The sequence below is a fragment of the Pleurodeles waltl genome, chromosome 6, assembly GCF_031143425.1.
Source record: "Pleurodeles waltl isolate 20211129_DDA chromosome 6, aPleWal1.hap1.20221129, whole genome shotgun sequence".
NCBI lineage: Eukaryota > Metazoa > Chordata > Amphibia > Caudata > Salamandridae > Pleurodeles > Pleurodeles waltl.
Genome location: NC_090445.1, coordinates 413,379,614 through 413,667,971, shown reverse-complemented (window position 1 = coordinate 413,667,971; position 288,358 = coordinate 413,379,614). Strand labels below are relative to the sequence as shown.

The following is a 288,358-nucleotide window of genomic DNA, read 5'->3' as shown; positions in this document are numbered from 1 at the left end:
ATATCCTGTCTGCTGTATTACAAGTCCATTATATCCTATTGACATCGCAACATGGCGGAGGGGGTATCCGTCACATTTGTGACAGAGTAACCCTTCCACTAAACTCTAAATCAGGCCCTTAGTTTCCAATCATCTTTCCTCAGATACATAATCCATAAGCATGAGTGAGAGTTAGTTTAGAGCTCAGTTGTGATTATTAATTTTCTATTGGATAAGGTATGCAATATTTCTAGATAACAAAGTATTTTTATATGTTCTTTACGTTTTCTCTTGACCCAGCTGCCAGTGTCCTGGTATCTTTTTTGATTGCAGGAAAACTGGCTTTTGTGATTTAAACATGGCTACCCAGATAACCTGGTCAGTAATTAATTATAATAGATGGGATTCTGCAAGCCCTGCATAAACAGCAGTCACTAATTTCTTCATAATACATGGGATTCTATAATCCTTGTATAGATGGCAGTCACTAATTTCTTTATAACTGGTGACTTGTGATGCACCAAGTCACTGATTAAAAAAAGAAAGACACAAGAACTTGAGTATCATAACGTTATTACAGTCGAGTTCTGACATCACAATGTCTGCTGCTAAAGCCAGCAGCCGAGGTGAAAGGCAGGTTTAGTCACAGAGTATAAATAAAGCATCAGTTTAAAGCAACAAAGACGGAACATCGTTTTTTTTCTGCTGTATTTTGATAGTTTACAATGACAAACAGAGGCAATATGTTTTTTACACTCCTTAGATAGAGAAAAGCTAGAGAATCTTTCTGCATGTTTCTACACGTTGCAAGCTACTGCGGCATTTTTTTAAACTGACTTGTGTTTGTAATATCTGTTTGCAGCAAATATCTAACAGGTTTTGACGTGTTTAATTTTGCACTACAGGTTTTATTTTTATTCTTCATGTTTGTAAACATGCTCTCTTTTTCATATGAACAAGATACGTACCAAGGTTTTAAGTGGTTTGTGGGAAAGGTGATGGTATGTCCGTGTATTATATGGGCTAAGTACCCCCGGTCTACATGATAATGATATTGTTAGTCACCTCGGAGTTCCATAACCGCATAGCAGAACTCCTCTGTGACTTGCAATATCCTTTTTTGTACAGCAGGGGATAGTTTATCCCTAATGTAATCGGCGAGTTGTGACACACCAAGTCGCCGATTATAAAAGAAAAGATGTCAGTACTCGCCTATTAAAAGGTTATTACAGTCGAGTTATCATGCCTGCTGCAAGAGCTAGCAGCAGAGGTGAAAGGCAAGTCAGGTCACGGAGCATAATTGAAGAAGCCATTCAAGCAACAAAGACAGAGCGTTGCTTTTCTTTTTTCTGCTGTTTTTTTATAGTCTACAATGACAAGCTGAGAGAATAGCTTTATTTTTTGTACTCCTTAGATAGAGAAAAGCTATAATCTTTCTGCATGTTTATACACATTCAGAGCTAATGCATCTTTTTTGTTTGTTTTTAAAAAATGACTTATATTGAACTGTTTCTAACATTTGTTTGCAACAAATATGTAACAGGTTTTTGATGTATTTAATTTTGCACTAGAGCTTCATTTTTATTCTTCATGTTTGCAAACATGCTTGCTCTTTTTTATGAAAGAGGTATGCACCAAGATTTTAAGTGGTTTTTGGGAAAGCTGATGGTGTGAGCATTTATTATATGGACTAATGTACCCCCTGGTGTACATCATAAGGATATTGCAAATCACCTCGGAGTTCCATAACCTCACAAGGGAACTTGGCCTTCAACTTTTTTCCTCTTAATGGTTATGGAACTCTTCGGTGACTTGCAATAATGTAATGTAATGTACAGCAGGGGGTACTTTGTCCCTAATATAACAGTAAAACATTTAGGGGCTGATTACAAATTGCACAATGCAGGCATGCCAAAATTACTGGGTCTGAAATCACCAATTCAGCCAGTAATTGCACCACACAAATATGAGTTATAGTTCCCAGAATGGAGAATAACCAGGTGAATCTGGTATTACAGGGTCCTTTTGCACATGGCTAGTCCAGCACTAGGGACAGTTCTGTTCCCGTATACCACTTCTCTCAAACAGGTGGTAGATGGGAGTGTGTGTGGCAATGTGGGTTGTGAGCAGAGATGGGTGTCAGGTGGAGATTGGAGAATCTGGCTGGGGGTAAAAATTCCATGGTTCCCCAATGTTGAAGGAAGGCGTAATGGGTTCATGGCAGGAGCTCCTGCTCCAGAATCTGAGGAGGTTCTACATACCTGGCAAGGCCAGGCCCAGTATTCTTCCTCCCAAGCCCCTTGTAATTTCAAAGTAGGAACACAGGCCACCTGGAATCAGCCCAAAAGTGGGGTTCACTATGGTTTGATAAACATTTTTGTCTCCATAAGGTGACTAGAACCATTCCCGTATCCCAGCCAAGGCCGTGCCACTCCAAATCATTCTCTTATGATATGCAAGTTCCAATTCCGGTTTGCAAAGCTCACCTTCGGAAAGCATCTTGCTGACAGTAAAGGTGGTAAGAAGTGAGAAAGGATGAGTTTATAAGCTGCTAAATATATATTTCTCAAATTACTATGCCCTCATTAGCATTAAATCTACTATTGATTTTGTCTGCATGCCGCAGAAATCCCCTTGTGTGTTGAGCAGTAGAATCCATCACCGTTCCCTCTCTCAGAGTACGCAGCTTCCTTCTCTCATGGACTCAGATGCTTCCCACCTCTGGCGCTATGTGTGGAATTGTCAGGTTGTGCTCTATGAATGTCCTGTCAAGCATTCACTTTGTATTGATTTCTGCATGTTGTCTGTTTGGTGCTAAGACTGCATTTTGAACCCTTCATTAACAGCAGCACACAATCCTCTCCAGTGTAATCACTGAATCAAAAACCTCATGAAATTATTTAGAGGCAAGTTAAAACAGTATTTCTTATCTAAAGTAGGACATATCAGTTGTTACGAAGTTACAAAAAGTAACAAAGAGACCATCCTGGCATGGTTATCACAAAGGTCATAAAGACATACAGAGCAACCTTAGTAAAAATGAAGCACCCTCTCCTCCCCTCACAGGACAGCCTCTCACAGATCATAATAAATCTTATAAAGTAAAACCATTGTTCTGCAGCTAGGATTCCTAGATACAGAGGCCCAGATTTACAAGAAAATTACAGAGCGTGACGCTGCACCAAATTTGGCAGTGCCACGCTCAGCCATTTTAAAAACACAGGGATGCACTGTACTAAATAAAATACGGCACACCCGTGTTGCCCCTTGCGCCGGTGTTAAATTTGATGCTGAGCGCCAACGCAGCCACCCTTGTATCATGGTGCAAGGATGGCTGCGCTGCGGGGGAGATTGTGCGCAGGAAGATGTCCCTTCAATGGCCTTTTGCTCTTTCGTTGTGTGCTGCAGAATGCAGCACACATAAAGCAAAAAACAAGGAGAAATTAACACATTTTTCCTTGCTACGCCATGCTAACACCACCCCTGGGGTGGTGTTAGGTTTTTGCACTGCCTCCGGTTTACGAAAACTCGTAAATCCAGGGCAGCATCAAAGTGCAATGGGTGTTGATGTGGCACGCCCACAGCAACACCCATTGCACGCCCCTTCCACGCAGTGCTGCGTGTGAAGAGGCCGTATTTACAAGGTGGCCTTAAACCACAAAAAGTGGCTTAAAGCCACCTTGTAAAAACGGCGTAGTGCATAGTGCCACTGGAACGTCACTAAAAGTGACTCTCCGGTGGCGATAGGACCTTGTAAATCTGGTCCATAATATATCAAATTGGTTCAAAAAATACACAGGCCTCGTGGGACAGTTGAATTTTGAAAAAAACACCCAAGTTACAGGAAAGCAATGACAGCTCACTGCATTGTCCAGCGTTAAGAACCCACTTTAATCACTGCATCCTTCAAAGCTCTGAAAACTAGGACCAGTGTACAGGTTCAAATGGGGATGTCCGGTCTGATGGATTATTAGTAATAGAGTGACTACAAATGGAAGTGGACTCCACACTACAACAGCAGCATTTATCAAAGACAGCCAGAGGACACTGCCTCTGCAGCTTCATGGGAGAACTAGGTTTGGAATAGATGTCTGTAGGGACAGAATAACATACAAATCTATTTGAATAAAAAGCACAAAATACCTCACCATATAGAGGCATAATAACATAAAAATCTATTTGAATAAGGAGCACAAGATACTTCATCATATAGTGCACCTTATGTTAAAAAAATAATTCTACCTAAATGGTGTCAAACGAACTGTCTTCCTGGTTCCACTGGAGCCTCACCAGTTTTAGATCACTAGAAAGAAGAACCCTAAACCAGTAAATTGCGTCAATTACCGCCAAGATTTTACATCTATTTAATGGTGGCTGGCAGGTACCATGCTCTGAAGGTTCAAATATGTAACTACATTTTAATACGTTTTCCATTTTTGAGAGATCTGGTATTTCAATCACAGAATTACTTATAGGTAGTTAAACAAGGGTTCAGCGAGCCGCTATTATCATTAACACTCGTTGATCTATATGCATTTTCCCCATGTGATCCACATGATCCACTGACTGAGTTAGTTTTAAGATTGACTATTACATTCTTATCAGAAATATCCATGCCCTGCTAATTGAGAACAGCAGCATAAGTGACATTGCATAAGCTATGACACAGGCAAATACCATTTTCACTAGGAAAACGTTTCCAATATCTTGCCATTTAGAGCCAGATGTAGCAAAGGGTTTTTCCCCATTCTGTGTCAATGGGAAAATGTGTTCGTACATATGGCCCTTAATTCCTGATTATGGATGAGGTCGTAATTGAGTGTTGGAAAATCGACCTGAAATACTGGCCAGTAAATCCGACCACAGGATCTGCAAGTCCACCCGATTATGGGTATTAACTCAGTCCTGCAAAATCAGAAATATTGGTAACAATTTTTTCACACCTAGTTTTGCCTGATAGTATTACCAACCAGATAAACATACATGATCAACAGTAAATGATATAAAACAACAGGAAATATGCTATTTGACGCTGCTACATCCAATGCCAGCATATGAAACAGTGTCCCCCGGTATCAACAACACAGACATTTCCGAATAGTTAGATAATTCCAAAATATATCTATTTGCAATCAATGAATATACATCTTCACAAAGTTATGCAAGGAGATCGTTAATGCAACAAAATTAGTTTTTGACAAATATAATAAAGCATAAGACTATTTGCAAAATACTTGAATTATGCAGGGAAAAAATAGTGTTATTTAGTGTAAGTGGTCAGACAGTGCAAACGGACAGTGGGTCCACATCACATACAATTGCCACGACTACCACAATTTGCAGCACTATCACTGTTATCTCTGGCCCATGACATCCGGCACTCAATCTGCCACCCCCACTGACTACCCAAACATCACCCTGCAAGCCAGCCTCTGGGACAATCACCAATACATCCACATGCATCAATCAACTCAACAGTAAAGGAGGATACCGGTACACAGCTGCATGGCACTACATCTGGTGCCCAAGCTCCTACTAGGGATTGAATGACTGCCACTGTCATAATTGCTACACCTATTGTGGCTGTGCTCATTGCACAAATAGTCAGAGATGTGAACATGCAGGAGGGGATAAAGAAGGAAGAGGATGTGGCACTGTCAGCCCAAGGGCAAACCTAGAGTGTTGCCCACTTGTGGAGGAAATAGTGTAGCCATTGGCCACTGAAGTTCATCCACCGTAACACCTCCACCAGCACTGTGCCCCCCCACATTGGATTAGATGTCCTGAAGAATTGCTTCCATGGGGTCTGGTCATATGGTGCTTCAGGCAAACTCACATGACTCCACAGATGCCATTGTGACTTTGCGCAATCCCCCAGTCTCTTTGTGACAATATCGGGCAGCTGATGAGGTTCAGCAACAGGAGCACAGATCTACAACATGTCAGATCATCCATTTGTGACGCGACATGACTTCTGCTCAAAGGCAACGTGTGGTTGACCTCGTAGCGCAGAGGGCAAATAGAGGAATCAGCACGCTGTTCATGAATTTACAAGCTTGGTTGCAGATAAATATGTGGGCATGCTGCAGACCCTGGAGGCATGCAACTGTGTCCTACACCAGACATAATTCTGCTAACTGCCCAGCACAAAGATGTATGCATTAAACAATAGTTTCAGTAGCCATCCCCCCTTTCAATGCATTCAACATCTTTCCAACAGGTCTACCCCATCAGCCATCTCAAGACGCGGTCTGCCCTTACCAGCAACATACAAGACCCAGCACCTACCACATGAAAAAAGAGTGCACCATAAGCCTAAATAAATGCATGCATATTCTTCACATTTATGTTGTGGTGGTAATAGCCACGTGTATTATCATGGGTTAGTAATTTAGTTGAGTGGGTAGACAGGATGCTATGTAGCTGCCAGGGATTAGGTATGGTCGGGATTTCAGTGGGAGGTACACTAGTTCATGGTGGGGAGAAGTCTTAGCTGTAGGGCATGAGCATAGAGCTGTACTTAATTTGAGCTGGTGGTTGTTGGTTGGAGCCACCACACTCATTTTTGGGGACTGGCACTTATTTTTCTGCCTCAGACATTTACCGAGAGCAAAAGCCAAAAAAACAAACAAAGCAGAAAGAAGGAGAAAGAAAAAGACAGAAAAAACGTCATAAAGGGAGAAAGCAGGAACCGACAAGTCAGATAAAGGGTCAGGGAGTGTCTGTTGGTGGATTAAAGAGGCATGAGGTGTATTTAAAACTACATAGCCTTGGTGTGGGTGCGTTGATATTTAATTGCACAGGGCTTCTGAGCAAAGCAGCTTTGGGCACTGGCACTCATCCTTTTACAAATTAGGCGCTGGCATAGAGAAGTATGGAGTGGTTGGTAGGTGGGATGAGTATTGGGTGTTAGCATAGCATATTAGTCTGTATTTGTTGTGTTATTGTATTTGATGGGGAATGGATGAGAACTTTGTATCTTGAGAGTGCACCTTTGCTGCAATAAAGTTCACTGTTTACTGAAATTGTTTGAAGGTGCTATTTTATGAAACATTAAACAGGTGTATAAGTGATCCAGAAGTAATTGTGTATGAGGTGTTCACTGATTCCATTGGCATTGACATCCAGCTGTTGTGATATACTACGTAGATGGCCTAATGATCTGGTCTCCCATTGTGGCGAAGAAATGTAGGAGAGCCAGCGGTTTCATTTGGAGGGTGAGGCAGGAGGAGTACTGCTGTCCTTGTAGCATTTTTTTGTTTCTCTGCCTACCCGATGGGGTGGTTGATGGGGGGTCCAGCCTGTATGTCTTCAAAACGTAGGCTGGAGTCATGTCAAGCATTTGTGGCCCTCTCCTTTGCTCATGGTTTGCCCTGTCCCTTTGGTGTTGTGCCCCTTCTTCTTTCTACAAGTGAATACTTACATAAACTGCCCATGAACATCGTCAAATCAAGTGTAGGTACGCATTCACTTTACTTAGAATCAGTTATAATTATATCCTCAAAGTTTTCATAATTTAAAATCACACAGGCAGATTTTACCATAATTGACTGATAAAATGGGAAAACTCCGTTATTTCAAAATTTTATTAACTGTATCTGCAGTTTCTGCAAAGGGGGTCAATGGTATGTTGAAATGTATATTCTGCTGTTTAAGGCAGTATCTATGACTACTCTCGTTGGCACCAGTTTAGTCGATGTAATGAGGGTGTTGAGGAAAAGCTTCAACCCCACCCACTGCCAGATTAAATGCATTAGGCTGCTGCAGGGGAAGGTACACAGAAATATAATTTCGAAGAATGCAAAGTTTTTAGCTTTACTTTCTATTTACCTCCGATGACCTCTAGACATCAACACTAAGGTCCTCGTTACTATCAGGTCTATCAGAATTACGTAATGGAAATCTGCTCCGCCAGGTTCCAAGTGGTCTGATTTTTCCACACTCGTTTTTTCTGGGTATGGGAGAACCAGAACCTATTTTACCATTCATTAATTTTTTATTGTAAAATTGCACGAGGCTCTGTCTACCAATTCTCTTTTCACATGTTGTTTCTGCCTGGGGACCATACAATGCTCCCCCAGCAGAAAACACGCTCCCCTTGCCTTCCCTATTCCCACACCCCAACCAGAGCCCCCTTATACATTTAACACATGTGTATGTGTTAAATTGGGAATTCCTTGTTGTTTTTTTACAACAGGAAAATCGATCTCACATGGTACTTCCCCTTTCCATAGGGTTTTACTTCCAGTTTTGTGGTACTGGGGCAGATTTGTCTCTGTGCAACTCAAAAAGAGGTCCTATAGGAGGGCGGAAGACTGGAAACATTACCACTGCATGAGAGGTGTGAATTTTGTGGGTGTCATACTTACATATGCAAAATTGTTCTTAAAGAAATGAAAACGTATGAGAACTTTTCCATCCAACAAGGCGATGTATTGTCCAAATGTTATAGCATCACTTGAATATTTTACATTGTAATCAAATGTATCAATCAATTAATTATAGAACGTTTCCTAAGTAAAGTAGAGGGAGTTCCAGAATCAGAGATGAGAGAACACAGGGCTATACTGAGTCCGTTTGAGAGAGATTACGATATGGCCACTGTGCCCTTGAGCCACCGTTCCTTTGCTGTTGTCGTCGCTGGAGCAGAAAGCTATAGGTGACTATATAGACTAATGAGTTACAGAGAGATTCAGAATTTCAGAGATAGATCATACTGTGTTGACTATATGAATTTAGAGGAAATAGAAGTGAGTGTAGAGAACATTGTGAGAATTTTCCAGTTACGGAGCTATTTGATACAACAGTTATTCATTCCACTGCAAAGATTGTATTAGGTCTTAGACGGAGTTGATAAACTGGTTCATTATAGTACAATAGCTGTAAGCACATGAGACAGATAACAGTAAGAATCTTGTGTAATGCAATAGATTGAACGTTTTTTCCAACTTTCACAGACTGAAAAACAGCATTATTCAGAAGTACTGCATTTGGGAGGCGGAGACAAGTAGAGGAGGGGTAGATTCTGGACACTCCTCATGTGTATTTCTGTAATTTGTTATTATGAGAATAATAAACTATTCTAAATCTTTTGAGACTAAATATTTCAAACTATTAAAACTCTCTTTATTGACTCTAAGAACCTTATGTGCTAAATATTTGTCTGTTTTTGCAGCATTGTAAATTCCCTTTGCCACTCTTAGACAAAGGTCCATATTGAAGGTCCAGATTGAAAGATATTGAAGAGGGATGGTACACCTAGCAGTATTTCTGGTAACAGAGGGAATGGTTGAGTGCTAGATTACCATATGATGGTAGAGATGGGGTTATATACATGTCTTTGGGAATTGAGTATTATTACAGAAAAAGAGGATGTTTTGAGTATTCTAAGATGGGGAACATTTAAGCTGGCAATAATAAGACAATTAAGGGAAACACTGTGCGATTTAAAACCACCTGCTAGGCCCTCCCTGTTTAAAGCATTATGTGAATGGGAGAGAAGGGCTTTGTTGTACCAAAGACGACTTTCGGCAGATGTACATAACAATAGGGTTGTTGCATCGATGAGTACAGAAATGTTTGAATGACTGTGTTGTTCTAACATGAGAAGAGGTTATCGGGCTAAGAAGTAGTCTAAGATCCCAGGATAGATAAGAGAATTGTTATTTCTGCTAGGGTAAAGTGTAAATCGTGGGACATCATCAATTACACAAAATTAGGGAACTGATGTCTTTTGTGTGAATATAGTAATGAGTATTGGTGATTGGGGAACCTGATGCGCAAAGGTGACTCATCGTTAATAGGGTGATTTCCCACAGGTCGAAAACTCACTTGGATGAATTAGAGATGAAAAACTTGGTGGATTCCTCTAAGGGAATTTTGCTCCGACAGGTTGGGAAACTTTAATCTTATTTCTTTAGGAGAAGCAGATAAAGATTTAGTATATGTCATATATTTTAGTGGTTTTCTACTGAGGACGGAAAGAATTGTAAAGGAGGTGTAGATGCTGCAGGGAGTAAGTTGTGACATAGTAAAGTGCTGCGTTATTGTTGGCTGGTTGGTGAAGGTTCACACTGGCATTGGTGGGAGTATGGCAAAGGAGACATTCTGTTTCTGATTGTTGTAACTATCTTGAGTTATGAAAATAATGAAGAGCAATAAGAAGAAGAATACGAGGGGACATGATAATTTCAGTTAGAGGGGGAGAAGAGAAACCTCCAGAAGGAACAACAGGTTACCATATGATGGTAGAGATGGGGTTATATAGGTGTCTTTGGCTTTGGGAATGGAATATTATTACAGAAAAAGAGGATGTTTTGAGTTATCTAAGAAGGGGAACATTTAAGCTGGCAATAATAAGACAATTAAGGGAAACACTGTGCATTTTAAAACCACCTGCTAGGCCCGCCCAGTTTGAAGCATTATGTGAATGGGAGAGAATGCCTTTAAAGTTTGATAGAGAGAGATACATTAGAAGAACTGTAGGAAAATGCCTCCGATGGCATGGGTACTCTCAAACGTTTTGCCTTTTGTTGATGCTAGTTATGATTGACAATGTGTGGGGCCCTGCTAACCAAGCCCCAGCACCAGTGTACTTTCCCTAAACTGTACCTTTGTCTTCACAATTGGCACCACCCTGGCACACAGATAAGTCCCTTGTAAATGGTACCCCTGGTACCAAGGGCCCTGTGGCGGGGAAGGTCTCTAAGGGCTGCAGGATGTATTATGCCACCCTGGGGACCCCTTACTCAGCACATGCACACTACCTCACAGATTGTGTGTGCTGGTGGGGAGAAAAAGACTAAGTCAACATGGCACTCCCCTCAGAGTGACATGCCCAAAACCCACTGCCTGTGGCATAGGTAAGTCACCCCTCTAGCAGGCCTTGCAGCCCTAAAGCAGGGTGCACTAAACCACAGGTGAGGGCATAGTTGCATGAGCACTATGCCCCGACAGTGTCTAAGCCAATTCTTAGACATTGTAAGTGCAGGGTAGCAATAAAGAGTATATGGTCTGGAAGATTGTCAAACACGAACTCCACAGTTCCATAATGGCTACACTGAATACTGGGAAGTTTGGTATCAAACTTTTCAGCACAATAAATCTACACTGATGCCAGTGTGGGATTTATTGAGAAATGCACACAGAGGGCATCTTAGAGATGTCCCCTGTATACCAGTCCAACTACTAGTGCTAGGCTGACCAATTTCTGCCAGCCTGCCACATCCAGAAGGATTTCTGGCCACATGGGGTGAGTGCCTTTGTCACTCTATGGCCAGGAACAAAGCCTGTACTGGGTGGTGGTGTTACAGCACCCCAGAGCACTCCAGCTAGTGGAGATGCCCGCCCCTCCGGGAACAGCCCCACTTTTGGCGGCAAGTCTGGAGGAGATAATGAGAAAAACAAGGAGGAGTCACCCTCCAGTCAGGACGGAGTCCTGAGCCTTAGAAATTCTCCATTGTGTTTTGGAGGATTCCCCCCAATAGAATTAGGGATGTGCCCCCCTCCCCACAGGGAGGAGGCACAAAGAGGGTGTAGCCATCCTCTAGGACAGTAGCCATTTGCTCCTGCCCCCCAGACCTAATCACACCCCTAAATTGAGTATTTAGGGGTGACCATGAACCCAGGAAATCAGATTCCTGATGACCTGCAAGAAGAAGAAGGACTGCTGACCCGAAAGCCCCACAGAGACGGCAGAGGTGACAGCTGACTTGGCCCCAGCCCTACCGGCCTGTCTCCATACTCAAAGAACCTGCACAGCAACGCATCCAGCGGGGCCAGCGACCTCTGATGACTCAGAGGACTGCCCTACAACCAAAGGACCAAGAAACTCCCATGGACAGCAGCTCTGTCCAAGATAAAAAGAAACAACCATCTTTAAAGGGATTCCAGCCTCACTCCGTAAGCGTGAGACCCAACACTCGCCCCTGGCTCGTGTCCAGAAGAACCAACACTGCAGAGAGGACCCCCAGGTGACTCCCACGACGTGGACACCCTGAGACCACCTCCCTGCACCCCCACAGCTTGCATAGAGAATCCGAAGGCTCCCCCTGACCGCGACTGCCCGGTAACAAAGGAACCCGAAGCCTGGAAGAAGCACTGCACCCACAGCCCCCAGGTCCGATGGAAACCAAGTACCATTGATTTCTATCTACAACCCGACACCTACTTTGCACACTGCATTCGTCCGCCCCTGTGCCGCTGAGGGTGTATTTTGTGTGCCTGTTTGCGATGCCCCCAGTGTTCTACAAAAAAACCCTGGTCTGCTCCCCGAGGACACAGGTACTTACCTGTTAGCAGACTGGAACCGGAGCACCCATATTCTCATTAGGCACCTATGCTATTTGGGCCCTACTTTGACCTCTGCACCTGACCGGCCCTGTGTTGCTGGTACTGGGTGTTTGGGTTAACTTGAACCCCCAACGGTAGGCTGCCTATGCCCCGGAGACTGAACTTGTAAGATGTTTACTTACCTGAAAAACTAACCAATAATTACCTTCCACAGGAACTGTTGATTTTTGCAGTGTCCACTTTTAAAATAGCTTATTGCCATTTTTGCCAAAACTGGGTACATTACTGTTTTAATTCAAAGTTCCATATTTACCTATGCCAAGTACCTTACACTTACTTGAATTTTGAATCTTGTGGCTCTAAAATAAATTAAGAAAATAAAAATGTTCTATATAAAAACCTATTGGCCTGGAGTTAAGTTAACAATCGGTGCATAGTAGGCTTTCCAGAGTCCACAGACACTGGACGTATGGAGCAATATGTGGAGCGCCTGCACATCACCATATTTGGGGTATTTGTGGAGAGAGCACACAGGGCCCTGGCAGCTAGACCTCCGCCAATTGTCTGTCGCCTGCCTTCTAAACTATAGGGACAGGGACGTTGCATTAAGACTGAGCCGAGAAAAACATACCCTGCAGTTCGGGGCCAACGTGATTTCGATCTATCCTGATTTCATCGTAGCGGTGCAGGAGGACCGAAAAAAATTCATGAGTGAAGCAGAAAATGAGACATCTCTTATGCTATGTTGTACCCGGCGTGCTTCAGGATCACCCACAATGGCAATCATACGATATTCGCCACCCTGCAGCAGGCTAATGACTATCTGAAAACACAGCTGCAGGAAGGAGGTGTTGAAGAAACAAAACTGTGCAGATCCAAAATAATCTTCCACCCTGTCAGACCAGGAATGACTCCATCTTTGCCCTCGAGGTGGGATTCCCCCCAGCGAGACAACACTGTGCGCAACTATTAACTGCTACCTTCACGGAGTTGACTGCGTGTCCTGCCCCGGTCTGTGTCCACTGGCAAGCCAGTCACTGCAGGCACTCTTGGGCACCCTATGCAACGTCCGGGCACCCCCTGTCATCCGGGGGCTCTGATGCGGCTCTCTGGACAGCCTCCCACTGGGAAGTTCCCGGCTACTCTTTGAGATGCAGTATTGTCAATTTGTGGTTATGTTTTGGGGTTTCAAAGGGAGGGTAATTCCGAGTGGGTTTGGGCCGCCGTGGTGGGTGGGAGGGTGTGAAAGGAAGGTTAATGGTTACTCAGAATCACATCAACACACATTTCTATGGCACTTGGCACTCAATTTAGCCTGGCTTCGGGCTGCTATCCCCCAAACACAAGACCAGCGGGGATAGCATCTTACAATGGCAACAATCAAGGTTATAGATCAAGGCGTTGATATAGTGGGCATGCTGTAAGGTGCTTTACGTGGAATGTGCAGGGATTGGAGGACCCGCGCAAGCGGTGACAAATCTTAGCGTACTTGGAGAGGCACAAAATACATATCGCACTCCTACGGGAGACACACTTCGCAACTGGGACGCGGGTAACATTCTTCGTACTCCAGGGGTACATCAATCTTAATACGCAAGTGCACCCTGTATGTTCCTCTGGGCTCTAGGAATGACCTGCAGTGTAGATACTCCAGTATATGGGGCCGTGTAGCGCAACAACCCATCACAATAGTCAATTGCTATGCGCCCAATACTGATGACCCCACTTTCTTTGATTCCATATGGAATTGCGTGGTGGAGGTAGGCTCGAAATATCTGGCGTGGGTTGGGGTTTTCAATCTGGCACTAGACCCCCGGGAGGATAGATGGACAAAGGCGATGCCAAATCACTACAGAGCTGCGGAGCGACTCAGGGACGACATCGTAGCACACGCCGTGGTCGGCGGTTGGTGTTTGCTGCACCCGTGAGACAGGGAGGGCACATTTTGCTCTGGGGTGCACTCAAGCTGGTCCAGGATGGACTATTGGTTCATTTCCCGGTTTATGGTGCCCTGGCTCGTGGGGGTTACGCATTTAGCCTGTACATACTCCGACCATTCTCTGGTCGAGCTCGAGTTGAAGCTGCCTGCCGCGCAAGCCCCCCTTATCTCATGTTGTGTTTCTCCAACTATGCTGTTAGACAATTCTTTTCACGGCAAACTGCAGAAAGAGGTAGCAGATTTTTTTGACAGAATTAAGGGCACAGTGGACAGTGTTGTGATGCTTTGGGAGGCCTTTAAGGTCATCCCAAGGGGATTTGGCTTGGCTAAGGGCATGGGCATCCTTCGCTCCACTCTCATCCACATGGAATTGCAAATTAAGAGACTGGAGACGGAGCAGACCATTGTGCACTCAGGCACTGTGGCGCGGTGCTTTCGAGAGACATTAACAGACTTTCAGGAAACTGTGGAGCGCGAAGTCCTATTTAGGGGTAAATACGCCCATGCCTGCTCCTATGGGGAGGGAGAGAGGCTGGGTAGAGCCCTGGGCTATACTATCCGTGCAGTCGGACCCGAGAATACTATACTTGAGATATGTGACCCCCCCTGATCGCTTGTTCAGAGATACCCCTGAAATATTTCAGGCCTTTGTTGGAAATTACCAGCGCTTATAGGCCCTTACTAGAACAGGCTCTCCAGATGTAGATGGATATTTAGAGGATGTAGCATTGGCTTGGCTTAGAGATGCGCAGCAGGAATTCCTGGCAGCCAAGCTCGAACACGATGAAATTCGAGAGGCCATAATGCAGCTCCAATTGGGTAAGGCCCCAGGGCCTGATGGCATTCCAGATGACTTTTACAAAACCTATGTAGTCATGCTCATTCCATGGTGTTCTGCTTTCCTACTTATCTCGTATCAGAGCTTACAGAACATATCTGAAATGCACTTCAGAGTTCAAAGAAGACCTTTATTGTTGTTAATTCTTCCCCACCCACAAGTTCGTGAGAGACGAATTAATAGATTTCAAGCACACGTTCAAATGAGTCGCAGCAATGAAAACAAAATATATCACAGTACTTCTCAGTTGCAATGTACACAGCAGGTTATTTATATATATAAGATATTGATAAGATATTGAATGCAAAGCAAAACAAATACTTCGCCGTGTGAGAAACTATTTACAGCTTCATCTTTCTGGGGTCTGCAAGTTGATGACTCCGGTCAACTGCGAGAAAGAGATTATCTACCCACACGGGAGACTGGCAACTGGCACCAAGTTCCAGCCCGAAGTCAAGCAGATTCGAATCTAAATCTCTGAAGCCCCGAGTCATCCTTACAAAAGCGTGCCCCCTCCTCTCAGACTCGGGAAAACTACGCAAGCCTTTCGAGACTGGCCAGATCTCCTAGACTTCTCCTCTTCCCAAGCCCGAGCAGAAAGGAAAACACCAAATGTACTCTCTCTTATCATGTCTAGTCTGCTGTGCGAAGAAAACAGCTTGGTTCATCTTGTGGAAAAACACAGCTTGGAAAAATACAGCTTGGATTCTCAACTGCAATGTCTAACTCCACGTTAAAGGCAATAGGCAGCTAACCTAAATATCAAATGTAATGTCTAATGTCATGTCAAAGCCAATAGGCAGCTGAGCTGAATACAAAATGCAATGTCTAATATCATGTCAAAGCCAATAGGCAGCTGAACTGAATACAAAATGCAATGTCTAATATCATGTCAAAGCCAATAGGCAGCTGAGCTGAATACAAAATGTAATATATAATATCATGTCAAAGCCAATAGGCAGCTAAGCTGGATACAGAATGTAATATCTAATAGCATGTCAAAGCCAATAGGGAGCTAAACTGAATACATCATGTCAAAGCCAATAGGCAGAATACAGAATGTAATGGCTAATGCAATGTCAAAGCCAGTAGGTGGCTAAACTGGATACAGAAGGTAATGGCTAATGCCCTGTCAAAGCCAATAGGCGGCTAGGCTGAACAAAACATATAGGGGGTTATTACAACTTTGGAGGAGGTGTTAATCCTTCCCAAAAGTGACGGTAAAGTGACGGATATACCACCAGCCGTATTACGAGTTCCATAGGATATAATGGACTCGTAATACGGCTGGTGGTATATCCATCCCTTTACCGTCACTTTTGGGACGGATTAACACCTCCTCCAAAGTTGTAATAACCCCCTTAAAGTGCTACTGGTGAACATTGAGCAACTAATATGCGCAGTAGTGAAACACAAAGTCATTGGTCAAACATAATTAATAGCATCACATTCCACCCTATGACCAATGAATTTTTGTTTCACATATCTCTTGTTTCAAACAAAAACAAAAAACATCAGCACACACAAAAAAACATTATCAGCAAATCAGATTTGAATGATCAAAACAATCCCTGTAAAGCAATGGAAGTGGATTAACATATTGATCTCATAACTTTTCACATCAGATACATCTACACAGAAAAGACTGAAACTTTTATACTCTAAATGAGATTATAGTGTCTCTAAAATAGCAATTTGATGTAGCTTGAGTTCTACTCATGTAAAGGTGCACGGTCCACCTGAAAGGTTTGCTGGAAGGTAAGTGAAAGTCAGAGTTCCACACGAAAAAACACAGACAGTTAACTGTTAAGGTTGCTTAGTTCCAGTGGAAGAATACAATCAAACAAGTTGAACTTGAACTGAAGGTGCCATTTGCGCAAAATGGATCCATGGTGCTTGTACTGTACTCAGTCAGGTTCAGGTTGGGGGTTCGGTCCCTTCCCCGACCCCACACACACACACCCGAAGGGGGACCACACAGCACACTCAGGGACAGTGGCGAAACGTGGTAGGATCTGCAAAAGAAAAAAGTATGACTTTTCTTGCAAATAACATTTGTCATTTGAAATGTACCCTTCCTCTACCTTTCCCTGTTTTATAATCAGCAGGACGTTTTTAGGGCCCATTGTTATAATTTCTGCAGGTTCTGGAGGGTCACTTAGGGCTTCAACCCACACCTCAGCACTGAGGTTTTTATCTGCTGCACCACAGCTTCCCTTTTCTTGCACTGTCAGAGGGCTGGGGCAGACTCATTCTTTACCAAACCTCCATTCACTGCACTTTTGACAAGTTGGGCCATTCTGTCTCCAATTTGTATGAATTAATCAGATTCTTTTCTAGTTATCCGCATAATTTTGATTTCTCCTTGGTAATCTGCAGCAATCACTCCCCTTAAAACCTGATAAATTTGCCATATCTGTCCTGGTAACTTTCCTCTCTCTGTGACTGCTTGTGGGACAGATTGCTCTTGTGCGTGCTGCACAGTTTTTATCAAATCTAGGGGAATGTGCATCCCTCTCATCTCTGCCCACCTGTAAGTGGCTTTTTCTCCCAGCTGTTCACATTTCTGGTGCACCCACTTAGCCATCCCCACTAAGTCAGAATTCTGGGTGAACACTTCTCTCTCTGAATTTTTCTCTTTAACATCTGCAAGGGAATTGAACCAGTTAGGTGCAAGCCATGTGGAAAACCAAACGGCTAAACCATTGGCAATGAACCAAGAATCAGTGTAAAAATGACACATCTCACGTAGCTCTTGCTTTAAAATCTGACACACATTGTACAACACTGTTCCTTCTCCTGTGCCAGAAAACAACATTTCAGTCAATGAATCATTAGTCAAACAAACATGCTTTTTATCTTCAGTGGATACGAATTCAACTGGTGCACTCAATTTCACTGGTGACTCTTTTACCTGTGGTCCTCTAGCCCTGTCTTGCAGGTACCAGATCCAGTGTATGATCCTAGCTAGGGGCACTCTTTTCTTCCCCTGTTCCTGATTTACATGTACATCAGTGTTTCCCTCTTGCACTGCGCAGAAACCTAAAGTCTGAATTATTTCATTTACCAAATCACAAGCACGCAGCTGCATATAATTTTTCCCAGTGACCATATACCAAAGTGTTAGGATTTCACTCAGATGAGGACTATTCTGTTTCCAAAAATCAAACAAGCTAATGAAACTATCTTTCGTTTTACTTCAATTTGCAACGGTAACTCCTAAATCACATTCTGAGCATCACTCTCTGTGTTATCAGTTAAGGAATGCACTTTGACTGCCAAAAAACCTGGCTCACAGGAAGGCTCAGAGTAGCTCGAAGCTGTCTTAACCCCCTCATTACTGGAATGGGAAAAGACAGATTCTTCTAAAACAGCAGTTTTATAACTTTCATCATTATCTTGCATTAATGTATTCTGGCTAATTTGCTCACGTAAATTCTTATTTTCATGTTCCAACTGCCTACATTTCTCCTGCATTTCTCTGTAAGCAGATAAAACTATCCAAACCCTTCTGTCAAAAACAAAAGGAACATCACTGCTCTCAAAAGGCACATTTTCTAAATATGCTTTATCACAACAAGAAAACATATTTCTCACAGCACCATCAGGCAGTTTAACTACACATGCATTTTCAAACATGGTCTGCCGTGCTTCTGTAATTCTCCAAACAACAAAAAACAATTACACTTTTAAATTGTGCACGTAGAAATCTATAATTCGACCCTACCCCACTTCAGGTACCAAAATGTTCTGCTTTCCTACTTATCTCGTATCAGAGCTTAAAGAACATATCTGAAATGCACTTCTGAGTTCAAAGAAGACCTTTATTGTTGTTAATTCTTCCCCACCCACAAGTTCGTGAGAGACGAATTAATAGATTTCAAGCACACGTTCAAATGAGTCGCAGCAATGAAAACAAAATATATCACAGTACTTCTCAGTTGCAATGTACACAGCAGGTTATTTATATATATAAGATATTGATAAGAAATTGAATGCAAAGCAAAACAAATACTTCACCGTGTGAGAAACTATTTACAGCTTCATCTTTCTGGGGTCTGCAAGTTGATGACTCCGGTCAACTGCGAGAAAGAGATTATCTACCCACACGGGAGACTGGCAACTGGCACCAAGTTCCAGCCCGAAGTCAAGCAGATTCGAATCTAAACCTCTGAAGCCCCGAGTCATCCTTACAAAAGCGTGCCCCCTCCTCTCAGACTCGGGAAAACTACGCAAGCCTTTGGAGACTGGCCAGATCTCTTAGACTTCTCCTCTTCCCAAGCCTGAGCAGAAAGGAAAACACCAAATGTACTCTCTCTTATCATGTCTAGTCTGCTGTGCGAAGAAAACAGCTTGGTTCATCTTGTGGAAAAACACAGCTTGATAAAATACAGCTTGGATTCTGAACTGCAATGTCTAACTCCACGTTAAAGGCAATAGGCAGCTAACCTAAATATCAAATGTAATGTCTAATGTCATGTCAAAGCCAATAGGCAGCTGAGCTGAATACATAATGCAATGTCTAATATCATGTCAAAGCCAATAGGCAGCTGAACTGAATACAAAATGCAATGTCTAATATCATGTCAAAGCCAATAGGCAGCTGAGCTGAATACAAAATGTAATATATAATATCATGTCAAAGCAATAGGCAGCTAAACTGAATACATCATGTCAAAGCCAATAGGCAGAATACAGAATGTAATGGCTAATGCAATTTCAAAGCCAGTAGGTGGCTAAAGTGGATACAGAAGGTAATGGCTAATTCCCTGTCAAAGCCAATAGGCGGCTAGGCTGAACAAAACATATAGGGGGTCATTCCGACCCTGGCGGTAAAAACAGCCAGGGTCGCGGATGACGGAAGCACCGCCAACAGGCTGGCGGTGCTTCCTGGGCCATTCTGACCGCGGCGGTAAAGCCGCGGTCAGAAAACCGGGTCCGGCGGTTTCCCGCCGGATTTCACCCGGTTGCCCAAATCCGCCATGGCGGCGCTGCAAGCAGCGCCGCCATGGGGATTCTGACCCCCTTCCCGCCAGCCTGTTTCTGGCGGTCTTCACCGCCAGGAACAGGCTGGCGGGAACGGGTGTCCTGGGGCCCCTGGGGGCCCCTGCACTGCCCATGCCACTGGCATGGGCAGTGCAGGGGCCCCCTAACAGGGCCCCAGCCTGCTTTTCACTGTCTGCCTAGCAGACAGTGAAAAGCGCGACGGGTGCAACTGCACCCGTCGCACACCTGCAACACCGCCGGCTCCATTCGGAGCCGGCTTCAGTGTTGCAGGCCCCTTTCCCGCTGGGCCGATGGGCGCTAACTTGGCTAGCGCCCGCCGGCCCAGCGGGAAAGTTGAAATGGCCCCAGCGGTCTTTTGACCGCGGAGCGGCCATATGGCGGTTACCGCATGGCGGGCGGCTACCGCCGCCCGCCGCGGTTAGAATGAGGGCCATAATGTGCTACTGGTGAACATTGAGCAACTAATATGCGCAGTAGTGAAACACAAAGTCATTGGTCAAACATAATCAATAGCATCACACATGGCTGGGGGAGGTTTATCCGGAGGCAAGGCGGGAAGGAGCCCTTCCCCCCACTATGAGAGAAGCTATTTTAATTACCCTATTTAAATCAAATACATTGGCCACCAGCTGCAACTCATATCAGCCACTGTCACTCATCAACTGTGTTGTTAAGATCCTGGCAAAAGTACTCTCCAATCGCTTAAGTCTTTTGATGACTTTCTTGAATAGACCGGACCAGTCTGGATTCATACCGGGTAGGTCCACCTCACATAACCTGGGCACTTTCTTTACTGTCCAGCAAAGCATAGATCCCGAAATCCCTGCTGTTGCTGCTTTTTTAGATGCCGCAAAGGCATCTGACACCCTTGAGTGAGATTATCTAATGGTGATATTAAAGCATATGGAATTCCCGCATATGTACATCTCTTGGATTGCCTTACTATATTCTGGCCCATTGGCTGCTGTGCAGATCAATGGCCTCTGATCCACACCATTTCACATAGAGAGGGGTACCAGGCAGGGGTGTCCACTATCGCCTCCGCTTTTCCCTTTGGCTAAGGAGCCCTTGGCGGCTGTGCTCCGCCAGCACCACAGCTAATATGCAATTCGCACCCCCACTAGACATATCCTAATTTCACTCTATGCGGATGACGTTAAATTATATCTAAAGAACCCGGCTGAGAGCTTAAATCCTGTGTTACAGGAATTCATTAAATTTGGCTGCATGTCTGGGGTCCAAATCAACTGGGGAAAATCACAGGTATATCCCTTAACCACCTGCACTGTGCGCTATTGCCAGGACTTCCCCCTTCAGTGGACTGATACCAACCTCTGCTAATTAGGCATAGAGATTACTCGTAACAGGCAAGAACTGATGCTTTTGAATTATCCTGTGCTACTGGATAATATACAGGCTATGTTCACACGTTGGACCGCCTTGCCCCTTTTAATGGCAGGGTGCATATCACTAATGAAAATGATCAGACTTCCTAAATTCTTCTACTTATTTTTGAAGATATTGTCCCCCCCAGCCAGACAGTTGTTTAAAGCGTTGAAAACACAGATGATTAGATTGGTCTGGGCTGGCAAGCGACCACAACTTAAATGTGAGATCCTAGTCCAACCCTTCACCTACGGGGGCTCCGAGGCTCCAGATCTCGAACTGTATTATTATTGTGCACAGGCACAATTTGTGCATTACTGGTACCCTCCACTTCCACATATGGCACATTTGGCGGTGGAGCAGGGATATATGACTCCAGTCCCCAGTTTTACCTATTGAGACCCGACATGGCTGTCACCGCCCCTCCTGACTCGACAGTGGGGGGCACACTGCTAGCCTGGAAAAAAATAGCTGCTCGAACGGGTAGCAACCTGCTATATTCATCGGATAGTCCGCTGTAGGGACACAAGGTGATTTTGATGGCATGCGAGGCAGCGGGTGCGAAACTGCTCACTAAACCTAACATCCTCCAATAGGCAGATCTCTATGCAGACTCCCGTTTCCAGGGGCAGGATGTGTTTTCACGGGATGGGTTACTATCCCGCTGGAGACCTTCCTGTACCTGCGCTTTAAACGCTCCATCAGAGGCCTCACACCTTCCTTCCCCTCAGAACCGCCTAGGCCACATACATTCCATGCGCTCTTACAATTAAGCTCACCGCAGCACTTAGTTTCTATCCTTTACAACTCAATCCAGAAAGAGCAGCCGATCAATGGGGGGAGGGCACGTGAGGGTTGTGAAGAAAAGAGTTGCAGATGCAATTATCAGAGGCACAGTGGTTGTGCTGCTTATACACTATAAATATTTGCACCGACTGTATCACACCCCAGCAAAATCTATCGCTACAACCTTAGATCGGATGACAGCTGCACCAGGTGTGGGGCAGGGGACACTTACTTCCTGCACCTAGCCTGGTCATGTGCCCCAGTGCTGGATTACTGGAGGGAAATTGAGAGGGCACTGTCCACCATGACCTCCACTCAATTGAAACTCACTCTGCTGATTGCACTATTGGAGTACACTGAAACGATAGCGATTGGGTATCACAGATATGTAAGCTTTTGCCTCCTTCAAGCCAAGCGGAGGGTGGCCTGAAAATGGGGCAGAGAGAGGACACCCAAATTCAATGACTGTTTTTCAGAATTACTGTACAGTAAAATGCAGCTGAAAACATATGCTGAGTTGCAGCCTCCCTCATCACGCCCTAGAGACATTTGGGCCCGATTGGTCGCATACCTACTTCAGCACCCGGATCGGGTCCCTGTTGCGGTGCCCTGAGAGTCCCTCTGGGTAGTACAGGGCTCTTGTGGGCTGTCCACTGCATGCCCCCTCCCCTGGGAGGGTCTCAGCACCATCAGGACGGACTCCATGTTCAGGGGAGCCTAAATATTACTGTGTCCTCTTCGCTGGAGAATGGGTGAGATTATATCAGGGATGCGGCACACTGGTGCTGTGACTTTTGCTGAGTGAACTGTTCATGAGAGAGGGGGCGAGTGGCTGATAAGCTTCTTGACTTGCCGTGCTGTGCATTTCACAATCATCAGGTACGGATGGGATGTGGCTAAGAAAGGTTACTATATGTTAAGCGTTATACTATTGAATACGTTGTACTTATTGCAAAACCAATAAATAAACTTTAAACAAAATAAAAAAATAAAAATAAAGAATGTCCTAAGGAAAGCAGAGGGAGAGAATACGGGGCTATGCTGAGTTCATTGGAGAGAGATTGAGAGACAACCACTGTGCCCCTCGAATTTAATGAATTCCCGTAACACAGGATTTAAGCTCTCATCCTCGTTCCTTTGCTGCTGTTTTCACTAGTGCAGAGAACTATAGGTGACTATTTAGACTAATGAATTACAGAGACATTGAGAATTTTAGAGATAGATCATACTAAGGCCTCATTATGAGTTTGCCGGTATCCAGGCAAGACGTCTGGGCAAAATACCACCACCATATCGTCAGTGCCGGCAGAACAGTGACCGCCGTATTACGAGTCACAAAGTGAAAAACGCCCAAAAACAGCCATAAAGGCAACACCGCCAGGCCAACCGACAGCAAAAGAATGACTATCTGACCACCAGCCCTTCCACGCAACACCATTCCGTCCGCCCTATCATGTGTCAGATTCCTGCCCAGCGGTCCATGAAGGGTGGAACATGATAGGCAGTGCGCAATGCTGCTGTTCCAAAAGGTACCACCAATAGTAGGCAACACCACACCTGAGACACATACACAAACCACACGCACTTGCTCACAGCACTATCAAACAGCCCACCACACACCCACAATCCCTCGCAAAACCTAAGTACAGCTCACATAGCGACGACCTATTTACAGAGTCCCATACACCACAGGCATATTCACACTGCACGCTCAGCACACACCACACAACTGCACGTTTTGCACTAGGCACACATCATGCTCACATACCAACACCACAACCCACCTGCACCCACAACCAAACACCCCCACCCCACCAAAATGGCACATGAAAAGCACCCACATTTCACTGACAATGAGTTAAGGATCATGATAAAGTAAATTCTCAGGGTACAGCCACACCTTTTCGGAGCCCTGGTCCAGCAAACATCAATGTCAAGGAAAACTGAGTTATGGCAAAGGATCGTTGACAAGGTCAACTCGGTAGGCACACATCCCTGCGCCAGGGAGGACATCAAGAAGCGCTGGAAGGACCTACGGGGGAAGGTGCGTCTAGGCACCAGATCACCCTGAACAAGACTGGAGGTGGGCCCCCACCTCTACCCCTTGAGCTAACATCCTGGGAGGAGGTGGTCTTGGGCATCATGCATCCTGAGGGCCTGACTAGAATCATCGGAGGGATCAACTTTGGTAAGTCAACAAACCCCCCCACCACGCATCAGCCACTCCTGCTCAGCATGCATCATCCACCACCCACCCCTCCCCAATCTACCCCATCCCACACCTCTGCACCCCTCAGGCACCCCACACCCCTCTCCTGCACACCACACCACTAAACTGCCACTATCCTCACACAGCCACCCCCCAATGCACGGATACCAAGCACAATGCCAAGCACCACAACTCCCACAATGCAACACTCCATACACATCAGAGGAACACAGTCCCTCTTCACAGTGGAATAAATGCATGGAAAACCAAACCACATGCCACACGCCACATGCCACATCAACTGGCAGCCTCGACTGCTTTGACAATTTCTGCATCACTGCAGCTGTTATTGCCATTACTGGGAAGCAAGTCAGGCTACACCATGCATCACACAATATGGCCAACAATGACATCTACAAAACTGAACTCACTCCTTTTCCATCCACAGGTCCTGCTGCCACTGCCACCTGCCAGCGAATGCTAGGGTCCCAGGATTAAGGTCCCAATGGATGTCCAAACAGTGATGACTTGCCTGGCCCATCAGGGACGACTGGTCAATCCATACCCAGCAGCCCCACCTTGGACACACCGGACTTCCCCTCCCATGTGGCAGCCACACCTCAGCCAGCCTTTCCTCCCCAAACCAGTGCCACAGGGACGGGTCAATCAGAAGTGTGCCCCACATTACAGGGGCCAGAGTCAAGGGTATACACTCAAGACAATGAAGTTCCAGGTGCTGATGGGAGTGGGCACACTGTGCCAGGGGCACAGGCACAGGGGGCTTGGGGTAGTGGGAGGTGACCTTTGGTCTAAGGGATGGGCTGGCACAACAACAGACTGCCCAGACGGCCCTCTCCCAATCCTGGGTGCATACCACCAAACCCAGGACACAATGGGCAAGATACTCACAACCATGCAGGAGAACTAGAGGCTGCAGGGGGAACACCATCAGGAGGCCATGGAGCAGTGGCAGTCCCTCAATGCCACCATGGCCACCATTGCAGGGGTGCTCAAGAAACTGACCAGCTGCCTCCTTGAGTCCTCCACCCACCAGCAAACCCCTTCCACTAGCCACATCCCAACTGAGCCCTCCACTACAGCGGCAGCTAGTGGAATGGAGGCCCTCCCTGAGGAACCGCAGACCACCAGCACCCCTCACCCTGTAGTTGCGGGACCCCCATGCAAGCGAGTACGTCCAACCAGACATTCTGCAGGTTATGATGGCAAGACCAACAACAAAGCCAGGAAGTGACTTTCTCTTGAACATTCTCCCTTGTGTGCCACTGACACAACCTGTTGACTGTCCACTGTCATCTCTTTGTTCTTCGATGGCCCCCTATACTGGACCTAGACTACACACAGCTAGCCAGACTACTCTGATGCGTTCATCCACTATGAGCCCATGCATGTGTCAGTGACAAATAAAGACTATTAAGCACAGCTACTGTCCATGTGCTTTATTGCAAGAAGTACCATTTACTGTGGCATCACATGTATAACTGTCAACCCACTGTTCTGCCAAAGTTTCTGTAATTGACAGAAGGGGGAGCAATATGCAGCATGCATGATAGTGCAGCAGACAGAGGCTGGACACGTGGGTCAAGGGAGGCAACAGGTGATGCAGGAAACAGAGTGCGCCACACAAATGCCCTGCAAGTAGAACAGACAGGAACAACATTTACTATAGGATTGAAAAATGCCCACACAACACACATGCACCACAACAACAAAGTCCCAAGGGTGAGTTGGCAAGTGTTAGCTCTGACCATATGCCCATGTGATACCCACATGTCCACGACAACCATCTCCAATGGTACCTCCACCACATCAGACAAAGCTGAACTGAAGGCATGTTCCACAGTCAATACAGTAATGTTCCATTGCCTCCCAATGTGTACTCCTAGGAGAGGTAGCAATACTGTTGACACCACAATGTGTAGCACACATATCGAAGCTGAAGGGGCAGTACAGGGTTCAATGGAAAAGCACAAATATGTCACGTGTGAAGCAACACAACAGCGGGGAGATGACTGAACTGAAATATGCACAGTAACAACCCCACTGATAGTGAAATGTGACCCCCTCCAAACCCACCCAGACGCAGAGCTGAATCCCAATTCCACCAGTCCTAACAGATACCAGGAGGATCAATGTCACATACATTTGACACATACCTGTATCTCAGTGGAAGTATTGACATCTCAACTCTGCTCTGGAGTCAGCTGCATCCTCATCATCTTGATCCTCTTCACTCCCCTAGTCCCCTTCATCAGCCACTGGTCCAGCTGCCACCTTCTCTGCATCCAGCAATGGGATGTGATGTATCAGGGCCAGATTGTGTGGCATGCAGCAAGCAACCATGATCTGGCACACTTTCTGTGGTTTATAGAGTAGGGCACCTCCGGAGATGTGTAGACACGGAATCTGACCTTCAGTAGGCCAAAGGTTCTTTCAATCAAACATCTTGTCCTACCGTGGGCCTCATTAAACCGGTTTTCAGTATCTGCAGTCAGATGTCTCACAGGTGTCAGTAGCCAGGGAAGTTTTGGATAGCCAGAGTCACCTGTGCGCATTGAGGTAGGAACCATATAAAGACCAGGAGGGATATAGGGCAGGGTGTGAAGAGAGTTGAGTGTACAGGGGCCCATATACTATAGGATACATACTGATGAGCCAGGCCCAGTTCCTCTTTAGTAGTGCCATCATCTGTGCGATGCTGCAGGAGTCATGCACAGAACCCGGGTACTTGGCAGTCACTTGTGAGATACTTTGGTCAGCGAGACACACCACCTGCACATTGATAGAATATAATTTTTTACGGTTCCTGAACACTTGCTCATTTCTCCTGGGCGGCACCAAGGCAATGTGTGTGCCATCTATGGCCCTTATCACATGAGGGACATCTGCAGAACCGTAGAAGGCACCTTTGGCAGTGGTTAAATCAGCACGTTGGGGGAACCTGATGTAGCAGGGCAGATGTCTTAACAGGGCAAACAGAACATCCCTCAAAGTGTTACTGAACATCGGCTGTGATATCCCTGCACCCAAGCCCACTGTCATCTGTAACTACTCTGTGGCAAGAAAATGGTGGACTGGCAACACCTGTACTGTGGGAGTGATGACACTGGGATGATGGATGGCAGGCAACAGATCAGGCTCCAACTGGGTCACCAATTCCATGCTGGTCTGACGTGTTGCTCTTCCAGGGTGGCAAGGTCGACTCGGGGCCATTACACAGGAGTACGTCTCATCCTCAACATTGTACCATATCTAGGAATAAGAGGGGGAACAATTCAGAAAAAGCTGCATTGACTGTGTGACACAGTGCAGTTCTGCATTAGTTACAATTTCCACCCATCAAGCAGCTAACATTCAGCCCCATTCACAACATGCACGTAAAATGGCAGCCGCCTGTCCTGCATGCACAGGACAGATGGAAGTGACCTCATACCACTGGCGTTAGACGTCATGGCGGTAGGCAGTCACAATCGCCATGCAACTCCTGACTGGATAACATGGCCGTACATGGGAGACTGGAGCCAATGGTGATCGCCACGGGCAGTGATGGTGATGTCCGCAGCAGACGTGACCGCCATTTCATGTGGCAATGCTCATGTGACTCCTGACACTACTGCACACCAGACCACCACTGTGTGTGCTGCTGTGTTCTGACTCTGGTAGCCAAGATGCCATGTCCTGCAGGTGATAGGGCACCAGCCTTCTCCCAGGAGAAACTTGAGAAGCTTGTGGATGGGGTCCTACCCTTGCATGGACAGTTGTAAGGGGCACTAGAGCAGCAGGTGAGTCTAATGTCACCGTTCCATCTGATAGCAATGTGTATGTGGATGTGGATGTGAGGCATTGGGACGTGGCAGATAGAGTGGATGCATGAAGATGGGTGTGGAGTCTGACCGTTAGTGGCATGTAGACAGGTGAGTGTGGCCATGAGATGTGTGCTGTCCACTGCTGTCCCTGTGATGCCACTCTACATGACTTTGCCCTTCTGTCTGTGTCACCCATGCAGGTCAGCGCCCATCACAAGAGTGGAATTTTGCGGGCCATCGCAAAGCAAGTGCGGACCCTGGGGGGGCCATGCCTAGTGGAGCACCCACTGCAGAAAGAGGTGGGAGGACCTGAGATGCTGCGCTCGGAAGACTGCTGAATCCAAGCTGGGGACGTCCTCCCAACGAGGGAAGGGTGCCTGTCGGACCCTGACCCCCACTAAAGGCCTGCATTTTGGCGGTGGCCTACCCTGAGGTGCATGGGAGCTTGAGGGGAGCAAAGCAGCCACAACCAGGTAAGTACACACTTTCACCTCGTTAATGTGTTGCTTAGGTGCTTTTCGGTTGTGGACTAGTGGGAAGCTGTAGCATTGGTACTAGGTAGATGCCTGTCCCCTATGGGTCTCAGTCATCCTGCCAGGACTGGTAACACAGATGTGTGCCCATACCATGCAGTCAGTGACTTATGAAGGCAAGTTCTTTCAATGTGTGATGAGTGTGGTCACCCTCAAACAAGATTTGGTACCCAGCTCCTGCCAACGTCATCATTACACCTGAGGTATCAAGGCATTGTCATCCATGTTTTCCGACCACTGTGCCAGGGGAGATGAGTAAGTCATTATTCTGTTGCCTTGTACTGTATGTGTAGTGAGGCAAAGTTGGGCAAGATGTCCGTGATCTAGATGTAACTGGCTTATTGATGGTCTAATGATGTTTTGTGTTGCACAGAACATCATTAGACCAAACACAAGATATCAGTAATACCCTGCTACACAAGCAGTTGTCAGAACATCACACAGTTACTAGTACCCTGCAACAAAACGCAGTAGTCAGGAAAACATAAAGGTTACAGGGTGCTCTGCAACACAAGCAGTAGTCAGGTCATCATTGTTACCAAACATTTACGCCATAGTAAACACATTACCAAGAAAAGCACGTCATAGCAAACACATGATCACAGCTGCCAAACACCATCATGACTGCACCTAAGATAAAACGTCACTAAAAATGTGCATGACAGAATAAACACATTACTATGGAGGCCACAACCTCATCATAAATGCACCTCCAATGAAACCTACCCCTCTGGCTCATGTCAGGTATAGGGAAAATGCACATAGCAATGAAAAACACTTGCACTTGGTACACGTCCTTACAAACACTTTGTCAGGTGTGCCAAAGTAGCATTATGAATGCCCCCAGAATGAAACATTCCCAGTGGCAGGTCATCGTTATTACCCACCTAAATGAACATGTCCGAGGAAACCCAAGATCATCCAGAGGGTTTATACGAGGGAACACAGTCCGCCTTGTTTACCATGGGACATCCTGGCTCCTTACACCACCATTACGGTAGTGCTGGGCAGTTTCAGCAGGGATGTGCCTCAGATGAGCACCCAATTCAACCAAGGAGTTCTGATGCTCCTGTTAGGGGGGAAACAGTCCACTGGATTGGCGGCCCCAATCCTCACTCAGGGGCAGTCATAAGCACAGAGAAATGCCCACTTTCTAAAAGTGGCATTTCTAGAAGGATAATAAAAAAATCCACCTACTTTAGTAAGCAGCATTTCTCACTACCATTACAGCCATACCAAACATGCCTGCACTACACCTCATAGATCAGACAATACCACCTAGACATAAGGTATTGCATTTCCAATGCAATCCTGTGAGCAAGACATCACTCACAGCAGTGAGAAACCAAATAGGCTGTTTGTCACTACCATTGCAGGCCACACAACCAGGCACGTCCTGCCTTTTACATACATAGTAGCCTGCCCAAAGGGCTAGCTAGGGCCTACCTTAAGGGTGCCTTAGATGTAGTAAAAGGGGAGTTTCAGGCCTGGTAAATAAATTTAGATGCCAGGTCCCTGTGACACTAAACTATGCATGCAGGCCCTGTGCTAGCAGGCCCGAGGCAGGTTTGAAAGGCTACTTCTGTGGGTGGCACAAGCTGCAGGCCCACAAATAGAATTTAATGTACATGCCCTGTATATAGCGATACCACTGTACAAGGGACTTGCAGGTAAATTAAATACGCTAATTAGGTGTAAGCAAATCATACCAAATTTAGAAGGGAGAGCACATGCACTTTAACACTGATCCACAGTGATAAAGTGCTCACAGTCTAGAGCCAACAAAAAGAGGTCAGAAGAAATAGCGGGAGGAAGGCAAAAAGTTTGAGGATGACCCTGTAAAAAGAGCCAGGTCCAACACATTCTTTTATGCAAAGACTGAATGCAATATTTCGAAAGTCAAGCAGGACAAAGGCTTATTATAATGCACTTTTGATGCTGTCAGATGTATTAGACAGCTGGGAAATCTAATGTTCCCCTTTGAGCAAGCATGCTTCTCCTCAGCAGTGGATAACATCAAGTGGCTAAATTGGTGCCAGGTCCACTTTGACGAGAGTTCTAATCCTGCATCCCCCACAAAATCAAATTATGATATTTTGGGCAAATTTGAACATAATTCCCTTATTTGCCAAAACTGAGAAAACTTACAAATAGGCCACGTGCAACTATATGAGATAATAATAATATTACAATGGCAGATATCAACTCATAGAGTTGCACCATGTTATAACCAGAACAGTGTAATATTAGTACTATAATGGGGTGTACATCTAGTGCAAGACTAAATATCACTTTTCTTTGCGGTATGTTCACTTTAAAAAGCTTGGTGCTTGTTAGACCTGACAGCCTTAGGGTGGTCACCCCAACTTTTTGCCTGCCTCCCTCCACTTCATGACACTGTTTTTGCTGGTTTTAGGATTCTGTGCACATTACCACTGCTAACCAGTGCTAAAGTGCATATTCTCTCTCCCTTAAAACATGGTAACATTGGTTCTTATCCAATTGGCATATCTGATATACTTGTAAGTCCCTAGTAAAGTGCACTACAGGTGCCCAGGGCCTTTAGATTAAATGCTACTAATGGGCCTGTAGCTCTTGTTGTCCCACCCATATAAGTAGCGCCTTAACCGTGTCTTAGGCCTGCCATTGCAGGGCCTGTGTGTGCAGTTTCACTGTCACTTCGACTTGGCCTTTAAAAGTACTTGCCAAGCCTCAAACTCCCCTTTTTCTACATATAAGTCACCACTAAGTAGGCCCTTGGTAACCCAAAGGGCAGGGTGCTGTGTAGGTAAAAGGCAGGACAGACACCTGTGAGTTTTATAAGTCCTGGTAGTGGAAAACTCCTAAATTTGTTTTCCACTGCCATGAGGCCTGCTCCTTTCATAGGCTAACATTAGGGCTCCCCTCATATATTGCTTGAGTTGTAGATTCTGATCAGAAAGGAGTAGATAGGTCATATTTAGTATGCCCAGAATGGAAATACAAAATCCTGCTGACTGGTGAGGTTGAATCTTATATTACTATTTTAGAAATGTCACTTTTAGAAAGTGTGCATTTCTCTGCACTTAAAATCCTTCTGTGTCTTACAATCTCCAATCCACGTCTGGGCTGGGCTGGTTGACAGCTCCCTTGTGTATTTCACCCAGACAACCACAAACATAGGATGCTCAGTCACATCTGCATACTAAATGGGTCTTTCTGGAATTGAAGGGTGGAGGGCCTGGCACTTACATTTCAAAGGACAGTGGTCTGCCCTCACACATTGGACTGCCAAACCCCCTACTGGGACCCTGGCAGACAAAATTGTACTGACAGGGGACCTTGTGCACTTCAAAACCACTCTTTGAAGTCTTCCCAACTTCAAAGGAACTTTTGGGTATATAAACTGGGTCCCTGACCCTACCAGCTCAGACACTTCTTAGGACAGATACTCTGCACCAGAACCTGCAACCTGCAAAGAGAAGCTGCCTGGCTACCCAAAGTACTCACCTGGACTGCTTTGCTGTAAAGGACTGCTGCCTTGCTGTTGCCCTGCTGCCTTGTTGGCCTCTGGCTCTGCTTAGAAGTGCTCTCCAAGGGCTTGGATTGAGCTTGCCTCCAGCTTCCTGAAGTCTCAGGGACAGAAATACTTCATGTCTGCAAAGAGACACCTTGTGCTGTGAAAATCGATGCACAGCCTGGTGGAATCGATGCACAGCCTGCTCAGCGGTGAGAAAATCACTGCATCGCCGAACCAGAACGATGCAGCCCAGCTCCCGGAGTGGAGATCGACGCAGCGCTGCGACCGGAAATTTGACACACAACCCACCTAATCGACCCATCACCGAGCCGGAACGACACAGTCTGACTTCCTGCATGAGGAACCGACGCAGCACCTGCCGTGCGACAGAAACTCCGCCGCTTCGCCCACCGGATCAACACAGTACCTGTGACCTCACCCAGCATGCCGAGAATGTCCATGCATTGTCCCTGGGCATCAAAAGACCCCGCATCACGTACGGGGATTCAAGCCTCCGCGCTGGAATTCGAGGCAAAGCCCTTGCCGCGTGGAAAAGAATTGATGCATTGTCTGTGTGCGCCTGAAAATCCGACGCACACCCATCCTTTTCCACACATCTCATCCTCTGTGGTCCTCTGTGCGTGTAATTTTTGATGCAAGCCAGGTACTTTGTGCTTGCAAGAGACAATGGTTGCTTTTAAGAACTAAAGATTATACTTATCATTACAAAAGTGATATTTCAATTTGGAATTATCAAATCTTGATCGTGTTGACCTTAATTTAATCAGATAAATATCCTATATTTTTTTAAACCTGTGTGGTGTCTTTTTGTGGTGTTCTCACTGTGTTATTGCATGATTTATTGCACAAATACTTTACACATTACCTTCTAAGTTAAGCCGGACATCTCAGTACCAAGGTACCAGAGGGTGGGCACAGGATAATTTGGCTTGTGTGTGACTTAACCTGACCAGGATTGTGATTTCTATTTGGACAAGAGTGTATACCTCTGCCAACTAGAGATCCCATTTCTAACATTGCTGCTATAAGACACACAATAAAATATTCTAAATCAAAAAGAAGCATCTATGCACAGAACAAATTCTACTAGACACATTCTTTCAGAAAGAAACTGACTGAGCAATATGTAGACCCCAGACGAGTTACTGCACACAAGGGTGGCAGGCAAGCCTATGTGATATTGTGTGTCTGAGATCCAAATCAGAAGTATTTGAGTGTTTAGGAATGCCCAGTTTTCTGTGGTATATTTAGTCTAGTAACTAACAGTGTAATTTTTCTTTCTTTTTATGTCTGGCTTGACAGATCAGTAGTTGTTTTAACATATGTGATGAACAGAAACATAGCTTTTAGTAAGACTACAACGTGGGGCTTTGCCTCCATTCACATGTAGTTTCCTTTATGTGCTTTAGCTGGAAGACTAATTGTATTGCACCTCTTGCTCATCACAACAGAACTGAGTTGGTTATAGTGGCAAACCAATGATCATGGCCATATCCTATTTTTTTTCAGCTATTTACATAGTGCGGCTTATCAAGCAGGCGTCTCAAGGCACTGGTTGGGGAACACGGATCAGTCAAAGAACCAGGTCTTTAGGTCCTTCCAGAGCTGAGCCAGCATGGGGACTGCCTGAGGTGAAGCAGCAGCGTGTTCCAGGTATGCACGACGAGGAAGGAAAAGGATCTTCCTGCAGCCATGTTCTTATGGATCCTAGTGGTGGTGGCGAAGGCCAGTTGACCAGAATGGAGTTGCCTGGGGGTTGCGTAGGAGAGACAGTGGTTGAGGTAGCAGGTCCAGTGTTAGGTAGGGCCTTGTAAACTTGTGTCAGGAGTTTGAAAGTGATGCGTTTGTTCACAGGGAGCCAGTGTAGGTCTCTCAAGTGGGCTGAGATGTGGCTGTGTGGGTGATGTCCAGGATGAGTCTGGCTGAGGCGTTCTGTATTCTCTGGAGGCTTGTTTGGAGTTTTTTGTTAGTGCCGGCACAGAGTGCGTTGCCATAGTCGAGTTTGCTGCTGATGAGTGCATGGGTGATTGTTCTTCTCGCGTCAATGGGGATCCACTTGAAAATGTTCCAGAGTAGACGTAGTGTGTGGAAGCACGAGGATGAGATGGCATGGCGGGCAATAGACAGCGAGGATTCGAGAATGATGCCGAGGTTGCATGCATGGTTGGTGGGAGATGGGGCCGTTCTGCGGGCAATGAGCCAACAGGAGCTGTCCCAGGCGGTAGAGGAGGGGCTCAGGATGAGGATATCCGTCTTATCTGAGTTGAGCTTGAGGCAGCTGTCTTTCATCCAGTCGGAGACTGCCTTCATTCAATTGTGAATGGTTTGTCGATGGGGGAAAGAATAAGATGTGAGTCGGCCGCGTATGACACAATGTTGAGCTTGTGATGTCTGATGATCTCAGCGAGCGAGGTCATGTAGACATTGAAGAGGGTGGGGCTCAGAGAGTAGCCGTGGGGGACTCTGCAGCTGGTTTCTGTTGGTTTTGAGGTGAAAGGTGGGACCCTAACTCTCTGGGTTTGTTCTATGAGGAAGGAGGAGCAGATCCTTTCCAAGGCTTTGCCGCGGATGCAGCGTAGTGTAGTCTGATGCATAAGGTGGTGTGGGAGATGGTGTCAAAGGTGGCAGAGACGTTGAGGAGGATGAGGGCAACTGTTTCACTGTGGTACAATAGGATGCTGATGTCAGAATCGGCAAGGGGGGTTGAAGTCAATTGTGGTGCTGGTGGGCTGGAGGTGGGGGGGCCTAGGCATGCAAATCCTTCGTAGATGTCCCAGATTGTTTGGTGAAAGAAGTTGCCGAGGTTGTCGCAGAGGTCTTGGGAGGGGGATGTATGTGGTGACCATGTCGGGTTTTGCAACTTCTTTGACTATGGTGAAGAGTTCCTTGCTATTGTGTGTGTTGGTGTTGACGTGCTCCTGAATGACTGATTTTCTCACTGATCTGATGAGCCCGTGGTGCAATGTGGCGGTGTCTTTAAAGGCTTTGTGGTCTGTCGTGCTCTTGCTGCTTCTCCACTTTCTCTTGAGTCATCTGCAGGTGTGCTTCGATTCTTGGAGGTCTGGAGAGAACTAGCTGGGTTTCCTGGGGTGTTGATTGCCAGCGGGTTTCCTTACGGGGTCTCGAGTGTTGGCGCAGTCGGCAATCTATTGGTGGAGGTTATGGGCTGAGGCCTTGGCATCTCTGGTGGTGTGGAATGCTGAAGTGCCGCGGTGAGCTGGACTTTGGTGACCTTGCTCCAGTTTCTGCAGGGGGGCAGTGGACGTGGTGAAGTTCTGTGGTCCTGATGAAGGAAAAGTGGATGCAGTTGTGGCCAGTCCAGTGGACTTCCGAGGTGTGAGACAAGGAGATGTTTCAGGCAGGGAAGACAGGGTCGAGGGTGTGTCCTGCTGAGCATGTGGAGAGGTTGGTCAGTTGTTTGAGCCTGTGAGTGGCAAGGTTCTCCATGAGGGATGAGGTGTTTGGGTCACTGCGGTTGTCGAGTTGAAAGTTGAGGTCACCAAGGAGGATGTAGTCCATTGAGGTGAGTGCATAGGGAGTGATGAGGTCAGCCAGGGCTTCGCTGAAAGGGGTACAGGGTTGTGGAGGCTTTGTAGATGAGGGTACTGCGGAGGGAGGTGTTCAGACCGTTCTGAATCTGAAAGTGTAGATGTTCAGCGATGGAGGTTTGACCATCGACACTGGTCGTGAGGCGGAGTGTGTTTTTGTGGACGATGGCGACGCCTCCTCCTGGTCGGTTGACACCGTCTTTATGGATGATCTTGTAGCCATCGGGGATGGCAGTGGTGATGTCCGAGGCTGAGGTGGTGGTTATCCAGGTCTCCATGAGAAAGGGGACGTCGGGGCGATAGAGTCGAGTAGATCCGATACTTCTAATGCGTGTTCGAAGAGGGAGCGAGTGTTGAGTAGTATGCATCTGAGGTGTCCGGGTGGGCTAGCTGGGGGTTGGTCTGCAGGGGCAGGTGAAAGTGCAGTTGCGGCAGGACAACGGGCATTGGGTGTCCTTAGGTGAAGCAAAGTGGCATGTAGTGGAGCCTCCGTTGTTGAGGGTGTGCAGGGTGCTGGCATTATATCGTAGGATTGTAGTGGAGTCAGGGTCCGTGGTGCTAGGCATGGTCCAGGCGCAGATGGGCGCAGACGGGCTTGCCTGTGGTGCTCCAGCAGCTGGCATTAAGGAGGAGAGAGAGGTGGGAAGTTTCGGTAGGCTGTGAGGTGGGAAACGGGGCACTGAGAGGGGGAGGGTGGCAGGGGTGAGCAGCGGCAGGAGAGCGAAGGGAAGCTGCAAAAGGAGGCGAAGAGGAAAAAGCGAGTGAAAAGGAGTGACAAAGGACAGAAAAGTTGAAAAAAGAAACAGACAAAAAGTTAGGTAAAGCAGAAAAGCGGGAGGGAAAAATACAGAATGGCCACCACTAGGCCACCAGGGATGAGGTGCAGGCGGAAGCCTGCAGGTGGAGGAGGGTCTCGAACACAGAGCCAGGCAGGTTCAGAACATCCAGAGGGCAGCAGCAGCAAAAGGAGGTGCTGCGCAGGGGAAACAACACAGACGCTAACCAACAGGTCAATGAGAGTAACCCCTTCACCAAGCAGCAGCTGGCATTAAGAAGGGGAGGTAGGTGTGAGGGGTCGGACGGCTTGGAAGCGGGAGCTGGGAATGAGGCGCTGAGAGGGGGGCGGGCCGCATGATTGAACAGCGGCAGTTGAGTGAGGGGAAGCGTCAAAAGGAGACAAAGATGGAAAAGCAAGTGAAAAGGAGTGACAAAGGAGAGAAAAGTGGAAAAAAGATACAGGCAGACAAAAAGTTAGGAAAGGCAGAAAAGCAGTAGAGAGAAAAACAGAATGGCCACCACTAGGTCACTAGGGATAAGCCGCAGGTGGGAGACTGCAGGTGGAGGAGGGCCTTGAACACAGAGCCGAGCAGGTGCAGGGGCAGCAGCAGCAACCGGGGGGACACAGATGCTGACCAAAAGGTCAGTGAGAGAACGCAGTCAATATAAATGAAGGAAGTAGTAAGTAGGCTCAATTTAGCAGAAGACGTTTAGACCAAAAATGTAAGAAATAATCACCATAGGCTGCCTTCCAGCAGATTAATGAAACATATACCAAGTGTGAATGGAGTTGTCAGCCTTGAAGGGATGGCCCCAGTTTCAACAACACACCAACAAACAAGCAGTAATAATAATTCAACAAGACGTTAAACAAACAAGCCTAATATGTTTATTTCATACAGGTTACAGTATGCCCTGCTGTACATTATAAGGCGATTTCAAGTCAAACATTAAAAAGCTGTTAGATATTTGTTACAAAAAGATTTTAGAATCAGCTTAATACATGTCTTTTTTTTAAAAAAGGGGATGCTGTAGCACAGAATGTTTAGGAACATGCAGAAAGATTCTAACGTTTCTCCAATTACCTAAGGAGTGCAAAATAATAAACATGTTGCCATAAATATCACATTTCTGCTTGTCACTTAACAGCTAGAAAAACAGAGCAGAAGAAAGAAAAACAATGTTTTATTTTGTTCTTCACATTGCTGATTTAATTATGCTCTCTGACCTGCCTTTTCCCTTCGCTGCTGGCTCTGGCAGTAGGCATTGTGATATCAGAACTCAACTATAATAACTTACTACAGTAGACCTTTGGCATCATTTCTTTATAATAGGCGACTGGGTGTGTCACAAGTCACCTATTAAAAAGAACTTAGAGACCGGTTTTTATACAGGGATTGCAGAATCCCATCTATTATTAAGACAAAGGCAGCAGGTATGAAAGATTCATTGTGAAAATCTTATGTTAAAGCCAATAGGTATTTAAAGAATTAGTTGTTATTACACTATGATAAAGTCTGTAGAGAAGTATGTTGTTACATGGAATCTAACAGATTACCATTTTATGCAAGGGTTTTGGTTTTGATTATGCTGATAAGCCTACGATGAAGTTCTGTAGTCCATATTGGTTACCTGGGAAAAGCTATGTCAGATGCCATACGTCTGAACTGTTTATGATGAAAGGTTATGAAAGGTTATGAAAAAGGCAGTGATCCTGGTGTGTTTATTATGAAAAACATGTGTTGAATCTAAGGGTAGATTGATATTATACTTTGCTAAAGCAGGTATTCTGTTACATGGAATCTCATAGATTACCGTTGTAGGCAAGGGTGTGACAATCCCTGTGGTTAGGCACTTTACAGTGTGAGATTTCTTGAAAGGCCATCTTAATGGGGAAGAGAGGTAGTTGTGCATTATTTTGGCACATGTATTTCTGTACAATGTATGTGCTTTTATGACTGAATACTTGACAGTTGGCTCTAGGGAAAGCTTATGATCAAAACAGTAGGTCTGGGTTGGTAGTGAAGACAAACTAGTGATACAAAATGTAGTCCTAACTGATTTATTAGAAAAATTATGTTCAATGCCATAGGTATGATTTATTTATTGTAAAAGGGATATAATAATGTCAACATGTCTTTAAGGTTGACTGTTCCTGTGATATCTTAAAGTTTGTAGATAGATATTTTATTATTTGAAAGATCATGTTACTGTAGTAGGCAAGGGAGTTGGTTAGCCCCTCTGACAAACCCTGGAGGTGAAAGATTTGCACCGCATGAATCCTTTTAGGACCTTCTAGAAGTTTTATATTATTTGTAAATATATAACTTTGTAGATACGTGGAATTTTGTGACTGTATCCCTGATGGTTGGCGTGTGAGAAAACCTATGTGCAATACAATTGGCCTGTGTTGACTTATGGTGACTAGCCAATGGTAAAAGCCAATGATCAGAAGGGTTCACTGGGAATCTATGTCAGAGTCCACAGGTCCTATCTGTTTAGAATCAAAGGTTATAAGAAAGGCAGTAGGCCTGCCATATTTGTTGTCAAAAGCAACTTTTGAAGCCAATAAGCCTTCAGGGGTGGATTAGTATCGCACTGTAGGACTGGTATTGTGTTAAATTGAAATCTCACAGATTACTCTAGTAGGCAAGAGGACTTGTGTTCATTACTACCTCCAACAAACTGTAGGGGTAGGTTTGCATTGTTAGAATCCTTATTAGAACTTTGTAATATGGGTTATATATTATTTTAGAAACTGTAATTTTGTATGTATTTATAATTTTATGACTGCATGCATGATAATTGCCATGTGAAAATGCTTATGCTCAACACAGTAGGCCCCTGAGTTGGTTGTAGTGACAAACCAATGATAAAGGCCCTCATTATGAACTTGGCGGTCGAGACCGCAATGCCGGTGGTGGCGGAGTTTACCGCCACCGGCATGGCGGTCTCAACCGCCACATAATGAAGGCAGTGGGGACCGCCACAGGGGGCCTTCCATCACTGCCAGGCTACCGCCAACAGGCAGCCTGACGATGGCAGAATTCTTCATCCGACAGGGCAGCGCTGCTTGCGTATAAAGAACCCTTGTTCCCCCAGCAATTCCCTGGCGTGTGAACACGCCAGGGAAAGGCTGATGGGAGGGGTGCTCCGGGGGCCCTCTAGGGGCCCCCTCACTGCCCATGCACTTGGAATGGGCAGTGCAGGGACCCCCGTGCTGTGCCCCGTCACACAGGTCACTGCCCTACTTATGGGCAGTGATCTGCAAGACGGGTGCTGCTGCATCCGCCGCACATTGGCATTGACGACGGGTCCATGTGGAACCGTCGGCAATGTCCTGGCCCAGCAGAATGTTTATTATTCGGCCAGCGGGGTCACAAGGGGACTGGCGGTCTGTGATAAGAACGCCAGCATGAACACGGCGGGGATTCCCGCTGTGTTCATAATGACCCCCAAAGTCTCTAGATCTGCTTGATTCTTTGGGAAAGGTTACACCAGGTCTCATTGATATGATCTACTTAAAATAAAAAGTTATGACCAAGGCCTGACTTACTTATTTTGAGAAAATTAAGCTAAAGCTAGTATGCTTTTAAGGGTGGTTTGGCATTCAACTATGCTGAGGTGTGTAGACAGGTATTTTTGCATGGAATCTGGTAGATAAACTTGGCAGGCATAGGTTTTGGTGTTGTGTGTCCTCCCTGACAAGGCAGTGTGGTAAAGAATTTCCGTTCATTATGAAAAATCCATATTGTCCCCTCTTGGTGTATATTATTTTATGAACCATAATTTTAAACATATTTGTAATGTTATTACTATATTTGTGATGGCCGCCTGGTGGGAAGACTTATGTTCATCACAGTAGGCCTCTGTGGTTATAGTGAGTGGCCAATTTTAAAGGCTAAAGGCCTGATTGTTTCATTGGGGAAATGTTCATCATAGGCAATAAATATGGTCTGCTTATTATGAAACATTATGATAAACACACTAGATCTGACTATTTTATTATGAAAAACATATACCAAAGCCGGTAGGCCTTTAAGGGGGAATTACTACACTGCCTTAAAGACTTTAGCATGCATTTGTAGAATATTTGCACTGTGATAATCATGTTCATGCTCTGTGGGGACAAGGATGGTAGCTGCTGGCTTTCAATCTCTCCATACATGGTCCTTCTCAGTTCCATTGGTGGAATAGTTGGGGCAGGCAGTGAGACTTATGACAAGGGGGAAGGAGGAGAGTTCTTTCATCCTGGAGCCACGACATGAAGGGTTTGTGGTTTAGCAATAGCCTGGATCGCAACCTGTGCAGTGAAATTCTAATTTTTCATAGCACCTACCAAGTCTCTACTTTTACACAGACTACACAGCATTGAACACACTGTCATGTATAAACACTCTCTGGGTTAGGAGAAACCATGCAGGTTACATTTTTTATCATATGTCTTAACTTCAACTTCTTGTTAGGAAAATACAGCTATATCTCATGGCTGTAACATTCCCAGGAGGGAGGAAAATGAGCTTAGACATTACTAAAATGCACCACAAAATGTAAGAATTCTGCCAGGCGGTGGTCTAAAGTTTTATGGCACACAAACAGAAAACAGTAACAAAGTTCTGGGGCCTGGTCAGTGGGTTTTCATTCTCTCAATGAGGGTCAACCTTGCTGTGTTTGTGTGGTGTTGGACATCGTTTCTTCTGTTTGAGTGCTTCAGCTTTACTGGTTTTTGCGTGGGGAGGTTTTCATATTGTTTTTATGGATCTGCGTATGTGGTGTATTGGTAGGCTAATGTGTATTTGGTTAGTTTGTGTGATACCTGTGGGTCAGCTCCTATAATGTTTTCTTGGTCTCCTTGTATGGAGTTTGTTTTGATTGATTTGTCTGAATAAGCATGTCTGGTGCTAGTGTAATTCAGCTTGTGTTGTGTGATAGTCAGCCTGAAGAGCATTTATGTGGGTCGGTATGCTTGATATTTGTGCGGGTTCTTTTGACTGGCATTTGTTGTTTTTGACATTTGAATGAGTCGCCCACTATGTGTTTTGTGGGTCTACTTGTGAGTTGATTATGAGGGCCCACTAAGACAGTGACTGTATGGGTCAACTTATGTGTTGATACAGTTGTGTTTTGTCTGTGTTGGCTTAATTATCTAGTGTTTGTGCACATGTTGCAAATGTGGTGGTCAGAGTATATGGTACCTAAATGGTTTGCTTGTGTGGTGTTTGCATTGGTGATCTTTTTTTCTGTTTGGATGAGTCAGACTACCTGGTGGTTACGTGACACGAGGGGCGGCTTCTCCGTAATCGCAGTGGAGCGTCGCCCCCTTGCTCAGAGTCAGACAGTGACAAATAAAATGATGATAAAACAATGTAATTATCATTTTATTTGTCACTGTCTCTCTGACAGCCATGGAATCTAGGGTGGGGCCATATGGAGGAGGAGTAAAGTGCGCTTGTCGGTTTGGCCGGCCATCTTAGGATGGCCAAACCGACCTGCGTACTTACATTTCTCCAACCCAGCTGTGTTGTAAAGCTGGTTTTAGAAATGAAACAGGCTCCATGTGCCTGAGCGAGTGCCAGACCAGCCCACTCAGGCCAATCCCGGTGCTCCTCTCATTCTTTGTATAGCATGAGAGCAGTGTCTCGATTCGGAGCCTGCGCTTTGTGTCCCAGTGACTGCCAGGAAGACGAGGAGCACCAAGGGGGCTGGCGCCTGGACTGGAGCAGCAGGTAAGGTTTTTTTACTGCCCCCCTCACCACCCCAGCCCTCCATACCCTCCTACCCCAACACTTTTTATTGGCGGCAGACACCACTGCATGACACCAGATTGCCTACTCTTCATGAGGATTAGCTTGTGTGGTGTTATTATTTGCCAGGTTTTATAGTGTTTGTTACATTGGTCACATTTTGTGGGTAAGCTTGTGTGGTAGCAGGCATCTTCTGTGGTGTTTGTGGGTCATGCTGTATGGTTCAATTGTGGCACAACTTGTGTGGAGCTTTTTTAAATGAAGTGTATTTTGGTTTCACTACAAATCAATTATATATATTACATTATGTCATGTACAATACTCAAAACACAAAGCATATCAATCATGAAAGTGAAAATAAACATGCAGAATAATAATTATAAAAACATACACACAGTTACTTATATAACATACAGTGTCACCAAGCATTTATTCAGTTGTCATGCTACTTTTTCAGTCATGTTCCAGTGGAACATAATAAAAAGCAAGACTTTCATATTTTAACAGTTTTATACCCTTTTGAGTGGATGAAATTCGACAAACCTAATAAAAAGTCAAATGGTTTTATAAGGGAATCAAATTTATTTTCATCAAAAAGTGTATATTTTAACATTATGAAATGCTTGTGTATGAAATGGGGCAGATAAGCATTCTATGAATCACAGTTTCTACTTTTCCAGTTTTAGAAAAGCAACACCATTTACCTGTAGTGGGATAGCACGCCAAGCACCTATTACTGTATACACACACACACAGCCTACTCAGGATCTTTCAGTTTACCTAAATACATTGAGTTTTGGAGGAACCCCTAAAATCGAACACCTCAAAAAGACACCTCAACAGCATGCCCACAGATGGATGGATCGGGATGGTGTTAAACCTCAATCTCATGAAGCAATATGTCTCTCTGAAGGGTCACCCCAAACTTTTTGCCTTCCTCCTCTTCTTTTTCTGGCCTTATTTTTGTTGGCTTTAGGACTCTGGACACTTTACCTGTGCTAACCAGTGCTTATGTGCATGTGCTCTCTCCCTACAGAAATGGTAACATTGGCTCATACCCAATTGGCATATTTAATTTACTTGAAAGCCCCAAGTAAAGTGCACTACATGTGCCCAGGGCCTGTAAATTAAATGCTACTAGTGGGCCTGCAGCAACGATTGTGCCACCCACATTAGTAGCCCCTTAGCCATGTCTCAGGTCTGCCATTGCAGGGCCTATGTGGCAGTTTCCCTGCCACTTCGACTTGACATTTAAAAGTACTTGCCAAGCCCTAAACTCCCTGTTTTCTACATATACGTCACCCCTAAGTTAGGCTCTAGGTAACCCATAGGGCAGGGTGGCATGTAAGTAAAGGGCAGGACATGTGCATATGTGTTTTACATGTCCTATGTAGTAGGCTGGCTCTGTATATACTATATAAACTTTAGATAAATTCGCTCTTTATGACATTGGCGGTAAATCCTGCTTACCGCCACGCTGATGGCCGCCAACATACTTCCACGGTGGCAGGTATCCTTTCACCATATTATGACACACACACACCAGTCCGAAAGAATACTGCCACATACACAAATCCGCCAGACCAAAGGTCAGTGCTAAAGGGGCGATATCAACACCCATACCGTTACACCAACAAAACAACACCCACCACATTATGACCCACGAATCACCACGGCGAACATTCAATGGCGGTACATACAGCCGTGCTCAAAATGGACACCCACATTCAAAACAACACTACATTGGCCAAAACTAAAATCACACACCTGACACTCATACACACACCCACATCACTATAAAACACCCACCCACAATACCCACAACCCCTTATGAACACAAATTGCTACCAGGAGACTGAGAAGAAGATCACAGAGACAACTAGACACACACACCACTCACACCGATACATCCCTCACGCACTTCACATCACACACCCCACTACATTACTCAACACACTCACACCAAAACACACCACACAACACCCATGGCACCACAAAGGCACCCCTGTTTCACTGAGGAGAAGTTAAGGGTCACGGTGGAGGAAATTGTCAGGGCAGAGCCACGGCTCTTTGGAGCACATGTACAGCAGATTGCCATTGCAAGGAAGATGGAGCTATGGCGGAGAATTGTGGACAGGGTGAATGCTGTGGGGCAGCACCCAAGAACCAGGGACGACATCAGGAAGAGGTGGAACGACCTACGGGGGAAGGTACATTCCATTGCAGCAAGGCACCAGCTCGCCATACAGAGGACTGGCGGTGGACCCCAACCTCCACCTGCACAACTCACAGCATGGGAGGAGCAAGTACTGGCAATACTGCATCCTGAGGGACTCGCTGGAGTAGCCGGAGGACAGGACACTGGTAAGCAACATTTACTACCTATCACCCCCCCAATACCTGCGTGCCATCTCACACCTTCACCCTCAATCCCATCACTCCAATCCATCCTACACACTACACCTACACATATGATTAACCCCAATCCCAAGCCCTGCATGCCATACCAATGCATGGACACCCCTACCAGCCCTGCACAGACACCCTTCACTAAAGCATGCACAGCATAGGGAAACTAATATACCCACAATACATCACCATATACAAGCAAAAGCTGTCAAGGCAACACCAGGGATAGAGAGGAAGCCATGGATGTACAAATGTCATACACACGAAGCATGATACATCATTTACATCCCCACAGGTACCCCAGCCAATCTCAGTGGAGAGGAGGTGCCACCCCTATCCAGTCCCCCAACAGAAGATGCCCCCAGTGATGACAATAACTCTGGACTGCAGGATCTGGAGGACCTACCTGGCCCATCAGGGACAACTGGACAGCCAATCCCCCAAGCACAATCACAGTCCACCACAGAGCCTCTCCTATCAGGATCCAGTACCGAAGCAACCACCCAGCGTATCCACACCTCTGTCCCCAGGACACGTCAATCAGCAGTGTGCCCACTTGTACAGGGCCCCCAGGCCACATCTCGCCCCCAAGACAATCAGGGACCTGGGGTCAGTGGCAGTGACAACACCGTTCAGGGGACGGGCACAGGCCAACAGGGAAACTGGGAGGACTGCTGAGCGCCTGGGGGAGGATAGGACCAGGGAACCAACTCTCCAGGAGGCACTCTCCGAGATCCTGGGAGCCTTCCAGCATTCCCAGGATACGATAGGCCAGATCCTTGACACGTGCAGGAGAAGAGGCAGCTGCAGAAGCGACAGTACTAGGGGATCAGGGAGGACTTGCAGGCCGTCGACACCACCCTGATCTCCATTGCGGGGGTGCTGGCTGACATTGCCAACATAATGAGGGAGGCAACAGCACACCAGCGGGCCCCTACCACTAGCCAGTCAACTGAACAGCCTTTCACTTCTGCTGCCGATAGTGGCCAGGAGACCCCGCCACAGGACCCACAGGCCACCAGCATCCCTCCCCCTGCAGAAGGTAAACCACCCCGCAAGCGTTCCCTGTGACACAGACAGAAGCCTATTGCCAAGACCACCGCCAGGAAATGAGACTCTCCAGATTGTCCCCCTTGTGTTCCACACTGTCACCTTGTCCACCTTGAACTGCCTTTGCTCCCCTTCCTATGGACACTACAAACAGACTGGAACAATACCATGGACTTTCCTCCATCATCATCCCATTCCATTGCACTTTCCCCTCAATTTCTTAGCATTACAATTAACACCCTCAAACACAATTCAAATACTTGTATGTCCTGTTTTGAAACTGTGTATTAATAGAAACATTTATAGACGTTGCAAATGAACTGCACAGTGTGAGAGCATAGAAATAATTACCTGTAGCTTGCTGTAGTCAGCACATCAATACACAGATGTCATTGCACTAACAACTGTGAAATGAGAACCCATAGGCGGCATTAGGTAGAGGTAAAAAGTTGGTAATGCCACAGCCACAGCCACACAGAATACACCAATAGTCATAGAAGTGTTAAGTTGCACTGTCTCACCCGTGTCATTGGAAGTACTGACGGATAGCTGATGTTCTGTTGTCCTCATCCTAAGTCTCTTCATCCTTACTGTCATCAGGTTCTACTGCAGCCACAGGGGGATCTCCAGTCTCCTCCTCCTGCAGAAAAGGTACATGGCGTCTGAGGGCCAGGTTGTGCAACATGCAGCATGCCACAACTATCTGGCAGACCTTCTCGGGTGAGTAGGACAGGGATTCACCTATCAGATGGAGGCACCTGAACCTGGCCTTGAGGAGGCCGAAGGTTTTCTCGATGATCCTCCTGGTTTGCCCATGTGCCTTATTATAACGTATGTGCCTATTTAACCTGTGACACAGCAATTGTCAATAGGCCTGTTCACCCTCCCCCCTGAAATGGCGACCACCTGTCCTGTATGGAGTGACAGGTGGAAGTGAGGTAATTCCACCGACGCTGGGCGTCGTGGCAGTAGGCGGTCGTGCACCGCCTTGCAGTTCCTTATTGGACAATATTAGGCCCTATGGAGTACAGTGGCCAATTAGGATGTACGCCGGCAGTGACGGTGTACACCGCCGTGGACGTGACTGCCATTTTCCATCTCATTCCTCACATGTTTCCTGACCTTCAACAGAAGAAGACCTACACTGCGTGTGCTGCTGTGACCTGTGTCAGGAACCTACCATGGCCCATGTGACTGAGGAAAGGGCTCCAGCCTTCACTTTGGAGGAGTTGGAACGACTGGTTGATGAGGTCCTACCCCAGTACGGATAGCTGTATGGGCCTCCAGACCAACAATTTAGTAAACTTTGGGTATGATGCATGTGGCATGGATGCATGGAGATGTGTGTGAAGGCATTGTGTAAGGGTGGGGGGGATTCTCTGCTGGCAGTGTACATGTTGTGAGATGGCCTCTATGTGTGCCAGTGGTGATGGAATCGGGTATGGTGGGCCATGTGAGTGGTAGGCTGGACTGTTAGTTTAATGGACTTCTCCTGTCTGTATTACCTCTGCAGGTCAGCGCCCATCAAAAGAAGGGATTATGGCGTGCCATCGCCAAGGACGTGCGGACCCTGGGGGTGTATGGCAGGCTTAGCGCCCACTGTTGGACAAGGTATAAGGACCTCAGAAGCTGAGCACGGAAAACCACGGAGGCCCAGCTAGGGATGGCCTCTAAACGAGGAAGGGGTGCCCATCGGACCCTGACCCCCCGATGCCCTGCATACTGGCGGTGGCCTACCCTGAGCTGGATGGGCTGTAGAGGGAATCACAAAAGCCACAAGGGGGTGAGTACAGTGGGTATCATTACATATTTTGGCTGGTGGGGTGGTATCCGGGTGGTGGTTGTGTGTTAGTGGGTGCCCCTAATGCCAGGCCAGACATTGCAGCGTGGGGCATCTCTAGGGTAATCGTGGGTCATCTCTGGGTAATGGTTGCATGGCACATACCGGTAACCTAGCTTGTTAGTAGTCACTTTCAGGCAGGGCATCGTGGGTCCCATCGTGGGTCCCAGGTGTGCTGCAGGTGGCGGTCTGTGCTCCTCATCTTGCCTTGGTGACTAGCCATATCACTGGTAGTGCAATGCATATTGCTTAGGCCTGTTCCCTGTGTGTGACAGTGATGTGCATGCCAATAGTGGTGTTGGTGCAGTGATTTACCCAGTGTATCCTTTGTCCCCCCCTTCTTGTTTTGTCATCCTGTCATTGTGTGCGTTAGCATCATCTGGCGGCGGAGCAGGGGCATTGGTGACAGAGGGAGCTGCATCCCACAGGACCCTGGAGGTAGAGTCCACCGACGCTGAGGGAACCAGTGGGACGGAGGGCGAGGGGAGCACCATGGCGGAGACAGGCGGAGACGACACAGACGCAGGTACCTCCTCCGATGGGAGCTCCCTGGTGGTGCGGACACCTATGTGACCACCCTGGCTGCAGGTACAGCCACCCCTGTACCAGCACGTTGCCCCCCAGCGAGTTGCCCGTGCCCGCTCACCCAGGAGGGTGGGCATCACCTTCGCCCCAGGCACCTCAGGCCCTGCCCAAGTGAGCCGTGCTGCCCTGAGTGAGGAGGCTATTGACCTCCTGAGGTCCATCTCTGTAGGGCAATCAACCATTGTAAATGCCATCCATGAGCTGGCATCCCAGATGCAGCAATGCAATGCATTCCTGGAGGGATTCACGGTGGATTGTCGGCCCAACAGAGATCGATTCAGGCTCTGGCCTCCTCTGTGATGGCAGCCATTGTCCCTGTTTCTACCGTCTCCCCTCCAACTACCACTTTCCAGTCCCACGCCTCTCAACCCCAACCCATCCCAGGCACACATACAGACGAGCATGCACACAAGGCAACACACAAGAGTGGCACAGGCAAACACAAGCACCACACTTCATCCCACAGGCACTCACACAAACACCATACAGTTGCAGACACAACAACATCCACTGCCTCCACTGTCTCCCCCCTCCTCCACCTACTTCCCAGTCACGTCCACACTCACACCTGCATGCACTACATCTACATCCACTACCAGCATCACCACACCAAGCAGCACACACACCTCCACAACAGCCATGCACACATCCCCTCTGTCCTCTCCCACCCTGTCTGCCCCCTCCTAAGGGACACAAATGCAAGCATTCACACACCCAACAGCCACTCACCTCACATCAGCATGCTGCCCATGCACCTGCACCCAAGTCCGGGAGACATACATCTCCAAAAACCATTACCTCACCCGCCACTTCCATTACTCCTCCCTCCTCCTGCCCCATCGTCCCTAAAAAGCTTTTCCTTTCCCAATTTGACCTCTTCCCTATCCCTCCCCCGTCCTGCATGTATGGGCAGGGTACCAAAGACACAGCCCAGCACCCCGGCCAAAAATTCCACGGGGACAGTGGTAGCTCCACCTACCCATGGTGGTAAGGATACCACACCTCCATCACAGAAGGGGAAGGAGCCAGCGCCACCAGGGAAGAAGGGGATGGGGTCTGCACCACCTGTGAAGAGTAGAAAGGGGCCTGCACCACCTGTGAAGAAGGGGAAGGGCCCTGCACCACCTGAGAAGAAGGGGAAGGAGCCTGCACACCCAGGCAGAGAGGGAAAGAGCCCACGCTGCCAGGAAGGTTAAGGGATCCACACCCCATGTACAGGAGGAGACAAAGCCCTCTACAACAGTGGAGGCTGTCAGGCTGACACCGCCACCACCACCAGCTGTCACAGGGCCCCCACCGCCAGCTGTGGAAGTGCAGCCATCAGAGAGTGCAGAGCCTGCCCTGGAGGCTCCTCCATCCACCACCACAGTGCAGCCATCAGAGAGTGCAGCGGCTGCCCAGGAGGCTTCTCCATCCACTACCACAGTGCACCCATCAGACAGTGCGGAGGCTGCCCAGGAGGCTCCTCCATCCACCACCTCAGTGCAGCCATCAGACAGTACAGAGGCTGCCCAGCATGCACCTCCAACCACCACTACAGTGCAGTCACCACTGCCAGCGGACGCCATGTAGGGCACACTCCAGGGGCTGCTGTGCGAGTTGCCCCCATCCAGAACCTGTGGGCAATTCAACCACTTCAGAGACTGTGGCCTTGCACTTCCCAGGACAGAACAATGGGCATGGAGCCCCATCCAGAACCAGTGGGTAAGTCACCCATTTTAGAGACTGTGACCCTGCACTCCCCAGGACAGAGCAATGGGCATGGAACCCCATCCAGAACCAGTGGGCAAGTCACCCACTTCAGAGACTCTGGCCTTGCACTCCCCAGGACAAAGCAATGGGCATGGAGCCCCCTCCAGAACCAGTGGGCAAGTCACCCGCTTCAGAGACTCTGGCCTTGCACTCCCCAGGACAGAGCAATGGGCATGGAGCCCCATCCAGAACCAGTGGGCAAGTCACCCACTTCAGAGCCTGTGGCCTTGCACTCCCCACGACAGAGCAATGGGCATGGAACACCATCCAGAACCAGTGGGGACGTTCCCGTATTCGGCTGAGGCGGTCCCCCCCACCCTCCTGAGGTGCCTTCCCACTTGCAAAGTTATGCCCCTGCAGTGTTCTCTACGGATGTGTCAGGATACAGGTTGGGCCTTGGACTGTGCCCTTGTGTGCCCTTTTCACTTTGGACTGGGTATTGGCCCTTTATGTACATCTGTAAATATACTTGGTTCTTGTGGTGGGTTTTGCTATGCTAATACATTGTCAGTACTCCAGCAATCTGATCTGTGTTTTATTATGCTGTGTTTCCTGTGCCATTAGTTTACATGTGCAGCTGGCTGTGTGTATGATGTGTGTGTGTGTCACTCTCATTTTCCTCCCACCCTCCTTTGTGTGCTAGGCAGCTGTACTCACCGTCATCATCTTTGTCGGCATTGGTGTCCCAGGTGTAGTTCGACGTAGAATATCATCAGGAAAACTTGCAGTTCGGGTTACATGGCGGCGTGGTTATTCCCTGTGTCTCCAATGGTGAGTCCTTTCACTTCTGAACTCTGTTTCCGCCAGGCTTTTGTTGGTGTTGGTACTGGCCCGGAAAAGGTGGAGGTTTCGTGTGTCTTAATATGGTGGGCGGTACTTTGTCTCCCGCCTGGCTGTTGTTGGCTACCGCTGTGGTGAATGTTGTTTCTGCTGTGGCGGTTGGTGTGGTACATTGGCTGTCTAAGGGAGTTATCAACGCCATGGTCATAATTTGGCGGAACTTACATCCACCCTGTTGGCGGTATTACTGCCACTTTATCACTCACCGCCAGGGTCATAATGATGGCCATAGTGTGCACAGAGTCCAGGGGTTCCCAAGTGGCTTGACAGAGGCAATAATACTAGATAATACTAATGCTCTATTTATGGTAGTGTGGTCGAGCAGTTAGGCTTATCAGAGGGTAGTGTTAAGCATTTGTTGTACACACACAAGCAATAAGTGAAAACACACACTCAATGACTTAACTCTAGTCCAAGAGGTTTTTATATAGAAAAATATTATTTTGTTAATTTATTTCTAGAACCACAAGATTCATTTAACAGGTAAGTACATCAAATGAAAGGTACTTTGCATAGTAATACTTAGAACTTTGAATAGAATCAATATTGTACACAGTTTTCTTTAAAATGGCAAAAAGCTATTTTAAAAGTGGACACTGCAATTCTCAACAGTTAGGGGGGAGGTAGGTAAAGTACAGTTTCTGAGGTAAGAACCACACTTACGGGTTCAGTTTCTGGGGCATAGGTATCCCACCGTTGGGGGTTCAAGGTAACCCCAAACACCCAGCAGCACAGGGCCGGTCAGGTGCAGAGGTCAAACAGGAGCCAAAATAACGTGGGTGCCTATGGAGAAAGGGGGTACTCCGGTTCCAGTCTGCTTGCAGGTAAGTACCCGTGTTGTCAGAGGGCAGACCAGGGGGGTTTGGAGGAGTACTGGAGGGGTCCCAAGTAGGTACAAAAACCACACCCTCAGCGGCGCGGGCGGCCAGGTGCAGTGTGCAAACAGGGCATCAGGTTCTCACTAGAACTCTATGGAGGGACCCGGGGTCACTTAGGCGCTGCAGGCAGGGCACAGGGGAGCCTCTCGGACAAGCCACCGACTGGGCAAGGGTGAGGGCTGCCTGCTAGTCATTTCTGCACCAGTCGGTTTCTCACGGGCTGGGGGTTGCGGGTGCAGTGTTTCTCCAGGTGTCGGATATCTTCATCCAGGGCAGTCGTGGTCAGAGGGGTCAGAGGGATTCCCTCTGCAGGCATCGTCGTGGGGATGCAGAGAGGTCAGCCCAGGGTGGACACGTCATCGGAGTCGCCTGGGAGTCCTCTCTGGATAGTTGGTTTTCTGGACATGGGCTTGGGGCGTTGGGTGCAGAGTATGTGGACTTATACTTCTGGAGGGAGGTGAGAGTCCCTTTAAAGTTGGTTTCTTGATCTTCTTTTTGGACAGGTCCACTGCCAACAGGAGTTTCTTGGTCCTCGGTGATGCAGGCAGTCCCCTGGAGGCTTTTCAGGGGTTGCTGGTCCTGTGGAACATGTTGCTCCTTTTTCTTGCAGCTTTTCGAAGAAGGAGACGGACCAGTAGGGCTGGGGCCGAGTCAGTTGGTGTCTCCTTCTCTTCTCTGTGGGGTTTTCAGCTCAGCAGTCCTTCTTCTTTCTTGAGGTCATCAGGAATCTGATGATCTGGATCCAGGGTCACTCCTAAACACTAACTTTAGGGGTGTGTTAGGGTCAGGGGGTAGTAGCCAATGGCTACTGTCCCTATGGGTGGCTACACCCTCCTTGTGCCAACTCCCTCTGGGGAGAGGGGGAACATCCCTATCCCTATTGGTCCTACTCCTCCAAAGCAAGATGGAGGATTTCTCAAGGAGGAGGTCACTTCAGCTCTGGTCACCTTAGGGGTGGACCTGGCAGGAGAGGTGACTCCTCCTCGTTTTTCTCATTATCCCTCTGGACTTTCTGCCAAAAGTGGCGGCTCGTACGGGGGATAGGCATCTCCACTGGCGGGAGTGCCCTGGGGGCATTGTAACACCAGGCATGAGCCTTTGAGGCACACTGCCAGGTGTTACAGTTCCTGCAGGGGGAGGTGTGAAGAACCTCCACCCAGTGCAGGCTTTGTTTCTGGACCCAGAAAGCACAAAGGCTTTCACCCCAGATTGGGGGTCGGAAACTCATCTCTCAGTGCCAGGCTGGCACAGACCAGTCAGTCCTGCCCTGAAGGATTGGGTAAATTTCAGGGGGCATCTCTAAGATGCCCTCTGTGTGCATTTTTAATAAATCCAACACTGGCATCAGTGTGGGTTTATTATTCTGAGAAGTTTGATACCAAACTTCCCAGTATTCAGTGTAGCCATTATGGAACTGTGGAGTTCGTTTTGACGAACTCCCAGACCATATTCTTAATATGGCCACCCTGTACTTACAATGTCTAAGAGTGGACTTAGGCACTGCAGGGGCATATTGCTCATGCAGCTATGCGCTCACCTATGGTATAGTGCACCCTGCCCTAGGGCATTAAGCCCTGCTAGAGGGGTGACTTACCTATGCCATAGGCAGTGTTTTATGTGCATGGCACCCTGAGGGGGGTGCTATGTCGAATTACCTTTTTATCTCCACCAAGACACACAATCTGCCATGGCAGTATGTATGTGTTAGGTGAGAGGTCCCTTAGGGTGGCACTACACATGCTGCAGCCCTTAGGGACCTTCCCTGGTCACAGGGCCTTTGGTACCACTGGTACCTTTTACAAGGGACTTATCTGTGTGCCAGGGGTGTGCCAATTGTGGAAACAATGGCACATTTTTAGTGAAAGAACACTGGTGCTGGGGCCTGGTTTGCAGGGGCCCAGCACACTCTCAGTCAAGTCAGCATCAATATCAGGCAAAAAGGGGGTTGGTGTGTAATTGCAACAAGGAGCCATTTTCCTACATCCTGATAGTGAAAAACTCACACATTAATTTCTTACTACTGTGAGGCCTGCTCCTTTCATAGGCCAGCATTAGAACTGCCCTTATATACTTTTAAGTGGTAGATTCTGATCTGAAACGAATAGCCATGTTGTGTTTAGTATGGCCAGAATTATAATAGAAAATCATGCTTCCTGATTAAGTTGGATTTACTAATATTATTTTAGAAATTACACTTTTAGAAAGTGGGAGTTTCTCTGTACTTCCTACCATCTGTGTCTTACAGACAATCTTAAATCCATGCCTGGTCTGTGCTGATTGACAGATCCCATTGTGCATTCCACCCAGACAGCCATAGCACAGGGTACTTATTCACATCTGCATTCATTTGCATACTGAACGGGTCTTCCAGGGCAGGAAGGGTGGAGGAGCACTCTCTTACACTTCAAAGGCCAGTAGCCTACCCTCACACAAAGGACTAAAAAAAAAAACACAGGGAATTCTGGCAGACACTGGGTTGAAAGGGAACTTGTGCACTTCAAAACCACTCTTTGAAGTTTCCCCCACTTCAAAGGCATTTTGGGTGTAGGAAAGTACCATCTTGCCTGGCATGTTACCCCCATTTTTCACTGTATATATGTTGTTTTAGTTGTATGTGTCACTGGGACCCTGGTAACCCAGGGCCCCAGTGCTCATAAGTGTGCCTGAATGTGTTACCTGTGTAGTGACTAACTGTCTCACTGAGGCTCTGCTAATCAGAACCTCAGTGGTTATGCTCTCTCATTTCTTTCCAAATTGTCACTAACAGGCTAGTGACTATTTTTACCAATTTACATTGGCTTACTGGAACACCCTTATAATTCCCTAGTATATGGTACTGAGGTACCCCGGGTATTGGGGTTCCAGGAGATCCCTATGGGCTGCAGCATTTCTTTTGCCACCCATAGGGAGCTCTGACAATTCTTACACAGGCCTGCCACTGCAGCCTGAGTGAAATAACGTCCACGTTATTTCACAGCCATTTTACACTGCACTTAAGTAACTTATAAGTCATGTATATGTCTAACCTTTACCTGGTAAAGGTTAGGTGCAAAGTTACTTAGTGTGAGGGCACCCTGGCACTAGCCAAGGTGCCCCCACATTGTTCAGAGCCAATTCCCTGAACTTTGTGAGTGCGGGGACACCATTACACGCGTGCACTACATATAGGTCACTACCTATAAGTAGCTTCACAATGGTAACTCCGAATATGGCCATGTAACATGTCTATGATCATGGAATTGCCCCCTCTATGCCATCCTGGCATAGTTGGCACAATCCCATGATCCCAGTGGTCTGTAGCACAGACCCTGGTACTGCCAAACTGCCCTTCCTGGGGTTTCACTGCAGCTGCTGCTGCTGCCAACCCCTCAGACAGGCATCTGCCCTCCTGGGGTCCAGCCAGGCCTGGCCCAGGATGGCAGAACAAAGAACTTCCTCTGAGAGAGGGTGTGACACCCTCTCCCTTTGGAAAATGGTGTGAAGGCAGGGGAGGAGTAGCCTCCCCCAGCCTCTGGAAATGCTTTGTTGGGCACAGATGTGCCCAATTCTGCATAAGCCAGTCTACACCGGTTCAGGGGACCCCTTAGCCCTGCTCTGGCGCGAAACTGGACAAAGGAAAGGGGAGTGACCACTCCCCTGACCTGCACCTCCCCTGGGAGGTGTCCAGAGCTCCTCCAGTGTGCTCCAGACCTCTGCCATCTTGGAAACAGAGGTGCTGCTGGCACACTGGACTGCTCTGAGTGGCCAGTGCCACCAGGTGACGTCAGAGACTCCTTCTGATAGGCTCCTTCAGGTGTTAGTAGCCTATCCTCTCTCCTAAGTAGCCAAACCCTCTTTTCTGGCTATTTAGGGTCTCTGTCTCTGGGGAAACTCTAGATAACGAATGCAAGAGCTCATCAGAGTTCCTCTGCATCTCTCTCTTCACCTTCTGATAAGGAATCGACTGCTGACCGCGCTGGAAGCCTGCAAAACTGCAACAAAGTAGCTAAGACGACTACTGCAACTCTGTAACGCTGATCCTGCCGCCTTCTCGACTGTTTTCCTGTCTGTGCATGCTGTGGGGGTAGTCTGCCTCCTCTCTGCACCAGAAGCTCCGAAGAAATCTCCCGTGGGTCGACTGAATCTTCCCCCTGCAACCGCAGGCACCAAAAAGCTGCATTACCGGTCCCTTGGGTCTCCTCTCAGCACGACGAGCGAGGTACCTCGAATCCAGCAACTCTGTCCAAGTGACCCCCACAGTCCAGTGACTCTTCAGTCCAAGTTTGGTGGAGGTAAGTCCTTGCCTCACCTCGCTGGGCTGCATTGCTGGGAACCGCGACTTTTGCAGCTACTCCGGCCCCTGTGCACTTCCGATGGAAATCCTTTGTGCACAGCCAAGCCTGGGTCCACGGCACTCTAACCTGCATTGCACGACTTTCTAAGTTGGTCTCCGGCGACGTGGGACTCCTTTGTGCAACTTCGGCGAGCACCGTTTCACGCATCCTCGTAGTGCCTGTTTCTGGCACTTCTCTGGGTGCTACCTGCTTCAGAGAGGGCTCCTTGTCTTGCTCGACGTCCCTTCTCTCTGCTGGTCCAATTTGCGACCTCCTGGTCCCTCCTGGGCCGCAGCAGCGTCCGAAAACGCTAACCGCACGATTTGCAGCTAGCAAGGCTTGTTGGCGTTCTTTCGGCGGGAAAACACTTTTGCACGACTCTCCACGGCGAGAGGGATCCGTCCACCAAAGGGGAAGTCTCTAGCTCTTTTCGTTCCTGCAGAAACCTCAGCTTCTTCTGTCCAGTAGAAGCTTCTTTGCACCCGCAGCTGGCATTTCCTGGGCATTTGCCCATCTCCGACTTGCTTGTGACTTTTGGACTTGGTCCCCTTGTTCCACAGGTACCTAGATTGGAAATCCACAGTTGTTGCATTGCTGGTTTGTGTCTTTCCTGCATTATTCCTCTAACACAACTTCTTTGTCCTTAGGGGAACTTTAGTGCACTTTGCACTCACTTTTCAGGGTCTTGGGGAGGGTTATTTTTCTAACTTTCACTATTTTCTAATAGTCCCAGCGACCCTCTACAAGGTCACATAGGTTTGGGGTCCATTCGTGGTTCGCATTCCACTTTTGGAGTATATGGTTTGTGTTGCCCCTATCCCTATGTTTCCCCATTGCATCCTATTGTAACTATACATTGTTTGCACTGTTTTCTAAGACTATACTGCATATTTTTGCTATTGTGTATATATATCTTGTGTATATTTCCTATCCTCTCACTGAGGGTACACTCTAAGATACTTTGGCATATTTTCATAAAAATAAAGTACCTTTATTTTTAGTATAACTGTGTATTGTGTTTTCTTATGATATTGTGCATATGACACTAAGTGGTACTGTAGTAGCTTCACACGTCTCCTAGTTCAGCCTAAGCTGCTCTGCTAAGCTACCATTATCTATCAGCCTAAGCTGCTAGACACCCTATACACTAATAAGGGATACCTGGGCCTGGTGCAAGGTGTAAGTACCCCTTGGTACTCACTACAAGCCAGTCCAGCCTCCTACATTGGTTGTGCAGCGGTGGGATAAGTGCTTTGAGACTACTTACCACTCTTGTCATTGTACTTTTCATAAGAGAAAAATATACAAAACAAGGTCAGTGTATATACACATAGCCAAAAAGTTTTGCATTTCCTCTTTTCACTCTTTTCTAAGTGCTGAAAAGTACTTCTAACTTTCTAAAAAGTTTTAAAAAGTTAAAAAAGTTTTTTTCTCTGTCTTTCTAAAAGCTCTGACAAACTTTTTATCTTTTACTATCACTTTAACTCTCTCTAAAAATGTCTGGCACAGGCCAAAATGTTGAGCTGTCCAAACTTGCATATGATCACCTTAGCTGGAAAGGAGCAAGGAGTCTCTGCATAGAGAGAGGTTTGAGTGTAGGGAAGAATCCTTCCTTAGAACTGTTAATTAACATGCTTAGAGTATAGGATAAGGCCATAAGTGCCCCCTCTGTTGAAAAAGTAGCTAATGGTTCTCAATCTGATCCAGGGACTCCCCCAGGAAAAGATTCAGGAAAGAAACTTCCTAGCCTGCCCATTACTAGACAGTCAAGCATAGTTGGTAATGATGATGAGCCACACCATATAAATAGTGTTGTCTCACATCATAGCAAAAGCATTTATTCTCACCATACTGGTAGTGATGTTTCTGTTAGCCAAGCTGTTAGGGTGGCTTCTGTAAGGGACAGGTCTCCTTCTGTCCATTCTCACCATACTTCTGTTTCAAGACATGTCCCTCCCACCCACCCTGATGACAGATTGTTAGAAAGGGAGCTCAATAGATTGAGAGTGGATCAAACCAGACAGAAGCTCAAGAAGCAACAGCTGGATTTGGATAGACAGACTTTAGAAGTAGAGAAGGAGAGACAGAAACTGGGTTTAGAAACATATGGTGGCAGCAGCAGTATTCCCCATAGTCATCCTGTAAAAGAGCATGATTCCAGGAATCTGCACAAGATAGTTCCCCCTTACAAGGAGGGGGATGACATTAACAAGTGGTTTGCTGCACTTGAGAGGGCCTGTGTTGTACAGGATGTCCCTCAAAGGCAGTGGGCTGCTATCCTATGGCTATCATTTAGTGGAAAAGGTAGGGACAGGCTCCTTACTGTGAAAGAAAATGATGCTAATAATTTCCAAGTTCTTAAGAATGCACTCCTGGATGGTTATGGCTTAACCACTGAACAATACAGGATAAAGTTCAGAGAGACCAAAAAGGAGTCTTCACAAGACTTGGTTGATTTCATTGACCATTCAGTGAAGGCCTTGGAGGGGTGGTTACATGGCAGTAAAGTTACTGATTATGACAGCCTGTATAACTTGATCCTGAGAGAGCATATTCTTAATAATTGTGTGTCTGATTTGTTGCACCAGTACTTGGTGGACTCTGATCTGACCTCTCCCCAAGAATTGGGAAAGAAGGCAGACAAATGGGTCAGAACAAGGGTGAACAGAAAAGTTCATACAGGGGGTGACAAAGATGGCAACAAAAAGAAGGATGGTAAGTCTTCTGACAAGGGTGGGGACAAATCTAAAAATGAGTCTTCATCAGGCCCACAAAAACACTCTGGTGGGGGTGGTGGGCCCAAATCCTCTTTTAATCAGAACAAGGAAAAGAAACCATGGTGCTATTTATGTAAAATAAAAGGCCATTGGACAACAGATCCCAGTTGTCCAAAGAAAGGCACCAAGCCTCCTACCACTACAACCCCTACTGCTACACCTAGTGTCCCTACTAATAGCAGTGGTGGTGGGAGCAAACCTACTAATAGCCAATCCAAGGGAGTAGCTGGGCTCACTATTGGTAACTTAGTTGGGGTTGGCCTTGTTAGGGAGGCCACAGAGGCTGTGTTAGTCTCTGAGGGGGCTATTGATTTAGCCACCTTAGTTGCTTGTCCCCTTAATATGGATAAGTACAAGCAGCTACCCCTAATAAATGGTGTTGAGGTTCAGGCCTACAGGGACACTGGTGCCAGTGTGACTATGGTCATAGAGAAACTGGTCCACCCTGAACAACACCTACTTGGTCACCAGTACCAAGTAACCGATGCTCACAACAACACACTTAGCCACCCCATGGCTGTTGTTAATCTCAACTGGGGGGGGGTTACTGGTCCAAAGAAAGTTGTGGTAGCTTCAGATTTACCTGTATACTGTCTATTAGGGAATGATTTGGAGACATCAGCTTGGTCAGATGTGGAGTTGGAGGCCCATGCAGCAATGCTGGGCATCCCAGGGCATATTTTTGCTTTGACAAGGGCTCAGGCCAAAAAGCAAAAAGGACAGGGAAGCTTGGATCCTGGAACAATGGACCAAGTGTTCCCTAAAGCTAGGGCTAGTAGAAGCAAACCACTTCCTACTATCCCTCCCTCTACAGTGGATTCTACTTCTGAGGAAGAAGAATTCCCTCCCTGTGCAGAACCTACACCAGAGGAGCTGGAAGCAGACACTGCTGAGCTTTTGGGTGAAGGGGGGCCTGCCAGAGAGGAGCTGAGTGTGGCACAGCAAACCTGTCCCACATTAGAGGGTCTCAGACAGCAAGCTGTCAAACAGGCTAATGGGGATGTCAGTGACTCTCACAGAGTTTACTGGGAGGACAACCTCTTGTACACTGAGCATAGGGATCCTAAACCTGGAGCTGCCAGGAGATTAGTGATTCCTCAGGAGTTCAGAAAGTTCCTCCTAACCCTGGCACATGACATTCCCCTAGCTGGACACCTGGGTCAAATGAAAACTTGGGACAGACTGGTTCCATTGTTTCATTGGCCTAGGATGTCTGAGGACACAAAGGAATTTTGTAAGTCCTGTGAAACCTGTCAAGCCAGTGGCAAGATAGGTGGCACCCCAAAGGCACCCCTTATTCCACTGCCTGTGGTTGGGGTTCCCTTTGAAAGGGTAGGGGTTGACATAGTTGGCCCCCTTGACCCTCCTACTGCTTCAGGCAATAGGTTTATCTTGGTGGTAGTGGACCATGCCACAAGATATCCTGAAGCAATTCCTTTAAGGACCACTACAGCACCTGCAGTGGCAAAGGCCCTCCTGGGAATATTTTCTAGGGTGGGCTTCCCAAAGGAAGTGGTATCAGACAGGGGAAGCAATTTCATGTCTGCATACTTAAAGGCCATGTGGAAGGAGTGTGGTGTAACGTACAAGTTCACAACACCCTATCATCCACAAACAAATGGACTGGTGGAGAGATTTAATAAAACTCTCAAAGGCATGATTATTGGTCTCCCTGAAAAACTCCGCAGGAGATGGGATATCCTTCTACCATGCCTCCTTTTTGCCTACAGGGAGGTACTCCAGAAAGGAGTGGGCTTCAGCCCTTTTGAACTTCTTTTTGGACACCCTGTTAGGGGTCCACTCACACTTGTAAAGGAGGGTTGGGAACAACCTTTAAAAGCTCCTAAGCAGGATATTGTGGATTATGTACTTGGCCTCAGATCAAGGATGGCTGAGTACATGAAAAAGGCCAGCAAAAACCTTCAGGCCAGCCAAGAGCTCCAGAAGCAATGGCATGATCAGAAGGCTGTTTTGGTTCAGTACCAACCAGGGCAGAAAGTGTGGGTCTTGGAGCCTGTGGCCCCAAGAGCACTCCAAGATAAATGGAGTGGACCCCACACAATTGTTGAAAAGAAGGGAGAAGTCACCTATTTAGTTGACTTAGGCACTGCCAGGAGTCCCCTTAGGGTGCTCCATGTCAACCGCCTGAAACCCTACTATGACAGGGCTGATCTCACCCTGCTCATGGCAACAGATGAGGGACAGGAAGAAGACAGTGATCCTCTACCTGATCTCTTCTCTTCCACAGAACAAGATGCTCAGGTGGAAGGTGTAGTTTTGGCTGATTGTCTTACTGCTGAGCAGAAAGACAATTGCATAAACCTCCTAGATCAATTCTCTGAACTCTTCTCTACTGTGCCAGGTACCACTTCTTGGTGTGAGCACACTATAGATACTGGAGACAGTTTACCTGTCAAAAGTAAGATCTATAGGCAGCCTGACCATGTCAGGGACTGCATAAAGCAAGAGGTCCAGAAAATGTTAGAACTAGGAGTGGTTGAGCACTCTGACAGTCCATGGGCTTCTCCTGTGGTACTGGTACCAAAACCCCATTCCAAAGATGGAAAGAAGGAAATGCGGTTTTGTGTAGACTATAGAGGTCTCAACTTGGTAACCAAAACTGATGCTCACCCTATACCCAGGGCAGATGAGCTCATAGATACACTGGCATCTGCCAAGTATCTAAGCACTTTTGATTTGACTGCAGGGTATTGGCAGATCAAATTGTCAGAAGATGCTAAACCTAAGACTGCATTTTCTACCATTGGAGGACATTACCAGTTTACTGTAATGCCTTTTGGTTTGAAAAATGCACCTGCCACTTTTCAGAGGTTGGTGAACACAGTCCTGCAAGGGCTGGAAGCTTTCAGTGCAGCATATTTGGACGATATAGCTGTCTTTAGCTCCAGCTGGGATGATCACCTGGTCCACCTATGGAAAGTTTTGGAGGCCCTGCAAAAGGCAGGCCTCACTATCAAGGCTTCAAAGTGCCAGATAGGGCAGGGTAAGGTGGTTTATCTGGGACACCTTGTTGGTGGGGAACAGATTGCACCACTTCAGGGGAAAATCCAAACAATTATTGATTGGGTTCCCCCTACCACTCAGACTCAGGTGAGAGCCTTCCTAGGCCTCACTGGGTATTACAGGAGGTTCATTAAGAACTATGGCTCCATTGCAGCCCCTCTTAATGACCTCACATCCAAGAAAATGCCTAAAAAGGTATTATGGACAGCAAACTGTCAGAAAGCTTTTGAGGAGCTGAAGCAGGCCATGTGCTCTGCACCTGTCCTGAAAAGCCCTTGTTACTCTAAAAAATTCTATGTCCAGACTGATGCATCTGAATTAGGAGTAGGGGCAGTCCTATCACAACTTAATTCTGAGGGCCAGGATCAACCTGTTGCTTTTATTAGTAGGAGGTTGACCCCTAGAGAAAAGCGTTGGTCTGCCATTGAGAGGGAGGCCTTTGCTGTGGTCTGGGCACTGAAGAAGTTGAGGCCATACCTGTTTGGCACTCACTTCATTGTTCAGACAGACCACAAACCTCTACTTTGGCTAAAACAAATGAAAGGTGAAAATCCTAAATTGTTGAGGTGGTCCATATCCCTACAGGGAATGGACTATACAGTGGAACATAGACCTGGGAGTAGCCACTCCAATGCAGATGGACTCTCCAGATATTTCCACTTAGACAATGAAGACTCATCAGGTCATGGCTAGTCTTATTGTCCTTCGTTTGGGGGGGGGTTGTGTAGGAAAGTACCATCTTGCCTGGCATGTTACCCCCATTTTTCACTGTATATATGTTGTTTTAGTTGTATGTGTCACTGGGACCCTGGTAACCCAGGGCCCCAGTGCTCATAAGTGTGCCTGAATGTGTTACCTGTGTAGTGACTAACTGTCTCACTGAGGCTCTGCTAATCAGAACCTCAGTGGTTATGCTCTCTCATTTCTTTCCAAATTGTCACTAATAGGCTAGTGACTATTTTTACCAATTTACATTGGCTTACTGGAACACCCTTATAATTCCCTAGTATATGGTACTGAGGTACCCCGGGTATTGGAGTTCCAGGAGATCCCTATGGGCTGCAGCATTTCTTTTGCCACCCATAGGGAGCTCTGACAATTCTTACACAGGCCTGCCACTGCAGCCTGAGTGAAATAACGTCCACGTTATTTCACAGCCATTTTACACTGCACTTAAGTAACTTATAAGTCACCTATATGTCTAACCTTTACCTGGTAAAGGTTAGGTGCAAAGTTACTTAGTGTGAGGGCACCCTGGCACTAGCCAAGGTGCCCCCACATTGTTCAGAGCCAATTCCCTGAACTTTGTGAGGCGGGGACACCATTACACGCGTGCACTACATATAGGTCACTACCTATATGTAGCTTCACAATGGTAACTCCGAATATGGCCATGTAACATGTCTATGATCATGGAATTGCCCCCTCTATGCCATCCTGGCATAGTTGGTACAATCCCATGATCCCAGTGGTCTGTAGCACAGACCCTGGTACTGCCAAACTGCCCTTCCTGGGGTTTCACTGCAGCTGCTGCTGCTTCCAACCCCTCAGACAGGCATCTGCCCTCCTGGGGTCCAGCCAGGCCTGGCCCAGGATGGCAGAACAAAGAACTTCCTCTGAGAGAGGGTGTGACACCCTCTCCCTTTGGAAAATGGTGTGAAGGCAGGGGAGGAGTAGCCTCCCCCAGCCTCTGGAAATGCTTTGTTGGGCACAGATGTGCCCAATTCTGCATAAGCCAGTCTACACCGGTTCAGGGGACCCCTTAGCCCTGCTCTGGCGCGAAACTGGACAAAGGAAAGGGGAGTGACCACTCCCCTGACCTGCACCTCCCCTGGGAGGTGTCCAGAGCTCCTCCAGTGTGCTCCAGACCTCTGCCATCTTGGAAACAGAGGTGCTGCTGGCACACTGGACTGCTCTGAGTGGCCAGTGCCACCAGGTGACGTCAGAGACTCCTTCTGATAGGCTCCTTCAGGTGTTAGTAGCCTATCCTCTCTCCTAAGTAGCCAAACCCTCTTTTCTGGCTATTTAGGGTCTCTGTCTCTGGGGAAACTCTAGATAACGAATGCAAGAGCTCATCAGAGTTCCTCTGCATCTCTCTCTTCACCTTCTGATAAGGAATCGACTGCTGACCGCGCTGGAAGCCTGCAAAACTGCAACAAAGTAGCTAAGACGACTACTGCAACTCTGTAACGTTGATCCTGCCGCCTTCTCGACTGTTTTCCTGTCTGTGCATGCTGTGGGGGTAGTCTGCCTCCTCTCTGCACCAGAAGCTCCGAAGAAATCTCCCGTGGGTCGACTGAATCTTCCCCCTGCAACCGCAGGCACCAAAAAGCTGCATTACCGGTCCCTTGGGTCTCCTCTCAGCACGACGAGCGAGGTCCCTCGAATCCAGCAACTCTGTCCAAGTGACCCTCACAGTCCAGTGACTCTTCAGTCCAAGTTTGGTGGAGGTAAGTCCTTGCCTCACCTCGCTGGGCTGCATTGCTGGGAACCGCGACTTTTGCAGCTACTCCGGCCCCTGTGCACTTCCGGCGGAAATCCTTTGTGCACAGCCAAGCCTGGGTCCACGGCACTCTAACCTGCATTGCACAACTTTCTAAGTTGGTCTCCGGCGACGTGGGACTCCTTTGTGCAACTTCGGCGAGCACCGTTTCACGCATCCTTGTAGTGCCTGTTTCTGGCACTTCTCCGGGTGCTACCTGCTTCAGAGAGGGCTCCTTATCCTGCTCGACGTCCCCTCTCTCTGCTGGTCCAATTTGCGACCTCCTGGTCCCTCCTGGGCCGCAGCAGCGTCCAAAAACGCTAACCGCACGATTTGCAGCTAGCAAGGCTTGTTGGCGTTCTTTCGGCGGGAAAACACTTCTGCACGACTCTCCACGGCGAGAGGGATCCGTCCACCAAAGGGGAAGTCTCTAGCCCTTTTCGTTCCTGCAGAAACCTCAGCTTCTTCTGTCCAGTAGAAGCTTCTTTGCACCCGCAGCTGGCATTTCCTGGGCATTTGCCCATCTCCGACTTGCTTGTGACTTTTGGACTTGGTCCCCTTGTTCCACAGGTACCCTAGATTGGAAATCCACAGTTGCTGCATTGCTGGTTTGTGTCTTTCCTGCATTATTCCTCTAACACGACTTCTTTGTCCTTAGGGGAACTTTAGTGCACTTTGCACTCACTTTTCAGGGTCTTGGGGAGGGTTATTTTTCTAACTCTCACTATTTTCTAATAGTCCCAGCGACCCTCTACAAGGTCACATAGGTTTGGGGTCCATTCGTGGTTCGCATTCCACTTTTGGAGTAAATGGTTTGTGTTGCCCCTATCCCTATGTTTCCCCATTGCATCCTATTGTAACTATACATTGTTTGCACTGTTTTCTAAGACTATACTGCATATTTTTGCTATTGTGTATATATATCTTGTGTATATTTCCTATCCTCTCACTGAGGGTACACTCTAAGATACTTTGGCATATTGTCATAAAAATAAAGTACCTTTATTTTTAGTATAACTGTGTATTGTGTTTTCTTATGATATTGTGCATATGACACTAAGTGGTACTGTAGTAGCTTCACACGTCTCCTAGTTCAGCCTAAGCTGCTCTGCTAAGCTACCATTATCTATCAGCCTAAGCTGCTAGACACCCTATACACTAATAAGGGATACCTGGGCCTGGTGCAAGGTGTAAGTACCCCTTGGTACTCACTACAAGCCAGTCCAGCCTCCTACATTGGGTACATACACGGGGTCTATGACTCTCCAAGATTAGACACTTCTGGATTTACAACTGGACTCTGTCAAGGGACTGCCTGGCTGACCAAAGGACTCATCTGGACTGCTTTGCTAGAAGGGCTGCTGCCCTGCTTGTTGTCCTGCTGCGTACTGGCCCCTGACTCTGCTGGAGGATTTTGCCTTCCCCACAAGTGCCCTCTAAGGGCTTGAGTTGAGCTTGCCTCTTGTTCTGAAGTTTCAGGGCCACAAAGACTTCACCAAAGAGAAGAAAATCCCCGTGCATTGGAAAAACGACGCAATGCCTGCAGAAATCAACACAGCACCTGCCTTGGGACAAAAAAAAACCATTGATGGAGCACCCGCTCGTTCTCACCCGCACGTCAAGGATTTTCAATGCATCATCCCTGGGCATCAAAATATCCCCACATCGCAGTGAGGAACCAAGACTGCACTCCTGGAAATCGATGCATCCGTTGCAGCGTGGAAAGAGTTGATGCATCTTCTGTGCTGGGCCCGAAAATCAGATGCATCACCTTATTTTACAATGCATCTCCTCCTCTGCGGCCCTCAGGCATCGTTATTTTTGACGCATCGCAGGTACTGTGTATTAAAAGGATACAACCAGTGATGCTCAAGTTTTGAGCCTCATTTAAACCTTTAAAAACTGATATCTTGACTTGTGCATATTGGATTTTTGTTGTTTTGGTCTTATTTTATTCAGATAAATATTATCTATTTTCCTAAACTGGTGTGCCATACTTTTTGTGGTGTTGTCACTTTGTTACTGCATGAGTTATTGCACAAATAATTTACACATTGCCTTCTAAGTTAAATCTGCCTGCTGTATGCCAAGCTACCTGAGGGTGAGCACAGGATGATTTGGATTGTGTTGTGGCTTGCCATGGCTAGGTTTGTCGTCCCTACTTGGACAAGGGTGCATACCTCTGCCAACTAGAGACCCAATTTCTATCAGGTACCACACATCATATCAAAATACAGTCAATTAAGCAAGGACAGACTCTGATGGCTTTGCTCCCATTCTATCCTCCCCTCCCTCCAAAACTATCTTGCTGCCAGGGCCCCATGCCCGGCTCATGAAAATACTGGAGGGATTCTCCGCTATATCCCTATTATGTGTCCCAAACCAGAATTCCGGGGCATCTCTCATACGGGCAAGATCTGACCACAGATGACATGCTTTTTTTTTACATGTGTTCTGCTTTCTGTACATGATGGCCAATTGTGTAATTCTTCCCTTTTCTCTCCCTTGTTGTATATACAAATATTTCAATAAATAGTCATTTAAAACACAAAAGTAAGGACAAACTCAATAAGCGAGTTCTAGGGCAGAATTATACATTTAGGAAAATGTATTACAAAATGTATAAGGTACAATGCGAAAATTGTAAATGAGTGTACAATAAGTCAGCAACAGCGCAATACAGAAAAACAGGCAAAGTCAATAATTATTCAAAGTCCCAAATCAGCAGTAAAATCAATAGGAAATAGGACGGCATTGGAAAGGTCTCTGCCTCACCCCTAAATTTGAAGATTTATATAGGAAATCTCACGAGACAGAAAACTGCATATTTATTATGGTGTGAGCAAACTTAATACAATGTTAGTAACTCAGAGCACAGAAAGTGAAAGCGTCATTACCAACTAAGCACTATCCTACTACAGGAATGCTGATTCAGCTATAGGGGCTGAAGACATCCATCGATGACAGAACAAGCTAGTTACAAAAACAACAGGGAACTGTTATGAATGAATGTAGTACAACATGCAGCTGAAGATACTTTGAGCAGTTGAAACATTACTGAGCCTATGTTGGAAACGTTTTCTTCTATAACAGTGAAAACTATGACATTCTGACATAAACAAACTGTGTGCAGCAGAAATAATAAAACAGTGAACGTGTAGGGTGAGACATCCGTTTTGAGCAAGATGGCATAGAGGCATTATTAGCACAAACCAGGAAAAGGCACTTTAATAGGAAAAGTAAAATTGTTTAAAAAACAATGACATCAGATAAGTGTACACATGTAAATTTGTGTGTAGATTCATATTGTGTACGTTACTAATAACGCATAATTTTACAAATGCACAAAAACTCCCACAATGGTCAACCTTTACAGTGTTTGTGTGGCTCTGACTCTGTGATATTTGGGTTGATCATGTTGTGTGACATTTGTGTGGTGAGCATGTGTTGGTCAGCAAGTGGGATGTGTGTGTCAACTTTTGTGAAGTTAGTGTTTCACAGCTGGTGTAGTGTTTGCTCACATGATGCTTGTGGTAGTTGGTTGTCTGATGCTTGCCTGTGTCAGCTTTTCTGAAATTTGTATTTCACAGTTTTATATTTTAATTGAATGTATTTCCTGCATCTGGAAGAGGAATTGTTAATTATTTAAGATGAGATGTGGATTGCCATGCAGCACCTAACGTGGGATCGGATTGAAAGACTGTCAATCAATCAATCAGGAATTTGTAAAGCGCACTACTCACCTGTGAGGGTCTCGAGGCGCTGTCAGTTTTTTCTGTGGCTGGGATTTAAGGACACTTAAATTCTTTCTCTAGATTCCGAAAGGTATGATTTTTGTAGACATTTGAGAGTCATATTGGTGGCGATTAGCATTTTGTTATTAGGGTTTTAGAGCTAAGGATAGATTGGGTGTTACCTTACAAAGTGCAAGTGAGAGTACACAAAAGTGACTCTAAGAGAGCTCTCATACCTTAGAATCAGCCACACACTCACCGCCTTGTTCATCACCTCAATTGCCACGGACACCTTCCCTGAGGACTGGAAACATGCAGAAGTCAACATTCTACTAAAGAAACCATCAGCAGACCCCAGCAAACTCAACAACTACCGACTGATCTCCCCGTTCCCGGCCAAAGTATTAGTAAAAGCCATCAACCAACTACTCTCCTCACATCTGGAAACGAACCTCCTACTTGACTTCTCCCAATCTGGATTCCACAGCAACCACAGCACTGAGACATCCCTCATTGCAGGTACTGCTGACAACCGAGCCCTACTCAACAGAGGAGAGGCTGCAGCTTTGATCTTCCTAGACCTCTCTGCAGCCTATGATACAGTCTCCCACCACACACTCATCACAAGGCTGCATAACATGGGCAACCACAGAGCCGCCCTCAAATGGATCGCCTCATTCCTCACTGGAACAATACAAAAGTCTGCCTTACCCCCTTAAACTCCAAATCCAAGGATATCATCTGCGGAGTACCCCAAGGATCCTCGCTCAGCCCCACCCTCTTCAACACTTACATGACACCTCTGGCCAGCATCACTAAAACCCATGGACTCAACATTATATCCTATACCAATGACACAAAACTCATCCTCTCCCTCTCCGAAGACACCACCAAGACCAACTTCCACAACTGCATGCAGACTTCGCCGACTTGATGAAGGTCAACTGCCTGAAGCTCAACACATACAAGACAGTGGTAATAATTTTCAGAAACAAAAGCTTCCCATGGGTCCCATACTGGTGACCTTCAGAACTTCTACTCTTACCTCCACTGACTACGTAGGAGCCTAGCTATCATTCTAGAGAACAAGCTAACCATGACGACTCAGGTACACTCTGTCTCTTCCTCCCACTTCTTCATCCTCCATATGCTTTGCATGATATTCAAATGGGTACCCCAAAGCTCCAGACACACCATCACCCAGGCCTTTATCTCCAGTAGACATGACTGCGGCAATGATCTCTATGCAGGGATCGCAACTCTCCTCCTTAGACCACTACAAACCATACAGAACTCTGCAACCAGACTCGTCCTGAATCTCCCTAGAAGAACCCACATCAACCTCCACCTCAGGGAACTCCACTGGTTCTCTGTACAGAATAGATGGCAGGTCAAGCTTTTAGTCCATGCATACAAGGCCCTACACAACTGCAGACCTGCCTACTTGAACCACCGCCTGAACTTCCATAAGCCCACCAGACACCTCTGCTTGGCATCCCTTTCTCTAAGCCTCTCTACCCTGCATCTGATATAGCAGATGCGCAAGTCGCTCTTTCTCCTACCTAGCAGCAAAGACATGAAGGGAGCTACCCTTTCATCTATGGACCTTCCAATCTCTTCCAGAGTTCTGAAATCTACTGATTGATTGATTGATACCCCTGGAAGGCTACTGTCAAGCATTAATTGGAAGTCCAAGCAGTGTTGTGATGAGGGGCAGGAATTAGTAGTTGGTGCTCTACCCCCTGTTGAAGATATTTTTTCAGTCCCAAAAAGTCTGTGCGCTTTGGTTAATGTATGCATTCTCCTCATGTTTGGGATAAAGTACCTCTAAGTCCATTATACTGTTTTGCCCCTTGATCCAGAGATATAGGTCCTTCAGTCCAGAGCTTCTGACCCCGATAAAAAAAAGCTAATTTCGGTCACAGGTCCCAATTATAGTGAGATAGGGCAGAGGACTAATGCACCTGCTCAAGAGCTCTGTGTGTAACCTGTATGTCACATGCAGGACCGGCTCGCAGGGTGCGGAAGGGGTGGGGCGACGCAGAGGGATGAGGGGTAAATAAACATTAATTTAATTAAATTAAAAAAAAACACTTACCTTTAGTCGCTGCGCCGCTTCTCTCCTCCGTCACTGCAGACAGGCACAGGATCCCAGCCTGCCTTGCAGCGTGTCCTGACGCTGCTCAGAGCTGCGTCAGGATTGGCTAGGAGCACCCAGCTTGGGCGCTCCCAGGCAGACTGGGAGCCTGTGCAGGCTCTCTCCAGTCCGCCAACTGTGTTGCAGGGCTGGAGAGACCCTCGTGCGCATGTGTGCTGGCCAAAAATACATGCATAGTAAGGTGGGAGTGCACGCTACTCCCGTTTACTAGAAAAAGATAATAAACTCAGACCCATATTTATACTTTTTTAGCGCCGCATTTGCGTCATTTTTTTATGCAAAAGCAGCGCAAATTTACAAAATACAATTGTATTTTGTAAGTTTGCACCGATTTTGCGTCAAAAAACGGCGCAAATGCCGCGCTTTAAAGGTACATATATGGGCTTCCATTTATTATCGTTTTGTGATAAAGGTTTAGCAGCTGCACTGCTGGCGGGTGCGACGCTTCTCCGCCCTAATGGAGGAGCCTCCCCTGCACATGTTCCAATCCTAGTAAGATAGAGTCCTCTGAGGAACGTACTCGGTGAGGCTGTGATCACGATTAAAAAATATAGCTGTTTTCAAATGTTAACAATTTGTCTTTATAACGAAATGATAATACATTAAACTGTCATCAAAAGGTTTAGTTAGGCCAAGCATTTAATATGAAGTTACCTGCGGGATGAAAAGCACCGAAAATAATTACAGTACATTTTGCTCGTTGCATCTGCAGACCTCATCCACACATCCATCGACCCTGCCCCTCATTGCACTCAGGATCACAGCTCCTATATTTTTTTTATTAAACTCTAAAACTGGTGTTCTGAACAATGATGCTGCGGAGCTGCTCTAGTAAACTATCTGGACGGGGCAGGGGGGCTGGTGTAGGGGAATATGAGCTGCCATTGAGTTTGACCTCCAGGAGAGCAATGTGGCGACTGCCCACCGGACACCAGTGTGGGGCGGATGAGGGCATTAATGTATCTTTCAGGCTTCTGTCAGCGCACTGATGCTGACAGAGAAAGACGGATGTCTGGAATTACAGAGAGACGACACACAGTGCGGTACAGAAGTGATGTGAGGATAGATGTCAACATTGATACCTGTGGCCTAACCTTTAGCTCTCCACCGCCCCCCATTCACGGGTGGTTGTCAGGCCCTCTCTAAGGTCAGTGTCAACCACGCTTCGGGCCAATGGTATTCGAGCATAGATTCCAAGGCTTGTGCCTCCTCACCTCTCCCGCTTCCTTAGCAGCTAGGCCTAACGCCGCTCACTGAAATCTTTGATGAGCCGACTGGATAGGCCATTAGTGTGGGGGCGGGGGCGGTCTCCTCCACCGAACCCCCGCGGTTTGTAATTTAGCAGCTGCAGGATGTAAATTACCACTTCACGGGGAGAGAGAGAGGGTTATGGGATACAAGAAAAGAGCTACAGCTGATGGTGAGGTGGGGGCTGGGAAGCCTGCTAGAAATGGAAACGAGATGCGGGAATACAGGAGAATCACCAGAGAGGAAATAGAGTGTGAAGAAGGACGGCACTAGTAATAACATACAGTTCCACTACTTTACTGCAGCCCCGGCGAAACCTCTTGTAACTTAAACTCCTGCATTCTTCTTAGCCTGGTCACATCTGCCGCTCACTTCGACTGCAGCCCTAAATATTCCATTAGAATTAGAGCAACAATCCACAAGGAACTCCCATGGAAAAAGGTCCTAACAACATTACATCGGCCGCCCACTCACACAACGACAGGAACACTTCCACGGTAGGCTGCTATCCAAAAGGACCCAGCACACTGAATGTTTGCACACGTACTAATTAGACATCTTTATGTTTTTAGTGTGTAACGATGGTGCGTCCAAATCTTTAACTTATTTATAATTTCACCATGTTCCATACATCTAGTACTCAATTCTCCTCTAATCCGCGAGATGGGCGTTCCGTTTGTTCTTTCTTTATAGCTCTGTCAATAGATAATTCACCACTTTCCCTTGGAAGTGACTCTTCCGTCACACCAACTATTCCATCTGCGTCAGGCTGATTCATATCTTTTATGGGTACTACTGGCCCAGGCCTGTTTGATGTAATCCTCAGCTTGTTGCGAAATACCTGGGGTACTCCATCTTGACCTGAAATCAAACAAGCTAACAGAGTCAACTTCCCTGAGGAGATCATTAGATGTTGAAGGCCCTCCGGATTCAGAAGAAGATTCCGATGAGGAGGGATGAGAAGAGGAGAGGCACAAGCTAAATGCAGAGCTATAGGGAACCAAGGTTGTGCTCTCCAGAAGGGTGTCACCAGAACAATCTCTGTCTTCTGTCTCCGAACCTGAGACAACACCCTGGCAATCATCAGAAATGGTGGAAAGTCATAACCCCGAAACTGAGACCAGTCCTGGAGAAATGCATCCGTCTTCATCGCACAGGGATCTGGGTGCTAACTGTAAAATATTGGAATCTGAAAGTTGAGGCGAGAGGCAAACAGGTCTACATCGCAACTGCCCCATTCCTTGATTATCTGAGAGAAAATCATAGGATCGAGTTTCCAGTCGCTGGAATCTTTCAGATATCTGGAATTCCAGTCCGCTATAATGTTCTGATCCCCCGGCAGATATTCCACTATAACCACTAGGCGCTGTGTCAGACAATAATGCCAAAAATCCTTGGCAATCTCTGCTAAGATTCTGGATTTCGTCCCCCCCAGTTTGTTGACATACCTCACTGCTGAAACATTGTCCATCCGCAATAGTATGCAACAATCCATCTTCTGAGGTGAAAGACTCTTTATGGCAAAGGAACCCGCAAGAAGTTCCAGGCAATTGATGTGTAAAGTTTGTTCCCATTCCGACCATCTACCTCCTGTCACTAGAGAGTTGCAACGGGCTCCCCAACCCTAACGGCTGGCATAGGATTCGATCACCACCTCTGGGTGAGATCTGAAAATTGCTCTGCTGTTCCAGGCTTCCATATGATGAAGCCACCATTGAATCTCCGATCTTACCTCGACAGTCAATGGTATCTGTTCTGAGTAACTCAGACCCTGTTGCAGGTGTCTGATTTTGAGTCTCTGTAGAGCCCGGTAATGTAAAGGGGCTGGAAAGATCACCTGAATAGGTGAGGCTAGCAATCCCACTACCCTGGCTATGTTCCTTAAAGAAACTGTCGGACTTGTCAGAATCAACCTCAATTCCCTCTTGATGTTGCAAATTTTTTGGGAGGGAAGAAAAAGCGGACATAGGATTGAATCTATCCGAAAACCCAGAAATTCTATCACCTGAGTCGGTTTCAACAATGACTTCTGCACATTGATAAGGAAACCTAAATCTTGCAGAAGACTGATGGTCCAGTTCAAATGGGACAGAAGGACCTGGGGAGACTGACCCATCAGTAAAATATCATCCAGGTATATAATCAATCGGACTCCCTTGGCTCTTAGCCATTCCATTACAGGTCTAAGTAGCTTTGTGAAGCACCAAGGAGCTAATGACAGACCAAACGGGAGAGCAAGAAACTCTAGGCACTGGCCTTTCCACTGGAATTGGAGAAATCTCCTGTGAGGAGGAAAAATTGGAATCGACAGATAAGCATCTTTTAGGTCCAGATGGACCATCCAATCTCCTTCTAATAGAATATCTCTCAACACGTGAAAGCCCTCAATCTTGAAATGCCTGTTCAGAATCCAATGATTGAAATCCTTTAAGTTTAAGACTAATCGGTGTCCTCCCCCTTTTTTGTCTACTACAAAAATAAGGCTGAGAAAACCGTAAGGGTGATGGGAGGAAAACTGCACTGCACCTTTTTCTAATAAGGTCTGTACCTCTTTGTCTATAAAAACTTGATTTGCTAGGGAAAAACACATCTGAGGAGGGGGATTGTATTGTTTGGGTGTACTGATAAATTCAAGGTGAAAACCCATGACCGTTTGGAGAATCCATGGATCTCTGGTGATCTCTCTCCAATTTCTTAAAAATAATGCCACTCTGCCCCAAAGTGTGACCTGAGAGAAATGAATAATGCTCACCTGTGAAACTTGTGTCCTGTATGGCTCCTTGTTGCCCTCTGCAGAAGTGAGAATGTCTCCCTCTGGGACGAGAGGGGTAGAAGGTGGAAGAATAGTTCTGAGGACTATTGAATGATCCTCGGCTGGACATGCGTCCTCCGTAACGACCGGCCCTAACAAAAAGGCCCAGTCTAAAAACTTTTCTGAGATACATCTGGGCTTTGTCTAGTGATATAAAAGTGGAACAGAACTTGGCTAGGTCCTTAATAAAAGAAGACCCAAAGAGAAGTCCCTCGGCAGAAGGACCCGCTTCAGAAGATGATAGATCTGACAGCTTAGGATCGATGCGCATCAGGATAGATTTCCTGCGCTCTGAAGATATGGCGCAATTAGTGTTTCCTAGTTGACAAACAGCCCTTTGGGCTCAACCGATAAGGACATCTGTGTCTCCCGGAGATCCTGATTCTTTAGCCAGGTAAGCCATCTCGAGAATCTTAGTCAATGGACCAGAGATGTCCAAAAGCTTGTCCTGGCAACTACGCCATGATCTGTCTAAGCCTTTTTTAGGATCTTTGGCAAACTTCTTCATAAACGTAACCATAGTGGGGTCTATTTCTGGGGTATCAGAGACTTTACCCTCTAAATCTGGTCTGGGGCACTCAGCTCTTAATCGAGACCGGACCTCTTAATCAAAACTTTTCCTAATGTTAGACTGCACATATTGGGCCACCTCAGGAGGGGGAACCCAATTGGAAGCTCTGGGGTGCATAATTTCCGTGGGGTCAAAGTCTAAAACCTGACAAGACGGTACACTCTTCTTTGCTTTCTTACTGGGAACTGGAGCATCTGAGTCGTCCGAAGCTTGGGAAGATGAATCTTTATCAGATGAGGAAGGGGAAAAGGAAATATCCTTCTTTGAACTATAGTTATGTTCTCCACTATGCTTCTTGCGCAGTTTATCAAAGGCGTCGGCGTGAAGTCCACTAATATCTGTGGTGGCCTCTTCCAAATTTTTTGCTTTTGCTTTTGCCTTTTTTCCCTCGGGCTGAGGTTGTTGACCTTGTACCCAACCCTGGGAGCATGCATAGTCAAAAAGCTGTCCTGAAAAGGGTCCCAAGGCTTGCACTAGAGCATCATTCACGGACTGCTGGACCCTGGTATCAAGGGCTTCCACTAAATTAACTTCTAATTGGTTCCCCAATTCTTCTGTATAATATTCAGCCTCTTGGTTATCCCACTGAGCCATGTTATAAAGTAGCAAGGGATATATATTCAAATATAATGTTAAAGTGGATGACAATATCTGTCTTAAATCTTTTAATATCCTTTTAATTTCCTTTTAAATGAAAAGGGGGAGTGAAAAACCCCCAACTCAGCAAATTACTATAGGCCCACTATAAAACGTGGAGGGAGCTGCCTGATGGCACTCTAGGCAGAAGCCTGATACAGATTTTACAACCCACGTTTTGTTAAAACAAACGAGGCGTCTCAGAGCACTTATCAAATTAAATTCTCATGTGCCCTGGCACACGCACGCAACAACTCGATGAGCCGATCACTCAAAAGTGAAACTGAGGATTGGCTCGGAGATGAGCTGCGCGCGCGCATGCACGCCGACAATGAAGAAAAGACTGCGTGGAGCACACGCAGCAAAGCTCCCGCTCCACTGAAAATCGGGCAAAAACAAAAAATCGGAAAGTACAGATAAAATCAACAGCGCGAGACGCGCTTGCATAAACATATAAAGCGCGCTAGATCGCAGCGCTGCACAAACGTAAAACAGACATAAAATCACATTGAAATCATGTAATATCAAGTATAAGTAAAATTTGAGGCACTTATCTGCTGCGAAGCAGCAAAGAAAGTGGAAGTGACGTCGAGGGTCAAGAGTCTTATGGACAGAGGTCATGGTAGGTGATTGGGCCATGTGACATTATGTGAGGCATCATGGGATGTATAGAATTTTTTGTTTATTTGTATCTGATTGGCTGCTATTTAAGACAGTAAAGAAAGAGAAAGCATAATCGGAGCCTCCGGTCCTGACATAGAATCACGTTTCTTCTAACCACCACTTATCCTCACACTTTTTGAGTTCGCCATTTTTAGCGTTGAGTGTGCAGGAGCATGCACCAGCGCATGCGTCTCGCTTGCAGGACACCCTTGTAAACTAAAAAGGGCTTGAAGCCCGCCTGCTGCTTACCATTTGTTATGGTCCAGACTCTGATAGCATGTTCTAGCACATGCGGCTTGCTTGCAAGACATAGTTGTTAACTTAAAAAAGGCTTGGACCCACCCCTTGCTTACCATTTGTTGGGTTGCTTGGCACTCTTCTTTAAAGCCTTGTAATTCGTTACAGCAGGACAAGCATAATTTCCGTCCTGTCTGTGGAGCAGGGATGAAGCTCTAATTATTTCAACTTAATCAGAACCCCGTCCTCTTCTCCCGACATGATTGAGGCTCTTCTTTTAAACTTATAGGGCCTGCAAACAGAAAGCAGGTGACTGGCAAAAACGTGTCCGTGATGCTATGCTGGCAACACGCAGTGCTACACCCAGTGAACTGGGAGTTGGGGATACTGAGGAGTAATCTAGCCTCAGCAGCCTTGCAGTGCCCATGATGGACATTAGGCGTCGCAGTGCCAGGCACAGTACTGCCTGTGAGCCTGATACAAGAGGTGCCGGCGAGGCCACTGCGCACTCACGTGGAATGCGTGGTCGTAAAAAGTGACATTGATGGCCACAGGGGACTAACTTCACATGTAGAATTACAGTAAACTATGATGACAATAGTGCGACACTGTTAATGGCTCATTTGTGACTCATGTGTATTGCTTTGTCCTAGTGACACAGATGTTACCTGAAGGCAAGGTAATAAAGGTGCTAACTACCAGAAAACATGTCAGTGAGGTTGTGTTGTCATAACTTACATCTGAAAAGGTTGTGCGTGATGTCAGCACGACTTTGCCTGCCTTCTGCTGCACTGGTCCTGTCTGCTGGCTGTAGGGGTGGTATGGGATCATCATCCTCATCTGAGTCTGGCTCTGATATTTCCACAGGTATGCCCCTGGTGGTAGCTATATTGTGCAAGATCGCACATGTCGCCACTATTCTACAGGTCATGTCCGGGCGTACTGTAGTGCCCCTCCACTTTTGTGGATGCATCTGAAGCGACTCTTCAGCAGGCCAAAGGTGTGCTCCACAACATTGCGGGTTGCCTTGTGTGCTGAATTGTTTCTCCGCTCTGCTGGTGTTGCTGGGTTTAGGTAGGGCGTCATCATGTAGGTGTGCACTGCGTAGGCACTGTCTCCTGGAAGGAACAGAGGGTATAATGAGTAGCTGAGCCATCTGACGGCAAACTGCCATCAATGCACCATTGTACAGAGGGAAAATACCTAGTAGATATCCTTCACCAAACTCCCCAGCTAGCAGTCTTGTGTGAATCCCGCTGTGGCGAAAGATGTACGAATCATGTGTGCTCCCTGGGTACCTGCCCACAAGATCAGTTATGATGTAGGATGCACTGCATATCACCTGTATGTTCATTGAATGTTGGTATTTACGGTTGCAGTACACATACTCTGTGGCCGATGGTGGACAGATCGCAACATGTGTCCCATCTATGGCACCCACGACGTGAGGGAACTGTGCTATCTGGTATAAATCTATTTTTGCCTGCTGTTATTCCTGTGGGGTGTTGGGGAATCTGATGTACTGGTGTATCCTTGCTCAGCATGGTGTTTAGAAATGCATTAAAAAAAAATCTAGAGAGGGCACTCTGTGATGGATAGAGGGTGATGAGGAAGAGGTTCTGCTGGTGGCTCTCAGGTTGCCATTTGACTCCGCAGCCACGCCCTCTGGTTCATATGGTTGGGGGAGAATGTAGGGCGAGCTTCCTCGTGTGTATTACCATCACCCAGTTTGCAACCACGAGGCTGATGAGACTGAGCCAATGGCTTAGTGAGAGAGGCTTAATTTGCATGGTCAAATAGTAATGCAGGCAACACAAAGAAAGAGGCAACAGTAGTGTAGCAGGCGAGAGAAGACCAGTACTCCTCTGCGCCTTCGCCCAGGCCTTTGCAGTCTGGGCTCATTTTACTTTCATTACTTTTAACAAAGAAGCTCAGCCAAAACAAGACTTACTCCTTTCATGCATATATTGTCAATCAGTTGGAAAACACCTGCACTAAAAAAAATTGCCATCTACTTAAAAAAGGAGCATCAACTTCTTGTAGACAATAGACTTAAAGAGAGACAACATAAAAGCACCAAACAAGGAATAAGTCCAATGGAGCCGGCAGCTAACTGTGGTGCCAGCAAAGCCCTGGAGGAATCACTAGAGCTGTTGGCACAGTGCAGCTTACAAGCAGGTCGCAAGCCCATCACCTACACACGAGTATGTCAATGAGTGCTAGTGGACATGAGTGAGGAGCTGTCAAACCAGCTACAGGTTCCACCCCCTTCTCAATAGATCTTATAGTAGCACACAGGAAAAGAGGTTATGTTCTAGCGATGCTTTCTGCTTAGGGATTGCTTGCTCGGGGTAGAATTACCACAGCCAACTGTGGTAAGTAGAATGTTATAAAATTAATGCCAGAATATAGAACAAGTAAGATTGTTCTTAATATTCTAGCAGCAACTGGTGTGTCAGTCGCTGCCAGGACGTTGGGACAATAAGACGGAAATGAGCTGTGTTGGTTGTGGGCATTTATGATTGCAATAAAATACATCTGTAATGAGTATCATTTAATTGGATTCACTTACTTCAGATTGGCGATGAAGATGGGATACAAACCCATGCATGCAAAGCACAATGGATTAGCATATGGTTTCAGCTTGATATGATGCTCAAAATGTTTTAGAAAAACAACTTTTTGAAGGAAAATATCTTTGAATTTTTCACATATTAGTTCAGTGTCTTGCTGTATAGTATAATTGCTCGCTTCATGTTCCTTCCACACACATTCACCCCCTCTTACCAGATTTTCAGATCTAGTAGCTAAATACAGACCCATTCTAGCAAAATCTTTCCATCCAATAATATTTTTTCCCTCAATGGCTACATAAACCTTGGTAACAGTAACTCTACCTAAGCATTTTATTTTGGTGTGAAAATATATAATCACATCAATGTCTTTCTCATCGAAAGCCTTAGGGTTAATGTCAGTAGGATTAAGCTTTACATTATCACCCCATATCTCAAAGAATGTAGAGTCTCTTAAGATGGTTAAAATAAAGCAGATATTGATCTTAATTTAGACACCAAGATTACACACAACTGGAGTTATGAATTTTTAAAGCATTGAAAAATAGAGTAGTTTAAATGGTGAAATGGCTCCCATTGAATTAAAAGGGGAAAATCTCAGGGCCTAGTTACGACTTTGGTGGTTGGACAAGCCAACTGCCAAAACTGCAGGGAAGAGGCTGCGGTCATGACGACGGCCTCCCAACCAGTCGTATTATGATGTTTCCACTGGCTGATGTTTCCACCGGTCAGCCTGGTGGAAACAGTGCCACAGCATTGGCCTCAGCTCCCTTAAGGGAGCCAAAGCCAATGCTGTGGCACAACAGCACCCTCGGAATGTGCACTGTCTGCACAGTATGCCATGGGCAGTGCAGGGGACTCCCTGTGGCCTCCAGCACTGGCTTTCTGCCATCCTTTTCATGGTGTGGACCGCCATGAAAAGGCTTGTGGTAAGAGGACTTGTGCTCAGAATGTCGGCGCTGAACTCAACTCGAACTGCTGTCACCCTGTCAGGATCCATGATCCTGGCAGTGGTCCCCCTGGCGGTCCGACTGCGAGGGTCATAATCTAGCGGTTGGAGTGTGGCTGTCCGATTGCCACCGTGGGTTTGGCGATCTTCCGACTGGCAAACTCGTAATAGGGCCCTTAGTGTGCAATCGGACACTTGCAGGGTGAGCTCTGGGGAACCCACTTCAAGTTAAGGTCAGGCCCATAGCCAGGGATATTTGGTCAGCGGGAATGACCCCTGTAATGACAACATCAAGAGAAGGTTCCAGCCAGGTTAAAGCATATGATGTATTTTCATTAGCATTTTTGATTATAGTATATATTTCTCTGAGAGGTTTTGATGAAAATGTGCATGTTAAGCCAAAATGGAATATAGTTTTAAATGACTATCTAATGGGTGAGGCAGGATGGAAAGGTTTTCTACAATGAGTTTTGGGGAACGTTAATGTGCAGTGATGTAAGATCGGTAACCCTCATCATAAAGTTTTAAGCAGTGACGTAACAAAATGTGAGACCTCCACCCTCCCCACCCAGTACATGGAGGCCCCCCTCGGACTCACTCAGGGACCCTCAGGCCAGCATACTGTGCTGATGGGGCCCCCCACACTACAGGTGCTGCAAGGGCCTTTGTTACGCCACTGGTTTTAAGGCCGCTTTGGGCATTCCACCACAGGAGCTTGGACTTAGGAATGTGGCAGATGATACATCATAAAGCTTATTGGAACATTTGCAATATCCAACCCTGTTATAACCCTGTGATATAACTAAAATAATATTGTACGGGAGATTTGGAGATTCTACTCAAAAGAAAAAAATGAATACCTGGTTGTCTGACTGTATGTATCTGTATTTTATAGAACTTTAGGTATGAATTGTGTCTGTTGATATGTGCCAGACTGTGTGTTCTAGTTAGTGGAGAACTCTCTTTGCCATCTCTCTAGCCATTTCTAAGCATGTTATAGGGCCCCTGTCCCTCACACTGTTGGTTTCCTCTCCCTTGATTTATTGCTGCTGCCTTTATGCTGTAATTACTCATACCTTAAACTATTTTACCTTTCAATTTTCTCAGGGAAGCAAATGCCTACCACCTACTTCACCCCTTTCAGTAAAACCAGGCTGTTTATAAGGCAGATTCCTCACTCCCCTCTCCCTTATTCTCTCTTTCAACTCTCCTGGTAGGCACTACTTTTATACAGCCTTCTTGAAGTGCTATGTAAGCTGCCAAAATATTATACCACATGTCTCTTGGTCTGTGTGTGTCAGTGATTGATTGTCTGGTGGTCTGTATATATAGGCAACTGTCTGTGGACATGGGTGCATGTGTGCCTGGTCTTTGTGCCTATGTGTTTGCAGGCATTTTGACTTTTGTGTGCATGGATGCCTGTGGGTGCTTTATTCTGTTTACCTATTTGTAGAAATGTACCTAATTTGCACTTTAGAATTAAAACAGCTGTAAACCATACTCAAATTATCATCCTCAAAAGGATGAAAGACCGAGGGCCTGATTTAGATCTTGACGGTATTGCCGCCAGTCCAAGGTTGCGGCGGACCCGAGTACTCTGCCAGGCAGCTGGCGTTTCCACTGCTATATTTAGATGTATTGTGCCTGAGCGTCCGACTGCCATGACAGAGTGCTCTTCCTAGCCGTCAGGCTTGTGGGTTCTCACCACCCATATTTAGATGTTACAGTGCTACAGGCAGTGTACTGACTGCGTATTTCTGATGGAGGAAGGACATCGCAGGATCCAGTGGACATAGTACAATGTTAGTGGCTGTTGAATAGAGGTATGTCTCACACACACACTGTACTTTAGCCAGATGTGCCCCCCTGCACAACACCCTACACAACACATACACACCATTATGCATTGCCATTCCACCGGAAGAAAGCACGTACATGCCGAAAACACATATTGCCATACATTCATGACACAACATTCACACACTATCAACACTACACCCACACACAACACAACCACGACAACCAACACTCATCTAGACACACTCACACAATATGACAACTACACACATCACAACAACTACCATCACACAACAACACTCACCTGAATGTCACACACAGCAACACAACCAAACATACACAACAACAGCAGACCCATATGCAAGTGGCACACAATCTGAGACAACCACATTACCTGCTACAGCTCACTCCACCTCACCAGCCAATCCATTCGCACACACACTCATGTTGACTCACATACACAACTGGTAGCACAACATGACAGGCACAGGTCCCCTTGCAATGTGCAAACATGGATATTGTTGACAAGTGCGATTGTGACGTCATTGTGGTGCCAGCATTCATTTGGCAATGAATGCTGACACCATTATGAGAGATGTGTATGTGTGCGATATGTGTCCTGTACCAGTGTGTCCCAATCCATGTCTGACACAATTGTCTTCCCGACAAATGCATGGCACGGTGATTGTAAACATATATGTGACAAGAGTGGTCACGAGTACATGTATGGTGGCCATACAATGTACACAGGAAATGCGAGTTCTCTACCTATGAGTCCGGTGAAGGGGGGAAGTTGCAGGGAGGGGGTTGTGTTTTCACCGTTGTCCAGTCGTGTCCAGTTGAAAAAACGGAAGTGGAATCTGGAAAAAGGTAAGTTATTATCTAATTTCTACCCCAATCTTCCAGCTCAGGTGTCGAGTTTGGACTGGCACAGTTGACTTGGCGGTAAGGCACATCAAAATCTGCTCAGCAGTAAGAGTGGCTGGAATCCCGCTGCCAGACACTATTTCCAGTGGCACTGTTGACGCGATTGGGGATTCCTGGCAGAGTCAGCAGAACTTGGGCAGTCTATCACTTATGGGACTGCCAGCATCTAAAGCGGGTGGAGCACCAAGCTGGCAGATGGGTTTTCTGGTGGAAAACCAATGGTTGGACCATAACCGTCAAGATCTAAAACAGGTCCTGAGTTGCCTTTGTCAGGGACTCAAAGTAATGGCCTATATGTTACAGCAGTCTTGTGGGTCTCAATAAACACCTGTTTAAGGAAAGGAGAAAAAAGACATGGAACTGACTACATTAGGGGGATGTTTTGCTTCTATATGTTATGAATGGTTAAAAAGTCTAAACATACAGTCTACTAAAGTGTAGGTCATCAGTGATGACATTGAACCCCTGCAGAACATATAAGAATCCTTACATTGCACTCCTAAACTTGAATCAACAATCATGTAATGAGTGCTCATGTGTTCTTTCTCCTATAATGTATAATGATGCATCAATTCCAAATAACTTTCGATACACAAAACCTTGACAGTGCTGTACATCAAAAAGCATTGTATTTGTGTTGTGCATCTGATAGGTTTTTGTAGGCCTGCAAGGGAGGCAGGAATCACATCTATTAGGGCCTTCTGGGAGACCTAATAGACATGCACTCATGTGGGCCAGCTAGTTACCAGACTGCAAAAGACACCCGTCCCATGACATTTAAAATAGCCAAGGAGAAGCATATTGTGAAGATCCGTTCCCTACAAATAAACGTGCAAGGCAATGCTGATTTTATGTTATCTTCTTTATTCTCTGTCGCCCCAGCCATCCGCTCCCTCAACCGTCAATGCGTCTTCTCCTCCGGTTTCGCGTCTCGAGAACACCGCGCTCTCTCCGATCACCACGGAGATGGCACGCGCTGTTCTCTTCAACCAAATTATTTTCTTCACTCTCCACACTCTGCACTTGTACTTGTGGTTGTGCATTGGGATTTAACACCACTCCCAACAATCTTTGATGTGTCCAACTTAAAAGATTATCACCCTGACTAGACACATAAATCTTTCCAACCAAATGTCTCCCTTTCAATTTAAGACGTCCCTCAAAATACCCTAACATTTTTATCGGTTGTCCCCCATAACCACCAGGACACACATCCATTTTCCGTAACACACTCTTCCTCCTTGATATGAGATCATAACTCTTCTTAGAAATTATTGTCAAATGTGAACAGGAATCAAATCTCATCAATAAATCAACATCTTCCACTCTCACTATCTCACTGGGATGCTCACCACACTCTATCTGAGTTTTCACTTGAAAAATCGCCTCCTAGGATACCTCCTTGACTTCTTTTAACATGTTACTATTGCTACACTTCTTCTTTTTGTTACGACAACATTTAAAATAGTGTCCCTTTCTCCCACACTCATTGCATATTACATTTAATGCTGGACAATTGCTCGCGTTAGCCTTATGTCCGACTTTCCCACACCGAAAACACTCCCCTTTAAATTTTGAAAACTCCTCTTTCTTTTTTTCCGCCCCAAATTCTTTGACTTTCACCTCGCAAACCACCTCTTCAACCTTTGTACACTCTCCACTCACAACTTTATTTCCACTTAGCTCCTTAACACACTTTAACATATATTCCACCCTCTTTGCCACTATAACCACCTCCTCTAATGGTGGTTCATCTTTTAACCACAGCTCCTCCCTAATTTTGTCGCTACAACACTTCAATACAAATTGGTCTCTAATTCTTTCGTCCACCAATGTACCAAACTTACACGATGCTGCCAGCTTCCTTAAATTGGTTATGTATTCCTCTACCGACTCGTCCTTTCCTTGCTCTCTTTTCCCAAAATAATATCTCTCCATTATTGTACTTACTCTAGGTACATAATGTTTTTCCATTTTTTTAATACACACCTCATATTCATTCAAATTTCTTGACTCTTCAGCACTTAACTCTGGTAAATTTTCAAGTCCCTCACCTCCTAAACAATGCATTAATAATGCATGCTTCCTCTCTGCACTCAGAGTCGGTCCACACACTCTCGCATAATGAACAAACATTTTCTTCCACTTAGTCCAAGGATATGTGGGATCTCCTGGACTACTTAAAAAAACAGAGGAGGTGTTACATTCTGCATTATAATTCCTATTTGTACTACAGTCACAATCTAGAAATGTACTGCTGTAAGTGACGTTCTTCCGCTGGTCCTGAAGTCCCTTCTTCTTGATGCACAAGATCTTACTTCCGGTGTGCCTGTCACCGCAAACTTTGTATGACAGGTGAATTAACTTAGCTCAGGTGTGCCTATCACCAATCCAGCAGGCATTCCAATCACAATGTCATTTTATACACAAGTTTAGTACTATAAGAATCCTGAATTCCTGTTTTCATCCTTTAGTTTTCCTTTTTTCTTTTAAAATAAGTTCACCTCATGAATAAATTCAGAAAATTCCTCCCCTTTAAGACTGTGACTCAAATATCCCTTTAAGCTGAAAGGCAGTTTCCTTGGTGGCAATCCCTTTAAGTAAAACTCTTTCTGACAATCCCTTTAAGGAAAATACAGGAAGCCACGCCTTCTGTGAATCAAACAGTTTCTATTCCGAGTTAAAACAGCCTTACTTGGAACCGGAACCACCCGATATCAAGGGTCGAGAAGTTTCACTGCCAGGTAAGTGAGCCTTTAGCAGCAGACATTTCCAATGTTATTATGAGCCAAAACGATGTTAGAAAAGTGAGCCTTTAGCAGCAGACCTTTAAATTTTAGTACGAGAGCCAAAACGATGTTGAGGCGACAACCATCCTCGTCGCCAATGTGAAGATCCGTTCCCTACAAATAAACGTGGAGGGCAATGCTGATTTTATGTTATCTTCTTTATTCTCTGTCGCCCCAGCCATCTGCTCCCTCAACCGTCAATGCGTCTTCTCCTCCGGTTTCACGTCTCGAGAACACCGCGCTCTCTCCGATCACCACAGAGATGGCACGCGCTGTTCTCTTGAAGCGCAAACATCACACATATAAACAAGGAACGATGGGAGAAATAGAGGGGAAGAGTTTAGGTGACATAGAAGGACGGCAGGAATAAAAAAGCAAGAGTAGAAAGAGATTGATAGGGGTAGACAAAATCAGATAAAGACTGATAGGGATGAGAAAATAGGAGGATTGTGAGAAAAAAGATATAAAGACAGGGAAAGACAAAGATGAAAAGGCAGGGAAATATTGAGGAGAAAACATGGCAATCCAAAAAGAATATGAGGTGAAAAGATACATCAGGAGAGGCATGGAACAGCAGAGTGAAAAAACAAAAAGACAAAGTGGGTGAAAAAGAGCGAAAGGAAGAGGCAGAGAAAGAGAAGTGGACAGATATGAAGGTCTAGGGAGATGGGTAAAGGTGGAGTAAAAGTAAAATACCCGGGGAGAGAGAAATACTTGAGATCTAAAGGCCAGAAAGACACTGAGAGACAGACATAAATGACAGAGAGACAAATCAGTTGATAAGATGAAGAAAAACAGGCAATAAAGACAAAGGACAAAGACAAAAATAAGAAGAGAAAAGCTAGGAGAGGCAGGGAAAGACAGGAAGAGACAGAGTGAGAAAGGGAGAGACGAAGATATAGACAACGAAGGTAGGGGGAGAGCTAACGACGGAGAGAATGAGGAAGAAACAGGAAGAGACACCTGTTAGCACTTTTATCTAGTTATCCTGCGATCTATAATATATCTACTTATTTCTATCTGTTAATATATGTATGTATCTCTATCTTTGTCTGTGTCTGCTTTAAGTGTCAGTGCCTGTATTTATACTAAACTGTCACTAGCTGGCTATTTCTGTATATCAGGCTAGCATATGTCTGTCTGTTGGGTGATTTCACTGCACAAAATGCAGTGGTAGAGAAACCCATACACAGGGAACTATCAAATATAGGAAATATTTCAGGGTCTTTGAGAAATACAGGTTTCATATTCATAATGAAAGTCCAGAAGCAACTCTACAGAGCTTTGCCTTTCTCAGGGCGACTAGAATTTCGTGGCAAGGTTATCTAAATTTTGCTTAATGTGAATTATGCTGCACATTTCTGGTACTATTATTTTTATTCTTTTGATCTAAAACAATTCTTGTGAAATCTGTACATCATGCGAAATTGTGCTGCAAATTATGCAAGCACGATAAATGTATAATTAATTTATAAACACAGTAGTCACATAATCGCAAAACTCCACTGGCCCTTCCCATTGCTCATTGCCCATTGGTTTATTAACTCTTTATTCATGAACTGTAAATCTAAACATTTTAATTCCAGCCAGTGCCCGCTGACAGATGCACCTTGAATCAAACAGGGTTTCTATCTAAGTAGTCAAAATACATAGGGGGTTACATGTGTAATACGGTTCTTTATGATTCTGATGACATGTTCTTCTAAGGCCCTGTCTGTCCCTTTGTGTCACCCTTTCCCTTCTCTCTTACTCCCTTCTACTGCCCCCTTTCACTGTCTCTTTAAGTTTATATAAATCGCCACCTGCCACAGCATCTGTGTTCTGGTCATAATTGCCCTCTGACCCGACACCGGCATGGACTGCAATCGTGGTCTATTAATTTGCTTAAAGATACAGTGGGAAGCTGACAGACGTCTGCATTTGAAATCATCTACCTACATCCTCGTCCAATGCATGGAATACAGTCTAGATTTACTGTCCAGTGCTCAGTCTGGATGCTTATAGACCAATCAAGAGAGTATTTCCCCAATGTCTATAGGTCACCTCTAGTATTTTGTGTTTCGGTCTGGACATTAGGGTACCTTTTTGTTTTTGTTTGCAGTACTAATATGAAGTGTTGTTATGAGACACACATGATGTTTTTCCATTTATAGAGATCACCTCTGTCGTGTTTTGTCTGGGGATCATCCGAAGTATTGCTTCAAGGTCCTGTAAGGGTGCTTGGAGCGATGAATGGATGGTTTATGTATGTAAATCATTGGGAATGGTTCTTGTATGGTGAGTGAATGTGAAATTGATGAATGCTTAATTGTTGGTCATGACTGGATGGATTATGGGCAGTCACCTGGAATGGATTATGGGCCACTAGTGAGATAACTTTGCCTCTCAGCGCATACTCCTTGATGCCCAGGGCTCCCTGTGTTGACTGTAACTGCGTGAATACCACTATATCATAGTATTTCTATTTGCTTACAGTATCTCCGAGCGCTGTGAAGTGACAGCAAGGTGACATGTTAAATCTATGTAAAACAACTAAGCAAAAACAAATGGTGGTTCCCTGTGAATGATCACAGGACTGTTTAGAGCAGGCCTCATGGTACACAATGGCAAAGGGAAATGACATTTAGGGTGACCAGATGTTGCTGGATTTTCTAGGATAGACCATTTTTTATTACATCTGTCCTAGTCTCCTGATATTTTTCACTAAATGAAATTGTGGATTTGTGAGGTTGGATGAGCACAAGCATGATGTGCCGCACACATCTATTGGGCCGGATCTCATATTCAGCATGGTCCTAAGACAGGTGTCCGCAGACAGGTCTATGTCTGACTATCTTCTACAGTCTCTGCTTTTCCTTTGCATTCTGATACTTCTAGTCTTGCTTGTACCATTACAAAATAACTAGAAGTCCCAGAGTGAAGAGTAAAAAACTGGTGTGGAGTACCTCACACATGGACCTGATAAATATGGCAGCTATGCTGCAAACATTGCGGCTGCCTTTTGTTACCATTGCTGTCAAAGAGGGGGAAAAGCTCTGTATGTCAAACATTTGTGTCTGCTGTATTAAGAAATCCACTTAGAACAAAGTTTTTGTTTCATGCTATGTTTACAGCATGTTAGATTGCTGGTGGAAATGGCTACATTTGAGCACACAGCAAGCCAGCCCAGCTATAGTATTCCAGGCTTAGCAGATCCCCGTAGCCCAGGTTCACTTACAACACTATGGCCCTCATTAGGAGTTTCCCTGACAGAAAAGGCCGCCAGCCATACTCCTGCAGGTCAGGCGACCGCCAGTGCGGTCTCCTTCCCGCTGGCCCTATTATGAGTTTCCCGCCAGCCCAGCAGGAAATGCACAACAACATTGATGCTGGCTCATAGTACGGCCGGTGGCAGACAGTGATTTGCATGATGGGACTGGCCTGGGGCGGGGCCCGCACTGCCCATGCCAAGTGCATGGGCAATGTAGGGGGCCCCCCTCTCTGCCAGCATTTACATGGTGGTGAAACGCCATGTAAACCCTGGCAGGGAGAGGGGTCGTAATCCCGAAGGCAGCGCTGCTTGCAGGGATGGCCCTGGTGGATTGGGACCGCCGGCACCGCCAGGCATCTGAAAAGTGGCAGTGCCGGCGGTCCAACTGTGGCGCTTTCGCCGCAGTCATAATGTCGCGGTCAGACCACTGCTTTGGCAGCAGCCTGACCATGACCCTGGTGGTCTTTTGACCGCCAGGTTCATAATGAGTCCCTATATATCTGTGCCGAAATTAACAGTGTTAACGTGGAGCATAGCAATTTCATTTCATTGTTACTGTTTGATTACCACAAAAACAATAGTCATAGCGATGTTTCTGGCACTGTATAACGCCATAGTGCTATGTCAGTGACTTTTTCTTTGTATTCCTATGCTAACAACTACAGCGAATTCTGGTTTTAAAAACCTGTCAATACTACAATTAGCAGTAATATAATGTGGTTGAAGCCCTACTGAGAGAGTCAATATGAACATTGCAACAGGTAAACTCCCCATACTTTTGCAACTCCTCCCTCACCTCATACACAGGCATGATCCACACAGTGCTTAATTTCATCCGGTGGTTGCAGGTGGGGCCCACTGGCGCCATTTGTGGGGACCGGCTCTTGTTTTTCCTCAACAGATTCAGATCCAGAGAGAGAAAAACACAAAAGGAGAACATAAGGATGAGGAGAAAGATGAAAAAACAGTAACAAAGGGAGAAAGCAGGGATGAAAAGAACTGAAAAGAGTGAGCTAGAAAGGTAGGGAGTGTGTGGTGGTGGTGGATTCAAGAGGCATGAGGCCTTGGTATTTGGCACCCCAACCTTTAATATTGCCAGCTATGGACTTCAGAGTAAAACTTTGGCCCTGCACTTATTCTTTTGCAAATTAAGCACTAGATCCAGCTAATATCATCAAATGTATTTTGTTACACTTTTACATCTAAACACACCACATAATAGTTCTGGGTATCTTACAAGATGTCACCAGTTTAAAAAAACAGGAAAGTGAGCCGTAGGTGGACTGGACTTGGTTAACCAAGTCATTGACAGTACCTGCCATTTCCGGCTGCTGTGGTGATAAAATAGATGTGGACAAGCCACTGAAAGTTCACGCCAGATATCCTTTGTTGTGGCTTCAGCCTGCCACCCCTGCTATAAGCCAAGACTGAAAGTCAAAGTATTAACCTTTGCTTTAATTTAGGTGAGATAAATAAATTCCTTTCTGGTGGCTAAATTGTACAACAGAACTCAGGATCAATCCAAGCTTCCTTGACACACCAAAATGTGTGATCCTGGACAAAGATTTAGTTTCAACATGCCAAATTTTTCTTCAATAATGTTTATCAGGACACCTTGAAATGTGAGCTCAGGATGTGTGCTGTACAATAACCTACTGTGTTAATTTATTAAACTGTAATGTTTCTCCACATAAATAAGAATGCAGGGCATACATGTACATTGTCTAAGGGCAAACTCTTCTACTTTCTGGAATTAACAATTAAAGTTGAACCATTAACCATTAATGCTTAACAGAGAGATGAGAAAAAGAGATACCCATCTAGCTTCTAAACTGCATAATGTGAAATTATGAAACTTGGGGGTTTATGTACATCCCTCTGCGCCAGAGGAGAATCACTTTTTGCCACGTTCCGGTGGTGGTGTGATCTGCTCCATATTTTCAAGGTGTTTTTAAGCCAGCGTTTGGGGCTTAATGCCACCTTGTAAATATGGGCTACCCGACGCAGTTTTCTGCAGCAAAGGGGCGTGCAATTGATGTTGCTGTAGGTGTACCACGCAATACCCATTGCTTTATGACTTTGCCCCAGAATTATAACGAAAAGTAAATCTGAGGCAGGGGTGGCGTTAGAGTGGCACAACGAGGAGAAATACTTTTATTTATCCTCGTTTATTGTTTTTTCTCTGTGTACTGCATTCTTCAGCACACATAGAAGGAGCAAAACACCATTAATGATTGTTTTTGTTGCAGGAAGGTGTATGTATGGTGAATATGGGGCACACATGACAACTGGCTTGCTTCTCAGAGTTCACTAATGGCATTGTTGCTTTTGAATTGGCAGGAATGTTTACAAGTTGAAGTTTAAAAACTATCACTTTTAATACATACCTTTCAGTGCTGTAATATAATCTGATATCTTAAAGTAAAATGTTTCTGCTTTAAGGAATTATTTAGTAGTAAATTCAAACCATTAACCCTTGAAGAAAAACTGGAGAGAATTTTTTTTCCATCCAGTAGCTAATTTAACTTGCACAATGTGAAACAATAAAACATGGGACCAATCACAGCTTCCCAGCTTGACAAATTGTGTGATTCTAGACAAAGATTTTATGTCCTCATGCCTCTATTTCTACATTAACGAATGTGAGAACACCTTCAAATGTGTACGTTTAGGATATGTGCTGTACAAAAACCCTGTGTGCTTGATTTAATAGGCTATGAAGTTGCTCCACATAGAATAATGATCTCGAGCACACATGACACTTGTCTTGCTGCTTAGTGTTCCCTAATGACGTTGTTGTCTGGATGGGGGGCAGAAATGTTTCTAGGTCGAAGCTTAAAACCATCCCTTTTATTACATTTCTCTCAGTGCAGTAATATAATCTAATAATTTTAATGTGAAACGGTTAAGCTTTCAGCATGGTTGAGAAATGCATGTCTTTGAATCTTTAGTATAATATTCTTTTTATTTTCATGAATTTTATTAAAGCCATTCAAATATTCTGTTTAAATTAACAAGAACATTGATGTTAAACAGTTTAGTAGAATATAGGATCAAACAATTAAACTGTTACAAATAATATAGGAAATAGAATAAATTATGAATAAGCATACCTTGTAATATAAAACTATATTAGCCTTATACCTTAAACTATAAATTAAGAATAACTAATTCAACAATTAACATTGAGATGGGTAATAAAGGAGATTCAAGGGGGTTCTAACACTTCTGCAGAAATGGGTTGATGCAAATTAGTTCTTAATGCAGAATAATTTAGCATATTAGTTATAGGTAACCAACAAATTTGTTGTTTAAAAGCTGAAGACAGTGGAGTCACAAAATTGGTGTCTAATCTATGGTTATAACAAACACCATACCACCACGCCTGAAAAGAAATATTGAGAGCATTTTTCCAATTTTTTGTTATTTGCTGAAAAGCTACAGCAATTAATAAATCCACAATTTGCACATTCATTTCACAGTTTATCCGAATATCCGAAAGACTACCCAAAAATACATCTGTATACAAAAATGGTACAGAGGTATGAAAAATTTGATTAATTTGAGACCATACCTGAAGTCAAAATTGGTATGTATGTGGACATTCAAATAGCATATGTTTTAGAGTTGAATTAGAGACTTGGCATGTCCAACATGTCGACATTATAGAAGAGTTTGTTTTATTTAAAATATATGGTGTAAGTAGTAATCTATTATATAGAAAAAATAGCATTTGAGTAGTGTTAGCCGCACAAGATGTTTTGCGAATTTTAGTCCATGTCTTATTCCATAAAGGAATAGCTAATAAGGTTCGTAAGTCATCTTCGCATTGTAATTCCACTAATGTCTTCTGCCTTGGTTGAGCTACATAATTGAGAAGAGAGTAAATTCTTGAGGCGGAGGGAAACGTTGGTAGGATTTGTAATACAGGGGAAGGTGTAGGTACTTGGGAGGTTACAGACAATAGAGAGTTATATGAACGTAAAACAGCTGCAGTTAAGAGCTGATATTTATTTTGAAAAGATATAGGAAAATTGAATAACTGTTTGGCCTGTGTAAATGAAACTAATGAGTGATGATCTAATAATTGAGATACCCATGTGAAGCCCTTTTATGCCATGACTTCCAAAAAACACATTTATTTTTGATCTTAATAAGATTGTTGTACCAAATTGATGAATTAAGAAATTGATCTAAATTGGAAAATCTAGAAGTAAAAATAGGACATAATAGTTTACAAGCGATTTTAAGAACCGGTAAAGACACATTGGCTGGACGTTAGGTGAGGGAAATAAATTTGGTGAATGAAACGGATGAATAAATGACTAACTCAACCCATCAGGGTTTTTGCTATGGAGCATCCTCATGATACAAATGGATTGAATGTTTTAGAAAAAAGGCAGTATGATAAAGTTGGAAGTTTGGAAAATTAACTCCCCCATCTTGTTTGGGTTGTTGCAGCTTTTTAAGAGACATCCAAGACTTCCTATTATTCCATAAAAAGGAGATTAAAATAGAATTGATTTTCTTAAAGACGGAAGGAGAAATATTAATGGGAATATTAGAGAGATAGAAAATTATTACAGGAACAAGCATCATTTTAATAGAATCTAGTCTACCCCACCATGAGAGAAACAAAGGGTTCCATCTTGTTGTTAGATTCTTAGGAGTGGACAACAGAGCACCAAAATTAATAGAAACGGTATGTATCAAAGAATTTGTAAACCAGATGCCTAGATATGTTATGTTGACATGATTCCAAAGAAAATTTGAAGAAGCAAATTCATGTTTAAAGCACCATTTATTAAGGGGAAGAATCTCACATTTACCAGTGTTAAGGTTATAACCTGACCATTTTCAAAATTTGAGACTGTATCTAAAAAGGGTTTTAAGGGGCGTTTCAGGGCAAGATAAATATAATAGAATATCATCAGCATATGCTGAACATTTGATATGCAGGTCTCTCTAATTGAATACTTGTATATTAGTATTCTGACGAATAGAAGATAAAAAAGGTTCAAGTGCCACGATACAAAGCAAAGGAGATAAGGGACAACCTTGTCTGACTCCTCTTTGAAGAGAAAACGGTGAAGAAGTAATACCATTTACAAAAACGGACGCTTTAGGAGAGCTATATTAAATGGACACTAGTTTAATAAAATTCTGTCCAGAACCGAACCAAGAAAGAGTAGCAAAAAGATAATCCCAATGGATGCGATCAAATGCTTTTTCGGCGTCTAAGGATATAGCAGCTAATGATTTCAAATAAGTTTTAGATTTATTTAAAATGTCAAAGAAAAGTCTAGTATTATCTGAAAGATATCTACCTTTAATAAAATCCGACTGTTCCCTGCCAATTAAAATGGGAAAGAAAGATTCTAGTCTAATTGCAAGAATTTGAGCGAATATTTTGTAATCAGTATTAACTAGGGATATTGGTCGGTAATTTTTACATAATGTAACATCTTTACCTTCTTTTGGAATGAAGCAAATCAAAGCGTCTTGAAAAGTGCCAGACGCTTTATTAGATGTTATAAAATATGTGAAGCGTTTGTGTAATTTGAGGATTAACATTTTTGAGAAAGATAAATAAAACTCCACATAAAAACCATCTGGCACGGGGGCTTTGTTTGTTTTAATAGAGGTAAGTGCTCCCTGAATATCTTAGAAAGAAATATCAGCATCTAGAGGGGAAAAATCAATATTTGAAACAAATTCCTGTTTAATAGAGTTTAAGTATGTAATGATATTCAAATTAGATGGAGAATTTTCTGGGGTATAAGGTTTGTTATAGTAGTCAGAGAATTCATGCAAAATATCTCTATCATTAGTGACTGGGGTATGATCATCACGTAAAATCATTTCAATTTTGGTTCTATTCTTCTTACTTTTTAAAACATTTGCTAGAAGTTTGCCTGCTTTGTTTTGTCCACCATAATATGTGGCACTTGATTTAAGAAGAAATGAGGCAGCATTATCTGTAGAGAATGTATTGAATTGTAACATAGCGTTAACTAATTCATTCAGACATTCTTTCATTTTAGACGTATGATAAATATGTTCAAGGGATTTAATATGTTTAATAATGTCAAGTGAGTTTTTATTTTTAGATTTCTTTTTGTTGGAAACATATGTTAAAATAGAATCCCGTGAAGCGGCTTTAAAAGCATCCCATATTGTGTGAAACGAGGGTTCAGGTGTATCATTCAATAAAAAATATTCATGTATAAATTCTTGATTTTTTTTTATAAAAGTAGTGTCTGTTAAAAGAGAGATATTAAAGTGCCAATGATTAACTTTGGCAGTAACAGAAGCTAATTCCAGATCTAATGTAATTGGGGCATGATTGGAAATTAGAATAGTACCAATCTCTGAACCTAGGATATGTGAAGATAAGGACTTAGATGTAAATAAATAATCAATCCTGGATTGGGAAAAGTGTACTGGAGAAAAAAATGTATATTCTCGTAACATGGGATTACTGAATCTCCATAAATCAATAAGGGCTCTCTGTGCAATAGCTGAAGTAAACTGTTTGTGCATGTGTGTTGGAATACAATTAGTTTTAGAGGAATGATCTAAAAAAGGATCAGAAACAAGATTACAATCACCTCCAAAAATTAAGTAATCATTTTATCCAAGTGAGTAGGTGCATATACATTCAAAATTGTTACTGGTGTGTTATTGTCATAACACAACAGGAGAGTAAGGGAGAGTTGAGTATATAAAAATAACCGAAAGGAAGAATGTCGTACCAATCTCCCTGAATACAAAACCAAAAATCACACAAGAAAGTACACGGTTCACAAGTTTGTACGGAGCTCTAAACAGTGGAAATTTCCTAGTAGCTCCTAGACCTTGTTAGGTAAGTCGATGCTGGTGGGTACTGTGGAGAGTCGAGATTCGGAGGTGGGGGAGGGGAGGGAAAGTTTCCTTTACGGACTAGGTGGTCTCACACACTATATAGTGTCATGCTTCATCATATGACCACCTAGCCCCACCCAGGTAGGACAATGCCACCTGGGCGGACTCAACCTCACTGTTAAAGGAACAGGAGGGAGTGCGTAAATTATCATTGTTCTGGAAAAATGTGGGATCCAGCTAACCTAGGGTATACTTAAAAACACCTAAGCAGTCACCTGTGTGAAAGTACACTTTTAATAGTGGTGACCGTTGGTGTGGTAAAAAACAGATTTGGGACACCTCTATGAGAGCAAGGACTCACATGGTCGCCTATCTAAGAGTCAATGGCCAACATGTTTCTGCCCTCTCTACTGAGCCATGGAAGGTCTCGGGGCATTCGTCATGGCCTCGGATCCCTATGCCTCATAAAATATGAGGGAAAAAGGACTACTCTGTGCACTGGGAGAGTACGTGGAAGTGGGTGCAATGAAGTTAAAGGGCCTACCTTAAGCAAGGCAATACCTTGTGGAGGCCTGGGGGAAATAAAGCACAACACTCTACAGCAAAGCAAACACACATGTGACATAGTGAGGGAGTGTCCCCTTATTGTCACACACTATATGGATAGAAAAATAAAATACAGCTAAATGGAAAGGCAAAACATGAGTTAAATAAAGTCCGTACTTGGAAATAGATAAAGGATAATTACAAACGGCAGGGCAAATATCTTGCCGACAAAAGTAAAAAAATTGAAGGCGTGTGGGGAATCATAATAATGAGTCCCAATATGGGGTAATTGTTGTCTATGAATGGAAAGGCATAGGAGGTGCTATGCATCATATGCAGCCTGTTGGGGAATAAATTAATCAGCCCAATAAGCCCAGAATGGGATACAACAGTAGAGAAACAAAGGGAAAAAGGGAAGATCTTATTTGTGCCGGGGGGGCAAAGACTCACAACTCCAAACGGGGCGCTCACTGTGCGCCTATTCCGTCCTCTCGCTGGACCGCTTGTGGGAAAGGTCCGGGGAGAAGGTGATATTTGAAGAAAAAGGTGAATTGAACCCAGCGCGTCAGTTCGTGCAATCGCCGTCACTTGCCCATGTGTTACTATAAGAGTAATAGGGACCAGCGCGCCAAAACGCGCAATCACTGCCGCTGGCCTGGGCTGTGTAACCAAGTCCGAGTCACAGTGCGGGTATGCAGCATCAGTGGAGCGACGTCACGTTACGGGGCATCACATGACGCCGCGCCGCTTGCAGACTGCTGGGAAATGAAGTTCCCAGCAGTGCAAGCTATAAAGAGGAGCCCTCTTCGCTGATCGCGAGAGGGACGAATAGATGAAAAAAGGGGAAAAGGGAAGAAAGGGGAAAAAAAGGAAGATGGGGAAGGGGAAAGCCAAGGGGGCGGTGTGGTAAGGGGCAGACATGGAGAAAGGAGGGCGGGAAGAGGGGAGGGAAGGAAAGAAAAAAGGGAAAGTAGGCAGTAGGGGGAAGCAACCCAGTAAAGAGTGGGGGAGACTCAAAGTGAAAAGGGAATAATGAGGCAAGGAAGGGGTATGGGAGGGAGTAGAAGCAATGTAGGGGAATGAAGGGTGGGAGAGAGAAAAAGGGGAGAGAAAAAAGAGGGAAAGGGGTGAAGAAAGGGGAGAAACAGGGGAAGTGAAAGGGGAAAAAGGGGAAGGAGAGGGAAACAAAAGGGGAAGAAACAAGAAAAAAGAAGAAGGAGGGAAGGAGAAAGAAAGAGAGAAAGAAAGAAAAAAGAAAAAAAGCAGAGGAAGCACTAAGTAAAGTACAGAGGGTGAGAGAAGAGGTGGGCGAGTATTATGCACCACAGGACTGTTTCCAGGCATAGTATTGCTGTATACCAAAGATAATGGTGGACAAGGTAATTTGTTAAGTGAGAACCTAGGGATCTCATCATTCAAACCGTTAGTGTCTGAGTGTAGTCTCCAGACCCAGCTTTGTTCATAAACAATTAGCTTCTGTGTCATATTGTTGGTCGTGGGTGGTAATTGTTCTAGAACAGTCCAAAATAAATCATCTGACGAATGGTTGTTCAGAATGAAATGACTTGTGAGCTTAGTTGGGTCGCGTTTACAATGGATAGTGCTCCTGTGCTCGCAAATTCTGGTGCCCACTTTCCTCGTTGTCATTCCGATGTATTTTAGCTGGCAGGGGCACTTGTTCAAATAAACCACATTTTTACTGTTGCAGTTAGTGAGTGACTTCAAAACCCACGGGGTTTTCAGATCAAGGTTTACCGTCGTGGATTGCTGTGTAAAGAAGCATATACTACAGTTGCCACATGGATAGTGTCCTGTAGGGGGTCATCCTGATGATTTTCTGGATCTTGTTGGATAGTGGGTTGAATGTAGTTATGCACACTATCTGTTCCGTGTTGGGTTTGTTGATGAGGGGTTGCAACAATTGGTCTCTGTTATTGTTGCGAGCTCTTTTGTTGGCTCTTCTGACAAGGTGTATGGGGTAATCTTTTTCTTGCAGTTTGGTGGAAAGTTTGTTGGCATGTTTAAAATAATCTGTGAGGTTCGAGCAGTTCCGTCTTAGGCGTAAGAACTGCCCCACTGGACGATTCTCCTTCAGAGACCTTGGGTGAAAGCTCTGAAACTGGAGAAGATTGTTGCGATCCGTGGGTTTGTGGTACACCTCTGTAGCTAGGGATCCATTATTTTCATAAATAAGAAGATCCAAAAATGGCAGTTGGTTGTCGCCTATGGTCATAGTAAATTTCAGGAAAGGGTTAGCCGTATTAAGGCAGTTCGAGAAGGCTAAGGCTTCTTCTCTGGTTCCTGTCCAGATCAGTAGAATGTCATCTATGTACCGTTTCCATAATTAGATCTGCTGTAGGAACGATTTGTCATCATGGAGAACCACTTGTTTCTCAAAACTGTCTACATACAGGCAGGCCAGATTCGGGGCAAAAGTACTGCCCATTAAAGTCCCCTGAATATGTAGGGAAAAAGTATTTTCAAATTTGAAAGGTAAGCCAGATCAAGTACAAATTCAGGGGGAGTACGTGAAACACCTCTGTTTGCGTCGAGGAGGTCGCATATGACACCCAGGGTTGCTTCCTGGGGGATATTCTTATAAAGGGATTCAACGTCCAGTGTAATCAAAAGTTCCCTAGTTTTGTCAAAGGACACAGAGTCTAGCAGAACCAGGACATCGGTAGTGTCTTTCAAGTAGGTGGGAATTTGTTTAACTAGCGGTTGCAGGAAGAGGTCACAAAATTGGGAAAGTGGGTCAAGAACCGAGCCAATACCTTCTGCTCGACTACAGGACAGATGCCACCTGAGGTCCTGGCCTTTTAAATATCGGTGTCCCGCAAAATCGACGGGCTTATGGAGACACTGAACAAATTATTCAACAACATGAGTTCAGGAAAACTAACTGCCCTGAAACGTCTAACTGCCGACTCCTCGAGTATAATTAGACCAGCAGACAAAGGTGGGGCTACGGTAATTTTACCTCACAAAATTTATAGGGATGAATGTCAACGCCTACTAGAAAACACCCAACACTACAAACGCTTGTCCCGTGACCCAACACCAGATATCTAGGAAGAAATCTCCTTTCTGGTGACCAAAGGAGTCGATAATGATTGGCTCACCACACATGAAGCAGCTTTTCTAATGCAATCTAATCCAAAAATACCTTACTTCTACATTCTTCCTAAAGTACATAAAGGAAAAATTCCGCCTCCAGGGAGACCCATAGTGTCAGGTATTGGCTCGTTTCTTGAACCACTTTCCCAATTTTGCGACTTCTTCCTGCAACCGCTAGTGAAACCAATTCCCACCTACTTGAAAGACACTACCGATGTCCTGGTTCTGCTAGACTCTGGCCCTCATTACAACATTGGCAGTAAATCCTGCTCACCGCCGTGCAGAAGACCGCCAACACACCGCTGCAGCAGTGGAATTCCGCTACAGCTATTACGACCCACAGCTCGGAATGCGCCAAAATCCAGACACCCACACAAGTCCGCCACACCAAAGGTCAGTGATAAACTGGCGATAACAAAACCGACACCGTCACGCCAACAGGAATACGCCCACACTATCATGACCCACGAATCCACGCAGCGGTCTTTCAACCGCGGTATTCCATTTGGCGGTACACACCGCCGCGCTCAAAATACACACACATTTACAAAACACAACCAAATTGGACAAATCGAAATACACACACCTGATACACATACACACACCACTCCCACACACCCAATCCAGTATAAAACACACACCCACATCACCCACAAACCATTACTACCAAAATTGCAAAAGAAGGCCAGAGAGAGACACCACCAGAAACAACACTAGCATCCACAGACACACAACATCATCACTCACACAACATCCACGCACCTCAGACAACACACACAAACACATCCCCTCACACATCACAAAACACCCCACCCCACACATCACCCACACCACATCATGGCACCTCAACGACACCCCAGGTTCTCTGAGGAGGAGCTCAGGGTCATGGTGGAGGAACTCGGGTAGAGTCCGGGTAGAGCCACAGCTATTCGGATCACAGGTGCAGCACACCTCCATTGCTAGGAAGATAGAGCTATGGCGCAGAATCGTCGACAGGGTCAACGCAGTGGGACAGCATCCAAGAACACGGGATGACATCAGGAAGAGGTAGAACGACCTACGGGGGAAGGTGCGTTCCGTGGTCTCAAGACACCAGATTGCAGTACAGAAGACTGGCGGTGGACCCCCACCTCCTCCCCCACAACAAACAACATGGGAGGAGCAAGTCTTAGCAATACTGCATCCTGAGGGCCTCGCAGGAGTAGCAGGAGGAATGGACTCTGGTAAGTCAACTCTTAACTATTATATCCCCCACCCTACCTGCATGCCATCACATACTCCCACCCTCACCCCCATCACTCCAACACCTCACATATGTCCCACTATCACAAACCACCCATCCCAACACCAAGCCCTGCATGCAACACCAAAGCAGGGACACCCATCACCAAAGCATGTCCACTACAGATACCCACACAGACCCCAAACCAAATATCGCACAAGCACCTAGACAATAATGCAAGCACTGGAGTACATGGTCACTCACCCATTGCACACAATAGCACACACAGATGCAATAATCATGCCTTTACACCCCTGAAGGCCCCCTACCCAACATCACCAGACAGGAGGTTCCATGCATGTCCACTCCCCCCACAGAAGAGGCCCACAGTGATGACAGCAGCTCTGTACAACTGGATCAAGATGACCAGCCCGGCCCATCTGGGACCTTGGGACAGTCACAGAGCCTCCCCCCTCAGGAAACACCAGCACATCACCCACCCAGAGGGCCCATCCCTCTGACCCCAGGACACGTCAATCAGCAGTGCGTCCACCACTACATGGAACCCAGGGAAACCCACCACCCCAAGAAAATCAGGTACCTGGGGCAGTGGTCACAAGGTTCAGGGGACAGAGGCACAGGAAAACAGGGGAACTGACAGGACTGCTGTGTGACAGGGGGAGGACAGGCCCAGGGAATCCACTCTCCATGAGGCCCTCTCCAACATCATGGGAGCGTACCATCATTCCCAGGAGACAATGGCAACAGTACTGGCCAACTTTCAGGAGACCCAGCGGCTGCAGGAGGAACACTATCTGGGGATCAGGGAGGAACTCAAGTCTATCAACACCACCCTGGTCACCATCGTAGGGGTGCTGCAGGACCTTGTCAACACCAGGAGGGACACTGTGGCACAACAAAGGGGCCCCTGACACTAGCCTGGATTGTAGTGTGGTTAGTGTTACGTATCCTTTGCGCATTAGCTTCAGGCTTTAGGCCTTTGTGCACTTTGCCCTGGATGTATTTTATTCATTTGCTTGCGGCTTAGAGCCTCTGTGCACTTTGCTCTAAATGTTTTTTATTAGGCTTCGTACTGTTATTTTTCAAATAGCCAGTTCTACGGTCTTGTTTTATATTCATATCACACTGTTTAGCCTACTTCAGCACTGGAGTTCTCCATAACACATTCTTGTTCACTCTGTGCTTCAGTCAAGGATACAGTCTGGTACATTGCCGATAGACGTGGTAGAAGTTTAGTCTTTGGCATTCCTGCGTAGGGACATTTTGTGATCACGCTGACATGTTAGTTATAAAAACACTTCCTTGTCCCAATTACACGCAAGAGGGAGATTCCGACCAGGGAACCACAACTAGACGCTGACTGCCTCGTTGCAGATGCTGAACCAAGATCACAGGCCTTTGCTCAGGTATGAGGGCTGATGTCTCCCCAGTGATTCAGAAAGGCAAGTTAGAAGCTTAACATGCTGTGCTCGAAATAGGACTAGCAGAGGGAGAGTAGAAACTATTAGACACCATGATAGCGTTGTTCTTATGTTTTACTCTCCTGGTGACTATTTCAATCCTACTGTGTTGTATGGTTCTGGTTATTGCGGCTCACGCCTTATTATCTAAAATGCAGTCGTTTTATTAAAACATTATATAAAACTTATACTGCCTTTGTCATTTGTATATGAGATCATACTGTAAATGAGAGAGTTGGTTTGGATCTGAGTGACCACGGCTTCCCTGAGAAGTTCCAAAGATGTCATGCGCTCGGCTGCCCAATCATCTCTTCCCCTTGGGAGAAATGAGGCACTGCTAGTTAGCTGGAGCAAAAACCGGATTTAGGGTGACAGAGTTCCTTACACATGGGTTAGACTCAGTCCCCCCACACAGTGATCGATCCTGCTGCCTAGAAATCCAGTAGTCTCATTTAGGATAATGAGAGCCCACGCGACAGGATGATGACCAGCCCACCACCTCTGCCGAAGCTAGTGGACAGGAGGCACTGCCACAGGACCACAACACCAGCACCCCACCCCCTGCAGATGGATAGCCACCCCGCAAACGGTCCCTGAGATTCAGGAACAAGACTGAGAACATTGCCAAGACCCCACCAGGAAATGAGATCCTCTTGAATGTCATCCTTCTGTCCCACTTTGTCACCCTGTCCATCCTTAAACTGCCTTAGCTCCACTTCCTATGCCCCTTTGGACAATGCACCTGTGAAACAAATAGACTGGACTCTGCCATGAACATTCCTCCACCATCACCCCTGACCATTTTACAACCCCCTCCACTTATTTGTACAAAAATAAACATACATCAATCACAAAACAATCTAAGGTCAGTCTGTGCTTTCACAAATGTGTATTTACAATAACCATGGAATATAGCAATGTCAATTTTATCGCCAATATACCGATGTAACACAGCTCTAGTCCATGAGGAAATATAGCAGAGGTCACACAGTGGGACCCACATCTGTGAAATGGAAAGCCAAAGTGACAAGTCAGGGTCCATACACTGGGTGAAAGTGACAGACTTATGATAGTTCAAACAATAGTATGAGATGTGTGAGGCAGTGATATCTTCTTACCTGTGTCTCACTGTAAGTATTGCTGGATAACGTTGTTTCTGTTGTCGATATACTCTTCTGCCTTCTCTTCTTCACAGTCCACAGGCTTCACAGCTGCCACAAGACCTCCAGCTGGACCATCCTCCTGCAGAAAAGGCACCTGTTGTCTCAAAGCCAGGTTGTGCAGCATACAGCAGGCCACGATGATCTGGCACACCTTCTTTGGTGAGTAGTAGAGAGAACCACCTGTCATATGGAGGCACCGGAACCTGGCCTTCAGGAGGCCGAAGGTTCTTTCAATAATCCTCCTAGTTTGCCCATGTGCCTCATTGTAGCGTTCCTCTGCCCTTGCCCTGGGATTTCTCACTGGGGTCAGTAGCCATGACAGGTTGGGGTACCCAGAGTCACCTGCAAATGTCGAGGGACAACTGTTAGACACACACTAACCCGTAGGGACAACCCAAGACCCAGTCAACTATTCACAGGGTATAGGGTCCTTGGCCTCACCTATTAGCCACACACGGTGCCTCTGAGTTGCCCCATCACATAAGGGATGCTGCTATTCCTCAGAATGTAAGCGTCATGCACTGAGCCAGGAAACTTGTCATTCACATGGGAGATGTACTGGTCTGCCAAACACACCATCTGCACATTCATTGAATGGTAGCTCTTCCTGTTTCTGTACACCTGTTCACTCCTGCGGGGGGTACCAAGGCCACATGTGTCCCATCAGTGGCACCTATGATGTTGGGGATATGTCCCAGGGCATAGAAGTCACCTTTCACTGTAAGCAAATCCTCCACCTGAGGGAAAACGATGTAGCTGCGCATGTGTTTCAGCAGGGCAGACAACACTCTGGACAACACGTTAGAGAACATTGCCTGGGACATCCCTGATGCAATTGCCACTGTTGTTTGAAAAGACCCACTTGCCAGGAAATGGAGTACTGACAGGACCTGCACTAGAGGGGGGATCCCTGTGGGATAGCGGATAGCTGACATCAGGTCTGGCTCTAACTGGGCACACAGTTCATGGATTGTTGCACAATCAAGTCTGTAGGTGACTATTACGTGTCTCTCTTCCATTGTCAACAGGTCCACCAGCGGTCTGTACACCGGAGGATGCCACCATCTCATCACCTGCCCCAGCAGACGTGACCTATGGACGAGAACAGCGAGGAGAGAGTCAGCCAACACTGAGGTATCTCAAATTGTCATTAGCACACATTTATTAATCCGCAATGTGCCTGTTACTGTGTGTATGCAAGGCCTACATAGGTGTGACGCAGTTATTATTATTGCCATGTGGCCCCCTGAAATGGCCGCTGCCTGACCTGTAAGGTGGGACAAGGGGATATGAGGTAACTGCGCTGGCGTTCTACACCGTCACGGTAGGCGGTCGAAGACCGCGACGCAATCCTGCATTGGTTAACATTGGACCCCATGGGTCCGAAGAGCCAATGACGATGTACGCCAGCGGTAACGGTACGCACCTTCGTGGACGTGACCGACATTTTCTCTCTGTTCACTCACTTGATACCTGACCTTCAACAGGAGAGGACCTACACTGTAAGTGCTGCTGTGACCTCAGTCTGGAAGCGACGATGGCTCATGTGTCTGGGGAAAGGGCCCCCCCCTTCACTTCAGAGGAGTTGGAGAAGTTAGTAGATGGGTTCTCCCCTAGTACACGCTACTCTACGGTCCTCCAGACAAACAGGTGAGTACACTGTGAGCATGCTGCATGGGCAATGGCTGTTTGGAGTGGTGTGGATGGAAGATACATGGGGGCGAGGACTGAGCCCTACATGAGCGGACGGTGAGTGTCTGTGCGTCAGGGCAAGGGTGGGAACGTGGGCCAATGACTATGACTGTCTGGACGGTGAAATATTTACCTTTTCCTCTGTACTATTCCTCTAGGTCAGTGCATATTTGGCGTGCCATCGCCAAGGAAGTCCGGACCCTGGGTGTCCACCACAGATGGAGCACCCACTGCCGGAAAAGATGGGAGGACATTCGCCGGTGGAGCAAGAAGACGGCGGAGGACCAGCTGGGGATGGCCTCCCAACGTGGGAGGGGTGCCCATCGCACCATGACCCCCCTGATGTTCCGGATCCCTGGCACAGATAAGATCTTCCCTTTTTCCCTTTGTTTCTCTACTGTTGTATTCCATTCTGGGCTTATTGGGCTGATTAATTTATTCCCGAACAGGCTGCATATGATGCTTAGCACCTCCTATGCCTTTCCATCCATAGACAATAATTACCCCATGTTGGGACTCATTATTGTGATTCCCCACATGCCTTCAATGTTTGTACTTTTGTCGGCAAGATATTTGCCCTGCCTTTTGTAATTATCCTTTATCTATGTCCCAGTACATTCTGTATTTATCTCATTTATTCCTCTATCCATATAGTGTGTGACAATAAGGGGACACTCCCCTTCCTGGATTCCTGGGGCTAGTTGCCTAAAGGTATAGGGTAAGAATACTATTATTATGTCCCACACACGTGTGCAGTGCATGTATTCTGCTTACTATGTCACATGTGTGTTTGCTTTGCTGTGGAGTGTTGTGTTTCACATTTCTTAAGTGTGCTTTATTTCCCCCAGGCCTCCACAAGGTATTGCCTTGCTTAAGGTAGGCCCTTTACCCTCATTGCACCCTCTTCCACGTACTCTCCCAGTGCACGGAGTAGTCCTTTTTCCCTCATATTTTGTGAGGTGTAGGGATCCGAGACCCTGACGAATGCCCCGAGACCTTCCATGGCTCAATAGAGAGGGCAGAAACATGTTGGCCATTGACTCTTAGATAGGCGACCATGTGAGTCCTTGCTCTCACATAGGAAAATTTGTCCCAAATTTGTTTCTAACCACACCAATGGTCACCACTATTAAAAGTGTACTTTCACACAGGTGACTGCTTAGGTGTTTTTAAGTATACCCTAGGTTAGCTGGATCCCACATTTTTCCAGAACAGTGATAATTTATGCACTTCACTCTTGTTCCTTTAACAGTGAGGTTGAGTCGGCCCAGGTGGCATTATCCTACCTGGGTGGGGCTAGGTAGTCATATGATGAAGCTTGACATTATATAGTGTGTGAGACCACCTAGTCCATAAAGGAAACTTTGCCTCCCCTCCCCCACCTCCGAATCGCGAATCTCCACAGTACCCACCAGTATCAACTTACCTAACAATGTCTAGGAGCTACTTGGACATTTCCACTGTTTAGACCTCCATACAAACATGTGAACCCCGTACTTTCTTGTGTGATTTACTGGTGTGTTATTGATCACAAGTTTTAACCCCTTCCCCGCCAGGGACGTAATGGTTACGTCCATGGCAGTGCCCGTGTGGCGCCATGGACGTAACCATTACGTCCTGGGACTGGCAGTCGGGGGAAGCGCTAGGCTTCCCCCGAGGGCCGCCCCCCAACACCCCCAGGCCAGGGCTGAAAGGGGAATCCCTTCCCCTTTCACGCCCCCCCCACCCCCCCCCCCCATTAAGTCAGCGCGCGATCGCGCGCTGATTTCATGGAAAGGGGGAAAGACGCGCTGGAAGCCATTTGCTTCCAGCGCGTCTAAGGGAGAAGGTGAGTTTTTCACCTTCGTGCGGGGTGGGGGTGCTCTGAGAGAGGCATCGAGGGAAAGGAAAGGGTTTTCCTTTCCCTCGATGTCTCTTTGAGCATTCCTGCTGCCCGATCGCGATGCGATCGGGCAGCATGAATGCCCACTAGACTCCAGGGATTTCGCTATGTGTGTGTGTGTTTATTAGTGTGGGGGAGCGACCCCTTGGGCAAGGGTCGCTCCCCTTTGGGGGCAAATGTATTTTGCGTCGTTTCTGCCCCCTCTGGGGGCAGATTGGCCCTATTTTTAGGCCGATCTGCCCCCAAGGGGGGCAGAAAGCCACTAGACACCAGGGATTTTATTGTTGATTTTTATTTTTTGTGTTGGGGGGCGGCCCCTTGGGCAAGGGTCGCCCCCAGGGGCCCTCATGTATTTTTGGGCAGTTCTGCCCCCCTTGGGGTCAGAGAGGCCTATTTTTTTTAGGCCTTTCTGCCCCCAAGGGGGGCAGAATCCCAATAGCACCAGAAAGATATGTTTGTATGTGTGCTTTGTGTTGGGGGGTGGCCCCTTGGGCAAGGGTCGCTCCCCCCGGGGGCGCAATGTATTTATCGTTGTTTCTGCCCCCCTTGGGGGCAGATTGGCCCTATTTTTAGGCCGATCTGCCCTCAAGGGGGGCAGAAAGCCACTAGACACCAGGGATTTTATTGTTGGTTTTTATTTTTTGTGTTGGGGGCGGCCCCTTGGGCAAGGGTCGCCCCCAGGGGCCCACATGTATTTTTGGGCAGTTCTGCCCCCCTTGGGGACAGATAGGCCTACTTTTTTTAGGCCTTTCTGCCCCCAAGGGGGGCAGAATCCCAATAGCGCCAGAAATATTATGTTTTGTATGTGTGCTTTGTGCTGGGGGTTGGCTCCTTGGGCAAGGGTCGCTCCCCCTGGGGGGGCAATGTATTTATCGTCGTTTCTGCCCCACTTGGGGGCAGATTGGCCTTATTTTTAGGCCAATCGTCCCCAAGGGGGGCAGAAAGCCACTAGACACCAGGGATTTTATTGTTGGTTTTTATTTTTTGTATTGGGGGGCGGCCCCTTGGGCAAGGGTCGCCCCCAGGGGCCCACATGTATTTTTGGGCAGTTCTGCCCCCCTTGGGGACAGATAGGCCTATTTTTTTTAGGCCTGGGGCAGAATCCCAATAGCGCCAGAAATATTATGTTTTGTATGTGTGCTTTGTGTTGGGGGTTGGCCCCTTGGGCAAGGGTCGCTCCCCCTGGGGGGGCAATGTATTTATCGTCGTTTCTGCCCCCCTTGGGGGCAGATTGGCCTTATTTTTAGGCCAATCTGTCCCCAAGGGGGGCAGAAAGCCACTAGACACCAGGGATTTTATTGTTGTTTTTTTTTAAATTTGTGTTGGGGGGCGGCCCCTTGAGCAAGGGTCGGCCCCAGGGGCCCAAATGTATTACTGGGCAGTTCTGCCCCCCTTGGGGGCAGATATGCCTATTTTTTAGGCCTTTCTGTCCCCAAGGGGGGCAGAATCCCCATAGCGCCAGGGATACTATATGTGTGTGTGTGTGTGTGCTTTGTGTGGGGGTGTGGCCCCTTGGGCAAGGGTCGCCCCCCCAAAGGGTGCAATGTAATCTGGGCGATTTCCGCCCCCTCCCCTTGGGGGTAGATTGGCCTATTTTTTTTTAGGCCCATCTTCCCCCAAGCAGAGAAGACTAGACACAAGGGAAAATGAAAAAATGGTTAGTGGCGGAATGTTTGTCAACTGGCGAAGTATTTGCTTTTATGATAATAACAGTTTTTCTCCTTTTTGTTCTAGTTCAAAGCTTTTGCTGACTTTGCTGTGGCTTGTTGCAGTTTTGGTAGTAGTTGTCCTGCGGTTTGTGTAGTTGCATGTTTTAGGTAAGTAAATAAATTTACTCCAAGTGAGTATTGTTGCAATGCATGAATGACATGTTTGTAGGTGGTGTACTGAATGCAGGATTGTGTGTGAAATTGTCCTTAGAGTTATGCACAATGATTATTGTGTTGTCTTATGTCTAATTTGCTTTTTTTTTTCTCTTTTTAGTGGGATATCGTTGGTGATTGCTGTGGCTGTGCAGAGTAGTTGCTGGTGAGTCAAGCTTTTTCAGGCAAGTGAGCAGTATAGCTTTTGAGTTTATAATTCTTAGTGATAAACCTATACTTTGTTACTTATCTTACACAGTGCTGGTTGTTGGTGGTGTATTTGTCCAGTTAATTTTTGTAGGAAGGATCATGGCTAGCCGTAGGATGACCGCTCAGCAGGTTGTTAGTGTGCTTTTTGAGTCATCTTCTGACCATGAATATGAGACTGACTCTGCATCTGAGGCAGAGGAGGAAGTGCAGGATTCTGGAAGTGAATTTTCTGTCAGAGATGAATCATCTGATGATGAAGCCACTCTCAGTGCTGATGAAGGGCCTGTTTTAGAGAGGACAGTGATGTGCCAATGGTGCAGGAGCCAGCGGCTGAAAGGCTTCCCATTGGAAGACCTGACGCATGGGTTGCACCAAACATGGAGCAGCCACAGTTGCCTGCGTTTACTGGTTTTCCAGGGTGTCGAGTTAATACGGAAAACTTTTTGACCGTCAACTTTTTTGAGTTGTTTATGGACGATATATTTTTGGAAGAGATTGTTGAGCAGACTAATTTGTATGCAGAGCAGTTTTTGAGGGACAACGCTGCCAGACTTAGGCCACACTTTAGAGCTAGCCGGTGGATTCCCACAAATCTGGAAGAGTTGAAAAAGTTCTTGGGTTTAACTTTTTTGATGGGGCTGATAAGGAAGCCATCGCTGTCTTCATATTGGTCTACTAGTCCCTTGATGGCAACTGCTATATTTCCTGCCATCATGAGTCGTAACCGGTATGAGCTTCTTCTTCGGATGTTGCATTTTGTAGATAATGCTTTAGCCTTGCCACGAGATCATCCTGATTCTGACCGTCTTTTTAAGATTAGACCTGTCCTTGATCATTTGGTAGATCGGTTTTCAGAGATCTATGTTCCAGGGAAAGAAATATCTGTAGATGAGTCTTTGGTCCTGTTCAAGGGTCGTTTGGTTTTTAGGCAGTACATTCCTAGCAAGAGGGCACGGTATGGAATTAAATTGTATATGCTGTCAGAAAGTAGTACAGGATATGTTTATAATTTCCGGGTCTACACTGGTAGGGATTCCAATATTGACCCCCCTGGTTGTCCTCCCACTTTTGGAGTTAGTGAGAAAATTGTGTGGGAACTTGGTAGACAACTGTTTAACAAAGGTCACCATTTATATGTAGATAACTTCTACACTGGAGTTCGTTTGTTCAAGGAGTTGTTCAGAGTGGACACTGTTGCTTGTGGCACAATCCGCTCTAATCGGAAAGGCTATCCAAAAGAGCTTGTCTGTAAAAAACTTGAGAAGGGACAGTGCAGTGCCTTGCGGAATGATGAGCTGCTAGCTCTGAAATTTGTAGACAAGAGGGATGTATACATGCTAAGCACCATCCATGATGAGAGTACTTCACCTGTGGCTGTTTGGGGTCAGGTTGCCGAAGTGCGCAAACCTGTGTGCATCTTAGACTATAATAAGCACATGGGTGGTGTTGATAGAGTAGATCAGAGGTTAGAACCTTACACTGCTGCTCGTAAGTCTTATGTGTGGTATAAGAAATTAGCGCTTCACTTGTTCCACTTGGCAACTTTTAATGCTTTTGTTGTGTTTAAGGATAGTTCTCCAGAGTCAAGGATGACATTTGTGAAATTTCAAGAGTCTATCATAGCTAGCCTTGTTGTGCTGGAACAGGCAAGAGTTCCTAGAGAAGCAGTGGTGGAGGATGTGGCTAGATTGAAAGATCGTCACTTTGCTGAGCACATTCCTCCTACAGCCAAAAAAACTTTCCTGCTAAGAGATGTAGAGTCTGTGCTCGAAGAGGTATCAGGAAGGAGAGTAGGATGTACTGCCCTGATTGTCCTTCAAAGCCTGGGCTGTGTGTGGGTGGCTGTTTCAGGAGCTCCAACACACAGAAGAATTATTGGGAAATTCCGTGAGCGTAAACTGGTGTTTTATATTTTTATATGTTCGGTTTCACGGTTGGCATTAGTCATGTATTCAGTTAGAGCTTTTGTGTTTGTAGTTTTGTACTAATTTATGATTAGTGGTTTCTTTGTTGTTTAAAAACAAAAAAAGGGGATGGCATGTGTAGGGTGGCGCTTGCCTGGCGGCGTGGGTGGGGTGGCGCTTGGCTGGCGGTGTGTGTGGGGTGGCGCTTGGCTGGTGGTGTGTGTGGGGTGGCGCTTGGCTGGCGGTGTGTGTGGGGTGGCGCTTGGCTGGCGGTGTGGGTGGGGTGGCGCTGGGCTGGCGGTGTGGGTGTGGTGGCGCTTGGCTGGCGGTGTGGGTGTGGTGGCGCCTGGCTGGCGGTGTGGGTGGGGTGGCGCTGGGCTGGCGGTGTGTGTGGGGTGGCGCTTGGCTGGTGGTGTGGGTGGGGTGGCGCTTGGCTGGCAGTGCCGGCCAAACGCCAGTCTACACACTCATCAGCTGGTGTGATTGCTGTATCAGGCATGTGGGCGTATGAAAGTGATGGGCCCTTGACTGGCGCTGTCTGTGGATGCGAGTCTTGTAATGTGCTGGGCCCGTGGCTGGCGGCGTGAATGGTCTAGTGCATGTCATGTATGAAAGGTGTGTGAATGGACTGTAAAGCGGTTGGTGCCTTGTCGTGGCTTTACAGCTCACGAGCTGTGAGTCATTGGTTCAGTTTTTTGGCCTTTCAGTTATTACCAGTGCATTTCACTTTTGTGAAATCTCTTGTTAATAAAATTTGATCTACTGAACCATCACTCACCCTCGTGCCAAATCCAACCAGTATGTGTGGTACAAATGACAAAACCTGCTCCGCTGTAATCAGGCGTCGCAGCACACTTGAGACACACTAGGTGCCTCGGGTGGGACCCCGATGATGAAGCATGCCACCAACTTGGTTGGTGGGTGAGGGGTCTTCTTCACATAACCTAAGTGTGTTTCTTTTCACAATTTTAGTGTTTGGCACATCACGGACGTATGTGCACACATCAAAGTGATATATTCCAAAAAAACCTGTGTTTGGGGGGGAGGGCCCACCTATATTTTTGGTCCTGGGTGCGGCCGTCATGTAGGGAAACCTACAAAACCCAGAAACTTTTTAAAACTAGGCACCCCAAGGAGTCTAGGGAGGTGTGGCTTGCGTGGCTCCCCCAACATTTTCTTACCCAGACTCCTCTGTAAACCTCAAAATTTGCATTAAAAAGCATATTTTCCTGATTTTTCTTAGTAGGATCACCGCTCCAGCACAAAATTCCTACTCCCCAGTTTTCCCCTTAGTCTCCCAAGTAAAATGACACCTCACTTATGTGGGTCCCCAAAGCAGAGTCCGTCTAAAGATGTATAAAAGAATATGCCCTTATAAACTTGCTGTGCTATCCCTTCTATCCCTTCAGGTTTTGGGCCTTATTCTGTTGCAGGCACCTGGCCCACCCACACAAGTGAGGTATCATTTTTATCGGGAGACTTGGGGGAACGCTGGGTGAAAGGAAATTTGTGGCTCCTCTCAGATTCCAGAACTTTCTGCCACAGAAATGTGAGGAACATGTGTTTTTTTAGCCAAATTTTGAGGTTTGCAAAGGATTCTGGGTAACAGAACCTGGTCCGAGCCCCGCAAGTCACCCCTCCTTGGATTCCCCTAGGTCTCTAGTTTTCAGAAATGCACAGGTTTGGTAGGTTTCCCTAGGTGCCGGCTGAGCTAGAGGCCAAAATCTACAGGTAGGCACTTCGCAAAAAACACCTCTGTTTTCTTCCAAAATTTTGGATGTGTCCACGTTGCGCTTTGGGGTGTTTCCTGTCGCGGGCGCTAGGCCTACCCACGCAAGTGAGGTATCATTTTTATCGGGAGACTTGGGGGAACGCTGGGTGGAAGGAAATGTGTGGCTCCTCTCAGATTCCAGAACTTTCTGCCACAGAAATGTGAGGAACATGTGTTTTTTTTAGCCAAATTTTGAGGTTTGCAAAGGATTCTGGGTAACAGAACCTGGTCCGAGCCCCGCAAGTCACCCCTCCTTGGATTCCCCTAGGTCTCTAGTTTTCAGAAATGCACAGGTTTGGTAGGTTTCCCTAGGTGCCGGCTGAGCTAGAGGCCAAAATCTACAGGTAGGCACTTCGCAAAAAAACAGCACTGTTTTCTTTCAAAAAATGGGATGTGTCCACGTTGAGTTTTGGGGCGTTTCCTGTCGCGGGCGCTAGTCCTACCCACGCAAGTGAGGTATCATTTTTATCGGGAGACTTGGGGGAACGCTGGGTGGAAGGAAATTTGTGGCTCCTCTCAGATTCCAGAACTTTCTGCCACAGAAATGTGAGGAACATGTGTTTTTTTTAGCCAAATTTTGAGGTTTGCAAAGGATTCTGGGTAACAGAACCTGGTCCGAGCCCCGCAAGTCACCCCTCCTTGGATTCCCCTAGGTCTCTAGTTTTCAGAAATACACAGGTTTGGTAGGTTTCCCTAGGTGCCGGCTGAGCTAGAGGCCAAAATCTACAGGTAGGCACTTCGCAAAAAACACCTCTGTTTTCTTCCAAAATTTTGGATGTGTCCACGTTGCGCTTTGGGGTGTTTCCTGTCGCGGGCGCTAGGCCTACCCACGCAAGTGAGGTATCATTTTTATCGGGAGAGTTGGGGGAACGCTGGGTGGAAGGAAATTTGTGGCTACTCTCAGATTCCAGAACTTTCTGCCACAGAAATGTGAGGAACATGTGTTTTTTTAGCCAAATTTTGAGGTTTGCAAAGGATTCTGGGTAACAGAACCTGGTCCGAGCCCCGCAAGTCACCCCATCTTGGATTCCCCTAGATCTCTAGTTTTCAGAAATGCACAGGTTTGGTAGGTTTCCCTAGGTGCCGGCTGAGCTAGAGGCCAAAATCTACAGGTAGGCACTTCGCAAAAAACGGCACTGTTTTCTTTCAAAAAATGGGATGTGTCCACGTTGAGTTTTGGGGCGTTTCCTGTCGTGGGCGCTAGGCCTACCCACGCAAGTGAGGTATCATTTTTATCGGGAGACTTGGGGGAACGCTGGGTGGAAGGAAATTTGTGGCTCCTCTCAGATTCCAGAACTTTCTGCCACAGAAATATGGGGAACATGTGTTTTTTTAGCCAAATTTTGAGGTTTGCAAAGGATTCTGGGTACCAGAACCTGGTCCGAGCCCCACAAGTCACCCCATCTTGGATTCCCCTAGGTCTCTAGTTTTCAGAAATGCACAGGTTTGGTAGGTTTCCCTAGGTGCCGGCTGAGCTAGAGGCCAAAATCTACAGGTAGGCACTTTGCAAAAAACACCTCTGTTTTCTTCCAAAATTTTGGATGTGTCCACGTTGCGCTTTGGGGTGTTTCCTGTCGCGGGCGCTAGGCCTACCCACGCAAGTGAGGTATAATTTTTATCGGGAGACTTGGGGGAACGCTGGGTGGAAGGAAATGTGTGGCTCCTCTCAGATTCCAGAACTTTCTGCCACAGAAATGTGAGGAACATGTGTTTTTTTTAGCCAAATTTTGAGGTTTGCAAAGGATTCTGGGTAACAGAACCTGGTCCGAGCCCCGCAAGTCACCCCTCCTTGGATTCCCCTAGGTCTCTAGTTTTCAGAAATGCACAGGTTTGGTAGGTTTCCCTAGGTGCCGGCTGAGCTAGAGGCCAAAATCTACAGGTAGGCACTTCGCAAAAAACACCTCTGTTTTCTTCCAAAATTTTGGATGTGTCCACGTTGCGCTTTGGGGTGTTTCCTGTCGCGGGAGCTAGGCCTACCCACGCAAGTGAGGTATCATTTTTATCGGGAGAGTTGGGGGAACGCTGGGTGGAAGGAAATTTGTGGCTACTCTCAGATTCCAGAACTTTCTGCCACAGAAATGTGAGGAACATGTGTTTTTTTAGCCAAATTTTGAGGTTTGCAAAGGATTCTGGGTAACAGAACCTGGTCCGAGCCCCGCAAGTCACCCCATCTTGGATTCCCCTAGGTCTCTAGTTTTCAGAAATGCACAGGTTTGGTAGGTTTCCCTAGGTGCCGGCTGAGCTAGAGGCCAAAATCTACAGGTAGGCACTTCGCAAAAAACGGCACTGTTTTCTTTCAAAAAATGGGATGTGTCCACGTTGAGTTTTGGGGCGTTTCCTGTCGTGGGCACTAGGCCTACCCACGTAAGTGAGGTATCATTTTTATCGGGAGACTTGGGGGAACGCTGGGTGGAAGGAAATTTGTGGCTCCTCTCAGATTCCAGAACTTTCTGCCACAGAAATATGGGGAACATGTGTTTTTTTAGCCAAATTTTGAGGTTTGCAAAGGATTCTGGGTACCAGAACCTGGTCCGAGCCCCACAAGTCACCCCATCTTGGATTCCCCTAGGTCTCTAGTTTTCAGAAATGCACAGGTTTGGTAGGTTTCCCTAGGTGAGCTAGAGGCCAAAATCTACAGGTAGGCACTTCGCAAAAAACACCTCTGTTTTCTTCCAAAATTTTGGATGTGTCCACGTTGCGCTTTGGGGTGTTTCCTGTCGCGGGCGCTAGGCCTACCCACGCAAGTGAGGTATCATTTTTATCGGGAGACTTGGGGGAACGCTGGGTGGAAGGAAATTTGTGGCTCCTCTCAGATTCCAGAACTTTCTGCCACAGAAATGTGAGGAACATGTGTTTTTTTAGCCAAATTTTGAGGTTTGCAAAGGATTCTGGGTAAGAGAACCTGGTCCGAGCCCCGCAAGTCACCCCTCCTTGGATTCCCCTAGGTCTCTAGTTTTCAGAAATGCACAGGTTTGGTAGGTTTCCCTAGGTGCCGGCTGAGCTAGAGGCCAAAATCTACAGGTAGGCACTCCGCAAAAAACACCTCTGTTTTCTTCCAAAATTTTGGATGTGTCCACGTTGCGCTTTGGGGTGTTTCCTGTCGCCGGCGCTAGTCCTACCCACGCAAGTGAGGTATCATTTTTATCGGGAGACTTGGGGGAACGCTGGGTGGAAGGACATTTGTGGCTCCTCTCAGATTCCAGAACTTTCTGCCACAGAAATGTGAGGAACATGTGTTTTTTTAGCCACATTTTGTGGTTTGCAAAGGATTCTGGGTAACAGAACCTGGTCCGAGCCCCACAAGTCACCCCTCCTTGGATTCCCCTAGGTCTCTAGTTTTCAGAAATGCACAGGTTTGGTAGGTTTCCCTAGGTGCCGGCTGAGCTAGAGGCCAAAATCTACAGGTAGGCACTTCGCAAAAAACACCTCTGTTTTCTTCCAAAATTTTGGATGTGTCCACGTTGCGCTTTGGGGTGTTTCCTGTCGCGGGCGCTAGGCCTACCCACGCAAGTGAGGTATCATTTTTATTGGGAGACTTGGGGGAACTCTGGGTGGAAGGAAATTTGTGGCTCCTCTCAGATTCCAGAACTTTCTGCCACAGAAATTTGAGGAACATGTGTTTTTTTAGCCAAATTTTGAGGTTTGCAAAGGATTCTGGGTAAGAGAACCTGGTCCGAGCCCCGCAAGTCACCCCTCCTTGGATTCCCCTAGGTCTCTAGTTTTCAGAAATGCACAGGTTTGGTAGGTTTCCCTAGGTGCCGGCTGAGCTAGAGGCCAAAATCTACAGGTAGGCACTTCGCAAAAAACACCTCTGTTTTCTTCCAAAATTTTGGATGTGTCCACGTTGCGCTTTGGGGTGTTTCCTGTCGCGGGCGCTAGGCCTACCCACACAAGTGAGGTATCATTTTTATCGGGTGACTTGGGGGAACGCTGGGTGGAAGGAAATTTGTGGCTCCTCTCAGATTCCAGAACTTTCTGCCACAGAAATGTGAGGAACATGTGTTTTTTTAGCCAAATTTTGAGGTTTGCAAAGGATTCTGGGTAACAGAACCTGGTCCGAGCCCCGCAAGTCACCCCTCCTTGGATTCCCCTAGGTCTCTAGTTTTCAGAAATGCACAGGTTTGGTAGGTTTCCCTAGGTGCCGGCTGAGCTAGAGGCCAAAATCTACAGGTAGGCACTTCGCAAAAAACACCTCTGTTTTCTTCCAAAATTTTGGATGTGTCCACGTTGCGCTTTGGGGTGTTTCCTGTCGCGGGCGCTAGGCCTACCCACGCAAGTGAGGTATCATTTTTATCGGGAGAGTTGGGGGAACGCTGGGTGGAAGGAAATTTGTGGCTACTCTCAGATTCCAGAACTTTCTGCCACAGAAATGTGAGGAACATGTGTTTTTTTAGCCAAATTTTGAGGTTTGCAAAGGATTCTGGGTAACAGAACCTGGTCCGAGCCCCGCAAGTCACCCCATCTTGGATTCCCCTAGGTCTCTAGTTTTCAGAAATGCACAGGTTTGGTAGGTTTCCCTAGGTGCCGGCTGAGCTAGAGGCCAAAATCTACAGGTAGGCACTTCGCAAAAAAAACCTCTGTTTTCTTCCAAAATTTTGGATGTGTCCACGTTGCGCTTTGGGGTGTTTCCTGTCGCGGGCGCTAGGCCTACCCACGCAAGTGAGGTATCATTTTTATCGGGAGACTTGGGGGAACGCTGGGTGGAAGGAAATTTGTGGCTCCTCTCAGATTCCAGAACTTTCTGCCACAGAAATATGAGGAACATGTGTTTTTTTAGCCAAATTTTGAGGTTTGCAAAGGATTCTGGGTAACAGAACCTGGTCCTAGCCCCGCAAGTCACCCCTCCTTGGATTCCCCTAGGTCTCTAGTTTTCAGAAATGCACAGGTTTGGTAGGTTTCCCTAGGTGCCGGGTGAGCTAGAGGCCAAAATCTACAGGTAGGCACTTCGCAAAAAACACCTCTGTTTTCTTTAAAAAAAATGGGATGTGTCCACGTTGCGTTTTGGGGCGTTTCCTGTCGCGGGCGCTAGGCCTCCCCACACAAATGAGGTATCATTTTTATCGGGAGACTTGGGGGAACATAGATTAGCAAAACAAGTGCTATTGCCCCTTGTCTTTCTCTACATTTTTTCCTTCCAAATATAGGAGAGTGTGTAAAAAAGACATCTATTTGAGAAATTCCCTATAATTCACATGCTAGTATGGTCACCCCGGAATTCAGAGATGTGCAAATAACCACTGCTCCTCAGCACCTTATCTTGTGCCCTTTTTGGAAATGCAAAGGTTTTCTTGATAGCAATTTTTTACTCTTTATATTTCAGCAAATGAATTGCTGTATACCCGGTATAGAATGAAAACGCACTGCAGGGTGCAGCTCATTTATTGGCTCTGGGTTCCTCGGGTTCTTGATGAACCTACAAGCCCTATATATCCCCGCAACCAGAGGAGTCCAGCAGACGTAACGGTATATTGCTTTCCATAATCTGACATTGCAGGGAAAAATTACAGAGTAAAACGTAGAGAAAAATTGATGGTTTTTTCACCTCAATTTCAATATTTTTCTTTTTCAGCTGTTATTTTCTGTAGGAAGCCCTTGTAGGATCTACACAAATGACCCCTTGCTGAATTCAGAATTCTGTCTACTTTTCAGAAATGGTTAGGTTTCTGGGATCCAGCATTGTTTTCATGCCCATTCCTGTCACTGACTGGAAGGAGGCTGAAAGCACAAAAAAGTGCAAAAATGGGGTATGCCCCAGTAAAATGCCACAATTGTGTTGAAAAATTGGGTTTTCGGATTCAAGTCTGCCTGTTCCTGAAAGCTAGGAAGCTGCTGAGTTTAGCACTGCAAACCCTTTGTTGATGCCATTTTCAGGGGGAAATCCACAAGCCTTCTTCTGCAGCCACTTTTTCCAATTTCTTTGGAAAAAACGAAATTTTCACTGTATTTTGGCCAATTTCTTGGCCTCCTTCAAGGGAACCCACAAAGTCTGGGTACCTCTAGAATCCCTAGGATGTTGGAAAAAAAGGACGCAAATTTGGCTTGGTTAGCTTATGTGGACAAAAAGTTATGAGGGCCTAAGCGCGAACTGCCCCAAATAGGCAAAAAAAGGCCTGGCACAGGAGGGGGAAAAGGCCTGGCAGCGAAGGGGTTAAAAGTAGCCAACGGCCTTCTATGTCATTTTCTTATAATACTAATTTAACATGTACATTTTTTTTGCATAAAACACCAACACCATTACGTTTACCCATGCCAGGAGATGTGAAGGCATAACCTACCCAATTACGTTTGAGTTTAGTAACCTCAGTATCTGTAACATGTGTTACTTGTAACAATGCTATATCTGTGTTCAATCTGGCTAGATGTGTGAGAAATCTTTGTCTCTTATTAGGTGAACCTAACCCTTTAATGTTCCAAGTGTTTATTCGAAGAGACATACAAAATGGATTGTATCAAAAGTAAGAAAAGCTACAAAAGTAATAATATACTTATAAATGATAGACACATAAGCAAATATAGTCATATCTAGGAAAGAACCCTTAGAGTAAAAAGAAAGAACATGTAAACAGAGAGGCACATAAATTTACCATTGAGACGAGGTAGCACCAAGGTAACAGCTAAATATGATATGAAAAGAATTAGAAATATATAACAGTTGAAAAAATATTGAAATATTAGGGAAATCAATATCAGTAAAAACAAATAGAAAACAATAACAAATTATAGAGATATAGTTATGAAGAAGGAATTGAGATAGGGGAATGAAGAAAAGAGAAGAAAAAGAAAAAAAGAAGAGTTGTAATGCTGAGAAAATAAAATATGTAATATATAAACGAACAAAAAGAACATACCTATGTAACACATAAGGAATTGAGGGTGGTGACACCACAAAAAGGAAGATGGCACAACTGGAAATTTGATGAGGTCAACAGGAGAGGAATCGGACCAAGTACAAAGACAATGATGTAATCATAATATCATCAACAACCAATACCTGATAAAAGGTACAAAAGATTAAAACGAGATATAAGATACATAAGGAAAAAGACAAAAATATAAATCCTATTAATAATGACGAATAATAAAACATGAAAATGAAGGACAATATCTAGAAATGAAAAAGGATGAAGGAGATTCAAGTTGCAGGTTGGTCTGAATAGTACATGTCTTCTCCGTTACATACATTGATGAAGCTTTGTAGAATCATGGGATCTTCATATACCGTTGTTTTATTTTTATATTTTACTTTAAAGAAGCATGGATGAAAAAGTCAAAATCTTGCGTTTAAAGTACGAAGGGCTGGTCTCATGTCCAAACATTTTTTTGTCTGTCAGCCGTAGGTTTAGCATAGTCCTGTGAAAAGAATAAGTGTGAACCCGACCATGAAATCTTCCCTTTTGATTTAGAAGCTCTAAGTATTTGAAGCAGTTCAACATATTCTAGAAAGTATATAATAACGCCTCTCAGCTTTCGTGACGAAGAAGCTTGGTGAGGTGAATGACCTAGTCTGTGGGCTCATTGAATATTCAATAAAGATGTAGAATGAAGGTCCAAAAGCTTGGGAAGAAAAGATTGGAAAAATTTAATAGGATCTGAACCTTCCGTTCCTTCTGGTAAGCCATAAATACGTAGAATATTCCTTCTACTTTGATTTTCCCATGTCTTCAGCATGCTTCCTGAGGTGAATTACTTCAGATTTAAGCAACTGCAAACTTTGAACTGTTTTTTCAAGATCACTGACTCGTTGTTCCACTTGAGTAACTATTCTCCATAAGAGACCAATGATATATTAAAGTCTGCAGTTTGTTATTAGTTTCTTCCATAAATGGTCTTAAGGCATGCATTTCATCTAACAGTAGCTCCATTGAAATAGTAGTAGGAGAGTTAATTGGTGATGGAGGATCCTTTTTAACGCGTTTAGTAGCTGAAGTCATGCTCACATTTTGTTTGGAAGTGGACTTATTATTTTGCGTTGGAGTCCCATTGGGAGAAGATGATGCCATATTCACACTTCTTATGAGGAAAGGGCTCTTGCTTGCTTTTTGTGTTCATGACTTACTTGAAGAGCAGCAGGCGCAATTGCTCACCAGTCATAAAGTACTGAGGACCCCAGCAGCTAGTTCTTTGTTCGCCTGAAGTGCCCTAGCTGCTCTAGTCACTGGAGCTCCAAGCACTACCACGTAGGTGCTGAGCGAAGTGCTTCAAATAATAGGATGCCCGGTGTTAAAGCTCAGGCTCCGAAATGGGCAGCTCTTCAGCTCTGTGACAGCAGAAAGTTATACACCGATGGTACAAGCTATAGGGGACGACTCTGGCACTGGCAGGCAAGTTGAAGGTGCTGTGCTGAATATGTGGGCAAGGTCACAGGTGCATTAAAAGCAGTACCAACTTTGGGTCCTGCAGAGAAACTAAGGGAAGCTGTTCCCATGCTGAGCAGTGCATCACAAATGCACAGAGGCTGCTCTTCCAGAATGATGATTTCACTGTAGGGTGGCAGAATGTACTCTTCACAACCCCTCCTCTGCCTCTCATGTCAATTTATTTTCCTTTTTGGGCCCAAAGGTAAATGTGCATGATTCCACCAACCCTTCCCCACACAGGTGACCAGTCCCCCGCAACCCCTCCCCAACTCAAGATACAGAGAGCAATCTAGGAACAGTCCCACATAAAATGCAAGGATAGCTAAAGCAAGTACAAAGCCTGTACTGCTTGGGAGGGCACAGAAAAATATAGGCTGGTCCAGACCCTCTTGGCCCCTGTTGCTGTGGCCCTGGTTAAGGTCTTGCGGGTCCCTAGACTAAGGCCCTCATTATGACATTGGCAGTCAGCTGACCCACTGATGGCGGTAGTACCGTCGCTAGCCTGGTGGTGAAGACCGCCAAATCATGCACATGGCAGTGATCCCTCCTATAGACAGCCAAAGTACCACCTGAACTGCCAGTGTGGTCCGGCCATGGAGCATGGCAGTTCCCATATACAGGCTGGCGGAACATCATTCCCCGCCCATATCATGACATAGCACACAGCCAGGATTTCCAGGGCGGGACAACAGCCATGAAAAGCCTGGTGGAAACAAATCATATAAAGGAGACACTCACCTCCAGGAACACAGAAGAGTCTGCAGCTGCCATTGAACCCGACATGAAAGCCCTGCCGATACTGTACCACATGATGGCAGTCCAGGAGCAGCAACACCGACGACGACAGTTATTACAGCTGCCTAGCAGGGCGAGAGGGAAGGAGGGGAGAGTGACACACCCACACGCACAACACACACCATACACACATACCACTGAGAACAATCTGCTGAGAAAACCAACAACAATATAAGCCAGAAGTAAAGAAAGCCAGGAAACGTACCTTTGGTACAACCACTGTATTCCTGTGGAAATAGCAAGCACATTAACATAACTATATACACAAAGGGCCATTGGCCAGTCCAATGTTCTGTTCAACCCACAGGGCAACGTACAAGGCTCAACTTGACTCCTGACAGCCCAAGTCACTCAACTGGGCAGGGACATCATGATGAAAGGCAGGCACCTCAGGGTGCATGGGGAGTGACAGGGGTGGGTGTGGGTTTCTTGGGAGGGGGGTCCTTCGACTTGGGTTTGGGAGGGGGCGGGTCCATGTTCTTTTGTTTAGGGTGTGGAGTAGTGGGCTTGGAGTGGGGGGTCAGAGTGGTAGTCTTGTGCCCCATACTGCTAGGTTTGCTGCAGGGGGAGGGACAGGAGAGGACTGAGAGCTGGAGGTACTGGGTTGGGGGAGCAGGATCTTCCTTTTACAGGCATGATCGGGGTAGGAAGAGGTCAAGGCAGGAAAGGAAAAGTTTCTTTGGTCCAATGGGGTGGGTTGTGGGAGCCGGTTTGAGAGTGGAGGTAGAGGGAGTGGTTGTAGGAGAAGTAGGTATGCTGGACAGGTTGCAAGTGCATGTACAGTGTGCAAATGTGAGATGGATAGCTGTTGAGTGTCTGAGTGGAAGCGTTTATGTGTTTTTGGAGGGGGAGGGCAGACAGGGTGGGAGAGGACAAGCAGGTTGTGTGCATGTATGTGGTGGTGTCTGCAATTGAGATGGGTGTGCTGCATGTGGTTGTGATACTGGTGGGGGTGACTGCGCATGTGGTGAATAGGGTGCTAGTCTGCATGTCTGCTGTTGTGGTGACTGTGGGCAAGGCAGTACAGGTGGCAGAATCTGGGACTGAAGATGCAGTGCTAGCAGGCGTGAGTGCTGATGTGACTGTGAGGGAGGAGGAGGGGGAGACATTGGAGGAAGTGGATGTTGTTGTGTGTGCTTCTGCGTGTTGGCTGGGTGTATGCTTGTTGTGTGATCTGTAGTGCCTGTGCTTGTCTGTTAGATTCCTGTATGTTGTCTTGGGTGCCTGCTGGTCCGATTGTGTGATTCGGATGGGTGGGGGAGAGGGATTTTGGACTGGGAAAAGGTAGTTGGAGGGAGGACGGAAAAACCAGGGACACTGGCTGTCGTCAAAGAGGAGGCCAGAGTCTGAAACAATCTCTGTAGGACAGCTAAGCCACTGTGAATGCCCTCCAGGTAGGCATTGCATTTCTGCATCTAGAATGCCAGCCCCTGGATGGCATTTACTATGGTTGACTGCCCTACAGGGATGGACCTCAGGAGGTCAATAGCCTCCTCAGTGAGGATAGCAGGGCTGACTGGGGCAGGGCCTGAGGTGCCTGGGACAAAGGAGACGCCCAACCTCCTGGGTGAGCCGTCAGGGGCAACTGGGTGGGGGCTACGGAGAGGGCAGTGCTGGTGCGGGGTTGGCGGAAGATGACGTAGCTGGAGTGGTCCCAGAAGGGTGCACTACCACCAGGGAGCTTCCATCGGAGGAGGAATCAGAGTCAGTAGTTTCAGCTCCTGTCTCCCATGTGGTGCTCCCCTCGCCCTCCAACCCACTGGTCCCCTCAGTGTCGATGGACTCTGCCTCCTGGGTCCCGTGGGTTGCAGCTCCCTCACTCGCTGGTGCCCCTGCTCCTTCACCAGATGATACTAATGCACACAAGGACAGGAGAAGAAAAGGAGGAAGGGTGGGAGAGAAAGAAAGAGAGCACAGGGTCAATAGCAATAACAGCACAAATGGCATACACATCATAATGACTCACAGCTAATTAACACTATGCAGCGACAACCACAATACCAGACCATTGACTGGGAACTACAGCAGAAATGGCCTCAAGCACTTCCATCTGCACACCTACTGGGGCTCACTAAGTCATGTCTGCCATGGTATGCCAGCTAGCTGTCAATACCAAATGTACATACCATTCCTCGTTGTTAAGCAGGACTCAACTAGATTAGCTAAACGGGCATATTGGGCCATCCACTGACTAGAACCTAGCACCCATACAACATGGCAGGCATCAAGAAAAAAATCCACATAGTGTGTACTCACCCCCTTGTGGCTACTGTGCTGCCCTCAAGCTATGATCCGACTCAGGATTGGCCACCACGAGTATGCGGGCCAATAGGGGGGTCAGGGTCCGACGGGCACCTCTCTCTCGTTGGGAGAACATCCTCAGCTGTCTTCCGGGCCAGCGTCATAGGTGCTCCCACCTCTTTCTGCTGTGAGTGCTCTGCTGGATATATACCCCCAGGGTTTGCACGTCCTTGGCGATGGCACACCATAACCCTTTCTTCTGATGGGAGCTAACCTCCATAGGGAACACAGATGAAAGGACACCAGGAACTCTACTCTCCATTCTGTTACAGCAATGGCTCACATACTGCATGGATCCCACATTAACCTCACACATTACTTGTTTACCTGCATACACATTGCATGCAGCAAAAATTACAATCCCCAAATACCACACTGGCAGCACACACATACATCTACATACATCCATGTTGCATCCAAATTACCCAAAAGGGGCTCACCTGTTGATCTGGAGGCCCATACAACTTCCCATACAAGGGTAGGACCCCATCCACAAGCTTCTCCAATTCCTCCAATGTGAAGGCTGGGGACCTAAACCCTGTAGCACATGCCACTGAGGATTCCAGACACAGGACACAGCAGCACACGCAGTGGAGGTGTGGGTGTGTTGAGAGTCAGGAATCAAGTGAAGGGATAGAGAAAATGGCGGTCACATCTGCGGTGATTAACACTGTCATCGTTGGTTCTTGTGCTCCATAGACTTCCAGGTTAACCAATGAAGAGTTGCATGGCAGTGCAGACCGCCTTCCGCCATGATGCAGAACGTCAGCGGAGTGAGATCACTTTCACCTGTCCCTGCATATAGGACAGCTGGTTGTTAATTCATAATGCTGGTACTCATGGTGGTCTATTTAATGTGCGTCATAGGTACCGATGGAAGACACCAAGGCAATTCCAGTCCGCTACATACTTTGGTTTGCATCTAGAGTCTGGCATTCAAATGCGGTTTCATACCAATGCACTGCTTGCAGATGGGTATTTGACGGGACGTTTAAAATGGGATGCTACTAATCACAACACAGTACTCCGACTACATCTGTAAGACACAAAGCCCAATGAAAAGCCATGATATTTTTGAGGATGTCTGTTTGCATGTAGAAGACACCAGTGCAAATTACAATCGTTGTGGATGTGACTGCTCTGTGTACTGTGATATTGTGTGTCCATCCTTCCTGCATTCACACACATCTCATGCTTGATTTAGTTACATACCAACCACTGTGGATGAGGAGTAGGAGGCAAACACCCGTGTACAGACCCCTAGTGGACTTGGGCTTGGCTGCAGGAATGCCACAACCAATGTTTTCAAATGTACTTAACAGAGTTTTGGCTACCTTGCTGAAATACATGAACAGCTTTATCTCATTCCCCCGGAGTGAAGATTTGCCCACTGGGAAGGCTGCATTCTACATCATGGGACACAAACCACATGTGATTGGCACCATTGACTGGACCCATATTGCCTTGGTCCCTCCCAGGACAAATGAGCAGGTCTACAAGAATAGGAAGAGTTACCACTCAGTCAATGTCCAGATGGTGTGCTTTGCAGATCAATACATCTCCCACGTTACTGTCAAGTTTCCTGGATCTGTGCATTATGCCTTTTTTATTGAGGAATAGCAGCATCCCACAGGTGATGGCGTGGCTACAGAGAGAGAGAGTGAGAGAGAGTGTGGATCATAGGTAAGCTTGAATATTCAACCAATGTATGTCACTGTATGCCACCTGAAGTTGTACTCTGTGCCATTGCAAATGAGTAATTTGTGTCTCTCACTACTTCCAGGTGACTCAGGCTAACCAAACCTGTCCTGGCTGTTGACCCCTGTGAGGAATACGAGGACAGGGGCAGAATATCAGTACAATGGAGCACATGTGCATACCAGAAGGATAATTGAACATACTTTTGGGCTACTGAAAGGCCAGTTTCGGTGCCTCCATTTCACTGGTGGATCCTTCATCTACGCCCTTGGGAAGGTCTGCAAGATAGTGGTGGCTTGCTGCACGCTGCCCAATTTGGTCCTCAGCCGCCATGTGCCATTCCTGCAGGAGGACAGGTGAGACAATGCACCTGTGGCAGCAGAAGACAGTGAGGAGAAGGAGGAGGAGGAGGATGTGGACAACAGGACACATCTGATGCAGCAGTACTTCCAATGGCACTCAGGTAAGACAGTACTTCTGTTCATACCTCCATTACAGTTAAATGCTGTGGGTCTGCTGAATTGTGCCAAACACAAATGTGTGCATTATGTGACCTGACACTGTTCAATCTGTGGTCTGTCATGCCAGTGTTATGGTGATAGTGAACAGGCTTATTCTGCCCAAGCAATTTGTTAGTAGTTCATCTTTCTCAGATACATGCCCACATCAAACTGTGTCCTCTTCCCATACAGTACTTAGCATATGTTGCTAGGAATGTCATGTGACTTACAATGCGCTCACACAACCGCTCTGTGACTTCAATTTCCCTGATAGTGTGGCCCAGACTAGGTGGTCCAGAGGAGGGATTGGCATGCTGACAATATGGCATAGCTAATACTGTGGCATCTTGTGTGAGGGCCTGAAATGGGTTGTTCCTCCTCACTTATGGTATTAGGAGTAAATTGCTGTGCAAATTACAGAGTAATAGTGACTGGCTGAATGTAGGCTGTTATGTTACAGGGGCTGATGTTGCTCTGAATCCTTTACTTCTCATTTGACTGTCACTAATGCTTACCCTTTTTGCAGATGTTGGTGTGGTCACAACTGTGAACTAATGTGCTGACTACAGACTACTTTCACACATTTGGTCAGTGAATTCACACTTTACAGGACATTTGCACAGGACAATGCAGGTCAAGACATTACATATATAAAGCACAAAACAGTTCAGTTGTGTCCAAAGGTGTTTACTGAAATGACAAAAAGGAAGGGATAGTGCAATAGAGTGGGATGATGGTGGTAAAAAAAATGCCAGTGTGGTGGCCCACTTTGTTTGTATGGGACGATAGGGAAAGTAGCAATGGCAGTACAGAGTGAACAATGTGTCTCAGTGGCACACAAGGTAGACCTTCAGGGATGGCTCATTTCCTGGTGGTTTATTGGGTCTTGGCTTAAGCCTCTGGTGTCTGTCTGGGTCACAGGGAACGTTTGTGGGTTGATTCTTCTGCTGCAGAGGGAGGTGTGCTGGTGGCCTGCTAGTCTTGAGTCTTGTAGCAAGTCCTCCTGTCCACTAGCTGCAGCAGATGTTGAAGGCTTGTGAGGACACTGGCTAGTGGAAGTGGCCCGCTGGTGTGTTGTATACTCACGCATTATATTGGCCATGTCACCCAGCACCCCTGCAATGGAGGCTATGTTGGCATTTAAGCCCTGCAACTGCTGCATGTTCTCCTGGTGGTGTTCCCCCTGCAGCCCCTGGTTCTCCTGCAAGATGGTAATCACCTGGCCCATCCTGTCCTGGTATTTCTGGTAGGTTCAAATGACATGTGTGAGTGCCTCCTTGGCAGTCAGTTCCCTGGGTTGGGCCTCCTCTTGGTGCACAGCTACCCTCACACTGGCCATGGCCCCTGTGCCTGGGTCCCCTGAACTGTGTGCCCACTCCCACTGACACCAGGGCCTTCATCATCTTGCCTTTGTGGTGTCGACTGGGGTCCCTGTACAGGTGGGCACACTGTTGATCCAAGTGTCCAGGGGACAGGGGTTTGGGGACCTTGGGTGACTGCTGTGGTACTGGGTTCAGATAGGAGGGCCCTGTGGTGGACTGGGTGTTGGCTGCAGAACCACATTGACCAGTGGTCCCAGATGGGCCAGGGAGATCATCCAGATCGAGACATCTAGAGTTGCTGTCATCACTGAGGTCTTCTTCTGGTGTAGGACTGGGTTGCTGTGGCACTTGCTTGCCGCAGACTAGCTGGGGTATCTGTGGTTATGTAAAAGATTTGTTACAGTCATTGTCAGTTACATGTTCATCATTTCTGAACTTCCATATGGGATGGGTGTTGTCCTTCCGCCTTTGGTTAGTGTACAGTGATGGATTGTGGGATTGGTAGTGCTACATGCTGCCCATGCATTACTGTTGTGTGTGTATGCAGAGCTGGGAGGGGTGTGCTTGCAGTGGGTAGGGCATGCAGGACTACACAGATGAAGGTGGTTATAGGGTTGGGTCTTTTTATGGGATGGAGTGGAGTGAAGTGAGTCAGGGTGAGGGGGTGACATGCCAGGCAGCTGTTGTGGTGGTAGGGTAGTAATGGTGACTTACCAGTGTCCATCCCACCAATGATTCCATTGAGGCCCTCTGGATGCAGGATAGCCAAGACTTTCTCCTCCCATGCTGTCAATTGTTGGGGAGGAGGTGGGGTTCCACCGCCAGTCTTCATAATGGCAAGATGGTGCCTGGAGGCCACTGCATGCACCTTTCCTCGTAGGTCATTCCACCTCTTTCGAATGTCCTCCCTTGTGTGTGGATAGGTTCCCACAGAGTTCACCTTGTCCATGATCCTCTGCCGTGGCTCCATCTTCCTGGCAATGGATATCTGCTGGACCTGTGCACTGAACAGCTGTGACTCTACCCTGATGATTTCTTCTACCATCACCCGCAACTCCTCATTTGTGAAAGGGGGTTCTTTTATGGAGACATGCCTATTGTGTAGTGGGTGTAGTGTGTGTGTTGTGCAGAAGCTGTTAGGTGTTGAGGTATGGTCTTGTGGTGTGATGCATGATGGGTGTATGGGTGGCTGTGGTTTGTGTGTGCAGTTCTGTAGATGTTTGGGCTGGCAAGGTGTAGAAGTATTTTCATGTTTGCAAAGAATTGTGGGTTGTGTGGGGGTGTTTTATTGTGCTGTTGGTGGGTGTGCATGGTGTGTGTATATGTGTCAGATGTGGGTTTTTCAATCTGGCCAACATTACCTTCTATTGGTGTGGAGTGGCCAAATCTACTGCGGTGGTCCGCACCACCAATGGATGACCGGCGTTGAGTGCCCACTGTGGTGATTTGTGGTCCATAATTTGGAGGCCAGTGTGTTGCAGGCATAGCGGGGAGGGTGGTGGGTTGAACAGTTTTTTGCCTCCGTTGGGTCTAGCGGAATTGTTGTTGTGGTTGGTTTCTATCAGTTTTGTGTTTATGTGTCATAATGTGGCGGGGGGACTGCCGCTTCCGTGGCGGTCTATTGGCGGCCGTCACCACGGCGGTCTTCAGGAAAGACAGCCAATGTCATAATGAGGGCCTTAGTCTCAACAGTCAGTTTCTAATTACCTTTCCTAGCGAGTCTGAATGCAGAGGTGCTCTGGCTTTCCTTGGTGCTGACGGGATCCGTGGGCGCTGTCAAAATGCAGAACTTGACAGATGCACATTTTGGGTGGACTCGCACTCTACTGTTCGGTAGTAGAGGCCTTTGTGGGGCCAGAACCTTAAATCAATAGTTGGAACTTCGCCACCATGTCCGGCGACTCCGGCTGCAGAAGTGGACTTTTAGCTGTTAATCATGGGGCTGGCTGTGCCAAAGATGCTTTGCTGCTCCTCTCAAAGTCGCCTCCTTCCAGATGCAGGATCTCAGGACAGGGGTTATTGCTGATGTTGGTCTTTATGCTGGGAACTGCCCTGGAGTTGGTGATGATGAGAAGCCGTTGGTTACCGGGGTGGTGACAGACAAGCCTTGGCAGCGGCACAAGTAGTCCATGTTTACTTCATTGGCTGGAGGTCGTCTGGAAGGGGATAGTGGCTTGAAACTTGGTGAGAGCCTGACTGTCACTCCTGGGTTGCAGGTCACACATCTTCTTTAGGCTTACTGATGAGAACCCAGACAGGTTGTACTTCTTTGGACACAGCACAGCAGCGATTCTTCTACAAGTTGCATGTGACTGGTCCCACCTGCCAGGGAGTCTGTCTTGGTCCTCTTGGGTCCCTCTTGCTGGGACAAATGAGTTTTCACCACGGGCACATGTCGATCACGCAGTTCCAGTGGTAGCCTACTAAGGGCACTTAAGTGTCCTCAGTTTGCACAGCTGTGGAATCGTAGGTCCTATTGTCGGTGACAGCATCTTCTTTGTGCCTCTTCCAAGTTGCAAGTCAGAACTAGGGGTCTGGTGTTAGGGGAGCTCCTTAAATCCTAGTTTAGGGGGAGTTAAGGGTGTGAGGGGCAGTGGCCAATGGGCTACTGGTCCCTGCAGCTAGTCCACCCCTGAAGTGATGACTTCTTCTGAGCCCATGACACTTGTCTACCCAGGACCCACTATTCTTAAGGTTTGCCAAGATTGCAGAACCTTCCCTTGGCTGTACAGACCTCCTGGCCCACCCTAAAGGTGTGGCTAGCCTTTTGGGAGGATATGCCTCCTGCATAGCTAATTGTCCCGCCTGTCAGCCTAGACAGGGCAGGAAGGGCTTTTTCCTCGAGTGGGGGACAAGAAATTACATATCAAGGCCTTTGAAAGCTTTTGAGGCTCACTACCTTGATTACCATCACTCTAGCCATCCTGGGAGGGAGGGGTGTGACATCCTTCCTGCCCAGGCCCTTCGTCTCCATCCTGGGGACGTGATAGCACAACCAGCAGGAGGGCATACTCTTGTGTGTGACAGCAGATGGCTCGGGAGAGCCGGCCAAAGCAAGAGAGAGCTGGCAACTAGGTGGGCATCCTCCAAGGATGCCACCAGGGTACATGCTAGTTAATCCTGGGAACGAGAATCATGTTCAGGGTTAAAAAGCATGCTGTTTGATACTAAGCACGGGGGAATCGGATGGGCCATCATGGAGCTGGACATCTGGGGGCTGCCTGGGTGCCAGGCCATGTTATCCTATGGTCTGTTTGTCGCTTGTTATCGTATTAAGTTTAAAATGCTGCCACAGGGCCATATATGCTTGTGCATATATGTCCACACTCATAATACAATGCACCCTGTCTTCAGGGCTACAGAAGGCCTGTCTTGGGAGTGTCTGTGCTATGAATGTATTCTGCCTGCATGTGGTGTGGGCAGGATCAAACTCAAGTAGGCAGGCTGCTTGTGCAGGATGACATGGAAGCTCTTGCAGACTTTGCTTTTACTTGGGTCACACAAGGTGGCACAATCAGTGCTGCAGCCCTAGTGATCCATGTTCCATCCTTGCCCCGGGCACCCCCAGTGCCATTTACTAGGGCCTTACAGGTAAGTAAAGTCCTTGCCACGTGGATTGGTAATCAACTCAGTACAATTTAAGGAAAAGAGCACTAGTACTGAGGTCTGGTTAGCTGAACTCAGTATACTTACAGATCAAAAGCAACTGCATCAAGCAGCAAAAAGTGGGTGGTGACCAGCCAAAAAGGGGACTGTACAACAGACACTATTAAGTATCTTCAGAATAAATAATTTTAAAAAAAGATGTGCTTGTGCCATTTCACTCACGAGCTCATGTGCCAGAATGCATGCACACACCAGCAAAAGGACGTGGGTGCCATGTGCTTTAATTTATTTTTTACCAATCCAAGATGCAGATACAATTTGGACCAGTAAATTACAAAAGTGAGCATTTTTAGCACAAACATGCCTATTAAAAAAAACATGGGTATTGGGGGGTGTGAGAAAGTCATCCTTATAGAATGTTCACCCCCATATTTTCTGACTGATACTGGTGGTAACGGGCCCTGGCTGTGCCCTGGGCTCTGCTAAGTAGGCCCAGGGCCAGTGCTCTGAATAAAAGGTATATGGTAAAATGGTATAATTACAGTTGGCAATGGCAGACTCCTGTAAGTGCCTAGTGATAATGAGGCAAGGAAGATTCAAACCACCTATAGGACCCTAGCATATAATAGGGCAGGGAAGTTTAGAGACCCCATAGTTTACTGCACTGGATTGTGCACTGTTGTGTTGCCTGTTGTCATTTTAAAGGCAGCCCTTTAAAATATTAGCAAATTTGACTTTGGAATTCAAGGTTCTTCCAAAGTGATCATCTACCTTATTTTTACATAAAAGTCACTCCCAAGGTCTCTCCAGATGCCCTAGGAGTGGGGTGCCATGTACCTATATGCAGGAACATTATAAAATATGTTTTATATGCCCTGGTGAGGGAAAAACTGCACCTTTCATTCTTCCTCATAGGCTAACACGGAAATATTTGTTATAAGTATAAGTATTGTTAGGTAGGAGCTAAAGGTGCCATGAAAGGACTCAAAAGATTGGTAATGATAAATCCAGCAACTTGCCACTGTTGAATTGATCACATATAATACAGAAAAGAAGTTTTAAGACGTTCTTTTCTGTAAACCAAATTCCAGCCTGCTAGTGGTCTCTCCTGATTGGAGAGCCTTAACAGGATCAGCCAGACTGCTTCAATGAGGTGATAACTGGCCTGCAATGAGCAGAAGTTATCTGATGGGGGGGTTTGCTGCTACAGATGCTAGACTGGGCACTGGGTAAATCAAACTGGGCTTCCAAGGAAGCAGGATAGAAAGGAATGCCAGTCAGGCCTGTCCTCACACCCTGTATCCCACAGATAGATAGCAGGCCCAGAAAAGAGATGGAATTTGCAGATGTCCAACAGGGCAGTGTCAGTGAAAATGAAACAAACCATTAGGCTGGTTTATCCAGGTCTTGATCCTCTGAAGGAAAATAATGCATCTTGGAATTTTAAAGTGCAGTGCTTTATGGGACAAGAAAATGCCACACTTTGGAGGAAGATGTCATATTTTTTGGTGGGATGTGGACTTGTGTTTGAATTACACCCTACAGTAAAGTGAGTTAAGATCAGTAAAATTCTGGCTTGGAACAAACATTTTGAAATATGAACTAAATCTGATTTTTAATCCATTCTTTTGATTTTTCCAAATGTGTTATATTTCTGATTGCAGAGTTTGTGTGACCCAAAACTAGGAATCCTATGGAGCTGGTTCTAGCTAAACTGATCAAACTCAAAGTGGCCGAGCTTAGGGTTGAGTGTAGGTCCAGGGGGTGACCTAATAGCAGCAAGATCCAGAAGGCTGAGTTGATTAGGTCCCTTAAGGCCTGGTCACAGACAGCTCCAGAGAATGAAGGGGAGGGGCAAGGTTCACCAACCTCCACCAAGAGGAGGAGAATGACACCCTGTCGACAACATCCAGTACTAGATTTGTACTCCCAGCTAGGGGAGAGAGAGAGAGGGCTCCCCCAGAGGGGAACCAAAACTGTCTCTTGAAGAAAGCAAGCTTCAGGCTAAGTTGGAACCCTTAGCTATAGAGAAGGAGTAGCTAGAGCTGGAGAAGAATAGGTGGGCAAGGGAAGAAATGGTGGCAGTGACAATGAAGAAAGTACTGAGATACCTAAGGGGTTAGGAGGTCATTCCAGGCTTCCCAAAGGAATACATTCTATGTACACTAAGGGGGATGATATTGACAAGTGGTTGACTGTACTTGAGAGAGCCCTTGAGATGAAAAAAGGTCCACTCTAAGTATTGGGTTTCACTCCTGTGGGAGCTGATTCCAATAACTGGCAGGGCCATTCTCCTGACCCTACAGGGGATGAAGAAAACTCTTACTCCCACATGAAGCAATGCTTAGTCAGGAAATTTGGTATGACTCCAGAACAGTACAGGGTGAAGTCCAGAGACACCCACAAGGTGAGCAATCAGTCCTTGGTAGACTTTATAGACATCTCAGTGAGGGCAATAGAGGGCTGGATTAATAGTAACTAAGTGAGTCCCTATGAGGGGCTGTATAGTTTGATTCCTAAACAGCACATCCTGACTCATTGTGTACAGGAGAAGTTACACCAGTATCTAGTGGACTCAAAGTTGTCTGGTCCCAGGAAACTAGGGGAGACAGCTGATGAGAGGGTGAGGACCCGGATTTCTAATCAATACCAGGGAGGTGACCAAAAGAAAGGTGGACAGGTCCCCTCCCAGGGTAAAGCCCAGTGGAAAGAAAATCAAAAAAGGAAGGAGTCCTCACAAGGCCCACAAAAACTGCACAACAGAGTGGGACCCTGGGCCATGCCACTTTCAAGAAGAAGGCGTATTTTGGGAAGAATTGTGTTCTAACAAAGGCAGGAAAGTTTCATAATCTGGTGGGGGCAGGTCAGTGTTTTGACTGTTATCAGCCAGGACACTACAGAGGTAATGCTGTTTGCACAAGGAAGCCTCCCCCACTGGTGAGCAGTCCATAGGGATTGCTAGTGTTGGGGGGAATATTGTCCAAAAGATGGGGAAGGGGTTAACAGAGGCAATGCTAGTGTCCATGGCTGGTGTTGAAATTGCAGCCCTGGCCCTCTTTCATCCCAACATGGAAAGTGTTAGACTTGACAGCCTTAGGGTGGTCATCCCCCAACTTTTTGTCTTCCTCCCTCCATTCGTCTGACCCTGCTTTTGCTAATTTTAGGAGTCTGCACACTTTACCATAGCTGACCAGTGCTAAAGTGCATGTGCTCTCTCCCCTAAACATGGTAACTTTGGCTCCTACCTAATTGGCATATTTATTTAATTTACTTGTAAGTCCCTAGTAAAGTGCACTAGAGATGCCCAGGGCCTGTAGATTAAATGGTACTGGTGGGCCTTCAGCACTGATTGTGCCACTGACATAAGTAGCCCCATAGTCTATGTCTCAGGCCTGCCATTGCAAGGCCTGTGTGTGCAGTTTCACTGCCACTTCGACTTGGTATTTAAAACTACTTGCCAAGCCTTAAACTTCCCCTTTTCTGCATATAAGTCACCCCTAAGGTAGACCCTAGGTAACCTATAGGGCAGAGTGCTATGTAAGTAAAAGGCAGAGGATGTACTTATGTGTTTTACATGTCCTGGTAGTGAAAGACTCACAAATTCGTTTTCCACTAGTGTGAGGCCCGCTCCTCTCATAGGCCAGCATTAGAACTGCTGTTATATTCTTTTAAGTGATAGATTCTGATATGAAAGGAGAAGCCATGTAATGTTTAGTATGGCCAGAATGGTAATAGAAAATCCTGCTTACTGGTAAAGTTGGATATAATATTACTATTTTAGAAATTACACTTTTAGAAAGTAGGCATTTCTGTGCACTTACTGCCATCTGTGCATTATACATTTGGTATGTGCTGATTGACAGCTCCCCTTGTGCATTGCACCCAGGCAGCCATAACCACAGGACACTCAGTCACATCTGCAATCATCTGGATATCAATGGGTCTCTCTGGGCAGGAAGGGTGGAGGGGTTCTCCGTTACACTTCAAAGATCAGTGGCTTGCCCTCACACAAAGGACAGATAACCACCCACAGGGATTCTGGCAGACAGGACAAGGCTGAAAGGGGAACTTGTACACTTCAAAACCACTCCAGGAAGTTTCTGCCACTTCAAAGGCATTTTGGGGCATATAAACTGGGTTCCTGACCCCACCAAATCAGACACTTCTGGAATTACACCTGGACTCTCTCAGAGGGTCTGCCTGGCTGCCCAAAGTACTCATCTGGACTGCTTTGCTGAGAAGGACTGCTGCCCTGCTTGTTGCCTGCTGCCTACTGACTCCTAACTCTACGGGAAGAACTCTGCAGTTCTCCACATGTGCTCTCCAAGCGCTTGGATTGAGCTTTCCTCCTGTTCCTAAGTTTCAGGGCCACAAAGACTTCACGAAAGAGAAGAAAATCCCTGTGCGGTGAAAAAAATGTCTCAACGTCTACAGAAATTGGCATAGTGTCTGCCTCGCAGCTGAAAAATCGCTGCACCTCCTACCTGATCTTACCAACGCATCACGGAATTTCAACGCATCATCCCTGGGCGTCAAAATATCCCTGCATCGCAGTGAGGAACCAAGGCTCTTTCCTGGAAATCGAAGCATCACCTTGCACCATGGAAAGAAACAACACATTGTCTGTGTCGCGCCAGAAAATCCATCAAAGTGCCTTATTTTTCAATGCATCTCCTCCTCTGTGGCCCCTGTACGTCATTATTTTGTATGCATCCCAGGTACGGTGTGTTACAAGGATACAGCCACTGATTCTCAATGATTGTGACTCATTTAAACCTTTAAAAAGTAATATCTTTACTTGTGCATATTGGGTCTTTGTTGTTCAGATCTTATTTTATTGAGATAAATATTATCTAGTTTCCTAAACTGGTGTGGAGTACTTTTGTGGTGTTTTCAATGTGGTGCTGTATGAGTTATTGCACAAATATTTTCACTTTGTCTTCTAAGTTAAGCCTGCCTGCTCTGTGCCAAGCTACCAGAAGGTGAGCACAGGATCATTTGGATTGTGTTGTGACTTACCCTGACTAGGCTTGTGATCCCTACTTGGTCAGGGTACATACCTCTGCAAACTAGAGACCCAATTTCTAATATTGGTGATTAGCTATGAGGATAGGACTTGTTTGTGCAATGTCATACAATAGTTACGTGTACACTACCTACCCACATTTAGAGAACATATCAACTTTTTTCTGCAATTTTCCCTGCTTTGCATTTTTTTCAATTCATCCTATACATCATGTCTCTTACTGCATCCACAAGGGAACTGAGGAGTTTGACCTACGCTGGAGGATTACACACTCTCCCATTTAAAGGGCTTTTGCAGAGATATGGGGATACCTACTGTGGAGCTTTCAAGAAGGGAGAGTTTCAAAAGGTGCAGAGGCAGAGACCCGCACCCAAAAGAATGATAAGTTGAGGGAGACTGAGAAGGGCTCTTCCGAGGAGCAGCCAACAGCAGTTGAGGATGACACCGCTGGATTTGTGCTTCTTGTAAGGACAGGGAGCAGTATCTCAAGTCAAGACCTGACCACAGAAGAAAGAAGAGAGAATTCCAGCTGCAGCTGGCAAGATTTAAAATAGAGGCTGAGAGGGAAGGCCAACGGGTTGAGACTGAAAGAGCCTTAGCTGAGAAGAAACTACTTCTGACTCTTGAACTGAATCTGAAAGAGCTGGAACTCAGGGCCAGGCAGGCAGATTCCAGCAGTGATGGTGGCAGCATACGCACAGTACCTGATGGAGACAAGAAGGTTCATATTCCCAAGTATTTGGGGACCAGTTATGTGGTGGGAGATGACATTGATAAGTGGTTATCTAGTTATGAAGTTGCACTGAGGGCACATGGGGTTCCTGGAGACCACTTGGGGACGAGTCTCCAACATTTCGAAGGGACACATTTCTGACATTAGAGGTTTTGGACCAGACCAAGTACACTCCCATGAAAGCCATTTTAATTGGCAAATTTCGGACTGACCCCTGAGAAGTACCACCAAAGATTCAGGGACAGTAACAAGCTACCCAACCAATCCTGGGTAGATTTCATTGATTACTCCAGTAGGGCACTGAATGACTGGGTGCAGGCCAGAAAAGTCAGTGATTATGTTGGGTTCTACAATTTAATCCTGAGAGAGCACATGCTCAGTTCTTGCTTTACGGAGTCGCTCCAGCACTTAGTTGACAGTAATCTGACTGATCCCAGGAAGCTTGCAGAGGAGGCGCACCTCTGGGCTAACAGCAGAGTGTCCAAAAGGGTATCTGGGGCAGACACCCACAAAAGTGATCAGGGTTTCCAACAGAAGAAAAAGGGGGGAGAAAAACTTAAAAAGAAGGAGTTCTCTAAAGGCCCCCAAAATAATTCCTAAGGGAGTAGTGGTAACTAGTCCCAGTCTGATCCTAAGAAGAAAGGGTTCTATGATCGCAATACAGGGAGGTTTGTACTCCAAGGTACAGAGTGCTCCGAGTATGGTCAGTCTAAGGGTAGCTCCAAATGTCCAAAGACAAGGATACAGCCACTGATTCTCAATGATTGTGACTCATTTAAACCTTTAAAAAGTAATATCTTTACTTGTGCATATTGGGTCTTTGTTGTTCTGATCTTATTTTATTGAGATAAATATTATCTAGTTTCCTAAACTGGTGTGGAGTACTTTTGTGGTGTTTTCAATGTGGTGCTGTATGAGTTATTGCACAAACCCCTGACTGGTGGGCAGACACCTGTATTGGCTAGTGTTGCACTCAGGGAGGAGATAGTCCCAGATAGTTTTGGGGAACAGACAGAGGTAACCCCACCAAATATGGTGCCAAAAGCCCACATGCCTGTGAGTTATTCTAAGTATAAGCAGTGGGTCACCATTAACGGGCAATGGGTGGAGGCTCTGCGTGACACAGGAGCCAGTATGACAACTGTCAAGTGTCAGCTGGTGTCAGGAGACCACGTCCTACTGAACACATTCCACCAAATCATAGTCGCTGACAATTGTGAGAGCCATCTACTGATGGATCTAGTTCCCTTTGAGTGGAGGGGGTGTCTCTGGTACTCTAAAAGTAGCTGTGAGTCCTGCCATGCCTGTAGATTTTCTGTTAGGCAATGACCTGGAGCACACTACCTGGAGGGAGGTAGAGCTCAGGTCTCACTTGGAGATGACGGGATTGCCTGAGTGGGTCTGCATGACCACCCAGTCCATGGCTGGCCAGGGGGGGGAGTCAAGGGCATCTGCAGCCTGGAAGAATGGCCTGGACAGCTGCCAAGGAGAGAGGGAAAGGGTCAGGAAACTGGTCCCAGAAGTTCCCTTGGTCGATGTTGACTGGGTTCCTGAAGAGGAGGTCCCTGAGCCAATTGGGGAGGACATTGCCTCTACAGGTGACCTACCTGAGCTTGCTAGCTGGCAAGTTGAGGGTGGGCCCACCAGGTAGGAATTCTATAAAGCACATGTAGGGGTGGGTGTAGCGGGAAAGGACAGATAAGACAAAATTGGATTCGTAGCGATTTTAAGCGTGGTGTTTATTTTCTTTAAAGGTCCCTTTTCTACAATTCAATAATTCCAAGTCCCAGTGGATATAACTTCTTTCTTTTTTCTTCCTTGGCAGATCCTTTTCGAGCAGTTGGAAGTCTCGTGGTGTGGTGGTGTCAGCCGAGGAACCGGGAAAAGAAAAAGGCAAGGTAGCAAGTTAAGTATTTTAATGTAGGCTCTGGGGGATGTATTAGTAAGGGGCAAGGGAGTGCGGTGAGATGGGAGGAAATCTGGGGTATACCATAACCTGAAGTGTGTATCACCCAGTAGTGTAGTCTTTCACGGGGGTTTTAGACTCTCAGGTAATATTTATACCTCTGCCCACATCCTTTAATTATCCCTGATCAGAACGTAAAAGAAAGAAAAATATTGATACTAGGGTCTGTGACTTCAGTTGGGGAATGGGGGAGTTCAGTCCATCACCTTATTAGTAAAAATACGCCCAGAAAGGGAAAAAGAAGGAAAAAAAACTATAAACGCAAAACATGCACGTGGATTTAAAGTAGTGTTTTTCACCTTTTCTTACAGTATGTTTTATTTAGGTTGCTTTCTCTCGCCCCCCTTTTCCTCACCTCATCCCGCTCCCTTTTCCCTCCCCACCAGGGCTTTATACCCATTTTGAATGCAGGACCGTACCTGCCGGAGCCACTCCCCTCCAGGGACGTGGCAGTTAACAAGTGTATCGGGGCCTCCTTGCCTTCGTCGTGACGTTCTTCTCCTTCGCAGTGCCTTGGTCTTCTGTCGTCTGTTGCTGGTGTGTGTCTCCGTCTCTACTCTTCTTCCGCGTCCTCCGCTTCAGACGCGCGCCACCTCTGAGGCCGGTCTTTGGTTTCAGAGGGAACCCGGATTTCTGGGTTCCCTCCGTCCTCTCCTTTCGGGTTCTCCTCGGCGGTGCCCCCGGGGTACCCTCGCTCCCGCTGGTCGCTGCTAAGGATAGCCGAGCATTCCGGTGCCCGGCTACACATCCCTCCCCTAGAGAGGTACTGATGGAGTACTGAGCACATGGGGTAGCGGGACTGGTAGTCCGTCATGCATTGTTGGTCTCCCGGGATATGTTTCACCTGAAACGAAAAGGGTTGTAGCTCCATGAACCACCTTAGAATGCTTGAATTTGTGTTTTTGTGTCGAGACAACCAGGTAAGGGGGGCATAGTCGGTATATAAAGTAAAAGGGTGTCCCAAAAGGTAATATTGAAGGTTTTCAACAGCCCACTTAATAGCCAGACATTCCCTCTCAATTACTGGGTAGCGTTGTTCTCAGGCAGAAGTTTCCGGCTAATGAACACTATGGAGTGGCTGTGGCCCGATTCATCCGTTTGGAAGAGTACGGCACCTATCGCCACATCGGATGCATCAGTCTGGAGATGGAATGCTTTCGTGATGTCTGGGCAGTGTAGTACTGGTTCGGTGGTGAGACTGTTCTTTAGGGTATGAAAACTAGTCAGTTGAGCTGGGGTTAGGCCTGCTTATTTCAACGGTTGCCCCTTTCTTAATAGATCAGTTAGCGGAGCAGCTAGAGTAGAATAGTTAGGTATGAATCTCCTATAATACCCCACTAGACCAAGGAAGGATCGAAGTTCCCTTTTTGTGGATGGGACCGATACTTGAAGAATAGCTTCTATCTTATTCTTTTGTGGTCAAATTTGTCCCTTTCCTATGAAATATCCAAGATATGCGATGTCATTGCAGGCAAGGTGGCATTTGGGAGGGTTAGCCGTGAGAACAGCAGAGTATAGTAAATGGAATATTGATTCTAGGTGTTTAAGATGGTCCTCCCAGGACTCACTGTAGACCACTATATCATCTAAATATGCTCCAGCATATTCATGGTGAGGTCTCAAAAGCTGGTCCATAAGTCTTTGGAATGTGGCGGGGGCACCATGCAATCCAAAGGGAAGCACAGTGAAATGATACAGCCATGAAGGCGTGGAGAAGGCTGTTTTTTCTCGATCTGCCGGGGCCAAGGGTATCTACCAATAGCCCTTGGTCAAGTCCAGAGTGGACAAGTAATGGGCTTTACCTATCTTTCTAACAGCTCATCTACCCGAGGGATGTGGTAGGTATCGAAATGAGATATCACGTTTAGCTGTCTAAAATCAATACAAAATTTAATCGATCCTTCTGGCTTTGGCACCAGGACGATTGGGGAACACCATGGGCTTACTGAGGGTTTGATTACCCCCATCTGCAGCATTTTCTCCACTTCTTGCTCTACTAGGTGTTTTCGGGCTTCTGGGATACGATATGGCCGGAGGCAAATGATCTGTCTATTTGGTGTTCTAATATGGTGTTGTGTCAGAGAGGTCCTTCCAGGTTTTGGAGAGAAGAACCTTGCATGTTGTCGGAGAAGGGTGTTGGTATTTGCTGATTGTGTTGCAAAGTGGGGCTGATCTGAAGCTTGTCCAGCCCCGAACTCTGAGCGGTATGACACAGTTCGATTTCTAGAGTCTTGGTTGGGTTCACAAGGAACCCTGTGGATACCGGCGGAAGGTAGGTGTCGGGGTCTTCCCATTTTTTAAACAGGTTAATATGATAGATCTGCGTCTTTCTCTGACCCCTTGACAGTTCGACTACGTAAGTAACAGGGGTTACTGCCTTCACTACTCTATATGGACCCTGCCACTTAGCGAGCAGTTTATTGTCTGAACTAGGGAGTAGGATAAGAACTTTGTCATCTGGTTGTAGCTGTCTTAACTTTGTACCTTGATCATAATACCATTTCAGTTTTTCTTGGGCCTTCTCCATATGCGTGTGTACGTCTTACCAGACCGTTTGTAACTGGGTTTTTAGTTGTTGGGTATATTCTAATATCTGCTTTTCCCCTCCTTCTTCCTCTTCCCATAGTTTGGCAGCCATATCGAGAAGGGTCCTTGGTTGACGTCCAAAGATCAATTTGAATGGGCTGTGACCGGTGGAAACTTGGATGAGAGATCTTATTGCATAGAGGACGAGGGGTAATTTCTTATCCCAATCCTGCCAGACTCCGAAACTTTTTTTTTCAACAGGGGTTTAAGGGTACGGTTGTATCTCTCTCTACGAGACCGTCTGTTTGTGGATGGTATACGGAAGTCTTTAGTTGTTTGACTCCCAGGATTTAGCAGATCTGTGTCAATAGGTTGGACATGAATGGAGTTCCCTGGTCGGTCAGGATCTCTTTTGGGAACCCAACTCATGAAAAGAAACCAACCATAGCATGAGCCACATTCTTAGTTGTCATGCTGGAGAGGGGTATGGCTTCCGGATATCTTGTCGCGTAGTCCACCACGACTAGAATATAGGTATACCCCTTTGTTGATGGAGGGAGGGGACCCACTGAATCCATTCCGACCCTTGAAAAGGGTACAACATTAATCGACAACGACTGTAACTGGGCTTTATTTTGGGGCCCCGGGTCTATCATCTGACATTTGTGGCATTGTATGCAAAAATGGCGTATGTGGGTACATACTCCTGGCCAGTAAAACCGGCGTAGTAAATATTCCTCAGACTTTTCCCTACCGAAATGCTCCCCGTCTGACTGTGGGCTAAGTGTAGTGCTTGAATCCGGTACGGCTCCAGTATGACTAGTTGTCTCTTTTCGTGGTTATTGTGATTGGTGATTCTGTACAGGAGACCTTTTTGTATTATAAAATAAGGACCCACCTCGCCAGTGACCTCTGATTTTGCTGTTTTCCAGACATTCTGAAGAGTGGGGTCCTCTTGTTGACTACTGCGGAATGGGGGTAGGGATAGGACTGATACACTCCATACCTTCACTGGTTCCTCTCTCTTTTCTCTTAAGAGGTACAGTTTCTTGTTCTCTCTTTTCTCTCTCTTGCTAGGTTTGTACCTCACTGTTCCTGCTTTTATTGAGGTCTCTGAAAAGAGGGCCTCCCCCCACCATGACTTCAGATGACTCTTTCTCTCTACACTCTGTAACAGGTTGATGAAATGTACATAGTCTGTACCCATAATACATTCTTCCACTAGGTGTTCAATGATACCCATGTTCGGCGGATCCCGTCTCCCTTCCCACTCGAGGTTAACGGACATCGGGGTAAACCAGGTCAGCCCTAATAACGGATTGGCTACACCCAGAGTCTACTAAGGCCGTGAGTTTGTGGCCATTAACTGTTACCTCACGGGTGTATCTGGAGCTATTGTTCCCTGTACAAAAACGCGGCCTCAGGTCATCCCAATCTCCATGGGTTCGACTCTTTCCTCCTTGTGGGGGCAACGTCAGGCAATATGGCCCTACTCCCCGCAACTATAGCACTGGGGCTGTTGCAGTGGGCTTTTAACACTAGCCCGAGGACTGGGTGCTTCTTCGGTGCTGCTTCGGGGAGTAGGCTGGTAGGATATCCCTAGGGGCCGGTTGGTCAAGCTCATAGACTTGGATGGACCTGGTTTAAACTCGGTCGACTGGTGGTATGCACAAGCCAGGTCGAAAGCCATAGTCGTGTCCACATTGGGATGTTGCCGGATCCAGATGCGGGTAACGGCAGGGAGGGCTTCTATATATGGTTCTAGGAGAATGGTCTTTATGATATCCTCCCTCTCAGTCCCAATTGGGCCCAACAATTTAAGTCCTAGATCTTTCACTCGATAATATAGTGTTCTGGGATCCTCTGAAGGGGACCACTTAGTCTTTCTAAACCGAAGCCTGTAATGTTCGGTAATATGTCCAACACGTTCTAGTATGCTTCTCTTTATCTCTTTGTATGGAGTGGTCCCAGATGGATTAACGGCTTGGTATGCGGCCTGGAGATTACCCGTTAACAATGGAGTCATGTCTTGCCCCCACCGTTCTTCTGGCCAAGTAGCAGAGGAAGCCACCCACTCAAAATTTGTGAAGAACATGTCAGGGACTTTCCCTTCCTGATATTTTTGAAGGACCGAGCTGGGGACGTTGGGGTGGACTTTGCTGGCCGCTATAGTATCTGTCAGCTTTCATAAGGCCGTCTCATGTACAGGCTGGTTGTTCACGATTATAGTGGCCTGGCTCTTAAGAGCACTTTGGAGTGCTTCTCTATCGGCTTTAGCCTCTCTTTGATGTGCCTCCCAAACTACTTGGGGGTGGCATAGTCCCACTGCCAACTGCTGAATCATGTCCTCGATGATTGGCTTCACCTCTATGATTCTCCGGATTTGGGTGTCTCTCTGTCCGCCGCTACTTTCTTATCCCACTTCTGACACCACTCTAGGGGTGGGTGTAGCGGGAAAGGCCAGATAAGACAAAATTTTAAGGGTGGTGTTTATATTCTTTAAAGGTATCTTTTCTACAGTTCAATAATTCCAAGTCCCAGTGGATATAACTTCTTTCTTTTTTCTTCCTTTGGCAGATCCTCTTCTACCAGTTGGAAGTCTTGTGGTGTGGTGGACTCAGCCGAGGAACTGGGAAAATAAAAAGGCAAGGTAAGTCTTTTAATGCAGACTCTGGGGGATGTATTAGTAAGGGGCAAGGGAGTGCGGTGAGATGGGAGGAAATCTGGGGTATACCATAACCCAAAGTGTGTATCATCCAGTAGTGTAGCCTTTCATGTGGGATTTGGGCTCTCAGGCAATATTTATACCTCTGCCCACGTCCTTTAGTTATCCCTGATCAGAATGTAAAAGAAAGGAAAACATTGATACCAGGGTCTGTGATTTCAGTTGGGGAATGGGGGAGTTCAGTCCATCACCTTATTAGTAAAAATACATCCAGAGAGGGAAAAAGAAGAAAAAAAAAGTATAAAAGCAAAACATGCATGTGGATTTAAAGTAGGGTTTTTCACCTTTTCTTACAGTATGTTTTATTTAAGGCCACTTCCCCTCCTCCACTCCTCCTGCTCCCTCTTCACTCACCACCAGGGCTTTATACCTGTTTCTAATGCAGGACCGTACCTGCCGGAGCCACGCCCCTCAAGGGGACGTGGCAGTTAACTAGTGTCTCGGGGCCTCCTTGTCCTTCGTCGTGATGTTCTTCTCCTTTGCGGTGACTTGGTCTTCTGTCGTCCGTTGCTGGTGTGCGTAGCCGTCTCTCCTCTTCTGCCGTGTCCTCCGCTTCAGACGCGGGCCGCCTCTAAGGTCCGTCTTTTGTTTCAGAGGGAACCCAGATTTCCAGGTTCTCTCCGTCCTCTCCTTCTGGGTTATCCCCGGCGGTGCTCCCGGGGTACCTTCGCTCCCGCTGGTCGCTGCTAAGGATAGCCGGGCATTCTGGTGCCCGGCTACTGCGCACAAAGAGTGTCCCTCTCTTGAGGGCATGAGGCGACAGGCCTTAGAACATGCAGCAGGTGAAGTCTCTGGGGAACACCTGATTTACTGAGAGAATGATCTCCTATATAGTGAGCCTAAGACTTCAGTTACTGAGGCAGCACATGTGCTGGTGGTCCCCCAGTTTTACTGGGCCTTCATACTGGGTTTGGCTCATGACATACCCCCGGCAGGACATTTAGGGCCAGACAAGACCTTTGCCAGGCTTGTCGTTCACTTCTATTGGCCCCGAATGATGACAACTTCAGATACATTCTGCAGGTCCTGTCCCACCTGCCAGGCCAGTGGGAAGTCAGGGAAAAAGCTGAAGGCTCTCCTGATCCCTCTTGCTGTTGTTGGCTCCCCCTTTGAAAGGGTGGGCATTGACATCATTGGTCCATTGGACCCCAAGACAGCACTAGGCAACAGGTTCATCCTGCTCTTGGTGGACCATGACACACGTTACCCAGAGGCTATTCCTCTGAGAACGGTGACTGCACCTGTGGTGACTAGACCTTTAATGGGAATCTTTACCCGTGTAGGGTTCCCCAAAGGGATAGTGTCTTACAGAGACACCAACTTCATGTCTGCTTACATGAAATCCATGTAGGATGCACATATCACCCTCAATCCAATGGTCTAGTTGAGAGATTCAACAAGACCTTGAAGGACATGATTGCAGGCCTATCTGAGGCCATGAGGGGTTTGTGGTATGTCCTCTTGCTATGCCTTCTCCCTGCCTACAGGGAGGTGCAATAGAAAGGAGTAGGGTTCAGACCCTTTGAGCTGAACCCTACTCCTTTCTATGGAGGACCTGTAAGTATTGTCAAGGAGGGGTGGGAGAAAGCTCCCAGGAAACCCCCCAGGATGTGGTCAGCTACACATTGGCCCTCTGCAACCAGATGCACCGCTTCTGGGAAAATGCCAAAAGTAACCTTGAGGCCAGTCAAGAGGTTATGAAACAATGGTATGACCAGAAGGCCACTCTGGTGATGTTTCAACCTGGTGACAAAGTATGGATCCTTAAGCCAGTAGACCCCAGAGCTCTCCAGGACAGCTGGACTGGCCCATCCAAACTAAAGAAGCATTTTTGGGAGGCCACTTACTTAGTGGACCTCCAGACCCCTAGAAAACCCATAAGGGTACTCCATGTAAACAGACTCAAGCCTCACTTTGAGACGTCTGGAGTGAGCATGCTTTTGGTAACAAATGAGTGGTATGAGGAGGAGGGGAGTGAACCTCCCTCTGACCTCCTCTATGCACAGGAAAGTGATGGGTCAGTGGAGGGTGTCAATCTCTCTGACTCCCTGACCCAGAGCAGCGGAGTAACTGCTACCAGTTGCTGGAACATCTTGCCTCACTGTCCGCCCTCACCCCTGGACTCAAACATCTGTGTATCCATGAGATTGATCCTGGAGATAGTTCCCCTGTAAAGAACAAAATTAACAGGTTGTCAGATAGGGTGAGAGCCAGCATCAAGGAGGAAGTTGCCAAGATGCTAGCTTTAGGGGTGATTGAAACTCTAATAGTCCCTGTTCCAGCGCAGTGGTATTGGTACCAAAAGCTGCCACACTAGGTGCCAAACCAGAACTTTGGTTCTGTGTGGACTACAGAGGCCTCAATTCCATCACCAAGACTGATGCACACCCCATCCCCAGAGCTGATGAGCTTATTGACAGACTAGGTGCTGCCAAATTCCTCAGACCTTTGATTTGACCTCAGGTTACTCGCAGATCACCTTAATTGAGAAGGCAAAATAGAGGTCAGCATTATCCACCACTGAGGAACATTACAAATTCTGGGTGATGCCGTTTGGCTTTAAGAATGCCCCTGCTACCTTCCAACAGTTGGTTAACAGGGTTCTGTGCTGTCTATTTAGACAACATTGCCGTCTACATTGCTAGTTGGAAGGAACACCTGCATCACCTCCAAGAAAAAATTCACCTTTCTTCTGTCTTCTCTTCTTCGTTTGAGGGCATAGTGCTTGCACCTAGCGGTTAAGCCATCATAGCACTTAGTCCTGCTTAAGTGTGGGCATGCTTGGCAAGGTTAGTCACTCTGTGTGACATGCTCAATGATGGGCCAACGGTGGCCTTTCAGTGCTAGGGTGGCCGGCAGGAGTGCCCTCTTCTGTGCAACATTACTTCTTGTTCTCTGAGGGCTCTCTCTTTCTCTCTTTCTCTCTTTCTCTCTCTCTCTCTCTCCCTCTCTCTCTCTCTCTCTCTCTCTCTCTTTCTTTCTCTCTCCAGGGCTCCTGCTCTTGCTGTCAGATTTCTGGGTGCAGCCCTCTGAGCACTTCCGACCTTGTGTTCTCGGTCTCTGACCTTTGTGGAGGCGCTCTTGTGAGCTGGTGCTTTGCCAGGCAGTGGTGGGGCTAGTGGACAGTCTCTTTCAGTGGGCATCCTTTGCTGGTGCCTTGCATGCCTGTTCCTCTCGCTAGTGGCGTTCGCCATCCACCACTGAGAGTGTGCAGCATTATCTCTAGAGGGAGGTGGTTGGATGGTGGGAGACAGCCACTGGGGGTGCGTAGCTCTCACCTTTCCCACCGGGGATTTTTTCCTCCTCATCGTGTTGCCTCTTTTCTCAGGCAAATGCACGTTGAGCCCTCTCTGGGGAAGTAGATCTCTGGCGGCATGCAGTGGCAGCATTACTTGATAGCTGAAGAGCAGGGTATTGCAGGGGTTAACAGTCTATGTGCAAACATTCTTTCTGCCTCTGGGAGCTAGGGCAGCCCTGCTAATGCTGCAGGCTGTGCTGCAGATCAGTCTCCATGTCAGCAGGTAGGTATCATTGGGTACGCTAGTCTCTCGCTGCATCGCCTGTAGCTCCCACTTTCCCTTACTCTGGGGAACAAAGGGAAGTGCAGAGCTGGGAATGCGACTGCGGGGCTTCCCTCAAAGCTCAGTCTAGTTAAGAGGTTGCATGGCCGCTTGAACGCCACTCACCAGGCCGTTGTAATTTCTCCTTCTACCGTGTGGTGCGCTGCAGGCATGAGAGGCACAGCGCTTCCACAGCAGCTGCCCAAAGCAAAACTCACATGGGCACTCCTTATTGGTGGCTGTGATCACCTAGGCCTGGGAGCAGTAGTGGCTCTACTGGGTGTTGCTGCTCTTGCGAGTGTTCTGGCTGCCAGGACTATGGAATAAAGAAGTATCTAGTAGTTGTTTAATTATGTTCGGCTTGCGGTTTTCTGGCACCAATTAATAACTTTTCCAGTCACGAGGTGTTACTGATTTGAAGTTCCATGCTTTTTAATTGTTCATAGGTGTATACATTGTTGTCTACTGGGTACTTCTTTCTTCCATGATACTGAGGAGGCCCGTAGTTGACAGGGGCCGAAACGTGTCAACACCTTATTTGGAGGAGATTTTTTGAAACTCAAAAGCCATTTAAATGTGCATGGAGATTACATCTTTTGAAATGAAGTGGACTTAAGAGTCCCCTAGATGTAGTCTTTGTTCAAACTACCTCCTACCCAGACTGATTTCTTAAATTAAGGATCACAGCCACACAAAGTTGAGTAAAACTGGAAGATTGGAGTAGGACTGCACTGAAATGTATTTGTACTTTCAGCAAGAGATCTGGAAGTGTTTGGCTTTTGAGTTTTTTTTATGTATGTGATTTGTCTTCATTGCAAGGGATGCTTTCATATTTCAGGTACTATGTATAGTAAGCAATAGGCTACTGCGTGATTCTAATTAATTATAATAAATATGTTCTAAGAAATTATTTATTGTATTTTCGGTGACTAATTTGTGTATTCACTGTTGCAACTAAGAATGTAGAATTTTTTCCTATTACAAACCTTTTTAGTGCATGCTTTATTTATATAACCAGCTGTAACAGGGTCACTTGTTGACTATTGTTGTTGACAATATGGATTGCACCTTCTGGTGTAGTGTAGCGATTTTAGCCATAGCTCCGTGCACATTATTTTAACACACTAGGCCAAGCCGCTGTGCACTCTAACCTAGATATATTTTATTTGGCTTTATTTTATTGTTACAATAGCCACTTTTACGGTCTTGTTTTATTTTCTGTTTATCTACTTGTTTTTCCTAAGCCAGCACAATGTTCTCAAACAAGACATTCTTGCTCACTCTGTGCTTCTTCCAAGGCTACAGCACGGTACATTGCCGGTGAACGTGGTGTAAGTTTAGTCTCCGACATTTGTAGAAAATACACATTCTTACGTAGGGACATTTTCTCAGAACATCAGCTGTTTTATTATAAAAACACTTCTTTGTCCCTTAACATGATAAAGGGAGATTCCAGCCAGAGAATCACAACTGTCTGCTGATTGCTGAATGCTTCACTACAGATGCTAATGCAGACTGCAGGCCTTTGCTCAGGTATGAGGGATGATGTCTTCCCAGGGGAACCTGAAGGGCAGAATTAGAGCTTAATATGCTGTGCTCTATTACAGCTTAGGTAGGAATTAGTCTATTAATTGTAGCGACAATATGATAGCATTATTTCTATGCTTCACTCTCCTCGTTACCATTTTAATATTGTCATGCTATGCCGTCCTGGTTATTGCAGCTCATGCTTTGCTATCTAAAATGCTGTTGTTTTATTAAAATCATTATTAAAACATATAGGGCCAGATGTAGGTTTGAAAAAATGTGCACGTCGGAAATTGCGATTCAATGCGAATCGGAATTTCCGACTCGCAAAATGGGATCCAAGAAAAAAAAGCTACACCAATTTGCGACTCGCAAATGATGTTGCACCGCAGTTTGCGAGTTCGCTTTAAGGGAGGTCGCTTTTTGCGACCTCGCTAAAAGCGAACTCGCAATTTGTTAGTCGGGTGTCGCAAATTGCGACTGGCCTGCAAATTGCATGCAGGTGCAGCATAACAGTTGGAAAATACACTTCCTGGCTCTTGCTAATGACATCAGAACCAGGAAGTCATCAAATACACCTGGGAGGAGGGAGGACCACACCCTTTTCAAACTGCTGTGCAACACCCAGGAGAGAGGAGCTGCTGCTACCATGGAGGACACAGGCAGGGCAGGGAGGAAAAGAAAACTCAAGTTTTCTGAGAAACAACTTGAGGTGCTAACTGAGGAATGCTGCCAGCACCATGACCAACTTTTTGGCAAGGCAGCCCTGAGTGTTCCAGACACTGAGGAAAAGAAGATCTGGCTGCAAATCCAGGACCGGATCAATGCCATTGGGGTGAGCCACCGAAACCTGGATGAAATTAAAAAAAGGTGGTACAACCTGCGCTCCAGAACAAAGGAGAGGGTGGCAGAGCGGCTCAGGGAAATGAGGGGCACAGGAGGAGACCCATCCACCGTCCCACCACCCACAGCCATGGAGGAATTGGTGGAGCAGACCCTGGGGCCTGAGGCTGTGTCAGGAATGGGAGCAGTGGACAGTTCTGCGCAAGGGACATCCAAAAGTGAGTACCATGAAATATGCATTCACACCGACAAATGCAGTATCCACACTCTCCCAGTACACAGCAGCAGGCACAACCAGACTAGCTCCATTCCAGACTAGCAACCACTAGAATGGTGCATTATGGGCAATGTAGTACAGTAGTCAGCATATAGGCATATGTTTATTATTGAGCCATACAACAGATGTGAGAGACTGACAGTGTGTTCCCTATGTCCCACAGGTCTCCCACACGACACCCCCAGCAGCCACACCATCCAGGGAGTAAACAACAGGCCAGAGGCAGTGCAGGAGGCTGTAGCAGATATTCCAGGGCCCAGCACAACACCACCACAGTCCCCTCCAGAACAAGTGCAGGACATGGAGGAAGCACACACGACCCCTGGCCCCAGCCCCACAGTAAGACGTCTAGAGCCAGCAGCACAACCATGTCGCAGACGCAGATGCCAAGTTCAGGCGGTGCCCCAGGAGGAGATAGGGGAGGCAGCAATGTCCGTAGTAGAGGCATCCCTACTTACCGGTCAGCACCTGCAAACAAGACAATTGCGGTTAATATCAGGTGCTTTGCACAGACTTGAAAACAACATGACCCATGGCCTGGCTGATGTGAACTCGCAGTTCACAAGACTCAATGACAATGTGAGCGAACTCACCCAGTCCATCCACCAACTAGTGACGGAACTGGTGGCAGATAGACGCAGCGCAAAGCACAGGGAGCGGCACCTAGTCACACGCTTTGACCGCATAGCAGCGTCCATTGGGCGTCTTGCTACGAACACTACTGGCCAGTCAAGACGGACCGTGAGTCTGCAGGTTGAACTTGGCCACTTTGCTGGGGATGTGGCACAGGGACTAGGCTGCATCAGCCACGCAGTGGACATGTTGGAAGCCAGGCAGGTGGCAAAGGGCACAGGTGGGACCCCTCAGGACAGTGAGGAGGGGTCCACAATCAGCAGTGTGTCTGCAAGTGACTCACGTGTGCTGAGGAGTGGAAGTGCACGGCAGGGGTCAGCAGACCCACCTGGGATGAGCCATGCTGGGCGAACAAGGAGGAGGGTGTAGGCCATAAGACAGCATGACTCATGAGGCACATGAAGTCAATGTGTCCTCATAAAAATTGAACATGTGCAGCTCCTTACGGACAGAATTTTTCTTTCAACATTTAGTTCACAAATAAAAAGGTTTTGATTGTTCCACTACACAATTGGGCTCATCAGTGAGTGTGGTGACAGTTGCCACGTACCTGCTAAAGTATTGGGTTGCAATGTGGTCCGTCTCTGTCTGCCTTGATTTGCAATGCTTCTATCCCCAGGCTGGCGATGTGGTAGCTCTTGCTTGGGGTGAGATGTAGCCCACATCTGGTGGCCATGTTGTGTAGGATCGCGCATGCGCCAACGATCTTGAATGCTGTTACTGGGGCATACTGGAGCGCACCCCCACTTCTGTGGAGGCATCGGAATCTTGCCTTTAACAGTCCAAAGGTCCTCTCAATGACCGTTCTGGTCCGCCAATGGGCACTGTTATATCGCCTCTCATTCTTATTGCCAGGTGTTAGGTACGGGTAAGTATCCATGGTCTTAGAGCATATGCACTGTCACCTGTTTGGCAAAAATAAGCAATGTTAGCAGGGCATGGATGGTTTCTATAGTGACCTGTGTGTATGGCTTCAGGGTGTAGTCAGCAATACCTAATAGATATCCATCTCCAAACTCCCCATGTTCTAGGCGTTGGTGTATCCTATCCCACTGTGCCTGAAAATGTATGAGTCATGTGTACTCCCTGGACATTTGGCTACAATGTCAGTGATGACATTATGGGCGTCGCATACCACCTGGATGTTCAGTGAGTGGGTAAATTTCCTATTGCGGAACACATATTCCAGATTTGCAGGAGAGCAGATTTGTATATGTGTCCCGTCCACACACCCTATTACATGAGGGAAGTTGGCAATTCTGTAGAAGTCCAACTTGGTGCTGTTAATTTCTGCCTTATTCCTGGGTAGGTATATGTATCTGGACATGTGTGTGTAAGTATGGCATCTAGGAAACATCTGAGGAATTGTGAGAGTGCACTTTGGGTTACCCCACCTGCCACTGCAATCACCCCCTGATAGCTACCTGAGGCCAAGAGGAGCAGTGAGCATAGCACTTGCACATGTGTGGGGATTGCGCTGCCACGCATTGTCTGGCGTTGAAGCTTCGTATTGAGTAGTTCAATTAATTCTAATATTGCTGTGCTGCTGAGTCTGTATTTGTCATAAATCTCCTCCTCAGTTTGTTGGAAAAGTGTCTGACTGGTTCTGTATATTCTCTCCTGTCTCTGGCTCCTCCTCCTCCTCTGCTGGGTGGCGTGGACTCTCCTCCTCCTTGCTATCACATACAGTTCAGCCATTTTGAGTAACCCAGATGCCTTCTGGGTCTCCTTTTATACTTTGGTTCTGGTTACCACCTGCTCTGACTTAGTGGTAATTTGGGTGTGCAAAATGGGCTTTTTGCGACTAGTCGCAATTTGCGAGTGGCTTTTTCAGATGGTTTGCGACACGCAAATTGCGACTTCCTCTTTGCAGGTTGCAAAATCAGGTCGCTATTTTTGCGAGTCGGTAATGGATCGCATTGCAATTTGCACTTTGGAAATAGGATTTTTGCATCCCATTTCCGATTTTGCAGTGTCGCAAATTGCGAATTGGGCCATTTGTGACTCGCAAAACTTTGCTACATCTGGCCACAACTGCCTCTGTTTGTCATTTAAATATGAGACTAAGTTAACTGAGAAAAACGGATGAGACCTGATTGACCACGGCTTCCCTGAGAAACCAATTATGTCATGAGTTCGGCTGCCCAATCATCCCTGCCCTTGGGAGGAGATGAGGCACTACTAGTTGGCCGGAGCAAACCCCGGGTTGGAACGACAGGTGTCACCTGCAGTGGGTTAGACTCAGTCTCCCACACTGCGGGCAATTCTGCCACTCAAAATCCAGTAGACTCAGTAGAATAATGAGAGCCTACGCGACATGGCGCCGCCAACGTTTGGTCAGGCTCTAATTTTCGGGTCCTCCTGAGTATCTCAGTCTCATTATATGTAATGACACCTCAATACCGTATGCGGAGACGTCCGTGGTACATGAGGATTTCCACCCCAGCTATGTAGGTTATCCTATCTGGCGCTGGAGGCTGTTCAAGCTTGAACTTTTAAAGGATAAACCCTATTTGGTGTGCCTTCTCTGACCATTTCTTCGATCTAGTATGGCGAATCCACAGCAGATAGCAATAGCAGTCAATATGAGACAACTTCTGACTGCACATTTACTAGCAAATGGCCTTGGGGGGTCCAGTCACATTTGTGGTGGATGCCCATCCAGCTTATAGAACGGAACTTTTTTATTCTTGGGTCATATTTCCAGCAGTTGATGGGAACACATATACATTTGATCACTATACACATGCAAACGCACCTGGACAATACAGGGCATATGCATATTTGGAAATACCTTTATCTTATCAAGAACATAATAATTGGCTTGCTGGCGCCCTACCTTACACAATATTACCATAAGGTTAGGTCCTCTAAGTAATGTTGGTCCTACCTGGCCTTTATTTGCCACCTATACCCCACACTCTGCAGTAGCGACTTTAGCATTAGCTGAGGTTCGTTGCTTATGTACTGAATTAACAGCGACATGTAGACGGTTAGAACAGTTTGGGATGCAAACTTTAAATACAAACCCAGCACGTGCTGCGCCAGCACAACCACATGCAGTAACGCCAGGTTTAAACCCTGCGACTGTACATTCGATCATGGGTAAAGTACCCACCAAACGAGAGGAAACTCCATTTTGGTTAGCCCAAAAAATAAATGCGCTGGAAGCAGTATTTACCCATACGGGACCTCAGGATAAACATAGAATTCTAACAATTTGCTTGCATTTTGGATGGTCCCCACAGTAGATAACTGTAATCCCTGGGGCATGGTATTTGCAGCGCTCTATACAACTGGACATGGTACACCGACACTTGCCAACTTACTGGAAGTGTTGAAACAAATTCAAGATGAATACAGGGCTGCCCCGGCCCTAGACTTGGGGATGCAATTGATGGGTAATTTTGCCACGTTATCCTCAATTATTTTAAGTAATCTTAAAGGGGATGCCGTCGCACTAGCAGTGCGCATGCAGCTCTATGAAGTTCCTCAACAGGATCAGGAACGTGAGCTACCTAAGATTATCGCAGAGCCCTATTCTAGCATTGGTCAAGATAGTTTGGGGGCTAGGCCAACTAAACCACAATTTCAGGGCAAATCTAACAAAGATTTTTCCAAGCAAGCTCCTGAGGGTAATAGAAATGCTGGGATAAAAAACAACAAACTCCAAAAAAAGAGAGTGGAGAATCTCCGCGTATGGAGGCCCCACAGAATAGATATAATCTCAGAAATTGAGATAATATAAAAACGCCTGATAGATATCAATGTACTGATACACACCAATCTCGTTCCTTTCAGGACTCATTGGAAAAACGAAATGAGAGAGGTGGGTGATCAGAGCGAAGAACAGAGTATGTGAAACCAAGGCAGGAATCACAACGCTCATCTGAAGTTTCTATTAAAAAGGAAGAGAAACCCACCCAACAAAAGCCACAATTTAAAAAGAAAAAAGTGGCAGCAGTCGCAATTCGACATGCCGCCCAGGAAGAGGGCCCTCTTGAAGAACAGGAAGTGGGCACTGGTGCTGCCAGACAGTGCGGCAGAGGTCACAATAGTTTGCCGGAGTCTTCTAGAGCTTCTGGAGGTGAAAGCAACTGATGACTTTCTACAAGTAGAAATTGCGGACATGCGTGTCTCCACGCCTGATAGAGTGTAAAAAGTAACGTTACAGTTAGAAGTAGACATTGAATGGATAATAGACGCAATCTTTTGGGATCGCGTAGTCAATATATGTGATGTTTTGCTGGCCGAACAGGATAGGCCACCTGAATTTGTCCGTACCTGCCCATATGGAGAAGATGTTATTAAACATTCTTTCTCGTCCCTTGTTCTGGAGGAACTTGCTAAGTTCTATGCCATTGATTGGGCTTTGGCACAGGCACCTGTGTTATATCCCGTGGGATGGGATAAAGAATCCCCCTACCATGTAATTCCTATTAAAAATGAACCCCAGCCACAGCCTCAGTATCCGATAAAACATGATGCTAAAGCACCTGTGAGGGAAATACTTACACAGCTGGAATACCAGGGCGTAATTGAACCCTGAGTCTCTCCAATGAACAATCCTTTATTCCCAGTAGCTAAACCAGGCCATTCATACAGAATAGTCTTAGACTACAGACACTTAAACAGTTATACACGCACATATGCTATACAAAACTCACATAGCACAGCACTGATGAACAATATAGTGCGAAAAAATATAAGACAACACTGGATATTTCCAATGGTTTTTTCTGGCAGAATATAGCACCTGAGAGTAGAGACTTAACAAGTTTCAGCGCACTAGGCTCCCAGAAAAAAATTCAGTTGTTTACCGCAGGGGTATAAGGACAGTCCAGGACTGTTCGCAGCTCGTGTCACTGTAATTTTGCATGAGATTGACCCTGAAGCATTGTCCTATGTAGATGATATTTATCTGACGGATGATGAATTATTACAACATTTAAAATGGGTAGCCCGCATTGGTGTCGGATTTGCTGAATTTGGCTACAAATTAAACTTCAAAAAAACAAAAATTGCCTTCCTCAGCGTCCTGTTTCTGGGATATGAGCTGTCAAGTGAAGGAAAGAGCCTAGCGCCACAATTCTTAGAAAAATGCGCACAATTACAACCTCCAAACACGATAAAAAAACTCCAATCTCTATTGGGTTTCCTAAATTTTGGCAGAACTTACATTCCAGATTATGCCACACGCATAAAACCTTTATATGATTTGATACGTCCTGATTTCTCCAGTAAATTTTGGACAATTGAACATACACTCATTCTCAGAGATCTGCAGACAGACATGCTTGCAGCACAACATCTACACACAAGGCACACTTGGTTATCAGAGTAATTGCTGGTGCCATCGGTTTCACCTATGTGACATTTAATGAAGGTGAAATGGTCCCGATTGCATATAAATCTCACTTGTACTCAGCAGCAGAACGTTTTGCTCCTACAGAGAAAATATTCACTGCTGTACAAACAGCTGTCATGAAAGAAAACCCTCTAGCTCAGGGCAAACACATAAATGTTGTTTCCCAATCCCAGCTCTAGAGGCTATCACAAAAGCTAATGTTCCAAATGCAAAAGCATTGCATCCACGTTGGATACAATGGGCCGCGTCTTTGACAGCCGCTGATGTAGACTACATTTTTGACCCAAGATTACAAAACAAGAATTTTTGCAGTACGAACTAGAGTACCCAAATCCAGCAAACACACTGCATATCCAACAATATCATAGAGTCATGTATACTGATGGCTCTGCACAACCAGCAATTGGCACAAGGCACCAATATTCTGCTGCTTGCGCAGTCGTAAGTGGCTATAAGGAGGACAATAACTTTTGTCCCCTACACACATACACACAAACCCTTGGGGACTGCACAGCACAATTGGCAGAGCTAAAAGCTCTGTTCATGGCACTGGAAAATACAGATCCTGCGCAGCCAACACTGATTGTTTGTGATTCGTACTATTGCGTCCAGTCCTTCAATGAATACTTGCATTACTGGTGCCATAATGGGTTCAGAAATTCTAAAGGCAACACCATAAAACACAGATTACTGTGGGGGAAGGTAGTAGATCTAAAAGAAACTCTACCAAATGTCCATGTTGTGCATACACTTGGACACCAGTGCGTTGGAATACACGTGGCTGTAAACAAACTGGCTAATGAAGCCGCAAAGTCAGCAGTAGCTACGACTGCTGTAGCTGCAGTAACCCATTTAAGTACAAAACTGGACTCGGACATATGGGCTGCCGTAAAAGCTACGGCTGATGGTACGCCCTAACCTAAAACATTTCCAGCTAAATATTTCTACCAAATGGGAGATCGCCTGAACGCTGAGGTTACGATACCAGGCGTAGGTGTGAGAGATAGTCCCATTAAAAATACAAGACCAGAGTTGATTAAAGCAGCACATGAAGTGGCAGCATCTGCTCATGCTGGTGTGGCGGCTACAATATCACTCTTACAAGCTCGCTATTGGTGGCCAGGCCTCTACAAAGTGGCCAAACAGTATGTCCTTTGTTGTGAAATCTGTCAACAAATTAAAGTTTCCACCGCTAAGCGCCCACCGAAGACACCCCTCTTAATTTCCAACAAACCTTTACAATGTGTGTACTTGGACCATTGTGGTCCCCTAACACCGGAAAGTGCATACAAATACATTCTCGTCGCTGTTGACTCCTGCTCCAGATTTCTATGGGTGTGGCCACAAGGCTCGGCTGATGCTCGGACCGTTATTAAAGATTTGCGAGTCTTTATCGGTACATATGCATTTTTGGCTTTCCACTTGGACCAGGGCCCTGCTTTCACCTCAAGGGCTTTCAGGGACACCATGGCTTCAATGGGGGTCCAACTCCAGTACTCGTCTCCATTTCATCCTGAGGGAAATAGTGTTGTGGATCGATTAAACCATTATTTAAAGCAATCCTTAACAGCCAGAGTCTTAGGTACCTGTATGGAGTTCAGAGAGCATTTAACAATCTGCCTAGAAGGTCCCTGGGGGTCGGACTTCATATGAATGCCTGTTCGGAACTCAAATGTATGTTCCAGATCTTGATGGCCCTGGTGTGGAGGCGGCAGAAACACCTTTTGACATAAATGATCATGTCACTGTCTTATAGGAATTACAACAGTTCAGTGATGACAATTCTCCTGGCAATGCTGCCTCCATAGGAATTAAGGATATACCAGTAACATCTACCAGCTGGATTCCTAGAGTTGGGGATCTAGTACGTGAAAAGGTCGCTGTGAAAAAAAGAGTTTGATCCTTCCTATCGAGCACCGGTCCCAGTCTTGGGGACACATGGTACCAGAACTGTCATTCTACTGCCGTTGGCAGGTGCCAAGGAAAATCATTTTGTCTCCATCGACAATGTCAAACTACACCATGTGGCCGATCCTGCACAGCAGACCAAGAGGAACAACCGGTAGTTCCTGAATACCGCTCACTACTGGGCAAGAAGTTCCTCTACAAATTGTAAGCAGCAACACTGATACATCTCCGACCTTGGGGAGGGTGGAAAATGATCTTGCATTGGTTCCACTAACATTTAATAATACCGAGACAGTTGATCGATTTGATACAGCATCAACACAGACAGATGGTGCCATTTATTCAATGCCACCACTAGAAACATCAACTCCACCAGTAAACACAGCTCCAGTTTTTGCGCAGACTATTTCTGGATATTTTGCCGACACCACTGATAATATCTCAGACTCATTCGCCTCTTCGACACCTGAACTGTCAAACGCACGTAAGCTATTGATCTGGCTTAAAATAACATACTTTGTTTTTCCATTTAACTATCTATGGCTTTCTTTGACTATAATAGCTTTCCTACTTTGGATTGGTTTTGTCATAACTTTCTTTTTGTTAATACACGGACACTTTCTTCCTGAAAACTTCACAGTTGAATTGGTGGATGAGGTCCTAAAACCACATTTTTCATCACACAAGGTCCGAAGAGAGAATATTTCCACAATACCAATTCCTGCTGGGATTGTTTGGGACAAAGTAATATTTGATATATACGGTCCCACGAGGTTATTCAGATACCATATACGTTCAAACTTCCTATGAACGATATAATATTACCAGGCATTGTTTCTGATGATTGGAATGTGAAAACAGTTGATTCTATGATGACTGAATTGCAGTATTATACTGTATTTGACAACAAAGATGTGGTGATATGTTTTGCTATAATTATCATGGGCACCATTTTATACACAAAGCAAGTACCCCAAAAATTGTTTTTAACTATACACAATGGGTACATTGTCCGACTCCGTCACAAGGGAGTTCTAAAACTTATTCTGAAAAGTTTAGGTATTTTTCTGGGCATGATGTTAGAAATGTTGAGTCGTATTATTTTAAATTGCCACCTACTAGGGACATACACATATTATTGACGAATAAAAAATATATATATTCGAAATCCTTTGTTTCCCGGCTCATTATAGAAGGCTATGAATATTGGCTAAAGTCGATTGACTTAAAAAGTGTGTGGGGATCTAGACATTGGCAAATAAGGGGGACGGAAGCTTTATTTAGAGCATGCCTGATACCTGTACAAATGATATTCTTAAATGAAACTGTACAACAAACAAGTGTGTGTTCCATAATTGATGTGCAGGACGTCAAATTCTCTGTGTTTAATCTTTTTGATTCACATGGGGCTTGAACCTGTGTCTATATACCTTTTGATGTATTACTATTTGCATAGCTAATGTAAATAGCCCTTTCTTTGAATTATTGCTGTTTTAATTTTGTGATTCTTTGTTCAGCTACAGCCTGCTCTTGGCCGTTTTGCACCTTCTTCTGCTTTTTACAGTTATGGTTCAAGTGTTCTCCCACAGCTCCAGTAAGCTAATGAGGGGGCTGCCTTCAATTTGCTATTTTTGGAGGCACGTTTGAGATTTTAGCTCACATAACCTGTGTGCACTGATTCTTTCAGGTACACATTTTAAAATAGCCAATGCCTCTTCTTAGCTCCAGTTCCTTCTGGTATGGCCATCTGATGAAAGTAGCAGCTCAAGATTTCCGGCAGGCCCTTCCGGGGCACCCTTTGCACTTATTGACATTGTTGGGGTCGGGTTTAGGAATTTGTATCATATTGTTTAGCTTGTTCATTTTTTATGTACAAGTACACAAGGTGAAGCTAGCAGCACAGCAAGGTGCAGCATGATAACGCGCCCTCGCCTGATGCCCTTTCTAAGATGGGGCCTGTTTTTTCCAGCTCCCACCAGCTGTCATGTGATGAGCTTAGGGTTTTTTATGGTCCCTCCTGACCCTCGTAAAGAGCTTCTGAGGAGTCATCTCTCTCCCCGTGGACACAGGTACTACCCTTGTTTTCACTACTCACAAAATGGCACCCTTGATTTCCACTAAATTCCACACCATCAATGTTAAGGGCATGCCCCATCACCTCAAACGATACTCAAGATACTCCTATATCAAACAACATCATCCCCACATAGCTGTACTTCAGAGACACACACCACCCTCTCAGAACTGCCCAGGCCTCAAAACCAATGGCACTGTTCAATCTATGCCACCACATACTCAGCATACGCCAGGGGTACGCTAGTAGGGACCGGAGCCAGCGATTACATACTAAGCTACCAATAGTATAATTGACGAAGAAGGGTGATGTGTACATCTTAAAGGCTGCCTCAATAGCCTGCCCATCTTACTTGGAAGTATGTATGCCCCCATTGTTGATCAAGAATCCTTCTGGATGACACTCTCAGGCTAATCCATCTGCCATGGATTCTCGGAGGTGAATACAACTGTGTTCTTAACCTATAATTGGATCGTTCCCACTCTCCACTACCACTCTTCCCCCTTACATTCAGACAGACTGATTAATAAATTGGGCAAGGCATTGGGTGTTAGTAGATGCCTAGAGGACCCTGAATATATTCCTTCTTTTCCGTACCTCATGACCTATTTGTGCACCTAGACGGCATAATGCGGCCCCAGACACTTGCACCTTCCGTCCATATTACAGATTATTTGGGTTACGTGGTAGCTGATCACAATGTCCACACTACAGATCTGCACTGGGGAATACCCCTCCCAACAACCCCCACCTAGCATCTGCTATGTTGTTGCCTAGAAAACCCAGCAATTCAGGATTCCTAGAGAACCAATATTCTTCAATTAAAAAGCTGGCACTGCTTCCAACAAACGTCTTGAGTGGGATGCCTTCAAGGTTGTCACCCACAGTTTTTGCCTTCAGGAAGTGGTTGGAGTGCGCCGTACACTGGACAGGGAAATCAGAGAGGCAGAACAGCGCCTGCCCTTGTTAGAGCTCCAGGCCGAACAGGGCGCTTCCCATTGCTCTGCGCTGGCAGACGTTAAAAGTGAACATGCCTCCCTCTTGGAGCACCTGCAATGCTTTAGTCTTACTGCATATGTGGCTAAAACTCAAATGGAAGCTATTAAATAGGGGCGTCTTCTCACTTGGCTGATCTACCCGGAGCAGTGGAAAACCCTTATTCTTGAACTATGTTCCCCCTCTGGAACAGTACTTCACATGCAATGTGGCATCCTTACAGAATTCCACAACTATTATTACCACAATTAGAGTGCCCTGCATAGACCATGGGGGCACTAACGAGCCATTCCTTAACCATCTCTCCATATCAAGCATCAACACAACAACACAGGACACCTTGGACATGGTTATAACATCAGCAGACATTAAGCAGGCGATTCATGACTTAGCCCGGAATAAAACCCGAGGCCTTGATGGACTCCCTATAGAATACTGCAGCACATATGCTGAGGTTTTTGCACCTCGTTTAACTCACATGCACAGTGTGATCCTTCAGCTGGGCAAACTGGCTCCCTCTTTACGGGAGTCTTTACTAATCTCTATCCTTAAGCCTCACCACGACCCTGCCGATCGTGGACGTTGCTATCCTGGGAACGGAATTTAAAATTCTGGGAAAGATACTGTCTGCTCGATATGCACAGGTCATGCCAGAACTCATCCACCCAGACCATAAAGGGTTTGTCCCCGGGTGCAGCGTTTCACATAATCTCTGGTGCCTTTTCCATGTTCAGGACCAGCTGAGGGAGTGTTATCCCTTTTCGGTCTGCCTGGTGGTGAGAAGGCATTTGACTCTCTGTACTAGACTTATCTCTTCTGCGTGCTTACACAAATGGGCTTTGGCAACTGCCATCTGGTTTGCACTCGACTTCTGTACACGAATCCTCACTCACGGGTCCAAGTGGGACTAATCATCTAGAGAGTCTTTCCTGGTGGCGCAAAATGAGACAGGGGTACCCGCTTTCCCCTCTACTTTTTGCGATGGCCATGGAGCCCCTGGCTATTAGGCTCCACGAGATGGTGCACACTGGGGTTATCCCCCTCGCAGATACGACACATGTGGTATCACTTTACGCAGATGATCTACTCCTTTTCCTCTGCAATACTTGGTTAGACCCTATTAATATTCAAACCACGCTGCAATCATTCACTGGAATATCTGGCTTCAAGGTCAGATGGAGCAAGTCTTGCAGTTACCCACTGCATGATAATCTGACCTCCCAGGCCATCACTATAAATGGCATCGCTCTCACCTAGCAGAGTGCTGCAGTCCGATATTTCGGAATCTGCCTATACCACTCTCCTGCCGATCTGCTTGACGGCAATCTACGTCCCGGGTTTTTAAAACCTTTAGTATCCTTTTGGACCAAAGTACCCAATATGGGGAGGATTGTCTATCAAAGATGGTGGTCCTGCCTCGCCACCTGTATTATTTTACTAACTTTCCGGTGACTCCCCCACCACTTCATTTGGGACCTTGACTCCCAGTTTACAGAACTCATTTGTGGGAATGGCCACTGCTGAATAGTACTGTGGAACCTGTAATTTTATGTCAAGACCGCAGGCTCTATTATGCATTCTTTTCTTACTTTATTTTAAACAGCAGCTGTCAAGAACTACAACTCCCAAAAGGACTAGCAACAGGCTAGCCAATGGGAGTAAAAAAGAGTCAAACATTGGACCAATAAGGGGAAACCACGACCATAAAGTCTACCCTTGACAGCAAGCAGCCCTCTTTTCTTGCTGCTCGCAGTCAAGATAAGTACTCTTTCATGGTTCTCTTCTAGTGTGTTTATAATAATATTTGTATTTTACTTCTGTTGCATTTATCCATTGTTACTTTATAGGCTTTCAATAATATTTTTTGTCACCGTTTGGCACTTTTATTCCTTGCCCCCCTCCTCGGTCGCCTCCTTCGCGCGCACTCCTTTCTGTAACCACCGCGGGTTCTATTACCGTCTCCTGCCGGCTTCACTCAGCACGCCGCGTTCATTCACGAGTCTGACTTCTGCGGGAGGTTTTTTCCTTGTTTCGCTGCCGGCGACGCTCTCCCTTTCCTCTGGTTCCTTTACAGCTGCTCGGTTGACTGCGCTGTTTCCTCTGCGGTCCGAGCTCTAGTGTTTGGGGGTGCAGCTTCTCCATTATCCAGCTTCCTGCTACTGCTCAGCCCTCGGGGAGTGGTTATCGCCGGAGAGCCTGTTGTTCAGCATAGTTAACCCTCTCCTAACCAGAAATTTCTCTTTACCACTGTTTACTCTCTTTTCTCTGTATTTTTCTGTATATTTTTACATGTTTATTGGCATAAATTATTTCTTATTTATTATCTATGGATTCTGATAGTTTGGAAACGAGGATGAGGAAGTTTTCAAACAGGATTTAAATATGTTTATCCAGTCATCAATGAAACATGCTTTACAAGAATCACTGGAAAAAATGTCTGAGAACATTGAGAATACGGTAAAGTCCATGGTGTCCAATTCTCTGGCCCATTCTGCGGGGGAAGGCAGAAAACGTAAGCAGGCTACGGCTAGACCTGGTAAAGGCGCTCAATTGGACAGTGAGGTTGCCTCACAACAGACTGAGGACTTGATTCCTCCCAGGCCTCCTGTGAAGGAGGGGAATATTACTAAGAAACTTTCTTCTTCTCATTCAAAATGTAAATTTTAATCGAAACATATTGACACGGCAAAAAAGATTATTGTTTCAAAAAAGTTTGACACCCATGATGAGGACATGGACGATTTGTCTCATTCTGACAATCCTGATGACATCTTTCCTCCATCCTCGCCTCACTCCAAACACCCAAAACTCTCACTGAGTGATTCTTCTCCCAACATTGTTGATTCAGAGGGTGTTCCTATGTTTGACCCCTCCCTGATACACCACCCTAACTCTACTGAGTGGCTTCCTTCTGAGCACGTAGGAGATTACATTTCATCCCGTCTGCGCTTCCCTCTGGACAAACAGACACATGCAAAGCTGAGATCAGAATGCCCTAGACCTTCCTTAGAATCTAATATAACCGCCACTCCTGCTATTGATCAGTCCCTCATAACCTTTTTCACAAAATTTGGCAACGATCCCCGCAAAGAGGTTGATAAGGCCTGGGCGACTTGCCAGGACAAACTTCTGGATGTGGTGGGGCCCCTGGCTTGGATTTTCGATTTAGCGGAATCAGCCAGACTGGATAATTCTCCAATTGATCCATCAGATCTTTCACTTTGGACTCAAAGAGCCTTCTGCCTCTTAGGGAACGCCAATTCAGCAATTATCCATGAGAGACGGAAGGGTCCCCTTTTAAAAATGGATCCTAAGCTAGCTAATCTAGCCACTTTGGATCCTGGCATCTAGGCTGACGGCAAACTATTTGGCGACTCTTTTATTAAGGACCTCAGCCGTTATGTGACCACTTTTTCGTCTTTAGACAAGGCTCAACAATCTTTAAAAAAGGTTTTTAACCAACGGGTTTTTGCATGGGCCGGTAGAGACAGGAGCCGCCTTACCGGCCGGGCGTAAAGAAACCAGGGCGCAAGAGGCTCCTCCAACTCCTTCAATTCCTATGGACAGGAGTTTAAACTGCAGTTTTATCCGCAAAGGTCAAGAGGCTTCCGCAGCCGTGGACACCATTACACCAGATCCGGCAATTCACAAGGTAAGCCAATTTTCTGGCCTTCCCGTGGGCGGACGGTTATGTTATTTCCTTCCAAAATGGAGGTCAATTTCATCAGACCTTTGGGTTCTAAGCACTGTGCAGGGTTATTACATCGAGCTCTTTTCCCCTCATTTCCAGTCCCATCTTCCCCCCTCCAAGATTCTCTCTTCTAATGTCCTCTCTCATTACTTCAGAAATTCAATCGCTCTTAGACAAAAACACGATCCAACCTTGCCTCCCCGATTCCTCCGGTTTCATCAGTTCCCTTTTTCTCGTTCACAAAAAGAACAATTCCAGTTCCTCCATTTCCTCTCTCGTCAAGGCAGGACTTCAGGATTCATCTCTACAGGCTCTTCAGGACCTCCATCCTACACCAACATTTTCCTGGCTGGTTGCCCGTGTTCAGGACTTCTTCTCCGTATCTCTCGCCTCGGCAATTATAGGATTTATTTACCCTTTGTTCTATGAATCTGTTTGATCTGCTCGCTCAAGAAAAGAGGGCTGCTTGCAGTCAAGGGTAGCTTCTATGGTCGTGGTGTCCCCTTATTGGTCCAACGTTTGACTCTTTTTTACTCCCATTGGCTAGCCTGTTACTAGTCCTTTTAGGAGTTGTAGTTCTTAACTGCTGCTGTTTAAAATATAGTAAGAAAAGAATGCATAATATTTGCCTCCGTGCCTTTAATAAAATTAAGACTTTCCGTCATAAATTACTAGGAAAATCTACATTACTCACAAGTGAGGGCAGACTGGGCGCCCCTTTCTTAGAAGTGTACTTTCTGGCAGCCCAACTTCAAGGGGTGACCAGGCGGATACCCTATCGCAATCTGGGTGAAACCTGCCACCATTCCCCACTCCTCACTCTCAGCGCAATCAGAGGCATTCTACTCCCACGGTGGACACTGGACCCTCCTCGCTCGGTCCAAGTCAGCATTGCTTCCAAATGTATTAACTGGACTGGCATCCTCACACGTCATGACCTTCTACATGCTTTGGGTTCCCCCCTTGTAGATCTTCCAAAATACCCAGACATTTACTCTGTTGCAGTGCTACAAAGCTGGCAGCAGCGTTCTATTACCACAGCCAAGGACTTAATTTCCGAGGGTCATCTTCTCTCTTTTGCACAACTCCAGGCAGACTTTGGCCTCCCAGCCGGGCAGTTCCTTACTTGTCATCAACTCCATAATACCTGCTTTAAGTTATGGCAGACTACGGACAAGGAACCCCCATCCATGCTGTGTTACAAGTGATGCTCACCATGGGGGAGGGACGGCAGCTGGCCACATGCGTGTATAAAGTGATTCGTGGACATACTGGTGCCTCACTGAGTCCCCTTCACACCAATGGGAGGACGAAATTGCTAGGGTATTGAATGATAAGGAGTGGGCCCAGGTGCTGGCCTTTACACACACAGTTTCAAGAAACACAAGGTTCAAGAACAAACAGTTTCATATTTTACACCGGGCATATTTAATTCCCACGCAACTCAACAGGCATTTCCCAACTGCAAATCTGGCCTGGCACAAATGTCATTTGAGTAACACTGATCTCCAACATAGGTTATGGTTTTGCCCTGCTCTCAACGCCTATTTCCAAGGCATATATACCACTCTGCGGGAGGTTAACCAGCTCACAGAACTAAACTCTTGGGAGAACTGCGACATCTGCATTTTTAAATACAGGAAACAACATATTGTCAGCACACGCTATGTAAGTCTAGCCCTGTCATTGGCCAAAAGAACACTTGCACTACATTGGAAGGGCTCAACAGCTCCGCCCTCAGAAACGTGGCAGGGCGCCATGAGAAAATGGGGAACTGCAGCGAGTACAGCTTTCTGCTATGAAGAGGCATGTGACATTCGCAGGCACCCAATTTCTCCTGAATGGGACATGCTATTGTCAAAGTTTGTGTATCTCACAACCTCAGGTGGCCTCCTCCAGACTCTATCATGCTGATGCCCTCAGCTTGAGACTTCATTGATCATGTTCACCTCCACCTCCTCTCACCACCCCCACCCTAGGCTTATGAGACATCATACCCCTCATCTCCTTTTCTCCTAAAACACACCATCTTATCACCTGTTGACTACTCCGCTATGTACTAGCCTCACAATGTCACAGCATCATGCCATCCCTTTGCCCCCTCCACATATAAATCTTCGCATTTCCTGCAGTATATGCTTACATCCCCACCCCATGCCCCAACCCTAATTCAGTCCTCTCAGTGTTACTGTTCTTTGTTGTATTGCTTTGAGGAGACACAGACTCACTGTACTAAATATAACTCTTGCTATTCCTTGATTTATCTCTTGCCTGCCTCCCCACACGAGCACATTATGTTGTTTCTTTGTTTTCTTTCATTAAAGTAAAAACTGGCCATTACAACCCTGGAGGTCGGTGTTAAAGCGGTGGTAAGACCGCTAACAGGCCGGCGGTAAAAAATTTGCAATTACACCCGTGGTGGAAACCGCCAACAAAGACAGCCACTTTAACACTCCGACCGCAACGGCGGTACAAACAAACAGCGTGGCGGTCACTGCCAACAGACAGGCGAAAGACAGTAACGCCCACAGTATCACAACTTACCAATCCACCACCTTTTCCGGGGCGGATTCACCGCGGACAAAAACAGGGCGGACACAGGATTTCGAAGGGAAAACGCTCACCTCTACACACCCCACGATGAACCAGGACACCATGGAGCCGGAACTCCATATTCTCCCTGCGATAGTCTTCCTGCTCCTCTACTAGGAGCACGAACGCCAGCGGCGAAGACCACGGTGAGTACTGCACCTACGACACAGGGGAGGGGGAGGGGGAAGGCAGGAGGGAAAAAACAGGGACACCCACATGCAACACCCCCACCCCCACCCTCACCCACTACAACACACACACTAATACATATTAATACATGATAGTTACACCCCCCAAGCCCTCCGGAATAATGCAAAGACAAAAGAAAATGAGTGTAACCATTGTAATATATTAAAATCAAGTAGGCAAAAATATATATATATACACCATAAACAAAATATACACCAAGCATAGTAGTCCAGGTAGTGCTCCAATTAAGTCCGTGGAACACTGGGCCCAAACGGTATGGGCGAGGCCCACACAAGATCCCCGACCATGACGGGGAGAACACTGCAGGGGCATCAGAGAGCAAGAAAACAGGCACCTCAGGGGAGGGAAAGGGGGGGCACCTCAGCCGGGTGAGTGCACAACGTCAAATCCATGAGGGGGCCACATGCCCACTATTCAATCCTGGGGAGTGCAAAGCCACAGTCTCTCAAGTCTCACAAGTGGTAGGTTGCCCACTGTTCCATCCTGGGGAGTGCAAAGCCATAGTCTCTCAAGTCTCACAAGTGGGTGGGTTGCCCACTGTTCAATCCTGGGGAGTGCAAAGCCACAGTCTCTCAAGTCTCACAAGTGGGTGGGTTGCCCACTGTTCAATCCTGGGGAGTGCAAAGCCACAGTCTCTCAAGTGGATAACAGTCTCCACTGGTTCTGGAGGGGGCATTGTGCCCAGAGTGCTTCATCCTGCTAAGGACAGAGGTAGTGGATGTATCTCTCCACTGGTTCTGGAGGGGGCATTGTGCCCAGAGTGCTTCATCCTGCAAAGGACAGAGGTAGTGGTTGTATCTCTCCACTGGTTCTGGAGGGGGCATTGTGCCCAGAGTGCTTCATCCTGCTCGTGACGGACTCAGTAGCGTCAGTGCCCTTGGCGCTCATGGGCCAGCCGTGCTTGAGGCGGCAGTGCCCTGTTCAGCGGTGCTTGGAGCAGCGGTGCCCTGTTCAGCGGTGCTTGTAGTGGCAGTGCCCTGTTCAGTGGTGCTTGTAGTGGCGGTGCCCTGTTCAGTGGTGCATGGAGCGGCGGTGCCCTGTTTAGCGGTGCTTGGAGCGGCGGTGCCCTGTTCAGCGGTGCTTGTAGCTGCGGTGCCCTGTTCAGCGATGCTTGTAGCGGCGGTGCCCTGTTCAGCGGTGCTTGGAGCGGCAGGACCCTGTTCAGCGGTGCTTTGAGCGGCGGGCTCCTCTGCAGTGATTCGACTGCTGGCGGTCCTCTCTGTCCCAGCGGGGCTTGTGCTGGCGGTCCTCTCTGTCCCAGTGGGGCTTGTGCTGGCGGTCCCCTCTAGCCCAGCGGGGCTTGTGCTGGCGGTCCTCTCTGTCCCAGCGGGGCTTGTGCTGGCGGTCCTCTCTGCCCCAGCGGGGCTTGTGCTGGCGGTCCTCTCTAGCCCAGCGGAGCTTGTGCTGGAGGTCCTCTCTGGCCCAGGGGGGATGATGGCGGTGGCCTCCTGGGCAGGGGGGATGACAGCTGTGGCCTCCTGGGCAGCGGGGATGGCCGGCCTGGCCAGTGGGGATGACGGCTGTGGCCTCCTGGCCAGCGGGGATGATGGCGGTCTCCTCCGCCGTGCTGCTCTTCCCAGACTTTCCTGGTTTCTTGTGGCCCTTCCCCACCTTGGAAGGTGTCGCAGCTGACTCCACACTCTCACCGGGACCCCTGGGAGAGGCTTTGGTGGCTGGAGTCTTCCCCCTCTCCCGCCGGGAACTGGCCAACTTTTGATGCTTGACAGGTGGGGGACTGTCCGTGCTGTTGCTCCGTGCCACACTGGCTGCCCTGGTGGCCGGTGCACTCCAGATTCCGGTGACTACAGGCACCACTGGTCCCGCAGATGTTGTGGCTGAGGTGCTAGTTCGGGACCTAGGAGACGGACGGGGTGGGGGAGGTGTGGGAAAGAGGTCAAGGTTGGACAGGAAAAGTTTTTTGGAGACACTGGGATGGGTAGCTGGAGGGGATTTGGGAGTGGAGGAAGAGGTTGTGGTTGTAGGAGGTGTTCATTTGCTGACTTTGGGTGAAGGTGCAAGAGCTGGAGGCTGTCGTGAGGTGGATGGCTGTTGGGTGGGTGTGTGCCTGTGTTTGTGTATCTTGGGAGGTGGCGTCACAGACACACTGGGAGAGGACACAGGGGACGTGTGAATGGTAGTACGGGTGGTGACTGCACATGAGCGGGGTGTGGTGGTGTGTGTGCTGGTGATGGCAGTAGTGGCTGTAGATGTAGTGCATGCATGTGTGAGTGGAGACAAGACTGGGAGGGAGGAGGGAGACAAGGAGGAGGGGGACACAGTGGAGACAGTGGATGCTGCTATGTCTGCATGTGTGTGAAGCGTGTGTGAGTGCCTGTGGGATGTGTGGTGCTTATGTTTGCCTGAGCTTCCCTTGTGTGTTGATGTGTGTGCATGCTGGTCTGTAGGTGTGCTTGTGATAGGCTGGGGTACAGGGGATTGGGTCTGGGTGGAGGAAGTTGGAGGGGGGAGGTTAGACACAGGGACAATGGCTGCCATCAGTGCTGAGGCCAGAGTCTGAAAAGCTCGCTGAAGGGCCGCCTGACCAGAATGAATGCCCTCCAGGAATGCATTTGTTTGTTGCAACTGCCTTTCTACACCCTGGATGGCATTCAAAATGGTAGACTGCCCAACAGTGAGGGACCTGAGGAGGTCAATGGCCTCCTCACTGAGGGCAGCAGGGGTGACTGGGGCAGGGGCTGAGGTGCCTGGGGCAAAGGTGATGCCCACCCTCCTGGGTGAGCAGGCACGGGGCAAAGGCTGAGGGGCTGCTGGGCGGGCGGTGCTGGTGGGGGGGGGTGGCAGCTGTACCTGTAGATGGGGGGGCACAGATGTTGCTGCCACCACAAGGGAGCTCCGTCGCTGGTCTCAGCTCCTGTCCCCGCCGTGGAGCTCTCCTCGCCCTCCGTCTCACTGGTGAAGTCCGAGTCCGTAGTGTGGCCCTCCATGGCCATGTGGGATGCAGCCCCCTCGTGCTCCGGTGCCACTGCTCCTCCGCCTGATGATGCTAATGCACACAAGAACAGGGAGACCACAAAAAGGGGGGAGACGACAGAAGAAAGACATGTTGAGTGCATGCATTACCACTACCGTTGGCGGACACAACAGACACACAAGCACCCTGCATTACGCCGTGCTGTTAGGCTCCACTGTTCAGTTCCTGGGAAATGGCCTACTAGGCTATGGATGACATCTGCAGACATGGATGACACAGGGGCATGACTAGGTGTACTTGGCACTCTACAGAGGTGGGGTGGGGTGCCACATGGCCTGCCTTACGGAGGGACCTTGCCTACGGAACTCGCCCTGGCCTAGGGAAACCCACAGCCCACCTCCCCCACCCAGACCCCTCCACTGCACGCAAAATCAGCAGGATGAGAGTGTACTCATCCCCTTGTGGCTGCTGTGATGCCCTCAAGCGCCCATCCAACTCGGGGTACGCCACCGCCAGGATCTTGAACATCAGGGGGGTCATAGTGCGACGGGCACCCCTCCCACGTTGGGAGGCCATCCCCAGCTGAGCCTCCACCGTCTTCTTAATCCAGCGGCGAATGTCCTCCCATCTCTTACGGCAGTGGGTGCTCCGTCTATGGTAGACCCCCAGGGTCCGGACGTCCTTGGCAATGGCACGCCAAATATATTTTTTCTGGTGGGCGCTGACCTACATGAATTGTACAGGGGGAAGAGGAACTTATTACCAACTGCACCGTCACAGTCATTGGCCCCCATCCCTACCCTTTCCATGTGGACATGCACTCACCGTTGTTTCATGCACGCCGCAATCTCCCCCCCTTCTTACATCCACCCCACTCCACACAGGCATAGCCCATACATCATGCTCCCAGTGTACTTACCCGTTTGTCTGGAGGACCGTAGAGTAGCGTGTACTGGGGAGGACCCCATCCACGAGTTACTCCAACTCCTCCGATGAGAAGGCAGGGGCCCTTTTCCCAGACGCACGAGCCATTGTCTCTTCCAGACCGAGGTCACAGCAGCACTTCTCCTGTCGAAGATCAGGTATCGAGTTATTGAACAGATAGAAAATGGCGGTCACGTCTGCGGTGGTGCATACCGTCACCGCCGGCGTACATCGTCATTGGCTCCTGGGACCCATAGGGTCCAATGTTAACCAATGCAGCATTGCGCCGCGGTCTTCGACGGCCTACCGCGAAGGTGTACAACGCCAGTGCAGTTACCTCATATCCAATTGTCCCAATTTACAGGTCAGGCAGCCATCATTTCAGGGGCCCACATGGCTTCATTTTTAACTGCATCACACATACCTAGGCCTAGACTGAACACACATACAGGCCACTTTTTGGATTATGATTCGTGTTCTGTGTAAGCTGTGGGCACGTACCTCTGAGTTGGTTGACTCTGTGCTCGCTGTTGTCCTTCATAGGCACCATCCGCTGGGACATGTGAGGAGACTCCGGCATCCTCCGGTGTACCGACGTTGGTGGACCTGTCAACAATGGAGGAAAGACATGTGATCATCACCTAGAGGCTTGACCGTGCCGCAATCTGGGAACTGTGTACCCAGCTGGAGCCAGACCTGATGTCAGCTATTCGCCATTCCACAGGAATCCCCCTCAAGTGCAGGTGTTGTCAGTGCTCCATTTCCTTGCAAGTGGGTAATTTCAAACAACAGTGGCCATAGCATCAGGGATGTCCCAGCCTATGTTTTCCAACGTGTTGTCCAGAGTGTTGTCAGCCTGCTGAAACACACGCAGAGCTACATCGTTTTCCCTCAGGTGGAGGATTTGCCTACAGTGAAAGGTGATATCTATGCCCTGGGACATATCCCCAACATCATAGGTGCCACTGATGGGACCCATGTGGCTTTGGTCCCCACCCGCAGGAGTGAACAGGTGTACAGAAACCAGAAGAGTTACTATTCCATGAATGTACAGATGGTATGTTTGGCTGACCAGTACATCTCCCATGTGAATGCCAAGTTCCCTGGCTCAGTGCATGACGCCTACATCCTGCGGAATAGCAGCATCCCTTATGTGATGGGTCAACTCCAGATGCACTGTGTGTGGCTATTAGGTGAGCACCTGGAAGCAAGACAGTGGGAATGGTTGTCTGGGTCTGAGGATATCCCTACCGGTTAGTGTGTGTCTAACAGTTGTCCCTCGCCATTTGCAGGTGACTCTGGTTAACCCAACCTGTCATGGCTACTGACCCCAGTGAGGAATCCCAGGACAAGGGCAGAGGAACGCTACAATGAGGCACATGGGCGTACACGGCGGATAATCGAGCGGACCTTCGGCCTCCTGAAGGCCAGGTTCAGGTGTCTCCATATGACAGGTGGTTCCCTATTTTACTCACCAAAGAAGGTGTGCTAGATCATTGTGGCCTACTGTATGCTTCACAACTTAGCTTTGCGACGACAGGTGCCTTTTCTGCAGGAGGATGGTCCAGATGGCGGTGTTGTTGCAGCTGTGGAGCCTGTGGACAGTGAAGACGAGGAAGCAGAGGAAGAAGACATGGACAACAGGGACTCAGTGATCCAGCAATATTTCCAGTGAGACACAGGTAAGAATACAAACCAGCCTACTAAATGTACTTTAACACTACTGCCTCTCTACTGTCTGTCGTTTTCACCCAGTGTATGGTCACTGAGTTGTCACTTTCCCTTACGATTTCACAGATGTGTGTCCCACAGTGTGACTTCTGCTTTGATTCATCATGGACTACAGCTGTGTGACATAGGTATGTTGACATTACAAATGAAAGAGATTTTTGCCACAGTAATTGCTAATATACTATTCCGAAATCACAGACTGACTCCAGATTGTTTTGTGCTTTAAGGGTGTTTATTTTAGTGCTCCATATTGGAAGGGGTAGCAAAATGGTGAGGGGAGATGGCGGAGGAATGTCCATGGCAGAGTCCAGTCTATTAGTCTCAGAGGTGCATTGCCCAAATGGGCATAGGAAGTGGAGCTGGGACAGTTTAAGGATGGACAGGGTGACAAAGTGGACAGAGCGATGACATTCAGGGTGGTCTCATTTCTTGGCGGGGGTCTTGGCATCGTTCTCTGTCTTTGTCCTTGAACTCAGGGACCGTTTGCGAGGTGGTTCTCCCTCTGCAGGGGGTGGGGTGCTGGTGTGGTGGTACTGTGGCGGTACCTCCTGTCCACTAGCGCCGGCGGAGGTGGTGGGCAGTTCATCGTCCAGGCTAGTGTCAGTGGCTCCCTGTAGTGCCACAGTGTCCCTCCTGGTGTTGAGTACTTCCTTCAGCACCCCTACGATGGTGCCCAGGGTGGAATTGATGGATCTGAGTTCCTCCCTGACCCAAATACTGTTCCTCCTGCAGGCGCTGGGTCTCCTGAAACTTGGCCAGTACCGTTGCCATCTTCTCCTGGGAGTGGTGGTAGGCTCCCATGATGTTGAAGAGGGCCTTGTGGAGAGTGGCTTCCCTTGGCCTGTCCTCCCCCTGTCGCACAGCAGCCCTCCCAGTTCCCCTGTGTTCCTGGGCCTCCGTCCCCTGGACCGTGTGCCCACTGCCACTGCCCCCAGGTCCCTGTTGTTGTTGGGGTGGTGGGTTAGCCTGGGTTCCCTGTAGTGGTGGACACACTGCTGATTGACGTGTCCTGGGGACAGAGGTATGGGCCCGCTGGGTGGGTGCTGTGCTGGTGTTTCCAGAGGGGGGAAGCTCTGTAGTGGCCTGTGACTGTGTGATGGGAACCGACTGTCCTGAGGTCCCCGATGGGCGGGGCTGGTCATCTAGATCCAGTTGGACACAGGTGCTGTCATCACTGTGGGCCTCTTCTGTTGGTGGTGTGGACATGTGTGGACCCTCCTGTCCGGTGATGTTGGGTAGGGTCCTGCAGGGGTATAAAAGGATGTTTATTACATCTGTGTGTGGCATGGTGTGCAATGGGTGGGTGACCGTGTACCCCAGTGCTTGCATTCCTGTGTGGGACCTTGTGTGATGATGTTTTAGGGGGGTGTATGGGTATGTGAAGTGGACATGCTTTAGTGATGTGTGTCCATGCTTTGTTGTTGCATGCAGGGCTTGGTGTTGGGATGGGTGGTTTGTGATGTTGGGACATTTGTGAGGAGTAGGAGTGATGGGGGTGAGGGTGGGGGTATGTGATGGCATGCAGGTAGGGTGGGGGATGTAATAGTTAAGATTTGACTTACCATAGTCCATTCCCCCACCTACTCCTGCAAGGCCCTCAGGATGCAGAATCGCCAAGACCTGCTCCTCCCATGTTGTTAGTTGTGGGGGAGGAGGCGGGGGTCCGCCGCCAGTCCGCTTAACCGCAAGGTGGTGTCTTGAGACCACGGAACGCACCTTCCCCCGTAGGTCGTTCCACCTCTTCCTGATGTCATTCCGATTTCTTGGGTGTTGTCCCACTGCGTTGACCCTGTCCACTATTCTGCGCCATAGCTCCATCTTCCTTGCAATGGAAGTGTACTGCACCTGTGATCCGAATAGCTGTGGCTCTACCCAGACGATTTCCTCCACCATGACCCTGAGCTCCCATGACACTGAGCTCCTCCTCCGAGAACCTGGGGTGTCTTTGCCCTGCCATGGGGTGGTGTGGGTGATGTGTGGGGTGGGGTGTGGGGTGATAAGTGTGCTGATATGTAGTGGTGCGTTGTGTGAGGTGCGTGGAAGCTATGTGGGTGATGGTGTTGTGTGCTTGTGGATGCTAGTATTGTTGATGGTGGTGTCTCTCTCGGTCATTGTGGTCGTAGGGGTTTGTGGGTGATGTGGGTGTGTGTTGTGTATTGTAATGGGTGTGTGGAAGTGGTGTGTGTATGTGTATCAGGTGTGTGTATTTCGAATTGTCCAATGTGGTGGTGTTTTGGAGATATGTGTGTATTTTGAGCGCGGCGGTGTGTACCGCCAATGGAATACCACGGTTGAAAGACCGCCGCGTGGATTCGTGTGTCGTGATAGTGTGGGTGTATTTCTGTTGGCGTGACGGTGTCGGTTTTGTTTTTGCCAGTTTATCACTGACCTTTGTTGTGGCGGACTTGTGTGGGTGTCTGAATATTGGCGGATTCCGTGCTATGGGTCATAATAGCTGTGGCGGAATTCCACGGCCGCGGCAGTGTGTTGGCGGTCTTCTGCACAGCGGTAAGCGGCTTTTACCGCCAATGTTGTAATGACCGTCTATGTATGTAATAGAGCAAATAAAGCTAAACGGTGCCCTGTTGTTGATTTGTGACTCAAATTCCTTTCACTAATACATGGAATTCCCCATGACTCATCTTCGTCTTCGATAGCTATGGAATAATTCCTAGGTGGTTCAACGCGGTGTTAACATCCCATATAATACCTATTGTCATATTGTGGGTATTACTCTATCCCGTGTTTTGTGTGTTTAGTACCTGATCAAGAATTGATTGCACTTCTGCAGTTTCGCTTGTGGTGGCCCCTCTGCACAATACCTTAAATAATGTAATTTGGAAATCGGATTAAAATGTTAACAGCAGATGCAGGTGTTTGATGGTAATAACAGTAATCTGACAATGCAGTGAAATATGAATCCAAATACGTAATCCACCTGATGGCCTTCCGTTAGACTTCTTCACATCTGGTGCACATTAGCGCTGGTTACCTGATCTGTGCAGAGTAGTGAATCGGGGGTAAAGTTCTTGATGGTCCTCTTCTGTCTGCAGTTCGGCAGATAAAAGGCTCCAATTAACATGAATGGGTGGGTGTTTGGTTGAATGAGTGAGTGAAAGGACTGATGGATAGGTGTTTGAGTAAAAGAGTGGATGGGTGAGTGAATGGGTGGATGGATGAATGAATGAGTGAAAAAATGAATGTAGGGATGGATGAGTGAAAGAACAAATGGATGAGTGAAAGGAGAGATGGATGGATGGATAAGTGAAAGAATCGATGAATGAATGGAAGGGAGAGTGGATGGATGAAAGGGTGAATGGATGGATGAAAGGGTGGATGGATGATGAGAAAGGATGGCTAGGTTAGTGAAAGTGTGGATGGATAAGTGAAAGAATCAATGAGTGAATGGAAGGGAGAGTGGATGGATGAAAGGGTGAATGGATGGATGAAAGGGTGGATGGATGATGAGAAAGGATGGCTGGGTTAGTGAAAGGATGGATGGATAGGTTGATGGATGGAATAAAAGGGTGAATAGATGGATCAGCAGATGGATGAATGAATGGATGATTGAACGAGTGAGTGAAAGGCTGGATGCTGGGATGTCATAAACCCCCAACTTTAGAAGCTACAGCAGGATCAAGTTCTTGATAGGCCTTTTCTGTCTGGAACTTGGCAGACAAAGGGGAGCGAGTGAGTGAATATATGGATGTGTGAGTGAAAGGGTGGATAGATGGGTTAGTGAAAGGTGGTTGATGGGTAAATGGATGAATGGATGCCAAAGGATAATTAAAAGGATGGATGAGTGAAAGAATGGATGCAAAAGAGAAACAGTGGATGGCTGGATTGAGGGATGAAAGAATGAATCCTTTCTCGTTTCTAATTAAGTTTATAAATCTCTGGATGGAAGCCGGATTATTATTGGTGACAATACTCCACCTCCATTTCCTGCATGACCAAAAACCCTGGACACCATTTCTCAATCGCTTCCGGCCACATTTGAGAAGGTCTATAAACAGCTGGAAGTTCTCAATAAATCATATATCACAATGAATCGGGCAACTCAACAACTGCCCCTGTGGCCAGACCTGTCTGAGTCCTTAAAGCACTGCTCTTCTCAATTTAGATAGGATGACATACCTGATAAAATCAGATTCTGACCATGAAGCTTAATTATTTTTCGACTATCAATAATGAAAGATCTACTGAAGGGCCTACGGCGTTCCAATCGCCCAAAGAGGTTGGGGTGCTCTTGAAACCCTCTAATTCTATTTACATTCAGCCCACACTATCCAATCGTTAACCTTGTATTGAAGGGCAGGGTACATTATTCCAGTAACTTCGGCAACATACCAATGGTATAGCATCAACTTTAGCCGTTGGCAAGCCTGCCACAGTTACTGAAATTGCTCCTTCAGATGGTGACACTGCAGACATCTATTGCCACTAGCTTGCATGGTAATAATGAAATAACAGCAATTCAACTAATCACCCGTCCTGACCTCATTGAGACAACAGCTATTAGGCCTATGACGTCAGAATTGGAAGATAAGGAATTATATAGTGACTTCCAGTGTATTTCCTTCAAAAGAAAACTTAGAAGACTGCGAAGGCTACAAAAACTGGTTGTACTTTGATATAAGATTGTGGCACAATCAACTTTGACAGCTGTAAGCCGGCGACCAGTCCATGATCCAGCTTGTGTTTAGTACAAAGCTTACTTGCGCGTTAAAATATTGTCTGAGTACTGAAGAATACTTCTTTTTTATTTCATTTTTTTGGCAAATGAGTATACCAATGTGTAAACAGCGTTACAAACCTATATAACAATAAATAATAAAATATTTTTAAAAACATTTTAACGAGTTGCAAAAGGTTTGTAACGATAGAGCAAAAGAAAGACAGGAAAGATTAGGAAAATGAAGTTAGGGAAAAAAATGAGAAAATACTACTAGGAAATAGTAATAGGCAATTAAACGAGTGCAAAGAGAGAAAATTAATAACAGTTAACATAGATCAGACTTAGGGCCTCCTTACGACTTTGGTGGTCGGACTGATCCCCAGTCGTATTATGATGTTTCCACCGCACTGACTGGGGAAAATATTGTATTACGACGTTTCTGCCGGTCAGACTGGTGGACACATTGCCACGGCATTGCCTCCGCTCCCAATGCCGTGGCACACCAGCACCCTTGGAATGAGCACTGTCTGCAAGGGCCCCCGGCACTACCCACGCCATGGACATGGGCTGTGCAGGGGCCCCCTGTCGCCCTCAGCACAGCACTGACTTTGCACTAGCCTTTTCATGGTGGGGACCCTGCTGAGCAAAAGTCAGACCACTGTCTACCCTTTGGGTAACACCTTCCTGGCAGTGACAGAGGTCCTCTGAAGGGCCTGCCCACCAGGGTTGTAATGTGGCAGTCAGACCACCAGGAGTGCGGTAGTCCCACCGCCACCGGAGGTTTGGTGGTCCTTGGACAGCCAAACTCGTATTGAGGCCCTTACTCTTTTGTTAAAGAGTCAGAGAAGCTAAACAGCATAATAAAAGCATAATAAAATAGCATAATAAAATTGCTTGTCTATATACAGCTCTACAGGGGAGAGCAGGGTATGCAGACTTCATGCTGCATTTATTTTTCTGATGGGCATTTCGCCCTTTGCACTGCAGTGCCTAATTAAACAGCTACAAATGAACAAATGTTCTGCAGGGATTTCCTATTTTTACAAACAAAAAACAGATATGAAGATGGGTTTCAAAAAGTTGTATCCTAAAATTACACAGTTTTGGAACAAATCAAACCAAAAATATAAATCATTCAAATTGTTGTATATGCGACAAAGTATACTGTGATAGGGTTTCGCCACAAAGGACACAGTGTTCTAGGTTTCTATGATAGACTCAGTCCAGTCAGGGAGGTGGTACACAGTCGATAAACTATTTATTCTGATATTTTCACAGTGTTTTCGAACATAAATGCCTGGGATCTGTCCAGTTTGTAGTTCTTTCTTTGTTTTCGCGCTTTCCCAATTTATGTGTCTTTTCTTCTCTAGGGTTTTCTGGTGCTCTCAGCAGCCACCGACATGCGAGCTCCAGGAGTAAGAAGACAAAAAGGACGTGGTCCGGTAAGTGTCCCTTCTTTATGTAATTCTTGTTGTGCATGCAAAGATGCAGGGGGGTTTGTGGGTGAGGGGGTTCTTTGTGTGCCACCAAAATTACTATACTGTCACCCTGTTTCTGTCTTATCTCTCAAGCCATACTGTCTTCACCCCAAAGGCGACCACTGTTAACAGGTGGATGTTCCCCGTGGGTTAGTGTGCACTAGGAGGTTAGAGTGAACCTCCTTACCTAATCAGGCATGCCCTTGAACCGCCACACCTTCCCTCCTCCAATCCCCATCCACCTTAGCCTTGGAGTTGTTTGACCCCGAACACGGCTACCTACCTGGACAAGCCACGTCCCTCCTGGGATGCGGCGGGCCACATTTACGTCTCCCGCATTTCTCCGCCTCGGTCTGTTCGGCTCCGCTGTTTCTTGGGCTCGTCTCCTTCGTCGCGCCTGCCTGTGGAGTCTTTTCCTCGTCATCTCCATTACGCTGGTTTCTTCCTTCGCCATCCCGTCTGCCTTTGGATCTGCTCTAGTCAGCATCCTCTCCGTCTTCCTGCTCTTGGTCTGACTTCTCTTTACCTTCTCCGACATCGGTACGCTTCCTGATGCATACCTACGTGATTCCCTCATTTGTCCCCCTCGGGGACTGGAGGGATGGATCAGGGTTCTTCAGCCCATTTATTTCCTGCACCCAAAGTGAGTCCCTGTCACATATACTTTTGCATCAAGACATCTAAAGAGACTGATCTAGTATTCAAAAAGGTGTTTCAAGTGACGGCGTATTGCGAAGTAAAAATCAGTGTGCCATAGACAAATAAATGCAAATATACAGAAATAAACAAGTGTTTACAATGTATACACAAGGGTCAACACCCAAGGATGAAACAATAACAAATACAATAAAAGAGCATTTGAGTTTGAATATCCAGCATTGAATGATCTGGGTAGACACAAAGGCACTTAACGTTTCAACCCTTCAATACATAAATCATCGGGGTCTTCATCAGGACAAAGATATGGTACTCCCCTAGAGGATAGGATATGCAATAGATCAGTCCCGGTCCATCACAGAAACTAAGAAAATGAAAGTAGCAGATTCAAGGGATCTTACCAATCACAACACATCAGGGGCCAGTTCTAGTTAATGTCAATCCTGTAAGTCTTCCTTTCTTAAGGAAACAAAAAAAAGAGAACCCATGCCACAAATCATGGTGGAATGAATCCCATAGTCAAGAAAGTAAGAGCAGGGTGAAAAATACCTAAGGGAAATTGTGCTTCTTGCATACTGTGTGAAAAGAGCGACAAAAGAGAAAATGTGCATCCTTACATGTTTTTGTGGAAAAACAATAAAGAGGGCCATGCTTGTAGTGGTTCAAGCCATGCTTACTCGTATGTTGTGCAAAAACTAAAAACATGTCAGACCATGCTCAAATAACACGTTGTGGAGATATGCATTGTTACAACCTAGCCATTTGGAGTAAATCTCACACAGAGAAGATGTGTTAACTCAAGGTAAAGTAGAATGTGGGATACATGCGATGCATGCACTGTTCATATTGCACATGTGAAATGTGTCCACAGGACCCATATCTAACCTGGTCCAAAGTGCTGCAGATCAGCCACTACGTACCTATAAACCTGGCACTTGTGTGCTGAAAAAGAAGCCGTATTTGTGTTAATAAGGGTGTGATATCAACGTACAGTCTGCGTAACAATCATAACAAAACAATCCGTGATGTATGAATGAAGAAAACATAGGTAAGCAAATACAGCCATATGCTCCTGGTCGAGCAGGGGGCAGAAGAAGACTCAAAGAGTGCTAATGAGTACTGGTTATTACTCATTGAATGCTAGAGTTGTTTGCATCAATAAAAGGGCAGATTTGTTGCGAATATGCCTGGACAAGCAGGGGCTGCATCTTGTTGGTGATAGAATTGTGTTAGTATTAATAATTTCAATTGGGTACCGGTTACGTAGAAAGTTATCATTTTTGGGTATATGAATAGTAATTAGAAAATATAGGCCCTCATTACAACCCTGGCGGTCGGTGGAACACTGGCGGTAACACCGCCAACAGGCTCGAGGTGTTCCGCCAGCGTATTACGACTGTGGCACATTCACCACAGTCATACCGCCGGTCCCTCCAATATACCACTAGGCTTCCGCCGGGCGGTCATAATCCCCAGGGCAGTGCTGCCCTGGGGATTATGAGTCCCCAACCACCAGCCTGTCCATGGTGGTAAACACTGGTAAACACTGCCCATGCACTTGGCGTGGGCAGTGCAGGGGCCCCCAGGCACAGCCCCATCGTGCATTTCACTGCCCTAATTATGGGCAGTGAAATGCGCGACGGGTGCTGCTACACCCGCTGCACATCAACATTGCTGCCGGCTCGATTACGAGCCGGCTGCAATGTTGATGTGACTTTTCCGCTGACCCAGCAGACATGTCATAATAGGGGGCCAAGCCTACCTCCAGCACTTTCAGTATGTTGGCTCCTGTGGCTTCATAATGAGGGACATAGTCTTGTGGTTTTGTGTTAGTATGTAAAATTATGCATGTTAGCATGTGAAATTTTGCAACTAGTGAAGTGAAAGGAAGATTGCTAGTTACATGATTTTTCTGGTGGTTAGAACAATAAACAGTTAGGGAGTACAAGACCTACAGCATATATTTGTTTATGCAGATGAAGCAAAACATAAACTAGTTATACATTATAGTTCCATTTCAGACTGAGATAGGTTGCTAGTGAAAGTCTCTAGATCATCAGGTTTGCCAAAAAAGGTAGCCCTCTCACCCCCTTGGTGATCTTCATTCTTGAAGCTCCTGTGAAGCAGAAGGTCATATTCACCAATATTAATTTACTTCTTAGGGCTAGGAAGCAGTTCCTGTGAAGCCACAGTTTCCTTGCCACAATCTTCTAATATTCTGATCCTGTTTCCTTTTCACTCAGTTCTTTGTATTGTTCTCATTTGTTCCAAGATTATTTCATATGTGGGTATCGTAAAGGCCTGAAGATCAGTGGTCTGGGAGTTTTAGAGTTGTTCAGTGGTTAAGTTGGAATTCTGTGGGCTCTTTCAATCTCAATGTCTTTGAAAAGAGAGATTCCAAGTATCTGCGGGATCCACAATTCCAGAAGGGAGTGCATGAGCTTGCATTTTATTCTGCACCCTGTGATCGGTGAAAAATTCAAAGGTTTCTCCTTCTGTTCCGATCTTTGACTTCCTTCTCCAGCCTGATGATCTTTTTTGTTATGTTTGACTTCTTCGTGTTGCATGTTGTGGCCATTTTCTATACTACTAATTCTCAATTCAAGCTCCTCAATTCTTTAAGATAGGCTTTTAAAGTATTTTCTTAGGCCTGGTAGATCAGATTGTAGTAGATCAATATTAGTTTTTGCACTTTTTGGGTAAAGTTGTGTGATGAATTCAGTTGCTGTAGGATCAGCTCTAGGTTTGTGTTGGTTTCAGGTGCTTTACTGGAGAATCTGGGATTTGAGAACCAGATTTTGTTCTCTTTCAACCTGTTATTTTGTTCTTTACTTTCTTTCAGGTATTTTTCCTTTTATTTAAAGTCTGCTATTCTTCAGGTTTGTGGATGCCATGTTGATGTAATATAGCATTGTGTAATTCCACTACACATAAAGTATGCTCTCTTGTCTACCTTTGAACACCAAATGTGTGCTTCTTTGTTGCACAACATTTTGCTTCCGTATAATGTCCTTGTTTAAAGTTAAGGCATTGGACAGATGGTTGAGTACCAATCACTATAAGAGATATTAGACAATCTTGCTCAGTTTTGAGCCAATCCTTTGATAAATGTTAAAGTGTTAAAGAGGGCGTCAATGGAACTATTTGGCTTCTTTATTCCTTACTTTCCTTTTCTTAAACCCTTAATGTTATTTGATTGTTAGATGGTGATAGCAAAACTAATGTCTTATTGGTGCCAACCTATGCAGTTAGGCAATCTGCTTCCCTCCAGCCTTTTTAAGTCTGAATAAGATATAGTGAATTGTCTTCTAGTTGCCTTTCATTTTGGTCGCATGTTGGAAGAGTCAGAGATGGAGCTTGAATTGAATATCAGCCTATGCGTTTTCTTTTCTGAAGGCTGCTAAGATACAAAGCCCAATGACAGTGTTGTTGAACAGCATGAGTTTCTTGTATTGCACTGAAATGACACACATCTGGTATTTTGAACAGTGGATAAAGTGACATTAAGTATGGTAATCAGAGGCAAAATAGACTGTGTGAATGCTAAGCAGCAGATGTCTCAGCAATTTAGAAGAGAGGAACGCGTCATCATTTTGGCTTTCCATGGCGTTAGTCCTTGATCTCTCAGTGCTTCGTTTTTGTCCCTCTTGAGAGTGAGTTGTGCTTATCCAGTAATTCAGCAACCTCTGCTCTTGATGTTATGGCTGAGAAGATGAGGCAGTGGCATGAGGAAGTAATCCACGGATGCAAGTCTCTGGTCCAGGTTAGTTGGCTGTAGCCATCTTGTACGTTGCCCATTTATAGACCATGTAGCTTAATGAAATGCCAGGTGTTGGCATTATTGTTCCATGCCTTTGTTTTAGCAGGGTTGTAAGCTGGATCACCCCCATCAAATATTGACAGGTTGTTTTAAAGTCCTTTATTAGGAACAGTAGGTTGTTGGTCTCACATGCCTGCATTTAAGGAGCTGCTTGCTGCACTGAAACACAAGCTTTTCTTGGACAAGGTCAACTGTTTTATTTTTCTATGTACAGGATAGTACTTTTCAAGAGTTTTCTGCAGGTGTTCCTTGTCTGGTCTTCAGCAGTAATATTGCAAACTGCAATTATTACACTCTGATTGACAAACGGGAAATGGATGAGCGTGTGGGGGTGGGGCAAGCAACATGGAGGAAGGGTGAAAGCAAAGGTGGGGGAAGCATCATGGGAGGTGGGAGGGAAAAGCACCACCAGCCAGCGACAGTAACATTGGGTACATAGCGAGAGAGAAGAACACCGGCAAGCGAGAGCACCATGTAACTGGGGGGACTGTGGCAGAAGCACGCAGAGGAGAGAGTAACGTGGGATAAGAGAAGCACCTGGTTGAGAGAGCAGTATGAGTGCAGGTGAGGGAGAGGAGCACACAATGCAGATGGCTGAAAAAACGCACTCTTGTGGAGTGCATAAGCGAAAAGAAACAAGCATTGGCAAAGCCAGTATGTCTCTCCTACTAGAAGTAATGGCTTTGCAAGTCTTTATAGACAAGCGGTACAGCATTGAGGCTGTTGTGCTGCATGACTATTAAAAAAAGCACAATACACAGTCCTATAAAATGACATGGGTGTTTTTTTCTTTTTGTTTACCATTTTTTCATGTACAAACATTTTTAACATATTTAACATTTTTGTACCCATTTATATTTTTATATGTATGAATTTTTCAACATATTTTTTCGATTTTCATGTGTTGTAATATGTTTAGACATATATGGTTTATACAATTTTTTATAAACCTGCAACTTTTTTAGCAAACAAAAAAGTTTTGGAAGGCTTGTTATTTCAACAAATGTCTTTTGTAAATATCAATAATTACCATTAATTAATACATTTAATTTTTATAGTGCTTTGTAATAGATTTTTACATTTTGGATTAGATCAATTTTTAGAAATATAAGTACTTTAATTCCTGTTTTTCATAAGTTAAATTTTTATATAAAGGAAGGACAAGTATTACCTTGTTTTTTACAGAGTTTTCTGCGAGTGTCAGTCTTTTTATGTTTATTTAGCTGCTATTTTGCTTACAGATTTCTACAAGTTTGTATACCTTTTTTCATATGTTTAATTATTTTATAAAGGTAAATACAAAGAATAGATTGTTTCTTTCCATTGTTTTTCGTTGAAAATTAGTCTTCTTGTATGGTTATTTAGTGGCCATTTTCTTTTACCAGTTTCTGTATTTTTAGTCTACCTTCGCCATTTTGTTTTTGTATATACATTTTTATTGAAAATTTGCATCAAGCAATGAGAGTTGTTACAGCATTGCAATACATAATTCATATGTGTCACAGGGGACACAGCAACGATACCATTTTTCTGCGCTGTATATGGCACCTTTGGGGCACTGCTAACCATCCTACATTCAAAAGAGCTATCCACCGTCCCAGAGTTCAAGCTAGACTTCAATCTGTCATTTATTGTGAGCCTATCTTTTACCATTTTTTCGGCACCTCCTCTCTTCATATATCTGTTTTATGGTCAGTGACCACCAGTCCTTATCTACTTTCTATTGCTCCAGCACGAGAGGAGAGGCCATGCCCACACGGCTCAACAACATTTTCCTAGCCACCATGAGCACAGGCCTCTAAAGAATTTTGAGGTATCCTTAGAAATTATTTCTTCCCAAATCTCCAGTATGACCAAGTTGGCCGATAGCAGTCCCTGGAGGACCTCAAGATCCACAAAATACTTCCCGACTCCCTTCAAGAAGTCTGTATATTGTGGAAATTCCCATATTGTGTGTCAACCACTAACCTGATTTTCCCACGAAGACACAACACTGGTCCAAGTTTCTGATTCCCAACTCTACCAGCACGTTCAAGTCCAGTCCAGAGATATCACATGACTAGCACTGGAACGCCTCTGGGGGAAAAGGGATGGAAGAAAAGAGAGGGAGAAATGCTGCTGCCACTGGACTGAATGGAGACTCTTATGGAACTCTCACCGGACTGGCACACTACAAATGAAGCATCCTAGAAGTGAAGACAACTAATTAAATTCAATGCTACCTCCCCCACAAGTTCTATAACAATGAGTACTCTCTCTCCAGGTCTTAGGTATATCTGTAATGATCCCCTTTCCCTTTTTTTGGTGGCTCCCTCTCTCCCAAGATGGTTCCAGAATGCTATTCACAGGGTTCCTATAAGTGAATGGGCTTGTTAATCCTATTATTTTCTTTTAAAAAAAATATTTTTATTGAGTTTTGCAAAACAGATCTCTGTAGTACACGCATGTGTTCGCATTAACAGGATGCTGATGATCTAGTAAACCCTTTACATTCACACAACCTAAACAACAGGGTTGTCCCTTGGTGCATTTCTTGGTGCGTTTCCGCGGAGAGGAGATTAGCCAGTCCTCGCCTTTGCCGTTGCCCTCCTGGGATCGGGCGAGCCCTTTGGCGTGGATCCACGTCCAGGCATCCTCTGGGGAGGTAAACACGTGGGTGCGATCGTCAGATGACACTCTTAGTTTAGCAGGGAACAGTAAGGCGTACTTGATGTCATGCTAACGTAGTCGTTGTTTTATTTTGCCGTAGGAGTTACGTTGTTTCTGTACCTCCTGAGTGAAGTCTGGGTAGGCACTAATAACTGAGTCCTCATATCTGAATGGACCTTTGTTGCGGAACTGCTGCAGTATTGCGTCGCGGTCTCTATAATTTAGGAACCTGGCTATCAGCCGGTCTTGGTGGTTGGCCCGGAGCCGGGGGTCTTCCCGGGATTCTGTGCGCCCTTTCCACAGAGAAGAACTTCGATGGGGCCCCATTTAGAACTCCTTTGATTAGCCAGTGTTCTAACGATAGTTCCTAGTTTTGGTCCAGTGATTTTTCAGGGAATCTTAAGAAACGTACATTGTTGAGACGGGATCTACCCTCCGCCTCCTCCACCCATCTCCACAATGTCTTCACCTCTGCGTCCTGGTGGTGAATTTGTTTTTGGTTGTCCGAGATCGTGGGAGTCAGCTCGCTTAGCACCTCTTCCGCTGACTTCACTCTCTCAGACAATTTGCGATGGTCCACTCTGAGTAGATTCAAGTCTTGCGATACTGTATCTATTCAGTTTTCCAGTGAGGATTTAGTGTCCATGATCGCCTGTAGCACTTTTTCAAATTGTGAGGAGTGGGCCTGGAGTGTGCTTTCCATCGACTGTAAGGTTGGTATTAGCTGTTGGTCGCCAGGTGCCGGTCCATGTGCATTTCGGTCTTGACTTTTCGCAGATTTGGATTTCCCGGCCATTTTGCTTTACTTTTGGGGACCCTCCAAGGTGCTGCGCAGCACTGCTGAGTATTAGCTGGGCGGCTGATTGCGCTGCTGGTGCGCCCGCGCCTCTCCGCTTGTGTCTCTTCGCCTTTCGCGTGCTCACATAGCCACTTATGTTCTCTCCAGACAGGCCAGGCAGTGGCAGCGCACACCGATGGCCATCAACTGTGGGGCGCCCAGTAGTCCGAAGCATCGGCCCCCTTTGTGCCCTCTGTGTGCCGCTTTAGCCACCGGTTGGTGAGGGGGAGGTGGAAGGCGGGCGAGGCTCCCCAGAGGTGGGACTAAGAGGGGGGGGGCAGTTCCCTTACTCCCCCCGCCGGTTCCCCCGCAGGCACTGCGCCCCCGTCACCGGTTCCGCTAGGACGGGGGAGGAATCCACAAGGTGTGCCAGGCAGTCCCCGATTGGCCCGATGTCACAGCCGCAGCCGGGCACACTTTCACCAAAATGGTGCTGCGCGCCTTCGCCTACGTTCGAGCAGGGAGCTTTCCTGATGGTGCCCCACAGTAGGGGGCCGGTGAGTGCGGCACGTAGCCCCCAGGACTGCGCTGGGGGCTCGCCGTGTAGTAGGGAGCGGGGCGGCACGCACAGGGACCAGGGCGCCGGGGCCGCGGCTTCTGCCTTCTCCTGGCCTGGATAAAAGGGAAGGGTGGTGGGGGGCAGAGGGCCCGAGCCGAGGCCCGTCCCCCCTCGTTGAGAGCCCCCCTTCGCTGCAGGACACTCACCGCGCACTTGGTCCGTGCGGGCAGGGCCGCAGGACACGCTCCATTCGGGGTCGGCAGCCGCAGCCTCCCCGGACCTCCTTGGCTCCACGCGGCCACCTCCCGGGCTGCGCCGCCGCGCCATCCTGCGCAGCGCCAATCGGCTCCCTCGGTGCTCAGCTCCCGCAGTCGTCGAGTGGCGCCCCGGGAGCACTCTACAGATGGTGTCGGCGAGCCCGGGACAGAGCGCTCAATTAAGCGTCCTTCTCGGCCGCCATTTTGGCTCCTCCCTCCTATTATTTTCTTATGGTCACTCTTCACTCCTTAAATCTCTGCTTATAGTTTATTAGAACACATAGCCAATGTTTTCTTGGCTGTGTCTTCACATCCCACTAAAGGGGAAACTTGGCACAATTCACAAAGACATATTCATACAATGGGCACAAAACATCAGTACAAGGAATTAGTGTCATGATTAGTGCCATTATAAGTTTGAGCGTTAGTGTACACAAAGATGCTGAGCTCAGTGTTTAAAAGTACACCAGTGATATGGCCCAGTATCAAAAACAGCCCAAGATTACAATCATTTTGCACCACATATAATATTAATTCACAATTAAACACTGTTCAATCATAGTGTTTTCACAATGCTTTCAGAAATATCAATACCCATCAAGAGTGTAGCTAAAGGCAACTTCGTATAGCTTGAGAATACCAGGACCCTGCTCTGTTCAGCACTGAGTCATAGTGCGTCAGAAGATGGTTAGCACAATGCGACAAATAATGTCCTTGCAGAATAAACAAATATCAAGCTGAGCGTATGGTTGCAATTATCACACACGCACTTCGTTCTGCATTTCCACTGACGCGAATGGAGAGAAAAGCTCTGATGGTCGGTAGCGGAGTTTGTAATTGAAACAGACTCTTCATACACAAGTACAGGCGCGTGCATTACTGCCTTTCTGGAGGTAGACTGTTGTGGTGTTTTTCCTCTTTGGAGATGCGGTGCTTGGAATACTGGTCTTGTGGACTAGGGTGAGCCGGATTCCCTGAAGCCTGAGACCGGTTCCACTGCATGGTGGAAAGCTGGAACCGCTCTGCCAGACCTGGAACGTCTGATAGCAAGCGGCAGGCTTGAGGATGAGCGTGGCTTACATACCTGCTGTTCCTGGCCACGCCCGTCTCAGACTCACGAGGCTGTCTCTCACTTCATCAGGCAATATTGACAATTAGTGAGCACATGTTCCTACCTTGAACACAGGAGGCTGCTTAAGGCAACAAACACTGCAGCTTCAAACAATAAGCATTGGTAAATGCACTCGCATGTTTTGATCATGAACTTGACAAGTACAAGAATACCAGTTGGCCATATTGTTATCATACCCTTGGCATCTACCAATCTGTTTCTCTGGAGGGGCACCTAATGCGTGCCTGACATGCATAGGTCCACAGGCTCGACATTGTGTGGCTAAAGATACCTTTTTGCCCAGATCCTCTTAAGCTGTGATTAGTCTTCCTTCTGACAGTTTTAGAAGGAGTGTTCTGGTGAGGTATGCTCTATGCATCACTTTTAGTTGTACAAATCAGAAATCATTCTAGGAGCACCAAGAACCTCTTCCTATTCCCCTTTCCAGGAAAAGCCCTAAACCTTCCTCCCATCTTCCCTTTAGATCCTCTAACAAGTCTGGTGTATTGTTGATCATGTTCCTAAATAGTAAGGAAATGGCTTTCTGTGGAAGGGCATCAGATAATATTTTGTCAGTCCTTAGAGGGGGGTATGTTCTCAATTATATCTACCTCATTTTGGGTAGGTTGCAGTTCCCACTTGCACGCTGTGTAGGTCAAGTCAAACCGTCCGCCAAACTCCTAATCATGCCTGAAATGTGGATTTGATAATCCTGTGGGGCGGTGATTTTTTTTTTTTTATTGAATTTTTAAGTTTTTTAAAAGGCACTCTGTAAGGTACATAGAAGCCAGTTCTTTCTTAACAATGAGGAAAAAAGAAAAAGAAAGGAAAAAAAAAGAAACAACAAACCAGTATTCATGGCGCTGAAGAGTTAAAATACCATCATTATGTTATAGGTGTTTTCTCATTCATTGCAAACAGCATGCAATTAATTGCCACCTACATTCCACTTATCCATTGAGACAATGGGGCCCAAATTTTCATACCCCTCTTTCTGTGAGCTTGACCCTTAAGTGCGTACACGCCGATCTCCAAATAATACATAGAAAGCATACAAGTGAACCACTGATTATATGTTGGCAATTCAGGCTTTATCCAGTCTGAGGCGACACAGCTCCGCATTACAGCCATAGCCAGAAACACAAAAAATTGAGATTGGCCGGTACATATCTCTAAATCAATCCCTAATAATAAAAGTTGAGGTGTTAAACCAATTGCCTGTTGTGTTATCATTGTCAAGAACTTTGCGGTGTCGGTTAAAAAAAAATTAAACTTGTCAAAGCTGAAAAACATTTGGACTAAATCAGCTCCCATACTATTGCACCGGAAACAAAAAATCCCAGTTGACTTTCCCCATTTAGATATTCTAGCGGGGGTATAATATAAATTCAATAATGTCTTGTAATGTTGAGTTTGAGGTCCCGCAGAGAGTAACATACGTTGAGCCATTTCCAAGGAAGCGAAGAAAGATGCTTCTGATGCTCCAATACATTGCTCCCATCTCTCTATATGCTTCCCCAAATTGTCTTGCATAAGGTCCACTAAAAGCGGGCATAGCTTTTGTATACCACAGTCAGCTGTGTTTTCAAGCACCTGCAAGTTTGCAATCTTCTCCCCAAGTGATCCTTCCCTAGATGAGGACAGCAAGAAGTCTCTTATTTGCAAAAACTTAAAAAGTCTTTACTCTCATGAGAGAAGTCCTCCTTTAAATCGCTAAAGGATTTTATTTGCCTGCCATTGTAAAAATCGCTTAATTTTCATGCACCTCCCTGTACCCATTTATCACACCATTTATCCCCAAGAATCTCAGGGAGGATTGGCATGTTCGGAACGGGAGTATAATAGCTGAGCCGAACAATGCCTATTCTGCGCTTAATGTAGGACCATACTTTATACGCAGACTTATTGTTATAAATTTGACTTTTTTGAAGTAGCTTAGCTCCACTATTCTCAAAAAAGCGGCGTTGGCTGTGCTCCCCCAGATCATACTATATATAGTTGGGCATATTTTCCCTAGTGATTTACTAAGGTTGTCATGTAGAATTAGTGGCTGAATGTATTGCAGGACTGCAGCCCAGTAATATAGGCGGACGTTGGGGATTGCCCATCCACCTCTTGCCCTTGGGAGTGCTAAGTACTTAAAAGCTCGACAAGGTCTAGAAAAGGACCATATGAAGCTGCTGACTAATTCTTCTTTCATTTGAACCAGTTCCAACCAAATTTGAATGGAATGGTCCTGAAAGAGTACAGAACCCGGGGAAGGTAAAGAATTTTAATAACATTACACTGTCCTACTATCGAGAGGTGCAGGTTGTTCATACGTTGTGGTTCTTTTTTAGTCTTATCTAACACTAGGGAGAGATTATTATCAACAATATTATCAAGATTAGCTGTTAGCCTACCCCGCAAGTAAGTCACTTGCGCTGCGTTCCGCTCGTCATCTAGAGTTGTCCATTCGTTAACCATTATTTGACGCTTAGCCTTGTTTAATAGATAACCCTACACTTCACCAAATGTGGACGTTTCTGTCTCTATTTCTATTAGAGGTGTCCCTGGGTCTTGCGGTACTATAGCAATATCATTGGCTTATGCCAACGTTTGGACTTTCCCCCTTGGTCATTTCCATCGGAGCAATTAACTTATTACTTAGTAACCTTCTTATGAGTGGGTCGATGTAAAGTGCAAAGAGCAGAGGTGAGCAGGGACACCCCTGCCTTCTGCCCCTTGTAATAAAAATAGCCTCGGATCCTACCCCCACCATTTGTAATCGTGCAGTGGGGTTCTGATACAGCCCCTGAATGGCCCTAATAAAGCCAGGATCTATGTTATATTTGAGGAGTACGGCCCATAAGTATGTCCAGTTCACGCGGTCAAAGGCCTTCTCCACGTCTAGTAGGATCAATGACATAGGTGTCCTTGCAGCCTAAGTTGAATCTAGCATGGCTATGACCTGCCTCACATGATCGGTGGTACCCCTCCCAGGGATAAAGCCGTGCTGCCAGGGGGAAACCAGTTTGCTAATCGCCAGACTCAGTCTAGCGGCAAGGACATTAGCATAGAGTTTAGCATCCCAATTAATTAAAGAAATAGGATGGTAGGAGCCCGGCAATAAAGGGTCTTTTTCTTTTTTCAAAAAGGCTATAATATTTGTTGCCAGCCACGATACCGGAGCATGTACTCCATCTTGCACCGCCTTAAATAATGTGAGGAGTTCATTGCTCAATTCCCAATAAAGCAGTTTAAAGAACTCCAAGGGGATCTTATCTGGACCTGGAGCCTTACCACTGGACAGAGAGCTCAATGCTGCTGCAATCTCATTAGATGTTATTGGAATTGCGAGCATGCACCTTTCATCCTAGTGCAGCCGCCCCCCAGGGCGCTCAGATACTGGTTAATCCTGTGTTCTAATATATAGGCATCCTGGGCCTCCTGCTGGGGTAACATGTGATAATATTCTCTTAACACCCTTAGAACTGCCTAGTTTCCCTTCACTGTCTGTTCATCTTTATCTTTGACTGCACAAATGAGACCTCATGACATCTTTTGTCTAGTTCTAAAGGCCAGTGGCCTGCCGACTTTTTCACTTAATTCATAACATGATGTTGGCGCATCTGAGTCTTTACTACATCTCACTCCAAATAGAACTGAGAGATTCTAGCCCTTACAGCAGCGATGTGATTTAGGCTCTCTTGCAAAGGTAGGTTGTTTCTAGCCGCCTCCACTATCTGAGATTCCAGTGTTACCAACTTGGCCTGGGCTGCACTTCTAAATTTGAAGCGCAGTTTCTCCTTGCCTAAACTGTAGCTTAGGGTCTCCCCTCAAATTCTGGCCTTTAAGGCGTCCCAAACCACCCAAATGGGGGCGAACCCTTGATTTATTTCCAAGAAGTCTGGTATCCACTTCTTCATATGTGTAATGTATGACTGATCCAGCAACAGTTCCCTATCAAATGAATGTGTCTTAGGATGTTGTCCTTTGCTTAATACCAACATTTATATTACCAGGGGGTTGTGGTCTGACATAATTCTTGGGTGCTTTTCGACCGTTAACCCCTCAGATAATGGAGCTGATAATAGAAAGTAGTCTAGCCTGACAGATTTCCTGTGGGGGTAGGAATAAAAAAGTGAACCCAGGGTCGGGGGCCTTACACTGCTGCCAAGCATCAGTCAATCCATGGCTCAGCACCAGGGTTTCCAAACCTGGAATAATTTAGGTTTTCACCCCATATACCGTCCCTGATTCTGACAGGGCAAGTTACTGTCAATATGTATATTATAATCCCTACAAATCATAATCGGCAAATCCCAAGCTGCTAGTTCGATATTAATGAAGTCAATTACTTCCGGTTTATCAAGGTTAGATTCATAAATTGAGCACAATGTAAATCTAGTTCTGCCTGTTATACACTCTAAAATCATCCAACGACCTAGTTTATCCATAGATCTCTTAGTGACTTCTATCATTTTGTTACGTGCCAATACTGCTACTCCCTTCGTTGTTGTTCCCTGTGTAGCATGGGCCAATAGTTGATACCCAGGGAATTCCAACAGGTGTTTTTTAGAGCCAATAAAATGTGTTTCCTGCATACAAATAATATCCGCCCTGAGTTTTTTAAACCTTCAGTTACAAAACACCTTGTTCTACCATCATTTAGCCCACTAATATTTAACGCGGCAATACGCAGATTACTACTACAACTCATTTAAATCTATATTTACGTGCACCTGTACTACTTCAACTCCAGTTGTAAATGCACCAAATTTGAACCATTGACCTTCTGTGCATCCCCCACTCCCTATTCCCACCAGTCCACTCCACCTGCGTGACACCCCCAAACCTGCACCCTACCCTATAGACCCCTCCCAACCTAACCCTCCCCCAATCCTACCAAAAGAGACAGCCAGACTGCTAGGTCTGTAAAATGGATAGGTTGCCCCCCCCCACCCATATGGTGGCTTCTTCCAATCCTAGAATCCTAGTTCCCGGTTAGCCTTTTATATAAAACGCCCAGGAGAGAGAGAAAGATAATTACTGCAGTGTAATAATAACAGCCCTCCTCCCAGGCCCTTAGTCCCTGTAATCCAATACTCTTGTACCATTAACTGTCTATAATTAAGTCTGTTTTTCCAAATACTCTTTGGCCTTAATTTCTGAAGAGAATACCCATACAATACCCATGTACACAGTTTTTAAGCGGGCAGGGTTCAATATATATGCTTCTGCCCCTCTCTCCTGGAAGGAGCTTATCAGTTGCCTAAGACGCCAACGCTGTTCAACAGTGGCATGACAGTAACCAGGGCAAGTAAAAAAAAAGACATCCTCAGTCTATTTTTGAATTGGGGCGAGTTTTGTAAAAAAACACCTGCCACAGTAAATAGTTACCAAAATAGACAATTACATCCCTGGGTTGTGACTGATTATCCGTGAACACTTCTCTTTGTTTTTTCAGGTGCAGTGGGAACCGATGGGCTCTCTGTATCTCCCGCTCCCAATCCCAGCTTTATAGTTCCGGAAAGGCACCTCTACTTAGCTTAATAATATAAGCCTGCATGTCTTGGCCTTCCACCCCTTCTTCAGTCCCTAGAATTCGCAAGTTATTGCGTCGTTGACGATTTTCAAAATCTTCCATCTTCCTCTGAAAATCCATAATCTGTGACTCATACATAGCTAATTGTTGTACCACTGCGCCCATGTCAGTCTCTAACATGCTAGTGCGGGTCTCCATCGCAGCAATACGTTCATTGATCTCTGAACAGGTCTTCGCAATCTTTCTTACTGACACTTGGAGCTGCTTGCTAGCAACCCTAGCCTTCTTGCTGTCGCTCTGAGTCTGTTTATGTTGTAGCATCATTGTCCGATAGATAAGGTGCAAAGACGGAGATTCAAAGGGTTCTGCAAGACCAGGGATGAAGTCCGTGGACATCGCTCTTTTCCCCAATGCAGACTTTTTCTTCTCAGCTTTACCCTTTTCCCGAAGTCGGCTTTCTTAGATCCTTTTTTGGATGTTGTCTCACTTAACCCCGCAATGGAGGCAGTAGAGCTACTGTTGGAATCCGGCTCTGTTGACGAGCTGAAGTCATCTCCATCCCTGGATTGGTCTGATAGTGAAAAAAAGTTCTCCGCAACCTTGCCCTGTCCAGGTTCAATTCCCTTGACCAGTCTGGTGTCAGTACTGGCTCAATGACTGCCCCCATATAGCCTGAGGCCTTCACCATCATGCAGCCACGCAGATGCTACCTTGTTGTTATACCTCGTGCTCTCTATGTACTGAAGCAGCAATATGTTTTCGCTTAAGTTGTGTGCATGCACATGCAGGATGCGGATCCATCCCTCTTCGACCACTGCTGGTGTAGCCCTGTAGGAAGTTGGCTCTGTATATACTATCTCAACGTAAGAGATAGTGTGCACAGAGTCTAAGGGTTCCCCTTAGAGGTTGATAGAGGCAAAATTAGATAATACTAATGCTCTATTTTGTGGTAGTGTGGTTGAGCAGTAGGCTTATCAGAGGGTAGTGTTAAGCATTTGTTGTACACACACAGGCAATAAATGAGGAACACACACACAAAGACTTAACTACAGGCCAATAGTTTTTATATATAAAAATATATTTTCTTAATTGATTTTAGAACCACAAGATTCAAGATTTAAAGTAAATACATAAAATGCAAGGTACTCCACACAGGTAAGTAAGGAACTCTGAATTAGAGCTGTAACATACACAGTATAGGTTAAAATATCAATAAGCTATTTTAAAAGTCGACACTGTGCAAAAATCAACAGTTCTTGGGGGAGGTAAGTAAGGTTAAGTTTCTGAGGTAAGTAAAGCACTTACAAGTTCAGTGTCCTGGGCATAGGCAGCCCACCATTGGGGTTTCAAGGCAACCCCAAAGTCACCGTAAAAGCAACACAGGGCCGGTCAGGTGCAGAGGTCAAAGGAGGGCCCAAAACACATAGGTGCCTATGGAGAACAGGGGTGCTCCACTTCCAGTCTGCCAACAGGTACTTGCGTGTTCGGTGGGCAGACCAGGAGGGTTTTGTAGAGCAGTGGGGGGGACATAGACAGACACACAAAACACACCATCAGTGGCACAAGGGGCAGCCGGGTGCAGTGTGCAAAGTTGGCATCGGGTTTGCTATAGAAAGCAATGGAGGGACCCGGGGGTCACTTAGGCGATGTAGGTAGGGCACAGGTGGGCTTCTCGGGCCAGCCACCGACTGGGCTAGGCAGAGGGTCGCCTGATGGTCACTCCTGCACTGGAGTTCGTTCCTCTCAGTCCTGGGGGCTGCGGGTGCAGTGCTTGGTCCAGGTGTCGGGTTCTTTGTTCAAGGCAGTCGCAGTCAGGGGGAGTCTCTGGATCCTCTCTGCAGGCATCGCTGTGGGGGTGCAGGGGTCGTCTCAGGTTACTCATGAGGTCCCAGTCGCCTGGGAGTCCTCTCTGCACTGTTGGTTCTCTGGAGCTCGAGCCGGGGGCTTTGGGTGCAGAGTTTGAAGTCTTATGCTTCCAGCAGGAAGAGTAAGTTCATTAAAAAGTTGCTTCAAAGTTGCAAAAATGTTGCTGTAGGTGAACAGTGCCGCTGTTCTCTGGAGTTTCTTGGTCCTTTGGTTCAGGGCAGTCCTCTGAGGCTTCAGAGGTTGCTGGTCCCTGTCGGATGCGTCGCTGTGCAGGTTCTTTGAGTCTGGAGACAGGCCGGTAGGGCTGGGGCTAAGTCAGTTCTCGTCACCGTCGTCTCTGCAGGGCTTTCTGGTCAGTAGTCCTTCTTCTTTGTGTAGGTTGAAGGAATCTGATTTCCTGGGTTCTAGAACGCCCCTAAATACTAGATACAGGGGTGGGTTTAGGTCAGGAGGGCAGTAGCTAATGGCTACTGTCCTGGAGGGTGGCTACACCCTCTTTGTGCCTCCTCCCTGAGGGGAAGGGCGCACATCCCTAATCCTATTGGGGGAAGCCTCCAATCTCAAGATGGAGGATTTCTAAAGGCAGGGGTCACCTCAGCTCAGGACACCTTAGGGGCTGTCCTGACTGGTGGGTGACTCCTCCTTGTTTTTCTCATTATCTCCTCCAGCCTTGCCGCCAAAAGTGGGGTCAGTGGCCGGAGGGGCGGTCATCTCCTCTAGTTGGGATGTCCTGGGGTGCTGTAACAAAAGGCATGAGCCTTTGAGGCTCACCGCCATGTGTTACAGTTTCTGCAGGGGGAGGTGAGAAGCACCTCCACCCAGTACAGGCTTTGTTCCTGGCCACAGAGTGACAAAGGCACTCTCCCCATGTGGCCAGAAACTCGTCTGGTTGTGGCAGGCTGGCAGAAACTGGTCAGCCTAGCAATAGGAGTCAGACTGGTATTCAGGGGGCATCTCTAAGATGCCCTCTGGGTGTGTTTTACAATAAAACCCACACTGGCATCAGTGTGCATTTATTGTGCTGAGAAGTTTGATACCAAACTTGCCAGATTTCAGTGTAGCCATTATGGAACTGTGGAGTTTGTGTTTGACAAACTCCCAGACTATATACTCTTTATGGCTACCCTGCACCTACAATGTCTAAGGTTTTGCTTAGCTACTATAGGGGCATAGTGCTCATGCACATATGCCCTCACCTGTGGTATAGTGCACCCTGCCTTAGGGCTGTAAGGCATGCTAGAGGGGTGACTTACCTATGCCACAGGCAGTGAGAGGTTGGTATGGCACTCTGAGGGGAGTGCCATCTCGACTTAGTCTTTTTCTCCCCACCAGCACACACAAGCTGCGAGGCAGTGTGCATTTTCTGAGTGAGGGGTCCCCAGGGTGGCATAAGACATGCTGCAGCCCTTAGAGACCTTCCCTGGCATCAGGGCCCTTGGTACCAGGGGTACCATTTACAAGGGACTTATCTGTGTGCCAGGTCTGTGCCAATTGTGGGAACAAAGGTACAGTTTAGGGAAAGAACACTGGTGCTGGGGCCTGGTAGCAGGGTCCCAGCACACTTTCAATCATAAATGACATCAACAAAAGGCAAAACGTCAGGGGGTAACCATGCCAAGGAAGGCATTTCCTTACAAGCCACGAATTAGGTTTAAGACTTGCGTCACTTGTGTCAGCGGGTAGAGAGTCCTCTACAGCTACAGTCATATTATTGCAGGTATTAGCACTGACTTGAGAGGACTGCTGTCGATTTCAGCCTGCACCACTGCGGTGTTAGTATCGTCTGCTTCCAAGAGTTCCTGCGGCCGATTCCACTGTGATAAAGTAGTCGGGCTGGCCGTCTCCTTCCCGCCGGGGGGCTCTAGATGTTTCACTTGTTGGGGAACTTTAAAAATCTCTGGGATAATTAGTCCATCTCTGTGCTGTAAGTTGCCCTTAGATCTGATCTCTGAATTGGCTTCCTCAAGTTTGTCCGGTCCCTTACTGAGGTTAGTACCCTGGGGTTTAGGGGTCAGCTTCTGTCTGGTGTTAGACGCGGCCCCTAATTACAGAGGCTGCCTCAGTTCATATGTGCCGGACCAGGCCTTCCCCAAGTGCTACAGGGATTCTTCTGGGCCCTGCTGAGCAGGCCCCCGTACTGCTGCCTGTTTCCCAAGCTGCTGCACCCGTGGGGCAGGTCTCTCCACTGCGGGTCCCTCCCACTGCTGATGCGTCTGCCCGCCCGTACGCTGGCACAAGCCGACCAGCACAGCTAATCCAGACTTACACCTTCGTGGTAAGGCTAAACTGGCTAAAGCCATCCAGGTCGAGAGGAGAGGAGGCTCCCTGCAGGCGCTCACTCTCGCGTGGCTGCTATCTTGTCTCCCTAAAGCAGGGCGGTGATTTTAATGTGAATATGTGTCAGTTTCAATCAGCCAAGATCTGTGGTTTATCTAACCTTGAAGATGGAGCATTATCACATTTTATTCACTCCAGGTGTGGTGATCTTCTTAACAACTTATTATGCCAGTATGACAGGCTTTTGCAATAGATTGTTTTGCCCACCTGTCCCGTTTAAAAGTACTTTTAATGGAGTTAATACTGTTATAGACTATGCACTATTTTAGGCGCGTTACTCAGTGGTGATAAAGGAGTTTGTCACTCATAGTAATGCAATGAGTGATCATCACGCTCAGAGTGTATCAATTGAGTGGGGTAAAAGAGTCATTCGATTTTAAAGTTGTAAAGCACACATTGTGGATAATATTGAAATCTTTAGCACTAACAGATATACTTTACGGTGGTGTCAGACTGATTTAGCAAAATTCTTAAACAACTGGTGGTCACCCAGAGAGATGCATTTACCACCTGCCTAGATGAGACAGCTGGCCATGAGGATATTATCGAGGCATTTATAAAAATTACAGAGGGAGTTAAAAGTGGCCCATTTCTACATAACAACAACCCTGTCAAGAAAAGAGGAGGTTGGTTTGATTCATTGTGCTTGCAGGTCCATAAGAGGCTAAAATCTGCAATGCAAAAAGTTCCCCGGTGTAGATCTGACATACAGATCCTCAGGAGGAAGTACAAAAAAGCTTTGATGCAGAGAAAGAGAAATTTGAGAGATAAGCCTGGAAGTCTCTTTATGAAGTCAGACTTACAAATGATAACAGGGCGTTCTGGCGTTTAGTAAATGCCCCTTTTTGAGAGCTGAGGATTCCCATAGGATGGAAATTGCTATTAGGGAACCTGAGTGTATTGATTACTTTTCAGATATTCATTATTATCCTTTGGGGTCATCCCTCAATTGGCCACTTATAAACCTATTTTTACTAGTCCACCTCCAAGCCTAAGCAAGATCTGATTCACAATGGCGGAGGTTACTTTGGCATTAGTAGCTAGTAAAGGTGAATAGGCCCAGATTCAATCCCTGTGTACCTCTGTAAGGCCAATATCCCCATGTGGGCACCGCTGTTACCTCTAGTTTTGCGAGCATGTGTGTCAGTGACTGCCCAATCACTGGGAAAACGAGATCTCAATACGTCTCTCTTCTCCCCTGCAGTACGAATACCATTCCTTTAAGGGACATTTATATTCCCAAGAGGAGGAGTAGCTAGATGATAACTTCGGAGTACTGACCCTGGCGTAAGGAAGTAAAGAGAGGCCAAACTTAGAGACGGCGTCTTTACAGTGGCAACCAGAGGTGGAGCCAGGACAGAACAGTGCCGAGCGACCGGAAGAAGAACAGATGCTCGGACATCTTCAGGGGTCAACTGGAGTTGAAGAAGACGGTGGGAACCGTCCCCTTCGCTGTGACCCAGAGCAGGAGATGATGAAAAGAAAGGAACCCGAAGCAGACCAGGAGACGACTCAGAAGGCCATTTGTCATGGAGCTGCATATTCCCACAACACTTCAGGAAGGGCGTAGCTCCGTCAGGTGTGTGGCCAGATGTCAGGACTGTGAAAGGCACTTGCGGCTGTGAGACCTCCCCAGTAGCTCTAACAAAGAGGATTGACAAGTGGGAGGGGGGGCTCAGTCTTGCATGTCGGGGAAGAGGCTGAGTATAAGACTTTCTACCCTATTGGGGCAACGTATACTTTTCTTTACATACTTATTTTTCCTACCATACCTAAAAGAGAAAGAAACCTTTCTTTTCCCCCATTCTCCCCTTTGAGTTTCAGTGCACATTCTTGGTGTCTACAGTGATGGTATCAAACATAGAAGAAGAATAAAATACTCATTAATACTTACTGTGCTTTTCTCGGGGGAACATTGTGCAGACATCTTCCTTGGAACCTAGAAGAGAGAAGAAAAAGAACAAGCAGTAATCTTCATCTGATGTGTAGGTTGAAATATCTCGAGAAGAATAAATATGAAAAGTGCAATCCCTAATTACAGTGTGGCTAATTCCTCAGAAGCGCTGCCAAAGCATCATAATGTGCTAGTGTTGATTTTTTAACTACCTGGTCAGAATCCCTCATAGTCCCGGTATATAAGAAATGGGACCGTCTTAATCCTGCATGCTACTGCTCAATATTCCTATTTAGATTCACTGGTGAAGGTAGTGGGACATGTGTTGTTGAACAGATTGGAGGATTGAGCTGATTCAAAGTGGATCTTATCTGACGTTCAGTACGGGTTCGTTCTGGCAGCGGCCTGATCAAACAGGGTCTTAATCTGGCATTAATTGAAGAGAAATATACACAGACTAAAAATAGCAATCTATACCTGCCCTTCAAGGATTTATTATCTGCTTTTGACTGTGTAGTTCACAACAAGTTATGGCGTGTAATGATTGATATTGAAGTGGATCCTCCCTTAGTTGATTTTTTGAGGTACCTATACACGGATAGTACAGCTATGGTTGGATAAAGGAGTAATTGAGAGTGCACATGTATGTTCCGCACAGAGAGGGGAGTCAGGCAAGGATACGTATTACCACCCTTTTTATTTACATTATATATTGATAACTTAGGGCAGGCTTTGACTGAGAATTCTAGCGACCTCCCTCATGTTGGGCATCACCCAATCCCAGCCCTCCTCTATGAGATGATACCGTACTAATGGCTCATACCCCTAGTTGCTTACAACGCTTGTTGAATACCTTTGTGAATTTTATGCCTAATCTGGGGCTTTGTCATAAACTGTCGCAGAAGGCCAGTAAAATGCAGTAACCCATTTAGTGAAGGCACCCATATTGAGTTTACAAAAATCTAAATGTATTTAGGTATAATGTTTGTTTCAGAAGGGTAGTGGGAAGCTACCTGTTAACCCCAGGAAGCTTCAATATAGTAAATCCGTTATGGCATTAAGTAACTTTTTCTGGAAAACTGGGATGGAAACCTGCGAAGAACCTACCAGCTATTTATAATACAAAGTGTGTGTCCACAGTCATTTATGGGGCTGGCGTTTGGGGGCACTCTGATTTACCACAGACACATGTGGTTGAGAATGCTTTTTTGCGATTTGTCCTTGAAGTGCCTGACAGTTGCCCTATCTATGCATTCCATGCTGAACTGGGGCTCCTGTTTCTTAGATATTTAGTAAAAATTCAACCCATTTTATCATGACACAAGATCTGGACCACTAAGCAAGCCGCCTTAAACCAAGACATTGTTACGGATTGCTTAAAGCTAAAAGCGGCCTTCCAGCTTTCTTGGTTGAAGTATGTCAAAAACTTCCTGTAGGAATATTTTGACCAACCGGAGCTCCTAACGTCCATAAATCTGAAGCAGCTTAGAGCAGATTGCTTGACCTTGTGTGAAGACCAGAGATTGGCTTGTGAGGTGATGAAGCTCACTGTTCATAGACATGTTTCGACCTTGGTCACATTTGAATTACAACCTTATTTACAATACGTATCTAACGACCAACACAAATTAATATTACCACGCTTCAGGCTACATATATTTCATTGCCTAGTTAGCAAATTTAATTAAATGTCCCTTCCCTGTGATCCCTATTCATGTTGTTTTATTTTGTAATTTCTATAAGGATTTAAGGAAGCTTTGGATTTTACCAATTTTTAAGTTTTACGGTTTTATACAGTGTCATCCCTCCTACTTATTTCTACAGTTTTTATTAAATATTCATATCTGCTATGGTATGGTGACGTTTTGTGGGTGGTGCTTAAACATAGGAATTCATTGATGATTTTTTTTAACATGTATCATGTTTTTATTTTCTTTTGCACTGATGTATAATGTATTTTTAATTTGCATTGAACTGTGTCTGAGTGATCATTGGCTTTTATGATTTTAATATGAAATTGAATAAAGCTTTCTATTGATTGATTGTTCAATAAAATGTAGAACACAAAAAATATAATTACTTAAACAATGTATTACATTAGTTTCACATTTAAACTTACAGATTAGATGTGTTATTTTTTCATAGATGTTTGTTGAGGTTTTCATATTTTTGTTGAAAATCTTTGGTCCAGGATTTTTTCTGTTGAAAACAATGCATTTGTTAGTGTTACATGTGTAATGCTTAATTTGTAGGGAGATTAGTTTATGATAGATTAACGTTTTACTATAAATTGGTTATCATTTCCTCTTTTAATTTCCTTGTATTTATATTACATTTTGTAACTTTTAGTTTAGAGTTTGGTGGTCTTCATAATAATGCTTTTATTTACTCTTTGTTGTAACTAGTGGTTTGGTTCCATGTTTCTTATATATATTTAAAAAACATAAACTGACAGACATACAATAATTATTTTGTTAAAGTAAAAGTTTGAAGAGTTGCTGTTATTTTGCTATCATTAATATATTTTTATACTTACTTACAAAAAAGCTGTTCCTTTTCTATGAAGGAGGATTTTTCATTTATTGTGTGTCAGCAAACAGGCAAAGTGTTGTTTCTTGCAAAGCTGGGCTTTTTGCTGTCATTTTTAGCATATTTGTGTGTGCTTTTTAAACTCTTTTTCTTAACTACTAATGTGGTTGTATTGGTTAATGTGTGTAACGTTTATTTAATTGGTTGTTTTCTTTGCTGTTTGAATTATTGTGTCTTGTTGTTTGGTGAATGCTAATTACTGTTTATGTGTTATTGTTATATATACATTTTATATTTTATATGCAAAATAAATGGAATTTAGGTATTTATAATGCTGTATAAATAATGAATGCCTTATTTTATTAATGTTGTATTTTTTCCTATAATTACTTAAAGTAATAATGTTTTAATGTTATATTAAATTGTATTATATTTTTGTACATACTCTAATAATATTTGAAGTTTGTTATCGTGCGTTGCTTTTTCAAATTTGTTATATATATTAATGTGTTTGTTTATTATTAGTTATTTTTTTAAATTTTTAGTGTAGTGTATTTGAATTAATAATGGTTTCTCACTTTTTTATACAACTTTAACTTTATTTCAGTAAGTAAAAAAACATACCATAAAAGTACAGTGCAGACAATAACAGTTGAATAGTAAAAGACACTAAAGTACATGCACAGTAAAGAATTAAAAAGTACAAGAGAGTTAAAATCCAACCAAGGTATCAGAAGTGAGTCTCTTAACAATAAGAGGGTCCCCTCAACAAGGGGCCACTTCCCAGGATCCATAAATACTCAATAATATAGTAAAAAAAATTACTTTGTGCTAAAAGGGAAGATATAAAATCGATCATCACGAGTGAATAAATATGCATAAATAAGTATAAAAATTAACTACCCTGAATTATTCTTTAAAATAACTAATCTAAGGCGCCAGATTGCTTCGAGAAATTTTGCCACTGGAAAAGCTACTTGGACAGATGGATCAGATTTTAGAATTCTCTGAAGATGAGACCTGACACCAATAGATTTACAAAGCGGGATAATCCAAAGGGCTCTTTGTTTGAGGTATGCATGACAGAAAAGAAAAAAACATGTGAAACAGACTCTTCACTTTTACAACCCATCGGACAAAACTTAGGTCATGTTAGTGGAACTAGGCCAATTGTGCGTCAAAGAACATAAAGGGAGAGACCCTACTCTAAATCTGACAAAAAGAGCTCGTGCGAATGGAGATAGTGCAATATCCATGAAGGGCTCGAATTCATAATGGCATTTGATTGATAAGAACTTGTCCGACATAGAGAGCGGGACAGTCTTAGCAAATTGCATAGTCAGAACGTTGTGCCAAAAAGCATCCTTCAGCATCTGTGCAGCATTTTTGGGAATGGAGGGTGGGTCCGTCCAGTAGGACCCTAGACCTAGGAGAGTTAAAGACTGTTTAACATAAGCACACCATTTGATTTTGATGATGGTGTTATGACCCACCAAGGATAGAAGCCCGCAGAGAAATGGAGATAGGGCATCTGTTGACCAAAGCCGAATCCAAAATAGCAAGGGCCTTAAAGCAGCAATCTGCGAAATAGAAAAAAGATTTAAATCCGTTTGAATGGGCAGAGATGGAGTACTAGAGGGAACTTTAAGCAACATTTTCAAAAATTGGTTTTCTGCCCTTGCCAAGTTCACCAGACTACAGTGGCCCCAGAGTTCGGCACCATAAAGAGCCCCCCCCCCCCCCCGGCTTGAGATTTGTATATTTCAAGGGCAGGAGACATTGCAAATTTGGGAGATCTAGAAACAAATCTAACAATGCTGCCCACCCTTTGCTTCAAGCACAGTAAGGATTTCTGGCGCTGAGCATGCCAGTGGTGCAAGTCTTCCAATTTAGTGCCCAGGCAATCGAAGGTGCCCACTCTTTCCAGCGGAACACCTTCTAAGTACACCCGCCTCTTCATTCTGCACCTATTGTCCCCAAAGACCATATATTTAGTTTTTGCTGAGTTAGTTTCCAACCCGTGGTCCTTGCAGAAGTCCATAAAACGGGAAAGCAGTCTTGAGAGGCCCATTGCAGTTCGTGAAAGTAACAGGGTGTCATCCGCAAGGAAACTTTTGCCCTCCCAGATTTGGAGCGTCGCCATAAGGATCTAAAAGATATGGAATATATGCATTGATGAACAGTAAGAATAAGGTAGGAGCCAAAACGCACCCCTGCCTCACGCCACGGGTTGTAGGAAAAGCTGAGGACAAATCGCCAGCCAAACCCCAACGAACTCTGGCATAATTATCAGAGTAAAGATCTTTAATAATGCTGATCATAGAGCCCGGAATTCCAGTAGAGCTCAGGACCTCCCAGAGCTTAGCATGCGGGACAAGGTCGAATGCAGATTTCAGATCAACAAAGGCCACAAATAAGTGGCCTCGGTCTGCGTCTATGATCTTCCAGTTGATGGTAGTAAATCGGAAGTCCTGGTCGATAGTGCTGACCTTGTCCTAAATCCATCCTGTAGATGGCTTAAAACCTGGTTTTTCGTTATCCAGTACTTTAGTCTGGCTAGGAGCTGGAAAGAGAATTTGTTTTGCAGGTTATCTAGTAGACTAATGGGTCTGTAATTCCCTAGGGAGCTCTTGTCACCTTTTTTGTGGATGGGAACAATAATTGCCACCTTCCACGAGTCCGGATAAGAATGAGTTGTCAGGACGCTATTCAAAACCCTGTTGATGTACCGGGTCCATACAGATAAGTCTGATTTATAAAAATCCGAAAGGAATGCCGTCTAGACCAGGAGCCTTCCCTATTTTTTGGGCACAAATAGCCAGCTCTGTTTCTTTTAATGTAAAAGGCGGAACAGCAGAAAGGGGCGATAAAAGATTAGGAGGAGTGTTGTCCGGATCCGGGCAGGACCCGTACAGATCCCCAAAATGAGAAAGCCAGGTTTCTGCATCAATGTGACACTCAGGAGTGGGTAAAAGGGCAGGATCTCTGCGAGAAACCAGAGACCAAAAAAGTTTGACATCGCGAGCACTGGCCGCCTCCCCCAAGCATGTCCATAGGTTTTCCTCATATTTAAGTTTGGATAACTTACAAGTAGAAACATAGTTTTGTCTCGCATGTACAATGGCATCCCTGATCTTTAGCTTTAAGGCTTTAGACAGAAGGCTCTTGGCCTCCCGACACTCCTTATCAAACCATTTGCAATTTGGTACAAGAGGTTTCTTATATATTAAAGGAGTTTTGGTAAAAAGCTCCTTAAGGTCCACAAAAAGAGCCTCATGGGAAGACATGACTTCTGTGGGAGAGAATACAGTAGAATCATCGAAAAGCTGGTGGCAAGAAACTAGGGCACGAAGCTTGTCGCTAAGCTGATTGGATTTAAAAAACGAAGACCATCTCACCACACGCCTGTTGCTGGATAATTCCAGTGGAACTTTGAAAGCGTCCAAAGCAGGAAGGGGAGCGTGCCCTTTAAAAAGCGTTACGTTGTATACAATTTGTAAGGGGGCGTGATCACTGGTACACCTCGAGCCAACCTCCACATCGATTATGGAATGCCAGACTCGCAGATCAAGAATGACGTAATCCAGAGTGCTAGTATAAGAGCCTCTGAAGAAGGTAGGTTTGGCAGGGTTATCATTTGGGAATCGACCATTTCCAAAACGGAGGCCGTATGTGACTGCAAGGTCTGTTATCTGCAGCACCCTAGGGGCAGGGGATACAAGATACTGAATGGGATGAAAGTGGGGGAATGTTCCACACTTCATCTTCGGCCTGGATGGACTCAGAAAAGGCTGAGTCAAAATAAATTTGAGCGTTGAAATCACCTGCAATAATAACATGATATCTTGAATGGAATTCAGATAGGAGGTTGTGCAAAAGGTGGATAGTATCAGACTGAAGATTAGAAGGACCTGGTCTATTATAAATGTTGATACATATTACGGGAACACCTGAAATTGGCCATATTACTGTTGCTAGAATATCACAGGAATCAACAGCAATTTCCTTAACCCTGCCCACCTCAGTGAGCCTGACCCAGGTACATAGACCCCCAATCGCCCTTCCCCTAGTAGATTGAGTTGCCTTTTTAGTAAAACAGCAATAACCTTGCCTATACACACAGTCCTTGGACCAGGTTTCCTGGAACATGCATATGGAAAAAGAATCAACATAGGACCCCCACTCTGGGTCGGATAATTTGCTCTTAATACCCGCTACGTTCCAAGACAGTAGTTTCCCAGGTGCAGTACTGCAACCCAGCTTACATAAGTCAACATTAAAAGATGGATTGGGAATCGAATTAATATTACAAAGTGGGGCCCCTAAGATATTGACCCCCGTGTCCAGTGGAGATCCTAGGGGAGGCACTTCTTGATAATGTGGAACACAGGATTTGCCAGAAGAATAATGGCGTAGTCAGTCCACATCAGATGTATCCCCTGGACAAATAGGATCTTGGATATTGAGAGCTTTAATGTTACGAACCGTAGCAGCCCCATCACTAAAAAAAGGCAACAGACCAGGGGGGGCAGCAGAGGCAGGAACATTACAAGGGGTGGTCGTAGCCCTTGAAGGGCCAGAGAACAAGGTCTTGTCATCCATAACGGGCAAGCTTTCTCTAAAACAAAATATCTAGATCTGTTCTAAGTGGGTTACGAGCTTCCATCTGCAAAAGCCCCTTCACTAAAGATGGATTAGCAAGATTGAGTTTGATGGTATCCCACCCTCCAGGGCAACCTCGAACACGTGAAGCAAAGACAATGTCGGCATGAATAATAGAGCCGCAGCCCCTGTTGTGGCGAATCCAATACGACACTTTGTTAATAAGAGAGGAAGTATCTTCCCTCTTGTGGGGTGTAAGTTGGGGTACATTGCACATATCAATACAATTTTGGTCAGACATAAATATAGAGCGGGCCCTAGGATAATCAGAGCTAAGAGGGGCTGGAGCTAAAATCAAATGGATTCTGTGATAAGGTCTACAACTAAGACACTTATTGACTTCTTGTGGCAGTGGCAGAACTACTGGCAGAGGGGCGGGAGCCGAAGAAGGGACAGCTTGTTCTGAGACAGGAGGCAAAGTGCACTGGGGAGTTGGTTTGGGTTTTTTGAGAAGTTTTAAAACTTCAAACAGTAAGCTCTTCAGTTCCCCAACTTCACGTTTCAGACTGGACACCAATGTTAAAAGATCATTACTAGGAGGATCACAGTTGAAGTTAGAGACTCAAGAAGGCAAGGGCTGGTTGACATCTTCCAATTCTGGGAAAGCCAAAACAGAGAATCGATTTGCGCAAGAAATCCCATTGAGGAAGGAGTCGGGAGGAGCAGCCTCCAAATTTGAATGGGATCGAGGATGAGGGGAGGGGCTGTCCAAACAAGGCAAGGAGGAGGAAGGTGGGCCGGAAGCCAAGGTTATCAGAGGCTGAACATCGGAGGATTTGTTTGGACCGGTTGTCAAAAACGGAAGCAAAGATCCAGATTTCAATCTCTTTCCGGCGTTGCTCTCTTTTTCCTTAAGAATAGATTCCACTTCCTCAATTAAGTTGTCGATTTCTCTAGAAACACAATTAGAGTGGATTTGCGTTTCTCTATTGGATTTAGAAGATTTGGACTTAATTGAGGCAGGATCGGGGGTAGAGCGTACCTTACGCTTTCCCATGTTGAAAAAAAAGGAAAAGCTCAGTCAATACCACTGGCAGCACAAAAAACAAAAATTAAGAGGTGTGGCCCAGCCCAGCCTCATCTGGTCTCAGACAGGCACAGGATGAGCCCGCCCTTGGCCCGGGCTTTGCTCTCGCGCGTGCATCCCGCAAGCAGGAGCGCTGTTGAGTTTTTAAAGGGCTCCTGCCCTTTCCAAAATGCAGCTCCTCCCTGTCCCCCCAGGTGAGGGAAATCTGGCGGCAAGAAGGCGCGTCCCACGATCCCGCGAGCAGGAGCGCTGTTGAGTTTTTAAAGTGCTCCTGCCCTTTCCAAAATGCAGCTCCTCCCTGTCCCCCCAGGTGAGGGAAATCTGGCGGCAAGAAGGCGCGTCCCGCTCACCTAATATTCACATTATTTTGGTTGTTGATAATTTCGTTTTTGATTTTCTTGTTCTAGCTTATCTCTTTTAATGTGGTTACAATATTTTGTGTATTATTTTTGTTTTCCATATTTAGGTGTTTTAGATGTTTTTAGAACACTAGGGCCCATATTTATACTTTTTTAGCGCCACCTTTGTGTCATTTTTTGTCGCAAAAGTGGCACAAACTTACAAAATACAATTGTATTTTGTAAGTTTGTGCCACTTTTGCATCAAAAAGTGGTGCAAATGCGGCGCTAAAAAAGTATAAATACGGGCCTATTTTTGTAGTTGATATTAGTGCATTTCTCCCTTAAGTACGGAGTCATGATATTAAGGTAGTCAATATTTGTTGGCATTATTTGTGTATTGCATTATTGTTTTCCTTGTTGTTCTGTCATTGAAAAAGGCAATGGGAGGATTCAAGTGAACAACTAGGTACGCTAATGACCAAAACATGGATATTCAAAAGGAGAAGTAAGAAGGATGACACAACACCTCCACCGTCTTTTGTGGGTCTTAAAATATTTTGTGAATTTTTTTTCCCAATATTTAGAGCCTGCTCGCCAGACCTGTAGCGAGGAGATCACGCGGAGCTGGCGGTCTACCCTCCCGCCCTCATAAGAGTTTTCCACTGAGCTGACCGGCGGAAACCAAGGTCTCCGCCAGTCAGCTCAGTTGAAAATGTGCGGCGGCAAGTCCAATGCCATCCCATAAAGGGCCTCCCCTCCACCCACAGAATTTACACTGTCTGCTGAGCAGACAATGCACATTCTAACGGTGCTGGGGAGGCATCCCTGCGCTGCCTACGGCAATGTCGTGGGCAGTGCAGGGGTCCCCTCTTGTTCTCCCCAGCATTTGTTCTCATCAGCCTTTTCATGGCAGTTGGACCAGCATGAAAAGGCGGAGAACATAGTTGTAATGAGTAGGGCAGCTTCAGTGTCACCCTGGCTGATTACAACCAAGACTGCTGTCAGCCTGTCGGGATCAGAGATCCTGGTGGAGATGGCGGTCTTTTGGCTGTCCGACCGCCAGGGTTTAAATGTGGCGGTCTCACTGCCACAGGTGTGGCAGTCCGACCGCCACCACAAGTCTGGCAGTTTTGAGACTGCCACACTCGTAATCTGGCCCTTAGTCATAATGGATATTTTTAGGGTGAGTTTTGGGAGTCAAAATATAGTCCATTTCTTTCTCAGATACAGGGTCACAATAATACAGTCATCAATATTTGTTGCATTTTGTTGTTGTTTTTCCTGATGTTCTGTCATCGAGGGAAGCAAGCAATGGGACTGCTTTAAGTCTACAGTAAAATGACAACAGCTCTTTTGCAACCAAACAGCTATGATATCTAATATGAGTAACAAGAGGATACAGAAGCCCCGGCAAACAGACATTTTTAGAAACAAGCAGGATATCTAATACTTCTGAAGGCCATGGAAAAACCCAATTGGTAAGGACACATTATAGTCAGTATTGCAGGAGACAGTCTGCAGGAGAAATGGCCGATCCATTAGCCTAGAGATCTGAAGCAAAAACTGATTGCTTCTTTAAGGCCAGATACTGAGTCCTTTTTTCCTGACCACACAAAAGCTCAATGCACACCAAGCATGCATCAGAAGTACTGATGTAAGAAAGAAGACTGTGTAAATGTGTTCCCTGAGGGAGGAGCAGAAGAAACTCCACTAATATATGAAAACTCCCATTTGCCTAGAGAAGACCTACTCCACCAATATGATGGGTGCTATGCTGTGATGATGGTTTCTTTCAATGTACAGATATTACTACAGGGCCAGTGGTCATCTCAAAATTTGCTAGGCAGAGAACCATCAAGTTGCCAGGGGTAATGTCTTCCTCCAGCTTGATGGACACTCCTCTGTCCGCCAAACTTTAAAGATGCCCTAAGATGTCAACACATAAGCACTGCAGATGAAGTGTCCTGAAAAGGCCTTATAATGGAGTGCAAAACCGTGATAACTAAGGAGAGAAAGCCTCTCGTCAGGGGCTAAGGTACAGTAAAGGCAGCACAAAGCAATAAGGACAGCCGAAGATACTGGGAAGTGAGAACTATTTACATGTGGCCGCAATGGCCCCCTCATAAGTCTAGATCTGGTAGCTGTTACTTCGGAATGGCTGTGCCACTTTTAATCATTGCACAAGTGACAATTCAAAGGACAATTGAAAACTCAGAAGAAACACAAATAGCCAGCAAAGCAGTGAAGCATGTGGACCCTTCACAATGACCCCAGAATTCAGAGATAAGAACACTAATGGCATCTTCAGCTAAAAAGCAAAAAAACTGCTGCCCGAACCCTAAAACCTACCCTGCCCTGTCCTAATAACTACCCTGGCCCCACCCTAAAAGCTACCCTGCCCTGTCCTAAAAACTACCCAACCCCCACCTGACCCCTAAAACCCACCCTACCATGTACTAAAAATGACCCAACTCCACCGCCCTGAACCCCAAAAACCTACCATGCCTTGTCATAAAAATAAACCCGCCCCCACCCTGAACCCTAAAACCTACCCCACCCTGTCCTAAAAACTACCCCGCCTTGTTCTTAAAACTACGCCGACACCCCACCCTGCCCTGAACTGTAAAATCGACCCCACCCTGTGCTAAAAACTACCTCCACCCCGCCCTAAACCCTAAAAGCAACACTGCCCTGTCCTAAAAGCTACTCTGCCATGTCCTGAAAACGACACCGAACCCCTTGCACTGAACCCTAAAATAAACCACACTCTGTCCTAAAAACTATCCTGACCCCCCGCCCTGAACCCTAAAACCTACCCTGCCCTGTCCTAAAAACTACCCTTTCCTGTCCTGTCCTAAAAACCACCCCGACCCCCCATACCTCCCATGAATCCTAAAACCTACCCTGCCATGTCCTAAAAACTACTCTGTCCTGTCCTAAAAACGACCCCACTCCCCCACTCCACTCTGTGCCCTAAAACCTACCCTGCCCTATCCTAAAAATTACCCCAACACCCCGCTCCCACAGTGAGAGAGAGGGAGAGAAATTAAGAGAAAGAAATTGACAGAGACAACTTGAGAGAGAGCAAGGGAGAGAGAAGGAGAGAGGTTATTTAGGCTTTGATGAGTGATATATGTAGAATGAGATATTGTAGGAGAAATTGTGAGGAAAAGTGTATTTGTCAATGAAAGCGAGCTGGATCACCTTTCAGTATGACCCTTGAACATTTGATGTTGAAAACATAATAAAATAGGCAAATGACCACAGAACACCTTCAGCTTTCAGTGTAAGTGCCTGAGACCTTACCTGAATGTTACATCTTTAGGAAGGTTTAATAATCAAAAAGCTACTAAATAAACAACTCACTGCCATGAGATACTATGACTTGAGTCTTCAGCCTACTGAGTGACAGGGGAAGACCTTGACCATTAGGCCATAAGTGACTCTCTTCTGCAGTGCATCCAATAGCAACTATAAGATTCAAACCAAACATCTTCCTAGTATGACTCTTTGAAGTCATTGTAGGGAGAGACTTTTGCAATATTAATCTCTGTTTCTTTTTTCTATACCATTATGGGAGGATAGTGAGAGAGAGACTGAACGAAAGTGACAGATTGCAAAAGACAGAGAGAAATTAAGAGAAAGAGATTGGCAGAGACAATTTGAGAGAGAGGTTTTTAGGCTTTGACAAATGATTTAAGTAAAATTAGATATTTTAGGGCAAATTGAAAAGAAAAGTGTATTTGTCAATTAAAACGAGCAAGATCACCTTTTAGTATGAACCTAAAATATTTGAAGTTGAAAACAAATTAATGTAAGGAAATGACCGCAGACACACCTGGGCAAGATACCTCGGCATTCAGTGCAAGGGTCTGAGACATTAACCATTATGCCACAGGTGACTCCTTAATGTGCTGTATCCAAACATATCTATGAGATCCAACCCAAGGAATTTAATAGGAAAGACAAGTGAGAACTCCATCACTAGACTCTGGAAAGGTTTAACTGTCAAAACACTAGTAACTAAACAAACACTCTGTCCTGTGATACTATGATTTAAATCTTCGGTGTACTGAGTGACAGTCGAAGACCTTGACCATTAGGCCAGGGTTGACTGTGTTCTACAGTGCATCCAAACGCAACTATAACACTTAATATCTTGCACATTTGAAGCTGAAAACAAATTAAAGTATGTAAATGACCGCAGACACATCTGGACTGAAGCCCTTAACATTAAGTGTGAGGGTTTCAGACAATAACCATCATGCCACAGGTGGCTCCTCCTGTGCTATGGCCAGACATTCAACCTGAAGATTTCAACAGCAAAGATATGTGAATGTTCCATCACTTGGAAGGTTTAACAGTAAAAACACTAGGAAATAAACCAATACACTGCCATCCAATACTAGGACTTGAACCTTAGCCTGCTGAAGGACAATCTAAGACCTTGACCAGTAGGCCAGAAGTGACTCCGCTTTGCTGTGCTTCCAAACATAAATATAACATTCAAACTAAGTACCTTACTAGTCTGACTCTGAGACTGAGACTATTGCAATAGTAATCTCTTTCTCGCTCTTCCATCTCATTAGAGAGAGAGAGAGAAAGTGAGAGATTGAAGGAAAGGGAAAGAAATTAAGAGAAATAGATTGACAGAGACAACTTGAGACAAAAGGAGAGAGAGAGGTTTTCTAGGTTTTGATTAAAGATATATGTAGAATGAGATATTTTAGGACAAATTGAAAAGAAAATTGTATTTGTCAATTAAAACAAGCGAGATCACTTTTGTGTATGAACCTTAAACATTTGAAGTTTGAAACAAATGTTCACAGGGAAATGTACACAAACACACCTGGAGTGGAACCCTCACCATTCATTGTAAGAGTCCAAGGCCTTATCCATTAGGCCACAAGAGACTAATTAATGTAGTGTCTCCAGACATCCCTATGACAGACAACCCAAAGATTGTGATACGAAAGACACATGTATGTTCCATCCCTAGGAAGGTTTAACAGTCAAAATACTAGTAAACAAACAGACACACTGCCATGAGATACTCGGACCGACCTTTGACCCTGCTCCTGCAGGCAGGTTGCTTCCCTCCTCTCCACCACTAAACCCGGCTGCCAGATTTTCCTGCTGCTTTTTGCTGATCCACTCCTTCTTTCCCCGGCTCTCCCTTGCCACTGCCTCTCCGCGGCTCCACCCCCCTCCCTCCACCTCGACTCTCGGGTCCGCTCCTTTTCCTGTTTCCCACCTTGAGCCCCGCTCCCCCGCTCCCTCTGCCCTGTCATTGGCTAATCCACCCCATCCTCCCAGCTGCCACTCCCTCCCACCTCCCCTCTTATGCCGGCCGCAGCTCGGACGCGCAGCGGGCGCGGCGATGGTGCGCCGAAGGTGCACCAAAGGCAAGCCCGTCTGCGCCCGTCCACGCCAAGACCACGCCCAGTGCCAGACGCCCTGGCCAACACGCCCCGCACCACCAAACACCATTACACAGCCGACGAACTCCACGCCCTCAATCCAGGACGCTCCTCCATCTGCTTCCAGTCCACACCAATGCACACCAGAGGACCCTTCTCCTGCAAAGCCTGCAACTTCACCTGCAACCTAACCTCCGAACACCATATCAAAACAACAGACAGCTGCCTAAGATGCATCTTGCTGAACATTCGATCTGTCCACAAACATGCAATTGAACTCTGGGACCTACTGACCACATACTCGCCCGACATCGCATTACTTACCGAAACCTGGATGAACTCAGCCTCGGAACCAGACATAGCCATAGCCATACCAGAAAACTACAAGATCACCAGAAGAGACCGCAGCAGCAAACCAGGAGGGGGAATCGCCATAGTCCACAAAAACACCAGAAGAGTCTCCACCAACTCCGACGACACCATCAAATCCGCCGAGCAACTCCACTTCAGAATCCACATCAACGCCAACAACACACTCAGAGAAACACTGGTTTACAGACCCCCTGGCCCTAGACCGCAGTTCTGCGACGACATCGCCGACACCATCAGTTCCCAAGCCCTCGCCTCAACAGACTACATCCTCCTCGGTGACCTGAACTTCCACCCAGAAGATAACAATGATACCAACACCACCAATCTAATCGACAACCTTGCCGACCTCGGCCTCAAGAAACTCGTCACTTCACCCACCCACTCGGCAGGCCACACAGTCGATCCAATCTTCTCAGCCAGCAACCACGTCTCCTTCAGCCACACCACCGAACTCAGCCGGACAGACCACAGTTGCATCCACTTCTCCTACCAAAAACCAGACACTCACCACCGCCGTGCACAACCTCCCCGACGCAACTCGAGCAAAATACCAATGGATCAACTGATGTCCACCCTCGCCCCCCCGGGACCCCGGACCCCAACACAGCCGCCACCAACCTGCTTCACTGGATAGAAGACTGCGCCAACACCCTCACACCGCTCAAAGAACCCCCAAACACCCCCCACAGAATCAAGGCTAGCTGGTTCACCACAGACCTACAGGAATCCAAATGGCTATGTCGCAGAATGGAAAAAACCTGGCACCTTGAACCTACCAACTCCAACCACATCGCCTTCAAGGATGCCCTACGCAAACATCACCAACTGATCCGCACTACCAAAAGGACCCACTTCAAAAACCGCGTTGACACCAACGCTCACATCAGCAAAGAGCTCTTCAGCATCATCAAAGAGCTCTCCACCCCCAGGACCTGCTCCAACGAACCCCCGCCATTACAGGACTTCTGTAACTCACTCGCAACCCACTTCCGTAGAAAGATAGAAGAAATCCACAACAGCTTCAACCCCCAGACCCACCAGCTAACTACAACACCTACGAACCCAACGCTCCAAGCAACGCCCACTTCCTCCACACCTGAACCCCCATCAACATAGAAGACACCACCAACGCCATGGCCTCCATCCCCTCCGGATCACCATCGGACCCCTGCCCACACCATATCTTCAACAAAGCTAACACCATCATCACTCCCCATTTCTGCAACACCATCAACAGCTCCTTCGAGTCAGCCATCTTCCCAGAGAGATGGAAGCACGCAGAAATTAACGCCCTGCTGAAGAAACCAAAGGCAGACCCTGACGACCCCAAGAACTACAGACCGATCTCCCTCCTCCCCTTCCCAGCGAAGGTCATCAAAAAAATCGTGACCAGTCAACTATCCTGGTTCTTGGAAGACAGCAAGGTACTCAACACCTCCCAATCCGGATTCCGCAAAAACCACAGCACCAAGACCGCACTCTTTGCTGCCACATATGACATCAGGACCATGCTCGACGAAGGAGAAGCAGCAGCATTCATCCTCCTGGACCTCTCCGCAACGTTCAACACAGTGGGGGTCATTCTGACCCGCCAACAGGCTGGCGGTGCTTCCTGGGCCATTCTGAACGCGGCGGTAAAGCCGCGGTCAGAAAAGGGGAACCGGCGGTTTCCCGCCGGTTTACCCCTGGCCCAGGGAATCCTCCATGGCGGCGCTGTTTGCAGCGCCGCCATGGGGATTCCGACCCCCTTCTCGCCATCCTGTTCCTGGTGATAACAGGATGGCGGAAACGGGTGTCGTGGGGCCCCTGGGGGCCCCTGCACTGCCCATGCCACAAGCATGGGCAGTGCAGGGGCCCCCTAACACGGCCCCACAAAGATTTTGAGTGTCTGCTTTGCAGACACTGAAAATCGCGACGGGTGCCACTGCACCCGTCGCACCCCTGCAAATCCGCCGGCTCCATTCGGAGCCGGCTTCCTCCTTGCAGGGGCTTTCCCGCTGGGCCGGCGGGCGATCTTTTGGAGATCGCCCGCCGGCCCAGCGGGAAAGTCAGAATGACCGCCGCGGTCATTTGACCGCGGTGCAGTCTTTTGGCAGTATCCGCCCGGCGGGCGGCGGCCACCGCCCGCCGGGGTCGGAATGACCCCCAGTATGTCATCACACTCTCTGCACACGCCTCCACAACGCTGGAATCCGTAACAAGGCACTGGATTGGATCTCGTCCTTTCTCACGGGCAGAACCCAGGGAGTCCGCCTCCCACCGTTCCAGTGAGAAGCCTCTGTATTCACCTGTGGCGTCCCCCAAGGATCTTCGCTCAGCCCCACACTCTTCAACATTTACATGGCCCCCCTCGCCAACATCGCACAAACCTACCACATCAACATAGTCTCCTACACAGACGACACTCAGCTCATCCTCTCCCTCACGAAAGACCCTACAACTGGCAAGAACAACCTCCACAACGGACTTCACGCCATCTCCAGCTGGATGGAATCAAGCCACCTCAAGTTAAACACAGACAAGACAGAAATACTCATCTTTGGCACCAACCCCTCGGCTTGGAACGAATACTGGTGGCCAACCTCCCTAGGATCCGCACCCCCACCCACCACCAATGCACGCAACCTGGGCTTCATCTTGGATTCCACACTCAGCATGACTCAGCAGGTCAACGCCATCTCCTCTTCCTGCTACAACACTCTCCGATTGCTCTGCAAAATCTTCAAGTGGATTCCCGTCGAAAACAGGAAAACTGTCACCCACGCCTTGGTCAGCAGCCGATTGGACTACGGAAACGCCCTATATGCAGGAATAACTAACAAACTCCAATCAAAGCAGCAAAGAATCCAGAACGCGTCCGTCCGCCTCATTCTAGATGTCCCACGCCGCGACCACATCTCACCCCACCTCAGAGACCTATACTGGCTACCAGTATCAAAGAGGATCACCTTCAAAGTCCTCGTCCACGCACACAAAACCCTCCACAACACAGGTCCTGCCTACCTCAACGACAGACTCACCTTCCACGTGCCCACCCACAACCTTCGCTCAGCCAACCTTGCCCTCGCCTACATCTCCCGCATCTGTCGCACCACCGCCAGAGGAAGATCCTTCTCTCACCTAGCCGCCAAGACCTGGAACTCCCTACCGCTCCACCTCCGCTAGATCCAAGATCTCCTATCATTCAGGAAACGCCTCAAGACATGGCTTTTCGACCAGTAGCTCTCCCCCTCCAAGCGCCTTGCGACCCTAACGGGTGAGTAGGACGCTCTATAAATCCTTGATCGATTGATTGATTGATTGATCTCAACCTTCAACTTCAGAGTGACAGTCCAAAAGCTTTACCAGTAGCCTGGAAGACACTCTAGTCTGCTGTGCATCAAAATATAACTATAACATTCGAACCAAACATCTTGCTAGACTGACTGTCATGGACATCAATTAGGTGTCACCAGGGGTGGCAGCTGTGACCTCTTGTTTGCCCTTTGCTACCCCTGGCAGAGTCTATGGGACCCCTGAATTATAATGCTCACTGTGTGATGTTTTATTTCTGAAAAGGAAAAACAAGAATTTTGCTGTAGTGCGGCATGCTTGTCTTGAAAACAAAGCTAAAGCTACTGGCTCGTTCACCACATGAGTTTACAGTTTTGTTTTAGCCAGTTTTAAGTGTCTAACTACAATGTTGCAAAAAGCAAATTAGCTGACAGGTCACAAGTTTAGTGCCTGGCACCACAGAGATGGGTCTTTGAGTGTAATCTGTGTGTGTGTGTGTGTGTGTGTGTGAATCAATCAATCAATCAGGAATTTGTAAAGTGCACTATTCACGTGTGAGGGTCTCGAGGCGCTGAGGTGGGGGAGGGAGGGAGGTGCTGCTACTGCTTGAACAGCCAGGTCTTGAGAAGTTTCCTGAAGGTAAGGAGGTCTTTGGTCTGATGCAGGTGGGTGGGAAGAGTGTTCCACGTCTTGGCGGCAAGCTGTGAGAATGATCTGCTGCCAGGTGTAGCTCTGCAGACACGTGGGATGGTTGCGAGGTCAGCGGAGCGGAGATGCCGGGTCGGGTAGTAGAAGGAGAACTGTCTGTTGAGGTATTCTGGTCCGGTGTTGTGCAGTGCTTTGTGAGCGTGGGTGAGGAGTTTGAAGGTGATTCTCTTGTTGACTGGGAGCCAGCGCAGGTCTCTCAGATGGCCTGTGATGTGGCAGTGGCGGGGATGTCCAGGATTAGGCATGCGGAGGTGCTCTGGATGCGTTGCAGCCTCTTCTGGAGTTTGGCCGTGTGTGTTGGAAAAAATGTGTTTTCATTCGCCCATTGCTCTCAGCCCGTGGAGGTGTGTATGCTGAAAAGGGTTGAGTGGAGCTGACCAACACCAAATGGCTTTAGGAGTTGTATGGCAGTGCCACTCTAGCACTGCTGCTGGAAAAGCTAGACCAGATCTCAAGCAGATCAGTCATCCAATGTGTGCTTTAGTTTTTACAGTAATATAGAGCAACTCTTGTGTGGGGCCCTTAGATTGGTAAATAAATAACTTACTGAAATTAAGAGCAAAGCATTTTTATGACAGTGGACTACCCTGAAAAAAACCTAAAAGACTTATACATTTGATGCTGTGATTCAGCTATATTCAGCATCTTGAGGATTCACTGAGTAAAAATTGTATTACAATGAGTTGATAATACCAATATCTATAATTTACAGTGCTTAGGAGTTGCCGAAGTGTGGATTGAAGTGCTGTATACATAACAAGTAATAATAGTATTAAAAATGACAAGAACAACAGCAATAAAACACTCCTAGTACTACTACTACAACTACTGCAACTACTTCTACTAGTAATAACAAGAATAAGAAGAAGAACAAAAACTTGTTTTTATACAGTGCTTCATACTGGGAAAGAAAAATATGCTTCAGGAACTATTCTACCTACACTTGTCCAAAAATCACTGAAAGTACAGACTGATCTAGAAAACATTTATAACCAGTCAACAGGCCCTTGGTTTATTATTAATATTATTATTATTATTATATTATTATTACTTGTTTTTTATACAGCACTTTGATCCACACTTCTGCAATTCTTAAGCACTGTGAGAGTGTGTTTGTGTGTAAGAGTGCATGTGTCTGTGTGAGACGTGTGAGTGAGTGAAAGTGAATTAACATCAGTGTCAGTTAGTGAGTGAGAGTCAATGACAGGCATTGAGTTAGAATAAGTGAAATTGAGTGTCAGTGAATATGAGTGAGTCAGAATATTTGAAAAATAAGAGCGAAAGAACTTAAGTGGGAAAGTATGATGGAGAGTCAATGTGAGTGAGTGTGAATGAAGAAGCGAGAGTGAGTGAGAGTATGTGAGAATGATTGTGCATGAGTGAGAATGGCAGAGGTAGTACAAGTGAATGAGTAAGTATGACTTAGTAAGAGTAAAAAAGAGTGCGAGAATGAGTTACAGGGAGTATAAAATAGTGAGGAAGAATAAATGACTCTGCATGGGGGCATCTATAGCTAAATGCTGATGCTGGCTCATTGGAGATATTCTTTTGCATAAGGGAGGAAACCATTGGCATATGGGATAGGGCAGCAGTGTCACAATACTGGCCCTGACATACTGGAGGTTATTTGATATAAGGGTAACCCAGGGTAAATTATGGCATTTGATCAGAATCTGAATCAATTGTTTCAGTTTTCACTTATTTTTCTCCTTTCATATTTTTCCTTATCTGGCTTTTCAGAATATTTAGTTTTAAGGTTTCTTCTTTTGTAATTATGGGATATAATCTAGAACCTTCTCATATACACTTCCTCCATACCTGTGCTCGCTCATCCCAATCTGCATCTGCGTGATTTCTTATTGCTTTTCTAATTGGTCTTTGAAATCTTTCTCTGTCCTAAATTCACACCATCTTCTCCCATTCACTAAGTGCTTCATATTGTGTGGGTTTGGGAAATGGCTTCATTTTAATGTAAAACGTTTGATAATCTACCAATAAATTAAATGCTCCCCACCAAGGAAAGGTTAGTGACCCTTCTTTTTCGGTGATCTTACACTACCGATGATACCAAACACATGTGTGTAACCCTTTTTCAACCATCATATCAAATGCTGGCATACCTTCAGGGGGTGTTTTCCTCACCCTCCCTGCAGCACGGTGGCAGTATTATGTGGTATGACTGGGGAGTCGCACCATGTAGTACCAGCACATTACCTATTAGTAGACCTTAGTTTCACACTAGTAAACCTTAGCTCAGTCCTGGTAGTATGCCAAAGAGCAGTCAGGCTACCTAGAGGAACATGTGTAAAGCATTTCACAACAACCACATAGACAAGAAGTAAATGACATAACTTGAAAGAAATCTGACACCAATTAAAGAAAATAAAACAGATTTTTATCTTAATTTAGACAACAAAATGAACTTTCTAAGTTACACACAACCAGAGTCATGAATTATAGAAGCTTTGGAAAATAGAGTATTTTCACTGTTTGAATGGCTCTCATTGAACTCAATGGCGACAATCAAAGTGTGGACCCGGGCACTTCCAGGGTGAGTTCAGGGGAGCCCATCTGGACTTAAGGTTCTGAAGGGCCTTAGACCAAGAGTTAACAATCAGTTTCTTATTGTCTTCCACAGGGAGTCCCGATGCAGAGGTGCTTTGGCTGTCCCTGGTGCTGCGGTCCGCGGCTGTTGGCAAGTTTGCACCACTTGGAAAACGGGTACTTAGGGGTGGATGCTCGCTCTACCCTTTGGATGTAGAGGTCTTTTGGAGCCCTGGACATTTCCTGGGACATTTTTTATACACATACCTTGTAGAATATATTTTAGCAAAGTTGTTTCATTCAAGATATTAGACATCCAATCAGAAGCCAGAATTTCATGGGAATGGAACACTTTCTGTTGATGTGACTTTTTGAACAAATAGTAGTCCCAACACGTGACACAAAATGTTTCACAAAACATTAATCTAGATACATAGGCATTCTTTCTCATGTGCTTTACTCTCTGAAAAACAAACACTTGTATAGGTTTTAAGTTTATTTACACTTTGTCATTTCATTCTCACACATCTTCACACCATAAGGCTATTCATAAAGAAGCAAATTTCAGATTAGTTTAGCAAGTTTTGAAAATCTGATGCAGGTCAGTAAGACAGAAACAATAAACTTAATATAAGTTTGTGTCATGCATAGGCTATGCAAAGGTCAAGATAGGAAGAATTCTGTTGCATTTATGCTTGATAAAGTTTATTGGATTTTGTCAGTGCCAGCAAGTTAAGCAAGTCAAGCGACACAGGTCATGCAAAGTTTAGAAAGGAAAGTTCACATTTAAATGCGACTTCTGGTTAGGCCTAGTTTTCACTCATGTTTTATTTAGTTAATATATTTTTATTTTATATTAAAAAATTCTAGATCCCCGTAAATTTCTTATAACTCAGCAGACTCCATAACAATGCTTCATCTGACCACTTTACCATCGTCTTCCTTTTAATCCACGAATCCTTTGCCATTATAATTGAAAACAACGCATCCAAATCTTCCCAAAATATCTTTGATGCAGTAACAATCTTGTCCACCTCTGCATACCATTTCTCATTCCCTTCTCTATGTTTGGAAAATCTTTTGTAAAAGCCCAAAATCTGGTCTGTTAGGAGGTTGGTGAACCAAATGTGTTTCACCGTGTTGTGGTCCCATAGTTAACTACCTTTGTAGAATTTAACATTCTAAATATTGAAATATGTGAGATTGAATGTACAAAAGCTTGCTTTGGTAGAATTTGGAACATTTCTGATGCATGAGCAAAATTCATCTCACTAGTGAGGAATAGACATTGAGAACATTTGCAACAGTGCGTATTGGGTCCTTTTTTTTCAGAAAAGATTTCTGTTCGGCAGTACACTAGAAAGATAAAACTAGTTTTCAGATAATAGCAAGGTCTAGATAGCACTTTTCCATATTTCTTTGCCTGTGAAATGATGCGGGTGGCCTCATCAAAGGCTTCTGTTTGCTTTTTTGTTAACTTTAGCCATTCTGCACAACATGGCAGAAGCTGTGGAGCATGGCTAAAAAGCATTGGGAAGGCTAAAAGATCACAATAGAGAAAACTGTGTTGCCAATGCTTCCTTTTACTATAGAAATCGTGCTTTTTCTATTATGGATGACCAACACGGACACAAGTGGTGCCCTGCTCTGCTGCTATTAACCCTTTGATGCTTGAAAGCTGGGATAGAAATGCCAAGAAGAGTGTGGTCAGGGATCAGAGCTTGACTGGTTAGCAGAGTTATCTTTTGCAACTAGATAAGAGAAGTGACTGTCATCCATAAACAGAGCAGCCCCATCCTATCAGAGAAGTAGCAGCATGCACCCCTACCCCCTGCGGGAAATTCCCCCCTTGCGTGGGATGGGGGTGTTAGGCATCCTCTCTCCAAAGGGATGCCCCTTCATTATGTGCGACGTGTTATACAACTGCTACTCCCATCTGCAGATGAGGGGCTCTGAAAGAGATTGTCAAGGTGACAAACTTAGCCTGTCAGCAACAGCAATGTACCATCATCAAGGTCTTAGTAAAATAACCAATAAGCTCAAATCCAGCCCCCTCTGAAGAGAATACATAGAGAGAGAAGGCAGTTAGAAGAAGCCCCATGGCGAAGTGCATTGAGTGCATGTATACATTTTAATGAAGTAACTGCACCTTAGATAATAAAGCATGTACTGCAATAACTAAGACGATGAAGCATGACAGGATTAAAATTGTGACAAAGAGAGTAAAGCATAAAAATAACGCTACCATATTGTCACTAAAGTCGTTAAAATAGCTTGTACCTTTTCTATGTTAGAGCACAGCTTGTTAAGCTCTAGCTCTGCCCTTCAGGTTCCTCTGGGAAGACATCATCCCACATACCTGAGCAAGAGGCCTGTAATCTACATAAGCAGCTGAAGTAAAGCACTCAACAATCAGCATACAGTCGTGGTCCTCTGGCTGGAATCGCCCTCTAATGTACATGGGTCAAAGTAGTGTTTGTATAATAAAACAGCTGATGTTCCAAAAAGTGGATCCCTACGTAAGAGTGTGTATGTTTCTATGCACACTAGAGACAAAGCGTTACCACGTTTGCTGGCAACCTATCTTACTGCAGCCTTGAGAAAAGCACAGACTGAAAGAAATGTCTTGTTTAAGAACTCAGTTCTAGCCTAGGCAAAGAACAGCTAGATGGAGAAAAATAAAACAAGACTGCTAATGTGGCTATGGTTAAAATAATAAAATGAAGATGAATAAAATATGTCTAGGTTAAAGTGCACAGCGGCAGGCCTAGTTCGCTAAAATAACATGTATGAAGCTATAATTAAAATGACTACACAACACCCTCCCCTTGCCAGTTCAAAGGTGGTTAAAAGCCTAATTAGGTATAAAAGCTACCAAATTTCAACCTAAGGCATATATATAAGAATGTCAATAATGACAAGTTAAAAAGACACTTGAGTATGTGTAAAAAGGCCATTTTAAAATTGTAACTGTGGCATAAAAAGGGCTGAATTTTAAGAGTCAGAGTCATTTTGGAAGTTGCCAATCGAATCCGAGATCATTCCCACTTTGGCAGCTGGTAAAGTAGGAAGGTCATTGCCAAGGAAAATCAAAAAGCATTTGCGTTACAAAGCCTGAGCTCCAGCCAAGGTAGAAGCATTCGGTGGTGTGCCCAACAATGAGTTTAGAGCTGCATCCTCCACGAAGAGCAACTCATAAGCAGCTTCCCATAGCAAATGCACCCTCAACGCACGTCTAGTAATGAGTCCTCAGCAAGAACATCAACAGATCAGCGTCCAATGAAAGCAAGCGCTGCGTAGAAAGACAAACTTTCAGTGCATGTTCGAACGAGCACCAGAGGCACCGAAACACGGCTGCACATAATGCAAAACTGGTTTGAATGACAGAGACCAGTCACACTCCAATTGCTCCAGGAGTGTTGCTCCAACGTACTTCATCATGCGTTCACAACACAGCTGTGCTGGTGGGAGCTCTTTCAGTCCTCCTTGTTGCGGCGGGACAACCATTGCACAGAAAAAGTAGAAATAGTAAGATGCCACCTATTATAGCCAAAGTTATCAGAAATCCCCGAAAATACTGGAGAATATTGAGTGGATGGCTGATGCTATTAAACCGAATATAGAGGAGAAGGTGTAAACAAAACAAGAACCATCAGCCTTAAAAAAATGGTACTGGACATCTTCAATATTCGTCCCATGAGCTCACCAAAGTGTTTTGGAAAGTTACTACTTAAAAGGGACTGCTGATGACCTTGCCACCTGAAGCTCATAGGTCTCACGTGAAGATGTGAGTGCCACATGTTTTTGAAACAGTAAAGCCTTGAGTCTGCTCAACTTGTCAAAATTCATGTTTGAAGTAGCTATATTGGGCCAAATCTCAGCTACTTCCCTCTGTTGTGTAGGAGGAAAAAGTACGTTCCCGCAGCATGTAACAATCTTAGAGACCAAAACAACATAAACTATTCCAGAGGAGGACATAGGTGCCATTCAAGAGCTCCTGGAATGCAGGTATAATCAGGGGGACTGGAACTCCCTTCAGATAACAAGCCAAGTTCTCTGCCGAAGCGTTACACGCACCGTGCAAGGACAGCTGTTTACAAGCCATCGAATGGCTGACAGAAGACTTGCATTCACTACCGCTAAGAAAGACCTCTTTCATGCCTCTGAGACATTTGTACGAGAAGGGTAGCTCCCACACCTCATGGATGTAACTATCTCCTAACCTTTCATATCTGCCTACTGAAATGTGTTTTAAGCAGGACGTGAACTGAAGTGTTGAAATAGGCAGATTAATGACCCAGTGTATTAACCACTCAGCAGACGGTATTTCAGCCACAGTAAAAGGAAACTTTTCTAACTTTTCAATATTTAACATGACATATGTTGCTTCTTTCTTAGCCATTAGTTGTTGTTGTTGCATTAAATTAAATGTGGAAAATATGTCCCTTGCGCTACCGTGTTGCCAGGGAACACGATCTGCCTTCAGGGTTTGTAGTGTCCAACCTAACTGCATAACGGACCTTAGTTGACTCTGTCCATACTGTAAAGAAGACATGTAACTTTCTATTATGTCTATTGCAGAAGAAACAATGTTGTTTAAGGTGTATATCTGGTCTCCCAAAACCATTTACAAAGGCTGGCTGACAAATGACTACTTAAAAAAAGGTTATACTGTTGTTTGCTCCCTGCAGCTCTTGGGTGGACTACTCAGAGCAACTACTGCGGCTAGTCATGTAATGTTCTTTCCCATGTTTTGGTCCCTGCTACACCTGGTAGACTCCTTAGTTAGGTACTACTGTTAGTTGCATGATTATACTTTTCTCACTTCACACTAGTTGTACTACAGAATATACTATGGCTGAGTATATTATGCTCACTTCTATTTATTGCTCCTTGTCAAGCCTATGTGACACAATTATCATGGTCAGTTGTAGAATTCCTATTCCTAATGGCTTCTCCTCTGTCCCTCCTGTGTAGATGCCAGAGTGTAACTGTTTGAAGATAGCACCCGCACGGGTAGCCTTCTTCCACCTCAAGGTGCATCTTCTGTCTCTATTGAATGTGTTTTAAACTGTATGATATAGAGCAATACAAGACTGCCAGGCATCTTCGTGCACACATAATTATGGCGGTCATTCTGACCGCGGCGGTCGGCGGTCGCCGCCCGCCAAGCGGTTCCCGCCGAAAGACCGCACCGCGCTCAAAAGACCGCAGCGGTCATTCCGGCTTTCCCGCTGGGCCGGCGGGCGACCGCCAGAAGACCGCCGGCCGGCCCAGCGGGACAGCCCCTTCAACAATGAAGCCGGCTCGGAATGGAGCCGGCGGAGTTGAAGGGGTGCGACGGGTGCAGTGGCACCCGTCGCGATTTTCACTGTCTGCTAAGCAGACTGTTGCCAGCCTGATGTTGCCAGACTGTTGCCAGCCTGTTGGCGGTGCTTCCGCCGCACTCCGCCATGGCGGTCATGGACCGCCAAGGTCAGAATGACCCCCTATGTCTTTTCACATACTTTTCTCCTATACTTATGAATAGATGCTGCTACATGGGATGTTAGCTGTGATATGATCTGAGCAGTCTCTGCTACGCATGCTGAATACTAAAACACTTCCCACACAGGATACACTGCATTTCCATGCACAGTTGAGGAAGGGCTGATGGCTTGAGGAAGTTCAAAGATTGATTATCAAGAAAGTAGGCCTTTAGGGATAATGACTCTCAATACTTTGTGTACTGTTGAAAAAGACAGCTTTATCTGGAAGCAAGCAGAGATCAAAACACACTATCCTTTTCTTTAGTTGTACACTCTGGGCCTAATTACGACCCTGGTGTTCTTCAGACCGCCAGGGCTGCGGTGGTGGTCTGACCGCCGCCAAAGCAGTGGTCCGACCAGTTTAGCGGCGGCCAGACCACCACATTATGACCGTAGTGGTTCAGCCACAGTCAGACCACCAGCACCACCAGTTTCCCTCCACTGGAGGGACTTGCAGTGCTGGCGCTCCTAATCTGCTAGGGCAGCACTGTATGCAGCGCTGCACTGGGGATTATGACCCCCCATCTCCGCCAGCTTTTACATGGCGGTTGTACTGACATGTAAAAGCTGGCGGAGATGAGGTGCAGGGGTCCCCATGGACAGCCACGTGGCGCTTTTCACTGTCTGCACTTCAGACAGTGAAAAGCACGATGGATTCTGTTGTACCCTATGCACTGCAACATTGCCGCTGGCAATTATGAGCCGGCGTTAATGTTGTGGGCTGTTCCCCACTGGGCCAACAGGTGGAATGGGCAGAAACACAATTTCCGCCCACTGACCCAGGGGGTAACTTGAAATGGGGCCCGCGGGAAGGCGGCCTCACTGGCAGCAATCTGATCAAACTTGTAATGACCCCCTCTGTGTCTCTAACATTGTAATAACAAATTAATTCTAGCCCTCCCCTCTCAAAATTATCCTTCTCTTAAAAATCTAAATTTCCTTCCCTGTCATTAATGCAAAACACTTTTAACAGGTACTTAATAAATCCCTATTCCTAATCCTGAACATTAGAGCTCTATTGACTTTCTTTACAGCCAGCCTGTGACAGGACCAGGCTGTGTCCGCTCGTTCTCATTTTAAAAGTTCTCTTCACTTCTCTCTGCTGCTACACCTTTTCTAGCACCACCTAGACTTAACCTGAGCTTTCTCTTTCCTCTTACTTCCCGTGTCAACAATTAAGAACACTAAACAACAAAGCCTCTGATGACCTTATTCCAATACAGCCCTAAACTAGTCTTTAGAGTGCTAGGTGGGTTTCTCTCAATCTAGGGGTTTGATTAATCCCTCAAGCACATGCGAGAACTGGTAAAGATGCTACAACCATAAGGCCACTGAGATAAACTGCCTCTGTGTTGCTCTCCCGTCTTCTTCCTTCTCATAGACCATGGTTTCTCCTCTCCACATGCAGCCCACCTTGGGAAGAACAACCCCATACATTCTATTGTGTGTTTTTTAAAAGTCTGCTTTATTTTTGTCAAGCAGTGCCCACAACAGATGGTCCTTCAGTGTAGCTGTACACTCTCTGTCTCCATCATTATCATCCTAACAAATGAAGTCTACCCTGCTCCCCTCCCCTAAACCTTACCCTCACCTTAAAGTGTTAAATCTCCCTCACTTTCCTTAACACCAAATAGATCAGTTTAGTAAACTCCTATTCCCAAGCCGGTGTATCTAATTCCACTTCATTTCCAGCCTGTCCTCACCAGACCCAGGCTCTCCCCACTTTTTCTCTGTGCTAAAGTGCTTTTTCCCAACTTGTCTGCTCTCATACCTTCCCATCTCTACCTTTACCTTAACATGCACTCTCTCTAACACCAGAAAACCCTCCTCTAAGATGTTCTTTCTGGTCCCTTGTTTAAAGCCTTCTTTCATCCCAGTCATCCAATGTTGCTATTACCGTGATACATCCTACTTCTAAGAAGTGAGAGATGCACCCTGTCCTGCAAGAACAATGTTTTCCATTTGTTTCAGGTGTCCACATAACTCACCACACCGCTAATACATGCCTTGTAAAAACTTCAATACTTCTCTGTTTACTTTGTGAAGTCCACAGTTGATGGCCACCAATTTGAAGGCTCCTCTCCATGCCCTCGTGGTCAAAAGCTTGGTTCAAAAAATATCTGTGCATTCCTACTTGATCTGACATACCTTCAAGTTTCATTTTATCCTCTTTAGTAGCTCCAGTCCCGTGAGCTTCACCAAACCTTGTTACCCCAGCTAGATCAAGATAATTTGAGTCCAGGTCCCTTCTCCCCTAAATTCCAGTGGGTGAGTAGTGATTCCCGCTGTAGCAATCCATAAAAACAATGGCCTCTCAGCATTGAGGCCTAGCTGCTGCCTATAGGAATGTCGCTTCACATGTTCTCCACCCCACTTTACAATGGGGTGGCTATAAATCCATTTCACCTTCTTCATACTCTCATCATAACCCCCTTCCTGTCTGGAAAGACCCCATTAGCCATCCCCTCACCTACTCATGACTCCCAGTCTTCACAAAGTCTAACACCTTGGTTGACCTCCTCCTAACCAAATTCTTCAACTCATCGCCTTCTCACTGTGAGCCATGGCCTTCCATCCATCGCTGCACCAGTCCTAAAGGAATGAGCCCCACAATCACCTCTCCTAAAGGATTGAGCCGCACACAGCCCCATTTATCTGCAAGCATTTCCTCTACTCCCCCAAAACCTACCTGTCTGTCACCCTTCTACAATAGTCATGCCTGAATACACTCCCTTACCCCTTCTTTCTTTTTATTCTCTATAAGCCATCGCTGGACATCACTCACTCCTTTCTTATTGACTCAGCAATACTTGCATTCCTTTCACTTTTTGATCTGCCTTCTTTCTGCGCACCATAATCTGGAGGCCATGGACGTCAACTACCAATTCACCATGTTTCTTACCATTGCATTTCCTAGATTCTACAACTTCAGGCCACCTCAGGGCCACATATACCTGAATCTTCTAGGTGGACGCGCATGTGGTTCTTGCATGCAACATAATTCCTTCCAATAATGTCCACTGCTATAGCCCTATTGTTGTACTCCCTCCTGCCTTTCTCTCTAATCCAACCTTCCACAATGCACCACACAAATTACCCAATCAGCTTGTATCAATTGCATCAACAATTGGATAGTCAGGGCAAGGCATGTGCCATGCTCAAAACATCATGTTCCATAACAAACATACAGCAGCTACAATACTCAGTGTACACCCGCTGATAGTTTGTTTATTGCTGCTACCTCACTTCATTGACAATGACAAAAATCAACTTTCTGTTCTTCAGTTGTGCACTCCCTATCTCGTAGCCAATGCAACTGAAAATAACTCTAAAAAGAGCAATGATATTTTCCATGTATACTGGCCATTTCCCTGCACAACACTGATCTTTTCAGTAAAGACTGAAACTGCCCACACATTTGAAATCTCCAACATCCAGGTTACTAGACATGTCCAAGCCATATAATCACATCTTAATAGCTGTCCAAGAACTCTATACATGTCAACATGTCCTGCCTCATGCCCTCCATATTCACAATGCTGTGGTTATGGTGCACTTCTTACAACACAGCTATTTGTCTACAAAACACCCTGCTGAGAGTAGCTAACGTACACGCTAAATTCAAAAGAATGAGACCTTACTGCAGTCTTTTCAGGCAACACCTCTTCCAATACACCACTTCCTATACTGTAGTAAGATTGTCAACATCTCCACTTTTTCAGTTGGCAAACATGACTCCATGGAAACATAATCCAATTCAATGCCCAAATGTCATGGCTGTGGGTGGCCATCTGTGTTTAATGGGGCCAACATAAAATCAAATGCTGTGACTACCTTCTCATATATCCTCATAACCTTATTGCTGTGGGTGGCCATCTGTGTTTACTGGGGCCAACATCAAATCAAATGCTGTGACTACCTTCTCATATATCCTCATGAACTTGGTGCTTTCTCTGTACCTTCAACTTCCCACTTGCAAAATGTTATCAGTCTAGTGCAGTACTTGGTCTAATGCCATCTTAAGCGTCCACTCATGGAAGGAACTGAAGGTCAAGACATCTGCAGACGTGATGTAGCAACCCATCATCATTTACTCATTTATGAATATTTTACCCTCCAATTAAAAGCCCAGCAAGGAAGATTGTCTGGATCATCTGGTAGAAATTGGAATGCCAATTTTCCATCACCTTTGCCTATCTCAGCACCAACCGGACATTTCCGGACCAAAGCAGTGGCCTTGTCCGTGCTAGAATCAGAGAGTGAACACAGACTCTGTTCAGTGTAGTCGCTATTTGAGTTGCTTGACTGTTATCAAGGGTGACTAATAAATCTGTACTTGCCCTCTGCCTTCTTCGGTGCAACATCAAAAGACAATATACTGAGGTTTGTGATCAAGATCTCCCAAATGGTCAACTATTGAACTCTCTTTGTTATGCTGTTCACTGAGCACAAATTTTCAACCCAACGGCTACATTATGGCCATGTATAAGGCATCATGAATATCACAACCCAGTCTCGTCAACCACAGTAGTTCCTTCACCAGCCATGTTAATTGGAGTATTGACCTTACCCATAGCCCCTCTCCTGCTTCCTTTGTCCAAAGCAACTCCTCCGGCCCCCTGAAAGCTGAAGCACTGTACCAATTGGTGTATCGCAGTGCATTTGGAACACTCATTATTAAACTTCTCTGGTGATCTAAAACATGCTCCCTGCCTATGGAATAGTCACCCCACTGATGTGCCACGCTTTAAGCCTTTGACTTTGCAGTTCAGCGTAAAACCGAAATGCAACTTGTCTTGTGAGATTCCTGGACTCAAGGTAGCTACTGAATGGACCGGAGCATAACACAGGTCCCTGCAGCCTCTTCAGGGCAGAGGTGCCCCCAACCATCAAGCGGAGGGATAACCCTACAGGGGTACCTTTTCAACCCAAGACCAATGAATATCTTTGAGCGAGAAGATTTAGGCCCCTCATAACATTCTGGAGGGGTTCCCATCTTCTTGTCTTGTGCTGCTGGAGTGTACTTCACAATGGTTGGAGTTATACATTCCATAAGTCTTACTTCTGTCGCTAAACACTGGTCATTTCTCTGCCTGTGTGGGGCCGTAGCATGTGCTGTTACATTTCCAAACACAGAACCAGTAAGGGCAATCATTGTATCCAAAGTAGCACCTAAACACTTTGTGCTCTTAAGAGTCACTTTGTTCAGGATTCTTTTTCTATGTAGCAGCTGAAATCACATAACTTTAGTAGTGGGCATTTTCTAAATAAATAACCACCAGAAGGTCACATTCTACTTCCTCTGACAGAAAAGATGTCGTTAGACTGTGCTAGAAAGACTGCTTGCATAGACATCATTTAGGGGCTGTCAGAGGTCACAGCTGCGACCCCTGACTTGCCCTTTGCGACTCCTGGCCTCAGATGTTAGTGCCAAAAACATCAGGCTCCAGACTCCTTTTCTGCTCATTTTTAATTACAATAATAGTTATTAATAATCTATCATTCACTAATAATGGAATGGAAAAGTGCAACAGCAGATTCTGAAACAGAACCTTCTCAGCATCTTAGGTGAGTAAATTAAAATACTTTGCAGTATAATGTTAATATTGGGAAAGTCGATGTTGATATGTCCAATGATACGTTCATATACAAAAACGAAATTGCATCACCATTAATTAATTCACCGGTCATGAACTCTCCATCAACCCAGACTCAGAAATACGATGTCAGGAAAGCTCTGAGACCTAGGCCTGAGGTTACTGATTGACAGGTCACAACTGGAGTAGCACGTAGCCGGCAGACAAACGCACAAACAGGAAACTCAGATCAATCCTGCAGACAGGTACAGTGACATACAATGGTCTCAGGAGATTGGCCCCAATAAAGCACACACGGCTGGAGGGCTGCGACATTCCCAAACATCAAAAAGGCAGGTGCCACATGAATTTAAGAACACTCAGTCAATCAGAACACAACACACACAAAGTAACATGTGCCCCTCATGCAGGACATCTGGACACGTTACCCACTGGCCATCACTGTGTCCATGCAAGGTCAATGGGCACTTGAATTTGTTAGCAGAGCACTTATTCACGACTCCAAGACAACGGCCTACAATCTTTACCCAAAAAGGAATGATAAATTGCTTTATGGTGCCCAGAGACAATTTATAAAACACTGCTCAGATCAATTGTACTTTGAGACAGTCCTCATACCCCATTTCTGCAACTGTTCTCCCAGCCGTAGTTTTTAATTAAACAAACTGTTCCTGTTTTGCCAGATGCCTCTTGTCTTTTGTTTTTTCAAGGTAAATTCAAAATTGAGCAACAATATGTTATGTGAGTGCGTGTGTGGAGAGAGAATTTGGGTGATATAGTGTATGTGTGAGCATATATGTTAGTATGTGGGATAGTGTGTGTGTGTGTGTCAGTAACTATAGGTGAGTGAGAGTAAGGATGAGCAAGAGAGTGCATATGATTGAATCATGGTGAGAGTCAGTGCACGTATTGTGATGTCATGAGGGTTAAGGTCATGTAACATCACTTCCTGTGACATCATTGAAGTCAAAGGGTGTGTGATGTCTCTTCCGCTACCCCTGGCATTTTGGAGAATCGACTCCCATGACCGGTTGTGCTAGATTTTTCATTCTAGCAGATTGCTGGTGAAACACTCAACAGATGCGACTATTAGCCATCTTAATGATGCTTTTTTTTAGATCCTTGAAAGTATGGAATCAATAAAAGAAGAAACTGGGAGAACAGTGGTTGAAACTACATTTATACAAGTCTCAGTCCAATGTGTATACACATTTTCCGATTTTCTTCATTCATTGCTTGTCTCATTTTTTAATCAAAAAGTCAATTATTTTCTTTTATATTTCAACTGTATTCTTTCTGTCTTTTGCTGTTTCTGCGTTTTCTGTTTCAAACATTCACTGCTATTGCGGCCATTTTTGTGGGATGGGCGATATGTCTCGCGCGAGCCTTAGCTGCTCATGTGAGTAAAGCTCTCTGTGCACGAGGCTGTGCAGCTATTAAGGGAGAGCACCTCCATTGCAAACAATGGATTGGCGCTCAAAAGTGCCTTGTTGTACATGTCTGCCACTTTTAATGCGTGCAAGGAAACTTAATGGTAGTGCAGTAACCAGCAGTAAACTTACTTGTTTCTTGTTGCCTATGGAGTCACAGAGACATGCATGAATGTGTTTACAGATCATCGTTTTTATCTTGTCGCGTTATAAATTTAATCCCCAAACAGCGAAATCGCTCTAAAGTCATTAGTGTCGCTATGTTTATGCATTAGTAAAGTTAAGTTGGCAGTTAAGTTAGCTAAGAATTAAAAAACACGAGTGACTCTCATGCATCTTACAACGTTCAAAGGCCGCAGTGACAGACATTTTCTGGCCTGGGGCAGTCGGCGGCCTAAAGCTGTCACTGTCTCCTGCAGCTTCCATACACAGATATTACACACTCGTGTTTGCATGTATCCCACTCCTAACTTCCTCCCCCACGTTGCATTGCTGACTACTGGAGCAAAAGAGAAATGACACTGTTATATGTGTATAAAGGTTTCATGTCCTCTGAAAGTAGGATTACCAGGAGCAAAATACAGAGCGCGCTCTTCTCTCTGTATCCCTGTCAACCATCTAACAGATTTTGGGAGTGCTTGCTGTCTCAATGCCGTACAGTATTTGTCTCTTGTCTAAAAGACTCGTAAAATTGCCGTTGGCATACACTTCTTTCCTCCAACAATACTGAATGTTTTCAAGAAGTGGCCTACAGATCAGATATAAAAAGCCTTTACCCGGAGACTGGTACACAAACATATACAAAAAGACTTTCACTGCAAAATACTGAATGTTACCCAGGGACCTCACACAAATCATTTAGAAAGCCTTTCACCTCTAGTACTGAATGTTTACAGGAGACTCACACACAGATCATGTATAGGAAGGAGTGGGTTAACAGCCTAACCATTAACATTAACCATTTCAAATCAATATGCATCAATTTTAGAGTCAGTAATTTATACACACTATGAACAATGCGGCCATGAATCACCACACCAGTTTAATAAAGTTCAAATATGTATTGCCCTTTAGATTAACAATGCTAAGATTACATAAATCATGCGGAAGACCAAGTGATAAGTGTACAAAAACAACACAGACTGTCCAAAGCATCTGAAATATCTCAATCTAGCCAAAACATTAACCGCCAAACATTCGAGAATCACAATGCAGAATAACAACAAAAACAGATGAAAGACGGAAATAGAATACAGTAAGTTGTCGCAGATGAATTGTTTACAATCAAATCATATATAATAGTCAAATTTAGAATTTGGCATCCCTAACTATCACTCTAATTTGATAAGCATGTTTGAGCGACATACAAAAAGAAAAATAAGACAAAAATCAATTTGGGAACATCGAGCTATGGTGCTAACCAAAGATAGCGGTTGAATTTTCTAAAGAGAGAAAACATAAAAACCTGCAAGAAAAACAAATGCACATTTGGTTATACCTTTCCTAAATCGATCAGCAAGCAGTGATGTCTTCATCAGTGAAGCATCATCTGGTCTTCTTCATTGTGCAAGAGCATAATAGGGAATAGTTCAGTAATGTTTGGCCTTAATGCAGCTGAACTGACAGAATCATAGGCAAAGACCTAAGAAAAAGTAATACATCATCTTCTTAGTATAGAGGCAAAGAACTAAGCTTACATCACCTCAACTTTGCTATATTAGAATCCTAGAAACAACTAGCTTTCTATTGGTCAGACTACGGGGTATTTTAGTGTTCAGCCAATAAATTTTATTTTGCCCTCCAGAAATATCTTTCTTTATTTTCTGCACCCATGATTGGCTCATCTTCTCTCTGTCCTGGTCACCAGTTTCCTCTCATTTAAGCAGTGTGGAAAACATACCATGAGTTTCCTGCCAAAAACTAAAACTTGAGCAGGAAAATCGCCTCTGGAAAATTACTAAATGTGAGGCCTTTTTACACTAATGCTAAGTGTAAAGAATAAAACATTTCATAATATTTAAGCTATCAATCGTTTTTATTACATATTAATACTAATTTTTTCAGTACATTTCATTATTATTAAGCAAAATAATTTTTCATTAGGCAGTGTTTGTCACATTAATACTTGTTTATGGTGTTCACCATATCAGCTACAGTTTTATATATTTTTTAACACATGGATTCAGTAACTCCCTTTAATACACATTATTTCATTATGTTTTAGTGACACAATTTTATTAATAATGTTTGCACTTTAACCATGGCACATAGCTCATATATATTAAGGCTTTCATTTCTAGTACTGAATGATTCCAGGAAAGTGGTCCACAGATTACCAATAGAAAGCCTTTCACCTCATGTACTGGATATTTTCCAAAAAATGGCACACAGATATAAAGCTTGTCACCTTCAGTGCCATATGAATAGGACTGGCACATAATTATGTAACCCTTTAATTCTAGCCATGAATATGCAGTGGAAAGTGGCACAGAGACATAAAGGCCCTCATTACAACCCTGGCGGTCGGTGTTAAAGCGGCGGTAAGACCGCCAACAGGCCGGCGGTAAAAAAAATGGATTTATGACCGTTCCGGAAACCGCCAACATAGACAGCCTCTTTAACACTCCGACTGCCACGGGGGTAGAAACAAACAGCATGGCGGTCACCGCCAACAGACAGGCGGAAGGCAATGTACCGCCCACACCATTATGAGAGACCAATCTGCCACCTTTTCCGGGGCGGATTCAACGCAAACAAAAACACGGCGGAAACAGGACTTGGAAGGGAAAACGCTCACCTCTACATACCCCATGAGGAACCAGGATGCCATGGAGCCGGAACTCCAAATTTTACCTGCCATTCTCTTCCTGCTCCTCTACCAGGGGCACAACCGACGGTGCCAACCACCACGGTGAGTACAGCACCTACGATGCAGGGGAGGGGGGAGGGAAAAGAGAGTGACACACACACGCAACACCAAACACCCCCATCCTCACCCTCACACACAACAACATACACACAAATACATGTTGAAACATTACATTTACACCCCCAAAACCCCCCTGGAAGAACGCAAGGACTAAAGGAAATGATTTGAACGATTGTAATGAGTAAAAATCCATTAGTCAAAAAAAAATATAGATATATACACTATTAACAAATATGTACACCAAGATTTCAAGTCCATGTACTGCACCCACATAGTCCGTGGACCACTGGGCCCAAAATGCATGGGCGAGGCCCACACAAGATACCCGATCCAAACGGAGAGAACACTGCTGGGGCATCAGATCGAAATAAAACAGGCACCTCAGGGGGAAGGGAAGGGGGGGCACCTCAGCCGGATGAGTGCACAACGCCAGCTCTACAAGGGGGCTCCATGCCCATTGAGGTATCCTGGGGAGTGCAAAGCCACAGTCTCACAAGTCTCTCCATTGGGTAGTTTGCCCACTGCTTTATCCTGGGGAGTGCAAAGCCACAGTCTCTCAAGTGTCTCAAGTGGGTGGTTTGCCCACTGCTTTATCCTGGGGAGTGCAAAGCCACAGTCTCTCCAGTCTCTCCAGTGGGTGGTTTGCCCACTGCTTCATCCTGGGGAGTGCAAAGCCACAGTCTCTCAAGTGTCTCAAGTGGGTGGTTTGCCCACTGCTTTATCTTGGGTAGTGCAAAGCCACAGTCTCTCAAGTCTCTCCAGTGGGTGGATTTCCCACTGCTTCATCCTGGGGAGTGCAAAGCCACAGTCTCTCAAGTCTCTCCAGTGGGTGGTTTGCCCACTGCTTCATCCTGGGGAGTGCAAAGCCACAGTCTCTCAAGTCTCTCCAGTGGGTGGTTTGCCCACTGCTCTATCCTGGGAAGTGCAAAGCCACAGTCTCTCAAGTCTTTCCAGTGGGTGGTTTGCCCACTGCTGTATCCTAGGGAGTGCAAAGCCACAGTCTCTCAAGTGGATGTCATTCTCCACTGGTTCTGGAGGGGGCTTTGTGCCCCGAGTGCTTCATCCTGCCAAGGACAGAGGTAGTGGATGTCATTCTTCACTGGTTCTGGAGGGGGATTTGTGCCCAGAGTGCTTCATCCTGCCAAGGACAGAGGTAGTGGATGTCATTCTCCACTGGTTCTGGAGTGGGCTTTGTGCCCAGAGTGCTTCATCCTGCCAAGGACAGAGATAGTGGATGCCTTTCTCCACTGTTCTGGAGGGGGCTTTGTGCCCAGAGTGCTTCATCCTGCCAAGGACAGAGGTAGTGGATGTCATTCTCCACTGGTTCTGGAGGGGGCTTTGTGCCCAGAGTACTTCATCCTGCCAAGGACTGAGGTAGTGAATGTCATTCTCCACTGGTTCTGGAGGGGGCTTTGTGCCCAGAGTGCTTCATCCTGCCAAGGACAGAGGTAGTGGATGTCATTCTCCACTAATGGTGGGCCAACATGGAAGCTGTCCAAGCACCTGGAACTGACCACCAGCCAAGTACGACTGACTAATGGGGATGGCAGCCATGTCTGCGGCGGTGCCACTGGCACAGGATGTGTCATGGCCGCTGGCGGTGCTGGCGGCAGCCTCAGTGGCGGCGGTGCTTGCGGCACTCATTGGGCAGCTGTGCTGGTGGCTGGCTCAGTGAACGTGCTGCTGGCGGCGGTGTCCTGGGAGGCGGTGCTGGTGGCTGGCTCTTTGAGCGTGCTGCTGGCGGCGGTGTCCTGAGTGGCAGCGCATGTGGCGGCGGTGCATGTGGCAGTGCCGGTGGCGGTCTTGTCTGCCGTGCAGGTTGGTGGCGACTTCCCTTTCTTCCTCTGGCCCTTCCCCATCTTGGATGGTGGTGCAGCTGTCTTGCCACTCACAACTGTAGTCCTGGGAGAGCCCTTGGTGGCAGGTGTTTTGGCCTTCTCCCTCTGGGCTGTGGCCAACTTCTTTACTTTTTGAGGTGGGGGGATGTCCTTGTGCTGGCTTCTTGGCACACTGGCTGCCCTGCTGCTTGGCGCACTCCAGAAGCCGGTTACTGCTGGCACCACTGATCCCGGTGATGTGGTGGCTGAGGTGCTGGGTTGGGACCTGGACAGGCGGGCCCTAGGGGACAGAAGGGGTTGGGGAGGGGTAGGGAAGAGGTCAAGGTTTGACAGGAATTTTTTTTTAGACACACTGGGACAGGTAGATGGAGGGGATTTGGGAGTGGAGGAAAAGGTAGTGGTTGTAGGAGGTGTACGTTTGCTGAGTTTGGGTGAAGGTGCATGGGCTGGAGGCTGTCGTGAGGTGGGTGTCTGTTGGGTGGGTGTGTGACTGCGTTTGTGTACTTTGGGAGGAGGGCTCACAGACACACTGGGAGAGGACACAGGGGATGTGTGAATGGTAGTGGGGGTGGTGAGTGCACGTGAGCGGTGTGTGGTGATGGGCATGCTGGTGATGGAGGTAGTGGCTGAAGATGTAGTGCATGCATGTGTGAGTGGAGACGTGACAGGGAGGGAGGAGGGAGACGTGGAGGAGGGGGACACAGTGGAGGCAGTGGATGTCTGCATGGGTATGATGCTTGTGTGAGTGCCTGTGGGATGTGTGGTGCTTATGTTTGCCAGAGCTACCCTTGTGTGTTGAGGTGTGTGCATGCTGGTCTGATGGTGTGCTTGGGATAGGCTGAGGTACTGGGGATTGGGTCTGGGTGGAGGAAGTTGGAGGGGAGGCTGGACACAGGGACAATGGCTGCCATCAGTGCTGAGGCCAGAGTCTGAAAAGCTCGCTGTTGGGTTGCCTGACAAGAATGAATGCCCTCCAGGTATGCATTGGTCTGTTGCAACTGCCTCTCTACACCCTGGATGGCATTCAGTATGGTAGACTGCCCAATAGTGAGGGATCTGAGGAGGTCAATGGCCTCCTCACCGAGGGCAGCAGGGCTGACAGAGGCAGGGGCTGAGGTGCCTGGGGCGATTGAGATGCCCACCCTCCTGGGTGAGTGGCCACGGGATACACACTGAGGGGCTGCTGGGAGGGCGGTGCTGGTAGGGGGGTGGCAGCTGCACCACAGACTGTTACAGAGATACATAGTGGTTCACTTCCAGTACTTCAAGGAGTATTCTTGAGACGAGTAGCGATAAATATTGGTTCAATTCTAGTATTTAAGGGAGTCTTGAGACTGACGCAAAGATAAATACACTTTGGTTCACTTCTAATACTGTGGTAGTCTATTTTCTAGTTAAGAATTAAATTGCGGGTTGCATCTAGTATTGTACGGGCTTTAGAGAGTGGCACAGGGATAAAGTGATGAGTGGTAGGTCACATCTAGATCTGAAAAGACTCTAGAGATTGGAGCAAAAATAAATCTTAGTTTTCTTCTAGTACTGAAGGGATTCTAGAGACTGGCACAAATAGTGGTTCACTTCTAATATTGAAGGAAGACCAGTTTCTGGTTGACAATTAAGCATAGGTTCACATCTGGCACTGTACAGACTCTAGATACTGGCACAGGCCCAAATAGTGGTCCACATCTAGTACTGAAGGGGCTCTAGAGACCTGTAGTGTGATAAATCTTGGTTCACTTCTTGTACTGAAGGGATTCTAGAGACTGATGCAGAGATATGTAGTTAAATATTGGTTTAGTGGCTGGCTCAGAATTTAACAGTGGTTCACACCTAGTACTCTAGAAAGTCTAGATAATGGTGCAGAGATAAATCTTGATTTGCTTATAGTACTGAAACAACACCGGATAAATAGTGGTTCATATGAACTGAAGGTACTCTAGAGACTGGCACAGAGATATGTAGCCATTCAAATATTTGTATAGTGTATTAGCAGAAAGTCTTTTAGATATAGTAGCTCGAGAACTGAAAAGATGATGGTGATTGGTATAGACAACGAGGGGGCTACAGGGAAGAACAGCATAGCATCTTTAGGTCTGGCCTTTGAGGCAGCTTTAGCTGTTTCTCAGATTATTGCGTTTTTCCAAAAGCACCCATACATAAAACACGTACAGAAAACAACTTTTCAGGCTTCATCAATTGTTCTTTTAAACTGTCATTCGCATTTTGCTTAAACATGCAACAGAGGGCAATGGGTGAGCTCACTTTACCCACTGGTTCTCTTTACTTTGAGTGACTGAACAAAGCCTTTGCATATTGTTAACATACGTTTAAAAGTAGTTCCTTTCTATTCAGTGACGCGGTTGGTTCCAGACATTACTGCAATGGGAGTCATAAGTAATGAGTACAGCTAACGTCACAAGAATGTGAGACTCAAATTTTACGCGAAGAAGGAATTTGTGTTTTTTCTTTGTGACTCAGCGAGGCCATAAGGGTAACACATGCAAGCTTTTTTTCTTGAAAATTTGATTTGTTGAGTGACTGAAGGTGACCGCGTGCAGTAGAATGAAGTGTGGCCACAGTGTGATGTTGCTGTGAGTTATTGTATGAATATGCTAACTGCTTTTTAATGTACATTGCATGTAAGGGAAAACTGAACTGTAATGTGCCCCATTAGAATGGGTAGATAAAACTAATAACTGAAAACCTATTGTAAAAACGGTACAGTAGGAGAAGTAGGCGACTTTATTTCCCACCAGAAACGTTGTGTCTGTCCACTTTAAACTTACAGAAACCTGGTAGCGCAAAAGGTAAAAGATTAAGAACACCTGAAAATGGAGATCCCCTTACAATATATGTAGAAGGTATTTCCTAGTGACAAAGAAATTACAAAAGCATAGCCAGAAGTGGTTTAAAGCCACCCAAAAACCATAGGTATTGTGGGACAAAAGATGGAACGTTCAATAATAAAGCAATTAAGCATGTTGTTATGACCTTTCTCATAAATGTGCAGGTGCCAAAGTAAAGACAGGAGAAGCCACCTTAGCATTATGAAAATTACTTTGTGAAAATTAAAAAGATTCCTCACAGGAAGAGACCTTGAGACCCCTTTTGTTCCCCCACCTCCATATGACCCCGCAAGCAATACAGCCACAATGCATCTACCCATTAGTTCAGCGTCTGTAGGATTTTAAAACCCTGAAATTAAAATGCCTTCACACTCCCCTTATGTGACCCCCAAGGTGACCCCGCGAATACCAACACCAAGGACGGCAAGCACTGCTAGACAGCAAACCAGGATAGCGGATCCACAATTTTCAGGGCAATTGGAGGCACAGTCCGTACTTCATCTAGACCCTACCTTACCCCAAGAGAAGAAAAGAAAGAACAGAGTTCATGGGCTAGCAATGACCAATTGCACATTTCATCAGCAACATCACAATTGCTTCGGAAAAGGGATACTTGGGAGACAAGCGTCCATCCTACAATGATGAGATGCAGGGACTGCAGGGTGGCGAGACCATGTGCATGGGGCTGTAGAGACGCAGGACAACTTGCATTCCAAGGAAGGGAACAGGTACAAAGAAGGACAAAAAGTAGTCTGCATCTTGGTAGAAGGAGAGGGAGGGTGTAGTAGTCTCACCAGAGAGTGTTCAGGACTGGCTTTCATGCAGTGAGGATGAGAGAGAGAGAAGTGAAGTAAGGAGAGAAGGGCATGAGGATGACTGTATAGAGCAAACTCAGATGAGCATTGGGGAATTAGGAGACAGGATAGAACCCATAAGCAAACATTTGGAAAAGCAGGGGTGAACTCCTGTAAACCCAAAAAGCAAGTCACCAAATTTACGGTCTTGAAAAAAGACCATTCATAGATCTACATTGCATAAGGGGCACATGGAGACTGCCTAACCCAAATGATACAAGGGGAAGAGAACAAGATGCACCCCCTAGAAGCAGGAAGCCCGAAGCTACAGAGATTGAGGGGCTACAATTCTAAAGCACCCATGGCCAGCCAGACCCTGGAATGGGATAAAGTGAGGTAAGGGGACAAATGACCCACCCAGCAAATGAGTGCACAAGCAAATTCACACAGCACAGGCCTCACCCCAGTGAGACCTTTGCTGAAGGAGAGGAGAGCTGCCATTTTGTCACGCCATTTATAGAAAACTTAGTAGACTGGGCTGAGCAGTTAGCTCCACATATAAGCCCCTGTCCAGAAGACTGCATTCTATATGGGGTGGTTGCTCCTGATTGGGACTATCCTTACATAAGAAAATGTCTGCATATATGGCAGCAGTATGCCAGACAGCATCTTCCCCAGCTTGCAACCAACCTTTTACATCAGATACCCCTGATACGTAAGGGCTCTGGGGCACCACATTATGTTCCTTGGCCGCAAATGGACAAGGAAAACCTCAGAAAACAGTTGCCACTGCTCACAAAGGGAGCAGGGAAATGGATCAGAGCATTTGAGAAGCAAACTGCAGGCATCGCAGTAGGGGATGTAAACTGCCTGCCTAGCATCCTCATAAGGGATGAAACAGGCACAGTATTTCAAAAGGCTGAGTTAAAAATGTGACCCTCACTGAGACTAGGTGTAATGGATCACCATTTAATCCGGTCAGATCTGTAGTGTGGAATCAACTGAGGAAAATGTCCCCTGACAAACTAGGCATTGGATCACTCATGGCTCAATCTATGCAACAGAATGAGGATCCCACACAATGCATCAATAAGATGAAAGAAAAGTGGACCCAGAAAGTGGGACAGGGCTTCAAAGTAACAGGAGGTAATGCTGTGAGGGATTATCTTCTGACGTACAGGACAGCTTAGATAACGTAGTGGCACTGGAAGCCAAGTTCTGGATTGAAGTTCAAGCACTCATCATCCATTTTTGCAAGAAGAAGCAAGAAAAGGGGAAAAGTAAACAGGAAGTAGCAGAGAAAGCTGCAGCCAAGTTGGTGCAGCAGAAGTTAGCGAAGAAGGAAGCAACTGAATATGTTGTAGTGGCAGCAGCCACTCTGATGACTGCAGTACCTGCAGGAATGGTCCCAGGGATCACCCAACGGCACTACCCTTAGCAGCGGGCCAAAATAAGGACACAAGGAAATAGTAGGTGGGATGAGTAGGAGTAGGAAGCAGTAGGATGGGTCCTCCAAGAAGGGATCAGCATGTTATTATTGTCAGAGGTGTGGGCATCTTATTAGAGACTGTAACGTGAGGAGATATGATTAGCGAAATGGAAAAATTAGAAATTATAGTCCATCAGGAAATATGCATTCACCACTAATGCCCCAAACGTGCAGCAAGGACTGCCTCAGCAGAGCTATCAAGTACCCTCCATGGAAATCCCACCCCAACCTGGACAAGGAGGGGTGGCGGTGAGGGGGGGAAATCTTTTCCAAGTGAACCCTGCAGGCGGATACACACAATGAGGATGCCCACAGAGGATTTTTATGTGTCTAGTCTTATAAGTGACACATATGGCAGATGAGGAACCACCTGTGACCGTGTTCATTAATGACAAGAGATATGCATTCCTCATAGGTACAGGACCAACAAAATACTGTATTAAAGAAGGAGGACTCTACCCCAGATCCATGGACACAGGGATTCTCGGGGGAAATTATAAGGGTTCCTTTTACCAAACCAGTAGAAATGGAATTAGGGGTAGATATATTGGCAGCTGCTTACTTTTCTCACCAGCTGCCCCACAAGTTTGTTAGGGAGAGACCATATGGCAAATTTGAATATGACCATTCATCTTAAGCAAGATGGTAGCATGGTTTGCTCCACACCTGGAGTTCTACCCTCCATAGTCATGGTACTAACGTTAGACTCCTCCAGCAGAGGCCAGACTAAAGAGCCAAACCGCCAATGTACCACACCGACCGCCACGGCGGTAATGATCGCCGGGCTGGAGACTACAGTCTCCAGCCCGGCGGTCGTCACTAGGCCGCCCAGGGTAATATGACCCCACCCACCGCCATGGTTTCTATGGCTTTTTTACCGCAACGAAAACCATGGCGGTAGGCACTATCAGTGTCAGGGAATTCCTTCCCTGGCACTGATAGTGGTCTCCCCCGCCCCCTCCCCCTCCGTGAGTCATCCTCCACCCTCCTCCTCCCCATCTCCCTTCCGACATACACACACCTACACGCACAGACACACACACCCATACACACACGCATACCTACATTCACCCACGCATGCATACATCCATGCACACACACATCCACACACACTGACATACATACATGCACACACGCATTCACACATCACAACATACTCGCACACTCACATCCATTCATCCACACATGCATTCCAAACACACCACACCCACATGCACGCACACAGAAACATACACACACACACACCCACACACAACACCCCTCGCCCCCTCCCCTGTCGGAGTGCCAAACTTACCTGCTTGCAGGGGGTCCTCCGGCAGGAGACAGGACACGGCGCTGCTGCCAGCAGCAGCGTCCTCCAGCAGAACACCGCCAGGCCGTATCATCTGTTATGATACAGTCGGCGGTGGCCTACTGGCGTGGCGCTGCTACTGGAAGCAGCACCACCTTACCAACATCCTTATGGCGGAATTCCAGCTACGGTCATAATATGGCAGACGGTAGGTAGCCATGGCGACGGTCTTATGGCAGCCGTCGCCGTGGTGGTAGGCGGCATTTACTGCCTATGTCATAATGAGGGCCAGTATGCCTACACCAATCAGAGCTTTGGACTCAGTAGAAGAAGCCGATCTGTCATAGGTGCCAGAAATCCTGTGTATAAAGAGCCCTCACAATGTCGGCTTCATCCGCACTGCCGCACCATTTTGGATAACATTGAAGGAAAATTCCATCTTACCCAGAGTAAAACAATACCCATTGTCCAAGGAGGCAGAGGAGGGCATCGCCCCCACTATACAAGCGTTACTAGAACAAAAAGCAATCTACCCTGGAGTGTCACCTTCACCCTTATATACCTGGTTAAGAAGGCCAAGGGCAATACTTAGCACATGGTTCAAGACCTGCACTCGTTGATCAATATTGTGTACCAAAATTTCCAATTGTCCTGGACCTCTCCATCATCCTCCCGAACATCCCGCAGGACACAGGTTACTTTTCAGTTATTGATCTTAAGAATGCGCTCTTCAGCATTTCTCTCCATTCAGATAGTAACTATCTGATAGCATTCTCATATCGGGGGACCCAGTATTTGTACTCTTATTTGCCCCAGCCCTCATCAATCCCCCAGCGTGTTCAACACAGCAAAAAAATGATCTGTAAAATTTTCAATGTGACAGCACTCTGTTGCAATATGTCAATGAAATATTGTTTTGTAATTCTACCAAACAACAGTGTGGAAGGGACACTAAGGTGGTCATTATGACATTGGCGGTCTTTTCCAAAGACCACCGTGGTGACGGCCGCCAACAAACAGCCGCAGAGGCAGAAATCTGCATACCAGATTATGACACACAAACACAAAACTGACAGAAACCAACCACAACAACAATTCCACCAGACCCAACGGAAGGGAAAAACTGCTGGACCCACCATCCTACCCGCTACGCATGCAATACACCACCCTCCAAATTATGGACCACGAATCACCACAGCAGACACTCAACGGCGGTCATACAAAACGGGCTCCAAAGAATGGAGAGGGTCCAGGGCACTGCCTTCCTGTGTAGAATGCCTAATTTATTGAAGAGTATGTGGGGACTTAACCAGAGGACATGGACCCAAGTACTCCAAGGTAAGAGTACATGGATTGAAGAAAAGGAAAAGTCCCACTAGAGATAGTCTTTTCTTAGTGTCCAAATACCATAAATTCAATGGAATGAGGTGAACAAGATTACAAAGGAACGTCGTTTGTTGATCCAATAGTTTCTAGTTTATTTCTTGTAGGGAAGACAAATTGTTTCCAAAGTGGGTTACATTAATGATAAGTCCAAAGCAAAACCACAGAAGAGTCAGCCAATACGTGTTTCGCCCCAACAGGCACGTGAGCCGGGGCTTTCTCAAGGCTGAAAGAAAAGGGAAACAAGGTCCGACTAAGGGTAATTCAGTATTAAAGGAAGAGATATTGGAGTAGAGCAACACCGAGAAGTGAAAGGTACCAAGGAACGTATAAGAGTTGGATGTTCTTGCGTGCAAACAATCCCAGGAAAGGTGATGTAAAGGGATCTTTGTTGAGTCCATGATTAACTGTGTCATATTTGATTATGAGACGGCTTTCTTCCTGACGCAAACGTACAAGTTCCTTTGTAATCTTGTTCACCTCATTCCATTGAATTTATGGTATTTGGACACTAAGAAAAGACTATCTCTAGTGGTACTTTTCCTTTTCTTCAATCCATGTACTCAACGGCGGTCAGCCATTGGCAGTGCACACCGCAGCGGCAGAATTGGGCACCCAACACCAACAGAAGCCAACATTGTCCACATTTAAAACCCCACACCTGACACATACAGACACTGTACACACCCACCAACAGCACCATAAAAAAAAACCACCCAACCCACAATCCTTTGCAAACATGATAATACTGCTACACTGTGCCAGCAAAAGATAATACAAGAACTGCATACACAAACCACAGCCACCTATTCACCTTTCAAGCATCACACATCACACACCATACCCCAACACCTATGACATTCGGCACAGCACACACACTACATCCACCACACAATAGGCATGTTCCCACAGAAGAATCCCCGTTTCACAGATGAGGAGTTGAGGGTGATGGTGGAGGAAACTGTCAGGGTAGAGCCACAGCTATTCGGTGCAGAGGTCCAGAAGATATCTATTGCCAGGAAGATGGAGCTATGGTGGAGGATCGTGGACAGGGTGAACTCCAAGGGAACATGTCCATGCACAAGGGGCAACATTCGCAAAAGATGGAACGACCTACAGGGGAAAGTGTGTGCAGTGGCCCCCAGGCACCAAGTTGCCATCAGGAAGACTGATGGTGGACCCCGACTCCTCTCCCACAGTTGACAGCATGGGAGGAGAAAGTCTTGGCAATCCTGCATCCTGAGGGCCTCACTGGAGTCACTGGAGAGCTGGACACTGGTAAGTCACCATTACTACCCCACCACCATGGATATCTGCATGGCATGTCACCCCCTCACCCTGACTCCCTTCACCCCACTCCATCTCATACAGTGAACCACCCCAATAACCAACATATTGGTGTACCCATGCATGCCCTACCCACTGCAAGCACACCCCTTCAAGGCCTGCATGCACACACAACAGTAATGCATGGGCAGCATGTAGTACTACCAATCCCACAGTCCACCACCATATATTAACCAAAGGTGGTAGGACAACACACAACCCATAGGAAAAGCTAGAAATACTGAATATGTGACAGACAATGACTGTAACAAATCTTTTACATGTCCACAGGTACCCTAGCCAATGTCAGCGATGAGCATGTGCCACGGCAACCCATTCCCCTTACCAGAAGATGCCCTCACTGATGACAGAAACTCTGGATGCCCCGATCTTGATGATCTCCCTGGCCCATCTGGCACCACTAGTCAGTCGGCTTCCACATCCCACACCCAGTCCACCACAGGGCCCCCATCTGACTCCAACACCACAGCAGCCACCCAACGTCCCCAAACCTCTGTCCCCAGGACACGTCAATCACTTGTGTGGCCACCTGTACAGGGACCTGAGTTAACACCACACAGGCAAGACGATGAAGCCTTTGGTATAAGTGGGAGTGGGCGCACCGTTCAGGGGACACAGGCACCGGGGGCCAGGGCCAGTGGGAGGTTAGCTGTGCACCATGGGGAGGCCCAACCCAGGAAACCAACTGCCCAAGAGGCACTCACACATTTTCTGGGGGCCTACCAACAATCCCAGGACGGGCCAGGCGATTTCCATCTTGCAGGATAACCAGCGGGTGCAGGGGGTACACCACCAGGAGGTCATGCAGCAGTTGCAGGCCACTACACTGAAGTCTACGTCCACCATCACCCCACTCTATTGCAACATCCTTTTTGTCACTTCAATAAACACCCTTGAACACAACTGAAGTTTCTGTGCTTTATCACATAACAATATGCAATATCTTAAACTTCAATATGCTGTGCAAATGTCTTGTAATGTGTGAATCCAGCCAACAAATGTGTGTAAGCAGTCTGTAGTCATCACATCAGTACACAGTTGTGCCCACACCAACATTTGCAAAAAAGGAAAGCATATATGACAGTCAATTGAGAAGTAAATGTAGTGCTTGGCACAACACAGCAGCCACACATCACTGACCTGTAATGGAGGTATGAACAGGAGTACAGTCTTACCTGAGTGTCAGTGGAAGTACTACTGGATCAGGTGTGTCTTGTCCACATCCTCCTCCTCCTCATCACTGTCTTCAGTGCCCTCTGGTGCCACAGGTGCCTTGTCTCCCCCCTCCTCCTGCAGGTAGGGCACATGGTGTCTGAGTGCCAAATTGTTCAGCATGCAGCAAGCCACCACTATCTGGCTGACCTTCTTAGGGTATAGAATAGGGATCCACCAGTTACATGGAGGCACTAGAACCTGGCTTTCAGTAGCTCAAATGCATGTTCAATAACCCACCTGGTATGCCCATGTGCTTCATTGTACTGAATTTCTGCCCCTGTCCTCGTATGCCTCACTGGTGTCAACAGCCAGGACAGGTTTGGGTAGCCGGATTCACCTGGAAGTAGTAAGGGACACACATTACTCATGTACAATGGCACAGAGTAGAACTTTAGGTGGGATACAGTGACATACATTGGGGGAATACTCAAGCTCACCTATGAGCCACACTCTGTGCCTCTGTGCTCGTGTAATCACCTATGGGACGCTGCTATTCCTCAACACATAGGCATCATTCATAGATCCAGGAATTGGCAGTGACGTGGGAAATGTATTGATCAGCAAGGCACACCCTCTGGAAATTTATAGAGTGGTAAGTCTTCCTATTCATATAGATCTGCTCATTTGTCCTGGGAGGGACCAAGGCAATAGGGGTCCTGTCAATGGCCCCAATCACATGTAGTATATGTCCCATGGCATAGATTCCAGCTGTCACAGTGGGCAAATCTTCACTCTGGGGGAATGAGATGTAGCTGTGCTTGTGTTTTAGCAAGGCAGCCAATACTCTTCCAAGCACATTCGAAAACATTGGCTGTGACATTCCTGCAGCCAACCCCACAGTCACCTGGAAGGAACCACTTTCCAGGACGTGGAGCACAGAGAGTACCTGTACTGCAGGGGTTATTGCTGTAGTGCTACAGGTAGCAGGAATCAGATCAGGCTCCAATTGTTGACAGAGCACAGTAATGGTGGCCCTGTCCAGACGATAGGTGATAATGATGTTCTGTTCCTCCAGTATAGCCAAATCCACTAGTGGTCTGTACACGGGTGCTTGCCTCCTCCTCTGTATTGGTAGGTATCTAAGTAAACCAAACATGAGATGTGTGTGACTACAGGAAATATGAACACACAATATAACAGTACACTGTGTATGCAACTATGTAGCAGGCTGGAATTGTCCTGGTGTGTACCATTGGTACCTATCACGCACACTGAATTGTCCGCCATGAGTATCAGCATTGGGAATTGACAACTGCCTGTCCTGTGTGCAGGGACAGGTGGAAGTGACCTCACGCCATCAGCGTTAGTCATCATGGCAGAAGGCGGTCTGTACTGTCGTGCAACTCCTTTTTGGTTAACATGGAGATCTATGAAGCACAGGAACCAAAGATGATCAACGCCGGCGGTGAGGGTGTTCACTGTCGTGGACGTGACTGCCATTTTCTCTGTCCCACTTCACTTGATTCCTGACTCTCTAGAGCTCAACACCTCCACTGCATGTGCTGCTGTGTCCTGTGTCTGGAACCTGCGATGGCCCGTGCTACCGTGGAAAGGACCCCAGCCTTCACATCGGAGGAATTGGAGAAGCTTGTGGATGTGGTCCTACCCTTGTATGAACAGTTGTATGGGCCTCCAGACCAACAGGTGAGTACCTTATGGGTACGTTGGATGTAACATGGCCGTATGGAGATGTCTGTGTGTGCTGGCAGTGTGTCATTTGTGAAGTGTATTTTTGCTGCATGCAATGTGTATGCAGAAGTACAGGTCATGTGTGGGCTTCATGTGAGATCTTTGCAGTATGTAAGTGTCAGGGAGACCAGATCCTCGGGGCCTGCGCACATTCCCAACATGTCCACCACTTGACAGCTCTAAAGCTCCAATAGATATACCACAGAGCCTGAGAGTCCAAGTGGGGGAAAAGGGGATTAGGTAGGGAACAGCTGGGAAGGAGACCTGTAGGAAGCAAGAGGTTAAACAACACAATGTCAAGATATAATCACATTGACTTTCAATAGACTATGGTTCTAAGTGTTCTTATACTGTAATCATGGATAACCTAAGAAATGACTATAACTAGACCTCAATAAATCTAGGTACCTGGAAAAATCAAGAATGGGTTAATACAATGTTTCATATGAGCGTTTCAGGAAATATCACATACTGTCTGAAATACAAGAACCTTCTTCAATAATGTTTCAGAATAAACATTGCATTTTTACATGAGGACAAAGGCCATCTGGATATTCCCTGAAAACAACAGGAACTGTACTAGGAACTTAATATGCACAAAGAATGTCGCACTTTGAAGTAAGCATTTCTAAGAAATCCAAAAGCTCAGGATAAATGTGTGCACCTCAACAAACACGGCACACCAAAGTTTTCAATGTCATGAAATGATCGCGCACACTGCCAATCTAAAAGCCAAGCGTTTTATGCCAGGGTTGACTCGCGCACATTCTTGCTGATTTGAAATACACAATGCAAATGTCAGGAAATGATCGTGCACACTGCCGATCCAAAAGCCAAGAGTTTCATGCCAGGGACTGAATCGCGCACACTGCTGCCGATCCGAAATACACGATGCAAATGTCAGGAAATGATTGCGCACACTGCCGATCCAAAAGCCAAGAGTTTTATGCCAAGGATTGAATCATGCACACTGTTGCCGATTTGAAATACACAATGCAACTGTCAGGCAATGATCGCGCACACTGCCGATCCAAAAGCCAAGAGTTTTATGCCAGGGTTGAATCGTGCACACTGTTGCCGATTCTAACAAGAATATGCAAATGCCATGAAATGATCGCGCACACTGTTGCCGATCTGAATGCCAAGGGTTACATGTCAGAAATTAATAACGCACTCTGCCGATTCGGACAAGAATATGCAAATGCCATGAAATGATCGCGCACACTGTTGCCGATCTGAATGCCAAGGGTTACATGTCAGAAATGAATCGCGCACTCTGCCGATTCGGACAAGACTATGCAAATGCCATGAAATCACACTCACCACACAGAGAGTTTTACAACTGGGCCCAAAACTCAAATGTCTTTGAGAAGGGGGGTCGGGGGCCCAGCCCGACCTCCACCTTACTGCCCTGCTCAAGGATCACCAATATAATGAGGGCAGGCCTGGAGTATCAAAGTAGGCCTCCGGAACAGGAGCTCAGGAAGTTGCTGCTGCTCTGCACCGGGACCTCTGATTAGTGAGCACATGGAGCTGGGCTGTCTCCCTTATATAGAGTCAAGCCCAGCCCACAAACCACACCCAGTCATGCTGCAGGGAAAGCTTCTAGAAGGTCCTAGAAAGGGACCACACCCTCACACACTCAGTAAGCCTGCAGCAATACCTTGCAAATTAACAGTTATTGCAAACATCATTAATAGTGTTTTTCAAGGTTAAACTCTGCAATGCAAAAGGTTAACATACTGCATATAAACACAATGCATAAATTATGCTCTTGCATAAAGACTGGGTTTTTGCATTTTTGTCGCCCGTAGAGCGTGCACTGTCCTGATGTTGACAGTAAGCCTTTTCTGTTACAGAATGGAGTGTTGAGTTAATTGTGTCCATTCGTCGGTGTTCCCTATGCAGGTCAGCGCCCATCAGAAGAAGGGGTTGTGGCTTGCCATCGTCAAGGACATGCGGACCCTGGGGTCCATAACCGGCGGAGCCACGACTCAGATTCCTCCTCCAATGGAAGCTCCCTGGTAGTGGCAGAACCCTCTGGGTCCACCCCAGCTACAGCATCTTCCCCCACCCCTGAACCAACACTGCCCTCCCAGTAGCCCCCCACCCAGTTGCCCATGCCCACTCGTCCAGGAGGGTGGGCGCCTCCTTTGCCCCAGACACCTTAGGCCCTGCCCCAGCCAGCCCTACTGCCCTCACTGAGGATGATATTGACCTCCTAAGATCCTTCTCTGTAGGGCAGTCTACCATAGTGAATGCCATCCAGGGGCTGGCATCCCAGATGCAGCAATGCAGTGCTTACCTGGAGGGTATTAACAGTGAATTGACTGCCCTACATAGATCGTTTCAGGCTCTGGCCTCCTCTTTGACGGCAGCCAGTGTCCCTGGTTCTTCCATCTCCCCTCCAACTACCTGTTCCCAGTCCCAAAGCCCTCTCCTCCCACCGTCCCACACACATAATCAGACCAGCATGCACCCAAGACAACGGAAAGGACTCGCACAGAAGAGCACAGGCAACACACTTCACTGCACAAGTGCACACACTGCCAACACATAGAAGCACATACAACAACAGCCACTGCCTCCATTGTCTCCCCCTCCTCTTCCTCCCTCACAGTCACATCAACACGCCCACCTGCAAGCACTGCATCTTCAGTCCCAGATCCTGCCACCTGTACAGCCCTGCCCACAGTCACCACAACAGCAGACATGCAGACTAGTACCCCATACACCACATGCACAGTCACCACCATCATCACAACCTCATGCAGCACACTCATCTCACTTGCAGACACCACCACAACATACATACCCACATCCTGTTTTTCCTCTCCCACCCTGTCTGCCCCCCCAAAGACACAGAAATGCTCCCACTCAGTCACTCAACAGCCACCTACCTCACACACATACACTGTGCATGCACCTAAAACCCAGTCCAGAACACCTACTCTTCCTACAACCACTCCCACTACCTCCACTCCTAAACCTCCTCCCACAACCTGCCCCATTGGACCTAAGAAACCTTTCCTTTCCTGCCCTGACCTCTTCCCTCCTCCTCCCCCTCCGTCCTGCCCCTAAGAGGAAGCCCTCTCTTCACCAGCCTAGTACCTCCATGTCCCAATCCACTCATGTCCCTCCCCCTGCAGCTAAACCTGCCACTAAGGGGCACAAGAGTAGAACTCTGGCCCCCCCACTCCAAGCCAACACCTCTGCCCCATAAGCATCAGAGCAAGGATCTGCCCCTTCCCAAACCCACGTCCACGGACCCTACTCGCCAAGAAACCCCCAACCCTCATCATTCAACCCCCCGCCTCGTAAGGTGCCTACCTAACCATCAGCATGATGCCCCTGCCCAGTGGAGTGACTTGGGCTGTCTGGAGTCAAGTTGGGCCTTGGACTTTGCCCAGTGGCTTTTCACTGACATTGGACTGGCCAATGGCCCTTTCTGAATATATGTTTATATATATCATTTATTTTATTAAGGTCGCTGTTCCCACCGAATTACAATGGTTGGACCAAAGGTATGTGTCCTGGCTTTCTTTGCTCCTGGCTTATGTTGTTGTTGTATTTCTCTGCAGATAGTTTTCAGTGTATGGTATGTGTGTATGGTGTGTGTTGTGCATGTGAGTGTGTCTCTCTCCCCTCTTTTGTGTGCTGGGCGGCTGTACTCACCGTCGTCTGCGGGGTTACTGCTCCTGGACTGCCATCACGTGGTACAGCATTGGCAGGACTTCAAGTTCGGGTTCCATGGCGGCCGCGGACTCCTCTATGTCCCTGGAGGTGAGTGTCTCCCTTATATGATTCTTTTCTGCCAGGCTTTTCATGGCAGTGGTCCCGCTCCGGAAATCCTGGCGGTGTACTATGTCATAATATGGTGGGCGAGGTATGGTGTTCCGCCAGCCTGATGATGACAACCAACGTGATCTGTGGACAGACCACACTGGCAGTTCAGGTGGTACTCTGGCTGTCTATGGGAGGGATCACAGCCATGGTCATAATTTGGCGGTCTTCACCGCCAGACTGATGATGGACCTTACGCCATCGCTGGTGTGGCGTTCAGCTGACTGCCAATGTCATAATGACCACCCATATCTCTTCTAACCACTGTTGCCCAGAGAGGATACAAAGTGGAGAATGGGAAAATTCAGTGCTGCAAGGAAGAAGTCCAATATTTAGGACAATTACTGTCAGCATCTGGTACATGTCTAACACCTGAAAGGGCATCCTGCATTAGGTAAATGTCAGAGCCAGAAATCGTCAGAGGAATGCAGACGTTTCTGAGCCTCTGTAACTTCGTAAGACAATGGGTATTTGCCCCTTTGTTGATGGCTATCAAGCAGGCAAGAGATAGGGAGGATAAGATAGTTTGGACACCAGAGATGAGGGAAACTTTCCATAAATGGCAGGATGAGATAACAAATGCTCCTGTCCTGGGAAGTTCTGGTTAAACAAAGAAGTGCTACCTATTCTGCCACTGCAATTGTCAGGTGATGACAGCTGTCCTCACAGAGAAGTACCCACTAGGACACAAACCAATCACGTACTTCAGTGGGCTGCTGGACTTGGTCATGAAGGAACACCATCCCTGTGAACAAGCCCTGGCCACTGCAGCATTGGCGGTACAGAAGAGCATCCCTATAGTTATGGGGGCACCGATGACGCTCTATGCAGAACATGAAGGGGGTGATTCTAAGTCTGGCGGGCGGCGGAGGCCGCCCGCTAGACTTCCCCCCTCCAGAATACCGCACCGCGGTCGGAAGACCGCTGCGGCTATTCTGTGTTTTACACTGGGCTGGCGGGCGACCGCCAAAAGGCCGCCCGCCAGCCCAGTGTAAAACTACCTTCCCACGAGGACGCCGGCTCAGAATTGAGCCGGCGGAGTGGGAAGGTGCGACGGGTGCAGTTGCACCCGTCGCAAATTTCAGTGTCTGCAAAGCAGACACTGAAATTCTTTTTGGGGCCCTCTTACGGGGGCCCCTGCAGTGCCCATGCCATTGGCATGGGCACTGCAGGGGCCCCCAGGGGCCCGCGACACCCCATACCGCCATCCTGTTCCTGGCGGGAGAACCGCCAGGAACAGGATGGCGGTATGGGGTGTCAGAATCCTCCATGGCGGCGCAGCTTGCTGCGCCGCCATGGAGGATTCATTTGGGCTGCGGAAAACCGGAGGGAGACCGCCGGTTTTCCACTTCTGACCGCGGCCGAACCGCCGCGGTCAGAATGCCCAGCGGGGCACCGCCAGCCTGTTGGCGGTGCCCCCGTCATTTTAACCCTGACGGTCTTGGACCGCCAGGGTTAGAATGACCCCCGAAGTGTTCGCTATAATCCAGAAGGCCAAGACCACTCTGACTACTCAGAGTGTCAGGATATGAGGTGATACTAACACTACTGTCCTTGAAGGTTGTTGTCATAGTTTGACTCTTGCTCTAGGCAAGACTGCTGGTTGAGGATTACAGTACTTTTGTTTGTAGGCGACTAGGCCAATCCTACAACAAGTCGCAACTGTCGTTCTAACCCTCCCGGCTCACAAGGATTATCTCACCAAAAACCCAGACAGTAAAAGGTGATTTGTGGCAGTCTCAAGAGTGCAACATCTCAGGGAGGTCGTGGTTAAACGGAGAATACCCCTTTCTCACATGGACAATATGTCTCAGTCAAACACAGGCAACAAAGGAGATGCAGTAGAGTTTCAATAGGTTTTATTAACAAGGCTGCAATCTACGATAAGTTGCATGGGCTGCAATGATTAGGATAATGAATAATGCAAGAAAGAGAATGGTAAAAACAACAGTCATGAATACTTAGACCCCCACCATCTGGCAATAAGATTTAGGCCCTCATTATAACAATGGCGGCAAATGCCGCCTACCGCCACGTCGACGGCCTCCAACATACCGTCGTCGTGGCTACCATCTTTCCACCAAAATATGACCGTAGCCGGAATTCCGCCAGAAGGCTGGCAGAATTCCTGCTACATTCATGGTGGCGGACGGCGCTAAGGTGGTGCTGCTGCCAGCAGCAGCGCCATGCCTGTAGAACGCTGCCAACCATATCATGACAAATGATAAGGCCCTGGCAGTGTCCCGCTGGCAGACGCTGCTGCTGGCAGCAGCGCCATTTCCCGTCTCCTGCCGGAGGACCCCCTACAAGCAGGTAAGTCGGGTGCTCCGACAGGAGAGAGGGGTGGGGGGTGTTGTGTGTGGGGTTGTGTGTGACTGTGTTTGTATGTGTGCATGCGGGTGTGAGGCATGTGTAATGTGGGTGTACATGAATGGGTGTGACTATACATGTATGTAGAGTCATGTGATTGCTTGTGTGCTTGAATATATGTTAGTGAGTGTTGCTGTGTGTATGAATGTATGCATGCATGGGTGAATGAGTGTATGAGTGTGTATGTATGTGCGTGTAGGTGTGTGCATGTCAGGGGGAGGTCAGGAGGGGTAGGGTGAGGGTGGGGGAGGACTATGGGGATGGGGGTGGGGGAGCCCCTATCAGTGCCAGGGAAGGTGTTCCCTGGCACTGATAGTGCCTACCGCCATGGTTTTCATGGCGGTAAAAAAGCCACGGAAACCATGGCAGTGGGCGGGGTCATATTGCCATGGGCGGCCTAGTGACGGCCGCTGGGCTGGAGACTGCAGTCTCCAACCTGGCGGTCAATATCGCCATGGCGGCCGGTGTGTTACATTGCCAATTTGGCTTTGGCCAAACCGCCAATGTCATAATATGGCGATATGTACCGCCAGTCTGTTGGCGGTACTACCGCCACAATTACACCGACTGCTGGGGTCATAATGACCCCCATATTATGGAATAGATGTGAAGTAGGCCCTAATACACTAGCATGATGAGCCTCATCTCTAACCTAAAGAGAGCTAGGTGTGTTAAACCCAATCTGCCAGTATCATGTCCATGCGAAGAGTCCCCCAACCCTCGTTACCTCGGAATGAGGTCTCTAGATCAGACTCCGTGGGGACAAAAAGACTGGGTCAGCATCAAGGTGACGTGTAGCATAGATAGCGTCGATGGCATCTGGTAGGAATCCCTCTGATTATCTTGTCTGTGTGAGATGTATTTATACAGATCTAGTAGGACCCCTGACGCAGGTATGTTCCCAAACAATAGATAAGAAGGCATGCTTGGGGCGGTAATTATATAAACAATTCCCTGAAACTGTACATTATGTTACTGGCACACGAAACTGGAAAAATACATAAAGTGACAACCTACGTATCTCATTTATCTTTGATGCTGATACTGACGCCTTTACAGAATGGCACTGATAATGTAAAACTAAAACATCTTCCTAACTATAAACATGGCAGCCATCTTGGAAGAATTAATTAAATAAATGGGCTAAAACAGAGCAGGCCAAGTAGGTCAAAAGTCACTGAGTGATGGGGGCACAGGCCTGCAAGCTAAAGGTTAAGCTAAACTCCTGATTCCTATTAAAACTAAATAGGATCCACTACACCCTCTCCATTGCCAGTACAAGCATGGCGCAAAACTAATGATGCCAGAGAAAGTGAAGGAACCCCAGCTAAAATAGTCTGGACTAAAAATGCAGTAAGTACCGCTTACCGCCATGCTGACTGCCGTCAACATACCGCTGCCGCAGAGCATTACCACTACCCATAATATGACACACACATAGCAATCCGTCACTATACAGCCACACACACATGTCCGCCAGCCCAAAGGTCAGTGATAAACTGACGGTAGCAAAACCCACACCGTTATGCCAACAGGACTACTCCCACAACATTATGACTCACCGCAGTGGACATCCAATGGCGGTAAACCATTGGCGCTACATACCGCCGCGCTCAAAATACACACACACATACAAAACAACACCACATTGGACAATTCAAACTACACACACCAAACACCCATACACACACCACACCCACACACCCACACTACTATAAAACACACACCAACATTACCCACAACCCTTTACCCTTACAAACAAGTGCCACAAGAGAGAATGCAAGACCACAGACAAAACCACAGCCACACACCACCATCACCTATACACCATCCACACACCTTACATCACACACCCCAACACATCACCTCACACACCCTCATCCACACCACTCACACTACACCCATGGCACCACAACGACATCCCAGGTTCTCAGAGGAGGAGCTAAGCGTCATGGTGGAGGAAATCATTCAGTTAGAGCCACAGCTATTCGGATCACAAGTGCAGCAGACATCCATTGCTAGGAAGATGGAGCTATGGCGGAGAATCCTGGACAGGGTCAACGCCATAGGACAGCATCCCAGAACAAGGGATGACATCAAGGAGAGGTGGAACAACCTACGGGGAAGGCGCGTTCCACAGCAGCAAGACACCAAATAGCTATACAGAGGACTGGTGGTGGACCCCCACCTCCTCCCCCACAACTAATAACATGGGAGGAGCAAGTCTTGGCAATCATGCATCCTGAGGGCCTGGCAGGAGTAGGAGGAGGACTGGACTCTTGTAATTCAAATCTCTTTTAATATCACCCCCCCTACCTGCATGCCATTACAAACACCCACCCTTACCCACACTCTCATCACTCCACCACCTCCTACACACCCCACCATCACAACCCACCCCTGCCAATACCAAGCCCTGCATGCAACACCAATCCCTCACAGACCTGCATGGATATCCATCAATAAAGCATGCACACTAGAGGGAAACAGCAAGTCCACCAAATAACTACTCACTCAAGGCAAAGCTGCCAGGGCAATAACAACCATAGAGGGCAATACACCCATGCACAAGATGTCACATGCAGAAACAATAACACTGCATTTACATCCCCACAGATCCCCCAGCCAACGTCACCGGAGAGGAGGTGCCAGCAACATCCAGTCCCCCCCCCAGAAGAGGCCCACAGTGATAACAGCAGCTCTGGACGCCTGGATGACCAACCTGGCCCATCAGGGATCTCCGGACAGTCAGTTACCCAGCCACCGCAGAGCCTCCCCCTCAGGAAACACCAGCACAGTACCCACCCAGCAGGCCAATAACTTTGTCCCCAGGACATGTCAATCAGCAGTGTGTCCACCACTAGAGGGACCCCAGGCCACCCCACAACCACAGGACGATAAGGGACCTGGGATCAGTGGCAGTGGGCACCCGGTTCAGGGGACAGAGGCACAAGACAACAGGGAAGCTGGGTGGCCTGCTGTGCAACAGGGGAGGACAAGCCGAGGGAACTGACTCTCGAGGAGGTACTCACCAAGATCCTGGGAGCATACCACCATTCCCAGGAGACGATGGGCCAGATACTGGACAAGTTGCAGGAGAACCAGCGGCTGCAGGAGGGACAGTACCTGGGGATCAGGGAGGACTTGAAGTCCATTAACACCACCCTGGTCTCCATTGCAGCGGTGCTGGCAGACATGGCCAACACTATGAGGGAGGCAGTGGCAACCCACCGGGCCCCTATCACTAGCCAAACCGATGAATAGCCCTCCACCTCCACTGCCGCTAGTGGACAGGATGTCGCCCCACAGGACCAACAGGCCACCAGCACCCCTCCCCCTGCAGAACGAGAACCACCCCGCAAACGGTCCCTGCGATCCAGGCAGAAGCCAGAGACGATTGCCAAGACCCCCGCCAGGAAATAAGACTCTCCTGATTGTCACCCTTGTGTCCCACCCTGTCACCCTGTCCACCTTGAAATGCCATTGCTCCACTTCCTATGCCCCCTTGGACAATGCACCTCTGATCCACTTCCTATGCCCCCTTGGACAATGCACCTGTGATCCACATAGACTGGACTCTATCCTGGACTTTGCTCCACCATCACCCCAGCCCATTGCACATCCCTCCTACTTATTAGCACTTAAATAAACACCATTTGAAAAAATACAAGTATGGTGTCCAACAAATGATTGAGCTATGTATTCGTTTAACAAGCTTTAAACACTGCAATACAACTGTACAGTAATGTATACATAGGAATGACCTGCAGTTGGCTGCAGTCAACACACCAGGAGCGATAGTGGGGCACACATATCTGCAAATAGAGATGCCAAAGGGTACGGTGAGTGGCCATACAAGTGGGAAAATCAGTCTGCCAGTGACAATGTCAAACACAAAACTGTCAATTAAAAGTGAAGTTACGCTGTCTTACCTGTGTGTCATTGGAAGTATTGACGAATTATTGCACTTCTGTTGTCCTCATCCTTATCCTCTGCCTCCTCATCTTCACTGTCCACAGGGTCCACTGCTGCCACACGCTCATCTCCAGCCTCATCCTCCTGCAGAAAAGGCACCTGGTTACATAAGGCAAGGTTGTGCAACATACAGCATGCCACGATGATCTGGCAGACCTTCTTGGGGGAGTAGCACAGGGAGCCACCTGTCAGATGGAGGCAATGAAATCTAGCCTTCAGGAGGCCGAATGTCCTCTCTATGATTCTTCTTGTTCGCCCATGTGCCTCATTGTAACGTTCCTCTGCCCTTGTCCTGGGATTCTGCACAGGGGTCAGTAGCCATGATAGGTTGGGATAACCAGATAACCAGAGTCACCTGCAAATATCGAGGGACAACTGTTAGACACACACTAACCCTTAGGGCCCATACCATACCCATACACCAACATCCACTAGGTGGGAACCAGGGCTCACCTATTAGCCACACCCGGTGCCCCTGGAGTTGAGCCATCACATATGGGATGCTGCTATTCCTCAGGATAAAGTCATCATGTACAGACCCAGGATACTTTGCATTGACATGGGAGATGTAGTGGTCCGCCAGGCACACTACCTGCACATTCATTGAGTGAAAGCTCCTTTGATTTCTGATCACCTGTTCATTTCTACGGGGGGGGACAAATGCAATATGTGTACCATCAATAGCCCCAATAATGTTGGGGATATGTCCCATTGCATAGAAATCAGCTTTTACTGTGGCCAAATCCTCTGGCCAGCACTATTGAGAACATTGGCTGTGACATTCCTGCTGCCAAGCCCACTGTCACTTTGAAGGAGCCAGTTGCCAGGAAAAGGAGCACTGATAGCACTTGCACAAGAGGGGGGATCCCAGTGGGGTGACAGCTCTGTGATTGTGGCCCTGACCAGTCTAAAGGTAAGGATAATGTGCTTGTCCTCCATTGTTGCCAAATCCGCCAGGGGCCTGTACACGGGGAGATGTCTCCATCTTCTATTTATCCGCAGCGGTTGCACTCTAAGTGGCAAAACAGTGAGCAGCTGGTCAGTATCCCATATTTCCAAACACCACACTTAATTGCATGTTGTGACTGCAACAGTATACTGTTGGATAGGCCCAAATGGTGCTTATGTGTACTGTGACGCAATTAGGTGCCATGGCCTAACCGCCCCCCCAAATGGCGTCCGCCTGTCCTGTTAGGAGGGACATGAGGAAATGAGGTAATTCCACAGACGTTGTGCGCCATTGCGGGAGGCGGTGGAAAACCGCTGTGCAACTCCTCATTAGTTACCATTGGGCCCTACGGGTTACAGTGGCCAATGGTGATGTACACCGGCGGTGATGGTACGCACCGCCGCGGATGTGACCACCATTTTCTATCTGTTCACTCACTTGCTACCTGACCTTCAACAGGAGAGGACCTACACTGCATGTGCTGCTGTGACCTGTGTCTGGAACCGACCATGGCTCGTGTCACTGGGGAAAGGGCCCCTGCCTTCACCGCGGCGGAGTTGGAGCGACTGGTGGATGGGGTCCTACCCCAGTACCGACTGCTGTATGGGTCTCCAGACAAAACAGGTGAGTACACTGTGAGCACAATGCCTGGGGCATGAGTGCATGGAGTGGTGTGTGTGTGAAGGCCTCCTGTAGGGTGGGTGGGTTGTTGGTGGAAGGGTCCTGGGCAACGTGCTGCATGTATGGTGGGCCATGTCTGTGCGCAAGGGGATGTGAGGGCTATGGTGGGCCATGAGTGTAACAGGCAGGACGGTCTGACTGATACCTTTTCCTATGTGTATTTCTCTGCAGGAAAGCGCTCATCAGAAACAGGGTATATGGCGTGCCATCGCCAAAGATGTGCGGACCCTGGAGGTCTACGGCAGGTGGAGCACCCACTGTCAGAAACGGTAGGAGGACCTGAGACACTGGACACGGAAGACCGCGGCGGCCCAGCTGGGGATGGCCTCCCAACGAGGAAGGGGTGCCTGTCAAACCCTGACCACCCTGATGGCTTGCATTCTGGCGGTGGCGTATCCGGAACTGGATGGGCGCTTGGGGGCATCACAGCAGCCTCAAGGGGGTGAGTACAGTGAACCAATATACTACTTGCGCGTGGTGGCATCCGAGTGGGGGATGTGGGCCTGTGGGTGCCCCTAGGCCAGGCTGGACATTGCAGGGTAGGTCCCATGTTGGGCAGAGTCTGATGTAAACTTCCTCCAACCAAGCTAGTAGGAATCCACTACTGGGAAGGGGTATGTAGGTCTCAGGTATTCTGCAATTGGCGTTAGGTGTCCCTGTCCATGGGCTGGTGACTAGCATTGTGACTGTTAGTGCATTGCCTAGTGCGCAGGGCTGTTCCCTGTGTGTGTGTGTGTTGTGTATGCCAACGGTGGTGTTGTTGCAGCCACTGACCAAGTGTATCCTTTGTCTCTCCCCCCCCTTTTTGTTTTGTCACCCTGTCCTTAAATGCATTAGCATCATCTGGCGGAGGAGCAGAGGCACCGGCGAAGGGGAGAGCTGCATCCCACAGGGCCCAAGAGGCCGAATCCACCGACGGTGAGGGCACCAGTGGGACGGAGGGTGAGGGGAGCACCATGGCGGAGACTGGAAGGGACAGTTCAGACAGTGATACCTCCTCCCATGGAAGCTCCCTGGTGGTGGAGGACACCTCTGTGCCCACCCAAACTACAGGTACAGCCACCACCCCCTTGTACCAGCGCCGCCCTCCCAGCAGCCCCTCAGCGAGTTTCCTGTGCCGCTCACCCAGGAGGGTGGGCATCTCCTTCACCCCAGGCACCTCAGGCCCTACCCCAGTTAGCCCTGCTGCCCTGAGTGAGGAGGCTATTGACCTCCTGCGATCCATCTCTGTTGGGCAGTCAACCATTGTGAATGCCATCCAGGGGCTGGCAGCACATTTGCTACAGACAAATACATTCCTGGAGGGCATTCACTCTGGCATGGTGGCCCAACAGAGATCAATCCAGGCTCTGGCCTCCTCCCTGATGGCAGTCATTGTCTCTGTTTCTAGCCTCCCCCTCCAACTTCCTCTACCCAATCCCATTCCCCTCAACCCCAACCTATCCTAAACACACAGGCAGACCAGCATGCACACAGGACAACACACAGGAGTGGTTCAGGCAAACACAAGCACCACACATCATCCCACAGGCACTCACACAAACACCAACCAGATCCAGACATACCAACATCCACTGCCTCCTCTGTGTCCCCCTCCCAGTAGCATCTACACTCACACCTGCATGCACTACATCCTCATCCACTACTACCATCACGTCTATCACTACACGCCCCTCACTGTCACCACCCCTACATTCATGCACACATCCCCTGTGTCCTCTCCCACTGTGTCTGTGCCCCCTCCTCCCAAAGTACACAAACGCAAGCACTCAGACACCCAACAGCCATCCACCTCACAACAGCATCCAGCCCATACACCTGCACCCAAAATCAGCAGACAGACACCTCCTACAACCACTTCCTCTTCCTCCACTCCCTAACCTTCACCCTCTTCCCGCCCCAATGTCCCTAAGAAGCTTTTTCCCTCCTCGGTTGACCTCTTCCCTACCACTCCCCCCGTCCTTCACATCGGGCCAGGGTGGTCAGAACCCAGGCGAGCACCTCAGCCAACCAGTTCACGGCCACAGTAGTATCGACAGCTACTGCAGGTATATGAGAGGATCCCGGGCACCAGGCAGCCACACTGAAAGGGTGCCTGCACCAGCTGCATCTAGAAAGGGCAAGGAGGCACCACCAGCTGTGTCTAGGAAGGGCAAGGAGGCACCCTCAGCTGCTAAAGAGAAGGGCCAGGAGGCACCACCAGCTGCATCTAGGAAGGGCAAGAAGGCACCCCCAGCTGCTACAGGGAAGGCAAGGGGCCTTCAACAGAAGGCAGGAACGACAGGAGGCCTGGTGCTGGGACTCATTCGGAGTCCCCACTACCAACCATGGTGGTTCAGACATCCAAGGCTGCAGGGAAAGAGCTGGAAGCTCCCCCCACCACTGCCAGCACCGCCACCAGCAGCAGCAGCCCCAGTGGGCAGCCATCTGAGGCTGCAGGGGAAGGACTGGACCACTGCCAGCACCGACACCTTCACCGCCACCAACACCGCCGCCAGCACCGCTGCCACCAGCAGCCCCAATAGGCAGCTGTCCGAGGCTGCAGGGGAAGGGCTGGAGGCTCCCCCCACCACTTCCAGAACCTCCATCAGCACCGCCACCAGCAGCAGCAGCCCCAGTGGGCAGCCGTCCGAGGTTGCAGGGGAAGGGCTGGAGCCTCCCCCACCACTGCCAGCACAGACACCTGCACCACCACCAGCCCCGCCGCCAGCAGCAGCAGCCCTAGTGGGCAGCCATCCGAGGATGCAGGGGAAGGGCTGGAGCCTCCCTCCACCAATGCCAGCACCGCTACCAGCACGGCCGCCAGCACTGCCGCCAGCAGCTGCAGCCCCATTGGGCAGCCGTCCGAGGCTGCAGGGGAATGGCTGGAGCCTCCCCCACCACAGCCAGCACCGCCACCAGCAGCACCAGCCCCATTGGACAGCATTCACCGCCGGCTGTAGGGGAACGGCTGGAGCCTCCCCCCACCACTGCCAGCACCGCCACCTGCACCGCCACTGCCACCACTGAGCAGCCGTCACCGCGTCCGGCAGTGTGTAGTCCTGCATCCATGGGCTGTTGTGCGGCCTGGGCTCTGCAAATCCTGTGGGTCTGACACCCAGGTGAGAGACTGTGACCTTGCACTTCCCAAGATCTGCATAACAGGGCACAATGCCCCCTCCAGAACCAGTGGAAGAAGCCATCCATTCACCCCACCCTTCCTAGGATGAAGCACACTGGGCCCAATGCCCGCTCCAGAACCAGTGGAAGAAGCCATCCATCCCCCCATTCTTCCCAGGATGAAGCTCACTCAGCACAATGCCCCCTCCAGAACCAGTGGAAGAAGCCATCCACTCACCCCATCCTTCCCAGGATGAAGCTCACTGGGCACAATGCCCACTCCAGAACCAGTGGAAAAAGCCATCCACTTACCCCATCCTTCCCAGGATGAAGCACACTGGGCACAATGCCCCCTGCAGAACCAGTGGGAGTAGCCACCCACTTGAGAGACTGTGGCCTTGCACTCCCCAGGACCAAGCAGTGGGCAAACCACCCACTTGAGAGACTGTGGCCTTGCACTCCCCAGGACCAAGCACAGGGCATGTTGCCCCTCCAGAGCAAGTGGGCAAGTCACTCACTTAGGAGACTGTGGCCTTGCACTCCCCAGGACCAAGCACAGGGCATGTTGCGCCTTCCAGAGCCAGTGGGCAAACCACCCACTTGAGAGACTGTGGCCTTGCACTCCCCAGGACCACGCAGTGGGCATGTAGCCCCATCCAGGACCAGTGGCTTTGTACCATCTTCCGGCTGAGGTGTATTTTCAACCTGATGCCCCTGCAGTGTTCTCTCTGTGTTGTTGCAGGAGTGAGGTGGGGCCTTGGCCTATGTGATGTGGCCCTGTGGCCCACGGACATTGAGTAATGGGCTGTGTCCCTAAATTTGTAAATATGTATATTAGTTTGGATTTTGATGCACTTATTCATAGTATTTTTCCATATTACACTCACTTTCTTCAAATCAGTTTGTCCTTGCATTATTCCTGAGGGTATGGGGTGAATATGTAAAGTTACTGCATCTGGTTGTGTGTATGGTGTTGGGGGTGTATGTGTTGCACATGTGTGTGTCACTCTCTTTTTCCTCCCCCTCCCTTGTGTGCTAGGTGGCAGTACTCGCCGTGGTCGTCTTCGCCGGTGCTGATGTTCATAATGCAGCAGAAGGTAGACGAGCATTGGGAATATGAGCGGCTTGGGCTCCATGGCATCGTGGTTGTTCCCTGAGTCTCCACAGGTGAGTCCTTTGACTTTTGAGATCTGTTTCCGCCAGGCTTTTGATGTCTCTGGTACTGCCCTGGAAAAGATGGCGGATAGGCCGGTCATAATATTGTGGGTCGTACATTGTCTTCCGCCTAGCTGTGGCGGTTACCGCTGTGGTGCTTGTTGATTCTGCCGTGGCAGTCGGTGTGTTAAAGTGGCTGTTTGTCTGAGCGGCTTCTGCCGTGGTCATGAATCCATTTTTGTTACTGCTGGCCTGTTGGCGGTATTACCACCGCTTTATCACCGACCACCAGGGTTGTAATGAGGGCCATAATGTCAAGCACGACAAGCACAGCAGGCCAAAGTCAAAGGCAATGTTGGCAAACTTTAAACTTAAGAATTGGCCAATGATCAAATTAATCTAACAGTAGTCATGATCTTGAAAAGTGTCTTTGAAGCCATCAAAGGGAAAGGCATCCAAGAAAGTAGCCACATCGTCAGATGTCAGATCGATGACAGGACTGGCAGACGGATCCACAGAGCAGTAGGGCGCAACAGTCTCAGTGGCAGTTTTTCTCGCGATAGCAGCACCATCCAAAGTGTCCAAAGGAGCCAGACAGTCCACCAAGGGCAGCTCGTAAGTGGCCTTGCGAATCAGCCTCAGTCTTATGGGGCACGACTGTGAATAATCCCTCATCGGAAACATCAGCAGTTCCTTGTCCACAGGAGGCACATGCAAAACAGCAAGACACACCGTAGGTAAATGCTCGAAGAGGCACCAGGTGCAATGAAAGACCGGTTGCACACACCAAAGGACTGGTTGGAATGGGAATGACCAATCATGCTCCAATTCTTCCAGCAATGGAGCACCAAAAAACTGTACCATGCGATCATGGCACAGTTGGGCTGGTGGTAGTAGCTCCATCACTCCGCTTAGCTGGGAAGGCACAACCACTGCGTATCAAGAACAATAGCAGTAATATCCTGCTGATCAATGCCAAAGTAAAAGGAAAGCCACCAAACACACAAGAAAAGAGTGAATGGATGGCTGAAGGAATGACTCCGAAGACGGTCTGGAAGATGGACACAAATCCAGACCCAACAGCCTTAAAGAGATGGACAATCCACCTAGTGCTTGAAGCATTGAATATTCTGGATACCAGCTCTCCAAAGTGCTTGACGAAGTTGGTATTTAATAGGGATTGAATTTCGGCTCATGATCTTGCTATCTGGAACGCATACATCTCTCTAGCCAATGTCAAAGCAACTCGTTTCTGGAACAGTAGCGCCTTTAGTCTGCTCATCTTGTCATAATGTACATTAGCAGTCTCAATGTGTGGCCAAATTTCTGCTACTCTTATCTCTGGTGCGGGGGAGAATAAAACATGTCCGCAACATGTAAAGACCTTAGAGAGTGAAATTGCGCAGGCAGTGCCTGGTCGCATACCGCAACAGCTTTGGTCGCTGAACACCACATAACTTCCATTTGAAAGTAAATTAACTGCTCGTCGAATCAAAGGGACTGGAGTACCTTTCAAAGGGCAACTCCCACCTAGCTGCTCGTATCTGCCCACGTCAAGATGTTTTAAGCATTTAGAAAAACAAAAGGTAGAAATGGGCAGATTTATAATGCCATGTAATAGCCATACTGTCAGTGGACTCTCTGCAACTGTGAAAGGCAACTTTTCTATCTTTACTATGTGAAGCATGGTGAAACTCGCTTCCCTTTTAGCCATTGACTGTTGTTCCCTGGATAAATTAAAAGCAGCAAACAAGTCACTACCGTTAACATACTTCTATGGAACGCGGCCATTTTTCAGAATCTGTAGTGTCCAACCTAACTGCATGATGGAACACAGCTGACTTTGTCCATGGTATAAAAGGGACATGTCTGTTTTAATAATTTCAATCACAGATGACACTATGGTCCTAATTGTCTTCAGCGGTCTTTTTTGAAGACCGCCAAAGTCACGCCCGCCACTTGACCGCCAGTGTTGGCGGTCTTCAGACCACCTTATTATGGCTGCTGGCTGCTCTCCGCCACTGTTCGTTGGGGAAGCTACCAGCAGCCATACTGGCAGTTGGTGTTCTAATGGAGCCTGTTCCGTCACAACTGCCATGTCACTACAACACCGCCCGCCGTATTACTACATTGTAGATTGCGTGGCGGTGTTGTGTTGGCAGCGCGCTGGCGGCGGAGCAGGCTCCATGGACCTCGTTCCCTCCCGGAAGACCACCAGGTTAGGTGATTCACTGATAGGGGAGGGGGGGTGTTGAGTGTTGTGTGCGTGAATGGGGGTGTGTGTGTGTGTTTGTGAATGGAGGGGGTGGGGGTGTTGTGGGTGTTTGTGTGCATGTGTGTGCATGTGTGTGCAAGTGTCTGTGTGCCTGTGTGACTTTGAGTATGCGGGGGGGAGTGTCGTGGCCATGTGTGTGTGAATGCGTGAGCATGGATGTGTGCATGTATATATGTATGTGTGGTGTGTGGATGGGGTCAGAGGGTACAGTACGGGGATGGGGGTACAGTACGGGGATGGAGGGAGGAGGGATGTCACTGCTTGGGTGGGTGGGTGTAGGGCTTCTAATAGGGTCAGGGGTGAGAGGGGTTCCGACATGGAAGGGGGGAGTTGGGGAGTCCTGTAGTGGCGACAGGAATGAGTAGCCCTGTCGCCAGTATCCTTACCACCAGGGATTTCTTGGTGGGCTGCCACCACGGAATCCCTGGCGGTAAGGATACTCAAAATACCGCAGGCGGTGTTAGGTGGAACACCGGGTTGAAGGTGGACAACCTTCGTCCAGGCGGTCCTACCTCCCTTGTGGTACAGGTGGTAAACTGGCTGTAATGCAGCCAGTTCATTACTCTTGTCACAATTTGGGGGTCCTGCACCGCCACGCTGACAGCGGTCTGACCGCCACGGCGGCATGGCCAGGCAGGACCACCAGGGTCATAATGACCCTCTATGTTGATAAGGGAATAAATCCTGTTGGACAGAGCGTTCATGCCGTTGTCGACAACAGCTAAAGCCTTTTCCAAATTTTCATTGTCTATCTGCCTTAAACGTGCAGCAGCTTCTGTTTGAGAAAGCTTCCAAACCTCATTGTATATGGAATAGATGAATCTCTTAGAGCATGGTTTTCTTGGACCTACAAGACGTCCTGTAAGTCTATATCTTCAGAAAGAGATGTTTCTTAACTGCTGTTAACGTGTTAATATGTAACCATTGTTGGCAGAGTTTACCCACACTGTATGTCGTAACTAAACTCGTGTGTTGACCCTAGACAATGCGAGGGTCCGGCTGGCTAATCTTGAAATCCCCTGAGCAATTCACAAAACATGCCTGACACCCATTTGTGTCTGTTGGCCATAAGAACCACCGGGCAGGACTGGAAAGTGAAGAGTGATAGGTACCAGCCTGAACCATTGCATCGAATTCTTCCTCAGTAATATTTGGTAGGACTGCCAGTTGGTGAATTTTGCCAGTGTGGGGATGCTGGGTGCATTTATTTCCTTCATTTTTGCTAACCCCAGACAGGATGTCTGTTGAATAGTGTATTTTAAAAATATAATTTGCTTATTACTCCTTGTCTGGATGATCGGCCAGGGTGTACTTCTCTCTCCCCCTCCTCCTCCCTAGCCTCATTTCTCAAATTTATACCACTCCATGGCTTCATCCGCAGGGAAGGCCCCCTGGAAATCATATTAGTTAACATGTTGATTCCCTTGTCCCCCTCCCGGTTCCCTCCGATGACCGCCCGGCGCGTGGGTCTCCCAGGTTCAGACCCGCAGTTTAACAGGACTTCTAGTGACGTGATATTTCTCGATCACTGCAGCTACCCCTTCTTCCCTCTTGTAGCTCTGGTTCATTATTTTTTCTCTTTACTCTCTTTTCCCTTCTATTTCCCGTTTTATCTTTCGTTCCCCTCCCCTTTCTTCTCTTTTCTCTTTTCTCTTTTCCTACTTTTCTGTGACCGAGCGGTTTCCTCCTCATCTCCTGTTTCACCTTATTTAATTGCCCCATTTCAAAACACAAGTTCGCGGAGATCCGCTATATCTAGCTCTTACATATACCCATTGTCTCGCCGATCGCGAAATCCCCAACTATTTGTAAGACTGCGCTCCTACTCTGCTACATAATGGGGTCGACAACCCCGCTCACAGTTCTCTTGGAACGTACATGGTATGACTCATTATATCAAGCGTCAGAAGGTCCTCTCTTATCTCCGATCAAAAAGTACTCTCATTGCTCTTTTACAGGAAGCCCATCTCACCCCATCTGAGTCAGAAAAACTCTGCAGAGATTGCGTGGGCAAGGTGCTTTATAGTGGAGCGCCAGCTGTGCATGGTGAGTCGCAGGGTTCAGGGAGGAAATGCGGGGTTGCAATACTTATTTGTCGATCTCTTCAGTTTAGGCTTCTTAAGACATGGAACAATCCGGAAGGGCGCTACGTATTGGCCAAGCTTACCCTCGGATCTTCTACAATTTGTGTTGGTTCCATTTACGCTCCTATTGGCTCCAAACGTTCTTTTTTCCTCTCTCTTGACAGAACTCTGACAGAAATTGGGGCCTCCCAATACTTGTTGGGTGGGGACTGGAATTTAGTGGAAGATGCCATCTTAGATCGCTCCAGCGGTCTGGATACGGGTAATAATGCGGACCGGGCCCTTTTCCGTGACGTTCTGTCAGACCATGGTCTATTGGATCATTGGCGCCTCTGCCACCCAACTGACCGCAAATATACTTTCGTCTCTGCGGTACATGGGACTCAATCCCGGCTAGACTGCTTTTTAATTAACCACCGGTTATTACAATCGGTTTGTGTGTCTGATCACTCCCCGATTTTGCTAGCTTTGGAGCTGGGGATGGCCTCGACGGGCCGTAAGCCTTGGCGTCTCCCAAACTCCAGATATCGATCCCTGAAGGGAAAAGAACAACTCAGGTCTCATCTTGCCACATATCTCAAGAATAATAGGGGTTCTGTCTCCTCACCACAATTATTGTGGTCGGCGGCAAAGGCAACCATTAGAGGGCAGCTTATGAGGGATGCGGCCATCTCCAATGCCCAAAAGAGGGCCCGACAGAGCGACCTGGAAACCTGGATTCTTCAGACCACCCGAGAATACACCCGAATGCCCACCCCAACCGTTCGTCGACATCTGGGGTTAGCTAAAATGGAGCTCAACTTGCTCTATACGTCATGAGCGGAATAAGCCTTGCAGCGACTGAAAGGCCATCATTATGAACACGGTGAGAAGGCAGGTCGTCTACTGGCTGCTCAACTCCGTCAGAGGGAGGTGGCGCTGGCCATTCCAGCTTTACGCAATCCAGACGATTCGTTTATCACACAACCACAGGCAATTGCAGAGGAGTTTGGTCGCTTTTATCAAACCCTATAAAAACCAGAAACAACAGAAGATATCTGACTACTGGAGGCCTTCCTTGATAGGGCAAACATACTGTGTCTTTCAGATGAGGGTAGAGCACTCCTAGAGGGTGACATTAGCAATGAGGAGATACAGCAGGCAATGGCCAATCTTTCTTACCATAAGGCACCCGGTGAAGACAGATTCACGTCAGAGTTCTATAAATGGACAGGAGCAGGTACTGTAGATGCATTATACGAGGCATTTCGAGGAGCTGATCAAGCGGGTACATTACATCCTCTTTCCAACAAAGCATCCGTAGTAGTTCTCCCTAAGCCGGGCAAAGACCCTCTTCTATGCGGTAGCTATCGCCCTATATCTCTTCTTAATGGAGATATCAAGATACTGGCAGGGATTCTGGCATCTTGCTCAGGAAAGTCGTCCATTCCTTAATCCACCATACCCAAGTGGGTTTTGTTCCAGGCCGTTCGTCAAGGAATCACCTTTGCACATTATTCCACGCTATTTGGACTGCCCAGGATTCACAGGAGGAGGCCCTTGCCCTCTCACTTGATGCTGAGAAAGCGTTTGATCGAATAGAGTGGTGGTACCTCTTCAAAGTATTGTGCCTTTTTGGTCTAGGGACAAATTTTATCAACCGAGTAAGTTTGCTCTACGACTCCCCGACAACCCAGGTAAACTATGGTGGGTTCCTTTCTGATGTACAGGTCGAGTACGATTTGGAGGACTGGGTGGATATAATCGAAGCCAGAGATTGTGGAGCCCGGGAGGCCCGCTCAAAATTCCGTCTTTTTAAAATGTTACACTATTGGTATTGGACCCCCCAGAAGCTCCGTACTGTGGGGTTACTACATCATGTCTGCTGCTGGACATGTCCTCATGTGCGCTGCGATTTACCTCACATTTTACATGACTGCCCAGCCATACAGTCTTTTTGGCGAGCAGTGGAGGCTACTCTTAGGGAAACACTACCCTTGCCACCTTCCCTTACCCCTCACCTTCTCTTGCTGCACGATACCGGGGAGCTCCCTGATCTCTCCAGACCACAACGTCGCTTGTCACACACTGCACTAGCCACGGCAAAGATATGTATCCTCACATATCGGCAAGCAACACTTGTACCCTCCAACGGGGAGTGGATCTCTGCAATGTTTCAGGCTGCCTCCCATGAGCGTCTTATTTATGACCTACATGATAAGACAGACGTGTTTCTACAGACATGGAAACCCTTTCTCTCTGGGCCGGTGAACTGATTTTCCCCAATGTGGGATACGTCACAATAGTCTTAATCTTAACCTTATTATTGTACCTCAGTACAAGTCGGTCCTTATTACCCTTCTTTATTCCGCGTTGGACTCCACTAAGTGCGCACACGCATTCTCTTCACGCACTTCTCCACACCTCTCCCTCCTTCCCTTCTGTACGTTGTTCTTTCATAGACGTATCTCCTGTTTTCCTTCCTCCTCCTCTTTGGTTCCATTGCCCCCCCTTGGTCACTATTACTATAGTTATTCTTATTCTTATTACTATTACTATCATCATCATTATCATTATCATCTTCACTGTTATTATCATCCTCATTCACATCACCATTATTCCTCTCGTTATCATGCTAATTTTTATTTACACCTTTTCCCGGCTTCTGTCCTCTCTATTTTTCCTCGCACCTTTCCTTCTGCCTTTGCCCTTTCTGTTTCCTTCTTTGATATTCTCCTTCTCTCCCTCCTTTTTCCCTCTTGCTTCCATTTCTTCTTCTCCTTATACAGCTCTGGTTTTCTTTATTTGTCCTTTTTTAACCCAATTATGTATACATTCCTATTTTGTCAGATATATTTCTTTTAACTATGACTATATCCATGTCATTGCACATCACTATTTAGAGACACTCATCTCTCCCTTCCACTTGGCTCCCACCAAGGCGTTAATTTTCTCCAATATCCCTTCTTTTATGTCTCATTTCGGGTCTTTCTTTCTTTAAGCTCAAAGGAGGAGTATTACTTCCCCCCCAGGGGCCCTATAGGCCCCAGCTTGGAGGTTCTGCAACGCTATCTGCCCACGGCATTTTGATGCCCCTTTTCATTTCCTTCCCCACTCAGTTGGGGGTCTTTGCAGTTACGGGACCTCTAATCATGGGACAGGTTGGAGAGGGCGGGTCTATTAGTCCTATTAGGAATACATATACCTTTGTCGTCTTTTGAGGCCTGAAGTGAGGTAGATAATTACATAACTTTACATAATTGTAAAATGGTGACGCGCACTTGCTCCTATAAGCACGCTATGTTATTCTATTCTATTATACTATATTATCGCATCTCCCTATTGAGATCCGGCATTTTGGTATTGTATTATTTTGTTATTGTATCATAGATACTCCATATGGTATTTTTCAGTAGATGTTGCATATCTTGGAGATTTGTCCTCTCCACAACTGAATTTCTCTTCGGATGGTAGGGTGAGGAATAATGGAGTTCAATACCCATTGTCCCCATGGTGTCCCTGAATGCCCTAGAGGCAAAAGCAGGGCCCTGGTCCGAATGGAATACTGCAACTACATAAGATCAGCAATTCTTTTATAACAGTTTGAGCGTCAGCCGACCACTGAGGCCATACCAACAGGAATCTAGAACAAGAAACTACAGTGACTAAGATCTCTTTGTATGCACCATCAGGTTGTAAGGGACCACAATGGTCCAGGTACACACATTGTAGTGGCCTCTTGTTCACTAAGAGGGATGTCTGCGGAGGGCGTTTGATGTTTGAGCCCATTATCTGCTGGCAGACATCAAAACACAGGACATATTGCTTGGTTTGCTTATATAGACCTGGCCACCAGAAGCGTTTCTGTAAGAGTGTTATTGTGGCCACAATAACAGCATGTGCTGAGGCTACACCCTCATGCTCTGCTTTGGTGAGATCTAATCTCTGGTCTTGGTTGGAGATCACTCAATCTCCAACCCCAGGAAGTGTTGCATAGGCAACATTCTGTGCACTGATGTGGTAAGAGTCTTTTTTAGAGTATGCTTCTGGGAGAGGCTTGCCTTCAGCCGAGGCTTTCACAGCAGCCAAAATGTAATTAACCAAGCTCATCTGAGAATGAGTCACTGCAGCCACAGAAGCCATATCTACTGCAGATTTGGCTGCTTCATCAGCCAAATTATTGTTAGTAACGTGTACTCCTACATGTTGGTAGCCCAATGTATGCACTACTTGGACACAAGGTAGCTTATCCTTAAGATCAGCCACCTTCCCCCACAGAGTTCTGTGTTTTATAGTGTTCCCTTTGGAGTCTCTGAACCCATTCAATCTCCAATGATTAGGATAATCATTGTAGGACTGGATGCAGTAGTATGAGTCACAGACAATTAAAGTTAATAGTCCTGGCTCTGTGAGTTCTAGTGCTAGAATAAGGGCTTTGAGTTCAGCCAACTGAGCTGTGCAGTCCCCTAGGGTCTGTGTGTAGATATTGTGAGGGTGGACTATACCATCCTTCATTACCCCACTTACGGCTGTGCAGGCAGCTGAGTATTGATGTTTAGTACCTGAGGATGGTTGTGCTGCTGAACCATCAGAATAAATGACAGTGTGATATCTGTCAAGTGGCAAAATGTCTAGAGGTGCGGGGTACTCCTGTTCGCATTGGAGAAATTCTTGTGTCTGAAGTTTTGGATCAAAGATGTAATCAACATCGGTGGAAGTCAGGGAGGTTGCCCACTGAATCCAGTGTGGATGTAGTGCTTTAGTGTTAGGAATGCTTGATTTGGTGACAGCCTCTAAGGCATGACAATAATGTGTTTCCCTTGGCGAGTGGCCTCTCCTTGATGACAGCCATCTGAACTGCAGTTATGATTGTTTCTGTGGGTGCAAAAAGTTGTTCTGCATTAGAGTATGGATGTGATTTATATGCTATGGGCACATTGTCGCCTTCATTAAAGGTGACATAAGTGAACCCAATGGCATCAGCAATTATTCTGATGACCATATTTGTTTTGTTGTCACAGGTGTGTAAGTGTTTTGCTTCTAGCATGTCCTGTTGCAGTCCTCTAAGGATGCGTGTGTGTTCTACTGTCCGTTGTCCGCTAGAAAAATCAGGGCCTATTAAGTCATATAGTGGCTTAATACGTTGTGCATAGTCAGTAATGTATGTTCTGCCAAAGTTAAAGAAGTAGAGACTAGTTTCTTTATTGTATTTGGTGGTTGGAGTTCAGCAAATTTTTCTAGAATGTGCGGGCCATGCTCTTGCCCTCGTTTGATAGCTCGTATCCCAGGAGCAATACGCTCAGAAAGGCTATTTTAGTTTTCCTAAAATTAAATGTGTAAGCAAGGGCTGCGAATACTAAAACAATCTGATCGACTCTGGCAAGATGAATGTTGAGGTTGTCATCTGTGAGATAGACGTCATCCATGTAAGACAACGCCTTGGGATCAATATCATGTAATACTGATGTTACATGTGCTGAGAACAGTTGTGGGCTATTCTTGTAGCTTTGGGGCAAACAGCAGAACAAATTTTGTGAGCAAAATGAGAATGCACTCAGGTCCCGACTTTCATGTGGTAAGTTTTGGCAGAAAAAACTGTTGGAGATATCAAAGTTTTTTTTTTTTTTTTACGCACTATGGGGGTCATTCTGACCCTGGCGGTAAAATCCGCCAGAGCCAACGACCGCGGGAGCACCGCCAACAGGCTGGCAGTGCTCCCTTGGGCATTCTGACCGCGGCGGTACAGCCGCGGTCAGAAACGGAAAACCGGCGGTGTACAGCCGGTTTTCCGCTGCCCTGGGGAATCCTCCTGCCATGGGGATTCCGACCCCCATACCGCCATCCTGTTCCTGGCGGTTTTGGCCGCCAGGCAGAGGATGGCGGTATGGGGTGTCGTGGGGCCCCTGGGGGCCCCTGCAGTGCCCATGCCAATGGCATGGGCACTGCAGGGGCCCCCGTAACAGGGCCCCACCAAGATTTTCAGTGTCTGCGATGCAGACACTGAAAATCGCGACGGGTGCAACTGCACCCGTCGCACCCCTTCCACTCCGCCGGCTCCATTCGGAGCCGGCATCCTCATGGAAGGGTGTTTCCCGCTGGGCTGGCGGGCGGCCTTCTGGCGGTCGCCTGCCAGCCCAGCGGGAAACCCAGAATACCCGCAGCGGTCTTTTGACCGCGCAGCGGTATTCTGGCGGTCCCAGCCAGGCCGACGGCTTCCGCCGCCGGCCGGGGTCAGAATGACCCCCTATGTTGTTAATTGGTGCTGTACTATTTGAATTTTGTATAGCATATGTGCGTGTATGACTGTTTAAGTGTCTGTAATGTAAGACTATTCTGTAAGAATGGTCGAGCTTTGCAACGGGAAATAATGAGTTATTCCTTGCAGAGACACAGGGCTCAATTACTCCCTCCTACTCAAGCTGAGGGAGGATCTCCCTCACTGGAGCTTTTGCTTCGTGGTTAAAAGGATATTGTGTCTGAGGTTGGGGGGGTAGACCTAATAGGTATTGCATGACAAGGAGAATCCTAGTGCCAACCTACATGATTGCAGTATAATGCAGGTGCCTATGCTAAAGCCCAATTGACAGAACAGGCTTGTTTTACTGCTTCTGGAAGACCAGAGAAAAAAGGCAAAATTACATCTTCCCCATGTGGGAGCTTGCAGATGTGCTCAGGTGGCCAGTCCCTCTCGGCCAGAAGGATATCACAACTAAGTTCATCCCAGAATATCACACAAATGGTGCGCTCTATCTCTCCCTCAATTTGGATATTTAAATTGTATACCCTGTCGGGTGGGAGCACGCGCCCGTCCACAGTCTCGACTGCAAGAAAATCACTAGTTGCTGTCGCATCCAAATGATCTTTCAGACTCTGGCGACATATCATGACCTCTGCCACGCAGTCTAGCAGTGTCACTGCTCACAACTTGTTCTTCAGCAATGTTCTCAACTGTATTGGCATTTTTAATTGACAGTGCTGCCACTTTTTTCTCTTTAAACTGTGGTTTATGTTGTGGGGACTCTTTGTCTGAACGTGTGGTGAGTCTTTCTTCTGTTTCACGTAGTCAGGACGTCGCTCTGACCGGCCCACTCTCTTGTTACGTCTATCCGGTGAGTCCTGAAAGGATCGAGAGGGACGTGAATCAGTATATCTGTCAGGAGCTTTTATATTTTCTCTATTTCTGAGATTATGGCCCTCATTACGACCCTGAAGGTCAGTGATAAAGTAGCGGTAATACCGCCATTAGGCTGGCGGTAATTACCAAAAAATTATGACCATAGCGGTGATATCTCCGAAAGATAGCCAATGTACCACACCAACCACCAGGGCAGAAACAACAGTCATCACGGCGGTAGCCGCCTACTGCCAGGCGGAAGACAAAGTTCCGCTCACCATATTATGACATGGCAATCCACCACCTTTTCCGAGGCGGTATCAATGCCATCAAAAGCCTGGCGGAAACACAGCTCAGAAGTCAAAGGACTCACCATTGGAGACACAGGGAAGAAACACGCCACCATGGAACCAGAACTGCAAGTCTTTAAGATGATGTACGTTATGCTCCACCACAAACACCAACGCTGGCGAAGACGCGACAGTGAGTACAGCCGCCTAGCACACAAGGGAGGGAGGGAGGAATGCGAGAGTGATACACGCACAACACACAGCCCACACACACACACCATACACACAACCAGTTGCACAAGAAAACAACTTATTCCCGCAAATTGGCAGAATAATGCATGGACAACAGAAATTGACTAAAGTGATTGTAATAAGAGCAACATCAAAAATAAGTCAATGTGGCAATGCAACAGATATATACAATTGTACAAAACAGGGACACTGCCCAGTCCACAGTTCACAGGGGCCACACTGCCCAGTCCACAGTTCACTGGGACACTGCCCAGTCCACAGTTCACAGGGGCCACATGGCCACAGGGCAAAGTCCAAGGCCCCACTCTATCCCTGCACCAATACGGAGAGAACACTGCAGGGGCATCAGTTGGCAAATAGGCAGGCATCTCATGGGGAAGGGGGGGCACCTCAGCTGGATGCAGAAACAAGACCACTGGTTCTGGAGGGGGCAACATGTCCTGTGCTTGGTCCTGGGGAGTGATGGGCCACAGTGTTTGGAGTGGGTGACTTGCCGACTGGATCTGGAGGGGGCAAAGTGCCCTGCCTGTGCTTGGTCCTGCGGAGTGCAAGGCCACAGTCTCTCAGGTGGGTGACTTGCTCACTGGTTCTGGAGGGAGCAACATGCCCTGTGCTTGGTCCTGGGGAGTGCAAGGCCACAGTCTCACAGGTGGGTGACTTCCCCACTGGTTCTGGAGGGGGAAACATGCACTGTGTTTGGTCCTGAGGCGTGCAAGGCCACAGTCTCTCGAGAGGGTGACTTGCCCACTGGTTCTGGAGGGGGCAACATGCCCTGTTCTTGGTCCTGGGGAGTGCAAGGCCACAGTCTCTCTGGTGGGTGACTTGCCCACTGGTTCTGGAGGGGGCAACATGCCCTGTGCTTGGCCCTGGGGAGTGCAAGGCCACAGTCTCTCTGGTGGGTGACTTGCCCACTGGTTCTGGAGGGGGCAACATGCCCTGTGCTTGGCCCTGGGTAGTGCAAGGCCACAGTCTCTCTGGTGAGTGACTTGCCCACTGGTTCTGGAGGGGGCAACATGCCCTGTGCTTGGTCCTGAGGAATGCAAGGCCACAGTCCCTGGAGTGGGTGACTTGCCCACTGGTTCTGGTGGTGGCAGGCCGCACAGCAGCCCATGGAGGCTGGATCATATGGCGTCCGCAGGCGGTGACGCTGCAGTGTGGTGGTGGTTGTGGGAGGCTCCTGCTTAGGCCCTGCACCCACTGATGGCTGCACTGTGGTGGTGGTTGTGGGAGGCTCCTGCTCAACCCATGCACCCTCCAAAGGCTGCACTGTGGTGGTGGGTGTGGGAGGCTCCTGCACAGCCCCTGCACCCTCCGAGAGCTGCACTGTGGTAGTGGTTGTGGGAGGCTCCTGCTCAGCCTCTGCACTCACTAATGGCTGTACAACCACGGCTGGCGGTGGGGGTATGTGACAGCTGCTGGTGGAGGCTCCTTTCCTTTCTTGCTGGCTGGTGCAGACTCCTTCCCCTTCTTGTTGGCTGGTGCAGGCTCCTTCCTCCTCTTCTTGCTGGCTGGTGCAGGCTCCTTCCCCTTCAGTATTTGTGGCCATGAATCCTTTAGGTGCTGCTGAAACTGGACCTGTGAACTGTTTGGCTGAGGTGCTTGGCTGGGTCCTTGATACCCTGGCCATATGTGCAGGATGGAGGAGAGGGAGGGAAGAGGTCAATCTGGGAAAGGAAAAGCTTTTTAGGGACATTGGTGCGGGAAGACGGATGAGTAATGGGAGTGGGGGATGAGGGAGTGGTTGTTGGAGGTGTTTGTCTGCTGGATTTGGGTGCAGATGCATGGGTTCTATGCTGTTGTAAGGTGGATGGCTGTTGGGTGTCTGAGTGCTTGCCTTTGTGTACTTTAGGAGGGGGGATAGACACGATGGGAGAGGACACAGGGGACGTATGCATGGATGTTGTGGCGGTGTCTGCCAGTGAGGTCTGTGTTCTGCTTGGTGTGGTGATGATACAGGTAGTGGATCGTGATGTAGTGCATGCAGGTGTGGGTGCTGGTACAGGGAGTGGCGGTTTTACCTGTAGCTGGGGTGGTCACAGAGATGTCTGCCACCACCAGGGAACTCCCATCAGAGGAGGTATCAGAGTCTGTATTATCCCCTCCAATCTCTGCTGTGGATGGTGATGTAGTGCATCCAGGTGTGAGTGTGGACGTAGCTGGGTGGGAGGAAGAGGAGGAAGGGGAGACAGTGGAAATATTGGATGTTGGAGTGTCTGAAACTAAGTGTTGTTTGTGTGAGTGCCTGTGGGATGACGTGTGGTGCTTGTGTTTGCCTGTGACACTCTTGGATGTTGTCCGGTGTGCATGCTTGTAGTTACTGTGAGCTTAGGATAGGTTGGGGTTGAGAAGAATGGGACTGAGAATTGGAAGTTGGAGGGGGGACGGGTGAAACAGGGACAATGGCTGCCATCAGAGAAGAGGCCAGAGCCTGGATCGATCTCTGTTGGGCCGCCAATCCACTGTGAATGCCCTCCAGGAATGCATTAGATTGCTGCACCTGGCCCACCAGCCCCTGGAAGGCATTCACAATGGTTGATTACCCTACAGAGATGGATCTCAGGAGGTCAATAGCCTCCTCACTCAGGGCAGCAGGGCTCACTGGGGCCCAGGTGCCTGGGGTGAAGGAGATGCCCACTCTCCTGGGTGATCGGGCATGAGCAACTCGTTGAGGGGCTGCTGGGAGGGTGGTGCAGGTACGGGGTGGTGGCTGCACCTGTAGTTGGGGTGATCACAGAGGTATCTGCCACCACCAGGGAGCTCCCATCGGAGGAGGTATCAGAGTCTGTATTGTCCCCTCCAATCTCCGCCGTGGTGCTTCCCTCACCCTCCGTCCCACTGGTGCCCTCACCGTCGGTGGACTCTGCCTCCTGGGTCCTGTGGGATACAGCTCCCTCTGCCGCCAATGCCTCTGCTCCTGCGGCAGACGATGCTAATGCACACAAGGACAGGATGACAAAACAAGAAAGAGGAGGAGAGAGACAAAGGATTCACTGAGTCAATGTCTGCACCAGCACCACCGTTGGCGTAGACAGCACCCTCACATACAGGGTACAGGCCTACGTACTATGCATTGCACTATCAGTGATATTGCTAGCCACCAAGGAGGAGCACACACCGCCAACTGCAGCACACCTGGGACCCACGCAGCCCTGACCAATAGTGGATCCTAACAAGCTAGGTAGGCAGTATTTCCCTTTCAGAATATTAGCCACCAGAGGACCGAAGCTGCTATGTCTGACCTGGCCTAGGGGCACCCACTGACACCCACCCACCACCCGGATACCACACCTCCAGCCATTTCTTTCAATGATGGCCACTGTACTCACCCCCTTGTGGCTGCTGTGATGCCCTCAAGTGCCCATCCAGCTCTGCATAGGCCACCGCCAGTATGAGGGCCATCAGGGGGGATCAGGGTTCAACGGGCACCCCTTCCTCATTGGAAGGCTATCCCCAGCTGGGCCTCCACGGTCTTCTGTGCCCAGCATCTTAGGTCTTCCCACCGTTTGCAACAGTGGGTCCTCTGCCTGCAATAGACCCCCAGGGTCCGCAGCTCCTTGGCGATAACATGCCATATACCCTTAGTTTGATGGGCGCTGACCTGCAGAGGCAATACAGACAGGAAAACACCATTAGACAAACAGTCCAGCCAGTAATTCGAATGACCCACCATACCCGTTTCCATCACTCTTGGCACACACATAGCCCAGCACTCAACGTGTACCCAGCCAAGAGGACATCGCTCCCCCCTTACACAATGCCTTCACACACACCTCCATACATTCATGCCACATGCATTGTGCCCACAGTGTACTCACCTGTTGGCCTGGAGGCCCATACAGCAATCCCTACTGGGGTGGGACCCCATCCATCAGTCTCTCCAATTCCTCTGAAGTGAAGGCTGGGGCCCTTTCCCCAGTCACACAGGCCATCGTAGGTTCCATACACAGGTTACCGCAGCACATGCAGTGTAGGTCCTCTCCTATGGAAGGTCAAGAAACAAGTGAGGAATCAGAAAGAAAATGGTGGTCAAGTCCGCGACGGTGCATACCGTCAACGTCGGCTTAGATCACCATTGGCCACTGTACCCCATAGGGCCCAATATTAACCAATGAGGAATTGCACGGTGTTTCCCGACCGTCTCCCACGGCGGCGCACAACGTCAGCGGCATTACCCCACTTCCAGCTGTCCCTCCACACAGGACAGGCGGATGCCATTTCAGGGATGGGGGCAGGCCTATGGAATAATGCTGCGTCACAGGATAAACAGGCAGATAGTTGACAAATCACACTGTCCCATAACTTGTTTACAGAGTGCAGACTACTGTTGTGGCATTATTGTTCAATTTGTGACAGCATCCTCACTCTTTTTTCCCTTAGATACCTACCGCTGCGGATGGATAGGAGCTGGAGACATACCCCCGTGTACAGACCCCTGGTGGACTTGGCTACCCTGGAGGACAGGCACATTATCCTCATCTTTAGACTGGACAGGGCCACAATCAGAGAGCTGTGTGCCCAAATTAGAGCCTGACCTGATATCTGCTATCTGTCATCCCACTGGGATCCCCCCTCTTGTGCCAGTGCTATCAGTTCTCCATTTCCTGGCAACTGGTTCTTACCAAGTGACAGTGGGCTTGGCAGCAAGAATGTTACACCCAATGTTCTCAATAGTGCTGACAAGAGTGTTGTCTGCCCTGATAAAACACATGTGCAGCTACATTGCATTCCCCCAGGTTGAGGATTTGGCCACTGTGAAGGCCGGGTTTTATGCAATGGGACATATCCCCAATATAATAGGGGCGATTGACGGAACACATATTGCATTTGACCCCCCTGCCAGAATGAACAGGTGTTCAGAAATTGTAAGAGTTTCCACTCTATGAATGTGCAGATGGTGTGCTTGGCGGCGCAGTATATCTCTCACGTCAATGCTAAGTATCCTGGGTCGGTGCATGATGCCTTTGTCCTAAGAAATCGCAGCATCCCAAATGTGATGGCCCAACTACAGAGGCACAGGGTGTGGCTAATAGGTGAGCCCTGGTCCCCACCCAGTATATGTTGTTGTATGCCTATGGTGTTGGCAATATGGGATAGTGTGTGGCTAAATGTTGTCCCTCAATATTTGCAGGTGACTCTGGTTACCCAAACCTATCATGGCTGCTGGCCCCTGTGAGGAATGCCAGGACAAGGGCAGAAGAACGTTATAATGAGGCACATGGGCGAACCAGAAGGATAATTGAACAGACCTTTGGCCTCCTGAAGGCCAGGTTCCGGTGCCTCCATCAAACAGGTGGATCCCTGTTCTACTCACCCAAGAAGGTCTGCTAGATAGTGGTGGCATGCTGCATGTTGCACAACCTGGCCCTCAGACGCCATGTCCCTTTTCTGCAGGAGGGGGAGACTGGAGATGCCCCTGTGGCAGCAGTGAACCCTGTGGACAGTGAGGATGAGGAGGCAGAGGATGATGATGTGGACAACAGAACATCTGTAATCCGTCAGTACTTCCAATGATACACAGGTGAGACAGTGCAACTTTACATTTCAATGACTTTGGTTGTATTCTGTGTGGCATTGGTTTGCTGGTAATTTCCACTTCTATGCTCACTTATTGTTACCTCGGGCTATTCATTTTGCAGATGTTGGTGATTTGACAAATACACCACAACAGCCAGCTAATGGTCATTGATTCTATGCTCATTTTATGGACAGTTCATTTGTAATGGTTGTACCTGTTTCAATCAATACAAATTTGAAATATATGACATACTCAAACTCGATTTATATCAAAGGGTGTTTATTGTAGTGCTAATATATAGAGGGGGAAGTGCAATGGGATGGAGTCATGATGGAGGAAAGTCCAGGGTATTGTTCCAGTCTGTTCGTAGCACAGGTGCATTGTCCAAGGGGACAAAGGAAGCGGAGCAATGGCAGTTCAAGGTGGACAGGTTGACTGAGTGTGACACAAGGGGGACAATCAGGAGAGTCTCATTTCCTAGCGGGGGTCTTGGCAAGTGTCTCTGGCTTCTGTCTGGATCGCAGGGAACGTTTGCAGGGTGGTTCACCTTCTGCAGGGGGAGGGGTACTGGTGGCCTGTGATTCCTGTGATGGGGCCTCCGGGCCACCAGCGGCAGCAGAAGTGGAAGGCTGTTCAGATGACTGGCTAGTGGCAGGGGCCCCCTGGTGTGACACTGCCTCCCTCATAATGTTGGCCATGTCTGCCAGCACCCCTGCTATGGAGATCAGGGTGCTGTTGATGGCCTGCAAGTCCTCCCTGATCACCTGATACTGTCCCTCCTTCAGCCGCCTGTTCTCCTGCACGCTGTCTAGGATCTGGCCCATCTTGTCCTGGGAATGTTGATAGGCTCCCAGGATCGCAGAGAGCGCCTCCTGGAGAGTTGGTTCCCTGGTCCTGTCCTCCCCCTGGCCCACAGCAGTCGTCGCAGTGTCTCTGTTGGCCTGTGCCTCTGTCCCCTGAGCCATGTGCCCACTGCCACTGACCCCAGGTCCCTGATTGTCTTGTGTGCGAGGTGTGGCCTGGGATACCTGTACAGGTGGGCACACTGCTGATTGACATGTCCTGGGGACAGAGGTTTGGGTACGCTGGGTAGGTCCTATGGTGTTGTTTCCTGATGGGGGAGGCTCTGTGGTGGTCTGTGACTGGGCTTGGGGAACCGGCTGCTCAGTGGTTCCCTGATGGGCCAGGTAGATTGTCCAGATCCTGAAGACCAGAGTTACTGTCATCACTGTGGGCCTCTTCAGTTGGGGGACTGGATAGTGCTGGCACCTTCTCTCCGGTTACATTGGCTGGGGTACCTGTGGGGATGTAAATGATGTGTTTTGATTAATGTGTGTGACATATTGTACATCCCTGGCTTCCCCTCTATGGTTGGTGTTGCCCTGCCAGCTTTTACTTGTGTATGTTGGTGAATGGTGGGATTGTTAGTTCTCTATGCTGTGCATGCTTTAGTGATGAGTGTCCATGCAGGGTTGTGAGGAGTGTCTATGCATTGGAACAGCATGCAGAGCTTGGCGTTTGGATTAGAGAGACGTGATGGTGGAGTGTGTGGGATGTAGTGGAGTGATGGGAGTCAGGGTGAAGGTATGTGATGTCATGCAGGTAGGGGGGTGATAATAGTAGAGAGTTGACTTACCTGAGTCCAGTACCCCTCCGACTCCGGCCAGGCCCTGAGGATGCAGTATTGCCAAGACTTGCTCCTCCCATGCTGTGAGTTGTGGGGGAGCAGGTGGGGGTCCACCGCCAGTCCTCTGGATAGCAAGCTGGTGTCTTGCTGCTATGGAATGTACCTTCTCCCATAGGTCGTTCCATCTCTTCCAGATGTCGCCCCTTGTTCTGGGGTGCTGTCCCATGGCCTTGACCCTGTCCACGATTCTCCGCCATAGCTCCATCTTCCTGGCTATTGATATTTGCTGCACCTGTGCTCCGAAGAGCTGTGGCTCTACCTTGACAATTTCCTCCACCATAACCCTTAACTCCTCCTCAGTGAAACAGGGGTGCCTTTGTGGTGCAATGGGTGTTATGTGATGTGTATTGGTAAGGGTGTGTTGGGTACTGTGTTTGGGGTATGTGAAGTGGGGTGCGTTAGGGTGTATGTGGTGTGTGCATGTAGTTGTGTCAGTGGTCTTGGTGTCAGTCTTGTGCCAATGATTTGTAATCGTAAAGGGTTGTGGGTACTGTGGGTGTGTGTTTTAGAGTGGTGTGGGTGTGGTGTGTGTATGGGTGTCAGGTGTGTGTTGTTTGAATTGTCCAATGTGGTGTTGTTTTGTCTGTGCGTGTCCATTGTGATCGCAGCGGTATGCACCGCCAATGATTTACCGCCGTTGAATGTCCGCCGTGGTGATTCATGGGTCATAATGTGGTGGGCGTTGTTCTGTTGGTGTAACGGTGTGGGTTTTTATTCCGCCAGTTTATCACTGACCTTTGGTCTGGTGGATTTGTGTATGTGGCTGTATTCTGTCGGATTGGTCTGTGCGTGTCATAGTATGGTGAACGGATATCCGCCGCCACCGCAGTAAGTTGGCGACCGTCAGCGTGGCGGTAAGCAGCATTTACCACAAATGTCATAATGAGGGCCTATATCTCCTGTTTGAGTTCTCCAGGTGTGAAGAATCTGCTGTCTGACTTTGTCTGTCTTTAATCTGTTTTTATCTATCCCAGCGCTTTTTAGAACCCTCCTGTGCTTGTTTAGTACCTTTCTTAGGGGTGGTACATTGTATTTCAGGATTTGTCGGCTCCCAAACTATCCCGTCTTATATTAGTATAGGTGTCGGAAATACTTTTCTGTAGCTGTTTCTCCTGCTCCAAATGTGGAATCTCTCGGAGCCCGTGGCCTATGGCCAATGCTACACCTTCCCCTTTAATGTTACTGAGTATTATTGAGGAGACTGCATCGAAGTTACGCATTCATTTCATCCCCAAATCTAGGGCTGATGCAGCCCCGTGCTCATTCTGAATTTGTTTTGTCTGGGAGGGTGGGGGAGAACTCTGGGGAGCGGGATGAGGGGGGGAGACGCCTATCAGTGCCAGGGAAGTCATTCCCTGGCACTGATAGTGCCTACCGCCATGGTTTTCGTGACGGTAAGTTTGGCACGAAAACCATGGCGGTAGGCCGGGTTGTAATCCCGGGGGTAAGATTGTGACAACCGCCGGGCTGGAGACCAAAGTCTCCAGCCCAGCGGCCGTTACCACCCTGGCAGTCAGTGTGTTAAAGTGGCTGGCTTTGATGGCAGTTACCGGCAGGGACAAAATCCCTTTTTTTTTACCGCTGGCCTGTTGGCGGTATTAATGCTGCTTTAACACCGACCACCAGGGTTGTAATAAGGGCCATAGTCTCAATGAATCTACTCAAGCCATAGATAAGACTATACCAGACAACGTTGTCTATTTTGTGGACGGTTCCTCCATGATTGACCAAGAAACAGGGATGAGACACACAGGAGCAGTGGTAGTCAGAGCTCAGTGACACAGCTCCATGGATACAATACAGATCATAGAACAATTACCCCTGCCCACACACTATTCAGCATAGACTGCAGAGATAACAGCATTAATAGCGGCCCTTAAGTCAGGAGCAGGAGAAATAGTTACAATATAACCAGATTCAGTATACGTAACAACCACTGTACACGCCAATATCATGAGATGGCGTAGGCGAGGGATCCTTAAATCAGATGGTAGTCCTGTGATGCATAGAGAACTGT

The 288,358-nt window shown here is 46.9% G+C and overlaps 1 long non-coding RNA gene across 1 annotated transcript; it reads left to right on the top strand.

Annotated features, from left to right (window-relative positions):
* The first annotated feature begins 85,309 nt into the window (after positions 1-85,309).
* On the top strand, positions 85,310-223,117 carry LOC138301946 (uncharacterized). The gene is made up of 5 exons (XR_011205182.1): positions 85,310-85,380; positions 138,553-138,625; positions 143,797-143,869; positions 179,259-179,330; positions 221,792-223,117. It is a non-coding gene; the product is annotated as an uncharacterized lncRNA (long non-coding RNA).
* Positions 223,118-288,358: the final 65,241 nt, after the last annotated feature.